At 43.7% G+C, this 287,823-nt stretch overlaps 6 protein-coding genes and 1 long non-coding RNA gene across 26 annotated transcripts; 2 read left to right on the top strand and 5 right to left on the bottom strand.

The window, feature by feature from the left end:
• The first annotated feature begins 22,093 nt into the window (after positions 1 to 22,093).
• On the top strand, positions 22,094 to 79,597 carry CRLF1 (cytokine receptor like factor 1). Of its 3 annotated transcripts, XM_087875861.1 has the most exons (9): positions 22,296 to 22,706; positions 53,058 to 53,339; positions 58,426 to 58,555; positions 59,093 to 59,262; positions 63,983 to 64,140; positions 69,621 to 69,789; positions 73,955 to 74,130; positions 76,002 to 76,052; positions 76,658 to 79,597. In XM_087875861.1, exons 1-9 carry the CDS (start codon positions 22,649 to 22,651, stop codon positions 76,679 to 76,681), a joined length of 1,218 nt encoding a protein of 405 aa, XP_087731987.1. In that variant the 5' UTR covers positions 22,296 to 22,648; the 3' UTR covers positions 76,682 to 79,597. The 3 variants fall into 3 exon arrangements, with proteins under 3 accessions (XP_060550819.2, XP_087732058.1, XP_087731987.1); XM_060694836.2 differs by lacking the exon at positions 76,002 to 76,052 and having other exon boundaries at positions 22,094 to 22,706; XM_087875932.1 differs by lacking the exon at positions 53,058 to 53,339 and having other exon boundaries at positions 22,294 to 22,706; positions 76,658 to 77,375.
• Positions 79,598 to 79,605: 8 nt separating this feature from the next.
• REX1BD (required for excision 1-B domain containing) lies at positions 79,606 to 98,175 on the bottom strand. Of its 2 annotated transcripts, XM_034422623.3 has the most exons (5): positions 97,777 to 98,175; positions 92,064 to 92,141; positions 88,220 to 88,424; positions 83,645 to 83,733; positions 79,606 to 80,039 (listed from the first exon to the last, which is right to left on the bottom strand). In XM_034422623.3, the coding sequence occupies exons 1-5, from the start codon at positions 97,797 to 97,799 to the stop codon at positions 79,967 to 79,969; spliced, it is 468 nt and encodes a 155-aa protein (XP_034278514.2). In that variant the 5' UTR covers positions 97,800 to 98,175; the 3' UTR covers positions 79,606 to 79,966. The 2 variants fall into 2 exon arrangements, with proteins under 2 accessions (XP_034278514.2, XP_034278516.2); XM_034422625.3 differs by lacking the exon at positions 92,064 to 92,141 and having other exon boundaries at positions 97,777 to 98,105.
• A 1,954-nt stretch (positions 98,176 to 100,129) lies between these two features.
• UBA52 (ubiquitin A-52 residue ribosomal protein fusion product 1) lies at positions 100,130 to 106,055 on the bottom strand. Of its 4 annotated transcripts, none has more exons than XM_034422627.3 (5): positions 105,966 to 106,055; positions 104,249 to 104,369; positions 102,711 to 102,797; positions 101,787 to 101,889; positions 100,130 to 100,364 (listed from the first exon to the last, which is right to left on the bottom strand). In XM_034422627.3, exons 2-5 carry the CDS (start codon positions 104,349 to 104,351, stop codon positions 100,271 to 100,273), a joined length of 387 nt encoding a protein of 128 aa, XP_034278518.1. In that variant the 5' UTR covers positions 104,352 to 104,369; positions 105,966 to 106,055; the 3' UTR covers positions 100,130 to 100,270. The 4 variants fall into 4 exon arrangements, with proteins under 4 accessions (XP_034278518.1, XP_034278517.1, XP_087731913.1 ...); XM_034422626.2 differs by having other exon boundaries at positions 105,780 to 105,977; XM_087875787.1 differs by having other exon boundaries at positions 105,935 to 105,977.
• An 8,063-nt stretch (positions 106,056 to 114,118) lies between these two features.
• Positions 114,119 to 140,295, bottom strand: FSTL3 (follistatin like 3). 3 transcript variants are annotated; one of them, XM_087875645.1, is made up of 7 exons: positions 140,196 to 140,295; positions 139,783 to 139,852; positions 125,538 to 125,723; positions 122,979 to 123,194; positions 118,288 to 118,515; positions 118,074 to 118,140; positions 114,119 to 114,538 (listed from the first exon to the last, which is right to left on the bottom strand). In XM_087875645.1, the coding sequence occupies exons 2-6, from the start codon at positions 139,841 to 139,843 to the stop codon at positions 118,088 to 118,090; spliced, it is 744 nt and encodes a 247-aa protein (XP_087731771.1). In that variant the 5' UTR covers positions 139,844 to 139,852; positions 140,196 to 140,295; the 3' UTR covers positions 114,119 to 114,538; positions 118,074 to 118,087. The 3 variants fall into 3 exon arrangements, with proteins under 3 accessions (XP_087731771.1, XP_034278520.1, XP_034278519.1); XM_034422629.3 differs by lacking the exon at positions 140,196 to 140,295 and having other exon boundaries at positions 139,783 to 139,968; XM_034422628.3 differs by lacking the exon at positions 114,119 to 114,538 and having other exon boundaries at positions 115,708 to 118,140; positions 140,196 to 140,257.
• Positions 140,296 to 162,081: 21,786 nt separating this feature from the next.
• LOC117668583 (serine protease 57-like) lies at positions 162,082 to 176,620 on the bottom strand. The gene is made up of 5 exons (XM_034422581.3): positions 176,504 to 176,620; positions 173,994 to 174,165; positions 170,781 to 170,925; positions 165,449 to 165,709; positions 162,082 to 163,784 (listed from the first exon to the last, which is right to left on the bottom strand). Exons 1-5 carry the CDS (start codon positions 176,565 to 176,567, stop codon positions 163,632 to 163,634), a joined length of 795 nt encoding a protein of 264 aa, XP_034278472.2. The 5' UTR covers positions 176,568 to 176,620; the 3' UTR covers positions 162,082 to 163,631.
• A 3,024-nt stretch (positions 176,621 to 179,644) lies between these two features.
• On the top strand, positions 179,645 to 207,893 carry LOC148116338 (uncharacterized). Its single transcript, XR_015729287.1, has 2 exons — positions 179,645 to 179,954; positions 206,894 to 207,893. It is a non-coding gene; the product is annotated as an uncharacterized LOC148116338 (long non-coding RNA).
• PIP5K1C (phosphatidylinositol-4-phosphate 5-kinase type 1 gamma) lies at positions 184,742 to 278,805 on the bottom strand. 12 transcript variants are annotated; one of them, XR_015729215.1, is made up of 21 exons: positions 278,453 to 278,805; positions 251,686 to 251,717; positions 239,937 to 240,029; positions 238,197 to 238,327; positions 237,558 to 237,675; positions 236,455 to 236,607; positions 235,091 to 235,390; positions 233,095 to 233,300; positions 227,408 to 227,491; positions 223,282 to 223,330; positions 220,919 to 221,003; positions 217,190 to 217,351; positions 216,857 to 216,886; positions 214,629 to 214,767; positions 212,560 to 212,592; positions 210,524 to 210,628; positions 207,263 to 207,398; positions 203,350 to 203,424; positions 198,650 to 198,733; positions 192,720 to 197,005; positions 192,041 to 192,589 (listed from the first exon to the last, which is right to left on the bottom strand). XR_015729215.1 is itself a non-coding variant. In XM_087875088.1 (20 exons), the coding sequence occupies exons 1-20, from the start codon at positions 278,568 to 278,570 to the stop codon at positions 197,003 to 197,005; spliced, it is 2,136 nt and encodes a 711-aa protein (XP_087731214.1). In that variant the 5' UTR covers positions 278,571 to 278,805; the 3' UTR covers positions 192,041 to 197,002. The 12 variants fall into 12 exon arrangements, 11 of the variants coding, with proteins under 11 accessions (XP_087731403.1, XP_087731214.1, XP_087731333.1 ...); XM_087875088.1 differs by having other exon boundaries at positions 192,041 to 197,005; XM_087875207.1 differs by lacking the exon at positions 203,350 to 203,424 and having other exon boundaries at positions 192,041 to 197,005.
• Between the last annotated feature and the right edge of the window lie 9,018 nt (positions 278,806 to 287,823).

Genomic DNA, 287,823 nt, shown 5'->3' with positions numbered 1-287,823 from the left:
CAATCTGAAACAACCTACATAAACTCATATACAGATTATGTTCTGGTCTTCACCCTCAAAGCAATTGGGTGCCTGGGTGGGGTGGGTTGTAAGTGAGAGATTGATTTACTCAGTGTAGCAACCTCTGGAGTAGCTTGTTTCCTGAGATAAGCAGTAGCCCTGTGTTGGTTACGTTTTGAGATTATAAAACCAGTCCACCTTAAGAGAGCATTCAGGCTTGTTGGATGGCAGCTATGGTATTTCGCATAATTCTATTTCTTTCTTTTTCATTTGATAGACTACAGGGATTTTACGATTTTTGTGATGTTTTCTCATATGTTGCTGGCAACATATACATTTTTTCAATTCAAACAAATCTATAAACTGGAAAATCCTGGAGGCCTCCAATTCTAAAACGGGTTTTTCATCTCTTCTGCTTTGTCTACACTCCTACAAACAATCCTTTCAAATAAGAGAGAGAAAAAAAAGTACTCCTAAAAATTGCTTGATTTATTCGTTGGAAACATTTATATGGGCATCCAACCAAGATAATGTGACTCTGGGCAACGTACACCAAAAAAGAAAGAAAGAAAGAAAGAGAAAGAAGGAAGGAAGGAAGGAAGGAAGGAAGGAAGGAAGGAAGGAAGGAAGGAGAAAGAAAGAGAGAAAGAGATCAATAATCAAGAAATGCAAAACACACCTTTTAAACCTATTAAGTGGTTACAGGTAGTTCTTGAGTTATAACCATTCATTTAGTGACCTCTGAATTTACAATGGCACTGAAAAAAGTGACTTACAACCTCACATTTACAACTGTCACATCATCCCCACGATCAATCAAAATTCAGGTGTTTGGCAACTACAGGGGTGAAATTCAGCAGGTTCTGACAGGTTCTGGAGAACTGGTAGTTTTGAGTAGTCCCGAGAACTAGCAAATACCACCTCTGGCTGGTCCCAGAGTGGGGTGGGAATGGAGATTTTGCAATATCCTTCCCCCAGGAGTGGAGAGGGAATGGGGTTTTTGCAATATCTTTCCCCTGGAGTGGGGTAGGAATGGGGATTTTGCAGTATCCTTCCCCTGCCACGCCCAAGCCACGCCCACAGAACTGGTAGGGAAAAATTTTTAATTTCACCCCTAGGCAACTGGCATATATTTGCGATGGTTGCAGGATCCGGATGTCATGTGATCACTATTTTAGTCCATCCCAGCCAGCTTCCGATAAGCAAAGTCAATGGTGGAAGCCAGATTCACTTAATGACCACATGGTTCACTTAACAATTGCAGTGATTCACTTAGCAACCATGTCAAAAAAGATGGTAAAATTAGGCATCAGCCCCTTGCTTAGCAACAGAAATTCTGATCTCAGTTGAGGTCATAACTCAAGGACTAATAAGGAGAAAAAAATTCACAAAACCTTGGCAGAAATTTGTATCTTGTGGCTTAAAAAAAAAAATTAAAAGTTTTTTTTCTCTCCCGCCAAAAATAAGAAAGAATGAATTTAGCAGCGAAATACGAGAAACTGAGAAAATGCAAAGTGAAGATTTATTCAACATTAATGAATTTTGTTAGTCACTGCTGAACAGATGTCAGGCTTTATTTATCTTATTCCTTCCTTTTGATCAATCAGCAGAGTTTGCCTAACGTGCTTCAACAGGTCAGTTAAAAAGAGAGCAGCTGTGTTGTTAAATAACGCTCAGTTCAGTTTTGTATTGACATAGTTTTAGGATTGGACAGCGCTTTCGACAATCATAAAACTGGGGGCCGGCTTTGATCTTAATTTTTTTATTTCCCCCCTCTCTGTAGGAACCCTGACTGGATTGGGAATGCTAAATACAAATTAGATGCATCTATTGGAAACTCTTAAACCAAAGACATTTTGTCCTGGGGCCACTGTGTGTAAATCAATTAATTGAGTAACTAGGTTACTAAAACATATGATGAATGGTTCAGGGGTGGGTTCTACTTACCTTTACTACCGGTTCACAACGGGGCCGCGGAAGTTGTGGGAGCTTCATCACTTGAGACTTTCAAGAAAAGATTGGACTGCCATTTGTCAGAAATGGTGTAGGGTCTCCCGCTTGAGCAGAGGGTTGGACTAGATGACCTATAAACAGTGGTGGGTTGCTCCCGGTTCGCACCAGTTCGCAAGAACCGGTAGTAAAAATTTGTAGTAGTTCGGAGAACCGGTAATAACATTGGCTGGCCATGCCCCCGAATCGGTCCCCGGTCGGTCACCACTCGCTTACCCCGCCCATCTCATCAGAGGCTTTTTTTTTTTTTACTTTTAAAAGCATTTTTTCTACAACTTCTTCGGCTGAAAAAATGCTTTTAAAAGTAAAAAAAAAAAAAGCCTCTGATGATCGTGCGGCTCAGCTGGGATCTCAGAGGCTTTTAAAGGCATTTTTTCTACAACCTCTTGAGGTTGTAGGGAAAAAATGCCTTTAAAAGCCTCTGGCAATCCCAGCTGACTTGCCTGATCATCAGAGGCTTCTAAAAGCATTTTTTTCTGCAACCTCTTAAGGTTGTAGAAAAAATGGTGATTGGGTGGGCCACGCCCACCCAATCACATTACCCCCACATGCCACACCTACAAAATAAGCCACGCCCACAGAACCGGTAGTAAAAAATGTTAGAACCCACCCCTGCCAATAAAGTCCCTTCCAACTCTGTTAATCTGTTAAAGCTATTTTTTCTGAAGAAGCTGAAGAAGCTTCTTGGATGAGAAGCAAAATGTCTTCAAAGAAAAATCAGAAAGTGCAGTTGCCTCTTGAAAAACACCTTCGGGAAAACCATGACCTGGATGACTGAGAATCTACATAGAGATTTGGTTTCATAGCTCTTTTTTCCCCCCCCAAAAAAACAAGTACTTTTAATGTTCCCTTTTCAATCAGACACACATAAAATAATGTGAAATAAAAGTAAACAGTTTACTATACATAAAAACGAACAGAAAAAGAACTTTATGTAAGAAAATGGATAAGAAGAACACACAAAAACTGCAATTATAACTATATCGCCTGATTTTGTAAGTCTTAAGAAAAATAAAACTTAAGTTTTTAATGTTTACCAATCCTGTTCAAATATTTTTCCCAAAGGGATAGGTAATGTGCCATTTTCTGATTAACCAAGCATATAATTTTCTCAAATATGGCCAAATCACACATCTTGGAAATCCAATCCTTTGCATCTGAAATTATAGTATTTTTCCATCTCCTAGTCTTTTTACTATTGTCTGAGTGCAAAGAAACTTATCTTTGTTCTGAACATTACATTCCAAAGTGTCGGTATATAATTCAGTACTTGTATACATCTCTTTAAAAACCAGTTATCTCAATCATTCTGTCAACATATTACAGGTAGCTCTTGACTTACGACCGCAATTGAGCCCAAAATTTTTGTTGCTTAAGTGAAACATTTGTTAAGTGAATTTTGCCTCATTTTATGACCTTTTGTGCCACAGTTGTTAAGCGAATCACTGCAGTTGTTAAATTAGCAACACGGTTGTTAAGCAAATCTGGCTTCCCCGTTGACTTTGCCAGTCAAAAGGTCTCAAAGGGTGATCCCGTGACCCTGGGACACTGCAACCGTCATAAATATGAGGTAGTTGACAAGCATCTGAATTTTCATCACGTGACTATGGGAATGCTGCAAAGGTCGTACTTGTGAAAAACAGTCGTAAGTCTTTTTTCAGTGCTGAAAAAAGTGCCATTAGGCAAATCCAGTATTGCTCCCCCCACACTTCACTTTACTTGTTGGAAGCTTACTGGGAAGATCCCAAATGGCCATCATATGACCCTGGGTCCTGCATCTGTCGTAAATACATGCTGGGTGCCAAATGCTGAAATTTTGATCATGTGACCATGGGGATGCCACAATGCCGGTCGTAAGTCACTTTTTTCAGTGCCACTGTAACTTCGAATGGTCACTAAACGAATGGTTGTAAGTCGAGGACTAGAGGTAGTCCTCGACTTACGGCCACAATTGAGCCCAAAATTTCTGTTCTTAAGCGAGATATTTGTTTAGTGGATTTTGCCCCATTTTACGACCTTTCTTGCCTCAGTTGTTAAGTGGATCACTGCATTTGATAATTTAGTAATCCGGTTGTTAAGTGAATCTGGTTCCCCCATTGACTTTGCTTGTCAGAAGGTTGCAAAAGGGGATCAAATGACCCCAGGACTCTGCAACGGTCATAAATATGAACCAATGGCTAAGCATCTGAATTTTGATTACTTGACCATGGGGAGGCTGCAAAGATTGTAACTCTGAAAAATGGTCATGTCATTTTTTTTCAGTGCCGTAGTAACTTTGAACGGTCACTAAACGAACTGTTGTAAGTCGAGGACTACCTGTACCTGTGTGATAATTTGAGCCTGGTCATTTGTGCCTGCTTAAGTGAAGACTATGGGACTTAACTTGGGACGCGGTGGCTCAGTGGCTAAAACGCTGAGCTTGTCTATCGAAAGGTCGGCAGTTCAGGGGTTCGAATCCCTAGTGCCACGTAACGGGGTGAGCTCCCACTACTTTTCCCAGCTTCTGCCAACCTAGCAGTTCGAAAGCATGTAAAAAATGCAAGTAGAAAAATAGGGACCACCTTTGGTGGGAAGGTAACAGTGTTCCGTGCGCCTTTGGCGTTTAATCATGCCGGCCACATGACCACGGAGACGTCTTCGGACAGCGCTGGCTCTTCGGCTTTGAAATGGAGATGAGCACCGTCTACTAGAGTCAGGAACGATTAGCACGTATGTGTGCGGGGAACCTTTACCTTAAGTGAGGACTCTGGTTTTATTTGTTCTATGAAACTTAGATCTTGCATCATGGGCTGATGTTTATGAGATGCCAAACATTCCCCAATGACAACTTAATTTCTACAGTGGAAAGAGAAACTGTCAAGGAACACAAGAGAAACCCCTCATAACCTCCCCAGATATTTGCTTTGCCCAAGCAGGCTGTTGCTTTCTGGGCCGGTCTCCAAGCCCCACCCGCCTAAGCTAATGGCAAAGCTTAGCCCAACCTGTTGCAACAATTGAGGAAAAACCACTTAGAACTTCAGCAAAAGAAGCAGGTGAAGTCAACAAACCTGCTAAAAGCTCTTGAAGTGCCTTAAAAGGGATGGGGTGGTTTGCAATACCTCTGCCTTGAGATTAGCAAACAAAGCCACTAACGGGCTTGGCGTCTCCTTTTTGGAAAAATCGTTCCGCTGAGACACCGAACGCCAATATAATTTTAGTCCAATCTTGTTTGCTCCACGGCAAGGAAGTGAAATTCTAGAAATTTAGAAGCTGTTTCTAAGTATGTAATTTTCATAATCATTTTACAGGTAGTTCTTGACTTATGACCGGTTGCTTAGTGATTCTTCAAAGCTATAATTCACCACAGAGCAGGTACTAATTACCCAGCAGGTACTCCACTCCCACCTCAAGACTCATTTTGGACCCTTGGCAACCAACTGCATTGACAGCCATTTCCAGTGTCCTGCAGTCACCTAACTGCGCTTTAATATTTACTTTTATTTATTTGTATCCTGCTTTTATTATTTTTGCAAAAAACTCAAGGTGGCAAACATATCCAACATACCTTCCTCCTTCCATTTTCCCCACAACAATAACCTGTGAGATGAATTCAACCCACCTGACAGGTTGGGCTGAGGTAGAGGGACTGGCCCAAAGTCACCCAGCTGGGTTTCATGACTAAGCCGGGACTTGAACTCACGGCCTCCCACTTTTAAGCCTGGTGCCTTAATCACTAGATCTAACTGACTCTCTGGATTTACAATGTTTTTTGCCAGAAACTGGCATTTCTGCAAAAAATACCCGTAGAGAACAATGGGTTGTGAATGCAGTGGTCATTAAGCGAACACAGTAAACAAACTTAACAAGCACTGTGTTTGCTTAGCGACCGCCATATTCACTTAATGACCTCTGTAAAAAAAGGTAGTAGTAGAAATGGGTCCAGTCATATGGTGACCTGCTTTATGACTGTCACGATTTGTGACTATAAATGCTAGGCTCAACTGCTCCCATAAGTCAAAGAACACCTGTCCATCACACAGGCCATATTATTTACAACAATTCAGCTTTTCTATTTCTGATATAGGTAGTCCTCGACTTACGACCACGCACATTTCCACTGCTAAGCAAGACAGTTGTTCAGTGAGCTTTGCCCTATTTTACGACCTTTCTTGCCGTAGTTGTGAAGTGAATCATGGCAGTCGTTAAGCTAGTAACATTGTTATTAAGTGAATCAGGTTTCCCCATTGATTTTGCACCGTTAGAAGTTTGCAAAAGCTGATTACGTGAGCCTGGGACACTGCAACCGTCATAAATATGAACCAGTTGCTAAGCACCTGAATTTTGATCATATGACCATGGGGAAGCTGCAACGGTCATGTGAAAAATGAAAAAAAGTCATTTTTTTCAGTGTAACTTTGAATGGTCACTAAAGAAATGGTTGTAAGTCAAGGACTAACTATATTGGGCAGCCTAAATGCCCCCCAAAACAGCTGGCACTGGTTACAGGAGGCAAACTTCGTCTAAGCAGAGTTTTCATCATCACTTTAAAAGGAGTTTTAATAAAATAGTTTAAAATACAATCTCGGGCTAGCAGCTGCCAAACTGCTTGAAGGAGAAAGCTTTTGGGTATTTTGCAGTCTATTTCAGTGATTTAATTTTGAGGCCATTTCTGAATGTGGATATTCAATTTATCTATGATATCAATCAACCCACATTTAGTGATAGGCCTGTGCTTTCCTTCCTCAGACTGTCTCGCTTAAACTGCGCTGCTTCCAACCATGCGTAACCAAGACTAATTTTAGCCAGATCGGGACACATAAACCACTTAATCTTGGCTGGATCGTGTTCCAGCGTTGTAGACATAAATAGCCATCTTCCAATATTGAAAAAGCCATTGGACAGAGGTCAGACCATATTTATTCTGTGATGCTTTAGAACAGTGGGTTTTTTTTTTTTTAATACTGGCAACTTTAATATGGGTGGATTTCACCTCCCAGAATTCCCCAACCAGCTACCGGCTGGGGAATTCTGGGAGTTGAAATCCACCCATATTAAAGTTGTCAAGATTTCAGACACACAGCTTTAGAGAAACATTTCTTAACGTGTGGTCCTAAGACCCCTGGAGTTCCCACAAAACCCTCTCAGGAGTCCATGAAATCAAAAATATTTGTCAGTCTATCTTAAAAAATAATACCCTGTTTCCCCGAAAATAAGACATCCCCTGATAATAAGCACAATCGGGCTTTTGAGCACATGCGCTAAAATAAGCCTCCCCCCCAAAAATAAGCCCTCCCCAAAAATATTTAAACACAGAGCTGGAAGTCAGGTAAAATGGCAAGAGGAGCTCCATCTTGCTCGACACACCCCAAAATGGGTTTTCATTTGAATTGTTTTAAATTTGGGCCAAAGTATGTAATTCTTTTAATAATTTTAAATTTTGTATTGGTATGTGTTTTAGTTTTGGCTGTGCACCGCCCTGAGTCCACTAGGAGAAGGGCGGTATTCAAATTGAATAAAATAAATCAATCAATAAATAAAATAATAAGATCTCCCTGAAAATAAGGCCAAGCTCTCATTTCGGGGTTCAAAAAAATATAAAACAGGGTCTTATTTTCGGAGAAACACGGTACAAAATTAAAATCCCAACTAACAGCCGTGAAAAGCAATAGTGGAAGCGAATGCATCATTTTAATTTTTAATATGGTAAATATTGATCAATTAAACCTGTGCCAACAGAGGTTCTTTTGGGGAGTCCTCCATAATTTTTAAAAGTGGAAAGGAGTTCTGAGAGGAATTTTTTTTTAACGAACACGACTTTGGAAGGCAGAAGTGGAATCAATAGATTTGGAAATGGCAGGGTAGTTTAATTTCATCTCAATCATCTGATACACTTTTAATAGTAATCAATAGAATATTGGAGATATGAAAGATAAGGCCTAAGAAGATGGGGGGGGGGGTTGTCCCCTGCACTGGTAGCATTTAAGCAGAAATTTTCCAGGGAAACTTGTAAAAGCACTAAGTTAGAGGTTGGGGTGGACTAGGTGGTCTCTAGCAACCCTTCTTAATTTTAACATTTTATTTTATTTATGTATATATATTTATATATATCCAGCTTGTATTATTTTACAAATAACTCAAGGTGTGAACATATTTAACACACCTTCCTCTTTCTATTTTCTTCACAATAATAACGCTTTATGAGGTGAATTGGACTGAGAGAGATTGACTGAAAGTTACCTAGTTGCCTGTCATGGCTAAGATGGGACTTGAACTCACAGTCTCCTGCTTTCTAGCCTGATGCCTTAACCACTAGGCCCGTGATGGCGAACCTATGGCACACGTGCCACAGATGGCATGCAGAGTCCTCTCTGCCGAAATGTGAGCCGTCACCCCAGCTCAGCTGCACCACACATGCGCGCGCGCCTCGCACTGGCCAGCTGGTTTTCGGGTCTCTGCCGCGCATGTGCGAGGGGCGGGGCGCATACGGGAGACACACACCCATGCACGGTTGGGGCACACACATAGAGAGCATGCCTACATGCGCGGGGGACAGGGGTCATGCATGGGGGTCATATGCACAAGCGCGGGGCAGGGCACATGGAGGCGCGTATTGCATTATGGGTGTGCGCATGCTTTCGGCACACAGCAACGAAAAGGTTAGCCATCACTGCACTAGGCCAAACTGGCTCTCTATGCTTTAATCCTGTTTTTCTAGAAACATAGCAGCCAAACAACCAGCATAGAATATGAGCTTAATGCACATTAATCTAACCACATTGTGAGCAAAACTTTGGAAGAGGGAAGGCTTCGGTGATGAGATTTTTCTCATTTCTAATGTTTTTATTTTCCCCCGTCGTCCTTTTAAAAGAATGCAGCCCATAATAGGCAAAGAATTATGCCGCAGTCAGATCTTACCTCTGGCCAAAGATTTTTGTATCTTAAAATTTAGGGAATTTGGAGAAGGTCTCAATCCTACATTCCAGAGTGAGGTTTACTCTTGAGTAAATGCACAGGCGTAACATAACCCCTAAAAAGGAAAAAAACTGTACTGAGGCATGAAAGAGAAACTGCTTATCCTCTTCCTATCCTAAATATTTTTTGGGAGGATTTCAATTAATTGGTAAAATATGAGCAATAACTTCTTATGAGTATGATTTGTGCCAGTAATTTTTCATTAGAACTTTTATTCACTAGGGCAGTGTTTCTCAATCTCAGCAAACTTTAAGATGTATGGACTGCAACTCCCAGAATTCCCCAGCCACTATGCATAGAGTTCGACTCCCAGAATTCCACAACTACCATGCATGGACTTCAACTCCCAGAATCCCACAGCCAACATCCATGGCCATATTGAGAATTAGGGGGGCTGAAGTGTGCATAAATGGAGGATACCTTAGTTTAGGGAAGCTTGGAAAATAGAAGTTGAGTTTTAACCAAATAATTTAAACTGGGGTTCATGTGCACCTGCTGCCAACCCTCATCACGCAAAAACATGTGTTTGGATTTGCACCCCAATATTTGACATAAGTACCCATGTTTTTCCGAAAATAAGACTGGGTCTTATTTTCTTTTGGGTCCCAAAATAAGGCTTATTTTCAGGGGATGTCTTTATTTTTTCCCCGTGTACGTGAGGTCCACTTCTGCTTGCTTGCGGTGTACCAGCATCACCGCTGCGAGCCAGGGGAGGATGGAGCTGCCACGCACTGGCTTACCTGAGGGCCCCCGCAGCCAGGCCACCCATGTCCTGACACCTGCCTCACCTTGTGGCCATGGAACCAGCAGGACCCTGTATGGCTGCCAGCCCACCTCTGCTTACTTACAGCCACAATGGAGCAGGAGCGGGAGCAATGCACTGGTGCCGTGACCACGAGATGAGGCGGGCCAAGTTACCCCACGCGCCCTGCATTGGCTTACCTCAGGGCCCCCGCAGCCACACCATCCACGCCCTGACACCTGCCTTGCCTCGCAGCCACAACACCATCACACCACTCGGCCTCCTGCTCCATTGCGGCCATGAGCAAGCAGAAGTGGGCCGGGGGCCATGTGGGCTCCTGCTCCACCTAGTTGTTGGTGCTGCTGCCGCAAGGCAGGTGTTGGGGCGTGGATAACCTGGCTGTGGGGTCTTAAGGTAAGCCGGTGTGGGATGCATGGAGTAGCTCCACCACCACCACGCCTCACCTCATGGCCATGGCACCACAAGTAACCAGAGAGAATGGGCGGCTGCGCGGCTGCGCAGGCTTTTAAATTGGGCTTATTTTGGGGGTAGGGCTTATAATAGGCACAAACCAGGGGTGAAATGCTCCTGGTTTGGACTGGATCACCCGATCTGGTAGCGATGGCGGCGGGTGGTTCAGAGAACTGGTAGCAAAAATCTCTGCCCCCCCCCCCATGCCCAGCTGAGCCGCACAATCATCAGAGGCTTTTTTTTTTTTAAAGCATTTTTTTCTACACCTCTTTGGCTGAAATAAATGCTTTTAAAAGTAAAAAAAAAGCCTCTGATGATCGCGTGGCTCAGCTGGGATCGTCAGAGCCTTTTAAAAGCATTTTTTTAACAACCTCTTCGGCCAAAGAGGTTGTCGAAAAAATGGTTTTAAAAGTAAAAAAAAAAAAAAAAGTTGGCCATGCCCACCCAGTCACATTACCCCTTCCCCCACCAAGCCACGCCCACAGAACCGGTAGTAAAAAAATTTACATTTCACCACTGGCCCAAACATAAAATGCATGCTAGGGCTTATTTTCTGGATAGGTCTTATTTCAAGGAACCAGGGTACATATTGGAGGTGCAGCATGTGGCTTGCTTGGATCTTCAGCCCACGGATCCATTGTGAGCAGGAACATCTCCTGTGGAGCATTTATGGCCCTGTTGAGTTTATTTTAATTTTTTTTAGAGTCTTTTCATTAAAAATAAAGTAAACAGAAAGATGACTGATGGCAAAGAAAAAAAATGGACTAGCTAATACAACTAGTAGTTCTCGAGTTATGGCTGGTTGCTTAGCGACTGTTCAAAGTTACGACCTGGCAGACTTGCAACCCAAGCCCTCTCTACAACTGAACTTCAGGCACTCCACAACGTCGCTGCATTTACACCTGTTTGCAGTGTCCCATGGTCCCATGACTGCATTTTACAATGGTTTTACCAAACCCTGGCATTTCTGGATTTTGGCAAAACCATACCCATAGGAAACCATTGCTTTGCTTAACAACCCCGGTTTTTGCTTAACAATGGCTGAAGCTGCTTTACAATCTGTGTTTGCTTAATGACTGCAAGCAAAAATGGTCGGAACATTGGGTCGGACACCTGTGTCTTTAAGAAAGCTTCCAGACTCAGATATATTCAAAGGTATTATAAAAGGTTGCAATTCCGAGTGCGTGAAATGATTAGTCCCATTATGGCAACCATTTTGTGAGCGTGCTCTCAATTCCAAATGAATGAACCAGCTTAAAAAGCTTGGATCTCCCTAACTGAGAGCAAATCTTTGGGTTCCTACAAGGAAACTCCTTGAGGTTTGAGGCTGTTTGGTTTTTTTAGATCTTCCTTGGACTGTTCCTCAGGCTCTACTGAGTCACTCAGGCTGTGTTCCCACAATCTAATGAGGTCTGTTGTTGTTATCTCATTTCCTGAGTTTGCACACGATGTCAAATCATTAACCAGCCATCTCCTAGGTCTGGAGACTGTGAGTTCTAGTTCCGCCTTAGCCATGAAAGCTGGCTGGGTGACTTTGGGCCAATCACCAGGAGACAGTGAATTCTAGTCGCCCCTTAGACATGAAAACCAGCTAGGTAACTTCTGGCCAATCACCAGGTGACCATGAGTTCTAGTCTTGTTTTAAGCATGAAAGCCTGCTGGACAGGGATGAAATCCAGCAGGTTCTAACAGGTTCTGGAGAACCGGTAGCGGAAATTTTGAGTAGTTCGGAGAACCGGCAAATACCACCTCTGGATGGCCCCAGAGTGGGATGGGAATGGAGATTTTGCAATATCCTTCCCCCAGGAATGGGGAGGGAATGGGGATTTTGCAATATCCTTCCCCTGGAGTGTGGTGGGAATGGAGATTTTGCAATATCCTTCCCCCAGGAGGGGAGGGAATGGGGATTTTGTAGTATCCTTCCCCTGGAGTGGGGTGGGAATGGAGATTTTGCAATATCCTTCACCTGCCACGCCCACAGAACCGGTAGGGAAAAATTTTGGATTTCACCCCTGCTGCTGGATGACTTTGGGCCAATCATTCTCTCTCAGCCTAGCTCTCCTCACAGGGTTGTTATGGGGAAAATAGGAGAGAGTATTATGTACGTTCACTGCCTTGAGTTACTTATAAAGTAATAAAGGCATGCTAAAAATCTAATAAAAAAATAATAATAAAAAAACCTCACCCAAGGCTCTCATCTGATCTGAACTGTAGATGATGCCAATGAAACCTGGACTCCCCTCTTTACACAAGTATTCTCACCAAATTCTCTGGCCCTTTACTTGTAGTCCTCAATTTATGACCACAACTGAGCCCAAACTTATGTTGTTAAGTGAGAAATTTGTTAAGTGAGTTTTGCCCCCTTTTACGACTTTTTTGCCAGATTTGTTAAATGAATTGTTGCAATTGTTAAATTAGTAACATGGTTGTTAAATTAATTTTGATTTTCCCATTGACTTTGCTTGTCTCAAAAAGGGGTCATAGGACTCTGAGACACTGCAACCGTCATAAAGTGATGTCACTTTAAAGTGTGAGTCAGTTGTCAAGCATCTGAATGTGAATCACCTAACCGTGGAGATGCTACAACGGTCATAAGTGTGAAAAACAGTCATAAGTCACCGTTCAGTGCCATTGTACCTTTGAACGGTCATTGAACGAATAGTTGAGGATTATTTGTATGTTGATTTTAATCCAGATCTGGGTAAAGGGGGGAAAAGTTGTAAAAACGTGGGAATGCCGAGAGAAGCCATTTATCAGACCTGGAGCCCTCCCCAAATCCTGACTCAAAGCAGGACAACATTTAGACGCAACTTTCTCTTTACAACTTTCTTCTGTTTTCTAAACCCGGCTAAGCTGGCGGATGGAGTGAGCCACCCGGTCCGTGGGCTGGGTGATTCATGCCACAAAAGTTTGAAAGGAAAAAGACGGAGCCATAGCTTTGGATTCCTGGCAGTGCTGGTGACTCAGTCTCCCTGTAAGGGACATGCTGTCCCCATTACACAGCATGGGAGGTAGAAGAAACAGTTGATGTCACGGGCAATTGTTGTCTCCCGGCCCACCGATCTTTCCATCTTCCCTCTCCCTGGAGGTTGTGGCCGCCTGTGGACAATGGATCATTTAAAAAAAAAGAAAAGAAAAGAAAAACAGGGAGAGCAAGGTTAGAATAGAATAGAATAACAGAGTTGGAAGGGACCTTGGAGGTCTTCTAGTCCAACCCCCTGCTTAGGCAGGAAACTCTACCCCACTTCAGACAAATGGTTATCCAACATCTTCTTAAAAACGTCTAGTGTTGGAGCATTCACAGCTTCTGGAGGCAAGTTTTTCCACTGGTTAATTGTTCTCTCTGTCAGGAAATTTCTCCTTAGTTCTAAATTGCTTCTCTCCTTGATTAGTTTCCACCCATTGCTTCTTGTCCTACTCTCAGGTGCTTTGGAAAATAGCTTGATTCCCTCTTCTTTGTGGCAGCCCCTGAGGTATTGGAACATATTGGTTATGAAGGTGCCAACCTGCAAATCACATTTTTGATTGTTCTCTAATCAGGTGTCATTGTTAGCAAAGAGGGTGAGAAAAACCTCTGCACAAGCTATTTGCGGTTCCAAATTAAAAGAAAAGCTACATCAGAATGTTTGGCAAAATGGTCTGTTGGAGATTTATTCTGGAGATGGATTTACTAGGTCAGTGTTTTTCTCAACCTTGGCTACTTTAAAGATGTGTGGACTTCAATTCCAAGAATTCCCCAGCCAGCATGTCTGGATTAATCTCTGGATTAATTCAATAAGGTTTAGGGGTCCTTGGTGCTCTCTGAGCTTGCTTTTATTGATTAGATTTTTATCCCACCTTTATTACTTTATAAACAACTCAAGTTGGCAAATATACAGCACGTAATACTCCTTTCTCCTCCTCTTTTCCCCCCACAACAACCCTATGAGGTATGTTGGTCTGAGACTGGCCCAAAATCAGCCAGCTAGCTTTCATGATGATTTATTATTTTATAACATTCATTTTTTAAAATATTTGTAAGTCACCCAGAGTCACTTGACAGTGAGATTGATGGCATATAAATTTAATAAATAAATGAATAAGGTTTAAGCAAAGTTCCTGGTTATTCTGATCATTGCATTTTTTTCTCTTAGATATTCGTGACTCTGTTATCTGAAAAAAAGCACAACAAAGAATGTTTTTTCTGTGCCAACACAGAAAGCTCAAACTGCCCAAGGAGCTGCTGATCCAGTTCTACAGAGGAATTATTGATCTGTCATCTGCACCTCTATAACTGTCTGGTTTGGCTCTGCAACCCAACAAGACAGACTCAGACTTCAGAGGATAATTAGAACTGCAGAAAAAAAAACAATTACTACCAACCTGCCTTCCACTGAGGACCTGTATACTGCACGAGTCAAAAAGAGGGCTGTGAAAATACCGTGTTTCCCTGAAAATAAGACCCTGTCTTATATTTTTTTGAATCCTGAAATAAGCACTTGGCTTTATTGCCATGCGCTCAAAAGCCCAATTGGGCTTATTATCAGGGGATGTCTTATTTTGGGGAAAACAGGGTATCTCTATCTATCTATCTATCTATCTATCTATCTATCTATCTATCTATCTATCTATCTATCTACTGTGTTTCCCCAAAAATAAGACCCTGTCTTATATTTTTTTGAACCCTGAAATAAATGCTTGGCCTTATTGCCATGCGCTCAAAAGCCCGATTGGGCTTATTATCAGGGGATGTCTTATTTTGGGGAAAACAGGGTATGTACAGACCCCTCGCATCCTGGACATAAACTGTTTTAACTCCTACCCTCAAAACGACGCTATAGAGCACTGCACACAAAGATAACTAGACACAAGAACAGTTTTTCCCCAAACACCATCACTCTGCTAAACAAATAATTCCCTCAACACTGTCAAACTATTCACTGTCTGCACTACTATTAATCTTCTCATCATTCCTATCACCCATCTCCTCCCACTTATGACTCCATGACTGTAACGTTGTTTCTTACGATTTATATTGATTGTTTCCTAGTATGATTTGATTGCTTATTTGCTCCCTATGAATATCACTAAGTGTTGTATCTTTTTATTCTTGATGGATGTATTTTGTTCTCCTTATGAACACTGAGAGCATATGCACCAAAGACAAATTCCTTGTGTGTCCAATCACACTTGGCCAATAAAGAATTCTATCATCATCATCATCATCATCATCATCATCATCATCATCATCATCATCCACAGTGAAAGGCTGAAGGAGCTGAAGAGAAGCTGTCACTAAGGAGGCCACTTCTGAATAAATCTTCATTTTGATGGTTTCGGCTTTGTGGTGGAAGAGAAGGAAGTGTTTCTGCTTTAATTTTTTCGAAGTAGGGTGTGACTGAACTCTCCTGTTATTTCTCCAAGGTCTGCAAAACCAAAGGAGTTTCCTCCTGGCAAGGTCGTTGCTTTGAGCTAGATTTCTTTGATCCTTTCCTGGAAAGTTGGCATTGACGATGACGGGATCCTTCAACGGCTTCTCACCCAGAAACGGGAGAATTGTTGTTTTAGCAAAGCAAATCGCCTGACCTTCCTTCTCTCTGACTCACTGCTCTGACTTAAGCAGCTTCCCACCCCAGGTCATCGGGATTTCATTCTTTTGTCCTACCACTCGGCCAGCTGACATCCGATCCCCGATCCCGAACCCCCTCCCCCTCCCCTAAACCTCTGGCACAATTTCCCATTCTTTAGCCCCCTTCCTGAGAGCTCCCTTCCTAATCATGGTTAAGCCAGCAGGTAGCAGGAGATTGTGAGTTCTGGTCCTGCCTTAGGCACGAAGCCAACTTTCCTTACCATAAGAATAGAATAGAATGGGATGGGATGGGATGGGATGGGATGGGATGGGATGGGATGGGATGGGATGGGATGGGATGGGATAGGATAGAATAGAATAGAATAGAATAGAATAGAATAGAATAGAATAGAATAGAATAGAATAGTTGGAAGAGACCTTGGAGGTCTTCTAGTCCAACCCCCTGCTTAGGCAGGAAACCCTACACCACTTCAGAAAAATGGTTATCTAACATCTTCCAGTGTTGGGGCATTTACAACTTCTGGAGGCAAGTTGTTCCACTGATTAATTGTTCTGTCAGGAAATTTCTCCTTAGTTCTAGGTTGCTTCTCTCCTTGATTAGTTTCCACCCATTGCTTCTTGTCCTGCCTTCAGGTGCTTTGGAGAATAGCTTTGCTCTCTCTTCTTTGGGGCAACCTCTGAGATACTGGAAGACTGTTATCATGTCACCCCTAGTCCTTCTTTTCATCAAACTAGACATACCCAATTCCAGCAACCGTTCTTTATATGTTTTAGCCCCCAGTCTCCTAATCATCTATATTGCTCTTCTCTGCATTCTTTCTAAAGTCTCAACATCTTTTTTACACGGTGGCAACCAAAACTGGATGCAGTATTCCAAGTGTGGCCTTACCAAGGCATTATAAAGTGGTATTAACACTTCACGTCATCTTGATTCTATCCCTCTGTTTATGCAGCTAAGGTAAAGGTTCCCCTCGCACATATGTGCTAGTCGTTCCCGATTCTAGGGGGTGGTGCTCATCTCCATTTCAAAGCCAAAGAGCCAGCGCTGTCCAAAGACGTCTCCGTGGTCATGTGGCCAGCATGACTAAACGCCAAAGGCGCACATAATGCTGTTACCTTCCCACCAAAGGTGGTCCCTATTTTTCTACTTGCATTTTTTACGTGCTTTCAAACTGCTAGGTTGGCAGAAGCTGGGACAAGTAACGGGAGCTCACCCCATTATGCGGCACTAGGGATTCGAACTGCTGAATTGCCGCCCTTTCGATCGACAAGCTCAGATCTTATCCACTGAGCCACTGTGTCCCTATGCAGCCTAGAAGTCCATAAACAGAGGGATTGCACCTGTCCTTCTCTCTCTCAGTCTAGGAAGAAGAGAAGGGAAAACCACTTCTGAAAAATTTGCCAATAGAATTGCAGGATTTGTCCACCAGGCAGTCACCAGAAGCCAAGCTCTCCTTGAAGACACAACAAAAGAAAAAAAAACCTGCCCATGTATAGTTGAATCCAAACCTACAGGTAGTTCTCGATTTATGATCATAATTGGAGTCTTCAAGTAAAAAGGAAGGAAGTCCACTTACCTCTTTGAAAAGCACTTTTGGGACAACCATTCAACTTAGACATAGCTGCCTCATTGTCCAGGAATCTTTGCAAATGCTCCTCTTCTTAGCTTCCTTGCAGGGCTGTTTAGGATAGGGGCTGGCTGAGGAATTCTGGGAGTTGAAGTCTACAAGTCTGAAAGTTGCCAAGGTTGGAGACCCCTGGTTTAGGAGATAAACTATACAGGTAGACCTCAACTTACGACCACAATTGGGACCAGAGTTCCTGTTGATAAGCAAGGTGGTTGTTAAATGAGTCGTTGCCCAATTTTATGAGCTGTTTTTTTGCCATGGTTGTTAAATGACTCACACTATCGCTAAGTGAATCTGGCTTCCGTCGTTGACTTTGCTTGTCAGAAGCCGGCTGGGAAGGTCACACATGGCAATCATGTGACCCTGGGATTCTGCAGCCATCATAAATACATACTGGTTTCGAAGCACCTGGATTTTGATCACATAACTGTACAGGTGCTGGGATGGTTGTAAGTGCAAGGACCAGTCAGAAGCAACTGTTTTCAGTGTTGTTGTAACTTCAGTTGGGAATAGGAATAGTTGTAAATCAAAGACGACCTGTAGAAAGGCAGTTCAAAAGAATGCAAGCGGAATCTGATCAATGATACAACAAGCATTATCAACATCGCCAGTTAGATGTCTTTAAAAAGTTTGGAAACCAGACAATTTTCCTTCCTGCTTATCGGTCTTGGGAAACGCCAGTTAGATTCTTTTGGGAAACGGTGACATAGTGTTTACACATAACAAATGCACACTCAAAACCACAAAAGGTATCTCTAAGGTCATCCAGACCATTCTTATGCAATACTATACATTACAGAGACATAGTCATCATTCTCTCACTATGTTCACAGTACACACTGGAGACCCTGTCTGTTAAAAAAACAAAACAAAAGCTGCATTTATCCAATCTGTGAAGTCTGATTCATGTTAAACTTCACTAGTTTTTTTTCCCCATCTAGCGTCTTGCAATAGAGGGAGAGAATCAAGATTGCATGAAATGTTAATAGCAGTGGTGGGATTCAGCCAGTTAGCATCTACTCGGGAGAACCGGTTGTTAACCTTCTAAGCAGTTCGGGGAACCGGTTGTTGGAAGAAATCTTATTTTGTTTTTTTCCACTTTGCAGGGCTAATCCTGTAAGGAAGGCAGGAAGGAAACATTCTGGTGTTGTTTCTAGCCTAATCTTTATTGCTCTGCTTACAGAAACTGCCTTTCTGATTAACCCTTATTACATTGTAACAGCTAAAGAGAAGCGCCCATCGATGTGAGTGACGTTGAGTTGGCCATGCCCACATGGTCACATGACCATCAAGCCACGCCTACCCAGCTGGTCATTAGGACAGAGAACCGGTTGTTAAATTATTTGAATCCCACCACTGGTTAAGACCACTTTAAAAAGTGTGGGTAAGACCACACTTGGAATACTGCATCCAGTTTTGGTTGCCATGATGTAAAAAAGATGTGGAATCTCTAGAAAGAGTGCAGAGAAGAGCAACAAAAATGATTAGGGGGCTGGAGGGTAAAACATAAGAACGGTTGCTGGAATTGGGTATGTCTAGTTCAATGAGAAGGAGGACTAGGGGTGACATGCTAGCAGTGTTCCAATATCTCAGGGGTTGCCACAAAGAAGAGGGAGTCAAGGTATTCTCCAAAGCACCTGAGGGCAGGACAAGAAGCAATGGGTGGAAACAAGCAACTGAGAACTAAGGAGAAATTTCCTGACAGTTAGAACAATCAATCACTGGACCAATCTGCCTCTAGAAGTTGTGTTTGCTTCAACACTGGAAGTTTTTAAGAAGAAATTGGACAACGATTTGTCTGAAATGAGCAGTGGGTCGGACTAGAAGTCATCCAAGGTTCCTTCCAACTCTGCTATTCCATTATTCAATGAGGAAGAATCATGGGTTCCTTCACAATAAATCCTGCAAAAGGAATTATTCATTTTTCCGAATGCGTATCCAGCCTCACTGGCTAATATATAGTTTGGCGTATTGTGCAAAGCCAGAAAATGGTTTAATTCAGGATACATATATGTTATGGGAACACAATTTCTGTGTACATTGAAGTATTCCATCGTGTCTCAGGAATGATTACTTTTTGAAGCCTGGATGAATCTTTCGTACATAATCTAAGCATATTTAGTGAAACCAGACAAACATCACTTTCCAATGCAGGAAATCCTTAATTTTGCTCACTGTACATGTAATCCTTTTGTGTAAGGCGGAGCTGAGATTCTGTTTTTTTTTCCTAGAGAGGTGTGTTTGTGTGTGTGTGTGCGTATGAGGAGGGGGTAGTGTAATTGTTCCATAGTTAGCAGAAATTTTATTTTTTCCCCAAATGATGGCACCCTTTCAAAAATCCTCTTTTCTGATTCTCTCAGCCAGCAAGAGCTTTTATTTTCCCTCTTAGGACTGGAGAGAGTAGCGTGGGATCAACAGACAATTGAATTTTGCTTCAAAAAACTGCTTGATTTTAGTTTGAAAAATGCACAATCTGGAGAACTCAATGGACAGGGCTCTTCCCCCCATCTGAATTAGCATTGTGCAAAAATAAAATAAAAATAAAAAAAGGAAACTGCTCCGACATTCAGAAAGTCTTATACTATACATCCAATCAATATTATTTCTTGATAGTTATACTTATTTTCTTTATCGTTATTACTTATTATATTTATTTGCAACCCATCTCGCCACGAGGAGACTCTTGCCAATTTTCTTTCTTAGGAAATATCATTTAAGAAGTTGTGGCTTCCTTATAGTCATTCATTTCTAAGAGGGGATGGGCAATAATGATTGTTACTGGATGAAAGACCACAAGGAAATCCCAAAGCTCTAGACTAGCCTGAGCGGTTGAAAATCATTCCAGAAAGAAAACCACTGACTGAAACAACCTAGGATGTTTTTAAGAAGAGATTGGGCAATCATTTGTCTGAAATGGTAGGGGGTTGGACTAGATGACCTCCAAGGACCCTTCCAACTCTGTTATTCTGACTGCTATATACCTGCAAAATTCCTCCTGACCACAGCTGCCGCCTGCAGAAGCCATGAATCCAGGAAGCCCCCCAAGTTGCAGTCAGATAGCAAAGTGTTTTTGAATGAACTAACTGGATCTTGCTGAGATTCAGACTGTGGATCTCCCTGCCTATCTCTGATTTGATCTGGGTGGCAAGGTGCAATTAAATAGATTAATTTCATTGAAGTCAAGCAGGAAACATTCATTTCCTTATCGTTTTGTCAAAGGTGGACCTACTTACCTATATAAACCGTTCTATTCTACAGATCAGCAACTACTGTAAAAGGTGAAAAGTTTGAAGGACAGTGAAAGTGAGAATGAAGGAAGGAAGGGAGGGAGGGAGGGAAGGAGAAAGGGCAGGAGGGAGGAGGAGGAAGGAAGGAGAAGGGATGAAGGGAGGGAGGAAGAGAGGAAGGAGGAGGAAGGGAAGAGGGAAGGGAAGGAGGGAGGGAGGGAAGGAAGAAGATGGAAGGAAGAAAGGAAGGGAAGGAGAAAGGGAGGGAGGGAGGAGGAGGAAGGAATAAGGGAGGAAGGGAGGAGAAGGGAGGGAGGGAGGGAGAGAGAGGAAGAGAGGGAGGGAGGAAGAGAGGAAGGAAGAAGGAAGGGAGGAAGAGAGGAAGAGAGGGAGGAGGAGGAAGGAAGAGAAGGAGAGGGAGGGAGGGAGGGAGGAAGGAAGGAGAAGGAAGAAGGGAAAGAGAGGGAAGGAAGGAAGGAGATAAAAGGAAGGGAGGGAGAGAGAAAGAGAGGGAGGAGGAAGAAGGAAGGAAGGAAGAGAAGGAGAGGGAGGGAGGGAGGAAGGAGAAGGAAGAAAGGAGGGAGGGAGGAAGAGGAAGGAAGGAAGGGAAGGAGAGAGGGAAGGAAGGAAGGAGATGGAAGGAAGGGAGGGAGGGAGGAAGAGAGGGAGGAGGAAGAAGGAAAGTAGGTGGGAGGGAAGGAGAGAAGAACGAGGGAGGGAAAGAAGCAAGAGGGAAAGGAAAGGAAAGGAAAGGAAAGGAAAGGAAAGGAAAAAAAAACGTTGGTTTACACAGAACTCTTAGGCACTCTCGGCTGGGGCCTCCTGTGTTACCTCAAACTTGCACCGCTGACTTTGCCCGCCAAAAGAGTTTATACTTCGCCTCGGGCAACAACATCATCAAGAAGACCATAAAGTACCTTTGAACTTAATTAGCTGCTGGGGGAAGCCAGCCGCTCAGATGTCCTGGAACGGGACGGGGGGGGGGGGAAGGAGGAGGCGAGACCATTGCGTGACTAGAGGGCCTTTTCCTTTATTGTACCCGCCGTCGTTGCGCCCGGGGAACAGACCTGGGTGGGTGGGATGGAGACCACCTTGGGGGGGGGGCTATGGGGGGTGGTGGAGGAGAGCGCAGGCTGAAGAGGAGCATCAGCGGGCCAAGCTACGCAGAGCGAGCGGGCAGGCACGGGAGGGGAGCGGAGGGGGCCAGGAAAATACCGCACCCACGAAAGAAAATCGCCCTCCGAGCCAACCGGCGGGCTATAGAGATGATTCCTTCCACTGACTCAGAAGCGCTCTTTGCAGCTGCCGGTTGAGTAAGAGGCCAAAGGAGGTCAAACGAAGGGGGGGGAAAAAGGGGGGGGACGAGTTGGAAGTTGGGCATTGTTTTGTACTGGGGGGGAGTGGGTTGATTCTGGATTTCTCCCCCCCACCCTCCGCCTCTCCTCTTGCAAACCAGAAAAGAAAAAAGGAAAGAAAACCCAGGCTGGTTGCCTATATAGCCAGGAGTTTTTGGGGGTGGGTGGATCTGGGTCTGTTTTTTTGGGTGGGGGGAGGACAAAGGGGGGGGATGCACGAGATATTTAGCCAAGGCTTGTTCCTTCCCAAATTCATTTCTCTCTGCCCCCCGCCCCCCCCCCCGATCCCAGCTCCACCAAAAGCCCACGGGGCGGGGAAGGGCGGGGTGGGGCGGGGAGTGCAAAAGGCATATTAAGAGGACTTGTCAAGTTTGAACTGCTCAGACTAGCTTCGGATAAGCCCTGGTTTGCCTCTCTTATACAGGGCTGGGAGGAGGGGGGGGGACGAGAGTAGAAAGGAGAGAAGGAGCAAAAAAAAAAAAAAAAATTGGGGTAGAATTTTATTTTTTAAAAAAAACTCTGCGCCCCCCCCTCCCCGCCCAATTTGGCAAACTTTGAAGAAAACTTTTGGGGAGCCTAAAAGATCCTTCGGGGAAAAAAAAAGGACGCAGAGATATATAGATATTTTTAAAAAATAGGGTCCCGTTTCCCCTTCCACCGTCCCCAGCCCCGTTTTGTTTTTTTTTTGCGCAAGGATGCAACTTTTTCTCTACTTCTGCTGCTTCCTCGTCCTGCGAGCGGATTCCCGCAGCTGTAAGTAAAGGGCGCTCGGCGGGTGCAACTCGCAACTCGGACGGATCTCTGAATCGAAGCCGTCGCTTTTCGGGCAGAGGGTGGTGGTGGTAGTAGGGGTGGGTGGGAGAAAGGGGAGAATTAAAAACGGGGAGGGGGCTTGGAAGAAGCAGGCGGGTGGAGGCCGTCGGGACGGGAGGGGGGTCCCGTGGGGAGATGCCAATCGTGGGGAGGGGGGGGGAAAGCCCTGGGCTTCATAAATATCCAATAAGCCCCCCCCCCTCAAGCTGAAAATGAAATGCAAAGATTTGACTTAATATTGGAATCGATTCCTTTTGTGTGTCTAATCACACTTGGCCCAAATCAAGAAATCTATTCTGTTCTTTCCTTTTTTAAGGCTGTTTCAGTTCAGGCTCCAACATTGGGCACATGTCATTGTGTAAAATAATAATCACCATCACCATCATCATCATCATCATAACGCCAGTAATCATTGTAATAATCGTATTGGTGAACCTTTTTTATTTTTAATTTGAAAAAAAAGGAACTGCTGACGAACCCGTAGATGTTCCATTTTAAAAGCAGAAAAAGAAACAAGTCATTTGCCCGCCATCGACTTTCTTTCGTGGGTTTTCCCCCCTTTTTTTTCCCTCTCTCAATTATTCTGGCTTCCATTGGTAATTCTTTGGTTATCTTTTTTTTTTAAAAAAAAAAATGCCTCCGGGGATTAATTTAATCCTTCCGCACCCTTCCTCTAGATCTGACTTCTCCTTTCCCCCTCCACCCCCTAAATTATAAAACTGTCTCTGTGTGTTTGTGGGTATATGTGGGTATTGCAAAGGGAGGTGTTAAAAATTTGGAAAGCCCCCATACATCGTGTGGGTATTTAAAGAAGAGATATTTTTTAGAGAGTTAGAAAGAAATAAAACTGCCTAATCAAACACACGCATACACAAACATACACACAAACACACAATTTGTCTGTCTGTCCGCCCGCCTGCCTGCCTTCCGATTAAGAAAGAGGAGGAGAGGAACGTTTTAATTTTAGATCTGAAAGTAGTGTGGGTTTTTTTTGTTTTTTGTTTCTGTTTAAGGGAAGGCATTCAAATTCTAGGCGTCCTCTTTTATTTTGCAAGCCAACAACATTTTGCTAGGCTAGGGAGTCCTAATTGATATATATCTCCATCTTCTCTAGAAAAAAATTCTTCCTCCGCTGCACTTCCAGATCAGAGTTGGACACAGTCTTGTATTTTTGGCTGATAGGAATATTTATATATATATATATATATATATATTCTCAACATGTCAGAAGTTGGGGGGTGGAAATGGGCATCCAGCAAAACTCAAAATATGTGGGGGTGGGGAGAGGCTTACACGCATCTTTTTTAGAAAGTTTGCTCTGAGCTGATAGTGAAAAAACACCATGTTCTTCTCTGGAATTATTGTTGGGGATATATGTGTGTGCCAGGCCAGAGAGGAGGGAGAAAAATGTGAGTATTTAAAAAGCAACTTATTTAAGGAGGTAGGAACATTTTAAGGCTACCCACCCAAAGGATATTTTAGACCTGTAGTATGTAAAATGTGGAAATTGGAGGGAAAAAAATTCTTATTCCTCCTTCCCAAACTGAGGCTCTGCATTTATTAAATTATAGTAAAAGTCTGGGTGTGTTAACTAGAGAGAAATTTTTCAAGCTTCCTTGTGTATAAAATGGGACGTTCTGAATCTTAAACCCCTTCTATTGCATTAAATCCAAAAATATTAAATCCAGGATTTTTTGCATAGTTGTTTTAGTTTTAGCCATTAGAAATTTTTCTATCCTTGGTTTTAAGCATTTTTTTTTCACTCCATGTCACTCTTCATTCCAAGTCGGTCACAGAAGAATTAATTTTCCTTCTTCATCTTTCTCCAGTCCCAAATGTTTTTGCTTTCTAATGCTGGTCAGCCTTAACCCATGGCAAAAAAGGATGAGCCAGGATTAGGTTAGAGGCTTAACCAGGTCAACCATAAACCTCAGCTAATTCTTTTAGCATTATGTATGAGACTACCTTGAATTTGGGGGGGGGGGTGTTTGAAGTTAGGACACAGAAATGTGTCAAAAATAGTGAAACATCAAAACATAGAGACAATGGTAAATAAATGATTTTTGCTCCCCCAAAAACCCCCAAATCAGAACTGCCCCAAACTGAATGTAAGAAATGTTCTGTAACATTTAAGTCATGGGTGTTTATGTCCAATGCTATGTTTTAAGGGAGAAAATGATCATTTTGGAAAGAAATTGCAGATTTGTTACTCTAAAAGGAGCACTGGTGAAGCCCCCCTACTCACCCATCCAATTCCTAGTATTTTAAGTCCCACTGCACAGACCCTGTGTGTTTCCTCTTAAATAATTATCAGGGCCCATTACGGAATTAAAGGTTCAAGTTATGTTTTCCTCTGCCTTAGTGTAGTATCCCCTGTTATTAAAAAAAAAAGTCATACCCATTTCTGTACTGTAGTAGAGCATTTCATGCAAAACTTGAGTAAAAGATTCTTATTCTTTTTTTTTGTCCCCTCTTTTTTAGAACATAAACAATCCACCACATTATTTTAATTAAAGAAAGTTTATGGACTAATAAAGGGACCCGCACGATCGCTAATTTTCATCTGCCCTAACCAGAAAATGAATGGCACGGGATGATGAGAGATGCAGTCCACAAATATCAGGTTGTGATGTCCTTCTGCATAGTTAATAGAGAAATTACCTCTTTTGCTTCTAAGGGAGTTTAAGGAATTTATATCTTACTCTGCAGAGTGGCCTTCCCAGTCTAAATATCTACTGGAAACCACACCATGGATGTCATCTTTCAGAGCACACAATTTATACAATTCTCCTCAGTTGCACAGGGATGAGATGACTTCCCCGCCCTTCTGGCTCTCTCTTTTCCCGATGTGGTGCCTTCCAAACTTCTTTTTCAGCTTTTGTTATTCCCTGCCTGTAACTGATTTGGAGATGGGGGCTGCAACCAGGCCTTTGAACGGCCCCCCTGAGGATGTACTGCAAGGGTAATTTGATTTTGATTAAATGTCCTGTCACTTAACAAGCAATTAATTAAATGCAGTTAGTATGTGATGTTCCCACATTTTAATGCAGGGCTGGGCGATGGTTTTTTTCATGCATTCCCCCAAAATTCTTGGTTATGCCGGATGTACGAAAGCAGCACCGGTCTGCAGCTCTTTAAAGCAACTGCATCTTTTCCCAGCATCACGTGACAGCTGCAGAGGTTGCATGATTCCAGAAATTGGTGCTCCCCAGCACCTTTTCTGAATTATTCCCAAACTGTTGCACAGCTGTAACGGAATTATTTTCTCTTCAGTTCCAATACTATGTGTAGTGCATTGGAATTATTTGGAAGGGCTCCAGGAGCTGCAACCAAAAGCAGGAAGCCAATAAAAACATGCAGTTTTGCACCATTTGCCCTGGCATATCAGACTAGAAAAGGTGGCCATAAATAATCCCATAGATGACGGTCGTAAACGTAGACTTAAATCAGTCGAGAGTTTGATTCCCTTTTATTGCACTCAGTTGCCTCACTTCCCACCCATCTATTTATATGGAGCCATCCATTTATACAGGGGATTTTGATAGGAATGGAAAGACTGGAGGAATCTCTGCCCTAAGGAAGGTTGAGCCCACATTTTGCTGTGACTGAAAGTGTGTGTGTGTGTTGTGAGAGAGACAGAGACAGAGACAGAGACAGAGACAGAGAAAAAGAGGGAGATAAAGAAAAAGCAAGAGAGAGAAGAGAACAAAAGAGAAAGAATGAGAGAAAGAAAGGAAGATGAGAAATATATAGAGAGAGAGAAAGAGGGAAAGAAAGAAGGAGAAAGAAAGAGAAAGAAAGAAAAAAAGAAAAAAGTATTGAAGTGGTAGCATAATTGCAGACAAAAAATAACAAATCTTCTCTAGGCTAAACTAAAATGGAGTTGGTGGTTTGGAAAAACTTAATGCCTTATTTGCTGGAGCTGGGGGGCATAAGAAAAATTAATTGCCTCCACCCTTTTGCCGGTATTCCTCTGTTGGGGCACTTTTTTTTGTTGGAAGGATCAGTCAAAACGGAAGCATGAAACAAAACAGAATGCACAGTGATTTTTATTTTTTTTAAAACCCTGAACACCCCGGCATCTCAAAATTTTATAAGAAGGCAATCCTCAAACCTTTCGTAGATGTCTGCTTGCACACACCAACCAGAGCAAGTGAATTCCCTCCAATTCTTCCCTGTTGGCTCCTGAATTTTGTTGGTTTTTTTTTACAAATGCAATATTGTAGGCATTTGTTTCTGGAGAAAATGTTATCGATTCCCTTAGACGGAAGGGAGGGTGGGTTGCTTGGGGAAGAGACGCTAGACACACATTCAATGAGAGACACAAACACACCTCGCTCTTTTATGTTTGGGACAGAAAGTTTATATTTCCACTTAAAGGTGAGAAATTTGTCTGAGAAGTGATGTTTTTAGAGAGCATGCTGTGTGCACGACAAAATTCTGGCTGTGGTTAGGGCGACTGGACACCCTCAGGCTAAAACGTTTCTCGGCAAAAACATTTCCTTTGCACTTAAGGAATGAAACTTAATGCCGGAATGGGATAGGCTGAAGAAGAAGAAAAAAATAACCTACCTGTAGGCTAGGATTTTCACTGTGGGGTTGGGCCTCACGGTGAGGAATCAGCTGAAGCCTGAGCTCCAATATTTTTTTATTTTTATATTTTTTATATATATTTTTTTATTTTTATGCTGTGGGTTTCTTTTCTCTTCATCGGCAAAAAAAAGATAGGAAACTGGTTATATATTTACCTAGGATTGAATGGCCCTGCCTGAATAAAGGAGTGGTTAGGGTTAGCTTTTGCCATCAGACTTTGCTTCTCACTTCTTGCAAACTATATTCTGACGCTACCCAAAGCTGAAAAGGGGAAGGATTTATTTTGAGATCTTGGATTTATTTTCAGCTCTTTTTCGGGTTCTGAACGGGTTAGATTTGCATCTCGTTTCATCTAAATTGGGAATGTCCAACCTTGGCAGCTGGCTGGGGAATTCTGGGAGCTGAAGTCCACAAATCTTAAATTTGCCATGGTTGGATACCCTTGGTTGAAATAATATTCTTTAAAGGTGCTTTTTCAAGAGGCAACTGGACTTTCTTGGTTTTCTTTGAAGACGTTTCGCTTCTCGTCTCCTACTCAAGGTGACCCTGAGGACACAGACAAACCTCCAAGTGGCCTCAACAGCCCTCTAAAACAATGCAAATGACCATCTGTCTGCAAGGAATATAAATCTTTCCATCCCCCACCATCCAGTCAAGAGCTGAAGAAGCTTCTTGAATGAGAAGCGAAATGTCTTCAAAGAAAACCAAGAAAGTCCAGTTGCCTCTTGAAAAAGCATCTTTATAGAATATTATTTCGACCAAGGGCATCCAGCCTTGGCAACTTTAAAACTTTAAATCTGGCTGGGGAATTCTGGGAGCTGAAGTCCACAAATCTTAAAGTTGCCAAGGTTGCACATTCCCAATTTAGATGAAATGAGGTGCAAATCTGACCCTTTCAGAACCCGAAAAAGAGTCCAGTTGCCTCTTGAAAAAAGTACCTTTGGGACAACCATGACCTGGATGACTTGAGACTCTCCATAGGTAAAGGTAAAGGTTCCCCTCGCACATATGTGCTAGTTGTTCCTTGCTCTAGGGGGCGATGCTCATCTCCGTTTCAAAGCCAAAGAGCCAGCGCTGTCAGAGGACGTCTCCTTCCGTGGTCATGTGGACAGCATGACTAAATGCCAAAGGCGCACAGAACGCTGTTACTTTCCCACCAAAGGTGGTCCCTATTTTTCTACTTGCATTTTTTATGTGCTTTCAAACTGCTAGGTTGGCAGAAGCTGGGACAAGTAACGGGAGCTCACCCCGTTAAGTGGCACTAGGGATTCGAACCGCTGAACTGCCGACCTTTCGATCGACAAGCTCAGCGTTTTAGCCACTGAGCCACTGTGTCCCTTTCCTATCCCCTTAATAAATATTATTTAAAGGTCTATGGAGCTGAGAGTAACTGGCCAATGTCAGGTTATTCGTTCAAAATACCACATAAAATGTCTGTATTACACTTGGGCTTGTGATAGTGAGACAGAGTACAGATAGTCCTCGACTTACAACCATTCATTTAGCGACTCTTTGAAATTAAAATGGCACTGAAAAAAGTGACTTATGGCTGATCCTCACACCTACATACAATCATTGCAGCATCCTTGTGATTGCATGATCAGAATTCAAGTGCTTGGCAACCAGTGTGTATTTATGACAATTGCATGTGATTTGTGACCTTCCCAGCCAGCTTCTGACAAGCAAAGTCAACCTGGTTAAGGTCCATGTGATTCACTTAACAACTGCAGTGATTCGTTTAACAACCATGGCAAAAAAGGTTGTAAAACAAGGCACGGCTCATTTAAGAACCATCTTGCTTAGTGCTGGAATTCTAGCCCCCGTCGTAGTCATAAGCTGAGAACTACCTGTATGCAGCCTTTCTGAGGTAAAAACCTAGGAGTTGAAAGACCTCTCCTCCTTAAATGAGGCCTGCTGGACAAAATAACTAAGTTAAACCAACACTGAATAAATTTTACTACTCATAGATACTTTGTAAAATAACTTCTCATTGGTTGCCAGGTATCTAATTCAATTCCCCATCTTCTCTCTTCTCTCATTAAAATATGCAAATGCCAGACTTTGAGCTGATTAGGAGCAACAACAAAATTGGTTGCTTTCTAGATTCAGAAGAGCAGCAAGGATATTTTGCTCCTGTGCTCCTGCTTGATTGCTAGAAAAAACTTCATTCTTGCCCAGCCGGAATGGGAATGGGAATGGGAATGGAAACGGAACGGAACGGAACAGAACAGAACAGAACAGAACAGAACAGAAAAACTAGAAAGTCCAGTTGCCGCTTGAAAAAGCACTTTTGGGACAACCATGACCTGGATGACTGAGAATCTCTATAGACATGTCTCATAGCAATTTATCCATCCATCTATATCTATCTATCTATCTATCTATCTATCTATCTATCTATCTATCTATCTATCTAATTTTTACTAAGAAAATTCAGATGGCTTAGAGATAAAGCAATTTATTACTATTTTGCCGTAAGACAATCTGCTTCGTCAGAGGCATCAAGCAGTTCACCAAATCTAGCAGCCTGGTTGACAATTTTTGGATGGGTGTGAATTAGTACAGAACAGGCATGCAAGTGTGGCCTGAAACTGTAAGGCTATATGGAGCCGGGAGTCATATTTTATTCATTTATTTGATTTTTCTCCTGCTGTTATTGGTGTTCAAATATCCATGCCACCACAAGAGGGAGTCAAAGAGGAGTTTTATTTTCTGTTTCTTTGCTGCAATCTAGTGGTCACATACAGAATTGCAATCCAGATTGGTTACCTGACATTTGGGGGCCTGTTAAATTATCTCTGATCCCATGCTAAAAATGGGTTCACTCCAGGGGTGAAATGCTCCCGATTCGGACCGGATCTCCCGATCCGGTAGCGATGGAGGCGGGTGGTTCGGAGAACCAGTAGCAAAAATCCCTGCCCCCCCCCCATGCCCAGCTGAGCCGCACAATCATCAGAGGCTTTTTTTTTACTTTTAAAAGCATTTTTTCTACAACCTCTTCAGCCGAAAAAATGCTTTTAAAAGTAAAAAAAAAAAAAAAAGCCTCTGATGATCGCACGGTTCAGCTGGGATCATCAAAGGCTTTTAAAAGAAAAAAACCCTTTTTTCTTTTAAATGCCTCTAACGATCAGGCAGCTCAGCTGGGATCGTCAGAGCCTTTTGAAAGCATTTTTTTTACAACCTCTTCGCCGAAGAGGTAGAAAAAATGGTTTTAAAAGTAAAAAAAAAAAAAATGGCCACACCCACCCAGTCACATTACCACCCCCACCAAGCCACGCCCACAGAACCGGTAATAACAAATTTTAGATTTCACCCCGGTTCACTCTCTATTTTATGGCAAGCATTGGAAAATTATTGTGGGTAATTTAAACTTCAATTTGCACTCAGCACATTCCAGATCACAGCAAGTACACATACTCCAGTCAAATGAGCTAGCAAAAAGTATAGCTTGGGGCTTATTTATAAAATAGCAGCCAACTTCAAAAGTAATTAACTGGCAGAACAAGGATAAAAGGCAAGTAGAGGGAGTGAGAGACAACAGGCAATAATTTAAATTTATATACAGAATTTATCAGTATATCACCAAGCTCTTCAGAGCCACTGAAATAATACTGAGAGGAATAAGCATGGATTACCTCAAAGGGAGTGAATTTAATTATTCCAGCCTTAAACTTTGTACGTGCATAACTGCAGCAGAATAGAAATGGAAAGGAGGACACCAGGTGATCCCTCTTCTATTCTAAACCCAGAAGGAAACAATTTGGTGGATGGGGCTATCCAGGAAAGAGGTAAAATTTGGAACAGAGACTGTATTTTTCACACTCTTAAGACACACTTCCCTCCACAAAAAAGTGGGCGGAAATCAGTGGTGGGTTTCAAATTTTTTTACTACCAGTTCTGTGGGCGTGGCTTGGTGGGCGTGGCAGGGGAAGGTTACTGCAAAATCCCTATTTCCTCCTAATCAGCTGGGACTTGGGAGGCAGAGAATAGATGGGGATGGGGCCAGTCAGAATTTTTACTACCAGTTCTCCGAACTACTCAAAATTTCCGCTACTGGTTCTCCAGAACTGGTCAGAACCTGCTGAAACTCACCTCTGGTGGAAATATCTGTGCGTCATATTGGCCAAATATTGTAGCAGGGGGAAGGGATTTTGGTGCGTCACTGTCGTTCACTGCCGCCGCCTGTCACCGCTGTCACCTTTTGCGGCTGGTGGGGAATGCTGGAGCCTTCGCTTACGAGCAGCTGATTGGTGGTTGGATCGGCCTCCTGGAATATCACCGATCAGCTGTTCTAGGCAGCGGGGATTGCCGCCGCCGCCGATTGCTGCTGCGGTGTTCCCCAGCTTCAGTGTACCGCGGCGGTGGCGGCAGCTCAGCTCAGTTGACTGGTGGTGGCAACAGAGTGGAGCTCTGACAAGCCACGTGCTGGGGCTGCGATAACGTGCTGAAGCTGATCAGGCTGTTTGCTGTTTGCTGCAAGGATGAATACTGGATGGATGTTGTGAGGCAGAGGCAGATTTTTTTTTTCCTTGTTTTCCTCCTCTAAAGCTAATGTGCGTCTTATGGTCTGTCTTGTAGTATGCAAAATACGGGTATATGTCCTAAAATGAGTTTAGCTTAATCAAACAAAGAAAAAGCAAATCCCAGCCAGTAAAGCTAGGAAAATGTGCTTGGCATTTTCCTGTGCACAAAACACCATATCTACTTTTCTATATTACGTTTTCTGTATTCCCAGGGACAAAACCATAAAAGGAGAGCTCCCCTAAAGCAGGGGTGACAAACTCAAGGCCTGGGGCCTGAATCCGGCCTGCGGGGTGCTTAGATCTGTCTCGTGGAAATAGTGAAGGACTGTCCCACAGTGCCTCTGGCAGCGAAAACGGAGCTCGGGAATGGCTGTAGTAGGTCGTCGCAGCCAAAAACAGAGCTTGCGAGGACTGCACGCAGCCCTCTTGAGCTCTGTTTCTGCTGACAGAGGTTTGCTCAATTGTGGTCATAACTTGAGGACTACCTATAAATGTGGGTTTCTACCAAAACTGTGGTAAAACACAGTCACACGACTGCCGGGTGCTGTAAACGATTGTAAATCCAGGTTGGTTGCTGAGCCCTCAAAATACAACATCAAAACTTGGAAACTGAGATGTCAGTAGCTTTTAGGAGGGTCCATAGAAATTTCAGATAGTTGCTAAGCAACAAGTTGTACACTGAGGACTACCTGTATGCTGGACCATCACTGGGGTGTCCGCATGAAAAAACTCGAGTTGTGATGACTTGTGATTCAATACACCTGAAAAAAGGCAGGCCTCAAACCTGCATTCTTGGCTGCCATTTTGACTTTTTTGCCCTCTCTCCCTTCTTCCACACAGAGAAGGACCTTGAGAGCATGACTTGATTTCTCCCACCTAGTCAATAAAACTATCAGGCTGCATCAGAGGTGGGTTTCAGCAGGTTCTGACCAGTTCTGGAGAACCGATAGCGGAAATTTTGAGTAGTTCAGAGAACCGGTAGTAAAAATTCTGACTGGCCGCGCCCCCATCTATCCTCTGCCTCCCAAGTCCCAGCTGATTGGGAGGAAATGGGGATTTTGCAGTATCCTTCCCCTGGAGTGGGGTGGGAATGGAGATTTTACAGTATCCTTCCCCTGCCATGCCCACCAAGCCATGCCCACCAAGCCATACCACGCCCAAGCCACACCCACAGAACCGGTAGTAAAAATTTTTGAAACCCACTACTGGGCTGCATCTTTGAGCTGTTTCTGTTTCCCAAAGTTGACTTCTCTTTTATTCTCTTTATTGTGTGAGGATTTTGAAGCTGGTGAGCAGGAGCTGCTGGTGGTTGAGGTTCTGTTTGTGTGGGTTGAATTGTTTGGTGTGATTTTATTCTTCGGGTTTTATTTTGTTTTACACGGTTCAGTCTAAGCCACCGTTTTGCGTTGTTGTAGGAAAGCACTTGCAAACACAGCGGGGGGGGGGGGCAGGAATAATTATTTTAAAATTTAAATATAAGCTACGCTGATCACCTGGTACACATTTACAAATAAACCAATCCCAGAATGGATTCTGTTTAATGTGGAACGTAACACCAGAATATGATTATAGCCACTGTCTTTTTTTATTTTGGAGCAGAGGAAGCCAAGGAATGGAAGCTGCAATTGTTGCTTGAATTCTTGTTGGTGTTCTGCATTGCTACATTTTCCTTTTCAGTGTACAGGTAGTCCTCAATTTACAACAGTTCATTTAGTGACCGTTGAAAGATTAAAACGGCACTGAAAAATAGCGACTTAGGACCATTTTTCACACAACTTTTGTAGCATCCGCATGATCACATAATCCAAATTCAGATGCTTGGCAACTGACTCATAGTTATGACAGTTGCATGTCCCGGGGTCACAGGATCCCCCTTTTGCGACGTTCTGACAAGCAAGATCAATGGGGAAGCCAGATTCACTTAACAACTGTGTTACTAGCTTAACAATTGCAGTGATTCGATTAACAGCTGTAACAAAAAAGGTCGTAAAATGGGGCAAAATTCACTTCACAAATGTTTCACTGAGCAACATAAATGTGGGGCTCAGTTGTGGTTGTAAGTTGAGGATTACCTGTATTGATTTAAGTTTATGAACTTGAGCCAAAGAATAATAATTCTTTATTTCTGTCTGCCACCAAAATTATCTTAGGTGGATGGGTGACTATAGAAGTTTGTGAAAGGAAGGAAGGAAGGAAGGAAGGAAGGAAGGAAGGAAGGAAGGAAAAAAAAGAAAGGAAGGAAGGAAGGAAAGAAAGAAAAAGAAAGAAAGAAAGAAAGAAAGAAAGAAAGAAAGAAAGAAAGAAAGAAAGAAAAGTATTTTCCTTTCTTTTGTACACAGTTAAGATGCTGTGGCAACCAGAATGTGTAGCAGTGGTTGGAATGGACTTCTTGCTTGGCACTGTAAAAAAAAACCTTAAAGGGTGAAAAATCAATGTACAGGTAGTCCTTCACTTACAACTAGTTGCTTAGTGATCATTCAAAGTTATGACGAACCTCCCCAAAGCTACTTGGGGTTCGAAATTCCAACAACTCCTGTGTTCATGTGATTGCATTTTGTATGCTCGGCAGCTTGCATTTTCAGCTGTTTGCAGCATCCTATGGTCACGTTATGAATCAGAATCAGAATAGATCTGGAAGGGACCTTGAAGGTCTTCTAGTCCAGCCCCCTGCTCAAGCGGGAGATCCAATACCATTTCAGACAAGTGACTGTTCAGTCTATTATGAAATTGGCAGACTCCATTACGGTCGTAACTCGAGGACTACCTGTCTACAGCTAAACTACTAGTTGATTGCGGAATGCTTCGTTTCCCCAAAAGAGGCACCTTGAAAGAAAAATCTGCTTTTCCCACATGTTGGAATATTGTGTGTAAAAAAAGAGCACAAAGACATTGTTACAGCAAGCTGCCATTTTATAGCTCTGTGCAACTTCCCTTGGCTAGGTTACAGATTGTTGGGAGACGGGAAACCGAGACCCCCCCCCAAAGAATTCCCTTTTCCATTCTTCATTCCCATCAACCTCCCAAGAACTAGGCTCTGAACACCTGGATTAGTTTCAGCGAATTCCTTCTCTTTACTGAGGTCATCAGGCCCCAATTAGCAGACTTGGCCAATTCCCCAGTTCAATCAAGCTGTCTCAGGTATTACAACTCTTTGGGAACTGGAAGAGAAAAAGAGCGTGGTCCCTCGGGAGCCAGGAGGAGAGTTTGTATGTTAAAACTTTGCCAGCATGTGCACAGATTTCAACCATACTGGTGTGTAATGATCCTCAGCATCCTTGAATCGGCTGCCTAGAGACAAAGCTCTGGATTTTTATTTTTTATTTTTTAAAGTGGGTTGATTTGAACCAAGAAGAAAAGAAGGAAAAATATATGGAGTTTTATTCCATCAGGGGATCTGTCTACTATAAAACCCCGACAGTAGCCAGATTTCTCTCAGACCACTAGAAATTTATAATAATTAGGGGTGAATTTAATACTGGGGAGACTCAGGTTTAAAATCTTACAGGATGATCTGGGCTAGGCATTACCTGTTAGCAAAATCGGCTTGGAGACATGCTGCTTTTTGACCTGCTAATTCATACAAGGAAAGTTTCTACTGTTATTGTTATTATGCTTCCTCCCATAGTCAGCCAGATGCTCAGACTGGATTTGGCATTTTTATCCACCTATCGAGTCTTTCCCAAGGACCTGGGATATTGTTGTTAAATAATATTCAGGTATCATTGCAGGATGTCAGCTATTCCAAGTTAAGCTGCCTTTTGCAATTGACTGAATTTGTCAATGCTGATGGTGTCCAAGTGGTGCTCCATTTGTGTTTTGTGATTGTTCCCAAGGTGTTTGACAGTTAGAACAATTAATCAGTGGAACAACTTGCCTCCAGAAGTTGTGAATGCTCCAACACTGGGGGGTTATAAGAAGAGATTGAACCACCATTTGTCTGAAATGATATAGGGCCATGATGGCGAACCTATGGCACGCCATATCAGTGGGCATGCCAACTCAGCTCTGGCACTGGCCAGCTGATTTTCGGGCCTTCTGGGCCTACCAGAAGTAGGGAAACAGGATGTTTCCTGCCTCCAGAGGGCTGGGGGTGGGTGGGGAAGGCCCTTTTTTCTTTCTCACCTGAAAAATTCACTTAACAAATGTTTCATTTAACAACAGAAATTTTGGGCTCAATTGTGTTCATAAGTCAAGGACTACCTGTATTTCTATTTGCAGGTGTTTGTTTTTTGTGATCTTCTCCAGTTCTTTCTCTTCTCTTCTGCTGTCTTCGGGTGCTGCCACATCCACTATCCAGTCTTTTTTTGTCTTTCTTATTGACAATTGTTAAGTCTGGGGTCTTCTATTATTATTATTACATTTATAGGCAATGTAAATGTAAGAATAGTACTTTATCATTACTTATTTGTAAGTAATATTTACAAGTAAGTATCTGTGGAGATTCTCAGTCATCCAGGTCATGGTTGTCCCAAAGGTGCTTTTTCAAGAGGCAACTGGACTTTTCTGGTTTTTCTTTGAAAACGTTTTGCTTCTCATCCAAGAAGCTTCTTCAGCTCTTGGATTCACAGAGCCGAAGAAGCTTCTTGGATGAGAAGCGAAACGTCTTCAAAGAAAAACCAGAAAGTCCAGTTGCCTCTTGAAAAAGCACCTTTGGGATTATAAGTAAGGAATAACTAATAATACTTATATTATTATAATGCAACGTAATATAATATAAATGTATTATAAATAATAATACTTACATTATTATTATTACATTCTCAACTTATGACCAAAATTTGGGTCAGAATTTCCATTGCTAAACAAGGCATTTGGTTAAGTGAGTCTCACCCAATTTTATGATCTTTTTTGCCATGGTTGTTTAGCAAATCACTGCAGTTGTTCAGCGAATTATTTGGTCATTAAGTGCATTTGGCTTCCCCCATTGCTTGCTGGAGACCAGCTGGGAAGATCATGTGACTGGGATACTTCAACCAATACATATTGGTTGCCAAATGCCTGAATTTTAATCATGTGACCTTGGGGATGCTGTATTGAGGACAGGTTTCAAGTCACTTTTTTCAATGCCATTGTAACTTCAAATATTTATTAAACGAATGGTTGTAAACTGAGGACTACCTGTACTTAAGTCATTCTTCAGTGCTAAATAGTCAACAATTTTTGGATGCTTTGGAGAGTTTGAAGTGAGAGTCATTTCTAAATACACCCTGTGTCAATGTAGAATTGTATCCATTTGTTTTAAATAAGATGCTTTTCAATAAAATAATATAGAACAATACAAAGCATCCACTCCGCTGGAGAAGCATCAAAACTGACAACTTAATTCAATATTTAAAAGATCAAGCCCTCATTTTAGAAGCCTGGGATTTATTTCTGTAGTTTTTTCAAAAAATAGAACAGGGTGAATTTGATTAGAAGCAGTATAATCTTTTCTAACTTTATATTGCAGATAAATGGAGATTATAATTTCACGGCCGCAGTTCAGAATACTTAAAATTCTTATCTCATCTTTTGATGGTTCTTCTGGTAGTGTATCGTGTTAGATACAGAGGTAGAAGAGACACAGGGTCAGGAAAGCCAGATAAACAACTGAAGTGGAGGTGGAGTTTTTGCAATTATATTCTCCACAAGATGGGATTGCACCCTGAAAACCTGTTGGGGTTCCATGAGAGATTAGGGACGAAAGAAATATTTAATCAAGCAGAGCTAATTTTTATTGCTAAAGGCTGGCCTCCATATTAGGTAGTCCGAAAATTATTTTTTAATAGGTTCACCAGCCTGAAATACTTTGCATATCTCCTGCTCAGCGGTCTTGTTCTATATGTAATTGATACAATTACCGTCCATGTATTTAATCATTTTTTCTTCTTACCATATCAACAATGACACTTCCCTTGTGATTGTCTATAGAGTCATCCAGCTCATAGTTATCCCAAAGGTGCTTTTTCAATAGGCAACTGGACTTTCTGGTTTTTCTTTGAAGACATTTCGCTTCTCATCCAAGGAGTTTCTTCTTTGAAGAAATGTCCCATATATCAGTGATGGCGAACCTCTCTGTGGGGACGCACTCCGTCGCCAGCTGCTCTTCTGGTTTCCTTTTTCAGGCCTTTTCCGGTCCATTTTCTGCCCAAAAACGGCCTGGAAAACAGCCCAAAAAAGGCATGTGTGTGTCGGCCAGCTGGTCTTTTTTTTTTTTTTTTAATTTGATTTATATGCCGCCCTTCTCCGGAGACTCAGGGCGGCTTACAATGCGTTAAGCAATAGCCTTCATACTTTTGTATATTTTATACAAAGTCAGCTTATTGCCCCCACAAACTGGGTCCTCAATTTACCTACCTTAGAAAGGATGGAAGGCTGAGGCAACCTTGAGACTGGGGAGATTCGAACTTGCAATAATTGCAGACAGCTGAATGTTAATAACAGGCTTTTAGTCTGTTGAGCTATCCAGGCTCCTTGGGTTTCCGGCACTCTGGTGCATGCATATGCCCGTGCATGCACACGCATTCCAGTTTGGGCACTCGGTGCCGAAAAGGTTCGCCATCACTGATATATGGGAATAATGCCAGAGCATAGATAGGGAGAATGCACCGTTTTGACTTCGTTGACCCTTCCACCAGCACCAACCCTCTCTGTGGATCTGAGGTTTCAGACCATAGACCTCTGAAAAAAACAGGAGGCCCTCAAAGGAAAAAAAAAAACTACAAGTGATCCTCGACTTATGACCACAACTGAGCCCAAAAGTTCTGTTGCTAAGCGAAACAGTTGTTAAGTGAATTTTGCCCCATTTTACGACCTGTTTGCCACAGTTGTTAAGTGAATCACTACAGTTGTTAACTTAGTAACATGGTTGTTAAGTGAATCCGGCTTCCCCGTTGACTGTGCTCATCAGAAGGTCGCAAAAGGGGATCAAATGACCCCGGGACATTGTAATTATTATAAATAGGAATCAGTTGTCAAGTCTCTGAATTTTGATCACATGACCAAGAGGAAGCTACAACGGTCGTAAGTGTGAAAAACCATCATCACTTTTTTCATGTGCCATTGAATTTGAACGGTCACTCAACGGTCATAAGTAAAGGACCATCTCTAGTAGCTTATTTTAAGTCTATCGTTAATACAAAATAACTTACAATTTAAGTTATTGTATATATTTTATCTTTATCTTTATCTTTATTTGATTTATATCGCCCTACTCCCGAAGGACTCAGGACGGTGAACAGCCAAACGATAAAATACATAAATACAAAATTTAAAAACAGAATAAAACCGAATTAAACAATTTGGCCCAGACAGATTTAAAACACCCCAATCATTTAAAAACAGATTAAAATTTTCATATTAAAAAGAAAAAGGGAAAAGATTAGGCCAGTCCCGCCTGGTAGAATAAAAAGGTCTTGAGAGCGCGGCGGAAGGTGCGCAGATCCGGGATCCTCCGTATCTCCGGGGGGAGCTCATTTCAGATAATAGGTGCCCCTACAGAGAAGGCTCTTCCCCTAGGGGCTGCCAGTTGACATTGTTTGGCCGACGGCACCCGGAGGAGCCCATCTCTATGAGAGCGTACTGGCTGGTGGGAGGCTATTGGTGGTAGTAGGCGGTCCCGTAGATTTTATTTTATTTTATTTTATAAAATTTTTATTTTATTAGTAGACTATGACCCATATTTATGTACAATACATTTTTTTTACCCATGCATCGATACAAATAAACAAGTTGCATGGTTTTCACTAACGCACAGCATCAGTTATTCTGATGCTTTGATTTTGGCAACAAATCCCATTTTAATTCGTTCCACTCTCCCAGCTTGTTCCTATTTCCCTCCCCCTCGTGTGTCTTTTTCTGTTTTTTTTTTCTTGTGCTTTTTAAAGGATAACTCAAGCATAAAAATACATATCCGAGAAAAGCTGCGGATGTCCATTAGGTTTTACAGAACTGTAAATGTCCCGGGATTAAGCAACGTTTCCCGTTTAAATAAACACAAGAGTTAAATATATATCTATTATGGCTAGCAATTGCACCGTGCGCTTGACCGCTCATTCATCAATGCATTAATCTAAAAAAAAAATCTTTCTCTGTCACCCTTCCAGGGTTTAAGCAGCTTCCGAAAGTTAAAACTGTGTGACTGTTCATTTATTTATTTTTTTAACAGAAAAGGGGAAAAGAAAAAGGCTCGTGACTTGTAAATGTTGCAGGTTTGTTCCTGCAAATCATCAAGAGTTGAGTGATGAATTCCCTTCGGTCTTCATTTTGGCACTATACCCTCTCTCCTCTCCCATAAGTAGAAGCCTCACTCAAGGACCTTCGCTGGTCTTTCTTTCTGGAGTTACATGATCGAAATACAGGTAGTCCTTCATTTAGTGACCGTTCCGAGTTACAACGGCTCTGAAAAAAAGTGACTTACGACTGTTCTTCAGAATCACGACCTTTGCATCCTCCCCATGATCACGTGATCAAAATTCAGACGCTTGGCAAACTGCTTCATATTTATGACCGTTGGTGTGTCCCCCAAGGTCATGGGATCCTCTTTTTTGCGACCTTCTCGCAAGCGAAGTCAATGGGGAATCAGGATTCGCTTTCACAACTGCTAATTTAACAACTGCCGCGATTCGTTTTAACAGCCGAGTCAAGAAAGTAGTACAATGGGGCAACACTCACTTCACAAATGTCTCACTTAACAACAGAAATTTTGGGCTCGATTGTGGTCATAAGTCGAGGACTACCTGTACAGGTAGTTCTTGATGTACAGCCATTCGTTTGATCTTTCTTTACACTTTTCTCATCATTAGAACTTCCACCAAGTAGCTGGGTCATTGCTGAATGCGTCCAAAGTAGGATAATTTGAGCCTGGTCATTTGTGCCCCAAGTGAAAACTTTGGGTTAATTTGTTCCAGCTAAATATGAGCCAGCTGTGTGCAACAGCAGCCAAAAAAGCCAATGCAATCCTGAAGAGCCTTGGTAGTACAGTGGTCTAAGGCACCCTGTTATTAAGCTGGTTAGTAAGTCCAGCTGCCTGCAATTACTGCAGGTTCGAATCTCGCCAAGGCTCAAGGTTGACTCAGCCTTCCATCCTTTCAAAGGTAAGTAAAATGAGGACCCAGATTGTGGGGGCAATAAACTGACTTTGTATAAATATACAAAAAAGGATGAAGGCTATTGCTGAGCACATTGTAAGCCGCCCTGAGTCTCCGGAGAAGGGCGGCATATAAATCAAATTAAAAAAAAAAAAAACCTGCATTAACAGAGGGATACAATCAAGATCAAGTGACGTACTAATCAGGGGTGAGTTCTTCTTACCTTTACTACTGGTTCCTAACAAGATTGCGCGCATACGCAGGTCGCTTCTCATGACGTCAGGGTCAGTGGGTGGAGCCTCCCGCCAGTTTTACTACCAGTTTTATAGAACCGATCCGAACCGGGGGCAACCCACCACTGGTACTAATACCATTCTATAAAGCCTTAGTAAGATCACACCTAGAATACTGCATCTAGTTTTGGTCACCACACTATAAAAAAGATGTTGAGACTCTAGAAAAAGTGCAGAGAGGAGCAACCAGGATGATTAGGGGACTGGAGGCTAAAACATACTATGAACCAGGGGTCTGAGGAAGGCATGCGCTGGCTGAGGAATTCTGGGAGTTTGAAGTCCACAAGTCGTAAAGTTGCCAAGGTTGGAGACCCCTGCTATGAACGGTTGCAGGAACTGGGCATGGCTAGTTTAGTGAAGGGAAGGACCAGGGGAGGCATGATAGCAGTGTTCCAATATTTGAGGGGCTGCCACAGAGAGGAAGGGGGTCAAGCTATTTTCCAAGGCACCTGAAGGCCAGACAAGGAATAATGGATGGAAACTGATCAAGGAGAGATTCAACCTAGAAATAAGGATTATTTATTTATTTATTTATTATTCAAATTTCTATACCGCCCTTCTCCTTTCGGACTCAGGGCGGTGAACAGCCAAAATACAAACATCTATACATAACATTACAGTTCAAAATAGAGTTAAAATAATTTATAAATTTGGCCCGTAATTTAAAACTTGTCAATTTAAAATCAATATTAAAATTTTAAAACTAACCCTAAAATCAAGACAGACCGGCTAACTGAAAAAAATAAGTTTTTAGGGCCCGACGAAAAGTCCGGAGGTCGGAGATCACTCGTATCTCTGGGGGTAGATTGTTCCATAGGGTAGGTGCCACCACAGAGAAGGCTCTCCTCCTGGGGGTCGCCAGCCGGCATTGTCTGGCCGATGGCACCCTGAGGAGGCCCTTTCTGTGGGAGCGAACAGAGCGATTGTTCTGTTTTTGACAGAACAATCAACCAAGCTTGCCTTCGGACGTTGTGGGAGCTTCATCACTGGAGGCTTTCAAGAAGAGATTGGACTGCCATTTGTCAGAAATGGTGTAGGGTCTCCTGCTTGAGTGGGGGGTTGGACTAGATGACCTAGATTAATCTCTTAATCTATATATGTTCAACGATCCAGCAGTTTGTTTTCTTAGCTGTCAGTCTCAGGCTTCTAAGTCCAATTTCCGCTTCCATGGATAGTCACAGGGAAGATAATGGTTTGTACCATTCTGATTTTTGTAGCTGCAGACTCATCCCAGCATCTGAATATAGGTAGTCCTTGACTTACGACTACAACTAAGCCCAAAATTTCCAATGCGAAACGAAACAGTTGTTAAGTGAAGTTGCCTCACTTTATGACCATTTTGACACAGCTATTAAGTGAATCACAACAGCTGTTAAGTTAGCAACTTGGTAGCTAAGCTTCTCTTTACAATCCCAAATAATGTAAGCAGAATTGAGATTATTGCTGTTATCTGTTGAGAATCTGCAACTGAACTGTGGGCAAAGTTGAGAAAATTCAGCCTAAATATCTAGCATTTTCTAGGAAATCATTATTACTCTTTCATATAAATGCTTAGCGGTGGTTTTTTTTCCTTATCTTTCCTCACTTCTTTTTTCCCTTTTTCCCTCCACTGCTTTTCTATTTACTTTGTATTTTGTATTTTATAATACTATTATAACTCAGTAAAAAAAGTTAAACACGAGAGTAAGGAAAATCATATAATTTCAATCACTTTTATCAAATTTTCATGGCTAATTTCTCCTCCAGCCGCTTAAAGCACCCAAAGTAAGGAATCTAATAAAATCCAGCCTCTTGAAAACTTTCTGGCAACTTGTTAAGAGTAATTTAGTTTTCCAATGTCACTTAATACCTGGCCATTAAATATTGGGTTTTTTTTTTTTTTTAAAAAAAACAAAACTATAAAATATATTGCCAGTCTTATCTGGAGGCAAAAATATTCAATTTCTCAGACTTGTTTTTGCTTTCTGCAATTCCGCTGCGTCTTCTTCCTTTTCTCTCCAACTTGAACTCTTTATGCCCTTCCCTTTCAAAATACGTGTTCTGCTCTGCATCTATATAGAATAAGAAAAGTCCAGTTGCTTGGAGAGGGGGAGAAATGGCTTTTTTGGAACCCCATCAGCTGATTACAATCAGCTGTCTGTTTGGAAAACCCAGTTTGTGAAGTTTTGAGACTCTGCTGTAAAGGGATCCTGTCTATACATCCATTTGGTTCTGGAGGGACGCCAGTGCTAAACCCTGAAATTCGGTCTGCATCATTACGTACAACCGGCAAACTTCGTGGTCTTTGGGGGGCCCTGTTGGAAAGCAGACATAAACCTGACCTTCCCTTGGTATAGTCATTGTTGGGTTGGATTTCATTATGTAGCAATTCTTCAGTTGGTTCCACCACCCAAAACTCCCCTTTTCTCCGTAAGATGTTTTGGGCATTTCCCAGGACTGTATATAAAAACGATTGGCTCTGAGATAAATCATTGTGTTTTAGAAACAATAGCCAAAAAGAGGACAACGTAATTGTCTTTTGTCTTTTGCCTGCGACTAAACTGGAAGCTGAGTGGGTAATTTAAGAAGGAAATAGGAATAGTGTGTGTTTTTCTCTTTCGCATTTAACTAATTTCTGGATTTTTTTTAAAAAAAGATGTCTAGCTTCGTGAGATTTGCTGAATATGTAACCACTTTCTCAACCTCTTCTCAACCACTTTAAGATGTGTAGACTTCAATTCCCAGAATCCCTCAGCCAGCATGCTTCAAATTCCCCAGCCCTGGGGGACAGAGGATGATGGTGGCTGAAGACATCTGGGTGTCGAAGTCAGGGGTGAAATGCTCCCGGTTCGGACCGGATCGCCCGATCCGGTAGCGATGGCGGCGGGTGGTTCGGAGAACCGGTAGCAAAAATCCCTCCGCCTCCCCACCATGCTCAGCTGAGTCGCACGATCATCAGAGGCTTTTTTTTTTACTTTTAAAAGCATTTTTTCTACCACCTCTTCTGACAAAAAAATGCTTTTAAAAGTAAAAAAAAAAAAAGCCTCTGATGATCGCGCGGCTCAGCTGGGATCCTCAGAGGCTTTTCAAAGCATTTTTTTCTGCAACCTCTTGGCCGAAGAGGTGGTAAAAAAAATGCTTTGAAAAGTCTCTGACGATCCCAGCTGAGTTGCCTGATCGGCAGAGGCTTTTCAAAGCATTAGAAAAAATGCTTTGAAAAGTTTTTTTTAAAAAAAAAAGTTGGCCACACCCATCCAGTCACATTATACCCCTCCCACCAAGCCACGCCCACAGAACCGGTAGTAACACATTTTACATTTCACCCCTGGTTGAAGTCCACACAAGTCCCCATTGTTGAGAAATATTGTTAGGCAAGTCTACTTGGTGCTGTCTTTTGGAAGACAGTGAAAGCACTGTTCTCTGCTGAGGGAGATGGAGGAGTGTTTTGAGAAATGATTTTTAATAGGTAGTTCTTTACACTATATCCATGATGGTGAACCTATGGCATGCGTGCCAGAGGTGACAGGCAGTGCCCTCTCTGATGACACGCAAGCCGTCGCCCCAGTTCAGCTCTGCTGCGCATGTGGACATACTTCCTGCCAGCCAGCTGGTATTCGGGTCTCTGCTGCGCATGTGTGGGGCACATGGCGCATACAGGGGGCTGAGCATGTATGTGAATGGGGCACATAGCCACGTGCACACGTGTGGGGGCGTGCCGCACCCAGGGGGCACATGCACTTGTGTGGGGGATGGGGCGCATGCACGGGGCCGCCCACGCATTACATTTTGGGGGTTTGTGCACGCTCGTATTCATGCATGCACGCACACTTGGTCTGGAAAAGGTTAGCCATCCCTGCACTATATCATTTATTGCATTTCTGATTTGATTTGGACAGTGTCAAAAATGTGAAAATGGCAGCAGCAATTGTGCAGATCTCCTCTTCAGATCCATTCTTCCCCGCAGACATACACCTAATAATATGAGAACATAAATGTAACTTGTACCTGCCTCTTGTAACATTTCTTAAGCTGCCTTGAGGGAAAAAACTATGGAATCAATACTAGATTACATTTCTCGGGGAATTTTTAACAACTAATTTAGCTCCTGTTCTTTGCCTGAGTGAGATCAGATGTTTGGGGTTGAATTCTGATTCCTTTCGATTAAAGGATGGAAGGAAGGAGGGAGGGAGGGATGCATGGATATTGCAACAACCTTGAATTTTTTTCTACACCTAGAAGTAAGGAGAACTTTTCTGACAATAAGAGCAATTAATCAGCGGAATAGCTTGCCTCCTGAGGTTGTAAGTGCTCCATCACTGGAGCTTTTCAAAAATAGAATGGACAATCATTTGACTGTGATAGTATAAGACTCCTACGGTGAGCAAGGTAGGTCTAGAAGACCCCCAGAGGTCCCTTCCAGCCCTATAATTCTATGAGGTGGTAGTCAAGGAGGTAAACTAGGTCTTGGGTCAAATCCTCAGGCTCAGGACCTGGGTACTTGCGGGACCGCCTACTACCACCAATAGCCTCCCACCGGCCGGTACGCTCTCATAGAGAGGGCCTCCTCCGGGTGCCATCGGCCAAACAATGTCGACTGGCGGCGCCCAGGGGGAGAGCTTTCTCTGTAGGGGCACCTACTATCTGGAACGAGCTCCCCCCGGAGATACGGAGGATCCCGGATCTACGCACCTTCCGCCGCGCTCTAAAAACCTTTTTATTTCACCAGGCAGGCCTGGCCTAACTTTCTCTCTCTTTTTAAACATTTTTAATATTCTTTAATATTTTTTAGTATTTTTAATATTCAGAGTTTAAATTTGTTTTAAATTGATCTGGGCCAAACTATTTAATTCGATTTTATCTCTGCTTTTAAATTTTGTATGTATGTATTTTATTGTTGGCTGTTCACTGCCCTGAGTCCTTCGGGAGTAGGGTGGTATATAAATCAAATAAAAGTAAAGTAAAAGTAAATCCATCTTTAACTATAGACTCTCCCTGTGTAATTCTGAACCACTCAGCAAAGCTGGCTGAGGAACTCTGGGAGTTGAAGTCCACAAGTCTTAAAGTTGCCAAGGTTGGAGACCCCTGATATATAGTATTTCAACCAGCTGGTTGTTATCACTAAGCTTCATCACTGGAAGCTTTCAAGAAGAGACTGGACTGCCCTCTGTCAGAAATGGTATAGGGCAGGGGTCGGCAACATTAAGCACTCAAAGAGCCATTTGGACCCGTTTCCCACAGAAAAGAAAACACCGGGAGCCACAAAACCCTTTTGACATCTAAAATGAAGATAACACTGCATATATCCAATTTCTCACCATATATTAAGCATACTGGTAAACAAGTCTCGTCAGCGGTGAAAGCAAATAAATCTGCCCACATACCATTAAACGTTCTGCTTTCTTCTGAAACTTTTCTTGGATTTATCCATGGTTGGCCTACCGGGGGTCGAAAAGCTCAATAAATCGTGTGCCAGCGGGTGACACATATTTTGAGTGACGGAGCCACAGCAGAGGGGTGAAAGAGCCACATGTGGCTCCAGAGCCACGGGTTGCTGACACCTGGTGTAGGGTCTCCTGCTTGGGGGGGTGGGGGGTTGGACTAGATGACCTACAAGGTCCCTTCCAACTCTGTTAATCTCTTATAAGGATAAAGTAAAAAAGAGATCCTCAGGAAAACATCACTTTGCTCTCTTGAGTAGAAGCAGAGTAGACGATAGATAAATAAGAAGGAAGACTAGTTTGGCTTGGTTAAAACTAAGCTGACTCGAATTTGAAATGAAGTGCAGAACATTTCCAATGCAGAACAACTCGGGGGACCTTTGCACAGGTTCGCCTGGTGCACCAATTGTGACCCTACTTGGATCGGGAGGCTCTCCTCACAGTCACTCATGCCCTTGTCACCTCACGGTTAGATTATTGCAACACGCTCTACATGGGGCTACCCTTGAAAAGTGTTCGGAGACTACAGTTGGTCCAGAATGCAGCCACGCGAGCTATCGTGCGTGCCTTTAGATGCACCCACATTACACCAATTCTCCGCAAGCTGCACTGGCTTCCTATTGGTCTCCGGGCACAATTCAAGGTGTTGGTTATTACCTTTAAAGCCCTACATGGCTCAGGGCCAGGTTATCTTCGAGACTGCCTTCTACCGCATAGCTCCCACCGACCGGTAAGATCCCACAGAGTTGGTCTCCTCCGGGTCCCGTCAGCTAAACAATGCCGGCTGGCAGGCCTGTGGGGGAGGGCCTTCTCTGTGGCTGCCCCAGCTCTCTGGAACCAATTACCTCCTGAGGTCCGGACCACCCCCCACCCTATTGGCCTTCCGGAAAGCGGTGAAGACCTGGCTTTTCCGGCAGGCCTGGGGCCGTTGATCTCGCTGTTCAATCTTGCGAGATCCGGCCATGGATTGTGTGCATGTGTTTTTAATGTTTTTAAAACGCTTTTATAATGTTTTTTTTTTTAAAAAAAATTATGTTCACTGTTTGTATTATTTCTGTTGTAAGCCGCCCAGAGTCCCTTGGGAGTTGGGCGGCATAGAAATATGATTAATTAAATTAAATTAAATTAAACAACTCCTCCTGGTAGGCTAGCGTAGATCTGGTTTCAATTTGTCTCCCGTGTCGTGGATTTTAAAGTGCACTTGGAGTAAATGGACTTTGGAGAGGATGACATCTTCAAAAGGAGAATATCTGTCCTAGAACTTGAAGATAGTCTTCTCTGAAATAGGAGCAGTGTCTCCTATTTGTCTCATCCAGGTGTTCCTACAGGAACAATACTAGGATTCCACAATGCATTCTACTCAAAAGCGTTGACCCTTTCAGATGACCAAATCCATCTTCTGCTAAACACTTGACAGAATCCACCCAGCAAGGCTTAACTGCCTTTCAAAAATCCTACAATGGAAAGTGGAGCCCAAATTACATGGTAATGTCTGAACTGCCCCCCCCCCCAGGAAAACAGTGTTTGGAGTGACACCTAGTGGTGGTTGTCCACAGAAAACCTGCATCACAAAGAGGTTGGAGACCTTGATAACTTAAGTACAGCCTGCATTAAGCTTGGAGAAGGAATCAGGCTCTTCCAATCCCAGGGAAGATCCATCGCTTGTTCATTTTTAAGGATCCTAAATCCAATTTCGCTGGGAAAATGACAAGATGCATTTATTTATTTATTTTATTGACACTTCGTTGGTCATCATTTAAGGCAGGGATGACCAACCTTGGCAACTTTAAGAACTTGTGGACTACAAGTCTTAAAAGTAGCTTAGGTTGCACACCTCTGGTTTAAGGGAAAAGCAACAGGGTCATTGATTGTTGACATCCTAAAATAAGAAGCAACCTAGAACCAAGAAGAAATTTCCAGACAGAACAATTAACCAGTGGAACAACTTGCATCCAGAAGTTGTGAATGCTCCAACACTGGAAGTTTTTAAGAAGAGATTGGACCATTTGTCTGAAATGGTATGGGGTTTCCAACTTTGTTATTCTACTCTACTCTACTCTACTCTACTCTACTCTACTCTACTCTACTCTACTCTACTCTACTCTACTCTACTCTACTCTACTCCACTCCACTCCACTCCACTCCACTCCACTCCACTCCACTCCACTCCACTCCACTCCACTCCACTCCACTCCACTCCTCCTGTTCTGTTCTGTTCTGTTCTATTCTATTCTATTCTATTCTATTCTATTCTATTCTATTCCATTCCATTCCATTCCATTCCATTCCATTCCATTCCATTCTATTCTATTCTATTCTATTCTATTCCACTCCACTCCACTCTCCACTCCACTCCACTCCACTCCACTCCTTCTATTCTATTCTATTCTATTCTATTCTATTCTATTCTATTCTATTCTATTCTATTCTATTCTATTCCATTCCATTCCACTCCACTCCACTCCACTCCACTCCACTCCACTCCACTCCACTCCTCCTATTCTATTCTATTCTATTCTATTCTATTCTCTTCTCTTCTCTTCTATTCCATTCCACTCCACTCCACTCCACTCCACTCCACTCCACTCCACTCCTCCTATTCTATTCTATTCTATTCTATTCTATTCTATTCTATTCTATTCTATTCTATTCTATTCTCTTCTATTCCATTCCATTCCATTCCATTCCATTCCATTCCATTCCACTCCACTCCACTCCACTCCACTCCACTCCACTCCTCCTATTCTATTCTATTCTATTCTATTCTATTCTATTCTATTCTATTCTATTCTATTCTATTCTATTCTATTCTATTCTATTCTCTTCTATTCCATTCCATTCCATTCCATTCCATTCCATTCCATTCCATTCCACTCCACTCCACTCCACTCCACTCCACTCCACTCCACTCCACTCCACTCCACTCCATCCCATTCTAATGAAAACAACAATGACAACCTTGAACATTACTTATATAAATACAAATAAAGGACGGGATTACAAAAAAGGCTGGGTTCAGTTGCTGCTGATTTAGAGCAATGTTTCTCAACCTTGGCAACTTGAAGATGGGTGGATTTCAACTTCCGGAATGGATAGAAGTTGCTGGGGAATTCTGAGAGTTGATGCTGTCTGGGGAATTCTGGGAATTGAAGTCCACCCATCTTAAAACACCAAGGTTAAAAAAATACCGGTTTACTACCCCAACATTAGGGCATCTGCGGGCAGCTAGTGAGACAACAAAATGATTATTTAGCTTTTTAAGACTATATTAGAAGGAGATTTTCCCCATAAGATACCTTCAGTCCAAGGCTGGCCATGGGACCGAAGATATTTGTGCATGATAAACTTGTTAGTTTTTACGGTACACAAACCTCCAGATCATTTTTTCTTAATTGTGGCAACTGTCAACATTCCGACTATGGGCGTGGCTTATTTTGTGGGTGTGGCTTGATGGTCATGTGACAATTATTTAGGATTTAGCAGAGGTACTGGTCTACCAGGCTTTTAACTGCTTGCACAGTTGTACCGATCTACCCATTTATTTTTGCAGGCACTGATCTACTCATGTATTTTTGCAGGCACCGATCTACTCATTTGTTTTCTTTTAACACTGATCAGCTGTAGGGCGGCCCTTTGAAGCCCCGCGCCAAAAGTTTAAACAGTTTTTTCCCTCTAGCCATCAGCTGGGACTCAGGAGGCAGCAATAGATTGGGGGTGGGGCCAAATAAAAGGTAAGAATAACGCGGGGGGTGGGTGGAGGGGTGAGGAGGGGCCAGAACCGGTTCGGTGATGTCATATTGTCACCGCTACCGGTTCAGTGGAACCAGGCCGAACCGGGAAGAACCCACCGCTGATTTTGGCACAGAAGAGGGCAAAACCTGATTTAACAAATTCTCGCGCAAACCCTCATAATTAAAGTACAGATTCTCCTTCCCCCTATTAGACCAGGTCACATTGTCCAATTGAGTCTCATTGTATTGTTATGAGAAAAAGTCTTTAGCTCTGACTAACACCTGCCGAAGTGTCCTTGGTTCTCACAGCTGTCTTCTTGATGTCTGGAGCCTACATTCCATCTCCCCTTTCCTTCCCTCCTGGTTTACTGGCAAGCTGAGAAGCGATAATGGTTGCAACAGCAAAAGCGCACTTTAAAACTTGACAGAAATTTTAAGATGTCTGGGCTCCCAGAATTCTCCCAACTAGCCGTGGTCTATTGGTCTGGAGCTTAGTGACTGCATGTTTTATTTAGCAACTTCAGAGATTCACTTAACAATCGTGGCAAAAAAAGGTTGTAAAATCAGGCATGATTCATTTAACAACTGCCTTGCTTAGCAATAGAAATTCTAGTTCCAATTGTGATTGTAAATTGTGGTTAAATTTGTAATATCAGCCAGCTGAGATTTAGTATGAACCCAGTTTTTTTGTTGTTTGGTTGTCAAAAACTACCGTATTTTTCAGAGTATAAGACGCACCGGAGTATAAGATGTAGCTTAGTTTTTAGGGAGTAAAATAGGGGGGAAGAAATCTGCCTACCAGGTATTCATCTGGTTAGCACCCTTAGTCTGGTCAGCTTCAGCACATTAGTTTCCTGTTTTTTATCCCCTGCTTGGGGATAAAAAACAGCTTCTAAAGCACAACTCATCTTTGGAGAGAGAAGCAATGAGAAAAGCAGGCAAGCCACGGAGATTGCTTCACTTGCTAGCGCCTCATTAGGGCTGAAAAGAAGCTTCGAAAAAGCTACATTCGGAGTATAAGACGCACCCAAATTTTCAGCCTCTTTTAGGAGGGGAAAAAGTGCGTTTTATACTCCGAAAAATACGGTAAGTGCAGTGGGATCACTGCATATTTATCATATCGGCTGTATGAACAGTGGCTTCTCTTGAACCTGGATGTGTAATCAGTGTTTTGGGGTGACTTTCCCCTTCTGTTTTCTTGCTATCTGTGCCCCCGTTCTCTTTGAGCAACTGTTCAAGCTGTATTTCCTGGACTAAAATCCTCTAAAAATGACACCAATATAATGCTTTGCCTTCTGAGATGCCTTTAATTATTATTACATTATTACCATATTTATGAATAGCCTCTGTATGGATTAAAATAATTAACTGTCCTAGCATATCATTTGTGAAAAGACACAACTGTAACAAATATACATGCAGAAAGGCAGAAGTAGTCCTTGACTTACGACACATTTGGGACTGGAACGTCTGTTGCTAAGCACTGCAGTCATTAAGTGAGCTGCATTCAATTTTACAGTCATTTTGCTATGGTCATTAAGTGAATCACACGGTTGTTAAACGAATCCAGCTTCTCCCATTGACTTTGCTTGTTGGAAGCCGGCCTGGAGGTCACAAATGGCAATCGCATGATCCCACAATCGTCATATGTATTATACATGCTGGTTACCAAGCATCTGAATTGTGATCACGTGACTGCAGGGTGACTGCAGAGTTCATGTGATGATTGGTTGCATGTTTTCAGTGCTGTCATAATTTTGAACAGTTGTTAAATGAACAGTCGTAAATCGGAAAGAATGTACTCTATGAAGCAAGCAAAAGAAATTTACATCTAGGCATAGCTAGAGCGGTTGGGAGTCAGGCTGCATATAGATTTAATAAATTGATTGATAGCCCTTAATTGATAAATTTGGTGTAGTGGTTAAGGCACCAAGCTATCAAGTTTGAGACTGTGAGTTCTAGTCCTGCCTCAGTCATGAAAGCCAGCTGGGTGACTTTGGGCTAATCACCAGGAGACTGTGAGTTATAGTTCCACCTTAGCCATGAAAGCCAGCTGGGTGACTTTGGGCCAATCACCAGGAGACTGTGAGTTCTAGTCCTGCCTTAGTCATGAAAACCAGCTGGGTGACTTTGGGCCAATCGCCAGGAGACTGTGAGTTCTAGTCCTGCCTTAGTCATGAAAGCCAGCTGGGTGACTTTGGGCCAATCACCAGGAGACTGTGAGTTCTAGTCCTGCCTTAGTCATGAAAACCAGCTGGGTGACTTTGGGCCAATCACCAGGACACTATGAGTTCTAATCCCGCTTTAGGCATGAAAGTCGGCTAAGTGACTTTGGGCCAGTCCCTCTCTCTTAGCTCAACCCACCTCACAGGGTTGTTGTGGAGAAAATAGGAGGAGGAAGATGTGTTAGATATGCTCACTACCTTGATCTTATTTATAAAAATAATAAAGGCGGGATACAAGTAAATAAAAATAGTAATAAAAAAATAAAATGGCTACTTTCTATTACCGTTGTAGAAAGAAGAGCTGCTAATGCTATTGCTGATCGCCAAGTGGCATAATATCTCACATTCAGGATTATTTTTGGATGCCTCCCTCAAGGAACAAACAAACAAACGAACCAACACCAGAGATTGATCTGATCTTTTTTTTCCCTTTCGCTGCAGACCCAGCTATCATAGCTCCCCAAGACACCACCCTCCACATTGGGGCTTCATTCACGGCCAACTGTTCCGTCACGTCCAATTCAGGGCTGAAGGCCGAGGACCTTTATTGGACCCTGAATGGCCGAAAGCTCCCAGCCGAGACCTACAAGGTCCTGGGGGCCAACACCCTCAGCGTCACTCTCACCCAGCTGAACGGATCGCGGCAGCAGTCAGGGGATAACCTGGTGTGCCACAGCAAGGAAGGCGGAAGCATCTTGGCTGGGTCGTGTCTCTATGTAGGATGTACGTTGGAGGCTTTACTGGGTGGACTTTGTACAGGGGTGGGCTTCAAAAACTTGAGCAAGGGGTTCTCTGCCTGGTTGCTGGGTGGGTGTGGCCATGGTGGGCGTGGCCTAGTCAGCCTCCTATACCATGGCGGAGGGGCATTTTTGCCCTCCCCGGGTTCTGAAGGTTTTCCTTGAGCTTCTGGGAAGGTGAAAACGGCCTCCCCAGGCTCCGGAGGTGTTTCCGGCCTTCCTGAACTTCCAGTAGGCCTGTTTTTCGCCCTCCCCGAGCCTCCTCATGTGCCCTGCACTTACCTGCATCCAAAACGGGCCGCGTGGGGACTCCTGGGAGGGGCAGGGTGGGCGGGGCCAGACAGAAGTGGGATTTGGGGGGTTCTTCAAACTGCACAGAATCATAGCTAGAGGTTCTCCCGAACCCCTGCAAACCCCCAGCAGCCCACCCCTGATTTCGTACCCCTGCCGCCTATTCTCTGAGTCAGACCATATACAGGTAGTCCTCAACTTATGACCACAATCTCAAAGCACCTTTCGGACAAGCATGAGGTACCTGGCTGACTGAGAATCTCCACATAATAAATGTCATAGACATTGATGACCACAATTGAACCCCAAATTTCCATTATTAAATGAGACAGTTGCTAAAGTGAGTTTTGCCTTATCTTATGACCTTTCTTGCCACAGTTGTTATATTAGTAACATGGTTCTAAAGTGAATCTGGCTTTCCTGTTGACTTTGCTTGCCAGAAGGGAATGACATGACTCTGGGACACTGCAACTATCCTAAATATGAACCAGTTGCTGAGTGTCCAAATTTTGATTATGAGACCACAGGGATAACTGTGTACATCTCCACCCCAGGCCATCCCAACAATGCCCTTGAAGTGATGTCCCGGTGCCGGGAGGCTGTGCGGATCTGGATGGGGAGAAACAGGCTCAAGCTCAACCCTTCCAAGACTGAGTGGCTGTGGTTCCCGGCATCCTGATATAGTCAGTTGACTCCATCACTGACTATTGGGGGCGAGTCTTTGGCCCCCTCGGAGAGGGCCCGCAATCTGGGAGTCCTCCTGGATACGCAGCTGTCCTTGGAGGAACATCTGACGGCTGTGGCCAGGGGGACCTTCTGTCAGGTTCGCCTGATCCACCAGTTGCGGCCCTTTCTTGATCGGGATTCCCTGTGCACAGTCACTCATGCCCTCGTCACCTCTCACCTGGACTACTGCAACACTCTCTACATGGGGCTCCCCTTGAAGAGCACCCGGAGGCTCCAACTGGTCCAGAATGTGGCCGCGCGGGTAGTCACGGGAGCCGCATTGCGCTCCCATACAACACCTCTCCTGCGTGAGCTGCACCGGCTCCCAGTGGTCTTCCGGGTGCGCTTCAAGGTGTTGGTTATCACCTTTAAAGCGCTCCATGGCATAGGACCTAGTTATCTTCGAGACCGCCTGCTGCCACCGACGACCTCCCATTGACCTGTGCGCTCCCACAGAGAGGGCTTCCTCGGGGTGCCATCAGCCAAACAATGTAGGCTGGTGACCCCCAGGGGGAGGGCCTTCTCTGTGGGGGCACCTACCCTCTGGAATCAGCTGCCCCCAGAGATAAGGAGAATCCAAGACCTCGGTGCCTTCCGCCGTGCCCTTAAAACCTTCTTTTTCCAGCAAGCCGGGCTGGCCTAACACTTTTAAAAAAGTGTTTTTAATTGTTTCTTATTGTTTTTAATCATGGGGCCAAATTTATATATATCTTTTTAATTGTATTTTAATGTTTGTATTTTATGCTTTTATTTGGCTGTTCACCGCCCTGAGTCCTCAGGGAGAAGGGCGGTATACAAATTTAAAAATAAATAAATAAATAAATTGTAAATATGCAAACTGGTCATATAAGGCACTTTTTTCAATGCCATTGAAACTTGGAACGGTCACTAAACGAATGGTTGTAAATCGAGGGCTACCTGTAGAAATGCCAAAGTGATCAAGATTAAGTGAGGTACTAATACCACTCTATAAAGCCCTAGTAAGACCACACTTAGAGTACTGCATCCAGTTTTGGTCACCACACTATAGAAAAAATGTTGAGACTCTAGAAAAAGTGCAGAGGAGACCAACCAGGATGATTAGGGGTTCTACTTACCTTTACTACCGGTTCGCAGTGGGGCCGCACACTCTTCTGCGCATGCACAGAAGCGTTTTGGTGACGTCGGGGTCGGTGGGCGGAGCCTCCCGCCAGTTTTACTACTGGTTCTATAGAACCGGTGCGAACCGGGGGCAGCCCATCACTGATTAGGGGACCGGAGGGTAAAACATACGATGAACGGTTGCAAGAACTGGGCGTGGCTAGTCTAGTGAAGAGAAGGACCTGGGGAGACAGGATAGCAGTCTTCCAATATTTGAGGGGCTGCCACAGAGAGGAGGGGGGTCAAGCTATTTTCCAAAGCAACTGAAGGCCAGACAAGGAATAATGGATGGAAACTGACCAAGGAGAGATTCAACCTAGAATTGAGGAGGAACTTTCTGACAGACAGTTTCAACAATGGAACAGAAGTTGCCTTCAGAAGTTGTGGGAACTTCATCACTTGAGACTTTCAAGAAGAGATTGGTCTGCCATTTGTCAGAAATGGTGTAGGGTCTCCTGTTTGGGCAGGGGGTTGGACTAGATAAGGTCCCTTCCAACTCTGTTAATATAATCTAATCTAATCAAAGAGAGCTGCAGTGAAAATAGACTGGGGAAAAAAATCACAATTCGCTTTCCCTTTAGACGGTGAGCTAGAAGCCATGCTCTGTTGTGAGGCTTCTGGGCAACGTTTCGACCAGGTTAAAACTGGCTTGCTTTATTTATTTATTTACAGGTAGTCCTCGACTTACAACAGTTCATTTAGTGACCGTTCAAAGTTACAACGGCGCTGAAAAAAGCAACTTATGACCATTTTTCAAATTTAACAAGCTTTGCAGCAGCCTTACAATCATGTGATCAAAATGCAGGTGCTTGGCAACTGGTTCACACTTATGACCGTTGCAGTGTCCGAAGGTCACATGGTCGTCCTTTGAGACCTTTTGACAAGCAAAATCAATGGGGAAGACAGATTCACTTAACAACCATGCGACTAACTTACCAACTGCAATGATTCACTTAACAATTGTGGCAAGAAAGGTTTGTAAAATGGGGCAAAACTCACTTAACAAATGTTTTACTTAACAACATACATTTTGGGCTCAGTTGTGGTTGTAAGTCAAGGATTACCTTTATTTATTTATTTATTTATTTAGCTAGCTAGCAGTGAATGAATGAATGAACATTTATATCGCCCCCCAACTCACTTTTAGTCACTCTGTCATTCTTACAATGAAAACAAGCCATTTACAGGGCTCCCACCCATTCTGGATTCCTCAGGCCCATTTAGCGTCTTGCCTTTTTTTGTCTTCCCAGCTTACTAAACCTTAGAAGCGACACAAGAAGGTCAGAGATGGTATTCAGCAGGTTCTGACCAGTTCTGGAGAACTGGTAGCGGAAATTTTGAATAGTTCGGAGAACCGGTAAATACCACCTCTGACTGGCTCCGCCCCCATCTATTCTCTGTCTCCCGAGTCCCAGGTGATCGGGAGGAAATGGGCATTTTGGAGTAACCTCCCCTGGAGTGGGGTGGGAATGGAGATTTTACAGTATCCTCCCCCTGCCATGCCCACCAAGCCACGCCCACCAAGCCACGCCACACCCACCAAGCCATGCCTACAGAACCGGTAGTAAAAAATTTTGAATCCCACCACTGAGAAGGTTTCTGTTCTTGAATGTTGCTCTTGAAGAGAAAAACAGGCCATTTGAACCATGACAGATGTCTAAATCAATAGTCTAAATTGTTATCATCACAGGGCTATTTTTAAAGATTCGGTTTCGGAAGGATGGAAACCTCAGCTGGGAACAGGCTTGTCACGCAGAGGGCAACTGCAGGCCATGGTTTAAAATTTCTCACCAGGGCCAAAAGAGAGAGAGGCGCTGCTGTTTTAAAAAGCTCTCCTTTTACTATTTCGTATCAGTTGGCATTTGTGCTTCCCAGTAAACAGCACAGTCTGTTTACCAATATATTCAGGGGTGGGCTTCAAAAATTTTAGCAAAGGGTTCTCTGCCTGGTTGCTGGGTGGGCGTGGCCATAGTGGGTGTGGCCTAGTCGGCTTCCTACACCACGGCGAGGTGGGGCGTTTTTGCCTTCCCTGGGCTCCGGAGGCTTTTCTCGAGCCTCCGGGAGGGCAAAAATGGCCTCCCCAGGCTCCGGAGGTGTTTCTGGCCTTCCCGAACTTCCAGTAGGCTTGTTTTTCACCCTCCCCAAGCCTCCATATGCGCCCCACACTTACCTGCATCCAAAACAGGCCGCATGGGGACTCCTGGGCGGGGAGGGGTGGGTGGGGCCAGCCAGGATTGGGATTTGGGGGTTCTCCGAACTGCACAGAATCTTAGCTAGAGATTCTCCCGAATCCCCAGCAGTCCACCCCTGAATATATAAAGGCAGTCCTCAACCTACAACCACCATTGAAACTAGAATTTCCCTGGTTGTTAAGTGAGCTGTGCCTGAGTCTGTGAGCATTTTTTGCTATGGTTGTTAAATGAATCACTGCAGTTCTTAAGTGAAGGTTTATTTATTTATTTATTTATTTATTTATTTATTTATTTATTTATTTATTTATTATCAAATTTATAGACCGCCCTTCTCCCGAAGGACTCAGGGCAGTGTACAAGGTTGTTAAACAAATCCAGCTTCCTGCATTGACTTTGCTTGTCAGAAGCCAGCTAGTACACAAAAGGTGGTCACATTTATTTATTTATTTATTTATTTATTTATTCATTCATTCAATTTATATGCCACCCCTCACATCACCCCTGGGATGCTGCAACCACCATAAATAATGCCAATTGCCAAGTGCCCTAATTTTGATCACTTGACTGTGGAGATGCTATGATGGTCGTAAGTGTGAGGACCAGTTGTAAATCACTTTTTTTCAGTGCCATTGTAACTTCAAACTGTTGCTAAACTGTTGTGAATCAAAGGCTACCTGTATGTACCCGAGTATAGAGCCCTATGGATTTATTTATATCTTTCAGTGCCTCCTGAAAAGCCAACCAACATTTCTTGCTGGTCCAAGAATCTGAAAGACCTCACCTGCAGATGGGTACCTGGGTCAGAAGGCGAGACACACCTGCATACCAATTATTCCCTGAAATATAAGCTGAGGTAAGCTGATGAAGGGGCACAGAAGGGGTGGTAAGTTGGTGATTTGCCAACTTATGCAGAATGTGATGGACTTTTGTAGTCTTGTTGAATTTCAGACAATTCTTCCTGGTATCAGTCAAAATAGGATTGTGATTCCTACGCTGGCTGGGGAATTCTGGGAGTTGAAGGCCACACATCTTAATGTTACCAAGGTTGAGAAGAAGAGATTTAGGGCAGGGGTTCCGGTCCATGGATGGGCACCGGGCCTTGGCATGCCAGCAACCGGGCCGCGCAAACAAGCAGTTTGGTATAGTGCTTAAGGTGCTGCCTAGAAACCAGGAAATTGTGAGTTCTAGTTGCAGCTTAGCCAGAAAAACTAGCTGGGTGACCTTGTGCCAGTCATTCTCTCTCAGCCCAACATACCTCACAGGATGGTTGTTGTGAGTAAAATAGGAGGAGGAAAGAATATTAGAAATGTTTGTTTGCTTGAATTACGTAAAAGAAAGGTGGGGTTAAAAAAAACCTAATAAATAAAAGAAAGAACTCTTTGTTTTGCAGATGGTATGGTCGGGACAATATCTGCCAAGAATACCACACCGCCGGCCCATATTCCTGCCACATTCCCAAGGATTTAGCCCTGTTCACGCCTTACGAAATTTGGGTAGAAGCATCCAACCGACTTGGAATGGCTGTATCTGATGTGGTGATGCTGGACATTGTCGATGTTGGTAAGAAGGTCCTTGCAGTTGACCAACGAATCTTGATAGCAGCTGTTCACATTTGGTTGGCAAAGCTGTTTTAAGCTCACCGTGGTCAACTATGACACGATCAGGGCTAATTCTATAAGTCTAACATGCAGGGGTGGGCTATTGAGGGTTCGCAGGGGTTCGGGAGAACCTCTAGCTAAGATTCTGTGCAGTTTGGAGAACCCCCAAATCCCACTCCTGGCTGGCCCCTCCTACCCCACTCTGCCCCTCCCAAGAGTCCCCACCCAGCCTGTTTTGGATATAGGTAAGTGCAGGGGGCGCACAGAGGCTTGGGGAGGGCAAAAATCGGGCCTACCGGAAGTTCAGGAAGGCTAGAAACGGGCCTGTTTCTGGCCTCCAGAACCTGGGGAGGCCGTTTTCGCCCTCCCAGAGGCTCGAGAAAAGCCTCCAGAGCCCGGAGAGGGCAAAAGCAGGAGGCTGATTATGCCACGTCGATCATGGCCATGCCCACCCAGCAACTGGGCAGAGAATCCCTTGTTAAAATTTTTGAAGCCCACCTCTGCTAACATTCCCCTTGACCATTTCAAAAGTTGTGCAAAAGTTTCAGCTTTTGTAGCTTTGCATGCTACAAGTTGGTTTCCTCTGGCCAACTCAGCCCTGAGTTGTTGTTACAGGTCGTCCTCAACTTACGACCACAATTGAGCCCAACATTTATGTTGTCAGGTGAAGAAATTATTAAGTGAGTTTTGTCCCATTTTATGACTTTTCTAGCCACATTTGTTAAGTGAATCACCGCGATTGTTAAATTAGTAACATGATTGTTAAGTGAATCCGGTTTCTCCATTGACTTTGCTTGTCAGAAGGTCGCAAAAGGTGTCACATGACTTCTGAACACTGCAACCGTCATAAATAATGTACATCACGTGACCGTGGGAATGCTGCAACAGTCATAAGTGCAAAATACAGTCGTAAATCACTATTTTCAGTGCCATTGTAACTTTGAATGATCACTAAATGAACTGTTGTAAGTCGAGGACTACCTGTACTTCTGTGCCAGAGGTAAAAAAAAGAATAAAGTAAAGGAGTCCCTGCGAATTTTACTCCGCTTGTCGTTGCCGACTCTAGGGGCCGGTGCTCATCTTTGTTTCAAGGCCATTGAGCCATGGCTGTCTGAAGAACAATAACGCTGTTATTTTTCCACCATAATGGTACTTATTTATCCACTCACATTTCCATACTTTCAAACTTATTTATTAGTCATTTTATTAGTCATATTTCTATGCCGCCCACTCTCCGCGGACTCTGGGTGGCTTACATTAAAGACAGTATACTAAATAGCATATTGCCCCCTAATAATCTGGGTGCTCATTTTACCCACCTCGGAAGAATGGAAGGCTGAGTCAACCTTGAGCCGATGGGATTTGATCCGCTGATCTGCTGAACTAGCAGTCAGCTGAAGTAGCTGCAGTACTGCACTCTAACCACTGCGCCACCTTGGCTCAAACTGCTAGGTTGGCAGGAGCTGAGGTGAGGACGGGAGCTCAGCCCATCGCGTGGCACTCGGGACTCGAACCTGGGCTGCTGGCTTTCCAACCAACAAGCCCAATGTCTTAGCCACTGAGCTTCCATGTCGCCCTTCTGTGACACAATGAGGGTGTAAAATCCTTCTGATACCGTATTCCCCCCCAAATAAGACCTAAATGGATAATTTTTCAGGATGCTCGTAATATAAGCCCTACCCCCAAAATAAGTCCCAGTTAAGATCATCAGCTAAATGGACACATTTAGTACCGTATTTCTCCGAAAATAAGACCTAACTGGAAAATAAGACCTAATGCATCTTTTGGAGCAAAAATTAAAATAAGATCCAATATATTTTGGGGAAAATACGGTAACAGTCATTATCCTTCACAGCCCCATTGTTAGTGTCAAGCAGGAGTGGGTTCTAAATCTTTTTACTACCGGTTCTGTGGGTGTGGCTTATTTTATGGGTGTGGCTTGGAAGGTAATGTGACTGAGTGGGCGTGGCCTTTTTTTTTTTTTTTTTTTTTTTTACTTTTAAAGGCATTTTTTCTACAACCTTAAGAGGTTGCAGAAAAAAATGCTTTTAGAAGCCTCTGATGATCAGGCAAGTCAGCTGGGATCGCCACAGGCTTTTAAAGGCATTTTTTTTCCCTACAACCTCTTTGGCTGAAGAGGTTGTAGAAAAAAATGCTTTTAAAAGCCTCTGAGATTCCAGCTGAGCCGCGCGATCATCAGAGGCTTTTTTTTTTAACTTTTAAAAGCATTTTTTCAGCCAAAGAGGTTGTAGAAAAAATGCTTTTAAATTTTTTTTTAAAAAAGCCTCTGATGAGGTGGGCAGGGTAAGCGAGCAGCGACCAGGCCGGGGACTTGGCGTGGCCAGCCAATGTTATTACCGGTTCTCTGAACTACTAAAAAATTTTACTACCGGTTCTTGCGAACCGGTGCGAACCAGGAGCAACCCACCACTGGTGTCAAGCCACTAATGCTCACAGGTGGGTAGACTTCCCAAGCATGGAGCATGGAGATTCCACTTAAATACAGATAGTCCTTGACTTATAACCATTCGTTTAGTGACTGTTCAAAGTTACAATGGCACCGAAAAAAGTGACCTATGATAATTTTTCACACTTATGACCGTTGCAGCATCCCCATGCTAATGGTTATATGATCATCTTCTGACAAGCAAAGTCAGCAGAGAAGCCAGATTCACTTAACCATGTTACTAACTACGATTTACTTAACAATTGTGGCAAGAAAGATCATAAAATGGGACAAAATTCACTTAACAACTGTCTTGCTTAGCAACAGAAATTTGGGGCTCAGTTGTCCTAAGTCAAGTATTGCTCTGTATTCCATCAGTTTGTGGGAAGAAATGTAGATTTGGGGGTTGAGTGTGCTCTAGAAAAGGGGTCTCCAGCCTTGGCAACTTTAAGACTTGTGGACTTCAACTCTCAGAGTTCCTCAACCAAGCAAAGCTGGCTGAGGAACGCTGGGAGTTGAAGTCCACAAATCTTAAAGTTGCCAAGATTGGAGACCCCTGCTCTAGAACAGAGGATGACCTGTCTTTCAAACCTGTGGGGTGAAACAGCTTTAAATACTTTGCAGGAAAAGATATCCCTGAAATTAGAAGGGAGATGGTTGAGCCCTTAGTGCAGTGTTTCTCAACCTTCGCAACTTTAAGACCAGGAAACTTCAATTCCCAGAATTCCCCAGTCAGCCATCTTGGGCTGGCTGGGGAATTCTGGGAGTTGAAGTCCACCGGTCTTAAAGTTGTCAAGGTTGAGAAAGTGCTAGTGGCAAGAGATAAATTCTAGCCAGTCATTCTCCATAACGACAATCCCTAACATATGTTGTGACCTCACATGGGATATACTGGGCTCATTTGCCGAAGTAGGAAAAGTTCAGACATACCGAGAAACAGATCTTCGACATCTCAGGAAGGAAGCAGTGAGCAGGAAATAGGTTATATGTGAGTGGAATTGCTCCTAATCTAATTAGGATCTTTCTTCTTTTTTCTTTTTTTCCTGTGCGGCATTTTGCTCCCTTCCAGACATACATTTGCTGTTTCTTAACTATTTCCCTTTCAACCTGCCCTCCAGAAGTTCAAATCTTGCTGGCATCAGCCAGCCACTAGTAGAACTGAGATGGGACAAAGCAATGATGTATACTCCTCAATTTACGACCATAAGTTGTGCTGGTTGTTAAGTGATCATCACAGAACTGACCTTTATCATCTTGTTGCAGCCGTCATTAAATGAACCCATTGTTTGTAATGGATGCTTTTTGCTGGAAACTGGAAGTAAACGCTGTTTCCCAGCAAAAAACGCCATAAATTGAGATTATGTGACCGCAGGATGCTGTAAATGGCCATAAATGCAGATCAGCTGAACATTCAAAATGTGATCACGTGACTTTGGGGCGGACAGCTGTTGGAACATTGAACTGTAAATACCAGTTGAGGAGTCCTTTGTATCTTTGAACAGTCACTAAGCAAACAGTTGTTAAGCAAAGCTGACGTGAATATAGAGTCTGCATTGTTGAAAGGAGGGGGAAGTGGTATGGTGGCCTAGAGGTGGAGCTCTTGCCTCACAATCAGGAGGCTGTGAGTTTGATCCTAGGTAGGGGCAGATATTTCTCTCTCTGGGCACATTGAGAATATATCTGCTGAATATAACTCTGCATTGGTGACAGGAAAGGCATCCGGCCAGTAAACACTCGGCTCCATTCAGTTGCCTAGATTCCACCCCACAAGGGATTATGGGGTCATTAACAGAAGATGATAATGGTTGTTGAAAGGAGGGGATATCATCCACATTAGACAAGGAAGACCATTCTATTTATGTTTGATTTTACATCTGTCAGGCACGAAGAATCAGGACCATACCTTAAGTTGCAATTCACACACACACACACACACACACACACTATGGTCATGTGATTACATTTTGGGTGCTTAGCAACCGGCTCACCTTTACGAATGTCTACAGAGTCCCAGGGTCACATAACTACGATTTTCTATGTTTGTTTGTTTTTTACTGATTTCTGGAATTTACTCTGTTTACAGCAAAACAAAATCACTCGTGCAGACAACCTAAATAGGAGATTACTAGCATGGCTGAAAGATGCATTTTGCTGTGCTTGCCTCCAGTTCTTTTTAAGTCTTAATCTTTGATTTTAAGTATTGACTGACTTGTCCCCACTTGTCCCTGTTCGACAGTCACAACCGATCCACCCTCGGATGTCCACGTGAGCCGAGTGGGAGACCTGGAGGACCAGCTCAGCGTGAGGTGGAGTGCGCCTCCCGCTCTTAAGGATTTTCTCTTCCAAGCCAAATATCAGATCCAGTACCGGGTTGAGGACAGTTCAGAATGGAAGGTGAGCCTCCTTAACAGGGTGTGAAATTTATTCTGCACCAGGACAACCATCAGCCGGAGTAATCAGGAACTGCAGCGTGGTGGGGCTGCTTCCACATGGACATGTGGTCTAAATTTGGGCGCTTGGAGACTCACAGGTAGTCCTCAAGTTAGTACAGGTACTCCTTGACTTACAACCATTTGTTTAGCAACTATCCGAAGTTATAACGGCATGAAAAAAGTGACTTTTTCACACTTACGACTGCTGCAGCATCCCCATGGTCACATGATCAAAATTTGGGTGCTTGGCAACTGATTCATATTTATGAATGTCGCAGTTTCCCCAGGTCACGTGATCACCTTTTGCGACCTTCTGACAAGCAAAGTCAATGGGGAAGCCAGATTCACTTAACAACCGTGAAGTTACTGACTTAACTGCGGTGGTTCACGTAACATCTGTGGCAAGAAAGGTTGTAAAATGGGGCAAAGCTGACTTAACAAAGTCTCATTTAGCACGAAAAATTTGGGGCTCAGTTGTGATCCTAAGGGAAAGGCTATCTGTACCACAATTGGGAGCAGAATTCGTGAATAACTGCATTGTTAAGCAAGACAGTTTGTTAAGTGAGTCACGCTCTATTTTATGACTCTTTTGCCACAGTTGTTAAGTGAATCACTTCAGTTGTTAAGTGAATCACTTCAGTTGTTAAGTGAATCATGTAGTTGTTAAGCAAATGTAGCTTCCCCTGTTAACTTTGCTTGTTGAAGTTAGCTGGGAAGGTCACACATGGTGAGCACATGACCCCGGGATGTAGTAACATCATAAATACATGCCAATATTGATGATGTGGGCTAAGCGGCCATATTTGGATCACGTGACTATAGGGATGCTGCAACAGTCATAAGTGCAAGGGCTGGTCAAGAAAAGCTGAAGAAAAATAAAAAAGAAAGACAAAAGATACAAAATATTCTTCACAGCCGTTATAAGTACAGATGAAGCTCTAACTTATATTTGAAGTTTAAGTAACAAACATTTCAGAGCCAACTCGTTTTCCTTCAGAAGTGCGTGTTAAAAGTGTGTGTTTCAGCTGACTGATTATTCTGCCCTTAGGCCATCTACCTTGGTACATTTTATGGGTTGAGCTCCTACTGTTCAAAGTAAGTGTGACTAGACTTAATACAGCTTATTGGAAAGTACTGAGGTAAAGACTGAAGGCATGTCCCCTAAAATAGCTGATGGATTTTTAGTTTTTAATAAGAATATTAGGAAAATAATCAACAGAGTGTGTGTCTTAATTGCAGAGAGCAAGAGAGTGCCAATGCAATATAGTTTATAGAATTTATTTTATTTTATTTAAGAACATTTATAATGCCACCTAACCCACTCTCAGTGACTCTGGAGGGCTTACAAAATAAAAACCCAATATAAAAAAAAATAAAAAAGCAATAGAATAGAATAGAATAGAATAGAATAGAATAGAATAGAATAGAATAGAATAGAATAGAATAGAATAGAATAGAATAACAGAGTTGGAAGGGACCTTGGAGGTCTTCTAGTCCAACCCCCTGCTTAGGCAGGAAACCCTACACCACTTCAGACAAATGGTTATCCAACATCTTCCAGTGTTGGAGCATTCACAACTTCTGCAGGCAAGTTGTTCCACTTATTAATTGTTCTAACTGTCAGGAAATTTCTCCTTAGTTCTAAGTTGCTTCTCTCCTTGATTAGTTTCCACCCATTGCTTCTTGTCCTGCTCTCAGGTCTTTGGAGAATAGTTTGACTCCCTCTTCTTTGTGGCAGCCCCTGAGATATTGGAACATTGCTATCATGTCTCCCCTAGTCCTTCTTTTCATTCAACTAGACATACCCAGTTCCTGCAACCGTTCTTCATATGTTTTAGCCTCCAGTCCCCTAATCATCTTGGTTGCTCTTCTCTGCACTCTTTCTAGAGTTTCAATATCTAACAATATTTCATCTCAACATTAAACCCCCATCTTCCTGGCAACAACAAACAAATAAGCCACCTATGGGCTCCATCTCACTCTGGCGTCCCCAGGCTCGCTGGCAAGCCCAGGTCTTCAGGATCTTGTGAAAGAGTGTCAAAATCGTATCTCAACAGAGATGATATTCCATAGGGACTGGAGCCACCACAGAGAAGGCCCTTCTTCTTGGTCCCGCTAGATGGACCTCCTTAAGAGAAGGGGCATGAATTCCTTAAATCACAGCAAAAACAGGAATTGGATTTGGGAGATAGGGACTTGGTAGGGAGTCTAGGGATGGGTATCAAAAAATTAAACATGGAGAATAACTGATTGAGGTCCCATCTCTTTTCTACAAGTGTGAGAAGTGTGTAAATTACCTTTGTCAGTAAAATCTGCTTGTCCAATATAGTTTTCCTTGCTTTAAATTCCCATCCTGTACAGGATCTGATTGCCCATTTTTATTTTTAAAATTATTTTGCTAGAGATTTGAAAAATAACAATGTTAAAAGAGCTAGGTTTGGGCTATTGATCTGTTTTGTTTACATGAGTATTTATTCCCTGGCATTTAGGAAACACGGGACATGCATTTATTAATTATATTTTTTAATCTTTGTTTCGTACTGCCAATTGTCCAAAGTCTTGAGATAGGGGCAGGATTAAAATATAATAAACAAATAGTCGAAGAAAAATAAAAGCACATTACAGAAAGAGAGCTAATTGGAAACATACAATGGAAACAATACAGTAATTACAAGAAAAATGTAGAACTGGGATTAGTGCATAAACTGCTTTTGAAAACAGTAAACTGTTTTACAATATTCCACCCCACCCCCAAAAAAGCTCAAGTTAGAGTGGATAAAGTCATATATTGGCTTCTAATCTTCCAACAGGCCTTTAGTTAAAGTTTCTATGTTCCCCAGCTGTATAGCAATTTGGCCTAAAGATTAAGGAAAAGGGGAGGAGGCCTGGAAAGGAAAATTATTGCCGATCTGAGCAGATGTGACATATTCACTTGTACTCAGATTAAAATTGAGGAAGAGCATCCCAAAGTCCGTGAAAATTGAGAAGATAACAAGGAGGGGGGGGATTTCTAGTGAAATATCAGCTTCACAAGGAAATAAACAAAAATAAAATGTGGTTTTGTAAAAAAAAAAAAAAATCCATAAAAACCAGATCTTTAAAAAAATTGCTTATGAGCCAAACATCCTGCCCCAAGGGGATACTTTTATTTAAACAAAGCTCTGGGATCCGCTTCAGAACTGGAAGGAGGGACATATTAAAAGCAAAAAAGATTTTTGGTCAGACAGATCGCAATGCTGTAACCATGAGGGATCAAAAAATCTTCAAAAGGTTTTTTTAACATCTAAAATCCCAGTGAAGTGATCAAGTGGGTTCTGGAATTTAGATCAAATCCCCATCAAATTCAGCAACTGCTCTAAAATTGCATGCTTAAATTACTTTTATGGGTAATAAATAAGCACTGGAAACCAGTTTTCCATTGTTCTTAAAAATTTGCATTTTTCAAGTCCCAGACTTGAAAAGCAGACTGAGTGTATTCTTTCCACTAAATCAGTGTTTCTCAACCTTGGAAGCTTGAAGATGGGTGGACTTCAACTCCTAGAGTCCCCTAGCCAGCGCTGCTGGCTGGGGGATTCTGGGAGATGAAGTCCACCCATCTTCAAGCTACCAAGATTGAGAAACATTGCACTAAATCATAATGCAGGTAATCCTTAACTTATGACCAAAAGGGGGTCCACAATTTTGGTCGTAAGTTGTGACGGTTCTAAAACGAGTCCCCACATAACCAGACCTGATTTTACAATCTTTTTTTGCTGCAGTTGTTAGGTGTATACTGCAATCATTAAGTGAATAGTTAATAGTTCCTTATGGGCTGCTTGTACCAAAAATTGGAAGTAAATGCCAGTCTTTGATAAAAACATTATAAATCATGATAACATGACTGCAGACCATTGCAAATGACCCTGAATGCAGGTGCCCAAAATGCAGTTATGTGACTGCCTGGATGTTGGAACTTCAAATCTGGATTTTTCAGGATCTGTCATAACTTCGAACAGTTGCTAAGCGACTGGTCGTAACTTGAGGCCTACCTATGTTTGACTTGGCCTTTATTGTACAAACTCTCCATTGTGATTTGTCAAAGTTGGCTAAAACAAACCCTGTCTTAATGCAGTTTTTCTCAACCCTTGCCAGTTTTAAAATGCCTGGTCTTGAGTAACTCCCAGAATTCCCAGCCAGCCATGCCAAGCTGGGGAATTCTGGACGTTGAAGTCCACACGCCTTAAAGTTGCCAAGGTAGAGAAACAGTGCAAAATCTCTCTCAGTTATGTTCTTTGTATTTTTTCTTTCATCTTTTATATTTCTTTCATCTCTTTTTATAGCTGGACGTTTTACAGTTTTAGTCATATTTCAGACTTCTGACAGATGTTCGTCCTCAAGAAAAACAGGCCCCCTTTACAAGCCACGTTGTGACGGCTTCTCCCTGATCAAAGTTTTCTCCTCCCTTCAGATCCAATCCACCTTTAAGTGCAAAAAGGTTAAGAATCATAAAAGCTGTTTGGTGTTTCTAGATGCCCTAAAACTCTCAAAACGTTTTTCAAAAATCTGAGTGTCTATATTTATATTCTAGGCATGAGAGAACATGCCCTCTTCTGCATCAGTGAAAGTTTCCCATTTATAATTTAATAAAATATAATAAAAGTATCAAACTATTAAACAAAAGATAAGAAAAAATAAGATATTTTCTTACGGAAAATATTTTCTTAAAATAAGAAAAAAATTAAGCAAAAGGAAAGAAACAGAAAAAAGTAGTAAAATATTAGGACGTCCACCCTCCTTTCTATCCAGTAACCATCTTATTCTTTCCTCTTTTTTCCCTCTCTTACTTTGTACTTCCCTTCCCCTTCCCTTTTAACCAATGGTGAAATCCTCCTCAATTTATCACCGGTTTGCTACCCGCACATGCACAAATGTGTGCTGTGTGCATGCATGCGCAGTGCGCACCAAACACACACTGTGCATGCATGCACAGTGCACGCCAAACATACACTGCACGCGGAAAAAGGCTTAAGAAAGTAAGTAGAACAGCGAGGGAAGGAACAGCTGTGCCGCGCGATTAAGAATATAAATCACGTGGCACAGGTGATCGTCGGAAATACCAGTTCAGACGAACTGGCGGCTTTTTTAAATTACCAGTTTGCCTGAACCAGTAGTTTTTATTACTACCGGTACACCTGAACCGGTGCGAACCGGTAGCATTTCACCCCTTCCCTTTTAACCCTTTTGTAACTCCCAAATCCATAAATCATCCATTCAGCCTTTTCTCCTCTCAATGAAAAATCTTAGAACATTTCTAATCATTTTTTTTTTAAAAAAGCATTTATCATTTTTTCCCCTAACCTCAAGAATTGTCTATTTCTAAAGAATTACATCCAAAGCTTGCATTTTGGTGGATGGAAGAACCAGGTCTCCCTTAAAAACTGAATTTTCCCTTTCTCTTGATAGGTTGTCGACAATGTTAGCAACCAGACATCATGCCGGCTGGCAGGCCTAAGGCCCGGGACGGTATATTTCGTCCAAGTCCGCTGCAATCCTGTCGGTATCTATGGTTCAAAGAAAGCTGGCATTTGGAGTGATTGGAGCAACCCAACGGCGGCCTCCACGCCTCGGAATGGTGAATAGGACCAGTTTTCCATCCTTACCTTTTGGCAAAGTGGGAGGGGGTGGTGGTGTTTTCTAAGCAGCCTAGAACCCAAAGGTGCTTTTTCAAGGGGCAACTGGACTTCCTGTTTTTTCCTTTGAAGATGTTTCACTTCTCATCCAAGAAGCTTCTTCAGCTCTGACTGGATGGTGAGGAATGGAAGGATTTATATTCCTTGCAGACAGCTGGTCATTTGCATCCTTTTTAGAGAGTCATTGAGGCCACCTGGAGGTTTACCTGAGTAGTGCAAATGGGTGTGGAGCCTTCTTGGAACTGTTGAAAGGGCTGTGTTGTAGTTTGGAGATAGATGATGTCGTATTCTTCCCCCACTGTTGGGAGAGGGCTGTTCAATTTTGACATAGATGGTCTCTTTGACTCCTCTTCCAAGCCAGAGGTCTTCTCTGTCCAAAATGTAGACTTTGCTGTCTTCAGAAAATTGGCCTTTGTCTTTTAAATGCAGATGGACTGCTAAATCTAGTCCTGATGGGTTTGTTCTCCTACATTGTGCCATGCGTTTAGGAAAAAAAAAACCCAGAAAGTCCAGCTCTTGAAAATGCACCTTTGGGACAACCATGACATGAATGACTGAGAATCTCCATAGACAAACAGCCTAGAACGAAGAACAAATTGCCTGACAGTGAGAACAATTAATCAGTAGAATGGCATGTCTTCAGAAGTTGTGGTTGCTCCATCACTGGAGGTTTTTAAGAAAAGATTGGGCAGTCGTTTGCCTGAAATGATATAGGTTCTCCTGCTTGAGTAGTGGGCTGGACTAGAAGACCTCCAAGGTCCCTTCCAACTCTATTCTGACAAAAGTACAGTGGAACAATATGTTCCTCCAGCTAAAGAACAATGATGACAATCAACCCCAACAGTCCACTGCAGGTTATAAACCACAGCCTAGCACCATAATGGCGAACCTTTTCAGGTGCCAAAACTGGAACGTGCGTGCATGTGCGTGCATGTGCACGCGCCGGAGCACCGGAAACCTGAAGAGCAGCTGGCTGGTGCACGCATGCCTGTTTTTTGGGCTGTTTTCAGGCCATTTTCCGGGGCGTTTTCAGGCCATTTTCCGGGCTGTTTTCTGGGCCACTTCAGGCTATTTTTCAGACCATTTTTCGGGCCGTTTTCAGGCTGTTTTCATGCAGTTTTTGGGCCATTTTTGAGCCAAAAATGGCCCGAAAAATGGCCTGGAAATGGCCCAGAAAACAGCCCAAAAAAGGCCCAGAAACAGCCCAAAAATGCCCTGAATATGGCCCGAAATCAGCCTGAAAACGGCCCGAAAAATGGCCTGGAAACGACCTGGAAAACGGCCTGGTTTTTGGCCATTTTCATGCCATTTTCTGGCACCGCTCCGGCACCCACGAAGAACAGCTGGCCGGTGCGCATGGAAACGAGAAGAGCAGCTGGCAACTGTGCGTGTGCCCACAGAGAGGGCTCTGCGTGCCACCTCTGGCACGTGTGCCATAGGTTCGCCATCACAGGCCTAGCACATTATTTCAATGCAGATTGATAGATGGACATTTTGGGGGGGGGGGAATCTCCAGCCTAGGGCTGGGAGAAAGGTAAACAGTAAAGTAAAGGGAGAAAGGACCCAGCTGGATTCTGTAACTGAGAGGGAACCTGCTTTATTTTAGCACCTTCACATCTGAACCGCAGTGGTTTTTGGGGCTGAAATTACCTCAAAGCTACCTGAAGAGCTTCTATAGCTGAACAGGGATGGAAACTAGGTCTTCCTGTTCTGTTATTCTGTTTTACTAGCTAGAGTTCTGGTCACCACGGGGAGCATCAGAAATTCCCTAAGTCCATGATGGCGAACCTATGGCACGCGTGCCACAGGTGACACGCGTAGCCATATCAGTGGGCACCCCAGCTCAGCTCTGGCACCGGCCAGCTGATTTTCAGGCCTTCTGGGCCCACCAAAAGTAGGGAAACAGGCTGTTTCCTGCCTCCGGCTCCAGATCCTCTCTATGCATCTGGGGAGGGCAAAAACAGCCTTCCCCACCCCCTCGGAGGCCCTCTGGAGGCCCGAAAATGCCCGTTTCCCAACTTCCAGTTGGACAGGAAGTGACTTTTTTGCTGTCCCCAGCCTCCAGAGACTCCTAGAGAGGAGGTGGAGAAGTCTGTTTTCACCCTCCCCAGACACATAGTGAGGATCTGGAGCCAGGTGAGAAAGAAAAACGGGCCTACCGGGCCATCACGTGCCAGGAGCAGGGGAGGGGGGGAGGGAGGTCACACATGCATGCGTGGGGCGCATAGAATTATGGGTGTAGGCACGCGTGCGCGCGAACCTCCCCCACCCCTCCCTTCCTGGCACGTGATCGCAAAAAGGTTAGCCATCACTGCCCTAAGTGAAGCTCCTGCTCCTTTGCCAGGTGCTTGTTTTCTTGGCTTTCTCTTGGTGGCCTTCTTGGGCATCCTTCCAGCTTGAAGATCAAGAGCTCCTGTCAGGTTTCTCTTCCAAGAAATCTTGAGCAGACGTCCTGAGAATCCGATTCTGTGTCAGTAGAAGATTTGGGCTTCTAAACCAAGAGACTTGGAAGAAATTTGGGACTTGCGGTTGCCCTGCACCTGGGTTTCTTGTTCCAAAGCCAGCTGAGATGTCTACAAAAGACTTGGACCTCAAATACTGCCCCGACTCCTCCATTCTTCCCAAGCCTTCACACATAACATTCGTCTGCTCTCCTCCTGGCTTTTAGGATACCTGATGGCGCGGGAGGATAGGAAGGAAGGAGCGAGGGAGGATCGGCTAGTTTTCCTGAAGAGAACATATTACTTAATTCCCCCATGTTCATCGAATTTATCTCTGTCTGGATGACTTAGATGCTAAGGATGGGTTGAGGATAAATTGTGCGCGCTGAAGAATAAGTGAGATGATTTCAGGAGGATGTTGGGGATATAAATGAAAGCAGGCAATCTTTTTTTTTTTTACAAAAAAATATACGGGAATGAAGTAGGCAAAGTACAGGTGGATTTTCTCCTTGTGAAAAAAAATAGTTGAGCTTCTAAGGTTGCCCATATATATATATATATATATTTTTGCTAAGTTTTATTTTGATACCATTATACTTGGTTTGACCTTGGGAAGTGAAGTGGCTTGCAAACAATGGTTTAAAACGGCCTTTTCATATACGACACACTAGATCAGAGTTTCTCAACTTTGGCGACTTTAAGATGTGTGGACTTCAACTTCCAGAATTCCCCAGCCAGCAAAGCTGGCTGAGGAATTCTGGGAGTTGAAGTCCATACGTCTTAAAGTTGCCAAGGTTGGAGATCCCTGCTCTAGACTACATGCTGGTATGCCTGGCACCTTTCAAAGGCACCTGTGTAGCATCTGGAAGCAGCTGTACAGTTGGATGTTTAGATCCAGCTGGGCTGCTCTTATGGGGTTTATTTAGTTATTTATTAAATGTGTGTAGCTTCGTACATCAATTTACTCCTAGTAATTGTGCTATTCTTCCTGCATAGCAGCACTCTTCTGCAAATTGATTACAATTGATTGATACTGCTGGGGCAGAGAACGTGAGTAGGTTGATAAGCTGGTTTAATACCTTTTCTGTAGGCTTCATAGATCTGATTGGTTGTTGCAGGAAATGGAAAGGAAGCTGGGCTAAATAAACCTTTTGTGCTAAATATATCTTTTTTTTTGATCCAGCGGAACCCTCTTCTTCTCCTCTTCTCTGCTTCTTCTCATCCTCATCTTCTCCTTCTCTGCTTCCCTTCCTTTTTCTTTGCTTCATTTTCTTTCCTTCTTTTTTCTCTTCTTCCTTTCCCCTTCTTCCTATCCTCTCATTTTTCTTCCCTTCTTCCTCTACTCCTCCTCTTCCTCTCCTTCCTCTCCTCTTCTTCTCTGCTTCTTCTCCTCCTCTTCTCCTTCCCTGCTTCCTTTTTCTTTGCTTCATTTTCTCCTTTTTTAATTTTTTCCCCTCTTCTTCCTTTCCCCTCTTCTTCCCATCCTCTCATTTTTCTTCTCTTCTTCCTCTCCTTTTTCTTCCTCCTCTTCTTCCTCTCCTCCTCTTCACCTCTTCTTCCTCCTCTCCTCCTTCTCCTCTAGCATTCAAAGGTTAAGAGTTTTGTGATTTTTTTCCCCCCTCCCTGGCTTAATATCCCTTGTCAACCTTCACTTCCTCTCTTTCAGGACGGACTCCGGGAGTTTGCGAACCCAAAAACGGAGAACATAACAACACGCTACGCCGAGAGCTCAAGCAGTTCTTTGGATGGATGCGCAAACATGGGACTTGTGCCAATTTGAGCATCAAAATGTATGATCAGTGGCGGGTGGCACTGCAGAAGTCCCACAAAACACGCAACCAGGTAGAAAAGGACACCTGAGTTTTCAATGAAAAGCAAGGAGAATCATCCGGTCTGTACAAGGATGGGTGTAGAGCGACTCACTGACTCCATTTTTTTTCCAAGGTTTATTGGGTTTTTATTTTTAAACATATACCCTATTTCCCCGAAAATAGGACCCAGCTGGAAAATAAATCCTAGCATGATTTTTTAGGATGCTTGTAATATAAGCCCTACCCCCAAAATAAGCCCCAGTTAAGATTGTGAGCCAGATGGAGGCATTTAGTATCGTATTTCCCCCAAAATAAGACCTAACCAGAAAATAAGCCCTAATGCGTCTTTTGGAGCAAAAATTAATATAAGACCCGGTCTTATTTTCGGGGAAACATGGTATCAACATCAATACATGAACAGTGTGGCCTCTGGGTATAATTCATGTTATTACAAATAACGACAGTCTATTGTTACATTAATCAAACTTATATAATCCTAATATTAATGCACTTGATTATTTTGAAGTAGTTATTCAATATTTCAATGTTCCATTCTAATGTCAATGATCTTCAACATACGTAGTAATATCATCTTTCAACATCTCATCTTTCTATCTAATTATTACTTATTTTCAATTTATATAGAAATTATCACTACTGATATTCCCCCTAATTCTTATTTCTACCTCTATTCTGGCTTCTAGTCAAGTCACTCTTACTAATCCTAATGTTAAGACACATATTTATGTTAATACATAGTCCTATATATTCTTATTTCTATCTCTATTTCTAGTTTTTAATCAGGCCATCATTATATTAGAAAAAAAAAGAAAGAAAAAAAGTGGGGGAAATAGCTCTATTCTATCCATCATCCCTTGCCCGTTTTAATACTTCAATTCTTATTCATTTTTTGGCTTTCCTCCCATACTCTTGGATCCCATACTCTTGGATCTGTCTCCAAATGTTGACTTACCTATTCACAATTATAAATGGATTTTTCTTTTTAATTTTGGATGAGGCAAAATTGAGTTGACTCAGCTGGCTAGTGAAAATTATTGAGGACTAGAACCTTATAGGTAAATAGAGACTTTAGCTTACTTTAAAAAGAGGGCAATACTCAAACTGTAGGCAAAACTTGACCTTACAGCCGCAAAATCTATTCTTTTTCATTTGCAAACCCTGATTCAGTATTCAGGAGACAGCTTGGTAAAAAGGCATTTTCAAACTCTTTAATTATCAATAAAAAGATCCACTGGTTTCTATATTATTATATTAGACTCTTATCCCGTTTTTAAATAAGTGTACTTTGATCAATTCAAGAAGGTGAACTACACCTAATACAGGTAGTCCTCGACTTATGACCACATCTGAACCCAAAATTTCTGTCGCTAAGCAAGACAGAGGTTTAGTGACTTTTGCTTCGCTTTATGACCTTTTTTGCCAGAGCTATTAACTGAGTCACTGCAGTTGTTAAGTTAGTAACACAACTTTTAAGTGAATCTGCCTTCCACATTGACTTTCCTTATCAGTAGGCCGCAAAATATGGTCACATGACCCCAGGACACTGCAACTGTCATAAATATGAACCAATTGCCAAACGGCCGAATTTTGATCACTTGACCATGGGGGAGCTGCAACAGTTGTAAGTGTGAAAAAATGGTCAAAAGTCACTTTTTTCAGTGCCATTGTAACTTTGGTCATTAAATGAATGGTTGTAAGTCAAGGACTACCTATACTCCTATTTTCCCCAGCACGACAGTCCTGTGATGTGGGTTGGGCTGAGAGGTAGGGACAGGCCCAAGAGTCACCAAAAGGGGAGGGGAGGATATGAAAACCAGAGCCTTGGTAGTACAGTGGTTTAATGCACCCTGTTATTAACACAGCTGCCTGCAATTTCTGCAGGTTCGAATCTTACCAGGCTCAAGGTTGACTCAGCCTTCCATCCTTTCTAAGGTAGGTTAAATGAGGACCCAGTTTGTGGGGGCAATAAGCTGACTTTGTATAAATATACAAAAGTATGAAGGCTATTGCTTAACGCATTGTAAGCCGCCCTGAGTCTCCGGAGAAGGGCGGCATATAAATCAAATTTAAAAAAAAAAATTGTTTGTGACTGTCTCATAAAATAGAATAGACTAAAATAATAATACTAGAATAAAGACTAGACTAGACTAGAATGGGGAATAGAAGAATAGAATAGGATAGGATAGGATAGGATAGGATAGGATAGGATAGGATAGGATAGGATAGGATAGGAAATAGAAAGGAAATAGAAAAGAACAGAACAGAACAGAATGTAGAATAGAATAGAATCAAATCAAATCAAATCGAATCTGGAAGGTACCTTGGAGGTCTTCTAGTCCAGCCCTCTGTTCAGGCAGGGAAACCTGTCCTATATCATTTCAGATAAGCGACTGTCTATAGTCTCTTATAGAAGTGGGTAGTCTACAAATAATTGTGCAAATAAATAGGGATGAAGATTCGTCAATTGGGGAAGGGGGTGGAATGTTATGGAGCCACTGCTGGCTGTATCTGGTTTTAACCCTCTCTTTCCTCACCAGGTCCTGTCCAGTGACAAACTGTAGCTTTGATGGATGGTGGAACCAGGACGTTCACTCAAGCGCTAGCCCGGTTGCTGGATTCAGGCCTGCCAAGGATGCACACCAAGGAACTCAAGAGCAGCCATAATCCAGGTGCCTCGAGCGGCATTGCCAAGGTGGCTTCAACCATCACTAACACCCTTTCTGCAAACTAGCTAGAGGCTGGGAAGAAGTCAGCGCCTCTTCGCCCAGAGTAACTCTAAACCAGCTTCTCACATATGATGTTTTTCAGCTGAGTTGAACATTTGAGTTTTCTAATTAGTATATAAAGGAGTTCTCCCTAGTTGAAGGACGTTTTGCCCAGGGAAAGAGCTCTTCGTGCCAGCTTTTTTTTTTTTTTAACAGTGCCAAGATTAAAAAAATCTAAAATCTATCCATCTGTCCTCTTAAGCACGCCATAAAGAGGTTTCGTTGCTTCAGGATAGTCGTTTTCTTCTCATACTCCTCCGTTATGAAATTGGAATCGGCAGCTGATTGAAAAGCGGAAACGGCTAAAGGAACGAGCTGGGTAATCAGGAAAAAAGAAACAGGTTTACATTTAACCTCCAAATTCTCCCAAAGGGAAGAACGGCAGAATTGGTTGTGAAATTTCACAGATTTTTTTATTCCTTTTTTTTGTGTGTGTGCGCGCTCTGTTGTTAAAAAATATCAAGTGTTCAATACCTGTTTTATGTCCAAAGCTGTGATTTAGGCTGTTTTTTTTTTCCTCTCTGCAAATCTGGGAGGTTTTGCACCCAGAGCCCAACCCATCTTTTGAACTGACGTCACCTGCCTTGCCTTTTAATTGGGCTAAACCAGTATGTTTGTTTCCCAACAGCATTAAAGGCAAAAAAGTTGGGGGCAAAGACCACGATCCCATTATTTGTGGCTTTCTGCAGTTATTCAAAGTTAATAACTGACCATGGATGCTCCATTTAGTTCACGTAACTAAGAAAGGCAAGCTGAGTGGTGTGGTGGCCTAGAGGGTGGAGCTCTCGCCTCACAATCTGGAGGCTGTGAGTTCGATCCTAGGTGGAGGCAGATATTTCTCTCCCTGGGCACAATAAGAATATATCTGAACAAAACTCCGCATTGGCAACAGGAAGGGCATCCGGCCAGTAAACACTCGGCTCCCATTCAGTTGCCAGACTTCACCCCGCAAGGGATTAGGGCCATGATAGCGAACCTATGGCACGCGTGCGCAGAGCCATATCTGTGGGCACCTGAGCATTGCCCTAGGTCAGCTCCAGCGTGCATGCGCGCAACGGCCAGCTGATGTTTGGGCCTTCTGGGCCCACCGGAAGTTGGGAAATTGGCTGTTTCCAGCCTCCAGAGGGCTTTCAGGGGGGTGGAGAAAGCTGTTTTTGCCCTCCCCAGGCTCCAAAAAAGCCTCTGGAGCCTGGGGAGGGTGAAAAACGGGCCTACCAGGCCCACCGGTAACCTTTTTGCTGCCGTGTGCCAAAAGCGGGGGAAGCACGGGGGGTGGGGTCGTGCACACATGCAAAGGGGGGGCGGGGCGTGGGTGGCATTGAATTATGGATGTGGGCACACACATGCGTGACCCCCCCCTGCACTCCCCCCGCTTTTGGCACACGACGGCGAAAAGGTTAACCATCACTGGATTAGGGGGTCATTAAAAGAAGATGAACTAAGAAAGGCAAGCTATGGCCTCTCTCGTTTTTATGGCATTTATAAAAGACCAGCCTCCCCAATTTCCCTTGTTGTTTACGAATACTGCCATTTTCAACCAACATGGCCCTGGTGGTAGAGGATGGAGTTTGTACAAGTAGTCCTTGACTTGCAACAGTTCACTTAATGACCATTCGAAGTTACAACAGCATGGAAAAAAAGCGACTTATGACTGTTTTTCCACACTTACAACCTGTGGTCATGTGATCAAAATTTAGACGCTTGGCAACTGGCATGTACATATGACAGTTGCAGTGTCCTGGGTATTGTGATCCCCGTTTGCAAACTTCTGACAAGCAAGTCAATGGGAAGCCAGATTCATTGAACAACTGTGTTACTAACAAGTGATTCACTTGACAATTGCGGCCAGAAAAGTCATAAAATGGGGTAAAACTCGCTTAACAACTGTCTCATTAGCAAGAGAAAGTTTGGGTTCAATCGTGGTTGTAAGTCAAGTAGTACCTGTACAGTAGTACCCTGTCCTCGATTTACAACAGTTCATTTAGTGACCGTTTAACGTTACACTGAAAAAAGGAACATGACCCATTTTTTTCACATTGACAGCCATTGCAGCATCCTTTCGATCATGTGATCAAAATTCGGACGCTTGGCAACTGGTTCATATTTACGACCGTTGCAGTGTCACGTGATCCCCTTTTGCGACCTTTTTGACGAGCAAAATCAACACTTAACAACCAAGATACTAATTTGATCAACTGCAGTGATTCACTTAACAACTGGGGCAAGAAAGGCCGTTAAAACAGGGGGGGGGAAACTCACAAGCAACGGCTCACTTAACAACAGAAATGTTGGGCTCAATTGTGGTCATAAATCGAGGACTATTTATAAGTCAGTAACTTGGAAAGCCCTGTGCTGGGGACATAGCTGGGACTAGCCATGACAGTTTAAGATTACAATCCAGAATTGGGGAGTGAGGGACTGATTGGCAGGCAGGGTGAGCATCCAAATAAACGCTAAATGTTAAAAATACCCCCGTGCTTCCATCCTCCAAACCCAATTTTCTTTAATCCCTTGTAAAGAGAGATTCAGATTTCGGTCCAGGGGAAAAGGTAGTATAATGAAAGATGAGGTTTGCAAATACAGACCCTGGGCGCTGCCATTTTGACTTTTTTGCCCTCCTCCCTCCCAATGGATGCCCATCTGGAGCTAATTGTGCCAGACGACGTCTGGTCCGCTCAAGATAATAAAAAGAGAGACGAGTAAAAAAAAAAAGGAGTCTGTTTTCTTTAATTGAAGGGATTAAAAAAAACCCAAACCACTTTATTTCAGAACATAAACAAGCTATTTCCCCCACTCCTCGTCCTATAAAGGCAATTGAGACCAAGTGCCAAGAAACCATCCTGAGAACTGGCTCCGTTGGGCAGGTGGCCAAGAAGCATCGAGCCATGCGCCTCTTGCACCATCTCGCCTGCGGGCATCGGCCTGGCACGATGAAAGAAGAAAGCCGGGGTGGGCGAGCTGCATGCGAATGAGGACCAACCTTAGCCCGGGGTGGGGTGGGGGGAGCTCTTACGTCCCTGGCTCTCCCCCTTCTCCATCCATCCCCGGCCTTTCTTCATCCTTCTCCCACGGGACGGCCTGTCAACTGCTTTCTTCCGAATCGTACTTGAAATCCTGAAGAATTTCGCTGATTGCTTCGATGGTTTGAATTAGCCTGCGTGAGCCGGATGGAAACGATAAATAAAGTGCCATATGGAGCCGATTAGCCGCGCTCACCCGCGCCCCTCACAGCCCGGCCTTGTTTATGAAAGCCTACGAGAGGGGCAACCCCAAGGGCCGGGATGGGCTGGCTGGGGGGGGGTGTGAGGCGGCGGGGGGGGGGGGAAGGTTAGGCTTCAAAGAGCCAACATGGAACAATCTGTAAAAATGGGGGCTCAGCGGAGGGTGGGGGGATAGAATACGGCCTTTGAAGACCCTTGCCGAGGCCTTTTCGAGACCAAAAAAAAAAAAGAGGGAAAAATATTCCCACATCCTCGCTTCAAATTGGCTTGGGTGATTTGCGAGAGGACAAGGCCCTGTTTTGGGGCAAAATCGTGATTTTGGCGTTCCCATAAGGGGGTCTCTTTCCCAAGGGGGGTCTCTGCTTTGAGAGCAGGGAGTTTCCCACGATGCCGTGCGCCGCTAAGCATTGTGGGAAATTCAGATGCTCGGATGCTTTGAAAGTCCCAGTGATGGGAATCGGTTTCCTTTCTCCCAAGTAGGGTGCAAGAGGCACGGACGGTTCTTCTGTGGGGGGGGAAGGATGAGGGGAGGGCATGAAAATGGCCTTCATGCAAAAGGGACCCAGACCGTATCACAAATCAGATGGTGCGTTTTGGAACCGTTGCTCGGTTTGCCAATTCTCCCTAAAGCCAAACTGCATCTAATGCAGCACTTCCTCCATGTATCACAATGCAGGCATTGTGTTCACACAACCAGCTTACCCAATTCAAGGAAAGCTCAAGGCAGCTGCTTGATAACTAGCCAAACTTGATTTATTTTTGCCTTGGGTAGGCCTGTGTGTGTGCGTGCATGTGTGTGTGTGTGTATGTATGTATGTATGTATATATGTGTATGTATATAGATAAAGATGGATGGATGGATGGTAGACATACATACCGGTATTTGTATATGTATATATGTATGTATGCATGTATGCATGTTTGTATGTATATAGCATATGTATATGTGTGTTATGTATGTGTGTGAGTAGATATATACTTTCTTTTGAAGGCAGGCAACAGAATTTCATTTTTAATGTGGACCAATGTGCTCAGTAAAAAAGAACAATAAAGGTTATATCTTATCTTAGTGACCATACAAAGTTACAACAGCATTGGAAACAGTTATAGTTATAGAGAATAGGATAGGACAGGACAGGACAGGACAGGACAGGACAGGATAGAGAATAGAATAGAATAGAATAGAATAGAATAGAATAGAATAGAATAGAATAGAATAGAATAGAATAAATAGAATAGAATAGAATAGAATAGAATAGAATAGAATAGAATAGAATAGAATAGAATAGAATAGAATAGAATAGAATTTCTTTATTGGCCAAGTGTGATTGGACACACAAGGAATTTGTCTTGGTGCATACGCTCATGGAGTACTTAAAGGAAAGGAATTATGACTGTTTTCCACACAACCGTTGCAGCATCTCCATAGTCACATGACCAAAATTCAGGCGCTTGGCAACTGGCATGTACTTAATGACAGTTGCACTATCTTGGGGGTCATGTGATCCCCACTTGCGACCTTCCCAGCCAGTTTTCTGTAAGTGAAGTCAGTGGGGGGAAGCCAGATTGACTTAATGGCCGCATGATTCACTTAAGAACTGCTTTACTGTTGCAAAAGGGTCATAAAATGGGGCACAACTCCCTTAACAACTGCCTTGCTTAACAATGCAAATTTTGGGGTCAGTTGTAGTCGTATGTTGAGGACTATCTATCTTTGGAAAGGAGGGGCATTGTGTGTCAAGTGCATGGGTTAATATTGTATGCCCTATTGTGGGAACCCAGAGCATGGATTAAATACAACACAGTACAGCAGTCCTCAATTTACAACCGATGGACTGTTCAAAATTGTGACGGATCTACCTTTGGACTCCTTACAATCTGGATTCAAAGTTCCAACGGTCAGATGGCCTCCATGGTCACATAAGTGGCAACAAGGCCCCATTTGCAGCCTCCCATGGTCAACTGAACTGCATTTTACAACAGTTTTGGTGAACGCCAGGGCTTACGATGGTTGCAAAACTAAGCAAGCTATTAATTCACTTAACAACCACAGCGTTTGCTTAATGACTGCTGCAAAAACAGAATAAGGCCAGGTCTGTCATGTGACCGGCCCGTTTTACGACGGTTGTGGCTGTATTGAGCAGGCACCATTACTGTTGAACGTCGAAGACTAGATTAAGGATATTGTGTCTGGAACACTGCAAGAGTCATAAGTATGAGTCAGTTGCCAAGGGTCAGAATTTTGATCCCATGACCATGGGGATGCTGCGACGGTCTCAGGTGTGAAAAATGGTCTTAAATCACCGTAGGGACATAGGTCAGTGCCGTTGTAACTTCGAACAGTCACTAAAGGAACTGTTGGAAGTTGAGGACTACCTGTAGTTTAAATATCTGGAGAACAGCCATGTAGAACAGGGGTCTCCAACCTTGGCAACTTTAAGCCTGGTGGACTTCAACTCCCAGAATTCCTCAGCCAGCAAAGCTGGCTGAGGAATTCTGGGAGTTGAAGTCCACCAGGCTTAAAGTTGCCAAGGTTGGAGACCCCTGATGAAGTTCTGGATATCCATTCTTGTCACCTCCGCAGGGCAGGATCCGAATCAGTGACATTACATGGAAGTCTAGATTTAGTGTAAAATCATTAGTAGGGATTTCCTGGTTGCAACAGCTGTCAATCAGTGGAATCTCTTGTGTCATGAAAATACTGTGTTCCCTTCAGTGGAGGCAAATTTCTGCTACCGGTTCTCCAGAACTGGTCAGAACCTGCTGAAACCCACCTCTGGATCCAACCTTAAGTCCAAACTGAGTTGTACATCCATCCTTTACAAATATACAATACCACAACACATAACTTAATGTAACAAGTAGTGGTCCGGGGGTGGGCTGCTAGGGGTTCGCGAGAACCTCTAGCTAAGATTCTGTGCAGTTTGGAGAACCCCCAAATCCCATTCTTGGCTGGCCCTGCCCACCCCGCCCCTCCCAGGAGTCCCCACACAGCCCGTTTTGGATGCAGATAAGTGCAGGGCGTGTGCAAAGGCTCGGAGAGGGCGAAAAACAGGCCTACCAGAAGTTCAGGAAGGCCAGAAACAGGCCTGTTTCCGGCCTCCAGAGGGCCTCCGGTGCCTGGGGAGGCCATTTTCGCCATCCCAGAGGCTCAAAGAAAGCTTCCAGAGCCTGGGGAGGGCAAAAACACCCCTCCCCCTGCCGTGGTGCAGGAGGACAACTAGGCCACGCCCACCATGGCCACACCCACCCAGCAACTGGGCAGAGAACCCCTTGCCAAAATTTTTGAAGCCCACCCCTGTAGTCGTCTATTAGGGAACGTAGCTAAAACTTTATAGCAAGGGTGTCAAACTCTTGGCCCACAGGACGGATGCGTCACGCGCTGGCCACACCCACACCTGTTTTAGCGAAGGGGGGAAAGTCGCGATGCATCACATGACGACTCCACGATGACGCGAATTTGACACCCCTGCTTTATACAGTTGAAAGAGTAAACTTCAGAAACCCCGTATTTGCAACCGCAGCTTCGGAGACTCACTTGTGCTTCAATTCTTGCACCTCCTGTGTGTGGGCTTCCACCCCGGGCTGATCCTGGACGTTTTGTTTAGCAAGCTGCAGTTGTGCTGTCTGGGAAGAAAAAAACAGGGAAACGGAGAAAGATACAAAATTGATTATTCCCCCTCTTCCTTCACCATCAGATGAATTCATGGAAGGCTTAACCAAACCGTTGAATTAATGCATTCTCTGGTTTTATGCAATATCCTGAACAATAACCTACCGGTAGTCCTTGATATATGACCACAATTGGGACCACAATTATCATCACTAAGCAAAGCACCTGTTAAGTGAGTCACATCCAGAGGTGGACGGCACGTGAATTAACAACCGGTTTGCCCCAGCACCAAAAATGTGAGTGTGCGCGCACCTTCCGCGCATGCGTGCAGCCTTCTGCGTATGTGCTTTGCTCGCGTGTGTGCTTGCATGCATGTGTGCAGTTATAAAACGTGGCTAAATAGGATGTTTTGCCCTCCCCAGGCTCCAGAGGCTTTCTTTGAGCCTCCAGGAGGGCGAAAATGGCCTCCCCAGGCACCGGAGGCCCTTTGGAGGCCGGAAACAGGCCCATTTCTGGCCTTCCCGAACTTCTGGTAGACCTGTTTTTCGTCCTCCCCGAGCCTCTGCACATGCCCTGCATTTATCTGCATCCAAAATGGGCTGTGTGGGGACTCGTGGGCGGGGCTAAATAGGACGGCATAGCTCCGGGGCGGGCAAACTACCAGTTTGCCCGAACTGGTAGTAGCCCACCACTGGTCACATCCAATTTTACCACCATTTTTGCCATGATTGTTACGCGAATCACCATGGCTGTTAAGTAAATCATGCAGTCATTAAGCGGATCCACTTTCTCCACTGACTTTGCTTGTTGGAAGCAACTAGAAAGGTCGCAAAACGATGATCATTGACCCCCTGTAACTATCATAAATACATGCCGGTTGACAAGTGCTTGAATTTAGATGCTGCAACGGTCATAAGCGTGAGGGCTGTTTGTAATTCTCTTTTTTTCAGCGTTGGTGTAACTTTGTACAGTCCCTAACAAAGGGTCCTAAATCCAGGACTAGCTGCAATCCAATAAACTGGGTTTGGTTTGGACATCACACCAAGGAGTAAAACCGCAAAGCCAAGCTTACTGCATTGCCTAAATAGAGAAACAGTCTCTAAGCACCGTGTGTGTGAAGACAGCTGACTACAGTCAATTTCCCCAAACTGATGTCCTCCAGGTGTGCCTGGCTGTGAACTGGGGGAGTTGAAATCCCCCACATCTGGAGGAGATCATCTTGAGGTTAAAATATTAATCTAGAACCGAACAGATCCGCTGTAATGCTCAGTTCTTCCTTTCTTCAGCATCACCTTTGCCAGCACCAACTTCTGGCTGAACCTTTCTAACAGAGCATAAAATGGGGGCAGCAGGAACCAAGTGCTCTTTAGAGGGAACAGAGGGATAATGGTGCAAGATTTGGAAGATGCCCCCCCCCCCATGCAAAAAATTGAAATCCTGCCCCTAAAAAAAACACTAATTTATTTCTTATTTTATTTTTATTTTATATCAAATTTATATACCGCCCTTCTCCCTGAGGACTCAGGGCGGTGTACAGCCAAAGTAAAAATATAAACTACAAACATTAAAATACAATTAAAAAGAGATATATATATTCGGCCCCATAATTAAAAGCAATGACAAAACAATTAAAAACATTTTAAAAAAGTGTTAGGCCAGCCCGGCTTGCTGAAAAAAGAAAGTTTTAAGGGCACAGCGGAAGGCACCGAGGTTTGGACTCTCCTTATCTCTGGGGGCAGGTGGTTCCACAGGGTGGGTGCCCCCACAGAGAAGGCCCTCCCCCTGGGGGTCACCAGCCTACATTGTTTGGCTGATTGCACCCCGAGGAGGCCCTCTCTGTGGAAGCGCACAGGTTGATGGGAGGCCGTCGGTAGCAGCGGGTGGCCTCAAAGATATCTAGGTCCTATGCCATGGAGCGCTTTAAAGGTGATAACCAACACCTTGAAGCACACCCGGAAGACCACTGGGAGCCAGTGCAGCTCACGCAGGAGAGGTGTTGTATGGGAGTGCCAAGCAGCTCCCGTAACTACCCGTGCGGCCGCATTCTGGACCAGTTGGAGCCTCCTGGTGCCCTTCAAGGGGAGCCCCATGTAGAGAGTGTTGCAGTAGTCCAGGCGAGAGGTGACGAGGGCGTGAGTGACTGTGCACAAGGAATCCTGATCAAGAAAGGGCCACAACTGGAGGATCAGGCGAACCTGACAAAAAGTCCCCCTGGCTACAGTCGTCAGACTAATAAGGAAATTTAAGTCTCTTGCCTTGTTATGCGTTTCCCTCTGTGTTCGAAGGCTGGTTTGTAAGTGTATATCAACTCCAAGAAACACCCAAAATTTGCAGACCAATAACAAGGAAAAAAAACCCCGCTAAAAAGGAAGGAATAAAGGTGAGATCTCTGCTAAGTGGAGCAAAACCCCAGGTGAATTCATTGCCAAACACCCGTGTAGTTTTATTGGCATTGTTATAAGAGCTGTTTGCCATTGCATTTATTTTATTTATTAAATTTCTATGTTGCCCATCTCCCCTACATTCTGATTCTGGCTGGCTTACAAATTAGAAAAGGTGGGGAAAAACAATTAAAAGATGAAAACAAGCCAACATTAAAATATTATTAAAAACTGTGCTAAAACCACACCTACAACAGCCAAGAGACAGATATGACTGGGATGATACCTCCCATCCTATCGCTCCAGGAACTCCTAGTGGTCTCCCATCCTGGACTTAAACAGGTGTGATCCTGTTAAAAAAAATTCGCTCAGCCTAGCAACAGGAACTACGTTATTTATTTATTAAGTTTATATCACACCCATCTCCTCTGATACTGCTATACGTGTTGCATTATAGCCAATATTATACTATCATAGTATAGTGTTATATTATGTATTACAGTCAGGTCCAGAAATATTAGGACATCGACACAGTTCTAACATCTTTGGCTCTATACACCACCACAATGGAGTTGGAATGAAACAAACACAATGTGCTTTAACTGCAGACTGTCAGCTTTAATTTGAGGGTATGTACATCCAACTTAGGTGAACGGTGTAGGACTTACAGCAGTTTGCATTGTGGTGGTGTATAGAGCCAAAGATGTTAGAATTGTGTCGATGTCCCAATATTTCTGGACCTGACTGTATATACCGCTTCATAGTGCTTTTTACAGCCCTCTCTAAGCGGTTTACAGAGTCAGCATATTGCCCCCAATAATCTGGATCCTCATTTTACCCACCTTGGAAGGATGGAAGGCTGAGCCTTGAGCCGGTGAGATTCGATCTGCTGAACTGCAGCTACTGTAGCCTGCAGTACTGCACTCTAACCATTGCGCTACCTTGGCTCTAAATCACTAGGCTAGAAATCAGGAAATGTTGAGTTCTAGTCCCACCTAGATAAAAGGCTGAGTGATTTTGGCCCAATAACTAGGAGACTGAGAGTTCTAGTTCTGCCCTAGACATGAAAACTGGCCAGGTCCTTTCTCTTTCTCTCTCTCAGCCCAATCCACCTCACAGGATTGTTGTTGACGGGCAAATAAGAGGAGGAAAGAGTATTAAGGATGGTCGCCATCTTGAGTTCTTTCTAAAAATAATAAAAGGGGGATTTAAAAAATCTAAAATAAAATAAAATAAAAACAAATATTTTAATGAACATGTTGCCGTACGAATCATATACAGTAGTGGCCAAAATTGTGGAAACCTTTTGGGAAAAGTGTATTTTCTAAAACTAGCTAGTAACACCACTTTTTTTTGGAGTAGTGCTATAAAATTATATCTCAATGGAAAGATAGTTTAATCAAGAATGTATTGCAATAACTTTTATGAAGGATTTGCTATTAGAATAGCAGTTACAGTATAAAGAAGAAAAGTGAAACACGTAGAAAAAATGAGATATACAAAAATTATCATCATAGAAAAAATGAGATATACAAAAATTATCATGTCAGTTAATACTTAGTTGGGTAACCTTTAGCATGAATTACGGCCTTACAACGTCTTCCCGTGGAGTGAACCAAGTCTTTTAGTTCTGCAGCTGTTCTAATGTGAAACCAAGATTGAAGGGTTGCTTCTATTAACTGGGTTTTATTGCTGGGTCGCTTCTGACTAACAAATTTCTTTAGTCGGCTCCATAGATTTTCCATTGGGTTAAGGTCTGGGCTATTCCCAGGCCATTCCAGCAGTGGAATATGATTATCTTGAAACTCCAAAAAAAAAAAAAAAAAAAAAAAAAGTGGTGCTATTAGCCATCAAATCTCAAAAATACACTTTTCCCAAAAGGTTTCCACAATTTCGGCCACTACTGTAATGTCCCACTTGAGCACAGCCATTCAGATTGAAATCAAGATAATAAATCTCCACCTAGCTGGCAACCCTACCTTAACAAAGAGTGAATTTCTAAAGTAGAGATTTCTCCGAGATTCCTCAGCATGTTACGAAAAACAGGATCAAGAAAACGGGTCTTAAAATTAACTGAACAGGATGGGCTCACATCATGTGGCAAGGAAGGGCTACTCACCAGTTCGAGTTTCTCCTGCTCCTTCTCCTGAATCCTGCCCAGGTGCTCCACGAGGTCTCTCCGGCCGTGGATCCCCTCCAGATTCCCCTTGATCTGCAAGATCTCCTGGGAAATGCCGTTGAACGCCAGGGTGATCTCGTGCACCAGCTGGCGATAGCGGAGGAAGTCGTAATCGGGGCCGCTTCGGAGGTAGGCCTGGTGACCCCTGTTTTGGGGAGGGGGAGATTTAGTAAAGAACCGAGAAAGAGATTTTCCTACAGGTATGGGAAACAGAGTGCCCACATGCAAAGATTTGAGGGAAACCGATGGGAAAGAAATTGAATTTTAAAGTCAGCCACTTGAACCCATGAGCCACAAGGCCCCCCACCCTCCTCTCCCTAAGGTAAAGGTAAAGGTTCCCCTCGCACATATGTGCTAGTTGTTCCTGACTCTAGGGGGTGGTGCTCATCTCCGTTTCAAAGCCGAAGAGCCAGCGCTGTCCAAAGACGTCTCCATGGTCATGTGGCCGGCATGACTAAATGCCAAAGGCGCACAGAACGCTGTTTCCTTCCCACCAAAGGTGGCTCCTATTTTTCTACTTGCATTTTTTACGTGCTTTCGAACTGCTAAGTTGGCCGGCGCTGGGAAAAGTAACGGGAGCTCACCCCATTACCTGGCATAGGGATTCGAACCACTGAACTGCCGATCTTTCCATCAACAAGCTCAGTGTCTTAGCCACTGAGCTACCATGTCCCAAATTCCTCTCCCTACAGCATCCCAAATGAAATTTGGGATGGAAAATGATCCATTTTCCAAACAACCAAGATTTCTGGAAGCAAAACACATCCATTTCTACTGTGAAAGTCTCCCCCACATCACCTTCGCAACTTTAACTCTGGCAGACTTCAACTCCCAGAATTCCCCATCCAGGCCTTCTTAAAGTTGCCAAGGTTGAAAAACACAGCACTATTAACCTTATCTTGCTCCTAACGATCTGGGTGCTTTTTATTTCTTCTCTGAATCGTCTATTCTGGGGACAATGAGGTCTGTACGCATCAGCAATTGCATGTCACAGCCTCTATGCAGGGTTAGGGTTATGCCTGTGTGGAAAGGGGGGGGTCAGACTGGATGACCTCACTCTTTTTTTCCTCCTCCTCCCCTGTGCTATAAAACTTCCACAGTAGTAGGCCTGCCTATGTTGATGGGACACAATCCAAGGATGTTTGGCCTGCTGCGTGTATTCACCTTCTTCTTTCGCTCCCATCTTTCTCCTTCTCTTTCTCTTTCTCTCTCCTTCTCCTCCTCCTCCTTCTTTCCCTTCACTACTTTTTTTTTTTATTTGATTTATATGCCGCCCTTCTCCGGAGACTCAGGGCAGCTTACAATGCGTTAAGCAATATAGCCTTCATACTTTTGTATATTTATACAAAGTCAGCTTATTGCACCCACAATCTGGGTCCTCCTCCTCCCCCTTCCATTCTCCTTCTCCTTCTCCTTTCCCTTTCATTTTCCTCCTCCTCCTCCACCTCCTCCTTCTTCTTCTCCTTCTCCTCCTCCTCCTCCCCCTTCCATTCTCCTTCTCCTTCTTCTCCTCCTCCTCCTTCTCCTCCTCCTCCTTCTCCTCCTCCTCCTCCTTCCATTCTCCTCCTCCTCCTCCACCTCCTCCTTCTTCTTCTTCCTCTTCTTCCTTCTTCTCCTCCTCCTCCTCCTTCTCCTTCTCCTCCTCCCCAACTTTACAAACTTGGCTTGGGTCTTGGGAACTCCCTATAAAATACACGGATTGACAGGCTGGGCTTCCCATTAAAGATCCTGCATGCCCATTCAGACCAAGGCCCTCCCTCCCTCCTTTGGATTAACCTTGGGATAAAGGTTATTTCCTCCCCTGCTGGGTTTTCGGGAAGGCTTCATTGATTTGTCAATGGCGAGAGGGACACCCTTCCCTAGAGAGGGTTATCACCCCATCTCCTGGCACACCCGAAGTCCTGCTTGTGGGGGGTTTGCTGTGCCGGGGATTGGACTCCCCGTCCGCAGGAGTAAATTATCTGCACACCAGGCTCCCCACAAGGAGTTTTTCCTCTGCAAATAGATCACAGGTGCTGGGTGGGTGCTGCCCCCTTGCTCATCTGGTTTCCATCAGGCACCGGGAGCCTGGGGGGGGGGCAGAGTGAAAAGGGGGGGGGGAAGTCGAGCGGAGGCCCCCTGCAGGGCCCCCCTTGAATCAAGTGGTGTGCAAATAAAAGGGGTGTATGGGGTGGGGGTGGGGGAAGAAGAGCAGACTGGAACAGCCCATCCGCTTCCCAGGCCGTTTTATGCATGCAAAGCCATTGGTAGGACTCGACGTTTTGCAAAGGAAACTCAGGCTTTTTAAACTCATTTTGTTTAGAAAATAGAATCGTAGGATTGGAAGGGACCTCGGAGGTCTTCTAGTCCACCCCCCTGCTCAAACAGGAGACCCTATACCAGGGATGGCTAATCTCTTTGCCGGTGAGTGCCAAAAGCGGGGGAGCGTGGGGTGGTCGCGTGCCTGCATGCCCACACTCATAATTCAATGCCTCCCCCCCATGTATGCGTGCGTGACCCCCCCCCCCGTGTTCCCCCCGCTTTTGGCACACGATGGCAAAAAGGTTACCAGTGGGCCTGGTAGGCCCGTTTTTCACACTCTCCAGGCTCCAGAAGCTTTCTTGGGGCCTGGGGAGGGCAAAAATGGCTTTCCCCACCCCCCCGGAGGCCCTCCGGAGGCCGGAAATGGCCCGTTTCCCAACTCTTGGAAGGCCTGTTTTTCGCCCTCCCCAAGCTCCAGAGGCTTTCTTGGAGCCTGGGGAGGGTGGAAATGGCCTTCCTCACCCCCCACCGGAGGCCCTCCGGACTTCCGTTTCCTGACTTCCGGTGGGCCTAGAAGGCCCAAAAATCAGCTGGCCAGCACGCACACGCGTGCTGGAGCTGAGTTAAGGCAATGCTCGCGTGCCCACAGATATGGCTCTGCATGCCACCTGTGGCACACGTGCCATAGGTTCACCATCACGGGCCCTATACTATTCCAGACAAATGGCTGTCCGGTCTCTTCTGGAGAATCTCCAGAGATCCATCACTTTTAATCGTTTCATGTAGTCATTTTGAGGCAAATAACGTTGTGGGGCCTTGGTGTGCTCTGAGCTTGGTTGTTTTCTTGCAGAAACCCCCTTCCTTACTAGCACTGATGATGTTACGTAGTTGGGTCATGAAACGTCTGCAAGAAAACAACCAAGGTCAGAGAGCACCAAGCTCTCCTCATTCCAACCCTGATTTACAAATACTCTCCAGGAAATAATTGGCACATGTGACTGGCTCATCCCTTGTTTATAAAGTTGGGTCCTCAGATTTTCCATCAAACCACCTCTCCCTCATACAGGTCCCTCAACTTACAACAGCTCATTTTGTGACCGTTCGAACTTACAACGGCACTGAAAAAAAATGACTTATGACCGTTTTTCACACTTACGACTGTTGTAATATCCCCATGACCACTGATCACAGTTCGGATGCTTGGCAACTGAGTCAGATTTATGACGGTTGCAGCGTCCTGGCGTCACACTATCCCTTTTCGTGACCTTTTGATAAGGAAAGTCAATGGGGAAGCCAGATTCACTTAACAACCGTGTTACTAACTTGACAACCGTGGTGATTCACTTAACAACTGCGGCAGGAAAGGGGCAAAACTCACTTACCGACGGTCTCAGCAATAGAAATTTTGGGCTCAACTGTGATCTTAGGTCGAGGACTACCTGTATTTGACGTGACCAAAGCCCCCGCCTCACATCCTCAGAATGCAAAACGGAGGGAGGACTGGCAAAGGTTTTAGAGAAAAATAACGTGTTCAAATACTTACTCCTCCAAGAGGTGGTAAGCTTCCACCCGCTCGGTCTGCAGGGCGTAAAAACGCCGCACCAAACTTTGCACATCCATCCTGCAGCGGAAAAGGGGAGATAGGATTCCTTGTCAGAGGAAATAAAAGACATATAGGTAGTCCTCGATGTACGACCCACAATTGAGCCCAAAATTTATGATATTAAGGGAGGAATCTGTCAAGTGAGTTTTGCTCCATTTTACGACTTTTCTCACCACATTTGTTAAGCGAATCACTGAGATTGTTAAATTAGTAACCCGGTTGTGAAGTGAATCTGGCTTCCCCGTTGATTTTGCTTGCAAGGAGGTCGCAAAAGGGGATCACGAGACTGGACACTGGACAGGACACTGCAACGTTCATAAATGTGAGTCAGTTATCAAGCATCCAAATGTATATCATGTCACCATGAGGATGCTGCAACGGTCACAAGTGTGAAAAATGGTCATAAGTCACCGTTTTCAGTGCCGTTGTAACTTCAAATGGTCACTAAATGAACTGTTATAAGACGAGGACTACGTATAATGCCTTTTGCTCAATGTTGGGGTTACAAGAACGACTTCTTTGAGGGGAGCAGAGTGGGGCGAATATCACCCTAAATTAGCATCAATCCCTCAAGTTTTATACCTACCCATTCGCTCATACAGGTAATCCTTGATTTACAACAGTTCATTTAGTGACCATTCAAACTTACAACAGCATTGAAAAAAGCAACTTCTGACCGTTTTTCACACTTATGATCGTTGCAGCATCCCCATGGTCAGGTGATCAAAATTCAGACACTTGGCAACTGACTCATATTTATGACGGTGGCAGTGTCCCGGGATCCCCTTTTGCGACATTCTGACAAGCAAAGTCCATGGGGAAAGCAGATTCACTTAACAACCCTTTTACTAACTTAACAACTGCAGTGATTCACTTAACAACTGTGGCAAAGAAAGGTCGTAAAATGGGGAGAAAACAAATGTTTCCCTTAGCAACAGAAATTTTGAAGACTACCTCTACCTGATAAAAGAGTCATTTCCCGAGGCGAAGTAGACGGCGAGCAAGTTTAATAATAAATAAAATAAATGTCTATTTAATTGGCGCTTAAAAAGAAAACGGAAGGAGGAACTAGCCAACTTTTAGGGAGGAAAAAAGAGGTTTATTCAAGGTAGGAAGTAGAGCCCCCATGTCTCAGGGCAGTCTACCTTAGACCGCCCAAAGAGTGGGAATAAAAGAGTAGGAGTTATAAACACGGGCTATAAATCACCTTGCATCCGCTGGCGGACTTTGAACCCTCAACAAGAGAATTCGTACGTGCTTTTCTTTCCATTTTTTCCATTTTCGGAAAATGAGAAGCAGCGGTTTGTTGTTTTTTTTCCAGATCTGCCAGATCTGCCTGTTCTTTCAAATCCCTGAAGCCGCTTTGATCAAAACAACAGTTTGCAATTAGAACAAAAAAGGGGCTTTTTGGTGTGTCCACCCTGCATCAAAAAAGCGATGGGCTTCTTTGCTCTCGCACGTGGGCGTGCAATTGAGTGTGACATTGATCTGTCCCCGCCTCAAAAGTGTGCTTGGACAGACTGTGTCTGGTTTGGCTGCTTCGCCTAAGGTCCTCCTTTGCCAAAATCCAATTTCTCCCTCCATAAGAGACGTCCATGAAACCGCTTTCAATCCTTGCCCTTAACGGCAAATCCTGGCAACACAACGGTGTGTTTGTGTCAAGCCGGGGCCTCCCAATCGGAGCCAACTTTTGGGGTCTTGGACTATGCAAGTGGCGCTGACGAGTTTCGCCTTCTCTTTGCATACTCCTTCTCCAAAATGCACACCCTCATTCACTCTCTCACACTCTCGCACGTACACACACTTGCATATATACAGTACACAACAGCTGCATCTTTTAACTTGGCACTTGGGGGGGAAGGAGGAAGCACGCTTCCCCTCAACAGACTGTACAGCGGCATGAGGGCCAAATTGCAGCAATCTTGCGAGGGCCCCCACTCCGGCCATGGGCCCCCCCCTCACACCGGCCAGCTGCTCGGTCGCGCGTCTTCATTCTCCAGAAATATTCTGCTTTATTTATTTATTTATTTAATACTTTTATATGCCACCCATCTCACTATTGAGGCTACTCTGGGCAGCTCCAATACAGCTAGTCCTCAACTTACGACCAGTTACTTAGAATAGAAATAGAAATAATAGGAATAGGAAGACTAGAATAGTCTAGAATAGCAAAGTTGGAAGGGACCGCAGAGGTCTTCTAGTCCAACCTCCTGCTCAGGCAGGAGATCCTACACCATTTCAGACAAGTGACTGTCCAGTCTCTTCTTAAAAACTTCCAGTGTTGGAGCATTTACAACTTCTGGAGGCAAGTTGTTCCACTGATTAATTGTTCTAACTGTCAGGAAATTCCTCCTTAGTTCTAGGTTGCTTCTCTCCTTGATTAGTTTCCACCCATTGCTTCTTGTCCTGCACTCAGGTGCTTTGGAGAATAGTTTGACTCCCTCTTCTTTGTGGCAACCCCTGAGATATTGGAACACTGCTTTCATGTCACCCCTAATCCTTATTTCCATTAAACTAGACCTAACTAATTCCAGCAACCATTCTTGTTATATTTTAGCTTTTAGTCCCCTAATCTGAGTCTTCGGAGAGGGGCGGCATATAAATTGAATTAAATTGAAAAAAAATTAAAAAAAATTGAATAATCATCTTTGTTGCTCTTCTCTGCACTCTTTCTAGAGTCTCCACATCTTTTTTACATCGTGGTGACCAAAACTGGATGCCATATTCCAAGTGTGGCCTTACCAAGACATTATAAAGTGGTATTAACACTTCACGTGATCTTGATTCTATCCCTCTGTTTATGCAGCCTAGAACTGTGTTGGCTTTTTTGGCAGCTGCTGCACACTGCTGGCTCATATCTAAATGGTTGTCCACTAGGGCTCCAAGATCCCTCTCACAGTTACTACTATTAGAACAATTAATCAGTGGAACAACTTGCCTCCAGAAGTTGTGAATGCAAGACGGTTGCAGCATCCTGGGGTCTTTTGTGACCTTCTGATAAGCAAAGTCAGTGGGGGAGCTGCATTCACTTAACAATCGTGTTACTAATTTCACAACTGCAGGGATTCACTTAACAACTGTAGCAAGAAAGGTCGTAAAATGAATAATAAATATCTCACTGGCCTCAGTTGTGATTGTTAAATTGAGGAGTGTTGGGGGCTGTGTTGACTGTGAATGATGGGGCCTGTAGTCCTAACATCTTTAGATGGGAACCCTCCCCCTCAAAAAATGCCCTGCAGTATTTCTCCCATCTCTTTCTCAACTTCCCCAAGGCTTCACTTCTAGTCCTCCTGCGCCCCCTTGTGGGCATTGGTGGGTTAGCCGAGTGCTGCTGCCTTCCCCAGCTTTTCCCATGGTTTCCTGTTTTTCTCGTCTACCTGTTTTCTTGTTATATTTACTTATTTATTTTACAGCAGTCGTCATGCAGCCGCTGGAACCTTCTGGTTCTAGTGAAGGGGCCTCCATTGCAAATCACACATACACACAAACCAGATTACAGATTAACAGAGTTGGAAGGGACCTTGTAGGTCATCTAGTCCAACCCCCCACCCAAGCAGGAAACCCTACACCATTTCTGACAAATGGCACTCCGATCTCATCTTGAAAGCCTCCAGTGATGGAGCTCCCACAACTTCCGAAGGCAACCTCGGTTCCATTGGTTGATTGCTCTCACTGTCAGAAAGTTCCTCCTTATTTCTAGGTTGAATCTCTCCTTGATCAGTTTCCATCCATTATACTTTCTCTGGCCTTCAGATGCTTTGGAAAATAGGTTGACCCCCCCTTCCTCTCTGGGCAGCCCCTCAAATACTGGAACACTGCTATCATGTCTCCCCTGGTCCTTCTCTTCACTATGGCCAACTGGCCATGCCCAGTTCCTGCGACCGTTCATTGCATATTTTAGTCTCCAGTCTCCTAATCATAACGCCTCCCTTCCAGCCTCTGCTCAACAACCCACATTAGTTCACCATTGCAGCAAGCGGATCAAACCACTCTGGTTAAAGCAGAGTTACAAATAATTATAGAGTGGTGTTTCTCAAACTTGGCAATTTTAAGACACGTGGACTTCAACTCCCAGAATTCCCCAGCCGGCTGACCATCCTGCAGAATTCTGGAAGTTGAAAGCCACACATCTAAAAATTGCCTAGTTGTTGCTAGAAGCATGGAATGGCTGAGGTCTCTTTCTTGCTTTGTCAATCAGGAAACACCCCATAAAATGAAACACTCTGCGATCAAATCAATCGATCGAGGTTTTTTTTTTAGCAGACATAACCCTGGCTACAAATAATCCACCCCACCCTCGGCAACCTTTCCCAAAACATGAGGATCTGACTATATGTGCGAATGTCTTTGAACACGTTGTGTGCTGTTTTATATAAACTGATCTTTATATAAACTGATTTTATATAAACTGAGCTGCTGATTCAGTTCTACAGAGGAATTATTGCATCTGTCATCTGCACCTCTATAACTGTCTGGTTTGGCTCTGCAACTCAACAAGACAGACACAGACTTCAGAGGATAATTAGAACTGCAGAAAAAAACAATTACTACCAACCTGCCTTCCACGGAGGTCCTGTATACTGCACGAGTCAAAAAGAGGGCTGTGAAAATATCTACAGACCCCTCACATCCTGGACATAAATTGTTTCAACTCCTACCCTCAAAACGACGCTATAGAGCACTGCACACCAAGATAACTAGACACAAGAACAGTTTTTTTCCCAAATGCCATCACTCTGCTTAACAACTAATTCCCACAACACTGTCAAATAATTTACTAAGACTGTATTACTATTATTCTTCTCTTCCTTACTAGTATCTATCTCTTCCCACTTATTACTACAACCACGTTGCTTGTATCTTTCAATTTATATTGTTTTTATTTCCTAGTTAGTACGATTTGATAGCTTATTAGTAACCTTGACTATCACTAAGTGTTGTATCTTTTTATTCTCAATGAATGTATTTTATTTTTTCTTTATGTACACTGAGAGCGTATGCACCAAAGAGAAATTCCTTGTGTGTCCAACCACACTTGGCCAATAAAGAATTCAATTCAATTCAATTCAATAATTCAAGTCAAGTCAAGTCAAGTCCTAGTCCTAGTCCTAGTCCTAGTCTAGGGTGAACCCATTTCACAGGATTTAGGAAGCACTGTATGCGGCCAAGAAAATATGTATGTATGTATGTATGTATGTATGTATGTATTTCTCTTTAGCCAGGTTCTTCCTACGTAAACCAAGATTTTTATGCAGCCCTAGTTCAGTGAAATCACAATCCACTAGTTTCTAGGCTTTTTTTTCTGGCAGCCAGCAAACACTCTGCTGCCCATATATATATGGGCAGCAGAGTGTTTGCTGGCTGCCAGAAAAAAAAGCCTAGAAACTAGAAAATATATATACATACTGTTCGATCTGGCCCATAGAGCGGGGAGAAGGATTGGCATAAAAATTGCAGGCATGTGTGTGTGTGTATATATATGGGCCAGATCTATGGGCCAGATCGAACAGTAGAGAATTATCCTAACTTTGCAATATGATCGAAGCATATCTTGTTCTGATTCTAGCTTTGGAAATCGTGTAACTTACATCTCTGCAGTGTCACCCTGTGTGGTTATTCCCTAAATATTAAAAATCGGAGATAACTTACTTACCCCAGTTCTGCATGGGAGTCCATTAACAATTTTGCAAACCCCAAAGACTGACGAGGCTATTTTGAATTCTCCAAATCGTGTTTTTTTTTCTCTCCCTCTCCTTAAGGAACTCTTTTGAGCATCTGCCGAGGTTGGTCGCTTAACTGTTTAACGCCCACAACGGTGTGCAGATGCGAAACATATTGGAATGTCCACGTGGCTTTTTAAAAGGGATGTTTGCTCAAAAAAAAAAAAATGAGAATGGCGTTCAAAAGGAGATGATTTTATTTCCTGAAACTGTTGTTTCAATGTCACGGCTTTAAATCTTCCAATTCCTTCCAGGAGTCTATGGACAAAGTTTTGTCTTCCCTGGGAATGAAGGAATAAACGATCTTGAAAGCGACTTAGCAAACGAGTGATGGGCTCTTCTGTACTTAAAGTCTACGTTCTTCTTAAGACAACCTGCTCTTCCTTCCGGGTAACTCATATGAGCCCGAATCTTTGCAACAGGGTCTTGTGCTGCCCCCTGCCGGCCAGGCGGACTCATGACAAATCATTTGTTGTTGTTATTATTATTATTATTATTATTATTGTTGTTGTTGTTGTTGATTTATATGCCGCCCTTCTCCAGAGACTCAGGGCGACTTACAATGCGTTAAGCAATAGCCTTCATACTTTTGTATATTTTTTACAAAGTCAGCTTATTGCCCCCACAAACTGGGTCCTCATTTCACCTACCTTAGAAAGGATGGAAGGCTGAGTCAACCTTGAGCCTGGCGAGATTCGAACTTTCTAATTGCAGACAGCTGGAGTTAAATTACAATGCATTAGTCTGCTGAGCTATCCAGGCTCCTATCATTGATTTGGCTTTTCCGAACAGGCTGGTTGGAGATGGCTAGCAAACCTGAAATATGGCTAGTTAGCACTTTAGCTGCTCCACCCATTGAATGAAAGCATCCCGATATTCATCATTTTATTATATTATGTTGCTACTACTATTATTTGTATAACTGGCCAGATGTTTGGGTATTTTGGCATTTTTATCTATCCACAGGTAGTCCTCGACTTACAATCACAACTGGGGGCCAGAATCTGTCATTGAGTGAAGTGGTTGTTAAGGGAGATGTCACATGATGGTTCATGTAATTAATCTGCTCTATGACTTCAATCCCAGCACTCCCGGTTGTGGTCATTAAGCAGACCCTCAGAAACTCAACTCAGAAATTAAAAATCTCCCTGCCAAAATCTAAGAATTTTCAGCCTTTGAGGAAAGACTCTCACCCGATACCTCTACCAGGCCTCAAGGGCCTCCCCCACCCCGCTGAGGCACCCCACACTCCTTACTCCCCAATTCTGCTTGAATAGCAGTTTCCTGTGGGGTTCTTAGTGCTGTCTGGTTTTCTTGCAGACGTTTCATTACCCAACTAGGTAACATCATCAGTGTACTAGAAATGTTATAAATTGCAGTTATGCAACCACCAAATGCTGCAAATAACCATCAATGAGGGCTAGTTGCCCACTGCCTAAAATGTGATCATGTGATGGGGGGGAGGTGGTGGAGGGGAGAGCCGTTGTAACTTTGAATCTGGGCCACAAGTAGGTCCGGGGAGGTCTGCTGTAACTTAAAACAGTTGCTAAATAACTGGTCATAAGTAAAGGACTCCTTGTTTTACCAGGGGTCTCCAAACTTGGCAACTTTTAAAACTTGTGGACTTCAACTCCCAGAATTCCCAGCTTTGCTGGCTGAGGAATTCTGGGAGTTGAAGTCCACATGTTTTAAAGTTGCCAAGTTTGGAGACCCTTGCCTTTTACCATCTGGAGCAGTGGTGGATTCCTCACGGTTCGACCGAGCCGGTAGCGGTGACGATGTCACCGAACCGGTTCTCTTTGTTCGGGAGCTGGGCCCTCCTGCTCCCCCCATGGTTACCACCTTTTATTTGGCCCCGCCCCCAATCTATTCACTGCCTTCCGAGTCCCAGCTGATCAGCTAGAAGGAAAAAAACCGTTTAAACTCTTGCCGCGGGGCTTCAAAGGGCCGCCCTATAGCTGATCAGTGTTAAAAGGCAGTGTGGTGGTAACCAGGGCGCTCAAAAGACAAATGGGTAGACCGGTGCCTCCAAAAACAAATGAGTAGACCGCTGCCTCCAATAACAAATGAGTAGACCAGTGCCTCCAAAAACAAAGGGGTAGACCGGTACAGCTCTGCAAGTAATTAAAAGCCTGGTAGACCAGTATCTGCTAAATTCTAAAGAATTGTCACATGACCATCAAGCCACACCCACAGAACCTGTAAAAATTTTTAGAAACCACCCCTGATCTGGAGGCCTTGCATATAGCTGCAATTCAGGCATAAAATGAAAGAGGAAGAGACAAATTTGGTGCACTGAATGTTTTTATTCCAACTGGCAGGGAAAAAATGGCCTCCGGCGAGAGGAGGGAAGATGAATCACGTTACCGCAGGAACACCACAGCCAAGTACTAGGAGAAGGGATGGGGGCAGTTCCTGCCGTGCTCTTTACTTGACCTTCTTCTTTGGGCGCAGGTTGTTGGTGTGGCCACATTTCTTCTTACGACAATTCACAGCACGGGGGTGCAGGCGGGCATAGCACCTAAAAAGGAGGGGGGAAAAAAACAAGATGGAGTCTTGTTACTGGTCTCCCTGGCACAGGCTTAAGCATCTGAACATTCCAGTTTTGAACTGTGGTTGCAGAAACCGCTCCTGCCTTGATGTGACACAGATGAACCAATGAAATGTTCTTAAGAGAGGGACCCACACTTTCAAACTAAAGTTAAAGCAAACTGCGGTCCTCCCACTCGTGCTGGACCCAAGCTGCTCACCCAGGACTATCTGGCCAGACCGGAGAGAAAATGAAGTCTAAAATACAGTAAGATATCTCCTCCCCCTCCCCCCCCCCCCCCGTTTCTGCATGCCTGTCCTAAATGCATACCATCTATTTATTGCATGACAATACGTAATGAAAAGTTTGTGTTCAAACATAACCTGCCAGTAGTTCTTTTCGAATTAAGTCTGAAATGGCTTATCTGGACCTCGCTGGAAATATTCCAGCATTGTACCAATCTTCCAGGAACTGCCCAAGCCCCAAAGGTCTTTGTTTCAAACTTGAAATAAAGTCGAAACCATCTCAACTTCAGACCATTTCTGGAAGTGAGGAGGAGGAAGAGTAGAAGAGATTTATATGCTGCAGTATAACTCCCAGCAACTCTAAAGGAAAAGTTCTAAAATGGGGCATTTTGAATTTGAAATGCTTAGTGCAACCCCTACAATCTACCACCAAGAATCAAATGCTGGAAATAAACAACAGGGTGCCTCATTGTTCACATTCCCCAGGAGAATCTTCCAGAGAGCAACTTCTGCCCGCTATCAAGAGCAAGAAATTAAGCTTGGATTGTATAATGTTATACATCTTTTGGCAAAGCCAAAAGATACAAAAATGGGATAAACATAACCTGATGATATATTTTACTGACTTGTGTTTCTCTCTGACTGTAATAAAGATTGAAATTAAATTATTTTACTGATGTTGTCCAGAACCTGAAGCAAAAAGCAGTAAAATGACTGCCTTTCAGTCTTTTAGTCACAGCTATTGCAATTAAGCTGTAAAAAGGCAGACAGTCCTTGACTTGCGACCATCCAGTCATGTCAAACCTCCCCAAAAAGCTACTCAATATCCGATTTTGAACTTACGACAGCCACAGCACCAAGTCACAGGATTATGTTTTCCAGCAAAAAAAAAAAAAAAAAAAAAACAACCCACCACTCATTGAGTAAAATGATTTGCTTAAAGACCAGTGCAAAAAATATGAGATTGAGTTGTAAATCGAAGAGTATACGTAATTTTCCATCTCGGTTGATATTACTGAAGTTCCCTATCATAAGCCAAGCATTTCCCAAGTCCCCTAGATGTGTGGGATTATCATTCCCTAAACTGGTGTGGCCAAAATCCTGCAGTCCAGTCTTAAGAGCCTGCACCCCCATTTTCCTGGAACCGCTCACACTCCATGGGACATACTTGCGGCAGATCATCTTGTCGCAGTTATACTTCTGGGCCAGCTGGCGGAGTGAAGGCTCAATGATTCCTCCACGGAGACGCAGCACCAAGTGAAGGGTGGACTCTTTGGTGGGGAGAAAAATAGAAACAAGATTAACAAGCACGGACCAGGGTTTGCAGAAGCTTTGGTAAAGGGGAGAGTTGGGATCTGCTGCTCTAGAACCCAGAACGAGAAACTGGAACCCCCAGGAACATGGAACAAAAAATGACCTTCAATCATTCCATCTTCCATATTAAGCTCTGCAAAGTATCCAGGGCCAGAGAGGATCTTTTTCTGGCAGAGAGCTTGGAGATTGATGGTGAATCACAGCTGGCTGGACAAACACTGCAATCGCTAGCCAAGCTCCCTGCCATAGCAGGATGTTCTCTGTTATCTTTCAGTCTTGCCAGTTACCATTGCACTATGTTGGCGATAACGAGTACCACGTGGAAAAAAGTAATATTTAAATATTCTCAGGAGAAAACACAGCAAGGTCATTGGGAGGTATCCATTTATCCTACCCGTAATCTAACTCAAAATCATCATCAATAAGCAACATTATTCTTGAATGTTAATCAAGATGGTGGAAGATTCAGCCCACCTCAACAGCAGATTTTATCTTAAGAGTCTACATAGTCAGAGGTGAGATGTTTGTTACTGAGTAGCAAATTCATTTTTATATTCATCCTTTGGGAACAAAATCAGGATTGTAATGGCCTCAAAATGTTTAAATGAAAAATAAAAGCCCCCTCTTTTCTACTAGCTGCAAAAATGGTATCCTCTTTCTAGGCTGTCTTGAATTTGGGTCTGATTCGTATGTGTGTTTCTGACATATAATAAACCAAGGCTAACTGATGAGCTTTTCCAAATTGAGGAGAGCAAGAGATGGGTCATCAGAGCCATACCTTTCTGGATATTGTAGTCTGAGAGTGTGCGTCCATCTTCCAGCTGCTTTCCCGCAAAGATCAGACGCTGCTGATCAGGAGGAATACCTACAAAACAAAGATTTTGTAAGGAAGTCAATTATCGAAGGCAGACATGGGGGAGAATTTTCTTTTCTTTTTTTTAAAGACAAAACCAACAGGTTTCACACAGTTCCTTCTCTCAAGTAAAGCTGCACCAGACCATTGACGGACCTTAACAATTGTGCAAGACAAGTTTAGAATTATTTTTCTCCATGCAATGGAAGAGAAAGCATCGCTTGCTTATAACCAAGCAAAGGTCTTACTTTCAACAATGCTGTACCTCTCAAGAGAATATTTACACTTTAGTAGCATACTGAAAACATGTTTAAAAGTGATGCACCTACATCTTTACACAATGAGACAGGAGGAATCTGAAAGCTACTCATAGTGAAGATGGAAGAATTCCAAAATTTTGAGGACACAAAGCCTTGGTTGTGTCCCTGAGGACACAGATAAACCTCCAAGTGCTTCAATGACCCTCTAAAAAGGATGCAAATGACCAGATGTCTGCAAGGAATATAAATCTTTCCATTCCCCACCATCCAGTCTGAGCTGAAGAAATTTCTTGGATGAGAAGCAAAACGTCTTCAAAGAAAAAACAAAGGAAGTCCAGTTGGCTCCTGAAAAAGCACCTTTGGGACAACCATGACCTGGATGACTTGAGAATCTCTACAGACTAAAGTCTTGGCCATTATATTAACTATCTCTCTCCAATTCTAAATTCCATTTTGCTTCTCACTGTATACAGAAGGATGTACACATATGAATCAGTGAGTCTGCTTCTTAAGATCTTTATCCCAAGACCTTGTTGAGAAGTTCTCTGCAAGGCAGGAAGATGATATTCTGGGCCTGGGTTTATCTATGGAAGCTCTGGATTAAAGAGCATTCTCTTGCCCAAATATTTGTTTTGGCACCTATTCTTTCCATCCTCCTGGATCCTTGTTTGAGTCTTTCCCTCTCCTTTAAAGTAGAATTTTTTAAAATTTCAATTCTTTGTTTTCTTCCTGCTTTCTTTTCAAATCAGTTTGCTTTCTTATGGATTTTATCCATTATAAAGGTCACTTTCTAGGGAAAAAATACTTCTATCTAATCCTTTCTGGAACAGAGACTGTGCAGATCAGAAGGAATAAATCCAAGTGGAGGTCAATCTTTTTTTAAGCACCAGCAGTCATGACTCTTTCCAGTCTTCCCCAACAAGTTGTATCCCTGACAATGTTTGATAAAACAACCCCAACCACGTGGCCATGGATGAATAACAATTTTTTTGGTCAAAGAAATCTGAAAAGTACAGCTCTGTTTCAGTTGGCAAAGCTCTGCTTTGATCTTCGGTTATACAGAAGCCCAATTAGCTCCCACCACAGCACAGTTCACCAGATGGCAACTCTGGAACGTCTCCAGCGCAGGCGATCCATCTGTCTCCTGGAGACATGCAAGCTGTTTCTATCAGGTTGTTATTTAATCTCAGGGTCAATGCTCACCTTCCTTGTCCTGAATTTTTGCCTTGACATTTTCAATTGTGTCACTTGGCTCCACCTCAAGGGTGATGGTTTTGCCGGTGAGGGTTTTCACAAAAATCTGCATTGTGGCAGCTGAGGTTACCTGGAAAATGTAGAGAAGTGACAAGTGAATCAAGACTTTTTTTTTTAAAAAAAAATCTTCCTCTCCCTGCCCAGTAGGGGGTGACATCTGATAGCAATAAAAGAGCAGAACCCGAGTCTGACATCACTGTATGCACCACAACCCACGTTCAGTTCTGTATTTATGTAGTAATTCCTGAAGAATAGAATAGAATAGAATAGAATAGAATAGAATAGAATAGAATAGAATAGAATAGAATAGAAAAGAAATTTATTGGCCAAATGTGATTGGACACACAAGGAATTTGTCTTTGGTGTATATGCTCTCAGTCTACATAAGGAAAATAAAATACATTCATCAAGAATAAAAAGTTACAACACTTCGTGATAGTCAAGGTTGCTAATAAGCTATCAAATCATACAAATAAATAAAGGAAATAAAGGAAACAAATAAAAACAATATAAATTGAAAGATACAAGCAACATGGTTATAGTAATAAGTGGGAAGAGATAGATACTAATAAGGAAGAGAAAAATAGTAATACAGTCTTAGTAAATTATTTGACAGTGTTGTGGGAATTAGTTGTTAAGCAGAGTGATGGCATTTGGGAAAACTGTCCTTGTGTCTAGTTGTTCTGGTTTGCAGTGCCCTATAGTAATTCCTTATCTACAAGATTTACATTTCTGCCTTTTATCCATATTTAGATCTACAAATATTCCTTTAGACCAGTGTTTCTCAACCTTGGCAACCTGTGTGGATTTCCTCTCCCACAATTCCTCCCCAGTATGCTGGTGGGGGAAGTGTGGTAATTTGAAGTCCAGATATTTTGAACTTGCCACGGCCAAGGAACTTTAGACATTACACACCCATCATAGAAACCCTAGATATATGCCCATATATTTAGAATAGAATAGAATTCTTTATTGGCCAAGTGTGATTAGACGCACAAGGAATTTGTTTCCGGTGCCTAAACTCTACACGGCGGTATCTGCTTAACAAATTGCCCATTCTCTTTTTTTTGGTGTTATTTTGTGAGAACTGACTTACACTCTGTCATTTCTTGCTCTATCTTCTGTATTATACCTATATCTCTGCTTATTTATCTATAACCCTAAAACTGTACCTCTCCTCTCCTCATAATATATCTTTACCCCAACTTTCTTAAATACAGTTTAAGCATCTCTTGTTCTCTATACCTATATAAATGCTACCACATATAAATGGCAGCCACAACTCTGGCTGAGCCCAACCAAAATGGGAAGGGAGACCACCAGGAAGCCCCAGGAGGGTGGGGGGCAAATGAGTTGAATGGCTAAAGCTTCCCAGAAGGCAGTAATGGTCAGCCCCCCCACACACACACACACTGTTGCCAGGGGAACCACATGGTTGCGTCCACGAACTCCCCAGAAATCGAGCTCGACTTCATCTAACCTAGTTAAAAAGTATCTGTTGATAACAGGCAGACGCGTGTTCAGGTTGCCTTCCTGTCCCCGGGTCGAGAGTCACGCAAGGACGCTTTGTAAAACGGGCCGAAAAAGAAGCGGCTCCCCCCCCGCCCCAACACAAGGCCCGGCCCGACCACCCACCCTCCACGCGCCTCCAGCAGCCTCTCCTTACCGAACGGAAAAGAGCGAGCCCCGGGCGGAAGCGGAAACCAGGCCCGCTTCCGCCAAAGCGCTCCTCTCTCTAAACCCCACCCACCCCGCTCGCCCGCGGCCTACGTCACAGTCGTTGCCCGGGTTACCACGGCAACGCCTAGGCCACGCGCTTCATAGAGTTATGAAAATGTTAGAAGAGCCCTCCTGCAGCTTTTTTTGGGGGGGGCGTTAGGCGGGAGGGGGGGATTGCGAGTTTCTCATTTCTGAAGATCCAGTCTGATGCCTTCAGAAGTTATGGGTGCCCCCTCAATGGAGGCTTGCAAAAAAGGGACCGGGTGTCTTGAAATGGTATAGTGCAGGATTGGGGAATTATATGGGCCTTTTTAATGACTTGTGGACTTCAACTCCCAGAATTCTGCAGCAAGCAAAGCCAGCAAGCATGGCTGGCTGAGGAATTCTGGGAGTTGAAGTCCACAAGTCATAAAAAGGGCTATAGTTCCCCGCCTCTGTATGGTAGTGTCTCCTGTTCTTGCAGGGGATTGGACTAGAAGGGTCTCCAACCTTAGCAACTTTAAGACTCGTGGAATTCTGGGAGTTGCAGTCCACGAGTCTTAAAGTTGCCAAGGTTGGAGATCCCTGGACTACATGACCTCCAATGTATCTTCCAACTCTAATATTCTCTGTTCTCTCTCTCTCTCAGAACATTTCTAAAAGAAGTAAGACTTATTGGGTGGGTGGGGAGGAAATCTTAAAATATCTAAAAAGTGCAATGCTATTCTAAGCTGCCAAATCTGAGAAGCAGTAATTGGCATTTTTCTGCCTTCCTTTGCTGTCATCCAATACTCTCCTGGAGATTGGCAAGCCAGATCTGCTCACCCCAGTATTGCCTTTCAGAGATTTTTGTCCTGATGTATCACTTCATGTTCGACATTACCAAGTGGTCTCCCCTCCAAAGAGCCTGCTTAATTTTTTAAGAGCTGGTTAGAGGCTGCTGCCACCCACTAAGACTGACTCTGAAGAAAGATCAGGGGTGAAATCCAGCAGGTTCTGACAGGTTCTGGAGAACCGGTAGTGGAAATTTTGAGCAGTTCGGAGAACCGGTAGCAGAAATTTTGAGTAGTTCAGAGAGCCAGCAAATACCACCTCTGGCTGGCTCCAGAGTGGGGAGGGAATGGAGATTTTGCAATATCCTTCCCCCAGGAGTGGGGTGGGAATGGGGATTTTGCAATATCCTTCCTCTGGAGTGGGGAGGGAATGGGGATTTTGCAGTATCCATCCCCTGCCATGCCCACCAAGCTATACCACACCCGCCAAGCCACGCCTACAGAACCGGTAGTAAAAAAATTTGGATTTCACCACTGAGAAAGATGGATGTAAAATCTAGAGCAATTCTGGAAGTTAAAATCCACATAGCTTAAAGTGGCTGAGGTTAAGAATCACTGATCTAGAACAAAAGAGAATACAGGCTGAACTTATTTTGACAATATGCTGATTACAAAGCATATTTTACCAGTAACCTTATGTTTCAGTTCCATCATGAATCCTGATATTGACTCCTTCAAGCAACCTGCAGTCAGGGAAGGAAAGCATTACAAGATTGTTGTACATTAATTTTTTCAAAATTAGACCTCCAAGATGGATCTTCAGTGCTGTACATGTGGATAAGGAATCTGACAATGAGATGCCTAGGACTGATTATAGTGTTGGGTTCAATGGTGAAATCCAATTTTTTTTACTACCGGTTCTGTGGGCGTGGCTTGGTGGGCATGGTGTGGCTTGGTGGGCGTGGCTTGATGGGCTTGGTGGGGAAGGATACTGCAAAATCCCCATTCCCTCCCCCCTCCTGGGGGAAAGATATTGCAAAATCCCCATTCCCACCCCACTCTGGGGCCAGCCAGAGGTGGCATTTGCCAGTTCTTCAAACTGCTCAAAATTTCTGCTACCAGTTCTCCAGAACCTGGATTTCACCCCTGGTTGGGGTGCCAAATTCCAGATATATAGCAGGGGGACCAGTGGCGGATTAAGGCTCACTGGTACCCTAAGCACTGACAAATCTTAGTGCTACCCTCCTTTGTACATACTGTACAAACGAAGCCATTTTCTTTTTCTTTCTCAACGTTGTGGTGCCCCTTTTGGGCACGTGCTTAGTCTGCTTAATGGTTAATACACCACTGAGGGGGACATAATAGGGCCGGTGGCTTGTGCTGGATACACAAGTAACAGCTGTCACTGGGGGCTTCCATAGTATCTGCTTTTCAGATAACCATGGAAACTGGGCTCTTAGGGAGCAGCTGGCATTGTGGATCACCAGACTGGCATTGAGTGGAGCTGATAAGAATTCGATTTCTGAATTTGAGAGGGAGACTTTTACTTTTGCAAAGAGGCTTCTTTGTCCACCCCAAAATATGAATCTCCAGGTAATTCAAGCAAAGCAAAAAACATTCATTACGAGGAGGGAGGTGTCAAAACTTTTATAGGGTACAGAAACAAACAATACATACATTTGATATATGTGATACGTCAGAGAGCAAGCGATCAAACAATAAAAGACATTGAGACTTGAGGAGCGAAAAACAAATAATTCCAGATAACATTCCACAAGTGGCAAATTTATTAGTTATGCTACTCTTTCCCAGCTGGGTTTGTATCTTTTTTAAAACTTGGGAGTGCATTCAAGGACTTTCAGAATAAGTTCTCTATTGTTTAGTGCTGAAAAGACAAGTTCTCACATACCAAAAGAAATGGCCTTGGCTAAGAAGAAAAAAAAATGTTCTCTTGAATGTTTTTTTTAAAAAAGGCCTAGAATGCTGTGTTACAAGTGGAGAAAAAAAATAAGGCAGGAAAGAAGGAAGGAAGAAAGGAAATAGAACTAAATCAAATTTAATCGATGACAAATTGGCTGTTGACTTTAACAAAATTCTGAAAACTATCAAGATGTATACTGTATACTACTGATTGTTGAGCAATTGTTTAATACATCCTCTAGGTCAGAGGCTGTCTATCTCTTTGAATATCACTTGCTAGTGTGGACCAGCTGCCTGCAATTACTGCAGGGTTCAAATCTCGCCAAGGCTCAAGGTTGACTCAGCCTTCCATCCTTTCTAAGGTAGGTGAAATGAGGACCCAGTTTGTGGGGGCAATAAGCTGACTTTGTATAAATATACAAAAGGATGAAGGCTATTGCTGAGCACATTGTAAGCCGCCCTGAGTCTTCGGAGAAGGGCGGCATATAAATCAAATTAAATATATATATATATATATATTCATCTGGTTCAGTTCAAGGAGAAAGGCACTGGAGACAAAATGGAGGCTGATTGGAAAGAAGGTCCATTTATTGATGAAGCAGAGCCACCAAGCACGTGCGGTTCTGGGCAGCTGACCACATGGAGTTGAGAATGGGGGGTATTTATACCTTCTCTTGGGCTTTGCACTTTATTTTATTTTATTTATTTTATTAGTCATATTTCTATGCTGCCCACTCTCCGAGGACTCTGGGCGGCTTACACCAAAGACAGTATACTAAATAGCATATTGCCCCCAACAATCTGGGTCCTCATTTTACCCATCTCGGAAGGATGGAAGGCTGAGTCAACCTTGAGCCGGTGAGATTTGATCCGCTGATCTGCTGAACTAGCAGTCAGCTGAAGTAGCTGCAGTACTGCACTCTAACCACTGCGCCACCTCGGCTCTTGAACTTGAACTTCCTGTTCCTGTGCATGAACATGTATTCTATTGGCTGTTGTCAGACTCCCTTGGGGCCATGTACAAATCCTAGGAGTTTGTCTGTGCTACCATGTTTCCCCGAAAATAAGACCTCCCCCCCAAAATAAGCCCTCCCCAAAAATATTTAACTGCATGCACAACTTATCTGGTTAGGGTTAGGGAGACAGAGCTGGAAATCAGATAAGACGGCAAGAGGAGCCCCGTCTTGCTCCACGCGCCCCAAAATAATAAGACCTCCCCAAAAATAAGGCCAAGCGCTTATTTTGGGGTTCAAAAAAATATAAGATAGGATCTTATTTTTGGGGAAACACGGTAAATTTTATTGAAGTTTGAACTTCTGGGGATGGTGCAACTGAGATGATGAAGGGGCTTTGGGCAATTCCTATTGTGGCTGAGGGCTAATCCTACCTTTGTTGGATCTTGGGTGAGGATATTTGCTTATGAATAGAGCTATCTATATCTTTATCTCTTAAATGCTGACATCTGTTGAGGGGTATTAAGAAAGGTGGGGGCTGCTTTCCAAAAGCATGTTTATCCATTTCTCATCCAGGGAAATATACTTTTCTGCCTTTTTAATATTTCTCAAAATATTTCATTCTTCTAGGAGAAGGGTGGGCCCTGTTTACATTCTACACTAGAGATGTGGGGACAACATGGCCAGCTGCTAATCTGAGGCAAGTCCCTGGTTGCATTGATTGCCAAGTAGTATCTCATCAGCAGAGCTCTTATGATGTTGTCCAACAGAGGGCGCTGTAACTCCCTGAATGGTATTTTTTGTCAACAAACATCCAATGAAGATAATTGAAATTTGTGTTTTTCACTATTCTTTTTTGAGAGCAAACATGTTTGTAAGTTGGGGTGGGTGGGTGGTGGGAGGGAATCTGGCCATTGCAGCTGTTGTCCCCAGCCTGCCACCAATATAATTACAATCCCTTTTCCTCCAAACAACAGAACTGTTTCTAATTTCTGTCATTTCTATTATTTAATGTTCCACAGACTGAAAAATATGCTAATCAACTGCAGATTGGAAAGAGAAATAAATTACACTCCTCTATGCTCACACATTGAGCCCTTCCTCAGTAGTAACTCCAGATAAGTTGGACTCCAACACCCATAACAGTTTTTCATCATGGGAATTATTGAAGTTGAAATTTAGTGCTGTATTTTTCACACTATAAAATGCACTTCCCCACCCCCCACCCCGAAAAAAAGTGGGTGGAAATGTCTATGCATCTTATGGAGCAAATTTTGCAGCAGGGGAAGGGGATTGTTGCATTTGCCGCCGCCACCTGTCACCACTGCCGCCTGTCACCATTGCCGCCATTCGCCACCACCAGGGAAAGCTGGAGCCCTTGCTGCCAAGCAGTTGGTTGGTGGTTGGATTGGCCTCTCAGAATATCGCCAATCAGCTGTTCTAGGCAGCGGGGATTGCTGCTGCCACCACCGTTCACCATTGCCAATTGCCTCCACCGCCACCGATCGCTGCCGCTGCCGTAGTCGCCAATCACCTCCACCGCCACCCATTGCCACCAATTGCTTCTGCAGCCGCCGATCACCGCCGCCAAATGGCAGCAGCGAACAGCAGTGGAGGCGGAGGTGATCTCTGCCACCTAGAACAGCTGATCAGCAATATTCCGGGAGGTCGATCCAACCGCCGATCAGCTGCTCAGCAACAAAGGCTCCAGCGTTCCCTGGCGGTGGCAGCAGCAGCAGCTCAGTTCAGTTGACCGGTGGTAGGGGCAACGGAGCGGAGCCCTGATGAGCCACGTGCTGGGGCTGCGATAATGTGCTGAAGCTGACCAGGTTGTTTGCTGTTTGTTGCAAGGACGCTCGCCAGATGAATACCGGATGGATGCTGGGAGGCAGAGGCAGATTTTTTTTTTCTTGTTTTCCTCCTTTAAAGCTAATGTGTGTCTTATGATCTTCCTAGGAACCATGGGGCCTATTTCCACCGGCCTCCCACCGGCCAGCTGATTTTTGGGTCTCTGATGTGGGGCACATGCAGGAGATATGCGTGTATGTGGGGGGGGCAGGTGCGCATGCACGGGTCAGGGGAGGTCGCATGCGTGAGGGGCGGGGAGAGTGTGGGGGAGGAACAGCACGCCATCCCCACCCCAAAATGGGCCTCGGGGGGTGTGGCGCCTCCCCGCAGCCCATTTTTGGTCCCAGAAGGCTTCAGGGAGGCCTGCCAGGCCCAAAACTGGCCGTGGGGGATCGCGCGCACATACACAGGGGGGCGTATGTGGGGTCAAGCATGCATGCGCAGGGGGGCAGGGGGAGCATTGGGGCAGGGCACACAGGGGGTATTGTGTTATGGGTATGGGCACACACCCGCGTGACCCCCCCCCATGCTCCACCCGCGTTTGGCACGCAACTGCCCTATACCATTTCAGACAAGTGGCTGTCTCATCTCTTCTTAAAAACCTCCAATGTTGGAGCAGCCACAACTTCTGGAGGCAAGCTGTTCCAGTGGTTAATTGTTCTCACTGTCAGGAAATTTCTCCTTGGTTCCAGATTGCTTCTCTCCTTGGTTAATTTCCACCCATTGCTTCTTGTTCTACCCTCAGGTGCTTTGGAGAATAGCTTGACTCCCTCTTCTTTGTGGCAGCCCCTGAGATACTGGAAGACTGCTGTCATGTCTCCCCTAGTCCTTCTCTTCATTAAACTATTCATACCCAGTTCCTGCAACTGTTCATCATATGTTTTAATCTCCAGTCCCCTAATCATCTTTGTTGCTCTTCTATGCACCCTTTCCAGAGTCTTTCCAGAGTTTTGTGACAACCAAAACTAGATGCAATACTCCAAGGCATCCATCTAATATTAAACTGGCAGCAATGGCCAACATCCTAGATCAGTGTTGGCTAACCTTTCCCGGACCGAGTGCCCAAAGCGCTTGCGTGCGCAAATGCGCATACACATGGCCGAACCCCCAAAATGCAATGCGTGTGTGGCCCTTGTGCATGCAGCCCGCCCCCTGCACACGGCCCACACACATGTGGCCCACCCCCCACGCATGTGCGGCACAGACCTAAAGACGACTTGGCCGGTGGGAGCTGTGCACGCATATGCGGCAGAGCTGAACTGGGCTGACGGCTCGGGTGCCATCAGAGAGGGCACTATGTGCCACCTCTGCCATGCGTGCCATAGGTTCACCATCACGGGTATAGAGTTTCCTGCTTGAGCAGGGGGTGGACTAGAAGACCTCCAAAGTCCCTTCCAACTCTGTTATTTTGTTATTTTGGCCTTTGCTTCCCACTATGATGTTGGTACACTTTCTAGACCCACATGGCTCTGCTAGAAAAAGATCCTTTCCAGCTGTAGGGTGCTCCAAAATCACTTTTAAAAAAATCTGATTGCCTGGAAAGAGCAGATGTATAGAACTGTTTGGAAGGAAATTGGAGAACTCTGGTCACATTTACTTGGACACAGTTCAGAGGGAGGAAGAAACAGAGTAGGAAAAAACAAGATCTAATCATTCCAATCTCTTTGAAAATTCCCAGAGAAAGTTTTCATGGCTATGTTTCACACAACGTCTTAATCTACTGTAATTATGGCAAGTGCAGCATTTTCTAGATTCACATAGTATATTCAGCCATGGAAGGAAGGAAGAAAGGAAGGGAGGGGAGGGAGAGAGAGAGGAAAGAAAGAAAGAAAGAAAGAAAGAAAGAAAGAAAGAAAGAAAGAAAGAAAGAAAGAAAGAAAGAGAAAGAAAGAAAGAAAGAAAGAAAGAAAGAAAGAAAGAAAGAAAGAAAGAAAGAAAGAAAGAAAATTTAAAACTATTAGGCTTAACTTGTGTGAATGCAGATGCTAGGACTTTGCCCAATCCACTCCATCCCCATAATCTTGGACTCAAAATCTGTTTTATAATGTGCTTAATATTTCAGAGTGAAAAAGAATTTTTGGTTTAAAATAGGTTAAGCTACTTCATCCAGGGCCATTAACTCTTGCCCGGTGGCCTCAAATAAGTCAGAATATTGATTTATTGTTTATCCTGAAGGCAGAAGATAACAGAAGAAGCTGCTTTTTTCGAGATTAAACTAGACAGGGATTTAATCCTGCTTTCTCCGCAGCTGTGATCTTGTGCAGGGGTGGGCCCAGCTTCCTCCCTTGTAACCTGACAAAAACGAAGCATCTCATTCTCTGTCCACATCCCTTTTCTCTAGCAAGGCCAAGGGTAAGCATTAGATTAGGCTCTCTGGGAGTCACCTGGACCAGCATTGACCAAAATTATGATTGAAGGTTCTCTGGTGTTTATAAGCCTACTTCTCTTCTGAGCTGCCTTGGAAGTCTGCTGAAATGGAAGTAGCCTAAAGATGAAACACTTCTGCTCGTTTGAAAACTGAAGAAAGAATTCCTCTCAAACGTCCAAACACCAGCGGGCCAAATATTTTTGTCTTAGGATCGTAAATTGTTTGCATTTGTGACTAGTTTGAAAAGATTATCGAGTGATTGAAACTTTTTGACAGTTTATTATTAGCTGTATCCACTCATACAATCACCAGCTGTGAGTTTTAAGCGTTTTACAGGCGATAAAGCAAAAATAAAGCAGCTCCTGTAAATTGAAAGAACAACTCAAGGTCCCCGCTCAAAGGTGATTGCTAACGTGGTATAAGCGAGTACAATGCACATACAACAAGTAGCAAAAGGCTAATAAAAATTACGATGGCGATGCATCATTCTTGAAGACGTCTTGAAGATGCCTCGTTCTTGAAGAGCTTTAATGAAAAGAAGGACTAGGGCTGACATGATAGCAGTCTTCCAATTTTTGAGGAGCTGCCACAAGGAAGAGGGGGGGTCAACCTATTCTCCAAAGCACCTGAGGACAGGGCAAGAAGCAACGGGTGGAAACTAATCAAGGAGAGAACCAACCTAGAATTAAGAAGAAATTTCCTGTCAGTGAGGACAATTAACCAGTGGAACGACTTGCCTCCAGAAGTTGTGGGTGCTCCATCACTGGAGGTTTTTAAAAACAGGTTGGATAACCATTTGTTTGAAATGGTATAAGGTCTCCTGCTAATTTCTTTTCTTTTATGTACACTGAGAGCATATGCACCAAGACAAATTCCTTGTGTGTCCAATCATGCTTGGCCAATAAAGAATTCTATTCTGTTCTGTTCTGTTCTATTCTATTCTATTCTATTCTATTCTATTCTATTCTATTCTATTCTATTCTATTCTATTCTATTTTATTCTATTCTATTCTTTGGTCTTCTGCTAGACCTAGAAGACCTCCAAGGTCCCTTCTGACTTTTTCTGTCTTGATGGGAGTTTTATATAACTGCTAAATTTTTATTCTTCTTTCATATTTTTCCCAATGCGCTGGACTACACAATGTGTTTTCATAGAATTGTGTCTCACAGCAAGCAAGAGGCACAATCTGTCCAGGAGCCAAAATGAATCAACACTTTCAGGCAGAAGGCTGCAACCTCCCGCAAGAGAAATTAACTTTAAGTTCCTGTTCACCAGATGGTGGGGGTGGGGGGGAACGGTGTTTCCTGGCCCTCTGTTTTCTGCCTCCTGTTTGTGGTGTAACTACTGCTGGACCACAGCAAATTCCCTGCCTCTTCCATTTGGCCTGAATGAACCCTGTTTTCCCTATTCGCTCCCTGTTTAGTAAAACCAGAACCATTCCATCTGGAGTAACTTGACAATTGCTTCAGAAACGAATTATGACAGCCATAAATCTTCGCCCTGATGGATGATTTGTCAAGCGGGATGTGGTAGAAGACACATCTTTTCCTTCTTTCTGAGAAAAATTAAATAGGGGCCACCAACATTCTTTAGTAGAAGAGTTGTAGCTCCTCGTACACTTGATTCAAAACAATCCCAAACCACAAGACTGCCGTTTATGCATTTCAGCGAGAAACTTGACTCGGCTTCCCGTTAATTGAGTTGTGCAACCATCAAGATTTTACAGGTGAAAATAGGGAGGCAATTTATTAAAACTTGGGAGGGTTGCTCCCCCATAACACAGCGAAAGCTCCCATGAAGTCAGATAGATTGCATTCCCTCTTGAATAATTTTGCACAAACAAGAAATTCAGAGGAATGGAAAGAACAAATTTATTAGGGCTCCTCCTGACTCTTCAATTGTTTTGCTCTGAATGTTATAAAACAATCTCATTTGGGGTTTGGGGGAAAATGGAGATTGCCAGCCAACCATTCCTTATTTGCAGAACCTCAGTTCTTTCCCCTTCAGTCAAAAAAAGTAAAAGGAAATAAAGAGAACAAAAAGACAAGGCAAGGCCATTTCCCCCCAATTTTTTTTTTTTTAGTTTTCTCTTAATTGTTCAAATTCAGCAAAAAGGCTTATTCTTGGTTTAAGTTCTGTATAGTAAAGACTTCAAATGATTTTATGAACTTTTTTGGCAGTGGTTGTTAAGCAAATGCCACAATTATTAAGCTGGCTGGGGAATTCTGGGGGTTGTAGTCCACAGGTCTTAAATTTGTCAAAGTTGGACACGCCTATTCTAGAGTTATATCTGATAAATGAAGAGGTGTAAAAAATATCAGATAGCCAGTTTGATCTACCTGTTAAGGTACCAGGCTAGAAACCAGGAGTTCTACTCCCACCTTAGACAAAAAAGCCAGCTGGGCAATCTTGGGCCAGTCATTCTAATTGAGCCCTAAGAAGAAGGCAATGGCAAACCACTTTTGAAATTTTTCCAAGGAAAATGTAGAGACTTTTCTAGGTATTGGCAAGACTGACTTGAAGGAACCCAAAAATAAAAAATCAGGGACTCGAGCATACAAAAATTGAGAAATTGCCTATTTTAAACACATAAAGAAAAAGAATAATACTTCTGGAAGATCGTGCTGTCAGTGAAAGGAGGCTATGTACACATTTTACAACACACAGTAAAGCAGATGACGAATTTAAAATGGATATATAGATAAAATTGATTGAAAACTGGCTATCATCAGCGTGATACCTCCCAATTACACACACATACTCTATTTACACAACGAACTCCTGTTACTTGGAATATTTATAAGCTTTCCAATTTTCAGAATGGAGACGTATAAGACTATAGAGGTAGTTCTCGACTTACAACCACAATCGGGACCAAATTTTCATTGCTATGCAAGATGGTCGTTATGCGAGTTACACCTGATTTTCAACCTTTTCCTGCCACAGTTGTTATAAAAATTGTTAAGTGACTCTTGCGGGGGGTTTTTTTGGTTTTTTTTTTAATTTGATTTAGATGCCGCCCTTCTCCAGAGACTCAGGGCGGCTTACAATGCGTTAAGCAATAGCCTTCATACTTTTGTATATTTATACAAAGTCAGCTTATTGCCCCCATAAACTGGGTCCTCATTTCACCTACCTTAGAAAGGATGGAAGGCTGAGTCAACCTTGAGCCTTGGAGAGATTCGAACCAGCAGAAATTGCAGGCAGCTGTGTTAATAACAGGGTGCATTAAACCACTGTACTATCAAGGCTCCTTTTAAGCAAATTGTTAAGCAAATCCAGATTCCCCCGTTGCCAGAAGCTGGGTGGGAAGGTCACATATGGCGATCACATGACCCCGGGATGTTGCAATTATTGTAAATATATGATAGCTACCAAACCCCTGAATTTTGATCGTATGACCCTGGGGATGCTGCAATGGTCATAAGAATGAGAACTGGTCATAAATCACTTTGTTCAGTGTTGTTATAACTTTGGTCACTAAATGAATGGGTTGTAAGTCAAGGACTACCTGTTATGTTCGTCCCCAAGGAGACAGAGGAATCAAAAAGGAATATTTGCTTAAATCAGAAGAGAACTATTATTGAAGTCTTGTTGAAGCAGAAAGTTCGGATAGAGGAGGGTTGAATGAGGCAGTGAGGGAGGCTGGGAGTTTTGGGAACGAGGCTATATGCAGCAATAAACAGCAAGACTATATATACACAGAGACAAAATAAAGGTAAAGAAAACGGACAAATAAAATATTTTAGGGAGTTCTAGAGAGAAGATTGGCCTGATTTTGAATGAAGCAAACCTGCAGTCTTTTGAAATGATAAAAATGGATTTTCCTTAGAATAATGGAAGAAAACTTTTCTCCCTTTTGGAGGAAAATCTTTGTGAAAAGGGTTTGGAGATCTGCTAGAAACAGGACTAAAAAATTCAAAATGGTGGCAGCGACGGAGAGATCGAAGCCCCACCTCTTTTTAAATGGGTGGGGCTACGATTGCTTGGTCCTTGCCACCATCTTGACTTTTTTGACCCTCTTTCCGGATACCCTTGGTACAAACTATGACTCGAGAATCGAAATGCGGATATGTCTAGGTTACATCGATTTCTATTTATATAAATAAGATTTTTTTTTTCCTTTTGGTTTTAATAAATACCAGGTATATAATGTACAGTCTGCACATTATTACAGATAATGCCCCTGAACGTTAGGAATTGGACAAATCACCCCAAAATAGATTTTCAGATGTAGTTCTCTTCAGCATCATCTGTGTCCAAGGCATTTTTATTCACAACTGCGGAAGGAAAGAAAGAAAAAATTAATCCTTTTTAGTCATCTTTGACCCTGAATAGCTACCCTGAAACGACAAGATCTCCAGCCCTTTGGTGCAAACTAACTCACTCATGTTATGCTAGGTTTCCCCCATTGAAGCCAGACTTACATGTACACCTTCCATAATGCCGGATCCCTATGGATTGACCGAAGTAGCAGGTGGCTCGTCGTAGGTGGCAGGTAGAAGGGTAGGTCACATTGTTGTTCCCACAGATTGTGTGGTCTAGGCTGGTGGGGTCTGGACAGGGTTCAACGCGACACATCACACAATGGGCACTCCCGGTCTGGTCCACCACGCAGGTGTGAGTTCCGGGGCAGACCACACTGGAGCAAGATTCTGTTGCAAAGAAAGACATTGAAATCAACCTTGGGAGGTAGACCATTTCTTGACATGGAGGTTCCTTTCGTTCCCATGGAACACAGTAGAAGGATGCCCGGAGTCATGGTATCGGGATGAGTGGCTATATAAATCGAAATAATAAAATAATAAAATTTTGGACGAGGCCGAAATTTGCCATCCGTTTGGTAAGCTCGCAAGATTCATTTTTCTCGCCATGTACATGTATATATCAGAACTAGACTGGGTTGTTTCTCTGTGTCATATAATATATGCAGGTATATGCTTAATTTTGTATTTATTTCTTTGTTTATTCTATTTTGTAGTGTATATTGGAGGTGGTGGCCCTTTGAGAGCTGTATGCAACAAAATTTCATTTTAATGTATGCCACTTAGTGTACATTCAAAGTGACAATAAAATTATTCTATTCTATTCTATTCTATTCCATTCCATTCCATTCCATTCCACTCCCCTATTCTGTTCTGTTCCGTTCCGTTCCGTTCCGTTCCGTTCCATTCCACTCCACTCCACTCCACTCCTCTATTCTATTCTATTCTATTCTATTCTATTCTATTCTATTCTATTCTATTCTATTCTATTCTATTCTATTCCATTCCATTCCATTCCATTCCATTCCACTCCACTCCACTCCACTCCACTGTTCCGTTCCGTTCCATTCCATTCCATTCTATTCTATTCTATTCTCTCGCAAAGAATCAAAAATAGCATGAGGGCAATATCCTCCTTGTTGATCCCATTATGTGATATTAAGACTCTCCTTCATCTGAAGTTTTTCTCAACCTTGGCTTTAAGGTGGATGGACTACATGTTGGCTGGGGAATTCTGGAAGTTGAAGTCCATCTATCTTAAACTTACTAAGGTTGAGAATCACTGATCTGGAGACTTCACTCATCTTTTAATATCCCTTTTAAAGACATCTGGTTCAGGCAGGCTCTTTGAATGTCATAAACGTAGGAATTTATCCCGTCTAATTATATGACCATGCATTCTCCAGGGCACTTTTTATAATAGAATTTCCACCAAAGAAGACCAAAGACACTGTCACTTTAGTTTAGCATACAGACAAAAATCTCAGGCATTTTCCATTTTCTGACGACCCTTGTTTTTAAAGAAAACTACGTGTCAAGGAAAAAATATTACGCCAGAAACCGATTCATTTTATAGTGTTTTTGGCCCAAGTGAAAAGTATTGTGAAGCATTGTGTGATGCTCCCCAAAACAAAAGTTCCAGGAAATAAAATTAATATCCTCCTTTTTACACACAAAGTCTTATTTTTAGATATTTATTTTGTGCAAAATTAACTAGAAGCAAACTCTTCAGTTATTGCTCAACACACAGGATATTATTCAGAAGTTTTACCCTTATGTGGATGTCAAAGTAATCACAAATGGGTACACAGAAGATTCATGTGGTCAGTGTTTAATCAGGTCAGGTCAAAATCTAGTGAATACATTAAAATATGGTGAATCATGGTTAGATATTTGTGGATCAGTCTGTTCTGCAGACCTAATTTGTCAGGTTGGTTTAGGGGCTTAAGCTCTGTGAACTTAGAAAAATGGGTTGAATTCAGAAACCAGGTTATACACATGGTTTGAATGTGGCCAATGTATTGAGAGCCAGTTTAATTAATGGTTTAGCTATCAGTCTGCAGCCAGGAGACTGTGAGTTTTAGTCCCGCCTCAGGTATCAAAGCTGGCTGGGTGATCTTGGGCCAGTCACTGTTCCTCAGCCCAACTCACCTCACAGGGTTGTTCTGAGGAAAATTGGAATAGGAAAGAACTATTGTGGTCCGCCAGCAGCCTGCGGATCTGGCAGTGGAGTCGGACAGTGAGGAGGCTGGGGAGGACAATGGGCCAGTCCTGGAGTCTGGGGAAGGCCCGGACGAGGGCTCTGCGTTGGAGACAGAGATGGGGCCAGGGCCATCTGGGAGTGAAGTGCAGACTCTGGACTGGAGCCCCCAGAGTCAAACAGCAGAGAGGCAGAGGAACAGGATGCTTAAAACAGAAGCAAAGGCACGTGAGGCCTTTGTAGGAAAGCAATGTTGTTAATTCTGTTCCTAGTCGGCATCTCTGTTTGATTTTGAACTCCATGTGGCTTTGCCAAGTAGATCTTTGGCAGTGTGTCAAGGGAGATAAAGGTTGGTGATTATCCTGAAGGACTTCTCCCGAAGGACTTTTTGCAATTAATTGGAACTTAGTTGTGAATGAACGTAATTCACAGCTGTTGCAATAAAAGAAGTTTTTGGGACTACTCGTGTGTTTTAATGACTCAAGAAGCCTAGGTCGCAACAGGAACATTATAAGTAAACCTCAACTTATGACCGCAGTGGAGCTCAAAATTTCCATCATATATCTTGATGATTGTAAATAGAGGTACCCTCATGACCAGTCTGATTTTATGACATTTTTTGTGTCAGTTGTTAAGTGAACATCATGGTAATTAAGCGAACACATTGTCCTCAATGGATGTTTTTGGCGACAACTGTGGGGTGGGATTAAGGCGTCAGAATTTAGCATTCATGACATAAGTACTTTTTTGGGGGGGGTGTCCATCATTACTTGGAACAGTCATTGAGTGACTGGTGGTAAATTGAAGACTGTGTGTATGTTGGCCGCCTTGAATTATTTATAAAAATAACAAAGCCGGGATCAAATCTAATAAATAAATAAATGTGTGATTTCGACATCTCTAATAGGAAAGAATACATGTAGCTCAGGGTTGAACTGTGGGGTCCTTGGTGCTCTCTGAGCTTGGTTGTTTTCTTGTACAGGAAGTCCTCAATTTACAACCATTTCTTTAGTGACAGTACTGAAAAAAGTGACTTATGACCGTTTTTCATACTTACAACAGTTGCAGCATCCACACAGTCATATGTATACTGCATGATCCAGAAAGAGGGCTGTGAAAATATTACAGACCCCTCACATCCTGGTCATAAATTGTTTCAACTTTTTCCCTCAAAATGACACTATAGGATGTTACACATTAGAACAACTAGACAAAAGGACAGTTTTTCTCCCATGCCATCACTCTGCTAAATAACTAATTCTCACAACACTGTCAAATTATCTAGTAAGGCTGTATTTCTATTATTCTTCTCATCTTTCCTATTGCCTATCTCAGTGATGGCGAACCTTTTTGGCACTGAGTGCCCAAACCGGAACACGCATGCATGTGTATGCATGTGTGTGCACCGGAGGGCCGGAAACCTGAAAACCAGCTGCCCGGCACATGCATGCCTGTTTTTTTAGCCGTTTTGGCCATTTTCAGGCCATCTTCAGGCCATTTTTTGGGCTGATCTGAAAACGGCCCAAAAAACGGCCTGAGAACAGCCCAAAAAACAGCCTGAAAACAGCCCAAAAAACAGCTTGAAAATGGCCCAAAAATGCCCCAAAAACGACCTGAAAATGGCCCAGAAAACGGCCCGAAAAACAGCCTGTTTTTTAGCCATTTTTCGGGCTGTTTTCAGGCCATTTTCTGGTGCTCCGGCGCCCAGAAGACCAGCTGGCTGGCACGCCAGAAACCATAAGATCAGCTGGTGATGGAGTGCGTGCCCACAGAGAGGGATCTGCGTGCCACCTCTGGCACGCGTGCCATAGGTTCGCCATCACGGGCCTATCTTTTTATCTTCTTTTGACTACAACTTTGTTGCTTGTATCTTACGATTTACATTGTTTTATTTAGTATCCTAGTGTGATTTATGTTGATTGCTTTTTTAGTATCGTATGACTATCACTAAGTGTTGTATCTTATGTTTCATGATGAATGTATTTTTATGATATGATCATGATTTATCACTTGTTTGTATGTATACTGAGAACTTATGCACAGGAGACAAATTCCTTGTGTGTCCACAATTGGCCAATAAAGAATTCTATTCTATTCTATTCTATTCTATTCTATTCTATTCTATTCTATTCTATTCTATTCTATTCTATGCTATGCTATGCTATGCTATGCTATGCTATGCTATGCTATGCTATGCTACGCTACACTATGCTACACTACTCTATTCTATTCTATTTTATGATCAAAATTCAGACGCTTGGCAACTGCTTCATATTTATGACAGTTGAAGTGTCCTGGGGTCATATGATCCCCTTTTCAGACCTTCTAACAAGCAAAGTCAATGGGGGAGCCAGATTAGTAAGTAACAACTGTGTTACTGACTTAACAATTGCAGTGATTCACTTAACCACTGAGGCAAGGAAGGCTGTAAAAGGGAGCAAAATTCACTTAACAACTGTCTCACTCAGCAACAGAAACTTTGGGCTCAGTTGTGGTCGTAAGTCAAGGACTACTTGTAGTCGTTTTATTACCCAACTAGGTAACGTCATCAGTGATGCTCTGCAAGGCAACCACCAGGCTCAGAAACCACCAAGGACTTCAAAGATCTCTGCCTGGAGATCAAAAACACCCATGGAAGAAAAGCACCACTCACTTTTGCATTGTCCTTGGTACATGACCTCCAAGTCAGGCTGCCCTTTGCATTTGGCCATGAGAAGCTCACATTCATCTTGGTAGGTGAAACCGTTGGAGCCGCACACTTGAAGCTTCCTGGGAAGGTTGGAGCAATCGGGAGCACAGACACACTGCGGGCGTCTATGCTTCATTTTGCAAACTTTGCCTGGTCCACAGTCCACCCCTTCGCAGGACTCTGGGTGAAGAAATAAAAACAAAGGGTCAGCCATTGTTAGAAGAAGTATAAATCAGGGAGCGTCTCAGAAAGTGGAGAAGGACAAATCATTTGTGTTGCTTTCTTTATAAATAATATTCCTTTACAAAGGAGCCTGAGTGGCGCAGCAGACTAATGCTACTGTTAAAGGTAGTATTTAGCTTCCAGCTGCCTGCAATTACTGCGAGTTCAATTCTCACCAGTCTCAAGGTTGACTCAGCCTTCCATCCTTTCTAAGGTAGTTAAAATGAGGACCCGGTTTGTGGGGGCAATAAGCTGACTTTGTATAAAATATACAAAAGTATGAAGGCTATTGCTTAATACATTGTAAGCCGCCCTGAGTCTCCGGAGAAGGGCGGCATATAAATCAAAACAAAAACAAAAACAAATTATAATATAATAAATTATAATATAATATTCTACTATAAATAATATTCCTTGTGTGTCAAATCACATTTGACCAATAAAGAATTCTATTCTATTCTATTCTGTTCTATGCTATGCTATGCTATGCTATGCTTTGTTCTATATTCTATTCTATATTCTATTTTATTTTATTTTCTATTCTATTCTATTTTCTATTTTCTATTCTATGAATTATATATATATGGGTATGTGTGCAATAGAGGCAAGTATCTATAGCTTGGGTGTACATCTCTCTCTTCCTCCCTCCCTCCCTCCCCCTGAATTCAGAAGGAAACAAAACAGCAGCTGATATTTTCCACATTCACATAAGGATCTGCACCCGGGTTTTCCTGGTCCAGGTTCAAGCCCATCATACTTGACAAATTTGCACTACTGACCAGCCACCAATGGGCTGACCGTTCTCCACTGGACCAGTTCTGCCTCCTCCGGGCCATTCTCAGGTCCACAATATGCTTTCCAACACATCCAAATGCAGGCAAAACCCTCCACTACAACCCAGCCGTGTCAAAGGAGGACCCTCAAATTGCAAAGATGTGTCTGCACGATCAGACAATTGCGGGGAAACTGTATTTTGCCAGAGGGGTCTAAAAGAAGGAGAGTCACGTCGGCTGGAGAGGATCCTAGAGAAAGCTTTTATCAGACAATGGGCTTCCCTGTTTCGCACCGAGCTTCCGTGACATAAAAAACAAGAACAAACAACAAGTCAGAAGAAAAACTGTCTGGGGAAACAGGAGTGAGGGGACGAGGGAAATATGCCTCTTTGGGCTACAAGGGGAGGAGGGAGACAAATGGGTACATTGTGTGACTGGGGGACCCCCGGGCAAAAACTGTCTGGCGGGGTTCAAAGCAGGCGGGCGAGGTGTGCAAAACTCATCCCCCCCAAAGCGCAGAAGTCTGGAGCAGACGTGTGTGGGCCTTTCTGGAAGTCTGGGAGAATGTTGGCCGGCAACCAAGTTGAGGGCTGTACCGTTTTTAATTTTTTTTTTTAAATTTGCATGAGGTTTACGGGGATGAAGTCGAAAGGAGAATCTCTGAAGTCTGAAGGTGCCTTTCCTATCTTGGCCAGACAATCGATCTGGGGAGTGGGGGAGAGAAAAGTGAGGAAGGTGGGAAAGTGGCGGGGTAGATTGCACCCCTCCATGGAAGTTCTACAGATAATCCTCGACTTATGACCACAATTGAGCCCATAATTTTGCCCCATGAGTGTTGCCCTGTTTTATGACCTTTTCTGGCCACAGTTGTCAAGCAAATCCCGGCAGGTGTTAAATCAGTAACATGGTTGTTAAGGGAATCTGGGTTTCCCCATTGACTTTGCTTGTCAGAAGGTCCCAAAAGGTGATTATATGACCTCAGGACAATGCAACCGTCACAAACAATTATACCCAATGGGCATTGTTTTTGCCGGAAACCAGAAGTAAACACCGGGAATCAGTAAAAATGCCAAAAATAGTGGTCACATGACTGCGGGATGCTGCAAACAGCGGTAAATATAAGTCGGTTGCCAAGCACCGAAAATGTGATCACATGATCACAGGAATGGGTGTCTGTGACCATCAGGATTTCAAAATTTGGGTTGTAAATACAGGGTTTGTCATAACTTCAAATGGTCACTAATGGAGCAGTCATTAAGCAAGCATTATTTGTAGAGACTACTATTTGTTGGCTGGGGATTAGGGAAATTGAAGTGTACATGTTTCAAAGTTGTTGATGTTGAGAAACACTGGCCTACAGCAACATTCTGGGATATTCGTCATTTAAAGGAAGAGCCTAGAATCCTGAAGCAAAGGAAAGAACATTGTAATGAGTAAATCTGGGACTTTTCAGTTTAGGAGAGATCGCTGTTGGCTTCATAGGACCGGTTAGGAGTTAGTGCTTAAAACAAGTTACAAAACCTTCTACCTTTGCAGGGGTGGCAGCTCACAAGGCCCAAGATCCTAAGAAGGCCGATCTTGTTGTCTGGGTGTGAGTAATTTGACCAGGCCATGTCCGTGTTTCCGTTGCCACAACAGTCTTCCCAAGTGACCCCCATCTGGAGAATCATCGTGCACTTGGCTTCCCGTCCTTGCTGTAACCAGCAGATCCCACCTGTAGGGAGAAAGGGGGACAACTGAGAATTCCCTCTTTTTTATTAAAGTTTTTTTTTTGTAAATAAAAAACAAATTAATTCAAAAGTTCAAAACTTAGAATGGAAGGAAGGAAGGAGGGAAGGAAGGAAAGAATGAATGAATTTGGAAAATGGGCGCTATATTAATGTTTTAAACAAATAAATAAATTTGGACTGAGAAAAGGATCTGCAACAAAGCAGAAATGTGGAGAACTACACAAAACTAAATATAGATATATCAAAAGAAGGAAACATATAAAGATGTTTGCTTTGCATTTAACATATCTCTACCTAACATACTTTCTAAATTTATCTACTGATTAGAATGAAATTAATCTTCATTTTCCACAGTTCTCCAAACATTGCAAATCAGTTCCGTATAAAACAAAAAGGATCTAAAAATGCCTACAGAAAATATGTTTTACTGGTAATTCGTGTACAACAGATATACAATTTGCATCAAAAATTCTTGCTTATATTTAGGTAAGCTACTGGCAGTGCTGTTTGTATGAAATCCAGTGTTGATCTAGTAAAATATTGCTTTTGTAACTCCGGAGACTATCATTAATAGTAATGATTTCTGCAATTTGAGGATCATGTCTGAATGGCAAATATTTCCATGACAGCTAGATGATGCCTCCAAATTAGAATAGTCCAGATATTTGCCATCCAGACATGGTAATTCTAGTTTATTTTCATTAAAAGGATCAATAGGTATAAAAAATGCTTGCTTAAAGTCAGTCTCCAGATAGAATGATGGAATGGTTCCAATTAGCTTTCTATATTGCTGAGCTTCTGAATATTGTAATCCAGAAGTATTTTTATATGTGTATTCCAATGTTGCACACCCTTGGCAACTTTAAATGTGAGTTTACAATTGTTGAAGTCCATACACCTTAAAATTGCTAAAGTTGAGAAACACTGCAGCATTTTAAAAAGCTGAACCAGTCAGATATAGATAATTGATTCCTTATCATATACAGATAGTCCTCGATTTAGGACCACAATTGAGCCCAACATTTATGTTGCTAAGTGAGCCAATTATTAAGTAAGTTTTGCCTCATTTTACAACCTTTCTTACCACAGTTGTTAAGTGAATCACTGCAGTTAAAGTTAGTAACATCATTGTCAAGTGAATGAGGCTTCCCTATTGACTTTGCTTGTCAGAAGGTCGCTAAAGGGGAATCACATGACCATAGGACATGGCAACCGCTATAAATATGAATCAGTGGCCCAACATCCCAATTTTAATCACGTGACTATGGGGATGCTGCAATGGTCGTAAGTGCGAACAACGGTCATAAGTCATTTTTTCAGTGCTGTTGTAACTTCGAACAGTCATTAAGTGAATGGTTGTATATTGAGGACTACCTGTATTTTTTTTAACATAAAAATATAAGAGAAACAGCATGGTCTAAATCTGTGAATCACTTATCTAACAAATTTCAGTCCATACCTGTTTCCCATTCCTCTGGTTAATTCAATTCTGACCTTCATTCTTCCAGCAGGTGTGCTACTACAGGTAGTCCATGACTTGAGATTGGTCATTTAGTGACCATTCAAAGTAACAACAGGCCTTCCCAAGGCTGCTTATGACCTAGATTCTAATTTCCGATGCTTCCCCATAGTCACATGATCGCTTTTTGGCTGCTCAGCAACCAGCCCACGTTAAGGCTGTGTGCAGCATCCCGCAGTCAGATGATCATGATTTATGGCATCTAAAGCAAATCTAAATTGCACGGCAGAGCTGTTCCCCCTGCCCTCACTGTTCTACTTACCTTAGAAAAGGCTTCTTAAGCCTTCTTTTTCAGCGCTGCGCAGTAGCGCCTGCGATGCGCTTGCGCGTAAAGTGCACATCTGGCATGCACCGCACATGCATGCGCAAAGCAAACCAGTAGCAGACCTTGGAGGATTTCACCGCGGACACAAACCACACATCATAGCCCAACTTGGCTAGATAGGCCCCAAAACTGAGAATGGAAAATTTGTGCCTGATGGCCTCATTGACCTCTGCAGATCATGTATTCTGGTCTCAGGGCCTCAACAAACTCCTGGGTTGAACTTTAGTAATTCCAAGGTCAGCCCAGTCTCCTCGGGGCTGAGCATCCTGGTTTAGACAGGGTGTCCAGACAGACCAGCTTTGTTTTGCTCCCAAAAGGGAGAAGCTTTGACAAACTGGAAAAGGAGTGGGTGGGTGGCTTAGGCGAGGGAAGAGCAAGGAAGGGACCGTGGGAGGTCTGTCTGGGACTCTTGATCCGCTGTTTCTTTCCACTCTGGAGGGAAACACAATTTCTCCCCCACCAACACCCGCCCGAAAGCTACTCGACCCAGTCACAGCCAGCCAGCTGGCAGCCAACTCAAAAGGCTGTTTGTTTCTTAATCTCGTGAACTAATCACTCATTTCTTACAAGAGAGTTCTCTGCAATTTCCGTCTCACTGCACCAGACGCTCCCACGTTCTTCAGCTTTTCCACCAAAAATAGTCGACTCTGAGTATGGCCGGGAGGCAAGATGGTGGAATCCCCATCGTAGCAAAGGTGGATTCCTTCAGCTTCGCCTATAATCTTTTAAATCCAACCATGGCCAGTTGTTAATAGTTCACAGAGCGGCCTTGCACGATTTGGGACCCAGAGCCAAATGTGCCAGCCAGATGGATGGACAGCCTGCCAGGTTGTACAGCAGCTTCCTCCGCTTAACCACCAACAGACTCTCTCTCTCTCTCTCTCGATTTACACATTATTTCATCATTTGTAAGTCCCATGGGGACTAGCAAGCTCATCGGCTGAATTTAGGTAGGCCTCAATTTACAAGTTTGTTTACTGACCGTTCAAAGTTACAACAGCACTGAAAATAGTGACTTATGACAGTTTTTCACACTTACGACCATTGCAGCATCCCCATCATGAGCATATGATTAAAATTCAGACACTTGTCAGTTGATCCATATTTATCCATGTGATCACCTTGTGTGACTTTCTGACAAGCAAAATCAATGGGGAAGCCAGATTCACTTAACAACCACCGTTGCTAACATAACAACAGCAGCAATTCACTTAATAACTGTGGAAAGCAAGGTTATAAAATGAGGCAAAGCTCACTTAACAAATATCTCGCTTAGCAACATAAACTTTGGGCTTAATTGTGGCCATAAGTCGAGGATTAGATATAGTTCAAGGAGAGAAGTAGGTTGGCTAGCTAAAAAAAAAGAGAAAATAATTGTTGAATGTATGACCAGATAGTTTTTGTGGCTGAGGATGGTACCCTTGCAAGTTGCTACTGTCTGATAATTTGTATTATTATGTATTGATGATTATTATATACACCATAATGTGAAATCGCAGCTGTTAGTTCTTTAATTGATGTTGGCCTTCAAATTAATCAAGTTCTTCATCAAAAATCTGGGATAGCGTAATGTATCAGCATAGTATATGTGTTGATCCAAGCCATGTGACAGTTGGAAATTTTGTCAATGTGCAGATTTTCTACAAGGCATCCAAGATTTTTTTGGGTATGCCATCCAGCGTGCCAATTATAATAATAATTATTGTTGTTGGTTGCATAGCCAGCCAAATGTTTAGCCTGGATTTGGCATTGCAACTGGGATACACAAATGTATTATAATTATCATATGCATCTACAATTGTTCTATATACCGTGTTTCCCCCAAAATAAGACCGGGTCCTATATTAATTTTTGCTCCAAATGACGAATTAGGGCTTATTTTCTAGTTAGGTCTTATTTCAGGGGAAATATGGTACTAAATGCATCCATCAGGCTGACAATCTTAATTAGGGCTTATTTTGGGGGTAGGGCTTATGTTACGAGCATCCTGAAAAATCATGCTAGGGTTTATTTTCCGGTTGGGTCTTATTTTCGGGGAAACAGGATACATATACAATACAATTAAATGTATTAAGGTACGTCGCACAGTCGGCCAGATGTTCAGACTGGATGTTAGCATTTTTATCCACCTATCAAATCCTTCTTGATATATATACATTATTATGTACATACATAAATCACAGCGGCCGGTTATTTGAATTTGTATCGCTACCCATTTCATCTAAGCAACTTAGGCAGCTCACAGCTGGTAAAAACAATCCAATTAAATCAAGCTTAAAAAAATATACAAACATATAAAAGCATTTTTAAAATACATTGGCTTCCTATTTAATTTCCTTTTTGCCATGGGCATCACACTTATTCCTTGCCAAGCATGTAGGGCCTGGTTACACTTGAATCAGAAACTAAACACAAGTTTGGATCGCATGAGAGTCTGAATGTACCATATGTGTGCTAACTTCACTGTAAACTGCACCGAATCCACCTTCTTACTGCTTCAATTCAGGGTTGTTCAATCTTGACAAGTTTAAGGCATGTGGACTTCAGCTCCCAGAATTCCCCAGTCAGCCATGTTGGCTGGGGAATTCTGGGAGCTGAAATCGACAAGTCTCAAAACTTGTTTCAGGGATAGGCTGTATGATTTACATCTGGAAGGTTACCTTTTTCCAATAGTAGCGAATCTTTGCCATTGCTGGGTTCTCAAAATCAGAATCAGAAGGATCTCTTCAAAGGGATCAATGTTATTAAAAGGTATAATTTTTTAATCCATTAGATGAAGTGAGCTGCTGCTCACAAAGGTTGATGAGGCAATTAAATTTATTAGTCGGGAAAGGTGCTACCAGATTCCTCCTGATTTTTTTCACCATCATAGACTACTAATCTGGTAATCTTCCTGTAATGTTTTCTAGCTGTTGCCATCATTACACTGCATCCTGATCAGAGGTGGGTTTCAGCAGGTTCTGACCAGTTCTGGAGAACTGGTAGCGGAAATTTTGAGTAGTTCGGAGAACCAGTAGTAAAAATTCTGACTGGCCCCGCCCCCATCTATTCTCTGCCTCCCAAGTTCCAGCTGATTGGGAGGAAATGGGGATTTTGCAGTAACCTTCTCCTGGAGTGGGGTGGGAATGGAGATTTTACAGTACCCTTCCCCTGCCATGCCCACCAAGCCACGCCCACCAAGCCACGCCCACAGAAGTAGTAAAAATTTTTGAAACCAACCACTGATACTGATGTTGTTACTTAGTTTGGTGGCGAAATGGTTTCAACAAAACAACCAAATTCTGAGAACTCCAAAAACTCAACAGTTGCATTTTTATTCTGTTTTCCAGGTGGAAAGAAAAGGGGTGGGGTGGGAGATGAGGAGAGGAAAGGAAAGGAGACCAAGAAAAGTTGACTGCCAGTCAGAGTAACCTATTCAAAGCTACTGGTGGTCCTCCACTTACAACGGTTCACTTAGTGACTGTTCAAACTTACAACGGCATCAGTGGTGGGATTTTTTTACTACCGGTTCTGTGGGCGTGGCTTGGTAGGCGTGCCTTGTGGGAGTGGCAGGGGAAGGATTCTCTAAAATCTCCATTCCCTCCCCACTGCAGGGGAAGGTTACTGCAAAATCCCCATTTCCTCCCAATCAGCTGGGACTCTGGAGGCAGAGAATGGATGGGGGCGGGGCCAGTCAGAGGTGGTATTTACCGGTTCTCTGAACTACTCAAAGTTTCCGCTAACGGATCTCCAGAACCGGTCAGAACCTGCTGAATACCACCTCTGAACGGCATTGAAAAAAGTGAGTTATGACCATTTTCCACATTTATGACCGTTGCAACATTCCCATGATCCTGTGATCAAAATTCAGACGCTTGGCAACTGGTTCATATTTATGAGGGTTGCAGTGTCCCGAGGTCATGTGATCCTCTCTTGCAACCTTCTGACAAGCAAAGTCAATGGGGAAGCCAGATGCACTTAACAATTGTGTTACTAATTTAAGAACCGCAGTGATTCACATAACAACTGTGGCAAGAAAGGTCATAAAACGGGGCAAAATTCTCCTCGCTTAGCAACAGAAATTTTGGGCTGAATTGTGGTCGTAAATCGAGGACTACCTGTATGTGGATATGTCTTTTAAGGTGAGCTATTTCCCTGTATTATACAATCAAACAAGCATAAGTTTGAGTAGTGCATGCTACACTAGCAGTTTATTTGAGAATATCCTCTATAAACAGCCTTAGTAGATCAAGATGCTTGCCTCCTGTTTGCAGTACCAAGTTTTCCATTCCTCCACCAATCTCTCCTGTTTAGAGTTAGTCCTTGATTTACAACCATTCATTTAGTGACTGTTTAAAGTGTCAAAGGCACTGAAAAAGGTGACTTATCACCTTGCACTTACAACCATTACAGCATCTCCATAGTCATGAGATCAAAATTTAGGCACTTAACAATCAGAATGTATTTAGGATGATTCCAGCATCTTGGAGTCATATGATCACCATTTGCGAGCTCCCCAGCCAAATTCTGACCAACAAAGTCAATGGGGGAAGCTGGATTTGTTTAACAACTGCATGAGTCACTGAACAATTGCGGTGATTCACTTAACCACTATGACAAAACAGATCATAAAATTGGGCATGACTCACTTAAAAACCACCTTGCTTAACAACAGAAACTCTGCTCCCAATTGTGGTCATAAGTCGAGGACTATCTGTATTGCCAGCCGCTGATATTCAGAAGTGGACTGATTCTAAATAAGGAGGTTCCATTTGTATACTATAGCATGTTAACCAATAATAGTAAACCTAGCTTAGCATTTGTTTTTTATTTGAGAAGAAAAGAGCTAAGGATTACAGACATTTTTGTCTTGTTTTCCAAGATAACATTCCTTGTGGATATATATTTATTTGATCTTTTGTTCCAGTGAAGTTATGAACTTCCCTGCTAGATAAAGGAAGCGAGAACTGGGATATTACTTTGGGTCGAAGGAACTGGAATTCTTGCTCTGCTTCTCAAAAGAGTTTTGGAAAAAAAAAATCCAAAATAGTCTTGTTAAACCAGCTAGAAGTTCACCTCCCTAATGTGGTCCTTAATTTGTTTTTAAGTAAAAGAGGAAATGTCTCACTTGTAAAGTTAAGTAGCTGGATTCCAGATGTGGTCTCCAAAGCTCTCTCTTGGCCGGAGAACTGTCATTAAATTTGAAATTTTCCACTCTTTATGCTTTTCTGAAAGGACAAATATTCCATCAATCTTTCGCCTTCTCATTCAGCCATTCTTCTCAGCTTCCAAACTTTGCAGCAAAAAAAAAAAAAAAATTGAACACCTGGGCGCCTTTGAAACAAAACTCTTCCACTACAGGAGACACAAGGCTTCAAGCCAAGAGTATTTGTAATTTTAGAGTTGTTGCATGGGGGGAAAAAATACAAATGCAATTTCCCCCCAAACAAAACAAGCATCTGGAAGCCGAGGTTGACGGCTCATTTGCCACCTTCCCTTCAAAGAGGCAGGTTTTTGCGCAACTCTTTGCAAAAAATGCTCACAGACAAAGTTATGCGGAGAGATTAAAAAACCTGGACTTCAAAGCGGGCCTTTTCTTTTGAAGATTGCACCTGGTTTGGGAGTTTGAATGCTGTCTCAGGGAGATAATTTTTTTTTTACCCCAAAAAATATATTATTAGTTTGGCGGGCTGTGGGCGGGAAGGGAGGTGAGAGGAATATATTTTCACTGAAACATCCCAAACAAGCAGTGTTGAAATCTGCACAGCCCGTGCTGAATTTCAAATTTTGGCTCAGAATTACAGTATACAGTAACAGAGTTGGAAGGGACCTTGGAGGCCATCTAGTCCAACCCCCTGCTCACGCAAGAGACCTGTACTAGGGATTCAAACCGCTGAACTGCCGACCTTTCTGATCGACAAGCTCAGTGTCTTAGCCACTGAGCCACCTAGTCAGACTAATTCTCTCATCCTTTATGGAAAGTCCATGTTATAATTAAGTTTTTTTTAAAAAGCCATCAAGGTTGACTCAGTCTTCCATCCTTTCGAGGTAGGTAAAATGAGGACCCGGTTTGTGGGGGCAATAAGCTGACTTTGTATAAGCTCTGGTAGCGCAGCAGACTAAAGCACTGTTATTAACATGAGCTGCCTGCAATTACTGCAAGTTCAAATCTCACCAGGCTCAAGGTTGACTCAGCCTTCCATCCTTTCTAAAGTAGGTGAAATGAGGAGCCAGATTGTGGGGGCAATAAGCTGACTTTGTATAAATATACAAAAGTATGAAGGCTATTGCTTAACGCATTGTAAGCCGCCCTGAGTCTCCGGAGAAGGGTGGCATATAAATCAAACCAATAAATAAATAAATAAATAAATAATCTCCTGCCCTATAGTAGCATCAAAATGTGCCTCCTGTAAGGTAGTTTGTATCCAAACCAAGATCAGTCCTAAATAGAGAAAACCATGATGTAACCAAAGCATTAGTTCTCACAGGCACTTCTTGTGTGACCAGACACTACAGGTAATCCTGGATCTATGACCATAATGGAGCCTGTCCATCATGATTGTTCCCAAAGGTGCTTTTTCAAAAAAAGAATCTTTTTTTGAAAAGAACCTGGATGACATTTGTCCATGTAAAATGGATCAGTCATGTGATTGACCTGACTTTATGAGCTTTTCTGCAGTGGTCATTAAGCGAATGCCGCAGTCATAAAGTGACCACTGTGGTCGTTAAGCAAACACCACAGTTGTTAAGCAAACCAATGGTTTGCTATGGGCACAGTTTTGTCAAAAATCAGAAGTAAACACTGATTTTAGACATTCATCAGTCGTGCATTGACTACAAATTGAGCCGTGTTGCCGAGGGCCCAAAGTTTGATCATGTGACCTTGGGGGGGGGGCCCACAATGTCAGAATTTTGAATCTTGTTATAAGTAGCCCCAAATTAGGTCCATCGTAATTTCAAACGGACACAAAACAATTGTTCATAAATCACAGACTGTTGGAGCTATCATCTTGGATTGTGGACAGATTTGGTATAAGATCCTCTGAAAAGTAACACCGATTTAAGAGATCCTTCAGAAAAATCTAATTTTTTTTCCTCCAATCCCATTGATATTTCAAAGTTTGTGTTAAGATTATCCACTCAGTGGGAAAATTCTACCTATAGTATAATTTGGAAGCGCCCACCGAAATAATTCAATTAGGAACAGAACAGGGAGAACTCTATTTTTGTGGATCTCATTGAAAGCCAGAAGGAAACAAGAAAGTTTGAGGCAAGGGAAACAGAAAGGATTGGTCTCTGGCCAAAATTGACCAGAAAAGAAAAGTTCAGAACAATAAATCATACAGAAAAGCACCAGGAGATTCCAAATGATCGATCTGCGTTCAGGTCATGATTTAAACAGCATTTTAACCTTTAGCCACCTTATCAACAAGAGAAGAAGGAAGAAAGTGGGACAGCTGAATTTATCAGATTGCTCCATAATTTTCCAATCCAGGTATGGATGTGCAACAGAGATAGATTGAATTGGTGTTTCTCAATCTTGGCAACTTGAAAATGCATGGACTTCAATTCCCAGAATGCTGGCTGGGGGATTCTAGGAACTGAAGTCCACCCATCTTCAAGCTGGGTTAGATGGAGAAAATGTTAGAACGCTACATCACCCAGAGATACGATGGGCATCCTCTTCTGGGGTTAAACATTTCAAACTCACACAAAGAGCATGGAGCAGCTTAATTTATTTTTTCTGGTATATGGGGAGTTATCTCCTAGCAATAGAATAACAGAATTGGAAGGGACCTTGGAGGTCTTTTAGTCCAACCCCCTGCTTAGGCAGGAAATCCTACACCACTTCAGACAAATGGTTATCCAACATCTTCTTAAAAACTTCCAGTGTTGGAGCATTCACAACTTCTGAAGGCAAGTTGTTCCTCTGATTAATTGTTCTAAATGTCAGGAAATTTCTCCTTAGTTCTAGGTTGCTTCTCTCCTTGATTAGTTTCCACCCATTGCTTCTTGTCCGGCCCTCAGGTGCTTTGGAAAATAGCTTGACTCCCTCTTCTTTGCGGCAGCCCCTGAGACATTGGAAGACTGCTATCATGTCTCCCCTAGTCCTTCTTTTCATTAAACTAGACATACCCAGTTCCTGCAACCCTTCTTCATATGTTTTAGCCTCCAGTCCCCTAATCATCTTTGTTGCTCTTCTCTGCACTCTTTCTAGAGTCTCAACATCTTTTTTACATCATGGCGACCAAAACTGGATGCAGTATTCCAAGTGTGGTCTTACCAAGGCATTATAAAGTGGTATTAACACTTCACGTAATCTTGATTCTATCCCTCTGTTTATGCAGCCCAGAACTGTGTTGGCTTTTTTGGCAGCTGCTGAGCACTGCTGGCTCATATTCAAATGGTTGTCCACTAGGACTCCAAGATCCCTCTCACAGTTACTACTATTGAGCAAGGTACCACATATACTGTACCTGTGCATTTTGTTTTTCTTGCCTAAATGTAGAACCTTACTTTTTTCGTTTTGTTAGATAGCGCCCAAATGTTCAAGTCTGTCAAGATCCTTCTGTATCTTAAGCCTATTTTCTGGAGCGTTGGCTATTCCTTGAGGCTGCATTGGCCTGATACTTACTGATTTACCACATGATGTCCCCGCAATGCATTTTGAGATTGTCCAGAAAGACATCAGCCATCTTTCTTCTCTGAAAGTCATGAGCTAGTTTATATGAAACAGAAAAGCACTACTGGCTGGGGAATTTTGAGAGTTGAAATCCACATATCTCAAAATTGCCAATGTTGGCAAACACTGCTATAGATACTTAGAACTGAAACCGTGGCCTTTTACATAGAGAAACAAGTGCTTTGCCTCTATGAAGTCCTTTCCTTAGACCTAAGTTTCTAGCCCTCGTGGATAAGAATAAAGAGATTCCAAGTTAGCTGAGACGTCTAAATTGACCGCTTTGATTAAAGAAAACAACACAATTACTTTTCTTTCTTCTTGGAAACCACTTCTGGACTTTGTGCTTGAGGTGGGGAAAAAAATGAAACTTTGATTTGGGGTTTTACCGATTAGATAGGTTTGTTGTTATAGAAATGGTTAGTTTATGCTATTATATCAAAGTAAAAAAGAAACACTTTTTTTTTCTTTTTCCCCTTTTCCCTACACTTCTCCCTTCCCTTCTCCCTCCCTCTTTTCCTCCTATTTTCATTTGTATTTTTGTATTTGATATTATAAACTAATAAAAAAATAAAATAAAGAGACTCCACGAAAAATGTCTCAGCAGGGGGCAGCACCTGGTTGGATTTGGAAATAAAGAGAGTCAGGCATGGTTAGTACTAAATCAGAGATTACCCAGCGGCTGAAGCTAGTGGAGAAAGAAACCACCTCATAAAAAAAGCAATGGCAAACCATTTTTACGCTAGGAAACCAAATATGGTATTCTTCAAGAAATCCTTGAAGATTTTTTTCCTTTATAGGTAATCCTCATTTTATAACCACAATTAGGACTATAAAATTTGTCACTAAGTAAAGTAATCATTAGGAGAGTCACACCAAACTTTATATTTTTTTTTGCCAAGGTTGTTAAGTGAATCTGGCTACCTCATTGATTTGCTTGTCAAAAGCTGGCTAGGAAGGTCATGTATGTCATTCATGTAGCTCCGTGATGCTGCAACCTTTATAAATACATGCCCGTTGCCAAGTATCCAAATCGCGATCACATGGCCATGGGGCTGCTGTGATGGTCATAAATGCAAGGACAGGTAATAAGTCACATTTTTTCAAGGCCGCCATAACTTTGAATGATCATTAAACGAATGGTCGTAAGTTGAGGACTGCCTGTCTTTTTCCCTTTATAACAAGAGAGACCTTTGGGTCCTCATGTTTAGTGTTGTCGTTCTCTAGTGTTTCTCAACTTGGACCACTTTAAGATGTGTGGACTTCAACAAGAGCCTTGGTAGTACAGTGGTCTAAGGCACCCTGTTATTAAGCTGGCTATTAAGACCAGCTGCCTGCAATTACTGCAGGTTGGAATCTCGCCAAGGCTCAAGGTTGACTCAGCCTTCCATCCTTTCTAAGGTAGGTAAATTGAGGACCCAGTTGTGGGGGCAATAAGCTGACTTTGTATAAATATACAAAAGGATGAAGGCTATTGCTGAGCACATTGTAAGCCGCCCTGAGTCTCCAGAGAAGGACGGCATATAAATCAAATTAAAAAAAAAAAAAACTCCCAGAATTCCCTTGGCAGTAGGACTTCAACATATATCCTAAAGCAACCAAGGTTGAGAAAACACTGTTCTAGGGAGCTGACTCCCACATCTACTCCCTAATCTTTTTTTTTTTTTCACATGGAAATGCAAGGATTGAAATGCGTGCATTCTGCATATCAAGACTAGAGCTTTATCCCTCCTCTCCCTTTGAGAACTGCTTTTGGTCTAGTGGTTAAAGCACCAAATTAGAAAGCGGGAGACTTTGAGTTCTAATCCTGTTTTAGCTATGAAAACCAGCTGGATGACCTTGGGTGAGTCCCTCTCTCTCAGCCCAATCCACTTCACAGGGTTGCTGTTGTGCGGCAAATAGGAGGAGGAAGGTGTGTTTGGATATGTTCGCCAGCTTGAGTTATTTATAAAAAAAAATAACAATAAAGGCGGGATATAAATATATTAAAATTTAAAAAAAATAATATTCCTCCTTCCACAGCATCTCATGAAGTTAAAGTTCAGGCCAGGGTCTATGGGACGGTGATCCCTCACGCTGCTAAAATCCACGCATAGACCCTTAAGGACCCTTGCAGCCAGACAACTCTGATAACACCAAAATAATCCATTTTTATGAAAAGGCCTAAACTTTGCCCAGCTGTAGTTCACTTCACCAGATGCTTAGAGAGGCTAGATGGATGGAGGATTTAAACTGGTCAAAATTGGCTACGTCCTTCATCTGGGTAGCCAGTTTATGCATTTTGATGAAGTGAACTGCAGCCCATGGAAGAGTAGGTCTTTTAATAAAATTGGAAAACATGCCAGCAAAGTTTTAATCTTTTGCCACCATAGACTAAGATAATTCTCCTCTTCCTAAATTCCAATGCTGTAGTTTCATCTCTGGCCAGTTTGAGAATGTGAGAATCTACAGCAAGACAAGAATGATGATGTCCTTAAAACAGTGCCTTTAAATGAGAGGAAGATGTATGAATGGCCGGCAACTAGACTTAATACTGAATTATAGTGCAATATATTTAATTTGATTATTGAATTAGGCACAGCATATCGGGTGAATACAGCCGAATACCTTGGTATTCGGGACATGAAAGGAAAGTGGGTGGCAAAAAGAGAAGAAAAAAGTCAGATAAACCTTTTGCTAATAGAATCTTCTGGATATGTTCTTCAGGCTCTTCAGAAACGTACAAAATCTAGTGCAGACTTACAGAGTAGAAGTGGTGCACACGTGAGTATAAATTTGTGCATCTCTATAGTATAATTTGAACTTGAATCATGCTAGCTGGGGAATTTTGAGAGTTAAAGTCCACACATCTTCAAGTTGCCTACTTAAAAAACACTGGTATAGCTTATTTTACTGTATATACATTTTGGGTTCGCGATATTCCAGACAATCACGAGTTGGTAACAGGGAAAACTAGAGGTCATCTAGATTTTGCAATCCAGAACTGGCAGCATTGAGATGAAGACAATTATTAATTTTAAAAGTCTCTCAAGAGCTAATCTCTACTCATTCTTAATAAGAAAGAGATATTATATGTCTTCTTCAAACCCAACCATGCCAGGATTTAAGACAAATTTCAACTCTTCAGTATTAAAAATATAGTTCTAGTTCCTGTCCCTCTACGGTTAGAATAGAATAGAATTTTTTATTGGTCAAGTGTGATTGGACACACAAGGAATTTGTCTTGTTAAAGACGAATTGTTAAAGCTTTATTTAAAGTCAGTTCAATTTTCACTTATTAGTGCAGTTTTTAAGGGCACCCATGCTTCTTCTGCAGCAAGTCGGAATTACCTAGCTCTTCTGATTTTCACCTGATATGGGAATTCTGCCCTCTGCACATGCTCGTGTGTCCTCTTTTTTCCTGATCCCCCTTCAAGATCCAATAATTTGAAGACTTGGGGACAAAGAGGGAGTCTTGGGAAATTCCCCAGTATCCTTGGTGTTCTCGATACTCAGAGAAAAAGAGAGAAGCAGGGAAATATCAGTCTCCAAGATTCTTACCTGTGTTAGTGTCTCCTGATGCCAGGTACAGCAAACTTGAAAGCACAAGATAGGTTTTCATGATGTGACACTAAAACAAAACAAAAAACAGAGAAGGAGAAGGAGAAGGAGAAGGAGGAGGAGGAGAAGGAGAAGGAGAAGGAGGAGAAGAAGAAGAAGAAGAGGAAGAGGAAGAAGAAGAAGAAGAAGAAGAAGAAGAGGAAGAGGAAGAGGAAGAAGAAGAAGAAGAAGAAGGAGAAGGAGAAGGAGAAGGAGAAGGAGAAGGAGAAGGAGAAGGAGAAGGAGAAGGAGAAGAAAAAGAAAGTGATAATAAAATGTATGAGGAGGTTTTCCCTACTATCTCCACAACTTTACTGGGAGTGCAGTTTCTGCAAAAGACAGAGTAAGTTAAGAGTTGTCTAAGTCGTATCTACTTTGCAATAATCCAGTGGGCTTCCTCGTTGCCTGCTCCTTAAGAGAGGATGATTTCCCCCACCCCAAAGGCTTAACTTCACCCTCTATATAAAGTGGTGTGTGTGTGTAAGTCTGCGCGGTCTGAATCATAACTCCAGAGAAGGCGGTGTTGGGCAGCAGCCAGCAATGTGTCGAGGGGAGGGTATTGTGAGTATGTCTCTCCGAGCCCTGCCTGGATGCGGTTATAGCCAAATCATTGTTGTCCTTTTTTACAACTGCAGGGCAGTGGATTTGGGACTTTAGTTTTTCAGAGTGAAAACATGCATTCGAACAAGAGAAACACAAGAAGTGGTTGGCCAGACGTTTTCTTCTCCTTCATTTTCTTCTTCTTTTCTTCTTTCTATTCCTATCCTCCTCTTTTTTCTCGTTGCCGTTGTTTGTTACTATTACTTTCCCCCACTGTCATTTCTGGAAATCCTGATTCAACTTGTTGTCATTGCATGGCACAATTTTCCTCTGTGTAGTTCCAGAGACACACCTCCCATCCTTGGAATCGTAAAACTACTGAGACTCTTACACACAAATCTCATTAAAGGGGGGCTTTCAAGATTTTAAAATGCTATTTATTGATGTTTTCTTAGGCTGGCCTTTGACCGTAATAAAGATTAGGATTCAACTGATGTTTTCTCACTGTCGCAATCCGAATTCTCCCTAAATTAGCCTGCTCACTTGACTGGCTAAGATAGGCAAGGGAGGAGGCCTTCAGACGGAGTATAGGTAGTCCTCAAATTATGATGGACTAACCTTGGGTTTAGTTACAACCCGGATTTGGAATTCTGATGGTCAGCCCAGTAGTCAGGTGACTGAATTTCAGGCACTCAGCAACATGGCTGCATTTATGGCTGTTTGCAGCATACCATGGTCACATGACTGCATCTTATGACTGTTTCCTCAAATACTGGCCCTTACTTCTGGTTTTCAGCAAATCTGGGCCCTTAGTGAAATATTGGTTCACTTAATGACTTCAGTGTTCACTGAACAACAACCACAAAAAAAAATCATAAAATCCAGTCAGTCATGTAACCAACCTGTTTTATCAAGACATATCAAGACTTACAACTGTGATGAGCAAGGTCTGTTATGGCCATAAGTCAAGGATAGTGGTAGGTTGCTACCAGTTCGCCCCGGTTCGTGCAAACCGGTAGCACGGCAGTGGGATGCTCCACCTGCCTGCCCGGACGTCATCAAATACGCTCTGTGCATGTGCAGAACCTTCTGCACATTTGCAGAAGTGGTGCGCATGCGCGCGAGCAAACCAGTAGCAAAGGTAAGTGAAACCCAAGGAGTCAAGGAGTACGTGTATTAAAGGATCTCTGGTAGCACTGCATTTAATACAGGTAGTGACTTATGATCACAATTGAGCTCAAAATTTCCATTGCTACTGTAAGTGAGACATCAGTAAGTTTTGCCCCATTTTATTATTATTTTATTTTATTTTATTTTTACTTCAAATTTATATACCGCCCTTCTCCCTAGGGACTCAGGGCGGTATACAGCCAAATAAAAACACATAATAAATACATTAAGAACAGATTAAAAGGAAATATCTCAATTTGCCCCAAAATTTAAAAAGACAAACAAATTTAAAATCATTTTAAAATTTGTTAGGCCAGCCTTTTGTTGGAAAAGGTAAGTTTTAAGGGCATGGCGGAAGGCACGGAGGTCTTGGATTCTCCTTATCTCTGGGGGCAGCTGATTCCAGAGGGTGGGAGCCCCCACAGAGAAGGCCCTCCCCCTGGGGGTCACCAGCCTGCATTGCTTGGCTGATGGCACCCCGAGGAGGCCCTCTCTGTGGGAGCGCACGGGTCGATGGGAGGTCGTCGGTGGCAGAAGGCGGTCTCGAAGATAACTAGGTCCTACGCCATGGAGCGCTTTAAAGGTGGTAACCAACACCTTGAAGCGCACCCGGAAGACCTTACTTGCCACACTTGTTAAGTGAATCACTACAGATGTTAATTTAGTAACAGACTTGTTAAGTGAATCTGGCTTCCCCATTGACATTGGTTGTCAGGAGGTTGCAAAATGTGATGATATGACCCTGGAACAGTGCAACTGTCACAGATACGAGTCAGTTGCCAAGCTGACTCTGAATTTTAATCATGTGACCATGGGGATGCTGCAACGGTCATAAGTGCGAAAAATGGTCATAAGTCCCTTTTTCAATGCCATTGTGACTTTGAACAGTCACTAAACAAACTGTTGTAAGTCAAGGACTATCTATAATGAATGTCCCCCCCCCTAAACATTTTTCTTAGGAAGCATTCACATGAATAAAAAACATCTGTTCTTACCACACAGAAAACCATTAGCCTATTCACCAGCTTCCCTCTTTTCCCCCTATGATCTATTGCATGCTTAGAAGCAAACAATAAAGAAAGTAGGCCATAAATGCATAAATCTTGCTAAGTTTACCAAGTTTAAATGTGAATAATTGTAGACAGGCAGGAATGAATTGCACAAAATGATGGTCTTGCATACAACAAGGAGGATGCAAACATTTCCAGCCTAAATTCCTTCTTAGGTTGCTGTTCCAGTTTTTAACAGAATAACAGAATAGAGTTGGAAAGGACTTCGGAGGTCTTCTAGTCCAACCTCATATATCATTTCAGACAAATGGCTGTCCAATCTCTTCTTAAAACCTCATTCCAGTTATTAATTGTTCTCACTGTCAGGAAATTTTTTCTTAGTTCTTTATTGGTTGATTTGTTTCTATCCATTGCATCTTGTCCTACCTTCAGGTGCTTTGAAGAATAGGTTGGCCCCCTCCTCTTTTTGGCAGCCCCTTTGATATTGGAACACTGCTATCATGTCATCCCTAGTCCTTTTTTTAAAAACTAGAAATACCCAGTTCCTGCAACCGTTCTTCGTGTTTTAGCCTCCAGTTCAGTGGTGGGTTTCAACATTTTTTACTACCAGTTTTGTGGGTGTGGCTTGGTGGGCATGGCATGGCATGGTAGGCATGGCTTGGTGGGCATGGCAGGGGAAGGATAGTGTAAACTCTCCATTCCCTCCCCAATCCAGTGGAAGGTTACTGCAAAATCCCCATTTCCTCCCAATCAGCTGGGACTTGGGAGGCAGAGAATACATGGGGGCGGGGCCAGTCAGAATTTTTATTACTGGTTCTCCGAACTACTCAAAATTTCCGCTACCCGTTCTCCAGAACTGGTCAGAACCTGCTGAAACCCACCTCTCCTCCAGTCTCCTAATCATCTTTGTTTCAATCTGTGTTTGTGTCTTCTCCCAAAAGAAGGCATAATATGGCTGATCTGTTGTGCCTCATTTAGCATCAGAAGCTACCCTCTGATCAGAGGTGGTATTCAGCAGGTTCTGACCCGTTCTGGAGAACTGGTAGTGGAAATTTTGAGTAGTTCGGAAAACCGGTAAATACCACCTCTGACTGGCCCCGCCCGCATCCATTCTCTGCCTCCCAAGTCCCAGCTGATCGGGAGGAAATGGGGATTTTGCAGTAACCTTCCCCTGCCACGCCCACCAAGCCACACCCACAGAACGGTAGTAAAAATTTTTTGAATCCCACCACTGCCCCTGATGAATGGTTGAGAGAGTAGATCTGTCTAGCATATCAAAGAGAAGGATTGGGGGGGGACATGATAGCTGTCTTCCACTACTTGTGGGGCTGTTACAGAGAAGAGGGGATTGACTTGTTCTCCAAAACACCACAGGGCAGGGCAGGAAGCAATAGGTGGAAGCTCATCAAAGAGAGATCTGACCTAGAAATAAGGAGAAAATTTCTGTCAGTGAAAGCAACTAATCAATGGAATAACTTGCTTCTCAGAATTGTGAGTGCTCCATCACTAGAGGTTTTCAAAAATAGACTGGACAACCATTATTTTTTAAAAAATTTGATTTATATGCCGCCCTTCTCCGGAGACTCAGGGCGGCTTACAATGTGCTCAGCAATAGCCTTCATCCTTTTGTATATTTATACAAAGTCAGCTTATTGCCCCCACAACTGGGTCCTCAATTTACCTACCTTAGAAAGGATGGAAGGCTGAGTCAGCCTTGAGCCTTGGCGAGATTCGAACCTGCAGTAGTTGCAGGCAGCTGGTCTTAATAACCAGCTTAATAACAGGGTGCCTTAGACCACTGTGCTACCAAGGCTCTTGACTAGGATGGTGTAAGGCTCCTGCCTTGAGCAGGAGGTTTGGACTAGAAGACATCCAAGATCCCTTCCATCCCTGTCTTGTCTACTTCAAAGCAATAGAAACATATAAAGAACAGTTGCTGGAACTGAGTATGTCTAGTTTGATGAAAAGAAGAACTAGGAGCAGTGGTGGGATTCAGCCGGTTCTGTCCAGATCGCACGAACCGGTAGGGGCAACTGCAGGAGGCTCTGCCCACCCGCCCGGACGTAATGTGAAACTACTGCGCGTGCGCAGATGGCCGTGCAGAGGTGGCGCATGTGCTCACATTTGCAAACCGGTAGGGAAGGTAAGTGAATCCCACCTCTGACTAGGGGAGACATGATAGCAGTCTTCCAATATCTCAGGGGCTGCCAAAAAGAAAGGGATTCAAACTATTCTCCAAAGCATCTGAAGGCAGGACAAGAAGCAATGGGTGGAAACTAATCAAGGAGAGAAGCAACCAGGGTGGATAAAAATCAATGGTTTTTTTTTTTAAAAATCGGGTTTTTAAAAATTTAAATAGCATTTTTTAAAAATTTTATCAGCGTTAATAAAATGCTTTTGGAGTAAAACTCTATCTAAATATAGTTTTCTATTTAAGATACATTAATAATTTAGTTTATTCAGCGTGAAATGGAGCTTAGTTATGTAGCATGAGGCTTTATATTCTGCAATATTAGGACTGTAGGAAGAAATATCCTTCTGGGTTCAGCTCCAAGTGGGGAAAAAGACACTGGAAACATGGAGACTGCTTGGAAAGATGGTTTAATGGTGGACAGGATCACATGGCTTGAGTTCCTGAACAGAAAAGGGGGCAAGACGCAGTGAGTCCCCGGATTTTATGCCCTCTCTGGCTTTGAACTTCCTGGAGCCCAGAAGGAGTATCCTGATTGGTTGTCAGACTCCTAGGGGGTGGGGGTCTTAGCTAGGCTTGCTGGCTGATGTAATCTTCCCAGATGCCATGTGGTGAGTTTCTGTTGCTAGATGGGTCCTATTGTGTTAGTTTCTGTTGCTAGATGGGTCCTATTGTGTTGCAGGTGATGGTCCATTGACAAAGATTGAGTGTGAGTTTCTGCCTCTGGCCCATTGACAAAGGGAGGGGGCAGGAAGATGAGAGCTGCTTCGTCTTTAAAACATGCTTCTCCATTTCTCATCCAGGGAAACATAATATTCTGCCTTTTTTAATATTTCCTAAAATATTTCATTCTTCTAGGAAAGGGGTGGATGCTAACTTCCTACAGACTGTTGGTGAGTAAACAGTGTGTCAGAGATGACAGTTGCTCTTTAAAAATTATGATTTAAATCGAGTTGATTTAAATCAAATCTTTTTACTAGTGATTTAAATCGACTTGATTTAAATCAAATCCACTGTGGAAGCAACCCAGAACTAAGAAGAAATTTCCTGACAATTAATCAGTGGAACAACTTGCCTCCAGAAGTTGTAAATGCTCCAACACTGGAAATTTTTAAGAAGAGATTTGATAACCATTTGTCTGAAATGGTATAGGGTTTCCTGCTTAAACAGGAGGTTGGACTAGAAGACCTCTAAGGTCCCTTCCAACCCTGTTATTCTAACATGGAATGTCACAGAAACATTAACCAAAGGTGCTCCTTGTTACTGACAACAGTTATTCAAAGAGACCCTATTCTTGCTGTCATCACTATGATTCTATGTTCCATATCAGGGGTCTCCAAACTGCAACATTAAGACTTCTGGACTTCAATTCCCAGAATTCCTCAGCCAGCATGAGAAATGGCTGACTGAGGAATTCTGGGAATTGAAGTCCACAAGTTTTAAAGTTGCCAAGTTTGGAGAGCTCTGTTCTATGTTCATTCACCATCCTGCTGATGAAACAGAAGATCTGGTATGTGAGGAATCCCTGTTGGTTGGCCAAGCTGGCAGACCCACTCTCCTCCAGATAGTGGGTATCATTCTTCATGATCATTTGGACTTGGACTGCAAGGAAAATCAAAGACTGGATCCTGTAGGCATCTGTTCATGCTGACTGTATACATGCATTCCTTGATTCACAACATTTGTTTAGTGACCATTCAAAGTTACGATGGCACTTAAAAAAGTGATTTATGATCAAAATTGGCAACAGGCATCCCGGAGTCATGGGATTGGCATTTGTGACCTTCCCAGCCAGTTTCTGACAAGGAAAATCAATGGGGGAGGGAAGCTAGATTCATTACATGACCGCTTGAATCAGTGATTCATTGAACAATTGTGGCAAAAATGGTAGTAAAACCAGGTGCATCTCACTTAACAACTGCCTTGCTTAGCAACGGTAATTCTGCTTCCAAATGTGATCATAAGTGAAGGACTACGTTTAGTGGGAAATTGAATGCTTCGGAATTGCAAGTGTTTTAAAAAATGACCCAGGTGAAATGAGAATTGTGAAGAAGCAAAGCCCAGGATAGAGCCACATGATCTTTTGTCTAAACAAAAAACAAGGTTGCTTCTCCTTTCCCCATGCAGAAATTATGCTTCAGTTTCCCCCTGACCAATCCCCAGAGGCAGACCACATTTTTCCTTGCCCTCCTGCCTTATTCCTTTGATGCTATATTCCTTTGATGAAGAATCTGACTTTGTTGAGTTGGGGGCTGCGTGAAGAGAGATGTCTGCAGACACAATAAAGATAAACCTTCACCGTCACTGTCTCTGTATCCTCCAGGCCTTTTGCTTAGAGCACCATCCCGCATAAATTTCTCTTCTGTCTATTTGCAGGCTAAAGGAACAAGCAGCCTCAATTGTCTTCAGAGATGAATGCATGCTGATGTTTCCCAAGCACATTTTTTTTAGTTGTGAAATAGTATAACAGAATAACAGAGTTGGAAGGGATCAGTGGTGAAATCCAAATTTTTTTACTACCGGTTCTGTTGCTGTGGCTTGATGGGCGTAGCAGGGGAAGGATACTGCAAAAACTCCATTCCCACCCCACTCCAGGGGAAGGATACTGCAAAATCCCCATTCCCTCACCACTCCTGGGGGCAGGATACTGCAAAATCTCCATTCCCACCCCACTCTGGAGCTAGCCAGAGGTAGTATTTGTCGGTTCTCCGAACTACTCAAAATTTCTGCTACCGGTTCTCCAGAACCTATCAGTGGTTAGAATGCAGTACTGCAGGCTACTTCTGCTGCTGCCAGCTGCCTGCAATTTGGTAGTTCAAATCTGACCAGGCTCAAGGTTGACTCAGCCTTCCATCCTTCCGAGGTCGGTAAAATTAGATGGTTGGGGGCAATATGCTGACTCTGTAAACTGCTTAGAGCGGACTGTATATAAGTCTAAGTGCTATTCAGCGGTGGATTTCACATATTCTTATCACCGGTTCGCCATGCGCACACACGCACGCCTTCCGCACATGCACCCGGCCTTCCGCGTGGCTAAATAAGACAGCATTATGTCCATGTGGGTGGGCAGCCCGCAGCCACCGCTACCAGTTTTCCTGAACTTGTACGAACCGGCTGAATACCACCTCTGGTGCTAATGCTACTAATAAATATCAGCTGGGCACTAATGATGACTCCACAACGAGTGGATAACACCTGAGGTAACTTCTTTATTTAACACAGAACAGGAGACTCGGAACACAGTCTCCTCAGAACCGAACAGAGAGAAAAGCCTGCTGACAGCTCTTATATACTAGCTGTCAGCCCAGCGAACCAATCACAATGTAATAGCCCATTCATGCATTCCAACAGGGGGCACAATCCAGGGAACCTGCTCAATACACAACAGCTACAATATATCATCTTGCAGACCCTGCTTGACAGACACAATTTAATAAGGAAATTATGCTCCAGATGCCCCTGGAGACTTTAGGGGGCTGGACCCTTTCTCAGCCACAGCCCCTCCCTCTACAACACCTTGCCCCACCCAGCATACTGCCTGGAGAATTCTGGGAGTTGGTCCACACTTTTTAAAGTTGCTAAGATTGTGAAATACTACCCTGGATAATCACCTGATTTTTTTTATAAAAAAAATTCCCCCAAGGATATACAAGAGATGTGGAAAAAAACCAGCATTAGCCTCCCACAATAATTTCATACACATTCTTAGAATGTACAAATAGTTGATATCCGTGGCCCAATTTCCAGTAAAAAGTAGGGAAAAAATCACAGGAAAATCTCTTGTAGCTAGAACGGAAATCCTTGTTTATCTTGGGAGTTTTGACTTCTGAGGAATGTTTTATGAATGGTGCAGCCACATGGCAGCTTTGTTGCAAATGACCAATCCTGCAATGGCAGCCATTTTGAGGCCTCAGAATTTTATTGTGAGGTAAAAGTAGAAAAAGAAGCAAGGAGGAAAAAAGAGAAGGCTGCAGAAAGAAAGAAAGAAAGAAAAAAGAGTGACATCCAACCTTTCTCGATGCAGAAGGCTCCAAAAGAAAGAATCGCCATAATATTTTGCTTTACATTTCTCAGCCTTTGTAACAACAAAATCATCAATCCCTAAAATTGAAGTTTGTTTTTTTTCAATGTCAAGTAAAAAGTCCAGAAACGGTTTCTAAGTAGGAACACAACTATACAAATTCTGCTCTTTAATTAAAACAATGAATTTTGTCTTCTCCTCCAATTCTATCTGCAATGGCAGCCGTTTTGTGATTGCAATGGCAGCCATTTTGTGATTGCAATGGCAGCCATTTTGTGATTGGGCAAGTCCTTAAATGGCAGCTATGTTGTGACCATTCCTGCAATGGCAGCCCTTTTGTGAATGACCAACCCAATAATGTCTGCCATTGTGTGAATCAGCAAATCCTGCAGTGGCAGCCATATTGTCAGTGAACCCAGTACCAAAGCTTAAAATAATAAATGTGTCCTCTGGTTTGGCTTGTCTCCAGTTAATGGTTGTCCATTAACACATTTGGGGAGGAATAAATGGCTAATTTGCAGAGGTGGCACCAAACGCACCTCTTCTACCCAAAACATCTTTCCTTGCAATAATATGCCCCTCTGAAAAGGCATATTCAGCAGGGCTGAAAGAATTTATTCTTCTCTCTAACGGAAACTTTATGAAATACCTGTTAGTTCTGCCAAAATTACAACTTTCCAAGTACAAACTACTAGAGGCATCTTTCGCAGCCGGAACAAACCAGCAATAAATTGCAGCATAAACACCTTTGAAAGTGGAAGAGTAATTTAGATGTTTGGGCGGATGGAAGCAAAATCAGCTATTTGCTTAAAAAATTAATTGGCGGTTAGAAATGTTTCTCTCTGTAATATTTAATTAACTTCAGGAATTCCCAAACCATAAAGATTATCCAGCAATTGCAGGTAAAGTCAGGAGCTACTGACGAAACTGAATGGAACCTCCACTGCTCCAAAGCAGTCTATCGCAAAATACATGTAGTTCTTGACTTAGGATTACAATTGATGCCAAAATTACTGTTGCTAAGCGAGACAGTTTGGTCCCATTTTACAACCTTTCTTGCCACAATTGTTAAGTGAATCACTGCACTTGTTAAGTTAGCAGTAACAGTAACAAAGTTGGAAGGGACCTTGGAGGTCATCTAGTCCAACATCCTGCTCAGGCAGGAGATCTATACTAGGGATTTGAACCACCAAACTGCCAACCTTTCTGATCGACAAGTTCAGCATCTTAGCCATTGAGCCACCTAGCCAGTCTTAGCAACATGTTAAATTAGCAAACATGTTAAGTTGAGTTGAGTTGAGTTGAGTTGAGTTGAGTTGAGTTGAGTTGAGTTAAGTTAAGTTAGCAAAAAAACAAACATTTTGTTTGTTAGAAGGTCACAAAAGGTGATCATATGATTCTGGGCCACTGCAACAGTCATAAATGTGAGTCAGTTGTCAAGTGTCTGAATTTTGATCACGTGACCATGAGCATGCTGTCATATGATGAATAGTCATAAGTCTCTTTTTTCAGTGCTTTTGTAACTTTGAATGGTCACTAAATGAACGGTTGTAAATTGAGGACTACCTGTAACAAGGCAAAGAGAAGGGGCTGTTTGCACACAGTGCTTTGGATATTTCTGACTTCCCGGCTGGGGCCAAAAAGATCAGATGAACCTTTGTTGCAATCCAGACTGGTTTTTCTTTCGGGGTTGAAAAGACTGGCGTGCAAATCCCCTAATCCCTGCATCAGAAGTTTTCATTGTGTAGACTATAAAAGGAGAGAATCGCTTTGCATTCTTGAGGTCTTGTGTAGGTTTGGGTTTTGTGACGCTTTCGGCGTGTAATTTGGGACATCACTAGAACCAGAGCCATCAGAGGTTTGGGAAGCTCAGCTGGAATCATGAATCAAAACAAAAACAATGTTTTCCAAATCCATGTCTTTACAGGAACATCCAGTGAGAATAAACCTGATAACCCCTATTTCAGTATGCTTCTCCTCCATCCTGATGTAACACAAACAAGCCAGGATGGGAGAAATTATTACTTTTCGTTCACCTATTAGAAGCATAAGGAAAAGGGAAAGCTTTCCAGAAAATTTAAAAACATGGCTTTCTTCAAGAAAAACCTTTGGGACTGATTTTGGAGAAGAATTTAGGTTTTTTTTTTAATACTGGTATACTATTTATGTACAGTATATTGTTCGGGGCTATCTGCAGACTTTCCTTTCCTTTCCTTTCCTTTCCTTTCCTTTCCTTTCCTTTCCTTTCCTTTCCTTTCCTTTCCTTCCCTTCCCTTCCCTTCCCTTCCCTTCCCTTCCCTTCCTTTCCCTTCCTTCCTTCCTTTGAAATAGGCAACTTTCTCAAAATCAAATTTTTAAACTTTTCCTAGTTTTCACCCAAATTCTAGAAGATCACTTGTCCCTTACAATCTACAATCTTTTCATCCTAGATATATCTTGTTCTCAGTACAGGTAGTCCTTGATTGATTGATTGATTGATTGGTTGGTTGGTTGGTTGGTTCGATTTATATGCCAACCTTCTCCGGAGACTCAGGGCGGCTTACAATGCTTTTAAGCAATAGCCTTCATACTTTTGTATATACCTGCTTAGTAGGGCTTTCGCCCCCCCCCCAAGCGGTGTTCTTTTTTATACAAAGTCATCTTATTGCCCCCACAAACCGGGTCCTCATTTTACCTACCTCAAAAGGATGGAAGGCTGAGTCAACCTTGAGCCTGGTGAGATTTGAACTTGCAGTAATTGCAGGCAGCTGGTGTTACTTAACAGCACTTTAGTCTGCTGCGCCACCAAGGCTCTTACAACCAATGGTGGGATTCAGCCAGTTCGCACCACTTCGGGAGAACCGGTTGTTAACTTTCTGAGCAGTTTGGCAAACTGGTTTTTGGAAGAAATTGTTAGGGCAGAGAACCGGTTGTTAAATTACTTGAATCCCACCACTGCTTACAACTACTATTGAGCTGACAATCTCTGTTGCTGCAACTGTCATAAGAGTGAAAAACAATCATAAGTCAACTTTTTTCAGTGCCATTGTAACTTCAGTTACTAAATAAATATTTATTTATTTATTTGAATTTGTAAGTTGTAGTTACAAATAGTTGTAAATTAAGTTAAGGACTTACCTGTATTAGGAATTCTGTCACCTTGCAATAATTAACATTTTTCAATTCTGCACCAGACAGTGTGTATGCCAAGCAACTGCCCAAACAAAATCACTTTTTGTTTTTACCCTTCCCTGCTGATGCTCTGAGCATGAATCAACAATGCCAGGATCAACGCATCAGGTAAGTACTATAACACTCTTCAGGAAGAGTCTCTGTCCATTTTGCAGCTTTTTCTCTCCTTCCTTAAGCCGTGGCAACCTTTGGCTAACTAAAGATAAAACATGAGAGCACCAGCATGCCTACCGTCCCTGTCCTAATGTTTAATTGTATTCATTCAATTCATGCTTATACTTATATATATTATCTAATATGTATTTGACAAATAAAATAAAATAAAATAAATTGCTTTTTGTGGCACACCAGTGGCAGAATTTAAACTGCGGAAATATAGAAAATTCTCATCTCCTCCCTGTAAGATTATGACAAGTGGGTCAATCAGTTCTCTTTTTCCCTGTTACTAGAAAAATCAGAGACTCCTGGAAGTGGGATTCTCAAGAATTGGTGAAATGACACTTTGAATCAGAAAAGGCAGTTTACACAAACAAGAAAACTGCCTGAACGGAATGTCCACATAATCATAAAGAGTACATTGGCTAAAACATTTGTCTTGCACCATCTTAGAATTACATTTGCAAATGCCTAAGGATGTTGGGGTCTCTTCAACATCCAACTGCAGTAAAAATTTAAAGAGAGAGACTAGACATCAAGGAGACTTATTTCTTTTTTAAAAAAAAAATCTTAAATGAATGCTGGATTGTGTTTTTATGCCTTCTAATCATGGCCAACTTTCTTTTTTTGTAACCTGTCAGAAAATAAAACATTAGCAAAAAGGCATGCCATGAGGATTTTGGCGGAAAATCTTCTCTTTCCTCCTCCTCTCCTCCTCCTCCTTTTGTAAATATTTTAAAACTTCTTGCTGGCTCCAAGATTTACAAATTAGTTCCCAAAAAACACTCCAGATACTTATCCGAAAGATAATCATTTGATTCATGTGGGAAGAATAGTTTTCTTCTTGACAAAAACTGTATATATTACTGCAACCAAAACTAAACATGCTTATGGATGAATCCCATTATTATCTGGGGTAATATAGCTACTAGTCCTCAACTTATGACAACAATTGAGCCCAAAATTTCCATTGCTAAGCAAGACAGTTGTTAAGTGAGTTTTGTTCCATTTTACAACCTTTCTTGCCAATAAGTGTGGCAAGTGAATCACTGCAGAAATTAAGTTAGTAACACAGTTATTAAGTGAATCTGGCTTCCCCATTGATTTTCCTTGTTAGAAGGTCACAAAAGATCAGATGACCCCAGGAAATAGCAATCATCATAAATATAAGCTTTTTAAACTTTTTTTAAACCTTTTTTTTAAAATTTCAGTGCTGTTGTAACTTTGAATGGTCACTAAACGAATGGTTGTAAGTCAAGGACTACCTGTATTTAAAGGGAAAACCTTCTTGGCCAATCATTTTAAGAATGGAAAAGTGATTTACACTGATTTATAGTGATGGTTATACTGTACTCAGTATGATGGAATACAAAGATTTTCCGTGCTGGAGAATTGTTATTCATTACAAAGTTAACTCTATTCCATAATTAAGAAATTTAATAATAAGCATTCCAACATTTTGTCTGTTCCTCTACTCTGACTAATATCCCAGCCAGCCTCCTGGTATATGCGAGGCAAATAAAGGTATAAAGCTTCGGTTACATCAATTGTTACAGCTTTAAACTTTTTTTTTAATTTGCAAATTGGTGTAGTAGAGATGCACTACAGATAGATCCTTGATTTAAGACCAGTTGCTTAGTGACTGTTCAAAGTTATGACAGACTTACTTTAGGGCTACCTATAACCTGGATTTGAAGTTTGTGACCCCTCCCCATGGTCACACGACTGAACTGTTGCATGTTCAGCAACTAACCAAATTTGCAGCTGTTTGCAGCATTACATGATCCTGCTCAGGGGTGGGTTCTAAATTTTTTTACTACCGGTTCTGTGGGCGTGGCTTATTTTGTGGGTGTGGCTTGGAGGTCATGTGACTAGGTAGGCGTGGCTAGCTGGTCAGAGTTATTTCTGGAAGGTCCTCACACTTACGACCAGTCCTCGCACTTACGACCCAACTCATTTGTTTGCTTTTAACACTGATCAGCTGTAGGACGGCCCTTTGAAGCCCACGGCAAGAGTTTAAACAGTTTTTTTCCCTCTAGTCATCAGCTGGGACTCAGGAGGCAGCAATAGATTGGGGGTGGGACCAAATAAAAGGTAAGAATAACGTGGGTGGGGGGGTGGGAGGGCGGGGGGGAGAACCGGTTCGGTGACGTCATATCGTCACCGCTACCGGCTCGGCCAAACCGGACCGAACCGGGAGGAACCAACCACTGACTGCGGCTGTGTTTTACAACAGTTTTGCCAAAAACCAGTAGTCACTTCCACATCCCCAACAAACCATTGGCTCGCTTAACAACCACAATATTCATTTAACGACCACTGCAAAAAGATCATAAAATCAGGTTGGTCATGTGAATGTGACTCGTTTTATGATTGTCACTTCTTATGACTGTGATGGGCGGACATCATTATAGTTTTAAATTGAAAACTAGCATACCTGTAATAGTTTCTGGAACAAACTAAGGAAGGGAAGGCTACGTGGCTTCACCTCCTGAAGGAATGATAGGATAATATTCTAAATCATGGATGTCCCACCTTGGAAACTAAAATTTGTGGACTTCAAGTCCTAGAATTCCCCAGCCATAATAATAATGATGATACCTTTAAAACCATCAACCATCAACATCTACTTATCCCATGTCTTTTGGAAGGACTTGATAGGTAGGTAAATATGCCAATTCCAGTCTGAACACCTGGCTGACCGTGCAACGAACCACGATAAAATAATTAGCGAAAGGAGCAGAGCTGAAAGAAAAACAGTATTTTCTGTGACCCTGGAGCTGAACAAAATGTTTTTGATTAAACTCCAAATACTGCACAATTCAGAGAAGGAATTGCGACCTAAACCCATTTTGTTTCTCTTTTATTTCCACTTAAATTAAATGTAAAAGAAAGTAGATGAACTTAATGCTTTGGATATCAAATAGCTAATCATTTTCTCTTTTAGCAAAGTAATTTTTTTCTTTGCCATCTACTAACTTTTTTCCTGTACCATTTAATTCATGAAAAGGAAAAAAAATAAAAGGGGGAGGGGGAAGCATGAAAAAATAAGATAGCAGCGACGCACGACAATAACAAAATAATAGTGATTAAAATGAACTAAAAGATAAGAATGGGAAATAAAAAAAAAGGTCCATATAATGTTAATCTAAAGCATTGTCTAGTCTTTTAGAATGCTAACTCTAAAAACATATTGCTTCATTGCATTTTTAGAAACTAAAATATTGCAAAAACTGATTAACACCCCCCCCCCCATCTCTAGTATCCACTTTTTAATGTTGGGAATTTAAATTTCTTTCCATCGATATAAAATTGTTCTCTTTGCTGATTCCAGATTCTTTAAAACTAAGGTTCTTTGTAAAATGTCCAAATGCCATATTTTGGAAAATACCTCAGCATCTCATTGATGTCTTGAACTACTTACAGCTAGTCCTCAAGTTACAACCATTAGTTTAATGTCTGTTTGTACTTTCGATGGCACTGAAAAGAGTGACTTATGACCGGTCCTCACACTTATAACCATCACAGCATCGCCATGGACACATGATCAATATTTGGGCTTTTGGCAACTGGCATGCATCTACAACAGTTGCAGCATCCTAGAGTCATGTGGTCACCATATGTGACCTTCCCAGCCAGCCTCCAACAAGCAAAGTCAATGGGGAAGCTGGATTTGCTTAATGACCACATGATTCACTTAACAACTGCAGTGATTTGCTTAACAATTGCCCCAGAAAGATTGTAAAATCAAGAATGACTGACTTAACAATCACCTTGCCTCTGGTCCCAGTTATGGCCGTGAGTACCTGTATATTTGTACCCCAGGATTACAGCAACCTGCGTCATAACGTCACATTAGAAACTTCAACTCGACAACATTGTTTAGGAGCAGCTGTGTGGATCACACACACATACGCACACATCGATGAGGAACGCTGACAGAACCTTCAGCATCTCCTCTGATTTCTCCACTTAGCTAAAGCCAGATCAGAAGATGCAGGATTTGAAAATTGCTAAAGCCCAACGGGGGAAGATGGGCTACGTGTCAGATTGACGGTAAAATAGTGGAGCAAGAATAAATGCGCTCATTATCTTTGGGAGATATATATATAAGAGAAACGAGGAACTAACCAGAGCTCAGAGAGGTTTACAAAATGTACAAGCAACACAGATCGTGCTTGGTGGAACGCTGTTGGAAAAAGGGAAGGAACTACTGCAAAGGTTATGTCTGGGGCAGCTGAACGAGCATTATCTTCCCAGACCCCTTGTTAAAGCTTAATTAAAGCTCTTACTGAGTTTGGAATACACGTGGACTGCTGCATGAGAGCGTTGTTTAAAGAAACCAGTCTGGACCTGAGCCAGGTCAGCGAGCAGACACATTTAAAAAGAAATCACAGTTCAGAATTGCAATTAAAAAAAATGTGATGAGGACGGGCATCCAGTTTGCGTTGCCTAGAGAACAAGCGTGAAGTAAGGGCGGGCAATTTCCCCCCCTCCCCTCAGTTTCTCATTTTGCAAATAGGAACGGTTTGCTCCAGCAAATTGGAGGATTATTTCAGAATAAATTTTAATCTAAACAGTTCACACTAAAAAACAAAAGAGATGTCTTCGGGTGCGTGTTTTGCTTCCAAATTTATCCATATTTCTTTACAAGTGTTGCAAGCAAATTTTTCCTACAAAGTTGCATATTGTGAAATCCACCAGCATTTCTGTAGCAATATTTCTCTCCCTCTCTCTCCCTCTCTCTCTCTCTCTCTTTCTCTCTCTCTCTCTCTTTTGTTTGTGATTAGCAAGTTGTGCTGCAAGATCTTGCAAACGCCAAATGTCAAGTATCATTAACTTTCTGTTTGTACATATTGTGCATCTGTAAGCGTCGCTTCAAAAATAAACCTAAACAAATTACGTCTGCTTCCGTACCCGGAAGATGCTATTTTGTGAATTTCCTTCTTTTAATGACATCAAGTTGGCCTAAAAAGGAAAGAATCCCTGGACCATTGCTTGCTGCACTCAGGCTCTGCAAATCATTTTTTTTCCTAGCCTAAAACATGACATTGTTGTGGGCCGCCAGCGGCCTGCGCGGATTGTTGCTGATCCCGACGACGAGGAGGCTGGTGTGGTGTCGCGCCAGCAGCCTGTCGGACAGCAAGGAGGCTGAAGAAGATGTGGTGCCAGAGGCAGGGATTCACCCAGGGCCTTCAGAACCTCCAGAGGCTCCTTTAAGTGAAGAGGATGAAGTGGAGGAGCCTCTTCTCAATGCACGAGCACACAGAGCTGCCAAAAGGCAGGAGTGGTTACTCAGGAGGAGGTCTCCTCAAGAGTAAGGCTTGGGGCTAATTGGCCACTCCATTAGCCTATTTAAGTTTGCACACGGTTTGTAAAAAGCTGCAGGAAACAATGTGTGTTCGTTCATTCGTTCGCTGATCATTGAGTTTGGATTTTCTCTGCAAACTTTGCTTCTGGGTTATCTGCCAACTCTTGTAAGATTCTATCTTATCTGTGGAATTTCGGGCAGGTTGTTAAGAACGTTTTATTAACAGCCTGCATTTGCAAAAGACTGTGTTTTGAAGTAAACTGAGTTTTGTTCGGAGTTTGTGTGTGCTGCGTTCTTTGGGATCCGTAGCTGGGGCAGAACAGACATTTTCTATATATTGAACTACGTGTACATTCACAACCCCAAGCAACATTCCATTGGCATCCTTCAGTCTCAAGAGACTATGGTATTGTGCTCTGAAAAGAGGTCCTAAAAGAAGCATCTAGTGTGACTAAAAAGGCCAATTCGAGAGTGGCAATCCCTCCCACACTGAGGGCAGATACATTCTGTCCCCTGCCCAGCCCCCAGATTTCGCTGGTTCTGGGACTGCAACATATTTATTTACTTATTAGATTTTTTTTTATCTTGCCTTTATTACTCGAGGCAACTCAAGTATTACTCAAGAAACTCAATGCAGCAATACTCCTTCCTCCTCCTATTTTCCCCACTACAACAACCCTGTGAGGTGGATTGGACTAAGAGAGAGGGGCTAGCCTGAAGTCACCCAGTTGGCTTTTCTGCTTAAGGCGGGACTAGAACTCATGGTCACCTGGTTTCTAGGCCAACACTAAAACAAATTGGTTCCAGTTACCAAAAGCATTCCTTATATATTTATTTATTTTATTTATTTATTTATTATATTTCTATACCGCCTTTCTCCTGTAGGACTCAAGGCGGTGTACAGTCAAGAAAAATATAGACACACAAACATCATAAAATTGCTAATTAAAATTATTACTTTGGTCAATTAAATAAAACCCAGAATTAGATAACATTTAAAAAAAAAAATCATTCACATGTTTGTATGTTTAGCCCTGCCTGTTGGAACATCAGGGTCTTGAGGGCACGGCGGAAAGCACGGAGATCAGGGATATTCCGTATCTCCGGGGGCAGTTCATTCCGAAGGGTTGGAGCCCCCACAGAGAAGGCCCTCCCCCTGGGAGTCGCCAGTCGACATAATTTGACTGACGGTACCCTGAGTAGTCCCTCCCTGTGAGAACGAACTGGTCGGTGGGAGGCTATTGGTGGCAAAAGACGGTCTCGTAGGTACCCAGGTCCTAAGCCATGGAGCGCTTTAAAGGTGATAACTAACACCTTGAATCGCACCCGGAAGACCACCGGGAGCCAGTGCAGCTCGCGTAGGAGAGGTGTTACATGGGCGTAACGAGCTGTGCCCATAATCACCCGTGCGGCTACGTTCTGGACCAGTTGGAGCCTCCGGGTGCTTTTCAAGGGGAGCCCCATGTAGAGATATATGGATATATTTGGATATAAATATAAATATATAAATATAAATATATATGATATATTTATCCATAGATCCATGAAACAATCAAAGAGACAGTTTATATCCTCAACGAGTGTTTCACAACCTTAGCAATTCTAAGATGCATGGACTTCAACACCCAGAGGAGAACTAGGAGGAAGTTGGTCATGCAATTAATACTACGTTTCTCAACCTTGGCAACTTTAATACATGTGGACTTCAACTCCCAGAATTCCCCAACCAGTATGAGAGAATGGCTGGCCAAGCCAGTTTTCATGCCAATGGCATGAAATAGATCAACCTGTTTTCCAAAGCAACAGAAGGCAAGACTAGAAAGAATGGATGAAAACTAATCAAGGAGAGAAGCAACCTAGAACAAAGGAGAAATTTCCTGACAGAACAATTAACCAGTGGAACAACTTGCCTCCAGAAGTTGTGGGTGCTCCAACACTGGAGGTTTTTAAGAAGAGATTGGGCAACCATTTGTCTGAAATGGTATAGGGTTTCCTATCTGACGAGGGGGTTCGACTAGAAGACCTCCAACTCTGTCCCTTCCAACTCTGTCATTCTGTTATTTCTCCCAACTCCATTTTTGCAGCATTCTCTTATGCATAAATTTTAGAAATAAATAAATAAACTGACTGAAGCATAAGATGAAACTATTTCTAACTTATGTTCCTGCTTTCAAATACACTCAGAATAACAGAGAGGATAGTAATTTATACTCTCTGGCATATGTTTTTGCCCATTTATTCATAATTAAAATTGCATCTTAACTCCCTGCATGTTTTCATTAATTCTACACCACAAGATTACACTTTCTTCAGTGAGACTTATAATATCCTTCGCCCTTTTCTTAGTTCCCCAGACACAGTATTTATCTATTTTCGTTTAGAGGTAACCCTTCACTTATGACCACAATTGGAGTCAGAATTTCCGTTGTTAAGCAAGACATCTGTAAAGTGAGTCGCATCCAATTTTACAACCTTTTTTGCCACACTTGTTAAGTGAATCACTGCAGTTGTTAAGCAAAATCTGGCTTCTCCCACTGACTTTGCTTGCTTTGAAGCCAGTTGGGAAGGTCTCAAATGGTGATCCCATGACTCCAGGATGCTGCAACGGTCCAAATGCATACCAGTTGCCAAGTGCCCAAATTTTGATTATGTGATTGAGGATGCTGCAATTGTCGTAAGTGCAAGTGTCTTAAGTCACTTTTTTTTAGTGCTATTGTAACTTCAAAGTGTTGTTTAAATGAATTATTTTAAATCAAAGAGTGCCTGTAATTTAATTCCTCATTTTTAGCATTTGTTGCTCCAGATTTCCAAGTAACAATCTTCCATCACCACATGGTCCATAGATCCTGACATCCATCCCAGCTTTGGTCAATCCAAGTTTTCACATACAGGTAGTCCTCGACTCAGAACAGTTCTTTTTTTTTAAAATTAAATTTATATACCGCCCTACTCCCGAAGGACTCAGTGCGGTGAACAGCCAAGAGATAAAATACACATAGTACAAACATTAAAAAACCATTTAAAATACATTAAATAAATTAAATACATTTAGGGACTGTTCAAGTTACAACGGCACTGAAACAGGAGACTTATGACCGTTTTTCACACTTACAACCGTTGTAGCATCCCCATGGTCACATGATCAAAATTCAGATGCTTGACAACTCATTAGAATTTATGACGGCTGCACTGTCCCAGGGTCATGTGATCAGCTTTTGCGACCTTCTGACAAGCAAAATCAATGGGAAATCCAGATTCACGTAACAATCATGTTACTAACTTGACAAACACGATTCACTTAACAACTGTGGCAAGAAAAGTCCTAAAATGGGGCCAACTCTCTTGCCTTCTAAAGAGCAGTCAGGATTGATCTCCTCTAGGACTGACCGGTTTGATCGCCTTGCAGTCCAAGAGACTCGCAGGAGTCTTCTCCAGCACCATCCTTCAAAGGCCTCAATTCTTTGGCGCTCAGCCTTTCTTATGGTCCAACTTTCACAGCCATACATTGCAACTGGGAAAACCATCGCCTTGACTTTAAAATATTACAATACTAAAAAAAATGGAAACCATCTCTGAATACATATCGATAATATTTCCCCCCCCTAGGAATAATACAAGTAGTCACCGACTTACAACATTTCATTTACATTGAAAAAAGTGACTGATGACATTTTTCACACTTACGATTATTGTAGCTTCTCCCTGGTCACTTGATCAAAATTCGGAGGCTTGGCAACTGACTCATATTTATAATAGTTGCAGTGGCTCGGGATCATGTGATCACCTTTGCAATCTTCTGGCAAGCAAAGTCAATGGGGAAAGCCAAATTCACTTTACAACCGTGTTAGTCGTAACTTAAAACAATGGCAATGATTCACTTAACGACTGGGGCAAAACAGATTGTACAATGCAACCTTTTAAGTGCGAAACTCACTTAACAAATGTCTCGGTTAGCAACATAAATGTTGGTCTCAATTGTGGCTGTAAGCCGTGGACGCTAGCAAGTTACTGGAGGAGAAAACCCCACCGTCAATTGGCATGGAAGGGCACCAATACATCCCCAACCATCTATTTTTAAAAGGGAAAAGTTTATGAATAATCAACCTGAACCACAGTGAAGAAGCTACTCGAAATATGAGAATCTCCATACAGCCAAGGCAACTTTTATAGGAATATGAAAGGAAAACAGTACAATGTTATTATCGCCTGAATGCAGACCCACACTGGATTTTTATTTTTAAGAGGCATTAGGTGCAGATGTTGAGTTTTAAGCAAAGACATGATAGCAATCTTCAAATATCTGAAAGGCTTTCATATGGAAAGCAGATTTGTCCTGTGTTGTTCAGTGGGGCAAGACTCGGGCTGGGTGAAGAAAATTGCGTGCTAAATGCCATTTTTGGTTAAACTTTAGAACTTAATTTCCTAATATGGCATTTGCAAAACCTGAGGGCCCAATCGGCCTCTATGCCCCCAGCCTGTTCCAATTGCCTCTGAATACTGATTTTTTTTAATACCACAGAAGGAAGTGTTATAAATGCATGAGAAATCATCATACCAAGGGTGTTTAATATAACTTTTAATGAAATGTACATTTAAATTAAGTCAAAAGTAGCAAAATTCTTGTGTAGGCTGACTTCTTTATTACTGTCACATTGATTATGTAATGAAGACTCCTTAGAAAATCAGGTCATTTAATTTTTTTTTTTTTTAGCCTATTTTGTGTTTCTGGGGAATTTTGGTTTTCAGATGAAAAGAAGACATTCCTTGTTAATATGCGCCCACAAAGACATGAAATTGTGCCATGATTTCCCTCCATCCCACAGAGTGAGAATACAAGGACATGAGGGAAAGGCCTGTGAAAAAGGGATGTGGTAATGCAGGAAGAGATGTGAAAGCTGCTGGATGTCGGGATAATCAGATCCAGATCTGCAAGGATTTTTAATTGTTTGGTGATTGCGATAGCAAGATGACTGCTCCCCACCCTCAACTCCAAGGTGGGAGGATTTGGTGGAAAATTCCAAGTTCTACAGCTGGAATGGAGAAAGCATGAGGTCAGCAGGCCAGGAATTAGGCAGGGAAGGACTTGAACTTTACTCAATTGTTCCAAGATTCCTAACTGATTCATTACTGATTGTAAGTGGGTGAGTTGTTTGTAGTACACTCCAGGGAGGAGGAGGAGGAGGAGAAGGAGAAGGAGAAGGAGAAGGAGAAGAAGAAGAAGAAGAAGAAGAAGAAGAAGAAGAAGAAGAAGAAGAAGAAGAAGAAGAAGAAGAAGAAGAAGAAGAAGAAGAAGAAGAAGAAGAAGAAGAAAGCATTCTATAGATGTACAATATATTGTGCCCTTGATAAAATACATTTAATTATTCTATGGAAGTGGTCTTTAAAAAAATCTATCCAATTGTCAGTGTAGCATCGACCTTCTATTTTTCCAGATGTGTGATGAATACCGTGTTTCTTCGAAAATAAGCCCTTCCCCCAGTGGTGGGATTCAGCCAGTTCGCACCTATTCGGGAGAACCAGTTGTTAACTTTCTAAGCAGTTCAGAGAGCCAGTTGTTGGAAGAAATCTCCTTTTGTTTTTTTCCACTTTACAGGGCTAATCCTGTAAGGAAGGCAGGAAGGAAACATTCTGGTGTTGTTTCTAGCCTAATCATTATTGCCCTGCTTACAGAAACTGCCTCTCAGGTTAACCCTTATTACATTGTAACAGCTAAGGCGAAGCGCCCATTGACGTGATGTTGAGTTGGCCACGCCCACACAGTCACATGACCACCAAACCATGCCTACCCAGCTGGTCATTAGGGCAGAGAACCGGTTGTTAAATTATTTCAATCCCACCACTGCCTCCCCCCCCAAATAAGCCCTCCCCCAAAAATATTTAAATGCATGCGCAGCCATTTCCTCTGGTTAGGGTTAGGGAGACAGAGCTGTAAATCAGGTAAGATGGCAAGAGGATCCCCGTCTCGCTCCATGCACCCCAAAATAATGAGACTCCCCCAAAAATAAGGCCAAATGCTTATTTCAGGGTTAAAAAAATATATAAGACAGGGTCTTATTTTCGGGGAAAATACGGTACATCATCCAGAAAGTCCCATCAATATGACTGTGTATGGCTTGGAAATTTTGGGAGTTGTAGACCTGGACAAAACTGAGTAAAAACTGTTTCTCCTCTCCCACCAAACAGGTCAGCATTTTTAGAGAAACATCCCCCCCCCCCCCCGCAGCCTTCCATGACCACCAATCAAAAGGTCTGCAGCACAAAACGGATCCAGGGGATGTAGTTGGCAATGCGGGTGAAGACATCCGGAAAAAAACGATCGCCACATCTCTTTCCATTGAAGGAGACGATGCCATGAACCTTTTTCCCGCACACTAAGGGGCCGCCTGAGTCACCCTACAAAAGAGGGAAGAGAGAGGTCAAGTATAGGGTCTCAGTAATGGCCCTTGGGCAGATGGGTTCAAGCAACATCATCATTCCCCCCACCTTGCAATAACATGGCATTAAATATCAAATAATAATATTAATAAGGACAGAAATGTCAAATCCCGTCTACACATCTGGCTGTGTGACCAACCATAATAGTAGATTTGGTAATATCCAAGGACAATAGAATCAAGTGAAAATATTTTTTAAAAAAATGGTAGAGAGGTAATGATCAATGTGGGTAGATTAGATCTTGTGAAGTTCTTCCTATATTCATCCAGCCAGCCAGCCAGCCGGCCATCCATTCATCATATTTATACAGGTAGTTCTCGACTTACAACAGTTCATTTAGAGACTGTTCGAAGTTACAATGGCTTGGAAAAAAGTGACATGACCGTTTTTCACACTTACGACCTTTGCAACGTCCCCATGATCACATGATTTAAATTCAGCCGCTTGACAACTGACTCCTATTTATGACGGTTGCAGTGTCCCGGGGTCATGTGATCCCCTTTTGCGACCTTCTGATAAGCAAAGTCAATGGAGAAATCCAGATTCACTGAACAACCGTACTACTAACTTAACTTCTGCAGGGCTTCACTTAACAATTGTGGCAAGCGAAGTCGTAACGTGGGGCAAAACTCATTTAACAAATGTTTCGCTTAGCAACAGAAATGTTGGGCTCAATTCTGATCGTAAGTTGAGGACTACCTGTATTATTTTTGGTTTGTTTTCATACTTTGTTGTACATTGTGCATAGGGATGGTTAATAAATTGAGTGAATTAATTGTCAGCGTTCCAGAAGACATTAATCAGTTTAAATCAGGGGTGTTAAACTCGATTTCATTGAGGGCCACATCAGGGTTGTGTTTGACCTCAGGAGGGCTGGGGGGATGTGGCCAGGGTGGGTGTGGCCAGGGTGGGTGTGGCCAGCTCGATGTCATTCGTGTCAGGGATGCCTGTGGTGGCCTGAGCATTCTACCAGTGAAAACGGGTTCCCAAGCTCCATTTCCACCTGCAACAGCCTCCTGCAACCCTCTGCCAGCAAAAACGGAGCTCAGGAAGGCCACACGCAGAGGCACCGTGGGCTGGTCCCCTGTTTCCAGGGTGGCCCCATGGGCCAGATCTAAACATCCTGCAGGCTGAATGTGACCCACAGGCCTTGAGTTTGGCACAGGGGTGAAATCCAGCAGGTTCTAACAGGTTCTGGAGAACCGGTAGGGGAAATTTTGAGTAGTTTGGAGAAGCGGCAAATACCACCTCTGGCTGGCCCCAGAGTGGGGTGGGAATGGAGATTTTGCAATATCCTTCCCCCAGGAGGGGAAGGAATGGAGATTTTACAGTATCCTTCCCCTGGAGTGGGGTGGAATGGAGATTTTACAGTATCCTTCCCCTGCCATGCCCACCAAGCCACACCCACAAAACTGGTTTTTGGATTTCACCCCTGGTTTGACACTCCTGGTTTAAATCCATCAACTTTTGTCTAATGGGCTGATGGATGACAGGTTTTGTCAAGCACTGGCTCATCTTCACAATTTCACCCTTGCAGTGTTCAGTCTCCGACGAAACATGGCATTAAAAAAAACTCCTTAGCATGCTGAGTTTCTATTTTGAAAAAGCCACTCCAGGCTCACCGAGCAGAAACCACGCAGGATGGCACTGGTGCTGGCTGCGCAGACCATGCTCTTGGTGACGTGTCCTTGCCACGATGCGTTGCAAGCCTTCCTGTCCACGATGGTTATGTTGGCCTCCATGAGTTCGGTGGGGATGGTCGCATAATTTGAGATGTCTCCCCAGCCAATAATACGGCACGTGAGTCCAGGGCAAAGATCGGTGTTGGCATGAGGTAATTTGATCTTCCGGACATTCTTGTTGAAAATGGCGGATCTGTTCAACTGCAGACAGAGAGAAAAGAAGAGATGAGCTGCTAAGGCCAGGGTTGCATTTTCAGCAATGATTCATGCAAAGCATGAGTCACGAAGAGGAGGGGGGTCAACCTGTTCTCCAAAGCACCTGAAGGCAGGACAGGAAGCAACAGATGGAAACTAATCAAGGAGAGAAGCAGGGGTGAAATGCTCCTGGTTCAGACTGGATCGCCCGATCTGGTAGCGATGGTGGCAGATGGTTTGGAGAACCAGTAGCAAAAATCCCTGCACACACACCCCCCATGCCCAACTGAGCCGCGTGATCATCAGAGGCTTTTTTTTTATTTTTAAAAGCATTTTTTTCTACAACCTCTTTGGCCAAAAAAATGCTTTTAAAAGTAAAAAAAAGCCTCTGATGATCGCGCGGCTCAGTTGGGATCGTCAGAGGCTTTTAAAAGCATTTTTTCTACAACCTCTTCGGCCGAAGAGGCTGTAGAAAAAAAAAAGCCTTTAAAAGCCTCTGGCGATCCCAGCTGAGTTGCCTGATCGTCAGAGGCTTTTAAAAGCATTTTTTTCTGCAACCTCTTAAGGTTGTAGAAAAAATGCTTAAAAAAAAAAAAGTTGGCTACGCACACCGAACCGGTAGTAACAAATTTTACATTTCACCCCTGAAAAGAAGCAACCTAGAATTAAAAGGAATTTCCAGTCAGTGAGAACAATTAATCAGTGGAACGACTTGCCTCCAGGAATTGGGGATGCTCCAGTGCTGGAGGTTTGCAAGAAGAGATTGGACGACCATTTGTCTAATATGGTACAGAGTTGAAATAATAAAAAAAAAATACTTGTAACTCAGGTTTTAGATTTTGGCAGTGGTTTGCTCTTATTTATAAGCTAAAGAGGAATAGGACAAGAAAATCCTGTTGATGATGTTACCTAGTCTGGTAACGAAATATTCAGAACATAAATTGAAACAAGCTTGGAGAGCAAGCGACTGCCAAAATGGTATAGAGTAGTGATGGCTAACCTTTTTGCCATCGCGTGCCAAAAGCGGGGGGAGTGGGGGAGGTAGTGTGCACCTGTGCCCACACCCATAATTCAACGCGCCCCACCCCGTGCTCCCCCGCTTTTGGCACGCGATGGCACGGTGGGCCCAGTAGACCTGTTTTTTGCCCTCCCCAGGCTCCAGAGGCTTTCTTGGAGCCTGGGGAGGGCAAAAACGGCCTTCCCCTGCCCCCCGGAGGCCCTCCAGAGGCTGGAAACGGTGGGCCCAGAAGGCCAGAAAATTAGCTGGTCAGCATGTGGAGCTGTACTAGGGCAATGCTTGCATGCCCACAGATATGGCCCCACGTGCCACCTGTGGCAGGCGTGCCATAGGTTCACCATCACGGGTATAGAGATTCCTGCTTGAGTAGGGGGTTGGGCTAGAAGACCTCCAAGGTCCCTTCTAACTCTGTTATTCAGCCTTGTGCATAGGAGGCATGTCAAAATATCAAGATGGGGACCACTATTGTGTGAATGAAGTCCAGCCTAGTTTTACCTGTAGGTGCCACCATCTGGCCTTTTTTTAATCCCATGTCCATGTGTTGTCAACCCTGGAAGCCATCTTTTACTTTGGATCTTCACGGCTGCCACATTTAGTGCTGTGGGAAACCGGGAAGGGGGATTGTATGGAGTTGGAGAGATATCTAGCCATAATAACATTCTTTTCTTTGAGAGTCAAGGACATCTTGCCCTGCACCTGGAGTGGTATGACTGAGATGCCTCCCAGTTGGGACGGTGCATTGATTGGACCATGTGATGGACATGTGGGTGCTGGGGCAGGGACTTGGACTTTCTTTAGGGTGGGGAAAACCTGGAAACTTTCAGATTCGGGTTTTCCCAGATGTGCCAATATGACATTTCTAATAAAATGGAACTTTGAGGAACTTCTGGCCTCGGAATCTTCTTTTGCTGGAGGTGTTACCTGGAATCCTGACAGGTGTGTCCATAGGTATGGTCCAAAGATCCTAAGTCATACAGGTAGTCCTCGACTTACAGCCACAACTGAGCCCAACATTTCTGTTGCTAGGCAAGACCGGTGTTTAAGTGAGTTTTGCTCTATTTTAGAACCTTTCTTGTCACAATTGTTAGGTGAGTCACTCCAGTTGTTAAGTTAGTAACATGGTTATTAAGTGAATCTGGCTTCCCCGTTCAGGAGGTCGCAAAAGGGGATCACGTGATCCTGGGACAATGCAACTGTCAGTTGCCAAGTGCCCCAATTTTGATCATGTGATCATGGGGATGCTGCACCTGTCATAAGTATGAAAACCTTGTCAAAGTCACTTTTTTCAGGGCTGTTGTAATTTTGAAGGGTCACCAAATGAATGGTTGTAAGTCGAGGACTACCTGTATGGATTCATCTATGTAGTCCCACCGATTCAAACGCCTTCCTCACCAAGTTGCTTTAGTAGACCCTAAACCCGTGATGGGAAACCTATGGCATGCATGTCACAGGTGGCACGCAGCACTGTCTCTGTGGGCATGCAAACCATCGCTCCAGTTCAGTTTTGTCACGCATGCGCACATGCCTCCCACCAGTCAGCTGGTCATCGGGTCTCTACTGAGCATGTGGAGGGGGCGTGGGGTATGTGGGGGGGGCACGCACGCATGTGGGATACCCCAGGAGGAGGGCCTTCTCTGTGGGAGCCCCAGCCCTGTGGAACGAACTGCCCCCGGAAATTCGTAAGATCTCCGACCTCCGGGTGTTTCGCTGCGCACTGAAGACCCTGTTGTTCCACCAGGCCGGACTATCAACACAATAGTTTTAAATTGGGGTGTTTAAATTTTTGGGGGTTTTAAATCTGAGCCAATTTATTTAATTATTTTAAATTTTACATTGTTGTTTTGTCTGTGTTTTTAAATAGGCTGTACACCGCCCTGAGTCCTTCGGGAGAAGGGCGGTATAGAAATAAAAATAATAATAATAATAATAATAATAATAATAATAATAATAATAATAATAATAATAATAATAATGTACATGTGTGGGGGCGGGGCACATGCACAGGGCCCACATGTGCATTGCATTTTGGGGGTTCGGGCGCGCTTTTGCATTCTCGTGCGTGCGCGCGCGCTTGGGCACTCGGTCCGGAAAAGGTTAGCCATCACTGCCCTAAACCATCGGAGCACAGTTTTCTGCATTATTCTTTAAAGATTCTTTTCCCGCAAAGTTACATAAGTTTTATTTGCAGTATTTTATGGCCAGCGGTTTGTTCATGCAAAGTGATCCAAAAGGATTGGGAGGTCCAGAGAGAAATGTTGAGGAGGAGCATTTTCAGAAGCTGTTCAAAACAACCGAATGTCGTGCCACACCATCCAGATGTTGGCCATCTGACGTGTCCTGATCTGTGAAGCCATTAGCCATTTCCACCCTGCTGGAACTTAACTGTATCACACATTTTGCCTCCAATCATTTCTTCCTTGCGGAAGTCAGGATCGCCACCTAGTGTTTAATATTGAATACACAGAACAATGGAAAACAGACCCCCGGTATTGATTAATTATTTGGGGTCATGATAGTGTGTTAAGAATGGTGTTGTGAGGGTTTGGAAATTGACAGACAGAAAATATATCTTGCATTGATCAACAACTAGAATTTCAGTCCCCGGTTGTCTGAAATCTGAAGAATTTTTCCCAATCAAGCTTAGAAGACAACAGAACGTAGATAGATTAGTTGGCTGATTTGGTTCAAGGTCGCTTCTTTGATGCTTTTTAAAATTTGCCATTTATTCTGACTCCATTAAGTAACTGGAATCTTACTTTATTTTGCAGCAGTGAATAACAGTTCAGCAAAAGAGAACTTTTTTTTATTAGTGCAAATGGCCTTCGGCGTAAGTCATTGTTTCTCAACCATTTGGTTAAACCTTTTTAAAAGCATCACTTTTGCAGATGAAAAGCAAGATTTGTAACTAATCTGGCTGAATAGGTTGTGCAAAACCCTCCCTAAATTTAAAACAGGAGGCAAGAAAAGGAAAGGAAAGGAAAGGAAAGGAAAGGAAAGGAAAGGAAGGGGAGGGGAGGGAAAGGAAAGGAAAGGGAGGGGAGGGGAGGGAAAGGAAAGGGAGGGGAGGGGAGGGGAGGGGAGGGAAAAGAAAGGAAAGGAAAGGAAAGAAAGGGGAGGGGAGGGAAAGGAAAGGAAAGGGAGGGGAGGGAAAGGAAAGGGAGGGGAGGGGAGGGGAGGGAAAGGAAAGGAAAGGAACGGGAGGGGAGGGGAGGGGAGGGGAGGGGAAGGAAAGGAAAGGAAAGGAAAGGAAGGGGAGGGGAGCGGAGGGAAGGGGAGGGGAGGGAAAGGAAAGGAAAGGAAAGGAAGGGGAGGGGAGGGGAGGGAAAGGAAAGGAAAGGAAGGGAAAGGGAGGGGAGGGGAGGGAAAGGAAAGGGAGGGGAGGGGAGGGGAGGGAAAGGAAAGGAAAGGAAGGGGAGGGGAGGGGAGGGAAAGGAAAGGAAAGGAAAGGAAAGGGAGGGGAGGGGAGGGAAGGGAAGGGAAAGGAAAGGAAAGGAAAAGAAAAGAAAAGAAAGGGAGGGGAGGGGAGGGGAGGGAAAGGAAAGGAAAGGGAGGGGAGGGGAGGGAAGGGAAGAGGAAAGAAAGAAAGGAGGGAGGGAGGGAGGGAGGAAGAAAGCAAGCAAGCAAGCAAGCAATAGCAATAGCAATAGCACATATATACTGTTTTACAATGCTTTTACAGCCCTCTCTAAGCGGTTTTACAGAGTCAGCCTATTGTCCCCAACAGTCTGGGTCCTCATTTTACTGACCTCGGAAGAATGGAAGGCTGAGTCAACCTTGGGCCGGGCAGGACTGAACTGCTGGCAGCTGGCAGAATTATCTTGCAATACTGCATTCTAACCCCTGCACCACCACAGCTCTTCCTTCCACCAAGGAAGGGAGGGAGGGAGGGAGGAGGGAGGCCGGGCTTTAGGATCTTGCACAAAAGATGAATATCCTTTAACTGAGACCTTTATCAGAAAACATGTTCCTTTGCAACATGAGGTGGCAAAATAATATAATGCTATTCTTCTTCCCCCATTGTATAGACAGAGGGATGCCCGCTTCTCTCCCCACACTTACTTTGAGTAAGCGGATGTCATTTTTCACTGTCACAGCACTGAACAGCGGGTGAGCAATGGAGTTCTGGATTCCAAAGATTTGCTGAGAGGCCTCCTGAGTCTTGAGCGAATGGGCGCCGAGGATGACACGAAACTGTGCGGACTGCCTGCCAGGATAAATCGGGAAAAGTTAGAAGTGGCAATATTGCATAAGACAATTTCCACTAGAAAAAGACACATAACCTTTCTTCAGGAGAAACTTAGCTTTCAGGAAATACGGCAACGCAGGTAGTCCTTGAATTATGACAATTGAGCCCAGAATTTCTCTTATTAAGTGAGGCATTTGTTACGTGAGTTTTGCCCCATTTTACGACCTTTCTTGCTACAGTTGTCGAGTGAATCACTGCAGCTGATAAGTTAGTAACTTATGTTAAATGAATCTGGCTTCCCCATTGACTTTGCTTGTGAGAAGGTCGCAAAAGGGGATGACATGATCTTGGGACACAGCAATGGTCATAAATATGAGACAGTTGCCGAGCGTCTGAATTTTGATCACATGATCTTGAGGATGCTGCAAAGGTCGTAACTGTGAAAAATGGTCATAAGTCACGTTTTTCACTGCCGCTGTAACTTTGAACGGTCACTAAACAAATTGTTGTAAGACGAGGCTTACTTGTATATATGCATACACTGGTTTTAATGATTGTTTGATTGTTAATGCTCCTCTACATGTTTACGTTTTTCATATTATAATGAGTTTTGCAAATTAAACTTTTGCAAGTTAAAGATCATTAAAGGAAGAACTACTGTAGAACTAAGGAAAAACTTCCTGACAGTGAGAACAACTAATCAGTGAAAACAACTAAGAGCCTGAGTGGCGCAGCAGACTAATGCTACTGTTAAAGGTAGTATTTAGCATCCAGCTGCCTGCAATTATTGCGAGTTCAATTCTCACCAGGCTCAAGGTTGCCTCAGCCTTCCATCCTTTCTAAGGTACGTAAAATGAGGACCTGGTTTGTGGGGGCAATAAGCTGACTTTGTATAAAATATACAAAAGTATGAAGGCTATTGCTTAACGCATTGTAAGCCGCCCTGAGTCTCCGGAGAAGGGCGGCATATAAATCAAAATTAAAAAAAAAAATCAGAGGAATGTCTTGCCTCTAGAAGTTGTGAATGCTCCATCACTGGAGGTTTTCAAGAAGAGATTGGACAGCCATTTTTCCAGAATGGTATAGGATCTCCGTCTTAAACAGAGGGTTAGTCTAGAAGATCTCCAAGGTCCCCACTATTCTATGTTCTAAGTCTATGTATAATAAAAGAGAATCTTTGTCCTTGGCAAGTTTGAACCAGTTCTCTTATCAGGCTATACATAGCTTTCTTTGTTTCGTCAAGAACAAAGAAAGAAACTCTTCCTTACTAAAAACATTAATCAAAGAAGCATCCCTTTGCTGCCGCCATCAGTCTGTACCTCAGTCATTGTATTAAGTTATGCAAACATTTAGGCAAACCCATCACATGAGCAACATTGTACAAATGCAGAAAAAGATTTAGAAGTGTTTCTCAACTTTGAACACTTTTAGATGTGTAGATTTCAATCCCCAGAATTCCTCAGCTATTATTCTAGATCAGGGGTGGGTTCTAATTTTTTTTACTACCGGTTCTGTGGGCGTGGCTTATTTTGTGGGCGTGGCTTGGCGGCGGGGTAATGTGACTGGGTGGGCATGGCCAATTTTATTTTATTTTTTTTTACTTTTAAAAGGATTTTTTTCTACAACTTTAAGAGGTTGCAGGAAAAAATGCTTTTAAAAGCCTCTGACGATCAGGCAACTCAGCTGGGATCGTCAGAGGCTTTAAAAGACTTTTTTTTCCCCCTACAACCTCTTTGGCTGAAAAAGGTTGTAGAAAAAATGCTTTTAAAAGCCTGTGACGATCCCAGCTGAGCCGCACGATCATCAGAGGCTTTTTTTTTTTTTTTACTTTTAAAAACATTTTTTCGGCCGAAGAGGTTGTAGAAAAAATGCTTTTAAAAGGAAAAAAAAAAAAGCCTCTGATGAGGTGGGCAGGGTAAGCGAGCGGCGACCGAGCTGGGGACTGGTTCGGGGCATGGCCAGCCAATGTTATTTCCAGTTCTCCAAACTACTACAAATTTTTACTACTGGTTCTTGTGAACCGGTGCGAACCAGGAGCAACCCACCACTGTTCTAGATGCTCTCAAGCTATCTGGTACAAATTAGAACCCCAAATCCAGCTGACTTTGTGTGCAGGCTTCCTGGAGAACAATTCCCTTGAGAGGGAATAATTTGATCTGTTTGTCATCTAGTTGCAACACATCACACTGGCTGTTACTTATTTATTTATTTATTATCAAATTTATAGACCACCCTTCTCCCGAAGGACTCAGGGCGGTGCACAGCCAAAGTAAAAAACATAAATACAAACATTAAAAACAATTTTTTAAAAAAATTTGATTTATATGCCACCCTTCTCCGGAGACTCAGGGCGGCTTACAATGCGTTAAGCAATAGCCTTCATACTTTTGTATATTTTATACAAAGTCAGCTTATTGCCCCCACAAACTGGGCCCTCAATTTACCTACCTTAGAAAGGATGGAAGGCTGAGTCGACCTTGAGCCTGGGGAGATTTGAACTGGTGGTAATTGCAGACAGCTGGATATTAATTACAATGCTTTAGTCTGCAGAGCTAAACCAGGCTAAATTTAAAAAGATATATATAAATTTGACCCCAAAGTTAAAAAACAGTAACAAAACATATTAAAAACATTTAAAAAACATTAAGCCAGCCCGGCTTGCTGAAAAAGGAAGGTCTTCAGGGCACGGCAGAAGGCACCGAGGTCTTGAATTCTTCGTATCTCTGGGGGCAGCTGATTCCAGAGAGCAGGTGCCCCCACAGAGAAGGCCCTCCCCCTGGGGGCCACCAGTCTACATTGCTTGGCCGATGGCACCCTGAGGAGGCCTTCTCTGTGGGAGCACACCGGTCGGTGGGAGGTCGTTGGTGGCAACAGATGGTCTCGAAGGTATCCAGGTCCTATGCCATGGAGCGCTTTAAAGGTGATAACCAACACTTTATCAATAGAAGACAATATTTGTAGCTCAGGGTTGAGCTGTGGGATCCTTGGTGCTCTCTCAGCTTGGTTGTTGGCCTGCAGCTGTTTCATGACCCAACTAGGTAACACCATCAGTGCTAGAGTGGGGAATGGGGTAAGTTCTTACTTACTTGGGAATCTGACAATGAGCTGCTGTCATCACCCATCTCTGTCTCACCAAGAACCCACCGCAGATGTGTCTGTTCTCATGTTGGATGGAGGCCATAAAGGGCCGAGAATGGGGTCTCACTTCCTTGCCTCCAATGACCCCCGTTCTCCGGATCCCAGCAGCAAAACAAAAACCTGCACAAAGAAGCACAATGATTGACTAAGGATTAAGCTACTTAGTCCCCAAATAAAGGGATTAAAGAATTGTAAAAAGGAAAAAAAAATTACGTCCTGTCTACAGCCGTGGTGGCACAGTGGTTAGAATGCAGTATTGTAGGCTAATTCTGCCGACTGTCAGCAGTTCGGCAGTTTGTGTCTCACCAGCTCAAGATTTCTATCCTTTAGGTCGGTAAAACGAGGACCCAGATTGTTGGGGGCAATATGCTGACTCTGTAAACCGCTTAGAGAGGGCTATAAAGCACTATGAAGCGGTATATAAGTCTAAATGCTATTGCTATTGCCATATGTAGTCTACATTGTTATGACCTGAATGTCCCAAGATTAGAAATACTGCTTCATTATACAAAGATTATTTCTGTGTCCTGTCTGAGTGGCATGGTGGCCTAGAGGTGAAGATGCTCACTTCCCACGAGGAATGTTGAGAGGTCAATCCTAGGCAGCGACAGATGTTTCTCTATCAGGGCCCAAAGAGAAAATATCTGCTGTGAACTTGATGTAGGTGCCAGGAAGGGAATCCGGCCAGTAAATGCTCAGCTCCATTCAACTGATCCGATCCCATCCCAAATAAAGGGATTAAAGGGTTGTAAAAAGGAAAATAAATGTCCTGTCTAGGATTGGTGGCTTTTTTCCTCAGTGATCGCACACACACACTCTGTGTGTGTGTGTGTGTGTGTGTGTGAAGTCACAATGGTAGCCATGACTGCACAGTCAAAGCCTTCCAGTTTTTCAAGAAAAATCTTCTTGATTTTTCACACACATACACCCACCCACACCCATCCTGAATACCCCTAGCATAAACATTCAAAGCTAGCAGAAATTCAACAACTATCCAGATGCATCTGCAGAGTACAGCAAAAAAGTCAAGAAGGTGGCTGCATCACCCATAAAAACCAGGCGGAGCTTCCATTGTACCATTGTAGGCGCCATCTTGATTTTTTGGGGCCATTCCTTACCAGCAGCCTCCAAGTATCTCTCCCCCTTTGTCAGGAAGACTATGATAACCATATATTAAAAAACAAAACATTGCCCCAAATTTGCTATTTCAATCATCTATTTTTTTTTAAATTTGATTTATATGCCGCCCTTCTCGGAGACTCAGGGCGGCTTACAATGCGTTAAGCAATAGCCTTCATACTTTTGTATATTTATACAAAGTCAGCTTATTGCCCCCACAAACTGGGTCCTCAATTTACCTACGTTAGAAAGGATGGAAGGCTGAGTCAACCTTGAGCCTTGGAGAGATTCGAACCAACAGAAATTGCAGGCAGATGATGTTAATAACAGTGCTTTAATCTGCTGCGCCACCAGGGCTCTGGTGACAATTGACTTTGAATAAGGATTGTGCTGACTCAAATGTATAGTTGATATAGCAAATCACTGCAGTTGTTAAGTGAATTGTGTGGTCGTTAAGCGAATCTGGCTCCCCCCATTGACTTTGCTTGTTGGAAGCCATCTGGGAAGGTCACAAATGAGGATCACATGACCCCAGGATGGTGCAACTGTCATAGATACATGCCAGTTGCCAAGCGCCTGAATTTTGATCCCTTGACCATGGGGATGCTACAACGATTGTATGAGTTAAAACTGGTGACAAGTCACTTTTTTTCAATGCCTTTGTAATTTTAAATGGTCACTAAACGAATTGTTGTAAGTTGAGGACCACCTGTACAAAATGCTCCAGATAAGCCCTCAATATTTTGGCATAGAACAGAATGGATGTCTCCTCACAATCAAAATGTTTACAACCCATCTATTTGGGCAATCTAAGATTAGTTTTTTAAGCAATGGCATCAGGTTGCTTCCTCACAATCAAATTTGTGATTTGTGGTGAAACTTAAATTGTTTTTTTAAATGTATTACTAAAGCTGAATCTTCTATGTCAGTGTGTCTCAACTAGACCAGTTTAAGATATGTGGATTTCAACTTACAAAATTTCCCAGCCAACCCCATGAAAGGACCTATCAGGTTCTTTGCTAACATTTCATTTTTTAAAAAATGAAATGTTAGCAATAAAACTCAGATAACATAAAACAGTTTGGTTAAGGCAAGAAAGCAGGAGACCTTGAGTTCAAGTCCTGCCCTAGTCATGAAAGCTAGCTGGGTGACTTTGGGCCAAGTCTTCTCTCTCAGCCCAAACCCACCTCACAGGGTTGTTGTGAGGAAAAATAGGAGGAGGAAGGTATATCGGATATGTTCATTGCCTGGAGATATTTGTTATAAGAATAAAGACGGGATACAAATAAAATAAAATAAATGATATTCTGAATCTAATGAAAAGAAATGTTAGCTTTACCTGCCTGGAGGAGGACCCAAAGTACCAGCCAGGTCCTCAGGAGCTGTAAACCTGCTCTCCCCATCTTTTGAGATCTGGAGAAAAAAAAAATCTGCAGACCTCTTCAGCCTTAAAGAAGTGGCCTGTTGCCCAATGAAGAAATGAAATAAAGGAAGCCGCCTTCAATTTTTGGAACACGCTTATAGCAGCAAATCCGTGGAGGGGGGCTTGAGTATGTCATGCGATGGGTGGTTGGTAACCTGCCTGGGTCTGTTTCAACTGCCCAATAGAGTTACTCAAGCAGTTAGCCGGTGTGGTTTCTTTGGGTAACCCCTTCCCTAAAAGGCTTGGGGTAAAGAGGAAGAAGCAACTACCCCTATGCTGGGTTTACAATTTTGATCAAGGAAGGATCGGGGTAGATAAGCCACCTCTACTTCTGCATCCATGACGCAAGGACTTTGATCTTGATAGCCATGTGGCAGACGTAAGAATTTAGCCAACTGGTCTTACGATATCGGAAAGACTCTTAGACTTTTTCAAAATCTATAGACTTTTTTCAAAACAAAGAGCCTGTAGTACAGTGGACTAAAGCACACTGTTATTAACATCTGCTGCTTGCAATTACTGCAAGTTCAAATCTCACCAGGCTCAAGGTTGGCTCAGCCTTCCATCCTTTCAAAGGTAGGTAAAATGAGGACCCGGATTGTGGGGGCAATAAGCTGACTTTGTATAAATATACAAAAGGATGAAGGCTATTGCTTAATGCATTATAAGCCGCCCTGAGTCTCCGGAGAAGGGCGGCATATAAATTAAAGCAAAAAAATAAATAAAAATAGGATGAGTCATTTCGGCTGCATTGGAAGGACATCTGAGATGCTGTCCAAACTTGCTCAAGCATCCTATTGACCAAGATTTGCCACATGAGAAACTAAGGCAGGTCTAGTTCTCTCAGTATTGGATGAATATTGCATCCAGTTTTGGTTGCCACAATATAAAAAAGATGCAGAGACCCTAGAAAGAGTGCAGAGAAGAACAATAAAGATAACATTACAAGACCGGAGGCTAAAACATATGAGGAACGGTCTCAGGAATTGGATATGTGTCTACTTTAATGAAAAGAAGGACTAGGAGGTGACATGATAGCTGTGTTCTAATATTTGAGGGACTGTCACAAATAAGAAGGGGTCAAGCTATTCTCCAAAACACCTGAGGGCAGGATAAGAAGCAATGGATGGAAACTAATCAAGGAGAGATCCAACCTAGAACTGAAGAGAAATTTCCTCACAGTGAGAACAATTATTCAGTGGAACAACTTGCCTCCAGAAGTTGTGAGTGCTCCAACATTGGAAGGATTTTAAGAAAAGATTGGACAACCATTTGTTTGAAATGGTATAGGGTTTCCTGCCTGAGGAGTAGGTTGGATTAGATGACCTCCAAGATCCCTTCCAACTCTGTTAGTCTCTTACTCTGGTGCTGCATTTTCCCTCCCGAATTTCATAGTACTTCAGGCTTCATTATGGTCGTAACTTGAGGACTGCCTGAATACAGGTCGACCCAAGTATCCTTTTTTGGGTTTTTTTTGCAGTTTTTCCACTGCAGTATTTGTTGACAATGCCAAGAAAATAAAACATTGAGGGTGTTCTCCTTCCCCTCATATGTCCTCCTTTCCAGTTGTCCATGTCCTCCTTTGCCTGTTCAGATATCTGATAACCTTAGATGAAAAGTGAGCAACCTGTTCCAGGTAACACTGCCATGATTTCCATTTGCTCCTTAAACAGGAGCTAAGAGTCCGGGAAGAATTACCCCTTTTTCTCCCAAAGGTGCTTTTTCAGGAGGCAACTGGACTTTCTTCTTTTTCTTTGAAGACGTTTCGCTTCTCATCCAAGAAGCTTCTTCAGGTCTGACTGGATGGTGGGGAATGGAAGGATTTATACTCCTTGGAGACAGCTGGTCATTTGCATCCTTTTAGAGGGTTGTTGAAGCATTTACTTCCCCCAAAATATGACCTAATTGGAAAATAAGCTGTAATGCCTTTTTGGGAGCAAAAATTAATATAAGACCTGGTCTTATTTTCAGGGAAACACAGTGTCCATATGTGTGTGTCCGTGTTATACACACACTTCAGAGGTGGGTTTTAGCAGGTTCTGATCGGTTCTGGAGAACTGGTAGCGGAAATTTTGAGTAGTTCGGAGAAGCGGTAGTAAAAATTCTGACTGGCCCTGCCCCCATCTATTCTCTGCCTCCCAAGTCCCAGCTGATCGGGAGGAAATGAGGATTTTTCAGTAACTTTCCCCTGGATCGGGGAGGGAATGGAGATTTGACAGTATCCTTCCCATGTATTGTGAGCTGCCCTGAGTCTTCGGAAGGGGCGGCATATAAATTGAATTAATTAAATTAAATTAAATTAAGTGCCACGCCCACCAAGCCACACCCACAGAACCGGTAGTAAAAAAATTTGAAACCCACCCCTGACACACTCATAGGTCTTTGGTTATTTGGGTCTTCTCCCACGTAAAATTGGAAGTGTCTTGGCGACGTTTCGACAAAGTCTCATTCGTCATCTTCAGGCTGGTGTTCTCGGCTTCGTGCTTCCAGGAGCAATGTGAGATCGCAGCTGTCTCTTCCTTTTAAACGGTTATATATATATGCATATTCTTTCTAGCCAGGTTTTATCTACGTAAACTAAGTTGTTCTACAGCCCTGGTTCTGTGAAATCTAATTCACAAGAAACTTGTGAATGAGATTTCACAGAACCAGGGCTGTAGAACAACTTAGTTTACGTAGGTAAAACCTTGACATCAAATTTTAATACATTAGTTTTTAGGTTTTTTTAGTTTAGTTTTATTTGATTTGTATATCGCCCTACTCCTGAAGGACTCAGGGCGGTGAACAGCCACAGGATAAAAAACACAAATACAAAATTTAAAACTGAATAAAATCGAATTAAACAATTTGGCCGAAGACAGATTTAAAACACCCCAATAAATTAAAAACGAATTAAAATTTACATTTTAAAAAGGGAAAAAAGGGAAACAGTTAGGCCAGGCCAGCCTGATGGAATAAAAAGTGCGGTGGAAGGTGCCTGAACTCATTTGAGTTCCCCCTTTGGGTGCCCCAGCCACGTACAACATCTCAGTTTTCAAAAGCTCAAGGACACCCAGCCCCCCAACAAGGAAAAAAACCTGGCAGAGTGAACTAAAAAAGGAAGATATAAACCAGCAGTTGAAACTGAAGACCTGGTGGGGGAGGGGGGTTTTGCATAAGGACCATCTCCGAGAGTGGAGGAAACTAATGGACTAGGTCTGCTTCCTATCTATCTCATGGTTTGATCTCTTCCTTATTCTGCTGTAGCTTGAGGAAATATCTCCTGCCTGGAGATTCGAGACATCTGGAGTGCAGCCCGTTGAGATGAGCAACCGCTATCTTCATTTCATTCTCCGGAGCATTTCCTGCACCGTTGAAAGCCATGAAGGTGGGTTTTCCTTATCATTGTATTCTTTGCACGAAAGGGATGTCGTAACCTCCAACATTTCCAGCAATATGTCCAACACCTGGGATGGAACCAATTTTGAAGTTGTTTGTGTTTGAACCTCCACGGTGAGGGATCACCCTGGGGCATCTCTCCAGTTTATCTTCACATTAACCTTGAGGAGACTCAGTTTTAATCTGGTGGCTTAAACTCGCTAATAAATCTATACTAACCAGATCTTCCCAGGAAAAATTAAACATGCTAAAAGGTAAAGGTTCCCCTCGCACATATGTGTTAGTCGTTCCTGACTCTAGGGGGCAGTGCTCATCTCCGTTTCAAAGCCAGCACTGTCCGAAGACGTCTCTGTGGTCATGTGTCCGGCATGACTAAACGCCAAAGGCGCACGGAACACTGTTACCTTCCCACCAAAGGTGGTCCCTGTTTTTCTACTTGCATTTTTATGTGCTTTCGAACTGCTAGGTTGGCAGAAGCTGGGACGAGTAATGGGAGCTCACCCCGTTACATGGCACTAGGGATTCGAACCACTGAACTGCTGACCTTTCGATCAACAAGCTCAGCGATTTAGCCACTGAGCTACCACTCAGTTAAACTTAAACATTTAAATTCAATTTAATTTAATAAATTTAATTCAGTTAAAGTTAAACATGGTTAAACATGCTAACCATGGCCAAAACAGTCAAACCTAAAGTAAATCAATCCTGATTGTCCTTTGGAAGGACAGGTGCTAAAGCTGAACCTCAAATATTTTGGTCACCAAATGAGAAGGGAGGACTCATTGAAAAAGACCCCAATGTTCAGAAAAATTGAAGACAAAAGGAGAAGGGAACGGCAGGGGAGGAGATGGTTAGATAGCGTCATCAATAGAATGAACATGAATTTGGGGAAACTCTGAGACAGTGAAGGACTGGGGGCCTGGTGTGCTATAGTCCATGGGGTCGCGAAGAGTCAGACACAATTTAACAACTGAACAACAACAAAAACTAACCATGGCTAGTTCCTAGTACCCCAAACAGACCCTGTGCATAATCTGGGGGTTCTCCTGGACTAGTGACTCCTGCTTGAAGAACAGATGGCGGTCGTGGCCAGGAGGGCCTTTGTGCAACTGTGGGTTGTGCACCAGTTAGGCCCTTTCCTGGACCGACAATCCCTACTCACAGTCATTCATGCCCTAGTCACTTCCCATCTTGACTATTGCAACGTGTTCTATAATCATGCGGGCTGCATGATTTTGTGCAGACCTTTGTGTCATGTATCACCTCTCCTGCGGGAGATGCATCGGTTGCCAATTTGCTTCTGGGTGCAATTCAAGGTGCTGGTTGTCACCTTTAAAGCCCTTCATGGCTTGAGACCAGGTTATCTGAGGGACCGTCTCTTGCCGGTCACATCTTCCCGACCCACCAGAGCTGGGAGGCAGGGAATGTTGCATGTCCCATCCCCGATGGAGATACACCTGGTGGGACCCAGAAGAAGGGCCTTCTCCGTGGTGGCTCCCTCACTGTGGAACATCATTCCGCCAGAGATTAGAACAGCCCCCACTCTAACACTCTTCCAGAAGGCGCTGAAGACCTGGTTCTGTCAGCGGGCCTGGGGAACCCAGAGCAGGTTGGAGCCCATTCAATGGCTCATGTGAAGTGTTGTCGCCAGGGCAGAGGGATGAGGGGTTATTTTATTACATTTATCATGTAATAATAAAATTATTATACCACCCATCTCCTTCCACTAATGACTGTATGACTGTAACTTTGTTGCTTGTATCCTTATGGTTTATATTGATATTGTTCCTGATTGCTTATTTGTTCCCTATGACTATTATTAAGTGTTGTACCTTATGATTCTTGATGAACATATCTTTTATGTACACTGAGAGCATATGCACCAAGACAAATTCCTTGTGTGTCCAATTACACTTGGCCAATAAAAAATTCTATTGTATTCTATTAATTTATTATATGATTCTCTCTTTGATTAGTTTTATTGTTTTTTATATGAGGTTTTTATATTCCTGTAAACCGCCTTGCATCGCTGTATGCGAATAGGCAGCAATATAAATTTCCTAAATAAAATAAATCTTTCTTTCAAGATTTCAGGGCAGCATAACTTATTACTCTGTCATTTGATATTTGACACACCAACCTTACAATATAGGATTGTTTACTAACTATTGCATCCTCCCCACAAAGGTTGGTTTGTTTGCTTATTCATGTCAGAAGCATCACAATTAAAATAAAGTATTCTATATGATATAAAGAAAGAAGGTCATGTTGAATTAAACCAGGGGTGGGCTTCAAAAATTTTAGCAAGGGGTTCTCTGCCCAGTTGCTGGGTGGGCACTGGCCATGGTGGGCGTGGCCTAGTCAGCCTCCTGCACCATGGCGGGGGTAGGGGCGGGCTTTTTGCCCTCCCCGGGTTCCAGAGGTTTTTTTCGAGCCTCTGGGAGGGTGAAAATGGCCACCCCAGGCTCCAGAAGCCCTCTGGAGGCCGGAAACAGGCCCATTTCCGGCCTTCCCGAATTTCCGGTAGGCCCGTTTTTTGCCCTCCCTGAGTCTCCGTCCGTGCCCTGCACTTCCCTGCATCTAAAACGGGCTGCGTGAGGACTCAAGGGATGGGCAGGGCAGGGCAGGGCAGGGCAGGGCAGGGCAGGGTGGGCGGGGCCAGCCAGGAGTGGGATTTGGGGGTTCTCCGAACTGCACAGAATCTTAGCTAGAGGTTCTCCCAAATCCCCGCAAACCCACAGCAGGCCACCCCTGAATTAAACCTTTTGTGGCCAAAGAAGTTTTGTTTGTAATCTTTGAAAAACAAGAACCTTTCTGACCAGGAATTTAATTTTTAATTCTCAGTTTTGGTGTCTTTTGATGCAAGCCTCATTTCTAAATAGACATGCCTGAGATTAGACCAGTACAATTTAACTAAAAGAAATATAATTTAACCAACACATTTTTTTTTAATTAAAGCAATACTGCATGCAATAGGAGCCAATTTTAACTGGCAGATTTTATCTATTCTTCCTGAGTTTAAAAAAACAACAACATACTCAATGAAACATTTTTTGAATGAGTATGCAAAGAATTGCATCAGTCCAGTTTCCTGCTTGTTCAGCTCAAAATGTTCTAGTGGCTGATCGCCTAAAAATAAGAGCTTCATTAAAAATACTAACAAAAGACCTAAAAAATAGATTTTATCATCCTCTTTTATTATGTCCCCAAAATAAAAGGAAATGGATGTGAAAAGTAGAATATGTCATATAAGAATACAGGTAGTCTACTTAAAACAATAGGAATTAGAAAATTTGTTGTTAAGTGAATAATAGAATAAAAGAGTTGGAACTTGGAAGGGACCTTGGAGGTCTTCTAGTCCAACCCCGTTAAAGTGATGTTGTTAAGCAACACATCACATGACCACGACTTGTGACCTTACTTGCCAACTTCCCCACTGACTTTGTTTGTTGGAAGCTGGCTTAGTCACAAATGGTGACCACTTGATCGCTGGACACTGTAACCATTATAAAGGCACAATGGTTGCCAAGCACCCAATCATAATCACATGCAGAGATGTTGCAACGCAGGGGTGAAATCCAGCAGGTTCTGACAGGTTCTGGAGAACCGGTAGTGGAAAGTTTGGAGAATCAGCAAATACCACCTCTGGCTGGCCCCAGAGTGGGGTGGGAATGGAGATTTTGCAGTATCCTTCCCCTGGAGTGTGGAGGGAATGGAGATTTTGCAGTATCCTTCCCCTGCCACGCTCACCAAGCCACACCACTCCCACCAAGCCACGCCCACAGAACCGGTAGTAAAAAAAATTGAATTTCACCACTGTTACAATAATTATAAGTGTGAGGACCAATCATAAATCACCTTTTTCCATGCAGTTGTAACTTCAAATGTTAATTGATTGAAAGTTGAGGACTACAGGTAGATCCTCAACTTATGACCACAACTGAGCGCCAAATTTCTGTTGCTAAGTAGGACAATCGTTAACTGTGAATTCCACCCCATTTTACGACCTTTCTTGCCACAGTTGCACAATCAGTGCAGCTGTTAAGTTAGTAACACAGTTGTTTAGCGAATCTGGCTTCCCCATTAACTTTGCTTGTCTGGATGTCGCAAAAGGAGATCACATGATCCTGGGACATCACAACCGTCATAAATACATGCCAGCTGCCCAGCATCTGAATTTTGATCACGTGACCATCGGGATGCTGCAATGGTCATAAGTGTGAAAACCGGTCCTAAGTCACTTTTTTTCAGTGCTGTTGTAACTTAGTCACTAAATGAATGGTTGTTGAGGACTATCTGTACCTGTACACTGGGGTTTACCATCAAAGTCTTTTTCTCTATAATGGAGACAAGGCTAGTTTGTGGAGATCTCTCCCTCTCATGCCAATGGCGAGGCTAGGAAAAGCTACAAGGTCTCGTACCTTGAGCAAGGGGTTGGACTAGAAGACCTCCAAGGCCCCTTCCAGCCCTACAATTCTATGTTCTAAATTCTCAAAGTTGGCTGCTATGGCAGAGGACAGCCCCCTTTTCCAGTTCCAGAATGACAATCCAGAAAATGAAAATGAAATAAAAAGTTGAGTTTGGAGACACATTGGACTCCATCCAAGTTGTCAAAATTGATGGGGGCGCTGAAAATTATGCCGGCGGGCTGGAATTAAGATATTCTTCCCCTGATGTAGAAAAGAGATGGTAAAATCATGGTCAAATTGAATGTTTGGGGTTTGTTTGTTTTTGTTCTGCCTCAGCTCCGGATTTCCGAGGATATTGACACACACCAACGGTCCTTATCAAATTTATTAAGTAGCAAGAATAAACAAGACCGGCAAAGGTTGGCAACCAGCCCAGAAAGCAAGATATGATAAACCAAAATACTCTGATTATAAATACGAGTTGTTTCCAGCAAAAAAACACTAGCTGCGTGGGACTTAAATAGGCTAAGGGAGTGGCCAATTATCCTCAAGCCCTACTCTTGAGTAGACCTCCTCCTCCTGAGTAGCTACTCCTGTCTTTTGGCAGCCCTGCGTGCCTGAGTATTGAGGAGAGGCTCCTCCACTTCGCTCTCTCCACTTGAAGGAGACTCTGGAGGTTCTGAAGGCCCTGGCTGAGTCTCTGCCTCTGGCACCACATCCTCTTCGGCCTCCTCGCTGTCCGACGCAAGCGCCGGCTACACAGGCTGCTGGCGCGACACCACACCAGCCTCCTCGTTGTCGGGATGAGCCACGATCCGCACAGGCCGCTGGCGGGCCACAACAGTTTTTTCACGGCATCCTGAGTTGAAATTTACTGAGCTCTCCCTGAGGTGAGGTCCTATGATCCGAGGGAGATCTTAACTTGATCCCTGCTAAGGACCGTTTTCTGGGGCACTGAAGGATGCTTCAGCCAAAATCTAATATTTAAAAAGGAAGATACGGAGAAGCACATGGCGTGGCGTGGCTGTGAGATGTTTCCCGGGAATGATGAGCGTATCTGTGCTTCGAACGGAGACGGCGTGACTCATAAACCCTGCAAAGTAAACTTATTTTAGTCTCACAGATTAGCTTGATTCAAGCCTTGATCCACTTTTAAGATTAAGGCTGGGGAGGATCTGCGGCCCAGATGGGAGTTATCCTCACCACCAAAAAAAAAATCACTAGGAAACAATGTGAGATCATAAATTCCTCTGTTCTGCTCTGGTACATCTTGAATTCTCGTCTAATATCCTGTTAGGCCGGGTCTTTGTTAATGTTACTTCCTTGCCTGGGCAAAAAACCAAATTCACCTCAGTTGTGAAAGTTGAATCTAGAAATTGAGTGACAAATGACCGGCTGGATAGTACAGAACTCCTCCTGGTCAGGAAGCTTAGCTGTTTCTTCTGTGGTGGACCCATATTTCTTTACCTCATTTATGAGAAATAGGGCGATTAAGAAATCACCCAGAGATACAATTCAGGCAAGAGTTTCAATGGGAATGACTTTGCAAAAAAGGATCACGTGATCTTGGGACACCGCAACCGTCATAAATACATGCCAGTTGCCAAGCATCTGAATTTTGATCACGTGACCATCGGGATGCTGCAATGGTTGTAAGTGTGGAAACCGGTTCCTAAGTCACTTTTTTCAGGGCTGTTGTAACTTAGATTGGTCACTAAACGAACGGTTGTTGAAGGCTATCTCTACCCGTACACTGGGATTTACCATCAAAGTCTTTTTCTCTCTAGTGGAGACAATCTCCTGTCTTTATTATTTTAATATCTCAAGGTGGCAAAAATACCTGATACTCAGGGGTGGGCTTCAAAAATTTTAGGAAGGGGTTCTCTGCCTGGTTGTTGGGTGGGCTTGGCCACGGTGGACGTGGCCTAGTCGCCCTCCTGCACCATGGCAGGCCGGGACGTTTTTGACCTCCCCGGGCTCTGGAGGCTTCCCTTGAGCCTCTGGGAGGGCGAAAACAGCCTCCTCAGGCTCCAGAGGCCCTCTGGAGGCTGGAAATGGCCCTGTTTCTGGCCTTCCCGAACTTCAGATAGGCCTGTTTTTCACCCTCCCTGAGCCTCCATGCGAACCCTGCACTTATCTGCATCCAAAATGGGCTGCATGGGGACTCCTGGGAGGGGCGAGTTGGGGTGGGCAGGGCCAGCCAATAGTGGGATTTGGGGGTTCTCCCCACAGAGGTCACCCGACTGGCTTTCATGCCTAAGGCAGGACTAGAACTCATCATCTGCTGGTGATTGCCACAGTCACCCAGTTGGTTTTTGTGCTGAAGGCAAGGCTAGAACTTACGTCTCCTGGTGTCTAGCCTGGTGCGTTAATCACTGGATTAAACTCACCCCATTCCCATTGATACTGGTGGGTAACTGAGGGTCTTAGTAGAGAAGACCCTGTATGAATCAATTCATGTGAGTAGAGGACAACGCAGGTTCATCGCTCTCCAATGCTAGGAAGAAATTTCTTGATAGCTAGAACCATAAATCAGTGGAATGACTTGCTTTCTGTTCTGGGTGCTCCATCACTGGAGACTTAGAAGAGGCCTGACAGCCATTTGTCTGAAATAATCTAGGGCAGGGGTCTCCAACCTTGGCAACTTTAAGACTTGTGGACTTCAACTCCCAGGAAAGCTGGCTGAGGAACTCTGGAAGTTGAAGTCCACAAGTCTTAAAGCTGCCAAGGTTGGAGACTCCTGGTCTAGGGTTTCCTGCTTGAGCAAGAGGTTGGACTAGAAGACCTCCAAGGTCCCTTCCAACTCTCTTAGGGACACCCCCGATTACTGCTTCCCTCTCTTAATGGAAGCCTTAATGGTCACAACTTCTGAATACCATTCCAGAAAATCTACCCTATTGTGGGCTCTTGCATCTAAATTCCTTGAACTAAAGCAGATTGTCCTCCATGCTGAGCCTGGCTTCTATAGGGAGTTGGATATACAAGGACCACACACCTTGCCTTTAGTTTGTGTTGGTCGTCATTTAAGGGAGGACATTGTCAACCCTGAAGCCATTTTCTTTTAGCACCTTCAGGGCTGCCACAGCAGAGCTGGGTAGAGCTGTGGGAACGGGAACTGGGAAGTAGAGTTAGCTGGCGATCTGTAGCCAAAACAAATTCTTTTCTCTGGGAACCAAGGACTTTCTCACCAGGTGTTAGAAAGGTGGAGAATGGGACTAATTTACACTTGGACTATGACCTGTTTGGACCATGTGATGGACTCATGGGTGTGTGTGTGGAAAGAAAAACTTTATTTTTAACACGGGGAAAAACTGTGGGAGTTATAGAGTCGGGTTTTCGCCAGGCGTGCCAATATGACATGTTTAATAAATCCATGCTTCGAGGAACTTGCCTGCCTTGGAGTTTGATTGGGTGTGTTACTTGGAACCCTGATGGACATTGCCCTTCCTAGGACCCACAGGTATCTCCAGATCTCTGGGCTTTCTCTTCTGGAAGGACAGGAGCATCCACTGAGGGTAACAAATATAGTCAGGTGATCATGTAGCCCTTAAAATTAGGGAGGATCATAAGAACAAGACCATTGAGCTGAAGGACTGATAGGAGTAGCTGCTGATCACCTTCCTCTCGTTTGACAGGAAGATCAGGCCTCAGATATGGCAAAACAGTGCTGGCTGAAAGATATTGAGGATATTGAGAAACTCAAGTCCTTCACAGTCTGGGTGTCCTCCTCTTTTTTTTTTTTTAAAATTTGATTTATATGCCGCCCTTCTCTGGAGACTCAGGGCAGCTTACAATGCGCTAAGCAATAGCCTTCATCCTTTTGTATATTTATACAAAGTCAGCTTATTGCCCCCACAACTGGGTCCTCAATTTACCTACCTTAGAAAGGATGGAAGGCTGAGTCAACCTTGAGCCTGGAGAGATTCGAACCTGCAGTAATTGCAGGCAGCTGGTCTTAATAAAAGGGTGCTTTAGACCACTGTACTACCAAGGCTCTTTTGCTTTGTCAACGGAGGTTGGATTGATGGAAGAGAGTATTTGTAGCTCAGGATTGAACTGTGGAATAATTGGTAGTCTCTCGAGTTTTCTTGCAGACATTTTATTACCAAATTAGGTAATGCAAATTCTACTCCCTTCAGCACTGATGCTGTTAGATATTTTGGTAATGAAATGTCTGTTAGAAAACCACCAAATTCAGAGAGCACCAAGGACCCTGGATATTGGATCAGAAGGCATCCTTTGGAACAGGGGTGTCAAAACTCACGGCCCGGATTGCGCAGGCCACACCCACCTGTTTAGCGAAGGGGGGGGAAATCATATCTCACGTGACGACGTGAACACGAGTTTGACACCCCTGCTTGGAAAGCTACAAATATTAGCATCAGGTTTTTTTTTTGACTTAGTTTGGGATTTGGATGCCTTGTAATTAAAACTTTAGAGCAATATCCGGTAGACCTCTTGAAATTCAGTGAAGTCAAGGTATGGAAATTCTCTCTCATTCAGGTCACGGTTATCCCAAAGGTGCTTTTCCAAAAGGCAACTGGCCTTCCTTGGGTTTTTTTTTTTTTCCTTGAAAACATTTCGCTTCTCATCCAAGCAGCTTCTAACTTCAGTTAAGAACCAGAGAAACTTCTTGGATGAGAAACAAAATGTTTTGAAGGAAAAAAAATATGAGAAAGTCGAGTTGCCTTTTTGAAATGCACCTTTGGGACAAGCAAAGCCAAGGCATTTACAGTGGATCTCAGGACATAATTTACCACCCATTGGGAAGTGTTGCTGCTGTGGTTTATTTATTCAATTTATATTTATTTATTCAATTTATATGCCGCCCCTCTCCAAAGACCCAGGGCGGCTCACAATACACTCAAAAAATCACTATAAAAAACACTTAAAAATTAAAAACATTAAAGACATTAAAACCCATTCACACCATTCATGGCCGGATCTCGTCAGATCGCATAGCGATATCAACGTGAAGCCAGGTCTTCACCACTTTCCGGAAGGCCAATAGGGTGGGGATGGTCCGGACCTAAGGAGGTAATTAGTTCCAGAGAGCTGGGGCAGCCACAGAGAAGGCCCTCCCCCACGGGCCCGCCAGCCGGCATTGTTTAGCTGACGGGACCCGGAGGAGACCAACTCTGTGGGATCTTACTGGTCGGTGGGAGCTGTGCGGTAGAAGGCGGTCTCGAAGATAACCTGGCCCTGAGCCATGTAGGGCTTTAAAGGTAATAGCCAACACCTTGAATTGTGACCGGAAACCAATAGGGAGCCAGTGCAGCTCGCGGAGAATTGGTGTAATGTGGGTGTACCTAGGTGCACCGACAGCTCACGCGGCTGCATTCTGGACCCACTGTAGTCTCCGAACACTTTTCAAGGGTAGCCCCATGTAGAGCGTGTTGCAATAATCTAACCGTGAGGTGACCAGGGCATGAGTGACCGTGAGGAGAGCCTCCTGATCCAAGTAGGTTCGCAATTGGTGCACCAGGCGAACCTGTGCAAAGGCCCCCCTAGCCACAGCTGTCAGATGTTGCTCTAATCTTAGCTGTGAGTCTAGGAGGACACCCAAATTGTGAGCCTCCATTTCCTGATCCCTGGAGGTTTGGGGGTGTCCAAATTCAATGTTGCCATAACGGCACCCACTGGGATACAGGAGAGAGCCAATCTTTGAGTGGGTGGGTATACATCCGTATCTTTGAGGCTTCGGGTCTTACACTTTCCTGATTACAGGTAGTCCTCAACTTACAACAACAACAACAACAACAACAACAACAATAATAATAATAATAATAATAATAATAATTATTATTATTATTATTATTTTATTTCTATACCGCCTTTCTCCCGAAGGACTCAGGGCGGTGTACAGCCTATTTAAAAACACAGACAAAACAATGATATAAAATTTAAAATAATTAAATAAGTGGCTCAAATTTAAAACCCCAATAAATTTAAATACCCCAATTTAAAACTATTGTGTTGATAGTCCGGCCTGGCGGAACAACAGGGTCTTCAATGCGCAGCGAAACACCCAGCGGTCGGAGATCTTACGAATTTCCGGGGGTAGTTCATTCCACAGGGCTGGGGCTCCCACAGAGAAGGCCCTCCCCCTGGGCGTCGCCAGCCGACATAACTTGGCTGATGGCACCCTGAGGAGGCCCTCTCTGTGGGAACGAACTGGTCGGTGGGAGGCTATTGGTGGCAGAAGACGGTCTCGGAGGTACCCGGGTCCTATGCCATGGAGCGCTTTAAAGGTGGTAACCAACACCTTGAATCGCACCCGGAAGACCACCGGGAGCCAGTGCAGCTCACGCAGGAGGGGTGTCACATGGGCATAACGGGTTGCGCCCATAACCACCCGCGCGGCCGCATTCTGGACCAGCTGGAGCCTCCGAGTGCTCTTCAAGGGGAGCCCCATGTAGAGAGCATTACAATAGTCCAACCGGGAGGTGACAAGGGCATGAGTGACCGTGCGCAAGGCGTCCCGGTCCAGAAAGGGCTGCAACTGGCGAATCAGGCGAACCTGATAAAAGGTCCCCCTGGCCACGGCCGTCATGTGCTCTTCTAAAGACAGCCGTGCGTCCAGGAGGACACCCAGATTGTGAGCCCTCTCTGTGGGGGGCAAAGATTCACCCCCAATAGTCAGCGATGGCACCTGCTGACTATATCGGGGCGCCGGAAGCCACAGCCACTCGGTCTTGGTGGGGTTGAGTCTGACAGTTTTTCCCCGAACTACAATTGAGGCCAACATTTCTGTTGCTAAGTGAAACATTTGTTAAGTGAATTTTACCTCATTTTATGACCTTTCTGGCCACAGTTAAATAAATCACTGCAGTTGCTAAGTTAGTAACACAGATAAGTGAATCTGGCTTCCCCACTGACTTTGTCAGGTCACAAAAGGTGATCACATGACCTTGGGCCATTGCAACTGTCATAAATAGGGAGTCAGTTGCCAAGCGTCCTAATTTTGAACATGTGACTATGGGGATGCTGCAACAGTTAAGTGTGTAAGAACGCAATAGAGCACTGTTACACCAGAACAACTAGACACAAGGACAGTTCTTTCCCCCGAATGCCATCACTCTGCTAAACAAATAATTCCCTCAACACTGTCAAACTATTCACTAAGTCTGCATTACTATTACTATTAAACTTCTCATAGTTCCTATCACCCATCTCCTCCCACTTATGACTGTAACTTGTTGCTGTATCCTTATGATTATATTGTTTCCTAATATGATTCGATTGCTTATTTGTACCCTAGGACTATCATTAAGTGTTGTATCTTATGATTCTTGACAAATGTATCTTTTCTTTTTATTGTACACTGAGACCATATGCACCAAAGGCAAATTCCTTGTGTGTCCAATCACACTTGGCCAATAAAGAATTCTAATCTAATCTGTAAAATGGTCTTCAGTCACTTTTGTCAGCGCCATTGCAACTTTGGTCACTAAATGAACCGTTGTAAGTCGAGGACTACCTGTAGCGGGGAAAAACCTGCCTCCTGGACAGTCTGGTGGGCCACAGGTTCAGCCTGCTTGCTGGCCTTCCTTCTCATCTTATGGGCCTGAAAGGAGAAGGCCTTAAAGAGGGGAGGGGTGGGGATCTCTACAAAGGCAGCCTGGCCCTTGCTCTCTGGCCAAGGGAGGAATCTCAGCAGAGAAGCCATCTTTATTTATTTATTTATGAACAGAAAATGTCACCCTTGTATAGACCGGGCGCTTTACAAAATAGAAACATCAACAGAAAACATCAAAACAAACCCCCTGATCCGTTATCTCCCTCCCGTCCCCAATTAAAATTACATTAAAACAACTCTAAATGGCTGCCCTGCCACCATCGGAAGAACGAGCAGATGCCTGCATTTTGAGGGTGGAAGAAGCCATCTTAGCACCTTTTTTAAAAAAATAAATAAAAAAAAACCCAACTAGGAGCCCCTCTTCCTCCTTGCTCCTCTCCCCCCCGCCCCCCGTACTTCATCCCGACAGAAGATTCTTGAGATGCAACATCTTCTGGTTCCTCCTAGAAAAGTGGGTCAGGGGTGGGGTGTGGGGCTGTAGTTGTGACCAGTGAGGTGCCCACAGATCACTGAGGAACTGGAAGGCTCCTGGCCTTTAAAGGAAACCATTGTGACTTGATGGGAGTGTGAATAGGGTCTGAATGGAGCCACTGGAGTGAGAAAGAGATCAGCTTCAGAATGGCCTAGATCAGGGGTCTCCAACCTTGGCAACTTTAAGGCTTGTGGACTTCAACTCCCAGAGTTCCTCAGCCATCTTTGCTGGCTGAGGAACTCTGGGAGTTGAAGTCCACAAGCCTTAAAGTTGCCAAGGTTGGAGACCCCCGGCCTAGATTCACCATAGGATAATGGCTATTCTCTCTGCCTCTGCCTAATTCTATATTTGGACAGACACCCCACGAGTCCCACTTCCTGCAAGAGAAAATGAAGGCCGACAAGAGAGAAATCTCAATTTTAAAGGATTCTCCCCTTCTTACAGCCTGGCAAGAGAAATTTTAAAACACTGACATTTCTTTAAATGAAGAATGCGGTTCACTGTATAAACCAGGGGTGTCTCACCTCGGCAGCTTTGGCTGGGGAATTCTGGGAGTTGAAGTTCACAAGTCTTAAAACTGCACAGGTTGGACAGGTATAAATAATGGTGAGATTACTGACAAATACCACTCAATAAACAAGAAAAAAAAAGGAGGCAGTTTTTGACCAGTTTGCTTGCACTTGGGTCACTAAAAGAATGAAGATAGCCAGGAAAGTTTATCACTGGAGAAAAATGTGGCATGCCCGATTTGGGAGAAACGGGACCCCAAATTTGAGCAAAATACGCATTCTTAAGGAGCTTAGGATCAAGAGATAATAAAATGGAAAGAAAACATCAGCAAGGGAATATAGTCAGATTTTTTTTTCTTTTAAAAATAGCAATTAAGACACCCACCTGCCCCTTTTAATGTCCTTATGAAAGGAATAGATTGATGGCATCCATCTAGACCAGGGTTTCTCAACTTTAGGCCTTTTTAGGATGTGTGGACTTCAACTCCCAGAATTCCCCAGTCAGCATGGCTGGCTGCGAATTCTGGGAGTTGAAGTCCACACCTCATATAGTTACCAGGTTTGAGAAAAAACCACTTTTGGCCCCTTCTTGGCGTATCACTCACTTAAAAAACTATTGATGAGAGCCGGGGAGAGAGGGAAGAGAGATTTCTGCTTTGTGTATGTGCATGAGGGAAATTGTGCCTTGTTTCACATTAAAAAAAAAAAAAACCACGCCATTTCAGCTGCACCACTTTGTAATATGCAACAATTTACATTTTGAAGGCCAAGATTCTTCCCCCAACAAAGAAGTATTTTGTGACCCAAGGAATACACCTTTCTTTGCAAAAAAAAAAAAAGAAAGAAAAAATGAAAAGATCACTCAACTGTTCTCTTTCCCACCCACCCCTGAACACAATCCTTAAATCCTATACATTCTGTGTATAAAGCATGTAACATGGAGATGTTCTTTTAAAAAAATACTTTTTCAAAAAAAAAAAAAAGGAAAAAGAAAAAAAAACATATGTAAGTATATATATATATATGTATATATATATATATACATATATAGCATATATGCACACTCAGGAAGTCTAATGTAGACATCGACAAAAGTCATTCAGAATAGTATCTGGTGGTCCGAACGCTGATTTTTCTCTCCATTGAAGAAACCGAGAGGAGGAAGAAGAGGATGGAAGCTGTCAGCCGGCCTTTCTTGCTGGGGTCAGGGCGAGGAAGACGTGGACAAGATGCTTCCCAAGGATGGCGTCTTGGTCACCTTGGCTGAAAACCACAGCTGACAAACTTATACGAAGGGAACCTCATCCATGGCCGAGTTTAGCAGAGGGTGGCCATCTCTCTTACTCTGCCTACCTTTAGGCTACCAGCCAATCACAGAAGACGAAGCCAACTGTTTGATATCCCCAAGTCAAAGGAATCAATGCACGTCAAGGAATCTTGCAAGCATCGTCAATAACTGGCCAATCAACGGGTCAAATGCCATTTCCATCCTTCAACCATAAGAGCAACCAACTCCAAAATGACCGTCCCTGACCAGGATGCTCCAGATTTGATGCCATCTTCGAAACCCACAAGAACGGGCCTCTTGATTGTGCCTTGTGCCAGGTAGGGGAAAGGAAAAGCTGCCGTTTTTCTCTCTGCTTTGCTGACGGATGGATCAGCCCACCTCCTCCAAAGATGGAAGACACTGTGGCTTGGTCTGCAAAGGAGGACTAAAGCTTGGCCCGCAGCTTGCCCTGAGTCCATAGCCTGCACGGGGAGCAAGTTCAAGCAGGGGAGGAATGAGGGCCGTGCCACCTCAGCCTGAAAAGAAAGGTGCCATCCTGACAACTGGCACCTTGAGAGGGGAGAAGACATTACGGTGGTTGGAAATGGAATCCGGAATGCCAGGAGAGAAAATAAGAAGGTTGAGGAGGAGGCAAGCCACTTTGGGCACTCGAAGAGAACCAGAACCAGAGGTCCACTGGGCACCATTGAGAAACCATTCTACCTGTAGCTGCCTAAAGAAACTTTCTCAAAATCTGCCCTAAAACTATAGTGTCACTTTAAAGAACGTCGTTTCCAGTTGCGTTCTGGAATGTTTAATGAGAGGTCGAGAAGTTCCAGCACGGGGACACCCCCAAAACTTAGACGGAAAGCAAGGATCTCCCCAGTTTCCTCACAGTCATGGAATGAGAACCTAACACACACTGGATAGCACTTAGCCATTATCTTGCTTGCCCAAGGCCTTCTTAAACCTGCTTTCTTCTCCCCTTTTATAGGGAGAAAATTTCAACCGATGAGAAGATGGCACTTCAAGGAGGTGCTTGGTTTGGACTCCAGGAGGTGAAGGGATCACCTGCACATCACAGGAATTTCAGGTTTCTCACCTCGCAGTAGGATTACCAGGAAGATGGAAGCTGCCTTCGGCTCTCTCTTCCGTTTTACAAGAGCAGGGCCTTTACAGAGGCACCGACTTAAATTTGAATACTCCCCACCCCCCACAAAAAGCAGCTTTGGGGCCTCTCATCAGCTGGAGCGGACAGAGTGACTTGGCTGGCCTTGAATACTGCACTCATGAGATTATCTTGCATCTCCAAAGGCTGCTATTTAAGAGACGTCCCACCCACCCACAAACCAGAGACCATTTTGTGCCATCCAAAAAAGAAAATACTGTTACAGCTGTGGAAGTCCTCCAGCAGCTGCGGGTCTGGAAGACGCCATTTTTTTCCCCCCAGCCGCTTCCCCAAAAGGAAACAGCTTATTCCGCATGGAATAGATGTTTCTCTGCTGCCTTTTCTGGGTACAACCGAGTTCATTTTTGTCCTCTCCGTATTGAGAACTGCGACATGCACGACGACAGTGCGATCCTGAGGGGCTGTAAGCAAGTTCTCTGGTGCTTCTCTCCTCAGTGAGAGCTGCTTCGTGGCCCTTAGAACAGAGCCCAGTTTCTTAAAAAGCTGCCAAGACCTCCTAAACGGGCCTTCTCCGTGCTTTTTATCCCCTGCCAGCCTTCCCAGGGAGCTTCTCTCCAATCTTGAGGACCTCGCAGCTTGGCGCCTCTTATGGCTTAAGTCAACCCAGCTTCTCCACTGGGCGCAGCAGGGAGAGAAGCCAGGAAGAAGCCTCCAATGTGAGGTTTCCAGAAATCCAGTACTCTGCCCAGAGGCTGCCGTAAAATCAACCTGAAGACGCTGCTAAGCATAGCTTCGCATGGAACAGAGCTGGGTTCGGCCACCTTCTCGAACAAAGATGGCGGGCGTGAGGGACGATGCACATTCAACTGGGAAGAAAAACCCCACTCCAATAGATACCAAGGAAGCTTCGGGCAGGTTCCAAGTTTCAAATCTTCGTGAGCCAGCTGGGATTGAAGCCTTTTTTTCTTGCTAAGAAATTGAAGTGGGGGCCACCAAGTGATCAACCCAAAATGGCATTTGATAGACACTCTTATAATCAGCTCCACAGCTCTGCCAGCCTCTCCTGCCCGGCTGCCCCTTCTGTTCAAAGGCTGCTTCTTTCTTCTAATCTCCATCACCAAAGGCCATCAACATCTGTAACAACATCTGTTCTCCCCTAACACCCTAAAAGTGCAATAAAACTATTTTTGAAAAAAAAACCAAAACAAAAGCACAAGCGTGCTGTTTGTGCAAAGAGAAACAAAATAAATACATGATTTTTTTTAAAAAAATGTTCACAGTATCACATACAGATAAGAGAGCTACAGTAGTGCACTTTGGGAATAAATAGAGAGAGAGAGAGAGAGAGAGAGAAAGAGAGAGAGGTGGCGACCCAGGATCGAATTCCTTCCGACCTCTGATGTCTCTGGGGCCAAGATCAGTTTGTAGGTAACTGCTTGGAGAGGTATTAATATACACGTTTTGGAGAAAGGTTGGTGGGAGGAAGGAGATGGGACTCGGGGGCGGTTTCGCTTTGTCTTTCCGGGTAACGCTGGGATGCTGAAGCACAGCCGACGTTGATGCACGACATTCTTCCACGCCTTTCCCTCCGAAAAGCTGCAAGGGACATCAAAAGGGAATGCCGCAAACGGCGTCAGGAGGAACGTTTCTCTCGAGGAGTTTTGCATAGAAGTTACTGCAGGGGGGTGGGGGTGGGTGGGAAGAGAAGGGAGACAAAAGGAAGAGAGGACAGCATTAAGAGGAACGGTCCAATCCAAAGGGGTGGCTTTTAATCTCTCGGGATTTATGCTGAGAATTGGAAAATATAAACGGATATTGAGCAATTATAGACATGGTTTAGGTCAGGGGTCTCCAGCCTCGGCAACTTTAAGACTTGTGGAAGGAAGTGGGACTCGTGGGGTATCTGTCCAAATATAGAATTAGGCAAAGGCAGGGAGAACAGCCATTATCCTATGGTGGATCTAGGCCAGGGCTCTCCAACCTTGGCAACTTTTAAGACTTGTGGACTTCAACTCCCAGAGTTCCTCAGCCAGCAAAGCTGGCTGAGCAACTCTAGAAGTTGAAGTTCACAAGTCTTAAAAGTTGCCAAGGTTGGAGAGCCCTGGTTTAGGTGGCAACTGAAAATCTAGTCTCTCTCTGAACCTTTAATTTAATTTAATTCAATTCAATTAATTCAATTTATATGCCGCCCCTCTCCGAAGACTCTGGAATTGGCTTGCACACGGGAAGACCCCAGGAGATGACTCAGCCAGCATACTGTAATAATTTACTGCAGATGTGGAGAAAGCTAATTTCCTCCACAACAACCATGTTGTGAGGTGGGTTGGGCTGAGAGACAGGCACTGGCTTAAAGTCACTTTCATGTGCCTAAGGCGAGAACTAGAACTCATGGTCTCCTGGTAATTTGTCAAAAGTCACCCGGTTGACTTTCCTGCCTAAGGCGGAACTAGAACTCACTGTCTCCTGGTTTCTAGCTTGGTGCCTTAACCACTAGACCGCGGTGGCTCTCACTTATTCTGTTTCTGCACCAGAATTTAAAGGAGTCTTTTTTTTCCCTCCCAAGTGAGCAGGCACCGGGCCGTTCTCTTCAAGATGGTATGAAGGCAGCTGGGATCTGCTGACATCATGGTTCTGGTTAATCCGAGAACGGCTTTCTTGAGACACCAGCCTCGTTTCTCCACCAGAGTCTAGATATATTAGCACAGATGGGGATCTACTGGATAGTCAACGTGGGGTTGGCCTCAAGATGTCCACAGTATGAAGACGTCCTGACAGAACTGGCCTTTTAAAACTCCTGAAAGAACCAGGGTGCCCTAGGGTGGTGTTGCTCAATCTTGGCAACGTTAAGATGTGTTGACTTCAACTCCCAGAATCCCCAGCCACTATGTCTGCCAGGGGAATTCTGAGAGTTGACGCCCACACATCTTAAAAGTGACCAAGTTTGAGAAATACCGCCCTAGGGTATAGAGGGTGCCCTCAGAAAGCCCCCTGCTCTGCCCTCAGTTTTATTATTCAGAACTACAAAAAATGGGCCATCTGGGCAACTGCGACATTGAAGTCTCTACAGCTGCTTTATGTCAAGTCACGTTCCAATTCCTTTCTGAGTGAGTCTAGGAGGAAATGCAGACTTGTGGAAACCAGGACGCTGGTTTTTTTTGAGGCGCATACACTTGCAGATGCAGGAAGCTTCCCAAGATCGCTCAGGATTAACTGGCAGTGCAACTTTCTGGCAGGGATGGGCCACGCAACAACTGTGCTCCCTTCTTAAAAACGAAACAAAATGGAAAAAAAAAACGAACAGGCATGAACACCAACTTACTGTATCACTCTCTTCGTCAGAGACTGACTGGATTTGAGTGTTATAGTGGAGAGGAGAATAGACCCAGCTCCTCTCGTCTGTCGGCTGGCGAACAGCAAAGCAGAGAGCAAAAGAAAGCAGCAGAGGGCGGGGAGGAGAGAAAAATAAAAAGAGGAAAGGGGGGGAAAAAGGGAAAGAGAGAAAAAGAGAGAGATGAAAGCTACAACACCAACGAGAAAAACTACATGATTGGAGAGAGAAAAAAAGAAACACAAGGACGGAGCTCAGCTTTCACGCAGAAGTCGATGCTTTCCCACCCCCACTTACCTATCAAAGCACCCATCAAGGTCAGCTCAGGTGAGAATCATTGCGTTGAAGGAGTTTGGTTCCCTTAAAACTTAGCTTCTCAATAGCAATGCACTTACGACTTACACAGGTAGCCCTCGACTTACAACAGTTCATTTAGGGACCGTTCAAAGTTACGGTGTCATTGAAAAAAAGTGACCTGCAACCCAGGCTTCGCAATATGACAGTCGCAACAACCCCATGCATAAACAGAGGGATAGAATCAAGATCACGTGAAGTGTTAATACCACTTTATAATGCCTTGGTAAGGCCACACTTGGAATATTGCATTCAGTTTTGGTCGCCATGATGTAAAAAAGATGTTGAGACTCTAGAAAGAGTGCAGAGAAGAGCAAGAAAGATGATTAGGGGACTGGAGGCCAAAAAGATATGAAGAACGGTTGCAGGAACTGGGTATGTCTAGTTTAATGAAAAGAAGGACTAGGGGAGACATAATAGCAGTCTACCAATATTTGAAGGACTGCCATAAAGAAGAGGGGGATCAACCGATTCTCCAAAGCACCTGAGGGCAGGGCAGGGCAGGACAGGAAGCAACAGATGGAAACTAATCAAGGAGAGAAGCAACCTAGAACTAAGAAGAAATTTCCTGACAGTTAAAACAATTAACCAGTGGAACAACTTGCCTCCAGAAGTTGTAAATGCTCCAACACTGGAAGTTTTTAAGAGATTGGATAACCATTTGTCTGAAATGGTGAAGGGTTTCCTGCCTAAGCAGGGGGTTGGACTAGATGACCTCCAAGTTACCTTCCAACTCTGCTATTCTATTCTATTCTATTCTATTCTATTCTATTCTATTCTATTCTATTCTATTCTATTCCTATTTCTATTCCATTCCATTCCCTTGGTCACATGATCAAAACTGGGAACTCGTAGCTCCTTGATTAGGGTATTGTTTTGCACCTGAGGAAATTTTGGCTTACGGGAATTAATCAATACTGCAAAGGTCTTCCCTAGAAAATGTAGAATTCTATAAAATGTTGAATTTTTTAAACACTTTTAAATAAACAAATTATAAGTATCTCAAACTCTTGAAAATCACCCATTTGCATTATTGTAAGGTGGGGGCTGCCTATGGAGAAGAGCCAGAAGGTAAAGCAGGTACAAAAGACAGTGTAAGGATTACACTGTCCTAATCCTGATCCTAGCCTGAATGCTTCCACGCCAAAAACTAATTATTAAAGCTTTTTATGGCACAGCACTGGGATCTATCATAGTCAGCTGTGAAGATCCAGTGATCTTTCAGGGAGCCTGATGGCCAACTTTCCTTCCTTCCCTCTCCCGAAATTAAAATTGAAAGCAAACTTCAATGCTGGTGGCTCAGCAGACTAATTAACATCTACTTACATCTGCTGCCTGCAATTACTGCAAGTTCAAATCTTACCAGGCTCAAGGTTGACTCAGCCTTCCATCCTTTCTAAGGTAGGTAAAATGAGGACCCAGATTATGGGGGCCATAAGATGACTTTGTATAAATATACAAAAGTATGAAGGCTATTGCTTAACGCATTGTAAGCCGCCCTGAGTCTCCGGAGAAGGGTGGCATATAAATCGATTTATTTTTTTTTTTTAAAAAATGACATTTCAACTAGGTTTAGAATTTAGCTTAATTCTTTGCTTAACAACCCAGGATTCACTGAACAATTGCAGGGATTTGCTTAACAACCCTAGCAAAAAGGTCGTAAAATGAGGCACAACTCACTTAACAGCTGCCTTGCTTAGCAACAGAAATTTTGGGTCTAATTGTGGTCGTAAATCGAGGACCACCTCTATTGTCCTAAGATCAATCCAATGAAGTTGTGCAAGAAAACTGCCTATCTCCTTTGTTTATCTAAGAGATGAATGGGATAGGACATCACACAGAGATACAGCTGATAGCCCTCTCGCCTGGGGGGGGGGGGGAATTCTGCCCTGTGCCTCGTTGGCAAGATACTGCAGGATCCTGTCTTGTGCCACACTGAAAAATAATAAAACAACAGAGCTGGAAGAGAACTTGGAGGTCTCCTAGTCCAACCCCAAGATCAGGCAGGAAACTCTATACCATTTCAGACAAATGGCTGTCCAATCTCTTCTTGAAAATCTCCAGTGTTGGAGAACCTACAACTTATGGAGGCAAGTCGTTCCACTGATTTATTGTTCTGTCAGGACATTTCTCCTTCGTTCTAGGTTGCTTCTCTCCTTGATCAGTTACCGCCCATTGCTCCTTGTCCTGCCTTCAGATGGTTTGGAGAACAGATTGACCCCCTCTTCTTTATGGCAATCTATTAAAATATTGGAAACTGCAATCATGTCACCCCCAGTCCTTCTTTTCACTAGACTAGATGTATCAAATCCCTGCAACCGTTCTTCATTATGTTTTAGCCTCCAATCCCCTAATCATCTTTGTTGCTCTTCTCTGCACACTTTCCAGAGTCTTCACATATTTTTTTATTCGTGGCAACCAAAACTGGATTCAGTATTCCAGCCAGAAATGTCCAATTTTCGAAGGAGGGCCATTAAACCCTGGCTTCGAAAGGAAGTCGAAAATTAAAGGCTGCTTTGGGGAACTCCAAAAATGCTGGGAAGGAAAACCCAGGCCATGGCTAGTGAATGGCCACGGTCCCTGCCCATACCTTGTTTGCGCAGCATGTCCTACCTCAACGGAACAACCGAGGAGGCCTAGCAGGCAAGCCAGGGGGAACACAGAGCTTCTTCTACCTACAACACCACAATGGAGGAGAGAGAACTTTGAATTGCCAAAGGGGGAGGTATAAAATCAAATCTTTCCTCGTCCTCTTTGTAAAAAGCCACCCTCCTCTAATAGCAATAGCACAGTGCTTGAACAGCCCTCTCTAAGCGGTTTACAGAGTCAGCCTATTGCCCCCAACAAATTGGGTCCCCATTTTACCCACCTCAGAAGGATGGAAGGCTCAGTCAACCTTGAGCCGGTCAGAATCAAACTGCTGGCAGTCAGCAAAATTAGCCTGCAGTACTGCATTCTAACCACTGCGCTACCACGACTCTAACACTGAGGGCTATTTTTTTTTTTTTTTACATACTATTCAAAATTTCCCTTCTTGCCAGCAGGGTGTATTACATTTGTATCAGGCTTGCTGACTGGGAATTTGGGCCCTGAAAATTAACATACCTGGAAGGAGAACAAACCCAGGTTAGGAAAGGTGGCTTGATACCTGTGTAAGGTAACACCGAAGACCCAACCTTGGTTATGTTAAGAGCAAGGAAGATCAGTGGCACTGAAAGAGTAAGTTATGGATTAGGAATGGCTGTTGCCATCCTTGCTGGCTGTGAATTTAATATCTATTTATTTAAACTGTTTCCAGACTGGAAAAAAATCCTAGTGCAGGGCAGAATAACCCCTAAATCATGCCGTTATTAAGAAAGCTCAAATGTGTCTCATGAAAACAGGAAAGCTGGGGGCCTCAAAGCAATTTCCTTTTTTTAAAGCAGAGGAAGAGCCTAAGAGCCTAAGCAGAGGAAGAGCTGAGCCTTCTGCTCAGCTGACAGTGGCCTGTGACAAGTGAGCCTAGCACAATGATGGCGAACCCACAACAACTATGTCAAAAGTGACATGCCACAACGTTTTAGTGTGGCGATGTTACATTGGCCAGGAGACTACAGTGCGAATGCGGACTAGGACTTGGGCTGCCTAAGAAGTTTTTGTAACACACCAGTCTTCAACAATACCTGGCAACAGCTGTTCTCGAGAGCACATTCTGCCCTCCCGTGATTTTTGGAGGCCGTGCAAGAACGGGGTGTGTTCTTGCGCAGCCTTTGAAAATCATGCAAGAACGAGGTGTGTTTTTACCGGCTGCAGAGGCAGTGGAAGAGCATTCTCTCATGCTGCTTCAAGAACACAAGCCTTGTGCGACCCAGAGCAGCCTCCTATAGGCCACAAGGGCCTGTCAACAGAAAGAGGACATGGCCTGAAGGTAGACAGTACACAGTGGAATTTGGGGACCGCTGGGCTGCAGAGGCAACCACACCATTCCCCAAGTCTTGTACATCCTGGGGAACGGTGCAAGGCAGACTTTTTGAGTGGCAGCTGTGGCACTAAGGGCTGAAGTTGCAGCCCAGGCTTCTCCTCCAGGCCCAGTCTTGGTGCTGTCATTGAGTGCCACTGTTCAGGGTAGCTTAGATGGGTGGGGAGATAAAGATTTACTTCTCTTTTGTTCAGAGATGGTGGGGGGGGGATGCGTGAGATACACCAGCACAGTCAAGTTAGACATTTTCCAAATATTTGACACGCCGAGTCAAAAAGGTTCGCCATCACCGGCACGGCAGGAGCCCAGATGCCTCGCCCCCAAGCTGGCATTTCAAAATTGGGATGGAGCCGCCCTTTCTACTAGCAAAATCACTTACGTCCCCAGAGGAAACTGAGGCGGTTCGGAGCCTGCGCAGGCGGGGAGAGAAAATCCAGTACCTTCCTTCTGTGAACTAGACAGGGCACATCCAAAGGCGAATGAGAAGGGAAGGAGGCGGGCGGAAGAAAGAAAAAGGAAGGAGAGGAGAAAGGATGAACCAAAGATAAGATATGACCATGTCGGTGGAAAAGGTAAGCGTGCACAAGCATGATGGGGGGGAAACACGGTGAAGAAGACATGCTTTGAAAGAGATGGGTGTTGTGAGAACTCGGCTGCCATGGAAGAAAATAATATGTTTCTGCTGCCATGGGCTTCCTCGGGCTTTCTTTCCATGGATACAAACAGAGGACCAAAATACAATGCATTCTGCAAGCTTTTCTAGGGTCTGGGTGAAGTCATGCTATTAATCATTTGCAAAGGACTTTCTGGTCCTGCTATGTTGAGTTCTGTCTTCGCAGGGACAAAGAAACAATGGTCCAGTGGGCACAGAACCAGAGAACGGAAATAAGCAAGCTCTGATTCTCTTGATTGACCCAGCAACTCCATGGCCGCTAGGCTCAAACAAGGGGAGACATGCACATGCAAAAAGTGGACAATTATTCACTGCCTACAGTTATTAATATTTACCATGCTTCACTTCTGCTCTGGCCTTTGAAATATCAACGTATAACCTAATTTTAACAGGTTGGTGTGTGAAACCGAAACGTGAACTTGGGTAGCCACTGCTCCAAAACTGAATACTGTACAAGTAGTCCTCGACGTACGACCATAATTGGGACCAAAATTTCTGTTGCTGAGCAAGTTGTTCAGAGAGTTGTGCCCAATTTTACATTCTGTTTTGCCACGGTTGTTAAGTTGTTAAGTGAATTCACTAATTCGTTAAGCAAATCCAGCTATTCCCCCATTGACTCTGCTCACCAGAAACCAGCTGGGTAAGTCATGAATGGTGATCACATGATTCCAGGATGCTGCAACCATCATAAATACATGCCAGTTGCCAAGCACCCAAATTATTGATCACGTGACTGACTGTGGGGATGCTATGATGGTCATTAAATGCAAAGACCGGCCATTAAGTCCCTTTTTTTCGGTGCTCTTATAACTTTGAATAGTCACTAAATGAATAGTTATAAGTCAAGGATTAAATGTAAGGCAGGGCTGTCAAACTCGCGGCCCGTGGGCAGATGCGTTACATGCTGGCCACGCCCCCGCCTGGTTTAGCAAAGGGGGGAAAAGTCCCGATACGTCTCGTGACGCTGCCGTGACAACGTGAGTTTGGCACTCCTGATGTAAGGCATTCAGTTATAATAATCAGTTCAGACAGGGGGTTGCCTTCTCAGGATTAACAGAGTCGTTAATGCAAACGTAACACATTAGGTTAGGCTACTTAAATCAGCCTTGTGTCTACCTTCAGGTTAAATCAGCCTTGTTTGCATTTGGTTACAGATTTTGCCTTTTAAAGCACATATGGGAAACTCTGCAGGTAAGAAATCAAAACACTCAGTCAGATCTGGGAAGAGAGAATGAGAGAACTAACACGCCTCAAAGAAAGTCAAATGCAAAGCTTCTTCACATGCATTTCCAATTCACATGCACTTGAAATGCAACCCAAACCATCATTCACAAGGCAATTCTTCCTGCAGGCTGGTGGGAGAAGTGGAGAAGTGACAAAAAAAGGAGGAAGTCAAGCAGGAAGAGGCAGAGAAGGATCTTTATCCAGAATTAAGGCCAAGGTTGAGGGTCTGTTTAAGGAAGATGGTGGGTGGGTGTTGCCCTGTGGCCCCCTTACGATGGCTTTAACCATAATGGGGCCTGGTTATTTGAAGGACTGTCTTTTCCCCCTTATATCTATCTGATCTACCAGAGCGGAGAGACAGGGTATGTTATGAGTCACCTCTCCTAAGGAGAACCATTTGGGAAGGAGTAGACAAAATATGGCCCCTTTACAACCAGTGGGCTTCAATTCCCAGAATTCTAGGAGTTGAAGTCCACAGACTGTAAAGGGGGGGGGGCATAGTTGCCCATTCCTGATTTAGTGAGACCAAGAAGGGCCTTTCTCCGTGGTGGCTCCCTCCCTGTGGAACATCATCCCTATGGAGGTAAGATTGGCTCCCACCTTGACACACTTTCAAAAGGCCCTGAATACATGGTTTCGCCAGAGGGCCTGGAGACTCCAGGGTGATATGGAGCCCATCAAGTGGCTTGATGATTGTTGTTGCGGGGGGAAGGGTTTATTGGGTTTCGTATTGGGACTTATTTCTGTAAAGCTGCTCAGAGTCACTGTGAGTGAGTTGGGCAGCCATATAAATTTTTTGAATAAAATGAAATCATAGAAAGAGCAACTCTATAGGAATGCTGAGGACAGACCGCAGAAACCCAAAACGCCAGCTGATGGCAGCAAAGATGTTTCTGCGTCTCTGTGTGACCCTCTAGTGGTCATCCGGATTTATACCTGAATTGTGGGGAAAAGAGGCAACTTCACTCTGCAACATCTTTAAAGGGATGCTACACAGGACAACGTTTCTCAAGAAACTTGAGCGCTTTAATTTATGTGGACTTCAACTCCCAGCACCCCCCCATGCTGGCTGAGGAATTCTGGGAGTTGAAGTCCACACAAGTTAAAGCTCTCAAGTTTGAAAAAAACTCATATTTACAAGGCAAAAACGACTGGCTGTTTGCTGGTTCAGGGTGCAGGAAAGAAGGTTTATGGAAGAGAGACTGCAGGAGGACATTAGAAGAATATTCTGTTAAAAAGAGCAGTTTGATTATTAGTTGTGGAAGAGATGGACTCCTCCTTCCAAGTTGTCTTCGAGCAGCTGGACACAGCTATGTCTTGGGGATACAGGTAGTCCTTGACTTACAACTATTCATTTAGCGACTGTTCAAAGTTACAACAGCACTGAAAACAGTGACTTATGACCGGTTTTCACATGACCGTCGCAGCATCTCCATGGTGATGTAATCAAAATTTGGATGCTTGGAAACTGACATGTATTTATGACAATTATGCTATCCCAGGGTCATGTGATCACCATTTGTAACCTTCCCAAGCTGGCTTCTGACAAGCAAAGTCAATGTGTTGGGGGGCGGAGAGAGGAGGAGCCAGATTCGATTAACGACCGCATGATTTACTTAACAACTGCAGTGATTAGCTTAACAACTCTAGCAAAGCAGCTCATAAGATGGAGCAAAACTTACTTAACAACTCTCTTGCTTAACAGCAGAAATGTTAGGCTCAATTGTGGTCGTAAGTTGAGGACTACCTGTACACTGGCTTCAATCAAAGGTTAGACGAGTTTGTGTTAAGAAAAACGTTCCTGCTGAAATCCACCACGTTTCCTTTTAGCCAAGAGACTCACGCTTGACTTCAAAGGAGACTTAACAAGGTCGAAACATTGGATTCTGGGAAAGATGGAGATCTTCTTGACACAATTTTGAGGTTTTCGCAGAAGCTAGCACAGCATGGTTGCGCACACACACACACACACACACACACACACACACACTCCTTTGCTCACTTACTCCCTGCTCTGCCTCTCTAGATTTCCTCCTCTGAACATGTTCCTGCCTGCAGGGAAAGGAAAGACAACCATTCACAAATGCGCCTGGAAGCCGTGGAGAAGCCCAGCGGGACACATTTCTACTTATTTCAAGGGAATCTCGAGATTTTCTGACAAGAGACTTTCCCAGTTGGTTTCTCTGACAACCTGGCAGAAAAAGAGCGTGAATGCAAAGGGGTAAATGTGCATCAGGGTGACAAGACAAGACGGTACCTTGGTGCGGGTGTGTTGGTTTGCTTTAAGTCTTCAGAAGGGAAGGGTGGAGCAAGTGAAGCTGAAAAGCAGCGGAAGGAAGGAGAGAAGAGCCAAACCAACCGCAGCTTTGTGCACAAAAACGAAAAGGGGGCTTACAAAATAGATATCTGGGATCGGGAGCTCCTCTTCATCCGACGCTTGGCTGGCAGGTTCAGAGGCCTGGCTTGCTGTCTCGACCTCTGCCGCCGCTGCCGCCGACAGCATGGTGGCGCACGCTAAGGATGCTGCCTCTCTGCAAAGAAGATAGATGGGTGAAGATGGAGGCTGTGGCAGTTCGGACTTTGTGCTCGGCACTCCTGCCGAGTATCTTCAGACAACCCTCAAAAAAGCATAAGATCCCACCTCGGAAGGAGCCAAGACCACTTGTCTGAATTGGCTCTGGGTCAACCCTGAAGCTGACCTGACCGAAGCCACTGTGAGGCCTCAGTGTTGCCACACTGGAGCAGAGGGTTAGGGAGGGGGGGAATAGAGATAGCTGGGTTTTTTTGTAGCCAAAACAAAATACTTTCCCTTGGGAACCAAGGACATTCTCACACCTGGTCAGAGAGAGGAGGTGTGATGTTACCCGGCAACCGGACGGCACCTCAACTGGAGCATGTGACTGATCGTTTGGGGAAAGGGAACAACTTTAACTTTTAATCAGGTGAAAACCGTGGGAACCTTCAGAGTCGATTTTCACCAGAACTGTGCCAATATGATATATCCAATAAAGCTATTCTTTGAGGAATCTACCTGCCTCAGAGTTTTGTTCGCTATGGGTGTATTACTTGGAACCCTGACACTCTTGATCACTGGCTGAACAGCAACACTATAATTGGACTACTGCAATGCCTTCTACATGGGGCAGCCCTTGAAGAGCATCTGGAAGCTTCAATTCGTAGCAGGAGTTGTTAATGGTGCTGGTCATTTGGCATGTTTAATGCCACTACTCAGGGAGCTACAGTGGTTGCCAGCATGCTTCTGGGTGCAATTCAAGGTGCTCACTGTTATTTTGAAAGGCCTTCATGGCTTGGGACTAGGTATCCCCTTGAGGGACTGTTTCTCTCGGTTGTTTCTATCCATCCAATCTGGGCAGGCAAGATGGACATGCTTTGGTTCCTATCGACTGAGGAATGCTGGTTGGTGGAGACTTACAGACGCGCTGTCAGTGTTCCAAGTAATACACCCTTTTCAATCATTGTACCCTCCCTATGGAGCATTCTCCCTCTGGAGATCAGGATGAGCCCAATCCTGCTGGACTTTTGCAAAGCCCGTAAAGAACTGGCTCTGGGCTTGTGCTCCAAGTGTGTGCAGACATCAATATATTTTTTTTGTACTAGTAATTATGGGATATTTTCCCATAATCACGGAGGCTTCAGCTGGTGCAGAATGCGGCCGCGCGGGTAGTGATGGGAGTGTCCCGACACTCTCATGTTACACCCCTCCTGTGGGACCTGCATTGGCTACCAGTTGCCCTCCGGGTGAGATTCAAGGTGCTGGTAATCACCTATAAAGCCCTACATGGCTTAGGCCCGGGGTATTTGGCGGACCATCTGCGGCCAGCGACAGCTCCCCATCGCCCGGTGCGTTCCCACAGGGAGAGCCTTTTTGGGGTGCCGTCGGCCAGACAATGTTGGCTGGCGACCCCTAGGGAACAGGCCTTCTCTGTGGGCGCATCTGTCCTGTGGAATCAGCTCCCCCTGGGGCTCCGGGTGGCCCCTGACCTTTGCTCTTTCCGCCGTGGCCTTAAAACATGGCTATTTCGCCTGGCCGGCTTGGACTGAAGGGGTTTTAGAAGGGATTTTAATGGTTTTTATAGTTTTATTGGGAATTTTTTTAAAAATTGAACTTTGTGTGTTTTATTGTTGCGAGCCACCTTGAGTCCTTTCGGAGATAGGGCGGCATATAAGTCCAAATAATAAATAAATAAATAATATTTTATTTATTTATTTAGCATATACAGCCTTTATTATTATAAACTACTCAAGGTGGCAAACATATCTAATACTCCTTCCTCCTCCCATCTTTCCCACAACTACAATCCTGCAAGGTAGGTTGGGCTGAAAGAAAGTAATTGGCCCAAAGTCTCCTAGCTGGCTTTCATGTCCAAGGTGGGATTAGAACTCACTGTCTCCTGGTTTCTAGCCTGGTGCCTTAACCACTAGACCAAACTGGCTCTCTTATGCATTTTAAATTTTGTATTCTTGCAATTGTTTTTACTTTAATTTTGTTTGCCACCCAGAGTCCTTGTTCAGATGCATGGCCCTACAATTTGAATTAATCAATAAATATGTGTAACATTTCTACTTTTATGTTTGAACCTTCAGGGAACTGAGAGCTATTGACTGATCATCCCTTTGAAAAGGAGATGGAATTCAAGCACTACAGTGTTCTGGTTTGATTAACTATATTTTGCTGAAGGGACCACAACAGGCTGAATGCTTAAGTGCATCCAGCCATCCATTGTGATTTACAACTGCAACGGCTGATCTCACACAATGTGTTCTAAGCCAAAACTAAACAAACTGTATGACAGCTGAGCAGAAGGGTGAAACACGCCTGTATGAACTGGGCGTGTGAGTGTCAAATTGAATTATATGTTGTCTTAATAGCGCAAGACCGTTTATCATCCAATTTTTGGCAAGTCGGCTCACAGCAGATGTTAAAAGAAAGCCATCCTCCATCCAGACTTGGTTTCTATGTGTAGTGGATACAGAATTGAAAGAAGTACAGGTAGTCCTCAATTTACGACCACAATTCAGCCCAAAATTTCCATTGCTAGGTGAGACATTGAGTTTTGCCCCACTGAATGACTTTTTTTGCCAGTTTGTTAAATGAATCACTGCAGTGGTTAATCTAGCTGAATCTGGCTTTCCACTGATTTTGCTTGTCAAAAGGTTGCAAAAGGAGATCACGTGACACCCCCCCCAGGACCCCTGCAACCGTCATAAACACGAGTCATTTGCCAAGCATCAGGATGCTGCAGTGGTTCTAAGTGCGAAAAACTACCATAAGTCACTTTTTTCAGTACCATTGTAACTTTGAACAGTCACTAAATTAACCGATGTAAAATGAGGACTACCTGCATCACATCATCCTTGTATTATATATAGGAAGGGACGCTATTTTTAAATTATATCACAAAAGTGGGTTTGGAACCAATTGTTTGCATTCTATGTGTTTCCTCTGCCACAGGGGAAAAAGCTCGCAATTCGGGAATTATTTCTTGAAATAGTGAGGAGAATAGTGAGCTGGTTTCCCATCTACTATAGAAAGACGCCTCCCTGAGTAACATTTGGAGATTGCATCCATTAAATAGGAGCATGAAGACATGCACGGCTGAAAACGTCTTGATTTGTAACAGAAATAGGCTCTAACCCTGCAGCAGCCACATCGGGCACCACAATCTCGATATCACACTTCGGCTTGAGCTCCACAGTGATCTGCTGGAGGTCATCTTCCGCTCGGGTCTGTTCGCGAGTCCTGCGGAAAAGAAAAGGAAAAAATCCCACTTCAGAAATCTAGTGCAGGCAGTCCTTGACTTACGATCGGTTGCTCAGTGACCATTCGAAGCTCCAACAGACACCCCTCCCCTCCCAAAGCTACTTACAACCAGACTCAAACCTCCAACAGCTGTGCCCACCCCGGAATGGGACAACTTGCCACAGCAACTCACTCTGACCACCTTACCATGGCCAACTCACTGCGGGGCAAGTTGCTGCAGGACAATTTATCAATCCAATTTAATTATTTAAAATAAATAAAAATCATTTTAATTGTTGTCATTCAGATTTCACTTTGTCACTCTTTTTGCATCCTTTCTTTAATGATTCTATTCCATCATTTCTTTGATAACTCTTGTCCTCCAGGGAGCTTTTCCCGCAGAGTGTTGGCCAAAGCAAGTTGGCCGTGGCGACTTTGTCGCAGCAAATTGTCATAGACCAGTGATGGCTAACCTTTTTGCCATCACATGCCAGGAGGGGGGAGCTGGGGGGGCGCGCCTACATGCCTACACCCATAATTCTATGCGCCCCACCCCTGTGCATACGTGGACAACCCCCCCTGCTCCCCCCCCCACTCCTGGCACATGATGGCCCGGTAGATCCATTTTTCTCTCTCACTTGGCTCCAGAACCTTTCTAGGAGTCTGGGGAGGGTGAAAACGGCCTCCCCCCCCCCACCGGAGGCCAAAAAGGGCCCATTTGCCAACTTCCTAGAGAGGCTCTGGAGGCTGGGGACAGCAAAAAATGGGCCTTCCCCACAACCCCGAGACCTTCCGGAGACAGGAAACAGCCTGTTTCACGCCAGAGCTGAACTTGGGTGCCCACTGATATGGCCACGTGGCACGCGTGCCATAGGTTCGCCATCACGGTCATAGACCCTGTCCACCCAATCCCCCCCACCCCCACAATGGTCCCATGATCACACTTTGGCACTTGGAACCAACTAGCATTTGCAGTTGTTTGCAGCACCCATGGTCACATGACTACAATTTACGATGGAAATCAGCATTTACTTTGATGGTTGGCTGGGGAATTCTGGGAGGTGAAGTCCACACTCCTTACAGCTGCCATGGTTAAGAAACAACTGTTCTAGGATATTGCTCTGTTTTTTTCAGCATCCCCTGCTAAAAAGACTTTTCACTGAAGATAACTTTCTAGCTAAAAGTTAGAAAGTCTGCCAGTCAGTAATGACCCCCCTCCTTAACCAACAACCCTGAGGGAGATGGGTGGTTCAAAACTGTGAAAAATAAAGAAATACAGATAGTCCTTGACTTACGACCACAATTGAGCCCAAAGTTTCTATTGTTAAGCATTGGTGGGGTGAGTTTTCCTCCGTTTTATGACCTTTCTTGTCACAGTTGCACTGCAACTGATTAGTTAGTAACCCGGTTGTTAAGTAAATCTGGCTTCCCCATTGACTTTGCCTGTCAGACGGTCACAAAAGGTGATCACGTGACCTTGGGACACTGCAACTGTCATAAACATGAGCCAAGCATCTGAATTTTGATCACACGAGCATGGGGATGCTGCAAAGGTTGTAACTGTGAAAAATGGTCATAAATCGCTTTTTTCAGTGCCGTTATAACTTTGAACGGTCACTTAAACAAAACTGTTGTAAGTTGAGGACTGCCTGTAAAATAACAAGCCAACTTAGCTTAGAGAAGAGACTCTAAACGAACGGTCATATGTCAAGGGCTATCTGTACTAGGGAAGATCAGTTATGACATTGCATTCATATAAAGTATGGAGATAGTAAAGCATTAGAAATCTACAGGCCTACTAATATAAGAATGTTAGCTTATGAGGCCTTGCACATAGGAGAGTTAAAAAGAATAAAACATTGCTTGGACTTGCAATGACACCGAGGGATTCCTAGAGAGGCCGCCAAGATGTGCAAAAGTTTCCAGCTCACCTTCCTTCGTGTCCTGAGGACTGTGTGCGCCGCCTGTGAAGGGACACCATGCAAAAAACACACTTCATGAGAATGACTAAAAAGGTAGCAAAGTAGCTTTCTCTCTCTGCCTCATCCAATGTAAATCCCTGAGGTGCTTTTTCAAGAGGCAACTGAAGACGCGAAACGGCTTCAAAGGAAGTCCAGTTGCCTCTTGAAAAAGCACCTTTGGGACAACCGTGACCTGGATGACTGAGAATCTCCATAGACATCCAATGTAAGGGCTCCCCTTCTATGAAGTAAGGATGCGTCACCTCCACTTATGGCATTCTCAAGAGCCTTTCTGGAACTGAGTGGCATATACATGACAGGTAAAGGTAAAAGTTTTCCCTGTCCAGTTGTGTCCATCTCTAGAGGGCAGTGTGTCAGCGTTCCAGAACAACCCAACTCCAATTAATATGGTTAATATGGATTCCAAAGCTGACAGTGCTCATTTCATTTTTAGCCGAGAGAGCCAGCGTTGTCCGAAAGACACTTCCATGGTCATGTGGCTAGCATAACTACATGCCGAGGCGCACAAAACACTTTACCTTCCCACCAAAATGGTACCTACTCACATTTGCGTGCTTTCAAACTGCTAGGTGGGCAGGAGCTGGGACAAGTAACAGGAGCTCACCCAGTCAAGCAGTGCTCGGGTCTCGAACCCAGGCTGTCAGTTTTCCAACTGCTTCCCCCCAAATAAGACATCCCCTGATAATAGGGGATGCGCTTCAAGGTGTTGGTCATCACCTTTAAAGCGCTCCATGGCATAGGGCCTAGCTATCTTCGAGACCGCCTGCTGCTACCGACGACCTCCCATCGACCCGTGCGCTCCCACAGAGAGGGCCTCCTCAGGGTGCCATCAGCCAAACAATGTAGGCTGGTGACCCCCAGGGGGAGGGCCTTCTCTGTGGGGGCACCTACCCTCTGGAATCAGCTGCCCCCAGAGATAAGGAGAATCCAAGACCTCAGTGCCTTCTGTCGTGCCCTTAAAACCCACTTTTTCCAGCAAGCCGGGCTGGCTTAAGAAGAAATTTTTAAAAGTTTTAAATTGGTTTGTGATTTTTAATTTTTGGGCCAAATTTATATATATTTTAATTGTTTTTTTAATATTTGTATTTCATGTTCTTAATTCTGGCTGTACACCGCCCTGAGTCCTCAGGGAGAAGGGCGGTATATAAATTGGAAATAAAATAAATAAAAATAAATAAGCCCAATCGCACTTTTGAGCGCATGGCAATAAGGCCAAGCTCTTATTTCTGGGTTCAAAAAAATATAAGACAGGGTCTTATTTTGGGGGAAACACGGTATATATTTGTCTTTTAATGACCCCGTAATCCCTCACACCGGGGTAGAGTCGGGGCAACTGAATGGAGCTAGGTGTTTACTGGCCGGATGCCCTTCCTGCCGCCAATGAAGAGTTTGCAGCAGATAATTACTCATTGTGCCCAGAGAGAGAAATATCAGCCACTACCTAGAATCGAACTCACAGCTTCCTGATTGTGAGGCGAGAGCTCCACCTCTAGGCCACTGCACCACTCTTATACAAGGCAGAGATAAAGAAATAAAGCAAATTTAAGTGGTAAACACCTAGCTCAGGCACTGGAATTAGATTGTGCTATTATAGTGAGTTATGTTGTTCTCTTATTTCTGCTATTGTTATAATGACATTTTTATTATGCGCCTATTTGTAAGCACCCACAGCCTAATCCAGTGTTTCTCAACCTTGGTCACCTGAAGATGCGTGGACTTCAACTCCCAGAATCCCCCAGCCAGCAGAGCTGGCTGGGGAATTCTGGGAATTGAAATCCACTTATCTTCAGGTGGCTAAGGTTGAGAAACACTGGCCTAACCAGATAAATTCCACCGAATAAATAAATCCATCCCCTCCAAGCTGACACTCTTATTGCAAATTGTTCCAATAGAAGGGGATCGAAGAAGGAACCTGTTTATTTTCTGGATCTCTGAAACAACTTTCAGATAGCTTAAATTCTTGGGGGTCCTGACTAAACAGGAGAAAGTAGGGCGAGAGGGATTTAATCAGGGCTCACCTGTATCTGGGCTGCTCGGAGGATTCGGAAGGAGATCTTTCCGGCACGGAAAGAGATGTGGAAGAGAGTGTGGTTGCTATAGAGGCGGTGGTTGCTTCTTCGAAAGAGGGAGGGGTGCAGGGAAGAAGATCGGGCCGGCCTGTATTGCCCATGATGAAGAAAAAGAACAAAAAGAAAGAATACTGAGGCTGCATAAAAAAAAAATGCTGTAATCTTCTGGACCATGGCAAATGATCCTTGTATAACTGAACAGTCCTGATCATGTTATAGAACAATGAGTGTAACTGATTCATAATTTCAATTTTTTTTAAAAAAAAAATGAAGCCGTCTGAGGTCCTCCTTTGTGGCAGACAAAACAGAGAAACATGCAAGTCTATTTCTGCTCAGGAACAGGAGTTGAGATTTTACATGCCACCTGTTTCCCAATGAATCTTGCCCTCTCTTTAGAGATTTTCAGGAGTGGAGAGCATCAATAAGAAATATTTAACTAGCATTCTAAAATGCCCAAGATAAGATAGGAAATTCTTCTGGTTCTGCTCCTGTCTCTTTTCGTGCTTCAACACTGCCATCTTCTAAATCCTCCCTCAAAATTCATTTCTATACATGCAAATGCAAGCACAACTCCCAAGAGCAAAATGCATCCAATTTAGAGAGAGAGAGGGGGAGAGAGAGAGAGAGGGAGAGAGAGAGAGAGGGAGAGAGAGTGTTAGAAGAGGAATTTGCATAAGATTAGAGCCCTGCGGTAGAACCTCAATGTAGAAATTCTTTCTTTCAATTGGTGCTGCTAAGAATTAATTGCTCTTTCTCTCTTCTGTGCTGAGTGAGGTTGTCCTTACTCATTTCTCCTATTTTTTTACCCCCCCAAACACTGTCTTGAATAATATACAGGTAATCCTCATTTTAAGACCATAACTGAGCCTGGAATTACAGTCATAAATTGTTGTGGTCATAAATCAAGGCATCCTATCACCAGATTTGATTTTTTAAAAACATTTTTGGGGTAGTCATTAAGCTAACATGGTGGTTGTGAAGTGAAGTGAAGCTATTTCCCCCAATGGGCATTTTTTTGCTGGAAACTGAAAGTTAAATGCCACATTATGACAAAAACATTTGCAAATCATGGTCACATGACCACAGGATGGTGCAAACAGCCATAAAGGTGATCCAGTTGCTAAAAACCCAAAATGTGATTAATGACCATGGGAGTGGCGGGAGGACGGAGTGTGCGTGCAGTAACTTCCAAAACAACTTGTAAATAGCTTGGGGGGAGGAAGGTTCTTCAAATTGGCCATTCGAATCCAATGCCACTAAAATGCCTTGAAAAATTAACTCCCAGAATTCCAAGCCAGAATCATTTTGGCCTACTGATCTGAAGGGCCTTAGATTGGGGAAGAATGCCTTAGATAAGGGGTCTCTAACCATGACAACTTTAAGACTTGCGGACTTCAATTCTTAAAATTCTTCCCGAATTCCCTCGCCAGCCATGCTGGCGAGGGAATTCTGGGAGTTGAAGTCCACAAATCTTAAAATTGCCACTTTAAGTCATACAGCCTTCTGATGCAGGAAGGATTTTTCTTTTAAAGGTACCATCTTTGGCCCATTTTGCATGTATGCTCCCAATGGGACAAGCACAATTAAGCAGCAATTGGAACAATCGCTCCCAGTTGGCTTTTCCTGCTGGTAGAAATAGCTGCAATCAGGAAGAAATATGCAATTTGGCCACCCTCCAGATGCCTTGAATGTCCCAGCTTTGGTCACCAAGACCGAGAGGAACCGAAAGCTCCAGATTAAAGACACCAGGTACAAACTCTGGTTTATGATTCTGCCTTGTGAGGAAAGGGAGCTCAGAGCAGATCATAGGCTTAGTGCATAAATGACTGAGGGCCCTTGGTGCTCTGAGCTGGTTTTCTGGCTGACATTTCATTACCCAAACTAGGTAACATCATCAGTGCTAGTGAGAAGTGGGGTTTGCTTTTAGTTTATATTCTAATGGCTGGAAATTGACTGGAATTGGAAATTGACTGGAATTAACAAATGATTTGAAATTTCTCTGAAGCTTTTCTTGGTCTGGCAGGCAGGAGATGCCAACTGGGAGGGATTAAATAGCTTGCTTGATCATAAACCATCTTGGCTTGCTTCCACTCTTCAAGCGGAATGACCTGAAGCCCACCATCTCTTAAAAGTTCTACTTTCTACCAACTAACAGAGGGACAAATGAGTGCTCTTACCTTCCCCCCTGTCGAGGTTAACTTTAGCACCTGCAAAAGCATAGCAAGAAGTTGAAGGAATGGTAATGGGATGGTGGGACCTACTGGCACTACGGGGAAAGGGGACGGGATGGGTTGAGCTGAGCTGCTAAGGCAGCTTTCCCCAACCTGGCATCCTCTAGGGTGTCGGGACTACAATTCCCAGAATTCCCCAGCCAGTTAACTTCGCTAGGAATCCAGGGAATGGCAGGACCAACCCACTTAAAAGGAGGTCAGGATGGGGAAAAGCTTGTACTGGGCCTTAGAAGCAGCTCCAGGGGAATCAGAAGCAAGGCCCTGAGTGACCCACAATACCTTCGTCATCTAAGGTGGGGTAACTCCTGGCTCCCCGGAGGTCATACTGCACTTCGTCCTTCTCCGAAGGAATCTGGCTGGCAGAGAACGCAGCCATTGGGCCGGATGGCTTAACGGCTAACAAGGCACTCCGTCCTTTCTTTGAGGGAGATGCTTTCAGGGCTGCAGAGAAGAGCGAGGGGTTTAGAGCAATGACAAGTGTCGCAGAAGAGGTCAAAGAGAAAAAAAATAAAATAAAAGCAAGGAGGTTCCGTTAGAAGAGAAAGCCCACTCACTGCTCCCCTGAAAATAACCGGCATCTTTTCTCCTGAGAAATTTAAGAGCCTTGGGACCAAATTAGTAGGCCACCTATTAATTATCACCTGTTCGGCAACTAAGTCTCTTTTTTGTATTGAAAGCTTTATACCTGGAGAAGCGTTTCTCAACCTTGGCAACTTTGTGATGTGTGGACTTCAAGAGCCTTGGTAGTACAGTGGTCTAAGGCACCATGTTATTAAGATGGTTAATTAAGACCAGCTGCCTGCAATTACTGCAGGTTCGAATCTCGCCAAGGCTCAAGGTTGACTCAGCCTTCCATCCTTTCTAAGGTAGATAAATTGAGGACCCAGTTGTGGGGGCAATAAGCTGACTTTGTATAAATATACAAAAGAATGAAGGCTATTGCTTAGCGCATTATAAGCCGCCCTGAGTCTCTGGAGAAGGGCGGCATATAAATCAAATTTAAAAAAAAAATTCCCAGAATTCCCCAGCCAAGGTTGAGAAAAACCAACTTGGAGATTTATAGACCCTTGTTTTAAAAGATAATTATTTTTCTGCTAAAATGAGAAAATTCATTTTTTCCCTTCACTGCAGTTTATGTATGTCTCTAGGTATGGTAATTTGTGTATAAAATGTCTCAGGTTCGGGCTCCTGACGTATTCCTAGAACAGCCTCGTGTAATTCACTGTTAAATTCTGGAGAGAGTTCGAAATTTAATACCCAAGGGCAGGACAAGAAGCAATGGATGGAAACTAATCAAGGAGAGAAGCAATTTAGAACTAAGTAGAAATTTCCTGACAGTTAGAACAATTAATCAGTGGAACAACTTGCCCCCAAAAGTTGTGAATGCTCAAACATTGGAAGTTTTTAAGAAGAGACTGGACAATCATTTGTCTGAAGTTGTGCAGGGTTTCCTGCCTAAGCAGGGGGTTGGACTAGAAGACTTCCAAGGTCCCTTCTAACTCTGTTATTCTATTCTATTCTAATAAATGCCACGAAAAGCTCTTTATGCCAAAAAAACCACTGTGAGCCAGAGGAAAACAGCGTGGAAGAAATGAACAAATTCTTGGGCTTGACAGAAAGACGCTCCCTATATTCTTGTTAGCAAAAGGGTACCCATAAAATAAGGATAGGCAACAGGTGGATGGTAGGTAGGCCAGGAACCAAAATTTTATCGCCCTTGATAATTCAATGGGTGGATCTCAACTCTGGGCAAAGAATGGATCAGAAAAATCCAGAAGTTAATTAGATCAGGGGTCTCCAACCTTGGCAACTTTAAGACCTGTGGACTTCAACTCCCAACTCAGGCTGTCTGAGGAATTCTGGGAGTTGAAGTCCACAGGTCTTAAAGTTGCCATGGTTGGAGACCCCTGAATTAGATCACTGGAATCAAATTGTTGCTGACCCTTTCTATCTTGCTAATCTAATTTTCTAGCTAGTCAGCCACTCTGCGATTGTGGCAAAGAACGAACACAACATGAGGAGGAGGGAAGAATAATTATGCTATGTTTGTGCTGCTTCAAAGGGGGACGATGTAGGTACAACAAGTCGTCCTCATTTAGTGATCACAATTTAATGACTCATTATTTGGTCATTAAGCAAAGCACTCACTGAGTGCAACTGTGCTTATCTTGCTTCAACTTTCCTTTGCTTTGTAGACATAATAAAGATTTGTAAATGTGAGTATTCGTTGCAAAGTTAATTTTTTTTCATAACTGTCGTTAAGTGCAAGTGGTTACTAAATGAGGCACTTGCTAAAAGTGGATGACATGTAACAGATTTAGAAAGGGGATGAGGGAGAAATTCCAGTCCCCCAAAAGACAGGCAGGAAATTGCCTGATCTTTATATGGTACTGTCAACCCTACAAGGTAAGCAAGATAAAGAAACCAACTTCACAGAAAGACTATACAGACTGTCTTCAATTTACAACCATTCCTTTAGTGAACATTTGAAGTTACAACGGCATGGAAAAAAATGACTTATGACCATTTTTCACACTCACAACCAGAGGTGGGATTGAAAAATTTCAGCAACCATTTCCCTGCCCGGTTGCTGGGTGGGTGTGGCCATGGGGGTGTGGCCTATTCGGCCTCCTGCACCACAGCCGGGGGTGGTGGTGGCTTTTCACCCTCCCCAGGCTCCGTAGGCTTTTCTAGAGCCTGCAGGAGGGTGAAAACTGCCTCCCCTGGGCTCCGGAGGCTGGAAATAGGCCTGTTTCCGGACTTCTGATAGGCCTGATTTTTGCCCTCCCAGAGCCTCCACAAGCACCCTGCACTTACCTGTCATCCAAAACGGGCCGTGTGGCGACTCCTGGGAGGGGAGGGGCACGGTGGGCGGGGTCAGCCATTCCTTGGAAGAACCGGTTCAGAGAACCAAATTAAAATTAACATCTGGTTCGCCTGAACTGATCTGAACTGGCTGAATCCCACCCCTGCTCACAACCGTTGAAGCATCCCAATGGCCACGTGATCAAAATTCGGGCGCTTGGCGACTGGCACATATTTATGATAGTTGCACTGTCCCATGGTCATGTGATCACCATCTGTAACCTTCTCAACTGGCTTCTGACAAGGAAGATTGATGGGGGAAGCCAGATTTGATAAATGGCATGACTCACTTAAGAACTGTAGCAAAAAATGTAAAATGAGGCAAAACTCACTTAAACACCTGCCATGCTTAGCAAGGAAAACTTTGGTTTCTGAAATTGTGGTCGTAAACTGAGGACTATCTGTAGCGATACTATATAGGTAGTCCTCGACTTATGTCCACAATTGAGCCAAACAGTTCTGTTGCTAAGTGAGACATTTGTTAAATGAATTTTGCTCCATTTTACTATCTTTCTTACCACAGTTAAGGGAATCACTGTCTTTGTGAAGTAAGTAACACGGTTGTTAAGTGAATCTGGCTTCCCCACTGATTTTACTCATCAGACGGTCACAAAATGGGATCACATAACCCCAGGACAACTGCAACCGTCATAAATAGGAACCAGTGGCCAGACCAAATTTTGATCGTGTGACCATAAGCATGCTGCAACGTGCAACGGTCATAAGTGTGAAAAATGGTCAGAAGTCATTTTTTGTGTGCCGTTGTAACTTTGAATGGCCACTAAACAAATAGTTGTAAGTCAAGGATTACTTCTATATATGCATACACTGATTTTAAGTGGCGTTTGGCCCTTTAGTGAACTCACAGTTACGTTAGCCATAAATGTTGGCAGATCATATAGTTTATTGAGACAGGATCTTGCCAGGGAGTCAGGGAGAATCTATCTGAGCCTCTTTTTAATGCTTTCCCTCTTTCATGGGGTCAAGGCCCACTTCTACATCTGCTGTTATCTTAACCCCTTCTGGGTAGTTCCTCCAAGGTTGTTCTCTCCATAGCTGCCTACAGGTGCTCTTTTAACCAGCAAGCACCTTCGACCCCCAATAACATTGTTAATGTCTCCAATGAAAGCAGTCGACACTTACAAGAGCTTTTCCTGAACACCGTATTGGTCATAAATTTGAAGAACCTTTCTGCGTAGAAGCTGGGCCTGTGGACTGACACCGTGTCCTAGGAAAACAGGAAAGGGGGAAAAAAGGTTTTTGTAAAAATGTCATGCGTTACAAAACCATGGCTCTGGAAAAAAAAAAATCGGACTTCAGGATTCATTAAAAAAATGGTATCAGTATACTAGAATATAAATGTGGACTATGGACGTTTTGAAAATTATTCCAAGCAAACACTGCACCTTTCTGTTGCTCATTAAAGTAGCCATGTTTAAGCCCCTCCTAAGGGAGATCCACCTTTTCCCAAGTTCAACCAGAAGCTAGAAGAAAAAGGCTTTAAGGCAGGGGTGTCAAACTAGATTTCATTGAAGGCCGCATCAGGGTTGTGTTTGACCTGGAGGGTGGTGTGGCCAGGGTGGGCATGGCTCGTCACTCTGTGGTGCCCAGAGCGCTCTGCCAGCAAAAACGGGCTCCCGAGCTCTGTTTTTTGCCTGCGACGGCCTCCTGCAACCTTCTGCCAGCGAAAACAGAGTTCGGGATGGCCGCCTGCAGCCCTCCTGAGCTCCGTTTTCGCTGGCAGAGGCACCATGGGCCATTTCTTTGCTGTTTCCAGGGCAGCCCCATGGACAAGATCTAAGCACCCCGTGGGCCAGATCCAGCCCCCGGGCCCTGCTTTCAGGAATAGCCAAGAGCACAAATCTAATTTCTATAAGGAGACAAGAAGGTCTCTGCAGTTGTGTGCAGAGACATTCTGTAACCCACACAGTAAGCTTAAACCAAATGGAACGTACACAAGTGGAACGGTCTGTATGCAGAGGGTATAGATTCTCCAGAATGCGGCCGCGCGGGTGGTTATGGGAGCGATGTGGCGCTCCCATGTGACCCCCCTCCTGCGCGAGCTGCACTGGCTCCCAGTGGTCTTCCGGGTGCGCTTCAAGGTTTTGGTTACCACCTTTAGAGCGCTCCATGGCTCAGGACCAGGGTACTTACGAGACTGCCTTCTGCCACCAGTAGCCTCTCACTGACCAGTTCGCTCTCATAGAGAGGGGCTCCTCAGGGTGCCATCAGCCAAACAATGTCGACTGGCGGCCCCCAGGGGGAGAGCCTTCTCTGTGGGGGCACCTGCCATCTGGAACGAGCTCCCCCCGGAGATACGGAGGATCCAAGACTTACGCATCTTCCGCCGCGCCCTAAAAACGTTTTTATTCCAACAGGCTGGTCTGGCCTAACTCTCCCTTTTAAATTGGGTTTTAAATGTTTTTAGATAAATTGGATGTCTTAAATTTGTTTTTTGAGCCCAAATTATTCAATCTGTTTTTAATAGTTTTTAACTTTTGTATGTTCTTTGTATTTTTATCTTGGCTGTTCACCGCCCTGAGTCCTCTGGGAGTAGGGTGGTATACAAATATGATAAAATAAATAAAATAAATAAAACTGTGGAGGTAATTAAAAAGAGCACGGAGAGCTAATTTTCAACGGTAGTTTAATTGCCTTTCCTGCCTATGGCTGGACTAGATGATCTTTGGGATCACTTCCAACTCCAGGATTCTATACATTTGAATTGAATGTTTGCAGAGAGTTGGACTAGATGATCCTTATAGTCCCTGCTACGATTCTGAGTCTATGAAACCTTGAATAGCTGTTTCCTAGCTGTACGGCTTAAGACAGTTTTCAATCAATAAGCCATGATTATGGACTGATATGTTGTCTGAACGTATCGTCTGTTACGGTACACTGAGAATTACAAAACACAAGTGCCCCATAACTGTTTACACCAGTGGTTCTCAACCTGTGGTCTGCAGACCCCTGGGGGCCACAATGTCCTCACAAGGGTTCTGCGAAGGCTTGAAGAAATGTTATGATTTAAATCTTGAGTTACCGTACTTTTCGGAGTATAAGACACACTTCCCCCCCCCAAAAAGAGGGTGGAAATGTTGGTGCTCTTATACACCGAATACAGCCATTTTTGGCCTCCCGAAACTCCACCCCACAAGTCCCATTTTCGCCAAAACAGGCCATTTTTTGCAAAAACGGAACGCACAGAGGGTTTGGGAGGCCTGCAGAGTGCTCTTGGGGGCCTGGGAGGGGAAAAACATTTTTTCCCCCTTGTTTACCTCTTCAAAATCTTGGTGCGTCTTATAGTCCGAAATATACGGTAAGTCTTGGGACCATGAAAGGTATTTAAAGGGAGTCCGTGGTGAACAAAAGGGTGAGAATCACTGGTTTACATCTTCTTTATTATGGGTAGATTAATTTCCTCTGCTAGTTCCCTTTGGGGGGCAGCAGAACTGAGGACAATGTGGAACCATCATCTGCTACCATTCAGTTGGGTTCAAACTTACCCCATCATGGACGAGAGCTTTCCACGTATGCTCCAGTTTCTTGATTAATCTGGAAGGAACAGACAAGCAAAGGATTGAGAGGGGAAATGGAAGAACCAAATAAAAACAGGGCCAAACGCCAGTCATTGCTCTGGGTGCACTCAGAGTGTGGTCAAAAAAAGTCAAGTTGACAGCCATAATGACGCAATCTAAGTTCCACTCACTTGTGTGTGTTGCGCATATAAAATGGGAAGGATTTCAACTGCACTTTTAACTGGACTTCACACCTCTCTGATCTCTACCAAGGAAGTCAGAGAGAGAAGGATAAAGTTGAGCAGGATTAGGGGAAGTCCGTGGACTACCAAGATCCATATACAGGTGGTCCTTGATTTACAGCAGTCCATTTAGTGACTGTTCGAAATTACGACATCACTGAAAAAAAAGTGACTTATGACCATTTTTCACACTTAAGACCGTTGCAGCATCCCCGTGGTCACGTGATTTACATGAAGATGCTTGACAACTGACTCATATTTATGACGGTTGCAGTGTCCCAGAGTCACATGATCCTCCTTTTGCAACCTTCTGACAAGCAATGGGGAAACCAGATTCACTTAACAACCGTGTTGCTACCTTAACAGCTGCAGTGATTCACTTAACAAATTGCGTCAAGAAAAGTCGTAAAATGGGTCAAAATTGATTTTACAAATTTTCTCACTTAGCAACATAATTTTTGGGGGCTCAACTGTGATCGTAAGTTGAGGACTACCTGTATTTCGACAACCCTATGGAAAAGGCTCGGATGTTGGGAAAGATGGAAGTCAAAAGAAGGGGACGGCAGAGGATGAGATGGTTAGAGAGGGACATCGACACAATGAACATGAATTTGGGCAGACTCAAACAGTGGAGGACAGAGGGGCCAAATTCATGTTCATTGTGTCGATGTCCCTCTCTAACCATCTCATCCTCTGCCGTCCCCTTCTTTTGGATAGGAGGATATAACCAGGCTCAAGGTTGACTCAGTCTTCCATCCTTCTGAGGTAGGTAAAATGAGGACCCAGTTTGTGGGGGCAATAAGCTGACTTTGTATAAAAAGAACACCACTTATGGGGGGCCAAAAGCCCTACTAAGCAGGTATATACAAAAGTATGAAGGCTATTGCTTAACCCATTGTAGGCCGCTCTGAGTCTCCGGAGAAGGGCGGCATATAAATCGAACTAATAAATAAAATAATAAATAAATAAATTACAGTGGGAGATAACATGGCTATGTTATGGACCATGAAGAGTCAAACACAACTTGGAGAGCGGACAACATCAACAACAACCGTGGACTACCATGAGAGGAAATATAGAAAGAAATACAGAGCTTAGTCAAACTTTCCATATTTCGAGTGGAATCCGGCTCTTACTGGTAGTCCTTGACTTACAACCAGTTCTGGAGTACCAATGGCTGCACATCCCCTGAAGTCACATGACCGCATTTCAACTTGTCAACTGGCTCAACGTAATGGCCGGTCGCAGTGTTCCGCAGTCACGTAACCATGATTTATGACCTTTTTCTGCTGATTTACGCCTTTTTGGCCAACTTCCGGCAAAAAGCACCCATAGAAATACATTGATGATGATGATGATGATGATGATGATGATGATTACTTCTACTATTATTATTTATTTTCTATACTGCCCTTCTCCCGAAGGACTCGGGGTGGTGAACAGCCAGCAGATAAAATACAGAAAATACAAAAATTAAAACAATATTAAAAACCAATTAAATTAATTTGGCCCACCGTTAAAACACCCCCATATTAAAAAACCCATAATTTAGCAATTTAAAATTAAAACAACTTAAAAAATATGGTCAGGTCAGCCCAGCTTGATGAAACAAAAACGTCTTTAAGGCACGGCGGAAAGTGCGCAGATCCGGGATCCGCCGTATCTCCGGGGGCAGCTCGTTCCAGACAGTCGGTGCCCCCACAGAGAAGGCTCTCCCCCTGGGGGCCGCCAGCCGACATTGTTTGGCCGACGGAACCCTGAGGAGCCCCTCTCTGTGGGAGCGTACTGGTCGATGGGAGGCTACTGATGGCAATAAAGAGATTCAATTAACAACCATGGTGCTCCCTTAACGACCACTGTGTTCACTGAACGACTGCTGCAAGAAAGTCATAAAATTGGACACAGTCATGTGGGTGCTTTGATTTTACAACTATCATGAGTTAACGATGCGAATTCCAGCCTCTATTATGATTAACTGGTGCTAGATGACTAATGATTGACTGGAAAAGAATGGCCGGCAGTTTTGCAAACATGACTAATGAAAAGTCACAGCAAGAACATTCCCTTCCAGACGAGTGACTTTGCATCAAAGGCTAATCATAGAATAGCTAAGAGGATGTTGGAAAGGAGACCCAGTGATCAAAACCCCCCAAAGGCTCCTTTTGATGGATGATGGCATTAAGGAAAACGATGCAACGTTCCAAACATCAGAAGAAAACAATTTGTCCCTCAAGCCTCTCTTCCAAACAGGGAACAAAATTGTAATAATGTCTGGATTTGGATAAATTGGAAATTGCTTGATGGAATGCAATACGTTATTCTATTGTGTAAAAGGAAAGAAAAAGAGCTAGTTCACTCAACAGGGTCTCTTACAATGTGCCTGATAGAAAAGAATAAAGAGACTCAAAAGATTCAAAAAGACTCTAATTTTTTTTCACTTAGTACAGATGGTCCTTGACTGACAACCACAGTTGAGCTCAACATTCCTGTTGCTAAGCGAGGCAGTTGTTAAGTGAGCCTTGCCCCATTTTACAACCTTTCTTGCCACAGATTAACTGAATCGCTGCAGTTGTGAAGTTAGTAACACGGTTGTAAAGTGAATCTGACTTCCCCATCACAGAAGGTGATCACATGATCCCGGGATATTGTAACTGTCATAAATACATGCCAACTGCCAAATTCTGATCCCAGGGCCGGCCATGGGATGGATGCTGCAATGGTTTTAAGAATGAAAAACGGTCATAAGACACTTTTTTAGTATCGCTGTAACTTTGAATGGGCAGTAAATGAATGTTTGCAAGTCAAGGACTACCTGTGATAAACAAAAGCTAAAGAGTTTCTACCTTGATTTTTCAAATTCTCTCTTCTTCGGATTCTGTATTTTAACATCTATTTTTTGGCATTAAAACTCATTGCAGAAAGAAAGCCTGTGTGAATCGTATGTCAGCTAGGAAAGCCGCCAAAGGTGACCACATGACCCTAGGACCCTGCCGCCATCATAAAGACATGCCAGTTAGAGGGCCCGAATTTTGATCATGTGACCATGGGGATGCTGCAACGCTTGTAAGGGTGAGGACGGGATGTCATTTTTTTCCAGAGCCACTGAAACTTTAAACAACCACTAAACGAACCATTATTAGTCAAGGACCACCTCTAATCAAGGTTGACTCAGCCTTCCATCCTTTCGAGGTAGGTAAAATGAGGACCCGGATTGTGGGGGCAATAAACTGACTTTGTATAAAAAAAGAACACTGCCTGGGGGGGGAGGGGGGGGAGGGCAAAATGCCCTACTATATACAGGTATATACAAAAGTATGAAGGCTGTTGCTTAACACATTGTAAGCCGCCCTGAGTCTCCGGAGAAAGGGCGCCATATAAATCGAAACAATAAATAAATAAATAAATAAATAAATAAATAAATAAATAAATAAATAAATAAATAAATAAATAAATAAATAAATAAATAAATAAATGTTCTTGTTCAAATTGATATTTCAACTGTTTATAAAATAAATAGTCAGAAACTCAGAAAGTTACACATCTCATGAGACTTACTAAGGTCAGCAAGATGGACGGCATATAAAAAGGAAGGAAGGAAGGAAGGAAGGAAGGAAAGAGGAGGGAGGGAGGGAGGGAGGGAAGAAAGAAAGAAAGAAAGAAAGAAAGGGAAGGAAGGAAGAAAGAGAAGGAAGGAGGGAGGGAGGAAAGAGAAGGAAGGAAGGAAGGAAGGAAGGAAGGAAGGAAGGAAGGAAGGAAGGAAGGAAGAAAGAAAGAAAGAAAGAAAGAAAGAAAGAAAGAAAGAAAGAAAGAAAGAAAGAAAGAAAGAAAGAAAATGTCCTGAGCTCTCAAAGTGGAACAGGGATAGCGCCAACCTGTAGGACTGGAGGATATCGATGATCCCAACATGCAGTAGCAGACGCTCTCCTTTGCCATTCACTGCTGGAATTCCCCCCATTCTGAAAGCACAAAGGAGAGAGAGTTAATATCTACTTGCTTAGTTAAAGTAAGAGCCACTTTGGTCTAGTGGTCAAGACTAGAAAGCGGGAGACGTGAATTCTATCCATGAAAGCTGGCTGGGGTGACTTTGGGCCAATAACCAGGAGATGGTGAGTTCTAGTCCTGCCTAAGGCATGAAACTGACCTTAGGCCAGTTACCTTGGGCCAGTCACTCTCAGCTCAATTCACCTCACAGGGTTGCTTTTCTGGGGGAAATGTGTATTGGAGGAGGAAGGTGTGTTGGCTGTGTTTGCCACCTTGAGTTATTAATTAATCAGTGGAACAACTTGCCTCCAGAAGTTGTGAGTGCTCCAACACTGGAAATTTTTAAGAAGATGTTGGAGAACCATTTATCTGAAATGGTGTAGGATTTCCTGCCTAAGCAAGCAGGGGGTTGGACTATGAAGACCTCCAAGGTCCCTTCCAACTCTGTTATTCTATTCTATTCTATTTGTAAAAATAACAAAGGCAGGTTACAAATAAATGGTAGTGGGTGCAATGCAGGGGTGAAATCCGATCGGTTCGGACTGGTCTGGGTGAATCGCTAGGGATTATTGGCATTGGTTCGCCGAACCGGTAGTAATCACCCCGCGTTGGCCCCACCCACTTCCGGCCAGTCGCCGCTCACCTCTTCCAGCCACTTGATATTCCGCAGAATTCAACATTAAATGCAGCAGAGAGAATGCTGACTTTTCTCCCTCCATTCAGAACGGAGCTACTGCAGCCTGTCCCTTTAAGTAGTCCCCAGGAGGGAGGGGGCCGGGGGGGACCATAAAGGGAGCAGCAGCTCCATTTTGAATGGAGGGAGAAAAGTTAGCATTCCCTCTGCCACAGAATTCAACATTAAATGCAGCAGAGAGAATGCTGACTTTTCTCCCTTCATTCACAAAGGAGCTGCTGCAGCCTGTCCCTTTAGTCACCAGGAGGGAGAGGGACGGGGGAAGCAGCTGGAATGGAGCTGTTTTCGTGAAAGGCAGGAAAAAGGGGATTTTCTTGCCTGTCGTCCATTCCTCAATCTCAGCACAGACTGAGCACAGACTTGAGACAGACCCCTCCCCATTTTCCTGCCATTCACGACAAGAAGTGGCTGGGAGGGGAGGGGCCGGTGAGGAGCCCCTTGATGTGAGTGATGTCGAGTTGGCCACGCCCACCCAGTCACATGACCTCCCAACAAGCCACGCCCACAGAACCGGTGGCGAAAATTTTTAGATTTCACCACTGGTGCAATGCCGTTTCTACTCCTCTAAACACAATGGGTTTCTAAGGCATGCTTAAAATGGTCTCCCAACTGTGTGAATTGCCTCAAGAGGCACATACACTCTTACTTTCTTCTCCTCGCTCTCCCACACACGATCAAGTATAATTAAATCCAAGGGAGCAATTATTACAAAAATCTACACAGACCAGTCCATCCATGGAATAATGCAAGGGCACATTTTTGATCTGCATGTGTGACACGCAGAGACATTTTGTAATTGTGTGCATCAATAAATAAGAGTAAGAGAGTGTTTATAAATCAGTTCTGAATCATTTTCTTTGCTTTAAAAAAAAATCCCACTGAATGTACTAAGAAATTGTTGTGATGATGAAACTATGCACGAACAATTCTGCTAGGACAGACCGTATTCTGTTTTGTAATTGCTGGTTTTCAACTTTGCATGCTGCCCAGAGTCACTGTTGTGAGAGGGGTAATTCTTGACTTACAATCACAATTGGGACTTGAATGTCTGCCACTAAGCGATGCAGTTGTTAATTGAATCATCATGTAACCATGACCAATTTTTGCCACAGTTGTTAAGCCGAACGCAGCTTCGTTCATTCACTTTGATCGTTGGAAGCCAACTGGGATGGTCACAAATGGAGATCCCTTGTTCCCAAGATGCTGCAACCACTATAAATGACAGTCTTCTCTGCCATTGCCCTCACCCTGTGGAATAATCTCCACCCCCCACAATGAGCCCCCCCCCCATTCCTGGCCTTCCAAAAAGGAGTCAAAACATGGCTATGTGTCTTTCTCTTTCCCTCTTATCACCATATATTTCCCCCCACCCACCCACTCTTCCTGAATTTCTCTTTGTATTTTATATTTTGATAAACCAATAAAAGTTACTAATGGCAAAGAAAACCCCATGGCTACATGGCCTCTTGTGGAGAGCCTAGCCCTAGAGCAATGATGGAGAATCTTTTCAGCACCGAGTGCCCAAACCGGAACGTGCGTGCATGTGTGCGCGTTGAACCACCGGAAATCTGAAGAGTAGCTGGCTGGCACACACATGCCTGTTTTTTGGCTGTTTTTCAGGCCCGAAACAGCCTGAAAAACAGCCTGAAAAACAACCTGAAAAACGGCCTGTTTTTGGCCTTTTTGGGGCGTGTTTTCAGGACATTTTCCAGTGCTCTGGCGCCCGTGAAGACCAGCTGGCCGGCTCACACATCCGTGCCGGAAACCAGAAGAGCAGCTGGCGATGGCACGTGTGCCCACAGATAGGGGTCTGTGTGCCATCTCTGGCACGTGTGCCATACGTTTGCCATCATTGATGCCCTAAAAGCCTTCCTTCCTACTTTCAATTAATTTTAACAGTGTTAAATCATCGTTGCCTCTTTTACATTTTTCACTTTAATATACTGTTTTTATATTTGAATATTTTATTATATACAGGTAGTCCTTGATTTACACAATTCAGCTAATGGCCGTTCGAAGTTACAATGGCACTGAAAAAAGTGACGTAGGACTATTTTTCACACTTATGACCGTTACAGCATCCCTGTGGTCACGTGATCAAAATTCAGACATTTGGCAACTGGCTCGTATTTATGACGTTTGCAGTGTTGTCGGGTTGCATGTGATCCCCCTTTTTCAACCTTCTGACAAGCAAAGCCAACGGAGAAACCAGATTCACTTAACAACCGTGCTACTAATTTAACAACTAGAGTGATTCACTTAACATATGCGGCAAGAAAAGTTGTAAAATGGGGCAAAATTCACTTAACAAATTTCTCACTTAGCAACATAAATTTTGGGCTCAACTGTGGTCATACGTTGAGGACTGTTGTACTGCCCAGAGCCCCTGCATGAGGGAGATGGGCAGTTTAAAAATATGAAAAATAAAATTAAATAAATAAATATATGCCGGTTGCCAAGCATCCAAATCAAATGATTTGCTTAACGACCGGGGTGATTTGCTTAACGACTGCAGCAAAAGAGGCGTAACATTGGGCACAACTCACTTAATGACCGCATTGCTCAGCAACTGTCACGTGGTCATAAGTCGAGGACTTCCTATGGTCTTACAACTCCCATCATCCCCAGCCATTGCAGTCCCTGGGGAGGAAGATCACACTACGCATCCCCGATTTGGACTCGCGCTCATTTACCGAGGGTGTAATATGTTAAGCTAATTCTTTACAGAGACAGATTTAGCTGCGACTGGGGATCTGAGCGACACCTAAATCTGTCACTGCAAAGAATTAAATGCTGATGAGCATTCAACACAATGGCCTCTCATTTACGGCAATGGGAGCTGGCAATTTTCCAGTGGTTTCAGCTGTTCCAAATTGCATTCTCCAATATGCCTCATGTTCTGAAATCTCTCTTTAGCATTTCAGTTGGGAGACAATCCTCTCTCTCTCTCCAGGCACCCCGAAAAAGCTCCGAGAGGGAGAAAAGCGAAGTCAAGGAAGGGCATTTGAACACAATCGTACCCCCCCTCCCCTCCCAAAAAAGAGATTTAGATGCCAGGCTTTGAGCATGGCTGAAGATTTCTCCCCTCCTCCCCCTAGAAGCTGGCAAAAGCATAAAGAGATGACCGTATAAATACTATGTTAGCCCTCCATCACTGTTATACATTCACACATTCCTCTGTCTACAGGGAATTAACATCTTTTTATTAGAAACACCTAGCTCAGGGGTGTCAAACTCAAGGCCCGCAGGCCGGATTCGGCCCGCAGGGTGGCTTAAATCTGGCCTGCGGGGCCGATCTAGAAATCGCAAAGCACCAGCCTGCGGTGCCTCTGGCAGGCAAAACGGGGCACAGAGGGGCCGCGCGTGGCCCCCTGTTTTTGGCCTGGGCGGTCGCCTGCAGTACTCTGCTGGCCAAAACGGGGTAATAGTGGGGTATATGACCCCCTCCACTCCATTTTGGTCAGCAGGATGCTGCTGGAGGCATCCACCCTGAAAACGGGGTGTGGGGGGACCGTGTGAGGCCCTCCTGTGCCCCGTTTTGGCCAGCAGGGTGTTGCAGGAGGTGTCCATCCCGTGACCACCCTCTCCCGGCTGGCCCACAAAGGAGAACTACAATGCTGATCCATCCCTCAAAGAAATCCAGTTTGACACCCCTGACCTAGCCCATCTGGAGGGCCCAACTGTTCCCAGAAGGGCAGAAAAGAAGCAGAATAAGCTACTGGCAGAAAAATCAGTTTGACGTAGTGTTTAAAAGCACGGGGTTTAGAAACTGGGTGACTGTGAGTTCTAGTTCCATCTTAGGCACCCAGTCAACTTGCTTTCCACCCTAGGGTAGAGGTGACAATGGCAAACCACTTCCGAAAATGGTGCCAAGAAAACTGGAGGAGCTTGTCCGGGCAATTATCAGGAATCAAGACCAATTTAAGATATATATAAAAAGCCTTACCAATCCAAGGAACCATCTTTTCAGCCTGAGGCAAAAAAGACATTAGCCTGGGACAGTGATCTGCATTCTCAATTTCGGGGTTTCCACAGGGTATGGAGAGTCATGATGGTGGATGGGATGGTGTGGCAAAAGCTCTGTTTTTTTATATACCGTACATAAAACATAAAAAACCAAGTGGAGCTTCAACTGCAGGATTTATTTGTTTATTTATTTATTAGTTCGATTTATATGCTGCCCTTCTCCGGAGACTCAGGGCGGCTTACAATGTGTTAAGCAATAGCCTTCATACTTTTGCATATGCCTGCTTAGTAGGGCTTTCGGGGACCCCCCGAAGCGGTGTTCTTTTTTATACAAAGTCAGCTTATTGACCCCACAATCCGGGTCCTCAATTTACCTACCTCAAAAGGATGGAAGGCTGAGTCAACCTCGAGCCTGGTGAGATTTGAACTTGCAGTAATTGCAGGCAGCTGATGTTAATAACAGTGCTTTAGTCTGCTGCGCATCTAAGGCTCTGGATTGTGGTCACCATCCTGTCATTTTTGATCATACCCTATGGGTGCCCAACCTCCTTGGCTACAAATTTTCCCCTAGTGAGTTTTGCCCCATTTTATGACTTTTCTTGCCCCATTTGTTAAGTGAATCACTGCAGTTGTAGTAACACAGTTAAGTGAAATCTGGTTTCCTTGTTGATTTTGCTTGTCAGAAGGTCGCAAAAAGGGGATCACATGACTCCGGGACACTGCAGCCGTCATAAATGCGAGTCAGTTATCAAGCATTCAAATGTAAATCATGTGACCAGGGGGATGCTGAAATGATCAAAAGTGTGAAAAATTGTCGTAAGTCACTTTTTCCAGTGCTGTTGTAGCTTCGAATGATCACTAAATGAACAGTTGTAAGTCGAGGACTACCTGTTACTCAAAACCGCCTGTGTGACTTACGTGTCATCCGTGTCAATGGGTTCCCCTCGAGCAGCCCCGCCCTGGATCGACTCCATGGCGGTGGAATAGAGAGCCTTCTGTCCCACGGGGCGTTTTTCATCAGACATGCTTTGGGCACCGTCAACCTGTCGTTCCCGTTCCAGCTGGTCTATGTTGTGCACCCCAAGGAGCAGGCTGTAATCCATGATTTTGAAACTCTCCAGCACCTGAAGGTTATGGGAGAAAAAGGAGAAACTACATTAAAAGCCAGGGAGGGGCTAACACTTGCTAGGTGAACAGCTCTTAGAACTTAAGACTTAGAATAACTTTATTGTCCCTTTGAATGTACACTAATCGGCGTACATTAAAATGAAATTGCGTTGCATACAGCTCTTAAAGAGTCACCATTACATAAACATAAATAAATACAAAATTAGGCATATACCTGTTCTGTAGGTACACACAGAACAGTGGTGAAATGTAAAATTTGTTACTACCTGTTCTGTGGGTGTGGCTTGGGGGGAGGTAATGTGACTGGGTGGGCGTAGCCAACTTTTTTTTTTTTTTACTTTTAAAAGCATTTTTTCTACAACCTCTTTGGCCAAAGAGTTTTTTTTTTTTTTTTTTTGCTTTTGAAAGAAAAAAAAAAAGCCTCTGACAACCAGGCAACTCGGCTGGAATCGTCAGAGCTTTTTAAAAGCATTTTTTTAACAACCTCTTCAGCCGAAGAGGTTTTAGAAAAAATGCTTTTCAAAGTTTTAAAAAAAGCCTCTGATGATCGCGCGGCTCAGCTGGGCATGGGGGGTGGGGACGGATTTTTGCTACCAGTTCTCCGAACCATCCACCGCCATCGCTCCCGGATCAGGCAATCCGGTCCGAACCAGAAGCATTTCACCCGACACAGAAACAACACAGTCTAGTTCAGATGTATGTCACGGAAGTGAGTACACCCCCTCACATTTTGTAAATATTTAAGTATATCTTTTCATGTGACAAAACTGAAAAACTTTTCATGTGACAAAAACTGAAGAAATGACACTTGGCTACAATGTAGTGATTATACAGCTTGTATAACAGTGTGAATGTGCAGTCCTCTCAAAATAACGCAACACACAGCCATTAATGTCTAAACTGCTGGCAACAAAAGTGAGCAGTTTAGACGTTAATGGCTGTGTGTCGCGTTATTTTGAGGGACGCACATTTACACTGTTATACAAGCTGTATACTCTCTACTTTACATTGTAAAGTAATGTCATTTCTTCAGTGTTGTCACATGAAAAGATATACTTAAATATTTACAAAATGTGAGGGGGTGTACTCACTTCTGTGACAGACTGTCTATATGGCAAAAAGAAAGAATCCTGTGAGTTCACCAGGGAACCTAGGGAACAAAGCTGTTACAGAATCTGGTAGTCCTGCTAGAAGTACTTCAAAACCTCCTCCCAGAGGGGAGCAACAGAAACAGTCCGTGAAGGGGGTATGTGGGGTCTCTAACAACATTTCGAGCTCTAAGCATATAGCGCTTATAAGCAGTATCCTGAATAATGGGAAGTGAGTTTCCAACGTACGACCACAATTGACCCCAGATTTCTGTTGTTAAGTGAGACATTTGTTAAATAAGTCTTGCTCCAATTACAACCTTTCTTGCCACATTTAAGTAAATCACTGCAGTTATCAGGCTAGTAACGAGGTTGTTAAGTGAATCTTATTTCCCCATTGACTTTGCTTGTCAGAAGGTCGCAAAAGGAGATCCCATGACCCTGGGAAATTGCAAATGTCATAAATATAAACTAGTAGCCAAGTGTCTGAATTTTGATCAGATGACCATGCGGATGCTGCAACAGTCATAAGTGTGACAAACGGTCATAAGTCGCTTTTTCCAGTGGCGTAACTTCAAACAGTCACTAAATGAACTGCTGTAAGTCAAGGACTACCTATATTTCTCTCTCCTCCTTGCTGGGTTGTTAACAATAGATTACTCTGAGCTCAGGATAGCCGGTCACCTCTTTGGACTTACCAAACAGTCCCTCTGCAGTGTCTTCACCAGAGCGCTGAACGTGTCTATGTCCAGCATGATGCCCTCGGGCATATCCTGCATGAAGTCCAAATCTTTGTAGGTGGGGCTTGACTTTTCTTTCTCTTTCTTGGACGCCCGGCGTTTGTAGGTGGAGCCTTTGAGGTCGTATTTCAGGTGCATCTTCACCACCCGGGGCAGGATGTTATTCATCACCACCACACGGATGTTTTTGCCCCCGGATTGGACGCAGTAGAGACCGTAGAACTTTGGCAGCAACGTCCGTGGATTCTGGTTCAGGTTCTGGGGGGAGATTTTAAAAGGGACATAGAATATGCTGGGCATTAAGACCTGATCTATATGCCTTCGAGCATCCGACTTTGCACTTGAGGTAATTAGGGCCCCTCCTGGAAAAGAAACTGCATCCTTCAACATCTTCCACCCCTAGTTATAGGTCTTCTGAGGTTCCCTTTTTATTAGCTATTTATCCTACTTTTATTATTACAAGTAACTCAGGGCAGCAAACATACCTAATATTCCTTCCTTCTCCTATTTTCCCCACAACAACTCTTGTGAGGTGGGCTGGGAAAGAGGATCTGGTCCAAAGTCACCCAGCCGTCTTTCATGCCTAAAGCGGGACTAGAACTCAAGAGTCTCCTGGTTTCTAGTCTAACACCTTAATTTACTAGATCAAACTGGCTCCTATTCATTTGTCTATGGACATTCTCAGTCATCCAGGTCATGGTTGCCCCAAAGGTGCTTTTTCAAGAAGCATCTGGACTTTCTGATTTCGCTTCTCACCCAAGAAACTTCTTCATCTCTTCTCTCAGTGCTGAAGAAGCTTCTTGGATGAGAAATGCAATGTCTTCAAAGAAAAACCAGAAAATCCAGTTGCCTCTTGAAAAAGCAGTTTTGGGACTCCTATTTATTTATTAAATTTATATGCCGCCCATCTCATTATTAACTGACTCTGGCTAGGCTGAAAGTCCTGTTTCTAGGAAAAGCACCTCACAGTTGCAGTACATTGCCTGGTTTCACGATCAGCATACACCAAATTTAGTTACTGACATGCATGTGTTTGCTGCCTATTCATACAACTCCAGGGCCAGAACATCCTAGAACATTCAATTCACATTCTGGGCCAGGCCAATTCATACATCTGTTCCTAGAATCATCTGGGGGTTTTCTGGATGTTTATTCTTCTGGTTTGGGATTAAATTCTGGAAAACTGGTTTCATCTTCATCAACCGGGCCTAATGGGGGAAACGGCAGTTCTACCCATGGTGGGCTTTGCCCGTTCTTCCTTTTCATGGAGATACATTTCCCAAACTTTTAAAAGCCAACAAGGAACAGGGTTGGATACACACCATATAATAACCCGGAAGAAGTTTCTGGAGGAATTCTGCCTCTTTGTGCATCACAGTCTTGATAATGAATTCATCGTCGCTGGTGACATAGAAGAGGGAGCCACTGGCCCCAGGATTGGAGAGTTCAATCAGCGGCTCGTTGCACAAGGAATACTGAGAAGGCAAGAAGATTTCAACCACAGGTGGGAAACAAAGTCAGTAGGCTTCTCCCCACGTGCCCATCCCATCTGAAAGGCCCTGACCCATGCACTCCATAGGTCAGGGGTCCCCAACTTGTGGGCCTCGGCCCACTACCGGGCTGTGGCCTAATCCCCACCGGGCCACGTGAGTGGCCGGCCTGAGCAGGGCCCCACTCGTGCAAGTCTCATCAGGGGCATCTGCGGCCCCACTCACACGAGCCTCGTTGCGAGTACTTGTGGCCCCACTTGTGTGAGCATCGCCATGGACATTGTGGGCGCTCGCACACATGCCCCTGCTCCTCCCACAAAATCATCCCCTCTCCCCTTACCCCCTCCCCCAACCTGGAAAGGTTGGGGAACTCTGCCATAGGTTACTGGGCAATGCATCCTAACCCCAATTCAGGTAGTCCTTAACTTACAACCATTGGTTAGTGACCATTGAAAGTTACAACTGCACTGAAAAAAGTGACTTCGGACCAATTTTCACACTTACGGCTGTTTCAGCATCCCCCCAGTTCACACGATCAAAATTTGGGTGCTGGGCAACTGACATGTATTTATGACAGTTACACTATCATGGGGTAGTGCGATCATGATTTATAACCTGCCCAGCTGGTTTCTGATAGGCAAAGTCAAAGGGGGGAGCCAGTTTCGCTTAACGACCACATGATTCACTAAACAAGTGCAGAAATTCACTTAACTGTAGTAAAAAATATTTTAAAATGGGGTGCAATTCACTTAACAACTGCCTTGCTTAGCAATAAAAATTTTGGGCTCAATTGTGGTCATAAGTCGAGGACTACTTGTGTTTTTTTATTTGTAAAGGATGACAAAGACAAGCAGATGGGCTCAATTGTGGTCGTAAATTGAGGACTACTTGTGCTTTTTTATTTGCAAAGGATGAGAAAGACGAGCAGATCTTACCAAATAATCATCTGGACGAATGCCAAAAAGTTCTCGAAAATAGCGGAAAGCGACGGGTGCATATGTTTTGAACCTGAAGTCAGGATAATGGTGCGCTGGAGTGAGATTACTGCCTTCGCTAAATTTGGGGAAGACAGAAACAGATGCTTGCACTATTGAACAAGACACATACTTTCATTTCTGCTTTTTCTACAATTGATAATGAAATGCATCACTTTTACCACTGGTAAGATAAAGATCTTCCATTTTGGCTATTTGTTGTTTTTTGGGGGGAGGGTGTAACTCGAGCTTACCTAAGGAACTGTTTGTTTCCCCCTCCCCCCCATTATTGGCCTGCCCCACTTGCACCGATAGAAGGGACATGCTGTGGACCCCATCAGTCAAGGAATTCTGGCATGCAGGGTCCAGACAAAGGGTGGGCATGATTCCCACCCTTTAGAACAGGGGTCTCCAATCTTGGCAACTTTAAGACTTGTGGACTTCAACTCCCAGAATTCCTGCCAGCCAGCCAGCCAGCTTGATGGGGAGATGGGTGGCATATTACATTTAATAAATAAATAAGTAAAATGAACTTTCTCTTGGCCAACTTCAGTTCCCTTTTTATGTAGCCCAGTCTCCCTTTCCATAGCAGGATATTACCTGGGAAAGAAAATGCTCTCCACTACGTAGAAATCTTGCATCAAAACATCCCTCTCAGGCTTGGAGCTCAGGTTTCCCACCGTATAGCCAATCCCCAGCTGGATTGCCCCCTTCAGCGTGGTTGACGTGGTCTGTGGCAGCCAACAAAGAATAGGTTGAGTTGAGTAAGACTTAACTGAAGATGTCTACAGAGATTCTCATTCATCCAGGTCATGGTTGTCTCAAAGGTGCTTTTTCCAAAAGGCAACTGGACTTTCTTGGTTTTTCCTTTGAAAATGTTCTCATCCAAGAACGTATTTAGTTCTAACTGAAGTTAGAACTGAAGAAGCTTCTTGGATGAGAAGTGCTCTTCAATATCTTCATAAATGATTTAGCTGAGGAAATAGAAGGGGAACTCGTCAAATTTGCAGATGACACTAAGCTGGCAGGAATAGCCAACACCCCAGAAGACTAACTCGGTATCCAAATGGATCTTGATAGACTGAGCAATGGGCCCTATCCAACAAACGAAATTTAAGGTGGAGAAAAGCAAGGTTTTACACTTAGGCAAAAAACAACCAAAGGTACAAGTAGAGATTAGGCGAAACCTGCCTCAAAAACAGTAACTGTGAGAGGGACCTTGAAGTCCTAGTGGACGATCACTTAGATATGAGCCAGCAGTGTGCGGTGCTGGCCAAAAAAAGCTAATACTATCTTTGGTTGCATAAACAGTGGCATAGAATCAAAATCACATGAACTATTAGTACTGCTCTACAATACCTTAGTAAGACCACACCTGGAATACTGCATCCAGTTTTCGTCACATTACAAAAAAGATGTTGAAGCTTTGGAAAAAGTGCAGAGAAGAGCAATTAAGATGATTAAAGGCCTGGAGACTAAAACATATGAAGAACAGTTGCAGGAATTGAGTATGGCTAGTCTAGAGAAAAGAAGGACTAGGGGGTCCTTCTGTTCTCTAGACTACAAAGAAGAGGAGGTCGACTTATTTTCCAAAGCACCAGAGGGCAAGACAAGAAGCAATGGATGGAAACTGATCAAGGAGAGAAGCAACCTGGAGTTAAGGAGAAACTTTCTAACAGTGAGGACAATTAACCAGTGGAGCAGCTTGTCTTCAGAAATTGTGGGAGCTTCATCACTGGAGGTCTTTTAAGAAGAGACTGGACAGCTGCTTGCCTGAACTGGTATAGGATATCCTGCTTGAGCAGGAGGTTGGACTAGAAGACCTCCAAGGTCTCTTCCAGCTCTATTCTGATTGATTGAGAAGCAAAATGTTTTCATAGAAAAAACCAAGGAAGTCCAGTTGCCTTTTGGAAAAAGCACCTTTGGGACAAATTTATTTTATTATTTTATTAATTAAATTTTATTTACATACAGATTAAATTAACATACAGATCAGCCACTCTTCACTGGTTAGGAGCAACACTTCATAAACAGTCAATATGGTGTTGAGATGAAGTTGTTGGGCCAGAAAAAGGGAGACCCAGGTTTTAGTTCTAATATAAGGCTTTTCCTTCAGTTTTCATGTCTCCTGCCTCCAACTGTAGTCAGAGGGGATTTTAAAGGCCTCAGGAAAGTAGCCTTGGGCTTAATCACACAGCCCTCCTCCGTCTTATACCAAGACTCTCCAGAAGCAGGGATAGTTAATTTTTGGATAAAGCAGAGTCTGGAGGAGCCTGAGTCAGTTCCAACTTTTTCCTTCTTATTTCCCCATCAGAACATCCACCCTCCAGGAGATCAGACCTTCTTGTACGTCGTTTCCCCTGATGCGTCAACTCCTCGGTGGCCTATCTTTTTTCCCTGGCTGGCTCCCGGCTGCCCTGTCAGCGATGGTGGCTGGAGAAGGAAGGAGATCAAAGCAAGCAGAGAAAAAGTGCAGAATATTAATTGTCGGTACAGAAGGAACGTTGAAAAGCTCTGTTAGATTAGGCCAAGTTTCATCTTAGTTCTAAGATCTCATTTCTCACAGGAGTCAAGCTGATCCCTTTCAGTGCTTACAAAGAGGAGTCTAAGGCCAAACCTTCTGCCACCATTGTTCCTCTGCACTGCCGCAGTATGGAGAAAACACGGATTCTTTAAAGCTGAAAACCTTTTGTAGACCTGTTCTTTATGCCATCTATGTTAATGGCCACCACATCATCTTGTAGTTACAAATCCCACAAGCTAATTTGTGCTGTGTGAGGAACTGTTTTCTTCTACCCTAAATCTCCTGATCAGCTTCCATTTATTTAGAAAGAAAAATTTATCCTGGTTCTCTATGGAGATTCTCAGTCATCCAGGTCATGGTTGTCCCAAAGGTGCTTTTTTCAAGAGGCAACTGGACTTTGTTTTTCCTTGAAGACGTTTCGCTTCTCATCCAAGAAGCTAACTGGAAGGTAGGGAATGGAAGGATTTAGATTTCTTGCAGACTGCTTGGTCATTTGCATTCTTTTAGAGTCATTGAGTAAATGACCAGCTGTCTGCAAGGAGTATAAATCCTTCCATTCCCCACCATCCAGTCAGAGCTGAAGAAGCTTCTTGGATGAGAAGCAAAATGTCTTCAAAGAAAAATCAGAAAGTCCAGTTGCCTCTTGAAAAAAAAAACATCTTCGGGATATGCTGGTTCTCCTTCTCCATCTCCATCTCCAGGCAAGACTAATAAACCATGTTCCTATGACAGGTGAAAGGACAACGGGAAGCCTGAGGGTCCAATGAGCCATTCTTCCTCCAAGGAAAAAGCCTAAGGTCCTCAGTAACCTACTGCAACAGGAAAATGCTGGATGCTTCTGTTCAGTTGGATTTCATGGTATTTCCAAACTCTGCATCCAGCAGGCTGGCCTTATAATAGTCTTAAAGCAGCTGGCAATCTTTAAAAGCCATTTAATCAATCGTTTAATAAAGCCACCACACTCCAAGTGGGGAAATAAGAAATGGCTTGGCTGGAAAAGGCAGCTTCAGCACTTTCTATAGGAGTGCTGCTCTTGCTGCTTCCTAAATAACGGTGAGTACTTCTTGTTATAATTATCTGCTATGGAGCCAGGAGCAAAGTGCATCTAGGGGTTCATCAGGCAGAAGGCTTTGCATTCAGTAGCACAGAGAGCAAGACTGATGCCATCCTTGTGAGGCAGAGCAGATTAAGAAAACGACTCCAGAGGAAAGCCCTAACTTTACTCTCCTGAAATAGACTATAGCAGGAGTCTCTAAACTTTAAGACCCATGGACTTCAACTCCCAGAATTTCTCAGCCAATCCTAACTCAACGATCTGGTTGATCTCACATTAAAACAATGAGTCTATGGCTGGGTTCATATTAGGCTAAATCATGGATTATTAAATCCAACTCCACAAAGCCTTAGTCTTAAATTATGGCTTCAAAATCACAATGACTGGGTTCCTATAAACTGCTAAATTAGAACATAATTTGCCCCAAGTGCCATATCTAGTGTGCCCTGCTCCAGAAGTAGCTGGGATCAAGGTTTCTTTTTGGGGAGGGCTGGGAAATTAAGGAATGAAATAGCCTTGCACAGGTTTCAGGCATCCCTTTTGTTACTTAACCGCAAATTCTTCAAGTCCCCCCACCTCCCTATCTCCCCTCCCCATCTCTCCCTTTTGGGTACCCCTGCATACTGCCACCACTACCTATCCCTGCCGCCCCCTCTCGTTCCCAGAGGACCTCTGGCCCTTTGCAAGGCCTCTGCAACACCTCTTGAGGCCTCTGTAAGGCAGGGAGGGAGAGCAGGGCAGCCAAAGGGGCAGAGAGGAGGGGGAGATAAACGGGTGGGGGGCATGTGACGTGCACATTGCAGTCATAAATATGGGCGGGCTGCCAAGCACCCAAATTTTGATTATGTGACCAGAGGTACTGCAACAGTTATTACTTGGAGGAGAGGATAACTACCATTCATTCAGCACTATCACCACTCACAGTTGCTCAACCAATGAATGGTTGTTCATTGGGAGTTCGCACCTCCCAGAAGTTGCAGGTGCTTCATCACTGGAGGTTTTTAAGAAGAAACTGGACAGCCACTTGTCTGAAATAGTGTAGGGCAGTGATGGGAAACCTTTTTGGCACCGAGTGCCCAAACCGGAATGCGTGTGTGTGTGTGTGTGTGTGTGCATGAGCGCGGCTGGAGCGCCGGAAACCTGAAGACCAGCTGGCTGGTGCGCATGCATGTGCCAGCCACCTGGTCTTCAGGTTTCCGGCATGCTCATGCGCGGCAGCCACCTGGTCCTTGGGTTTCCGGCGATCTGCCACGTCCAAAGACCAGCTGGCCAGAGCACATGTGTGCGCCGGAAACCAGAAGAGCAGCTGGCGATGGTGTGCGTGCCCACAGAGAGGGCTCTGCGTGCCACCTCTGGCACGCGTGCCATAGGTTTGCCATCATGGGTGTAGGGTCTCCTGCTTGAGCAGGGGGTTGGGCTAGAAGACCTCCAAGGTCCCTTCCAGCTCTATTCCGAATTTGAATTTGTTAAGCAAGCACTAGTTGTAGCAGGAAAAGATCTCTGTCTGTTTAAGAATAAATTACAATGCAAAGCTGCCATAAGCCTTAGAGAAAAAGAGGCTGGACCTAAGACAAATGACTTTTAAGTTTTCTTTTTAAAAGTTAAGATAATTCTTCCAAATCCTCTTGTTATAAAAATCAAACATTTCCCTAGTCTGGGGACACTAATGTGACAGATTCCCACTCTCTGGTCTTCATCTCAGGAACTCTTCTACAACCTTTCTCCTTTTGTCATACCGGGGTGGAAAGACAAACTTTCCAGGGCACCAATCACTATTTATCATCTGTTACCTATTTGGAAGAGTTGCCTCATAGCCCTGTCATCTTTATGCAGCTCTACTCTAGGGCACCTGACCCTTTCCCCAAGTCCGTTTCTCAGCAAATAGCTCGGTTAGCTGTCAAAGCTTATTGCTGATGACAAGCCTGGAACAATGATAAATCCAGCAAATAATAGAACTGCTTATGCACTGAAGTGAAAAGAGACAGCATACGCGTTTCTCTCTGACTCCAGGCAGTTAGGAACTCAGCCAGCGTAGCAGGCAGCCCTGCTTACGAAAATCCCTTTGTATAATAGAGCAATTCTGACTCCAGACCTGTCCTTGTGCTCTATGCATACAGGCAGATATCTGAACGCAAGGCCATCCCTTGCAAACCCTTCCTCTACCCATTACTTGCTTATTTATCCTTATCATTTATCATTCTATGTGTGTGTACAGGTAGTCCTTGACTTATGACCACAGTTGAGCCCAAGATTTATGTTGCTACATGAGACATGCCTTGTGAGTTATGCCCCTTTTCTTGACAGCACTAGCAATATGGACAGCACTTAAAGAGTTACAGTAATGGCCAAAATTGTGGAAACCTTTTTGGGAAAAGTGTATTTTTGAGGTTTGATGGCTAATAACACCATTTATTTATTTATTTGGATTTTCAAGATAATCCTATTCCACTGCTGGAATGGCCTGGGAATAGCCCAGACCTTCTTAACCCAATTGAAAATCTATGGCACCAACTAAAGAGCAAAGGAAACGAAGGAAATGCAGGCAGAAACGAGGCTGCAGAACCAGACTGCGTGTAAGGTTAGGAAAAAATCCTCACAAGCCTGCACTGCCAAGTCTTTTTGTTTCAAATGTTAGATCTCTCTCTAATAAGAACTTACTATCTCTCTCTAATGGAACTTACTATCTCTCTGCAGAAAAACATTCGGGACTGCTGTGTTATGGCTTGACCCTACCATTCCAGGAGAGGCTACTGAATTGCAAGGATGCTCAGTTTATCAAGTGGATAGAACCATGGTCTCTGGGAAGAGCAACTGGAGCACAAATGTTAAAATAATGGACACTCACTGTTCTCCTGATTTGGAATACTTGGCAGTGAAATGCCACCCCTTTTATCTGCCTCGTGAATTTAACATTGTAATAACAACTGCAGTATATATACCTCCTGATGCTAACACAATCACAGCCATGAGTCACCTGTTAACTGCTATTAGCAAACAGCAACAGGCCTACCCGGATGGAGTGCTGGTGGTTGCAGGTGATTTCAATCAAGCCAACTTTGATCTGCTCCGGAGCCGAGCCGAGAGGATTGAGGGGGGTGAGTGCGACAGGCAGGAGACAGTTGGGAGAACCGCCGGCACCATTGTTACTATGACGGTCATGGCCGTGGTCGATTCCATCGAGACCGTGGCTAGCCTTGTTATGGACCTCGAACCCCCCTGGAGCTTGCTGGAACTTACGGCTGATACCATCGAGGCCAGGCTGCCCTCCCCTTTTGAGGAGTTTGGAGCTCTTTGGTGCTTGTGGGAACTTTGCAGTTTCAGAGAGGACATGATGCCAGATTTGACTATTGGAACTGGAGGGATCCTTCCTTGGGTTGTAATAGGAGAATGGGAAACTATGTGTGGCTCCTTCCGCAGACTTTTACTGCCGGGTTGACCAAATCTGTTTTGAAGTTTAAACCATACTCTCATTGTGGCCTGATATACTAACTATCTGGGGGAGGTGTATACATGTGTGTGTGTGTGTTTGTTTTAGACTGGTTAGAATTCAGAATTCAGTTTGTTTTAAAACAGAAGGAGTGAATTGGGGGGACTGAACTGTAGAGAATGAGGAAGCCGGGGACAAAGAATGGAGCCTCCTCTGCTGAGTGCGCAAGCAGAAGCAGATAGGGGCCCAGATATGACCCCCGGCTCGGTATGAATAAAGTGCCTTGCCTGCCGGGGAAGACGGGGGCCGATGGGGAGGGCGAGGGGGTCTCTGGGGAAATGGAGAGCCGGAATATTGCAGTTTTGACTGGGAGAGGTAGATATGACGGGAGCCGAGGGGTAGGCCGCTCTCAGGGAACTAGGACTCGCTATGTCAAAGCAATTACGTGTTCCGGCCCTTCTGGTTTTGGTTCACAAGGCTCATCTTGTATACCTGGTGACTTGGGAAATCAGGGCCCTGGCCTCAGGCTGCTGCTATTTAATGCCAGGTCTGTTGTTAATAAAGCCCCCCTCATTCGGGATTCAATCCTGGAGGAGAGGGCTGACCTGGCATGCATAACTGAGACCTGGCTGGGCCAGGAGGGGGGTTGTTCCCCTCTCAGAGATGTGCCCATACAGGTTTCAGATACTGCATCAGCCACGACTCCAGGGAAGGGGTGGAGGAGTGGCAGTTATTGTCCGTAAGAGTCTTTGCCCTCACAGGATCCCTGCCCCGGAGATTGTCGGATGTGAGTCCCTCCTCTTGAGGTTGGATTCAAGGGTTCAGTTGGGTCTGTTGTTGACGTACCTGCCTCCCAGCTACGTTACAACATCCCTACCTGGGCTACTAGAGGTTAGCGGTGGAGTTCCCCAGGCTCATGGTGCTGGGGGGACTTTAACCTGCTGTCACTTGGCGAACCCTCAGATGTGGCTCAGGAGTTCATGGCTTCCGTGACAACCATGGACCTGACCCAAGTAGTTCAGGGTCCGACCCATGGGGCGGGGGGGACACACATGCTCGACTTGGTGTTTCTCTCGGGGCAGGGGAGACATGATCTGGAATTAAGGGATATAGATGTTTCTCCTTTGTCGTGGTCAGATCATTTCCTGCTGAGGTTGGACTTTAGGACGCCACTCCCCGATCGCAGGGAGGCGGAGCCGATTAAGTGGTTCCGCCCCAGGTGCCTAATGGACCCTGCAGGGTTCCAGAAGGAGCTTGGGGAGATACCTGACTCCCTTGTCCACAGCCCAGCAGAGTCCCCAATTGTTACCTGGAATAAGGCAGCGTCTGGGGCACTGGACCGGATTGTGCCTTTGTGACCACTCAAGAGCAGTGAATCCAGGAAAGCTCCCTGGTTTACTGAGGAGCTCCGGGAGATGAAGCGCCAGAAGAGACGTCTAGAGCGGCGCTGGAGGACCAGTAAATCTGCATTTGACCGAACACTCTTAAGAGCCTTTATTAGGACTTATTTAGTGGCAATAGGGTCAGCAAAATGTTCGCATTTTTCCGCACTTATTGCATCCGCTGATTCTCGCCCAGCCGCACTGTTTAGGGTGACTTGCTCTCTCCTTAATGTAGAGGGAGTGGAAGAGCCCTTGCAGGGTAGAGCTGAGGAATTTGTGCAGTTTCTATCGGATAAAGTCGCTCAGATTCGGATGGACCTGGACTCTGATTGGGCAATTCCGACAGAGATAACCAGGGCAGGTCTTAGTCGTATTGTGTGGGATGAGTTTGAGCCTGTGATTCCTGAGGAAGTGGACAAGGCTGTGGGTGAGTTCCGCCACTTGTTTGTTGGACCCGTGCCCCTCCTGGCTGGTTTCGGCCAGCAGGGAGGTGACATGAAGCTGGCTCCTGACTTTAGTTAACGCTTCCTTAAGGGAGGGGTCTTTTCCGCAACCATTAAAGGAAGCGGTCGTAAGGCCCCTCCTCAAGAAGCCTTTCTTGGACCCAGCAGAATTAAAGAACTTTCGTCCAGTCTCCAACTTACCCTTTGTGGGGAAGGGGCCTTCCCCCAACCATCAAAGGAGGCAGTTGTAAGGCCCCACCTCAAGAGACCTTCCCTGGATCCAGCAGAATTAAAGAACTTTCGTCCAGTCTCCAACCTAGCCTTTGTGGGAAAAGTTGTAGAGAAAGTGGTGGCACTTCAGCTCCTACGGACATTGGATGAAATGGATTATCTGGACCTTTTTCAATCTGGCTTCAGACCTGGCTACAGCACGCAAACTGCTTTGGTCGCTCTGATGGACGATCTCTGGCGAGCCCGTGATGGGGGTCATTCCTCTATCGTGGTGCTACTTGACCTCTCAGCAGCTTTTGACACCATCGACCGTGGTATCCTACTAGGCCGACGAAGGGAGTTGGGAGTGGGAGGCACTGTGTTACAGTGGTTCTCCTCTTATCTCTCTGGTCGGTCACAGTCGGTGTTAATAGGAGGACAGAAGTCGACCCCTCGGCCCCTCATTTGTGGGGTGCCTCAGGGCTCGGTCCTCTCTCCCCTTCTATTCAACATCTATATGAAACTGCTGGGGGAGATCATCCGACAATATGGGGTGGGATATCAGCAGTATGCCGATGATACCCAGCTGTATATCTCCACCCCGCATCATTTTAGTGAAGCAGTGGATGTGATGTGCCAGTGCCTGGAGGCTGTGAGAATCTGGATGGGAGTCAACAGGCTCAGACTTAACCCAGACAAGACCGAGTGGCTGTGGGTATTGCCTCCCAAGGACCATGTCGATTGTCCATCCTTAGCCCTGGGGTGGGGGGAGAAGCTGTCCCCCTCAGAACGGGCTCGCAATTTGGGTGTCCTCCTTGACCCACAGCTGAGATTAGAGCAACACCTGGCAGCTGTGGCTAAGGGGACCTTTGTAAAGGTTCACCTTGTACACCAATTGTGACCCTACCTGGATCGGGAGGCTCTTCTCACGGTCACTCATGCCCTTGTCACCTCACGGTTGGATTACTGCAACGCGCTCTACATGGGACTACCCCTGAAAAATGTTCGGAGACTACAGTTGGTCCAGAATGCAGCCGCTCGAGCGGTCGTGGGTGCACCTAGGTACTCCCACATTACACCAATCCTCTGTGAGCTGCACTGGCTTCCTATTGGTCTCCGGTCCCAATTCAAGGTGTTGGTTATTTCCTTTAAAACCCTATATGGTTTAGGGCCAGGCTATCTTCGAGATCGTCTTCTACCGCATAGCTCCCAACGACTGGTAAGATCCCACAGAGTTGGCCTCCTCTGGGTCCCGTCAGCTAAACAATGTCGGCTGGCGGGTCCGCGGGGGAGGGCCTTCTCTGTGGCTGCCCCGGCTTTCTGGAATCATCTACCTCCTGAGGCCCGGACCGCTCCAACCCTACTGGCCTTCCGGAAAATGGTGAAAACCTGGCTTTTCCGGCAGGCTTGGGGCCGTTGATCTCGCCACTGCGATCTTGCGAGATCCAGCCATGAGCGGTGTGTATGGGTTTTTTTAACGTCTTTTATTGTATATTGTTTATACTGTCTTTGTTGTAAGCCGCCCAGAGTCCTCGGAGAGTTGGACGGCATAGAAATACGAAAAAGAAAGAAAGAAAGAAAGAAAGAAAGAAAGAAAGAAAGAAAGAAAGAAAGAAAGAAAGAAAGAAAGAAAGAAAGAAAGTTGTTAGTCAGAAGTGACCCAGCAATAAAACCCAGTTAATAGAAGCAATCATTCAATCTTGGTTTCACATTATAACAGCTCCAGAATTAAACGACTTGGTTCCGTAATTCATACTAAAGGTTACCCAACTATTAATTGACATGGTGATAATTTTTATATCTCTCATTTTTTCTATGGTGATTATTTTTGTATATCTAATTTTTTCTATGTGTTTTACTTTTCTTCTTTATACTGTAACTGTTATTCTAATAGCAAATCCTTCATAAAAGTTATTGCATTACATTCTTGATTAAATTATCTTTCCATTGATATATAATTTTATGGTACTACTCCAAAAAAAAGTAGTGTTATTAGCTAGTTTTAGAAAATACACTTTTCACAAAAGGTTTCCACAATTTTGGCCACTACTGTATACACCACTTCACAGTGCTTTACATCCCTAAGCGGTTTACAGGGCCAGCTTCTTGCCCCCAACAATCTGGGGTCTTCATTTTACCAACCTTGGAAAGATGGAAGGCTGAGTCAACCTTGAACCGGTCAGGATTGAACTGCTAGCAGTCGGCAGAATTAGCTTGCAATACTGCATTCTAACCACTGCGCCACCACTTCAGTTGTTAAGTGAATCCGGTTTGCCCATTGACTTTGCTTGTCAGAAAGTCACAAAGGGTGATCCCAGGGCACTGCAGACGTCATAAATGTGAGTCAGTTGCCAATTGTCTGAATTTTGATCACGTGACTATGGGGATGCTGCTATGGTTACAAGTGTGAAAAATGGTCATAAGTCACTTTTTTCAGTGACCGTTGAACTGTCGCTAAATGAACTGTTGTAAAGTCGAGGACTACCTGTATCACCAAATAAGTCAAGTCAACCCACAGCAACCTAATTAAACCATGCAGCCAAGTAAAACAGGATGAGCGTTATTAAAACTGAAATAACAGAAATTATTATTGTTGTTGTTCCTAGGTACTTGCTTACAATGACATTATTGCAAAAAATACCTGGTCTAAAGGCAGTGATGTTTGTTGGATGGTTAGCCAATAATAACAATGGGAAAACTAAAACACAAGGCAAAGATGGAACACAATAACATAATTAAAATGAAGTTTTCCATCCTAAACAATTTTTGGAATGTTAAGAGGGAGGGAGGGAGTCTTAATTCCAGGAGAAAACTATTCTGTAAGGCTGGATCAGATCCTGGCCTCTATTTTCCTTTGCTCATGAAAGTGGGATAATGAAAGAAGGGTAGTTAGTCCCACACCCTTTTGGGTCTGATGTCAAGGTTACAAATAATGTTAAAATACACAGAGGTGACATCACAGGGTAAGTATGCAAAACAAGGCATTCCAGATGGAAGGTGTATAGCAAAAAAGCCACTCGTGGGCTGAACTGAAGCTGTTTGCTGCACTAACAATGTGCATTTGTGAATAATTCACTTCCACACAAATACACTTCTCCTCCCCTTCCGGCTCTTTCAATAGTCTTGTGTTAAATTTCTCAACTGGAATGATGAGTCATGCTTTTAAGTCATGGTTGTTTTAATTATGCTTTGCTAATTTAGTCAAAAAGATTTGCACAAAATCTTCATCATCTCAGCCCAAACTATACCTGTGATTGCTTAGTACCCTGGGCGAACCCAGGTTCAGCATGCTAAGCGGATCACGTGAACTAAATCAAATTTTGCTGAAATAGGTTTTATTTATCATTTTTATCTGTTCTTATCATGATCTCAGTACTGATCAGATAGGTTGAATTATTTTCATCATGTAAAATGAGCTGTCCTTCAAGCTGGAACATCCAGGCAAGTGTAAAATGCTGCAGGAGTTATGATGGGCACCCAAGTGTCTTTACGAAAGACTTACAATGTGATCTGAACTCCTTGCTCCCTTGTAGTTGTTGTCAGTAAACCTTGCTCTTTAACAAAGCAGAAATGCCTCCCCTCTCCTTTGGGGCAGCAAAGTGGGTCAAGATTGGAACAAGGGGGTGAGCTTGTAGTTATGGGAGTGAAAGGAAGGGCTACCCTGTTTCCCTGAAAATAAGACATCCCCTGATAATAAGCCCAGTCGGTCTTTTGAGCACATGTGCTAAAATAAGCCTCTCCCTGAAAATATTTAAACGCAGAGCTGGAAATCAGATAAGACGGCAAGAGGATCCCCATCTTGCTCCACGTGCCCCAAAATAATAAGACCTCCCCAAAAATAAGGCCAAGCGCTTATTTCGGAGTTCAAAAAAATATAAGACAGGGTCTTATTTTCAGGGAAACACAGTATTTCAGAGCCAGCTTAGTCTTGTAGCATCATGCTACAAAGTAGGAGACAGTGAGTTCTAGTTTTGCTTTAACCATGAAAGTCAGCTAGATGACTTTAGGCCAATCACCATGAGACAGTGATTTCTAGTCCTGACTTAGTCATGAAAACTAGCTGGGTGATAAAATGGTGGTGAAATATAATACAGGTAGTCCTCAATTTACAACCACAAGTGAGCCCAAAATTTATGTCGTTGAATGAGAAAATTTGTTAAGTGAGTTTTGCCCCATTTTACGACTTTTCTTACAACATTTGTTAAGTGCAGTTGTTAAATTAGTAATACAGTTGTTAAGTGAGTCTGGCTTCCCCATTCTTTGCTTGTCAGAAGGTCTCAAAAGGCGATCACATGACTCCATGCCACTGCAACTGTCATAAATGTGAGTCAGTTGTCAAGCATCTGAATGTAAATCACATGACCATGAGGATGCTACTATGATCATAAGTGGGGAAAAAGAGCCATAAGTCACTTTTTTAAGTGATGTTGTAACTTCGAACGGTGACTAAATAAATTGTCGTAAGTCAAGGATTACCTGTATTATATCATATACCAATAGCACTTAAACTTACATATCGCTTCATAGTGCTTTACAGCACAAAGCGGTTTACAGAGTCTACATACATACATACATACATACATACATACATACATACATACAGTAGAACCTCTGGTCATGACCATAAATCATTCCATAACTTTGGTCACAACCTGATTTGGTCGTGACCCGAATCTAATTTTGGAAATTTGGCGCTTACAAAAAAAAGTGGCACGGAAGGGGAAATCTGCTGTGGAAAAAAAAATTGTGAATTTTTTGGTCAGAACCAGATTTGCTTGTGGTCAGAAGCATTTGTGGCCAGAGGTTCTATTGTACATACATATTTATTCATTCATTCACTCATTCATCCATTGACACTCCTGTGGAGGAAGTCGCTTGCCTAAAGAACCTTGGAGAACCTGGTGCTCAAATTCTTTAGCATCTTCACTAAATACACTGGTTAATGTGCTCTACCGGAAATCACTTGCTTTATTTAAAAAACAAAATAAAATCATCCCATGGGCATATAAAATCAAAAAACACAATAGGCCAATAAATGCAAATGTTTACCTCTGTTAGAACCGTCTTCTTCAAAGCCAGCCCTGAAAAAAGAAGAACATGGTGAGGAGGTGAACACAGAAACAGGCTGTTTTTACAATCCCATTCCTAACCTAGGTAGATGCTGCCAGAAAACATGGTTTCCCTCTGTCCAAATCTGCAATCAAACTTTCCTGTTAAAAATTCATCTTGTCCAACTCAAAATGATCAGGCTGTGTTTTTTTTCCCCCTTTCAACTATTCCCTTCTCTCCATCTTCCTAAAGGTGAGGCTCAGAGGTGGGTTTCAGCAGGTTCTGACCAGTTCTGGAGAAGCGGTAGCAGAAATTTTGAGTAGTTCGGAGAACCAGTAAATACCACCTCTGGCTGGCCCCATCTACTCTCTGCCTCCTGAGTCCCAGCTGATCAAGAGGAAATGGGGATTTTGCAGTATCCTTCCCCTGGAGTGGGGAGGGAATGGAGATTTTGCAATATCTTTCCCCTGCCACGCCCACCAAGCCAAGCCACGCCCACAGAACTGGTAATAAAAAAATTTGAATCCCACCACTGGTAAGGTGGTACATGCAAAATATTTCAACTCTAAACTATTTCAAATTCAAAATAGCCGATTCAAATTTGAAATTAACTGTTCCAACCTTGCTGGAATGTTCCAGCACTATTCTGATCAGAACAGTTACCGGTATGTTCCAAGCTGCTGTTCTGAAGTCGGAATATTTCCAGAGTAGTTATGTGAGCAATGAAACATTAAGCGCACCACGTTGTCTGCTTATAAACAGCCTCTATTAAAGGTAATGGGATTTTCTTCTCAATAAAACAGAGATGTGGGCTGGAAAATTTTATGGAGTAGAAATTTGCCTCCAAAAATTTTCCACTTCAGGCGAGTTTGGCAATTTCAAAGTTGGATAGAATTTGCTCCCAATAAAGGAGAACGTTTGTAGCTCAGGGTTGAAATGAGGGATTTTTGGTGCTCTCTGAGCTTGCTTGTTTTCTTGCATATGTTTCATTACCCAAATTAGGTAACATCATCAGTGCACTGATGTTATCTAGTTTGGGTAATAAAACGTCTGCAAGAAAACAAGCAAGAGCGCCAAGGATCCCTCGCAAAATTTGCTTTTCTAGGTGACTGTTCTAAAAAAAAAAAAGTTTGAAACATGGCTGTCTCCCCCTCGCATCAAATAATATATTATAGCCCATGTCTTTGAACAGGCTATAGATACTGCAATGAATATGGTAATCAGAATTCTATTCATTTGCATAGGAAAAATGTTCCTATTCAATATTTTTCGGAACAGCCACATCCCTGTAAGTAAATGAACCAGATTATTTGGGAAACTTTCTACCCATTGCCAAATTGTCACATTCAAGCAATCAAATTCCATCTCAATTGTTCCACCTACGTTTCAGTACGAACCTTAATAAGGCCAACTACGACTCTGAATAACAAAACTCATTTCTCCACCCAGAAAACTGGCATTCCCAAAAGAATGCCTCATCCCGTGCGGCTCCTTGGTTTACTGAGGAGCTGAGGGAAATGAAGCGCCGGAAAAGACGCCTGGAGAGCGGTTGGAGGGCCAGTCTCACTGAATCTGATCGAACACTGGTAAGGTCGCATATTAAGGCCTACCTAGTGGCGATAGAGACGGCAAAGTCTAACTACTTTTCCGCCTCTATTGCGTCATCAGGGAATCGTCCAGCCGCCCTGTTTAGGGTGACCCGCGCCCTGCTCCATCCGGGAGTGCGGGAGGATCCCTTAGAAGGCAGGGCGGAGGATTTCGGACAATACCTGTATGACAAAATCGCCCAGATCCGGGGGGATTTGGACTCTGACTGGGTAGATCAGGGCAGGGTGACGAGGAATAGTCTTGAGAATGTTATCTGGGAGGAGTTTGATGCTGTGACTCCTGATGATGTGGACAGGATTTTGGGGAGACTTAGTGCGGCCACATGTTTACTGGACCCGTGTCCCTCCTGGTTGGTACTGGCTTCCCGGGAGGTTACACGAGGCTGGCTCCAGGGTGTTATCAACGCTTCATTGAGTGAGGGTTACTTCCCCACCGCCTTGAAAGAGGCGGTGGTGAGGCCTCTCCTCAAGAAGCCGTCCCTGGATCCGGCAATATTGGCCAACTATCGTCCTGTCTCCAACCTTCGCTTTATGGCGAAGGTTGTTGAGAGTGTGGTCGCACGACAGTTTCCGCAATTCCTGGAGGAAACATCTTATCTAGATCCGTTCCAGTCGGGTTTCAGGTCTGGGCACAGCACAGAAACGGCATTGGTCGCGTTGGTTGATGATCTCTGGAGGGCTCGGGACAGGGGTTGTTCCTCTGTTCTGGTCCTGTTAGACCTCTCAGCGGCTTTTGATACCATCGACCATGGTATCATGCTGCACCGGCTGGAAGAGTTGGGGGTGGGAGGCACCGTGTTGCGGTGGTTCTCCTCCTTTCTCTCCGACCGGTCGCAGTTTGTGTTGGCAGGGGGGCAGAGGTCGACCTCGAGGCCTCTCATTTGTGGAGTGCCGCAGGGATCGGTCCTCTCGCCTCTCCTGTTCAACATTTATGTGAAGCCGCTGGGTGAGATCATCCGTGGCTTTGGGGTGAGATACCACCAGTACGCTGATGACACCCAGCTGTACATCTCCACCCCAGGCCACCCCAACGATGCCCTTGAAGTGATGTCCCAGTGCCTGGAGGCTGTACGGATCTGGATGGGGAGGAACAGGCTCAAGCTCAACCCTTCCAAGACTGAGTGGCTGTGGCTCCCGGCATCCTGATATAGTCAGTTGACTCCATCACTGACTATTGGGGGCGAGTCATTGGCCCCCACAGAGAGGGCTCGCAATCTGGGAGTCCTCCTGGATATGCAGCTGTCCTTGGAGGAACATCTGACGGCTGTAACCAGGGGGACCTTTTGTCAGGTTCGCCTGATTCGCCAGTTGCGGCCCTTTCTTGATCGGGATTCCCTGTGCACAGTCACTCACGCCCTCGTCACCTCTCGCCTTGACTATTGCAACGCTCTCTACATGGGGCTCCCCTTGAGGAGCACCCGGAGGCTCCAGCTGGTCCAGAACGCAGCAGCGCGGGTAGTGACGGGAGCAGCATGGCGCTCCCATGTAACACCGCTCCTGCGCGAGCTGCACTGGCTCCCAGTTGTCTTCCGGGTGCGCTTCAAGGTGTTGGTTATCACCTTTAAAGCGCTCCATGGCATAGGGCCTAGCTATCTTCGAGACCGCCTGCTGCTACCAACGACCTTCCATCGACCCGTGCGCTCCCACAGAGAGGGCCTCCTCGGGGTGCCATCAGCCAGACAATGTAGGCTGGTGACCCCCAGGGGGAGAGCCTTCTCTGTGGGGGCACCTACCCTCTGGAATCAGCTCCCCCCAGAGATAAGGAGAATCCAAGACCTCAGTGCCTTCCGTCGCGCCCTTAAAACCCATTTATTTAAACAAGCCGGGCTGGCTTAAGATGAAATTTTTAACTGTTTTTAAATGTTTTAAACGTTTTTAATTGGTAAATGAGTTTTAATTGGGCCAAATTTATATATCTTTTAATTGTTTTTAATATTTGTTCTGCATGTTTTTTAATCTGGCTGTACACCGCCCTGAGTCCTCAGGGAGAAGGGCGGTATAGAAATCCAATATAAAATAATATAAAATAAATAAAATAAAATAAATCTGTCCTTCATTCAATATTTATTTATTTATGCCAGATGCTTATATGATTACCCGTCTTATATATCGTAACTCTGGGAGGCTCACAGCACCATAATAAAATCAAAGGAAACAATTAAACCAACATCCCCAAATCCCAGTTTCCAAACAAAAGAAACTTAAGACTTGTGATTCCTCTCTGCCCAATACAGGTAGTCCTTGATTTAGAACTACAATTGGGATTAGAATTTCCATTGCTAAGCAAGGCAATTGTTTTTAACCTGGTTTTATAACCTTTTTTTAACACGGTTGTTAACTGAATCACTGCAGTTGTTAAGTGAGTTATGTAGTCGTTAAGTGAATCTGACTTCTCCCATTTTGCTTGTCAGAAGCCAGTTGAGAATGTTGCAAATGGATCATGTGACCCCAGGACACTGCAAATGTCATAAATATATGCTTTTGCTAACTGCCAAAATTTTGTTTACATAACCACGAGGAAGCTGTGATGGTCATAAGTGCAATGACCAGTCATAACTCCCTTTTTTCAGTGTCATTGTAAATTTGAATAGTTAAGGACTACATATAATACTTTCTGAAGTGGTATGGCTGGGACACAGATTTACAGCGTATCAGACTTCCATTTCAATTTCAAATCTTTATTGTCAGTGCACAACATATGTACAATGAGATTGGTTGAGCTCCCTCAGTGCACCCCTAACACAATACAATTCACAGTGAAGACAAAAAACCCCTAATCCAATAAATCATATTAACAAAACACCCAGTCCTATTGCACCAGTGTGAACATGTTACACATTGCGCCGGCCCTGCAGTCCATCATACTACACAGTTATGATGTTATTTCTCATTCAGGAGTCTGACAGCCCACAGATAAAAACTGTTCTTCCGCCTGTTTGTGTGTCTGGCTATACTTCTATATCTCCTTCCCGATGGTAGGAGGGTAAAGAAGTGGTGACCAGGGTGAGAGACTTCAGAATTCCGGATTGTGTCATTTTAAAATATGGTTTTGGGTACCCCAGAATGAGTTGGTGGGGGGGGGGGTTGTTTTTTTAAAAAAAATATTTTGGAGGATGAGGCAGTCAAGGGCAAAAACTGGTGAGCCTTGAATGTTTAAGGCACTGATTACAGTATGTGGTATTCCCTGAACCATCCCTTGTGAAAAAAAGCAGATGGATTTTCCCAGTGAAAAAACAGATGATGATGAGGATGATGAGGATGATTATTATTATTATTATTATTTTATTTCTATACCGCCCTTCTCCCGAAGGACTCAGGGCGGTGTACAACCTATTAAAAGCACAAAGACAAACAACAATTAAAATTATTTAAAATTATTTAATTATATAACCACCGGCCGCGCGGGTGGTTATGGGAGCAATATGGCGCTCCTGTGTGACACCTCTCCTGCGCGAGCTGCACTGGCTCCCGGTGGTCTTCCAGGTGCGCTTCAAGGTTTTGGTTACCACCTTTAGAGCGCTCCATGGCTTAGGACCTGGCTACTTACAGGACCGCTACTACCACAAACAGCCTCCCACCGGCCGGTACGCTCTCATAGAGAGGGGCTCCTCCGGGTGCCGTCAGCCAAACAATGTCGACTGGCGGCCCCCAGGGGGAGGGCCTTCTCTGTGGGGGCACCTACTATCTGGAACGAGCTCCCCCCAGAGATACGGAGGATCCCGGATCTGCGCACTTTCCGCCGTGCTTTGAAGACACTCCTATTCCAGCAGGCCGGCCTGGCCTAATTTTCTCCCCTTCTTTTAAATTTTTAAACTGAAATTTTAATTCGTTTTAAATTATTGGGAGTTTTAAATTGTCTCGGGCAAAAATTATTTAATTGGGTTCTAATCATGTTTTAACTTTTATATTTATGTGTTTTATTTTGTGCCTGTTCACCGCCCTGAGTCCTTCCGGAGTAGGGCGGTATACAAATTTAATAAAATGAAAATGAAATGAATGAAAATGAATTTTGGCTCAATATTAAAACCCCCTAAAATTTAAAACAAAGATGTTTTTCCCCCGTTTCTGTTTGTTTAAAGGGCAAAATAAGTGCCTTAAGCCTCTGCAAGGCTTAAGATACCCATTTGCCCTTTTAAAAAAAACTACACAAATAGGAACAGAGGCTTTCGGCTCTGCCCACTGCAGCAAGACTTTTGTGTTACCAGATACACACGCCTTCTCTCCAGGCAGGACACAAAAACAAAGTGCAGCTCCAAGGCCAAACAAACAACCACCCTAATTATTTTGAGAAATTATCCTTTTCTCAATCTTCTCTCTTAAGACTAAACTATCCGGTTCAGGAAGATCAACCTGGTTTCATCCACTGCACAGAAAAGCAGCAGCTGCAGAGATTTTTTTTTTTTAAAAATTCATCCCTCTAAAAAAACCTTATTTAAAACTAGGGCTTGTAAAATAAGCTTTTTTTTTCTCTTTCACCCTCCTAATTGCTTTTTTTTTTTTGTTATTTTGGATAGGAAGCTTACAGGCTGAGATTTGTTATTACACATTATCATCTACCTTGGAATCCTTCTCAGCTGAAGAGCAGGTGGCGATGCTTTAAATCAGAGGCTGCGAATGAATGGTGCTCGGATATTACAGGTAGGTCCTTGACTTACAACAATTCATTTAGTGACCGTTCAAAGTTACAATGGCACTGGGGAAAAAAAGTGAATCATGACCATTTTTCACTTACAACCGCTGCAGCATCCCCGTGGTCACATGATCAAAATTCAGACACTTGGCAACTGACTCATATTTATGACGGTTGCAGAGTGTTGAGGGTCATGTGTTCACTTTTTATGACCTTTTGACAAGCAAAGTCAGTGAGGAAACCAGATTCATTTAGCAAGTGTGTTGCTAACTTAGCAGCTGCACTGATTCACTTATCAACCACGGCAAGAAAGATCATAAAATGGGGCAAAACTCAACTCAATTTTTTCTCACTTCAGCAATAAAAATGTTGGGCTCAGTAGTAAGTTGTAGTAAATCGAGGAATTATCTGTGCTGGCCATTACTGGAAGAGGATGGCCAGCAACAGCAATGATGAAAGATTTAAATGGCTAGGCTGGAAATAAAATATTCTGGAAAAGATCTAAGTCGGTGTGTGAGTGGCAGGCGCACACTCATAGCTCCATTGGTACAAGTGGCAAGCACCTGCACCCTCCACTCGTCCGAAGCCCCTTTCGTGTGAGTGGAGAATGCCTGAGCAGAGGGCTCTTGTGCTAGTGCACAAAGCTCCATTTGTGTGAGTGGAGCTTTGTGTGCGAGCACAAGTGCCAACTGCGTGCACGAGTGGAGTTTTGTACGCTTGCCCATTGTTCACTGATAGTGGGTCACGGCCCAGGGGTTGGGGACCCCTGATCTAAGTGATCACTAACAGTCCACAATGTCTTGAAGGCTCATAACTATCAACCAAACTTTGGAAGGTCATAGATTCCCCATTGGTGCCTAGCCATTGTCTGTTGTATAGTAAACTAATAATGCTCAACACACACACAAAATTCTACTGATAGTCCTCAACTCACAACCCCAATAGAGACTGGAAAATTGGTTAAGTAGAGCACTCATTTAGTGAGATATTATGTGACTGCACTTGATTTTGCAACCATTTTACTCTGGTCATTAAGTGAATCACCCATGGTTGTTAAGCAAGATATCATGTGATTGCAACTTGCAACCTCCTTCAGGCTTCCCCAGTGACTGGGGGAGCCAGCTGGGAAGGTTGCAAATGGTAATCACATGATTGAAGCTGCACCTTTTTAATGCATGCCACACACACACACACACACACAAAAAACCCCAAAGCCTCCATCACAACAGTCCTCCATCTTGCCAGTGTGCTCTAAGCCATGATTTAAAATGGTGAACCACCTCACTGTACTTTAGACAGAAAAGTGGTGGATGCTAAAAATAGTCAATTAACAGATGACATTTCATCATCCCCTATGTTTATTTTGCTCCTCCTTCAGGATGTCTGCAGCCCATGCAAGTTATACAAGGCAAGCATTGTTATGCGCTATCTTTTCATTTAGTTTCCGCAATATGAGAGTAACTTAGCCTGCCTCTGATTGACAAAAGCTCCTTGTTGACAATTCCATGGGGTCTTTAATTCCCAGCCAAGAATTCTATTTGATTTTTGCTGTAATGATCAAGGCAAGAAGGAAGTCATACAGGAAGCTGGATTTCACATGAGGCTAGTTTTTCCTGGCATACGAAGAAGAAGCAGCGCACAATAACGCAGCCACAAGGAAACAAGAGAGGAGTCCTCAGCTGCAGGATATTCACAGCGGTACGTTGTGAAGATGAGAAACGTTTCAAGGGATAAGGGGCCTTCCTCCGTTGCTACAGGAAGGATCCAGGGGAAAATGTGCTAGCTAAGCTCTTTTCCTGTACCACTTCCAGAGCTGGGGATTAGTGGCAACATTGAGGCTAATTAACCCAAGCAGCTTAACTTGCAAAGTAATAAAGTTCCTGAGCCAAGCCTAGCCCATTGTAGGTGAGCACTAAAGCCCCAGAAGGGCCTAATCGGCTATTTTGGGAGGGAAAGAAAAACAGCAACAAGAATTTCTGCATGCTTCTCTTTAAAGAGCGAAGACACCAGTCCAATCTGAAAGAACAAATTGTTATTTTTAAAAAAGTAAACTTCTCTATTGAGTATCTGCTGGGAGTTGCCAACAAACCTGGAGAAAGGGGTACTTATCTCCTTAAGAAGGTCACACATGGCCTAGTTTCAGGGAAGGGGGAGGAAAAAAAATGCATCCTAATTTTATGCCAGCCAGGCAATGCTGTACAGGTAGTCCTCGATTTACGACCACAGTTGAGCCCCAAATTTATATTGCTAAACGAGACATTTGTTACGTGAATTTTGCCCCATTTTACGGCCTTTCTTGACACGCTCGTTAAATCACTGCAGTCGTTAAGTTAGTAACATCCTTGTTAAGTGAATCTGGTTTCCCCATTGACTTTGCTCGTCAGAAACTCTCAAAAGATGATCACATGACCCCAGGACACCGCAACTGTCATAAATATGAGCCGGCTGCAAACTATCTGAATGTTCATGTGACCATGGGAATATTGCATCGGTCGTAAGTGTGAAAAGTGGTCATAAGTCACTTTTTTCTGTGATGTTGTAATTTTGAACAGTCCCTAAACGAACTGTTATAACTTGAGGACCACCTGTAATTACCTCCAGGATGACACGGCCAAGTTTGGGCCCCAGGCCAATCAGCAGAGCCAGGTTTCAAGGCCTTTAGGAAGGCCAAAAGGATGGGGGCAGATCTCACCTGGATGGGGGGGGGCATGATGTTCCAGAGGAAGAGACAGAAGGTCAGCCGAAACATGGAACTCAACACCTTCAGCAGCAGCTCTGGGGCACTCATTTCCATACCCCCTAGAGACTCCCCCTTTATAGCCATGGCCCCTACTACAATGCACCCTGCTGTAACTTGGGGATGAGACAACACCCAGGATGAGAGTCCAGCATACCAGACAAGCTGGAAGAACAGTGGACGCTTCGGCAGAACTGGTTTGTTGCCTAATTTTGATTACATCCCGATTAATGCCTAGAGACTAGTTTCTTAATAGAGTATTTATTAATTTATGAATAATGAAATAGGACATGCAGAATGGTAAGAGTTTTGGGTGGACTGAAGTGCCCTCAACTGGACTTGAATTATAAACTAACGTCAAAGAAGATAAAACGCTGGCAATGTTAATGGCCGCACGAACAGAAGCCATCCACAAAAAGTTATTCACATTAGTAGACATTCCGATACTGGAGAAGTGAATGCATGAATAAGATGCCTTTCTCTCAAATTAAGACACTGAAGGCCTTGACGAGCTGAAATCAATGCCAGGGGTGATTTAGGCTAACTTGTGTTTGGCGGAGTTATGTATTGTCCCAGGAAGGCTGACATCTTCCCACTGTTTATAGGTAGTCCCTGAGTTACAACAGTTCATTTAGTGAACATTCAAAGTTACAATGGCACTGAAAAAAGCGACTTATGACCATTTTCATACTTGTGACAACTGCAGCCAAGTGTCTAAATTTTGATCACATGACCATCATGGTCACGTGATCAAAATTCAGACGCTTGGCAACTGGTTCATATTTATGACGGTTGCAGGGTCCCGGGATCACGTGATCTCCTTTTGTGACCTTCTGACAAGCGAAGTCAATGGGGAAGCCAGATTCATTTAACAACCATGTTGACTTGACAACTGCAGTGACAACTGTGGCAAGAAAGATTGTAAAATGGGGCAAACTTCACTTAACAACTGTCTCACATAGCAACAGAAATTTTGGGCTCAATTGTGATTGTAAGTTGTTATTTATGAAGTCGTGTCCAACCCATCGTGACCCCATGGACAGCGTTCCTCCAGGCCTTCCTGTCCTCTACCATCCTCTGGAGACCATTTAAGCTCACGCAGACTGCTTCAGTGACTCCATCCAGCCACCTCGTTCTCTGTCGTCCCCTTCTTCTTTTGCCCTCAATCGTTCCCAGCATTAGGCTCTTCTCCAGTGAGTCCGTCCTTCTCATTAGGTGGCCAAAGTATTCGAGTTTCATCTTCAGGATCTGGCCTTCTAAAGAGCAGTCAGGGTTGATCTCCTCCAGGACTGACCGGTTGGATCGCCTTGCAGTCCAAGGGACTCGCAGGAGTCTTCTTCAGCACCAGAGTTCAAAGGCCTCAATTCTTTGTCACTCAGCTTTTCTTATGGTCCAACTTTTCACAGCCATACGTGATACATGAACTATTCTTGAAGACATGCCCCATTCTTGTTCAATTATCAGAGGCTGCGTGAGAATAAAGTCGACTATCATGCAGCCTCTGGACCCTCTGGAGGTCATGCTCTTGAATGGCCTCTAGACTCTCCGAAAATCGCACAAGGATGGGGTGTGCTTTTGCACAGTTTTCAGAAGCTGCAGAGGCCACCTTGGAGCGTTCTCCGGAGCCGCTTCAAAAATGAAGCTTTACACAACACGGAGCTGCCTCAGGTAGGCCACGAGGGCCTGTCAGCAGAAAGGGAACACTGCCTGAAGGCAAGCATCGTGCGGCAGATCCTAGGGAATCACACACACAATTGGGCTGTATATTTAAACAGTAATATGCAAAGAATTATCTTTTGTTCGGGGTGTGTCTGGTGTGTGACATGCCAACAAAGTTAAGTTAGGCATTTTCAGTGTATTTGATAGGCAAAGCCAAAGGGTTCATTATCGCTGGTGTAGATGGCAAAAATGAAGATGTTTTTGGTGAAGTCCAGGCTATGATAAACGTGGTGATATAAGAATACAGGTAGTCCTTGACTGATGATCACATTTCAGTCCAAAATTTCTGTTGCTAAGCGAGACATTTGCTAAGTGAGTTTTGCCCCATTTTACGACCTTTCTTGCCACATTTTTTTGAATGAATCGCTGCAGCTGTTAAGTTAGTGACCCGGTTGTTAAGTGTTCCCTATTGACTTTGCTTGTCAGAAGGGAATCACGTGACCCTGGGACCCTGCAACTGTCACAAATATGAATCAGTTGCCAAGCATCTGAATTTTGATCATGTAACCATGGGGGTGCTGCAACAGTCTTAAGTGTGAAAATGGTCATAAGTCACGTCTTTCAGTGCCGTTGTAACTTTAGAGTGGTCACTAAATGAACTGTTGTAAGTTGAGGATTACCCCCATAAACATTGCAGCCTTTCCTCATAGAAAAGCTGCTGCAGTCCTTTTATAATCTTAGCTGCCGTCCACTGAACCTTCTCTATTTCCACTACAAGTAATCCTTGATTTATGATTGGCCACTTAGTGATTGGTTGATATTATGATTAACCTCCCTGGTAGTACAAGTAGTCCTCGATTTACAACAGTTCATTTAGTGACCATTCAAAGTTACAATGCCACTGAAAAAAGGGACTTATGACCATTTTTCACACTTACGACCTTTGTAGCATCCCCATGGCCATGTGATCAAAATTCAGATGCTTGGCAACTGGTTCATACTTATGACGGTTGCAGCATCCTGGGGTTATGTGATCCCCTTTCACGACCTTCTGACAAGCAAAGTTAATGGGAAAGCCAGATTCACTTAACCGTGTTACCAACTTATCAACTGCATTGATTCACTTAACAACTGCAGCCAGAAAGATCATAAACTGGGGCAAAACTCACTTAACAAATGTCTCATTTAACAACAAAAATGTTAGGCTCACAAATTGTGGTCGTAAGTCGAGGACTACCCGTACTTATAACCTGGTTCTGGAGTTCTGACAGCCAAGCCTTTCCCCAGTCATGTGACCGCATTTTTTGCAGCATTTTTGCAGAAAACCAGCATCCAGTTTTTGGCAAAACTGGCCCATAGCGTATGGTTATTTCACTTAATGATCACTGCAAAAAAGTCATACAATCGAGTGGGTTACATGGATGAGCCATTTTTACGGTCGTAAGTCAAAGACTCCCTGTATATCTGTTCTGATGTGCGACAATCAAAACAACACACAATTTTCCAGATGTGGCTGCCCCATTGATTAATTAATGGCATTATGATATTGGCATCTCTATCTTCAATACTGTTTCTTATTACCCCTGTTGTTGGCCTTTTTTCTTTCTTTTTTTTTTACGGAGGATGCACACAGTGTGGATACCTTTATTGAACTGTTTACCATTACTCCACAACCTTTGTCCTCATCAATCATCGCTAACTCTGATCCCATTAGATCCCACCCGCAATCTTCACTCAGCAGGCTATTCCTTATCCTGCTGGACAACTCCCTAGCATTTAGCCGGAACAAGCTTGCTCTGCTTTTCTACACGTCTTGTCTGTTCAGTTTTCTGGAATGTTTGCTTTATGGTTTTAATGTATTTCATCTGGCAGATATTTTGGCTCATTCTGAGATGGTTGTTGAGACTGCCCTGATATCTTAAGATGAGAGGTAGACTTAAAGAGAGTTAATTTTCCAACCAAGATTACATGACATACACTTATTTTACATTTGATTTCTAATTTCCAGTTAACCTCACGCAGGTCAGATAGGGACAGCCAAGGGCTGAATATGGCCCAAAGGCTGTATAACACCCAGGTCTATTGCAAAGCATTTCTTATATTTGGTTTCTTTAGGACAGGGGTGTCAAACTCGCAGTGTCATGTTGTCATTACGTGACGTATTGTGACTTTTCCCCCCCTTTGCTAAAACAGGGGTGGGCGTGGCCAGCGCGTGACACATCCAGCCCGCAAGTTTGACAGCCCTGCTTTAGAATATAGTAGGAAGATTGCCTATTTAATTCCTTTCTACTGATCTCAAAATTTCCTTCTCAGTCAAAGAACATTTAAGAAATCTTTGGAGGTTCTGGGTCAGTGGCAGGCTGAACAGTCCTCATGTGATAGTACAATAAGTCAGAATCACTCTCTCGCAGCATTAATGAGTCATCTAATCCCATTTTAACATCCACTGCAGAAACCCTTTTACTGGAATAACAACCTTTGCTTCACAACATTTTAACCAGATCTTCCAAGCCCAAATCTGGTCAACCAGGTGAGAGGAAACCCAACCATTTCCAAAGAACAGAGGCTGGCATTGACCCTGCGGGTCATCAGAAAGGCTTGAAAAACCTGGTTTTTCTGGGGGGAAAAAATCCAGGTACTGGGGCTGACTGGAAATGCTGATGAAACAGCTGAAATAATAATTCCAGTCACTTTTTTTTTGTTGCTACTTTTAATTACAGATGCTTTTTGACTGAATGACCAAAATTGCAGATTAGGACTTTCATTTGCTACCGTAAGCAAGGCGGCTGTTAAGTCGGCCACGCCCAATTTTATCTTTTTTTTAAAAAAAACCATGGTTGTTAAGCAAATCACTGCAGTTGTTAAGTGTATCTGGCTTCCCCCATTGACTTTGGTTGTCAGAAGCAGGTTGGGAAGATCACAAATAGCAATAGCACTTAGATTTATATACCGCTTCATAGTGCTTTACAGCCCTCTCTAGGCGATTTACAGAGTCAGCCTATTGCCCCCAACAATCTGGGTCCTCATTTTACCGACCTCGGAAGGATGGAAGACTGAGTCAACCTTGAGCCTGGTGAGATTCGATCTGCCAAATTGCAGTCAGCCAGCAGTCAGCAGATGCAGCAGATGCAGCCTGCAGTACTGCATTCTAACCACTGTGCCATGGTGATCATGTGACTCCTGGATGCTGCAAACGTCATAAATATGTGTTTCGTTGCCAAGCACCCAAATTTTGACTATGGGGATACTGAGATGGGTGTAAGTATAGAACTTAAAAGTTATAAGTCACTTTTTTGGAAATTACAGTGCTGCTGTAATTTCAAACAGTCGTTAAATGAATAGTCATAAGTCGAGGACTACCTATATATTGCTTTTTGTGGATTATCAATTGTATACAGGGTGGATAAAAATCAATGATTTTTTTAAAAAAATCAAAAAAATCAGATTTTTTTGATTTAAATCGGATTTTTTTGATTTAAATCGGATTTTTTTGATTTTTATCGAATTTATTTTAATAAAAAACTTTTGGGGTAAAAATCTACCGTAAGATAGTTTTCTATTTAAGATACATAAATAATTTAGTTTATTCAGCATGAAATGGAACTTAGTTATGTAGCATGAGGCTGTATATTCTGCAACACTGGGACTATCAGTCAGTCAACAGTGGGTCAAAGGAGTAGCAGAGATGACAGTTGCTCTTTAAAAATTATGATTTAAATCGAGTTGATTTAAATCAAATCCACCCTGATTGTATAAGAACCAGAGTCGTGCTGTTCTGTCCCCGTCTCACACACGCACACCAGCAGTCGACCAAGAGTTAAAATAAACCAGCAGACAAGAATTTCCTTTGATAACAGAATTGGCAACAACCCAGTGGCTGCTTGCCAAAAGTTTTTACTTACAAAGGGAGGTTTGTCTCCTCCGTCCGAAACATCAAAGTCCACAAAAGCCAAAGAATAGTCAAGTCCAGTCCAAAAATCAATCCAAGCAGAGCATATAACAAAGTTCCAGAAATGCAAAGTTCCAGAACTTGCTCGCTTTCAGTTTTGTTCGTCACAAGGCTTGACTGGCCACCACACCCACTTTTATCCCCTGTGGGGTGTGGTCCAGTGACTCAGCTTAATCTCTGGCAGGCCTCTTCCTCTGCTGCGCGCGCTTATCTCTGCGACGCTGTCGGGGGTCCAGCCAAGACTCATCTCCATCGCTGTCCAACTGCGGCTGCTCCGAAGTGCCTGACCCCTGGCCTATCTCTTGGCCTTCAGAGGACACCTGAGGCATTGCCAGAGAGGAGGGTCCTGGAGAGGGAGGCCTTGCCAACTCCTCTCCTTCACTTTCGGAGTCTTCTCCCTCTGATAAGACAGGCTCGGGGGTCAGAGTCACAACAGGTGCAATGGTTAGAGTGCAGTATTGCGGGCTGACTCTGCTCACTGCCAGGAGTTCAATCCTGACCAGCTCAAGGTTGACTCAGCCTTCCATCCTTCCGAGGTGGTAAAATGAGGACCCAGATTGTTGGGGGCAAGAGGCTGACTCTGTAAACCACTCAGAGAGGGCTGTAAAATGTATAAGTCTAAGGGCTATTGCTATACCACCCAGAGTCACAACTGTCTAGAGTTGGGCAGTCATAGAAATGCAATCCATAAATCAAACTAAAAGAAAGGATGAGTAGGATCACCCATCATGTTATGCTAGGGGCCCCCAACCTTTTGGGTACCAGGGACCAGTTCCACAGAGGGTGTTTTTTCCAGGGACTGTGTATGTGTGTGTGGTTTCGTGTGCTGCCTGGATTCCAAATATGTGCAGATGGGGTTTCATTCGCTTGCGCAGCCTGGGTCCTGAAGAGCCACAGACCGCTACTGGTCCACAGCCAGGGATTGGAGATCCCTGTATCATTCTTATTTTCTGCAGTTTATCGAATAAGCTCCAATTGGACAGTCTCACACAATACATTAAATGAAAACCAAACAAGTTCATATTATAGTTTAGGATAGTAGTGCATGGACACTACACTGCCGATAAGCAGGAAGAAAAGTCTAGATCAGAGGAGTCCAGCCTTGGCAACTTTTAAGACTTGTGGACTTCAATTCCCAGAATTCCCCAGCCAGTAGTCTCCAAGTCTTAAAAGTGGGTCTAGACTCTAGACAAACACCTGAATACTGAACCGAAGCACACGGTTAAACCTTGCAGAGATCAGATGAGTAAATATTCACACATCCACTAAGCTCTCTGTGCCTGAGCAATCAATATTGCGCTTCCCAGGACAAAGCAAAGAAATAGCTGCTCAACATTTCACCATCTGTGCTTTTGCTGTCTGCCTACTAGGCAGTCTCTTTGTTGGTGGGCCTTAATTACACTCCCTACAGCTGGCACGCAGGGCAGTAAGTGGCAGTGAACATTCAAAACAAAATGGGTGGCATTCGAAGAGACCAAAGCGGAGCACCACCTCCTCACCACAGGTGACAAACCACCATCCCAAAGCCTCCATCCCACAACCACCATAACTCTGCTTTGGGGTTTGGGGGATATCTGTGTGGAGGAGGTATGATTGCTCGGTTGTTTACCTCATCTTCAGAGTTCTTTAAATATTGTTTTTTTCCCCCTTTTGTATCACTTTATTTTACTTTACTTTATCTTTATTGGACTTCTATACCGCCCTTCTTCCAAAGGATTCAGGGCGGTGTACAGCCATATTAAAACACATATAGATTTACAAAATTTCAAAACAATTTAAAATCGAATATATAAAAAATTTAGCCCACAAATTAAAAACTAACATACACCCATTATAAAATTCATATTAGGCCAGCCCGGCTTGTTGGAACAAAAAGGTCTTCAGGGCGCGGCGAAAGGTACACAGGTTGGGGATCATACGAACCTCTAGGGGCAGCTCATTCCAGAGGGCTGGTGCCCCCACAGAGAAGGCTCTCCCCCTGAGTGTCGCAAAAGCTGATCACATGACCCCGGGGCACTGAAACTGTCATAAACCGTCATATGAGCCAGTTGCCAAGCATCTGAATTTTTATCATGTGACTATGCTGCAACAGTTGTAAGGGTTGAAAAATGCCCAGGTCACTTTTTTCAGTGCCATTCCAACTTCGAATTGTCACTAAATGAATTGTTGTATTCGAGGATTACCTGAATGTTGTTCCCAACATCCTGTCCTATGGGACCAGATGACATTCATTGCTAGTTACTCTTTATGGTCTAAAGGGGGAACCTTGCTTCTAACTCCCCACCCCAGCAGTCTGATTCAACATCCTATATTTGCAGCATCTAAGCAGGTTCGACACTGCTGGACTTACAACCTCGACTTACAACCACAACTGAGATCAGAACCTCTGTTGCTAAGCAAGGCAGTTGTTAAGTAAGTCACATCCAATTTTAAATCCTTTTTTTCTTCTTTACCATGGTTGGTAAGCGAATTACTGCAGTTGTTAATCACAGTCACTAAGAGAATCCGGCCTCGCCTATTGACTTTGCCTGTCAGAAGCTGGCTGGGAAGGTTGCAAATGACAGCCACACAGGGCCCTGGGATGCTAGAACCGTTTTAAATACGTACTGGTTGCCAAGTGCCTGGAGTTTGATAATGTACAGTATTTTTCGCACTATAAGACGCACTTTCCCCCCCAAAAATAGTAGGTGACAATATCTTATAGAGGTGTCTTATAGAGTGAATATTGGGGCGAGGGGGCAGGGGAGTTGGTGTGGCGGCATTGTTCACCACCACCACCTGTCACTTCTGCCACCACTCGCTGCCGGGTAACACTGGAGCAGCTGACTGGCGGTTGGATTGGCCTCCTGGATTATCGCCGATCAGCTGTTCTAGGTGGCAGGGATCACTGCTGCCACCACCAAGCACCACAAGCTGGGGCTGCAATAACGTGCTGAAGCTGACCAGGCTGTTTGCTGTTTGCTGCAAGGATGCTAGCCAGATGAATATCGGACGGATGCTGGGAAGCAGAGGCAGATTTTTTTTTCTTGTTTTCCTTCTCTAAAGCTAAAGTGGGTCTTATAGTCCGGTGCGTCTTATAGTGTGAAAAATATAACTATGGGGATGCTCTTAAGTGCAGGGATCAGACATAAGTCACTTTTTTCAGTGCTGTTGTAACTTTGAACAATTATTAAAGGAATGGTGGGAAGGACTACCTGTTCAGGTAATTGAGTTACGGCCACAGTTGAGCCCAAAATTTATGTTGCTAAGTGAAACATTTGTTAAGTGAGTGCCCCCTTTTATGACTTTTCTTGCCACAGTTAAGTGAAGCATGTCATTTGTTAATTTAGTAACATGGTTGTTAAGTGAGTCTGGCTTCCCCCTTGACTTTGCTTGTCACAAGATTGCAAAAGCGGATCACATGATCCCAGGACACTGCAACTGTCATAAATATGAACCAGTTGTCAAGCATTTGCATTTTGATCACGTGATCCCAGGGATGCTGCAAGTCGTAAGTGTGGAAAACGGTCATAACCTATAACTTTGAACGGTCCCTAAATGAGCGATTATAAGTTGAGGACTACCTGTACTGACTCCCTCCCTCCCAGGACAGAGTGGGTGAGAGACTAGTCCAAGGTCACCCAACTAGCCTCATGCCTAAGGCAAGACTTAAAACTCACAGACTCCTGGTTTCTAGCCTGATGCCTGAACTGCTACACCAAACTCTCTATAGCCTCACATTACACAGGATTTATTTAGCTTGCCTTGCAAACTTGGCCTAGGTCAAATCCAAATAAATCACATTATCATCTGGCATAATGTGACATACAAGCTTGCTGCCCCCTCCCCCCCCTTAAGCCTTGATTTTTCTCTGGGATGCAGATACAGTGTCAGTTTGCATTATTCCTAATGCCTTCAAATCTTTCCTTAAAAGCTCATCATTTATGTGCTAAACCCTTGTACTGCATGGCTGCAGTAGAAGGGACGCCCCAATATTGTGTGCATTTTAAGTGAGCAAACCCTCCTTTAGGGCTCTTTGAGAGATAGACAGCAACCTAGCCTTCTGTCGCCTTGTGCCACAGGGTTCATGCATGGCATTAAACCCATAATGTGTTGATTTTGTTTTGGCTCACCATAATGGGGAGATCCGGCCATTGTGGTTTGGAAATCAAAGTGTACGGTTTTATGTTATGTATGAATCAGGCTTCTGCGGCTTAATGCTCTCTGAATCACTGCTCAGTTCAGTCTGCATGCCAAGCTGCGACTTATATGAACTGGGATTTAGAAGTCAAAATATGTTTCGGAGCTTCCCTCCGGCTTTCACAGCTGCGTGTCTCATCCAGCACTCTTTGCTTGAAGCCAGAGCAAAAAGCAAACAAAAGGTTTACCGATTCTGACATCGCACCGAAGCAGAACGTACTTAAATCGTGACCTGTGAGCTCACTTTAAATAACAGCATTATACAAGCTGTGCTTTGTGCTCGCTTCAGTTCAAACCTTTACGGCAGTGTTTCTCAACCTTGGTAGCTTGAAGATGGGTGGACTTCAACTCTCAGAATCTTCCAGCCAGCAGCGCTGGCTGGGGGATTCTGGGAGTTGAAGTCCACCCACCTTCAAGCTTCCAAGGTTGAGAAACACTACTTTACGGTTTCTCAGTTCAAATTCCATTCCAAATAATAGTCTGCCTCTGTGATTTGATGTAGTACAGGTAGCCTTCGGCTTACAATTCATTTAGTGGCTATTCAAAGTTACAACAGCACTGAAAAAAGTGACATGACCGTTTTTTACACTTAACGAGTGTTGCAGCATCCCCATGGTCACATGATCAAAATTCACACGCTGACTCATATTTATGACAGTTGCAGTGCCCTGGGGTCGTGATCACCTTTTGCGACCTTCTGACAAGCAAAGTCAATGGGAAAGCCAGATTCACTTAACAACAGTGTTGTTAACTTAACAACTGCAGTGATTCACTTAATATCTTTGGCAATAACGGCTGTAAAATAGAGGAAAACTCACTTAACGTCTCACTTAACAACATAAACTTTGGGCTCCATTGTGGTTGTAAATCGAGGACTTCTTGTATTTGACGGGCTATGAACTACCACTCTGAACGAAACTACAGGTAGTCCTCGACTTACGATCACAATTGAGCCCAAAATCTATGTTAAGTGAGACATTTGTTAAGTGAGTTAAGTGAGCAATCATAAATATGAACCAGTTGCCATATGTCTGAATTTTGGTCACGTGATGAGGATGCGGCTGCAAAAGCCATAACTGTGAAAAACGGTCGTAAGTCACATTTTTCAGTGCTGTTGTAACTTATGAAAGGTCATTAAATGAACGGTTGTAGGTCGAGGAGTACCTGCATACAGTTTGACAACTTTGGCAGCAACAGTGAAATCCTGGCCACTTTTTCTATAAAGCCCCCACCCCAACTATTCCTCTATCACCCCTTCTCCTCGCCCCACATTCCCCCTTCATTTCAGCCTACTTTACTCAGGATTGGGAGATTTCTACGCATATCCCCCAAACCTGCTTCACACCCCTGAGCCATGCTGCAGCCAAAGCAAAGTGTGCTGTTCAACATGGCTATGTGCAGCTTTCTCTTTTTCTCTCCACAACACACACACACCCAACATTGCTTAAGCACCTTCCAGAAGAAAGGGAACAAAATCAGCCATTCTACATAACAGGCTTCCTCACAAAAAATGCTGAAGCAGCCCGATCACCAGATTAACAGAAGCCATAGCTACAAAGCTTGTGCTTGTTAGCTTTTTATATAACTATACAGTGGGGTGTTCTTTTTAAAAATTAAATTCTTATGTAGGCAATCCAAATTATGCACGGAAAGAAAACCAAACAAAACCACCAACTGCCCCCACTCCCAATGACACAGAAATCAACATTTGTACGCATGGAGGCATCTCTCATTTCACATAATTATTCTCTATTTTTATAACATTCTGACTCTGTGAGGTTGGGGGAGAAAACAAAAACTGTGCAAGGTATGAGAGGCTAATTTAGTTTTCAGAAAATTGGGCAAGATTGGAGAACTTGGACCATCACCCAAATTTTACCAGGTATGGCCAATGCACTGCTAGGACTAACTTGGCAATCATACGGGACTAGAATCTTAATGTTTTAAGCAAACCAGGATTTTCAAGAAATGAAATTAGCCCTCAGATGAATTGTAGCCAGGATGAATTTGATTTAAATCAAGTTGATTTAAATCACAATTTAAATCGCTAGTAAAGAGGCTTTTTAAAGAGTTGCTGTGAAATTGTGTGAATGCATCAATGCCCATGTTATCTCAGCTTGCAGCTAGATTCATTGAACATTTACCAAAAACGTAAATATTGCAGAATATAGCCTCATGCTACATAACTAAGCTTCATTTCATGCTGAATGAACTAAATTAATGTATCTTAAATAGAAAACTATGTTTAGATAATTTTTTATTCCAAAAACATTTTATTAAAATAAATTTGATAAAAATAAAAAAAATCCAATTTAAATAAAAAGAATCCAGTTTAAATTTTAAAAATCTGATTTTTTTAAAAAAAAATTTAAATCATCGGTTTTTATCCACCCTGATTGTAGCCTTAATGGCCACTTATACAATCAGATGTTTACAAGAGCCAGGATCCTGTGGGTAACTGGAATATCAGGAAAGACTTGATGATCAGTCCAGGTAGGTGCAAAACAAACTATATGTTGAAAATTAGACAAATCAAGCTCTCTGTTTCTTTCTAAGGAAGCTTTGCAGGTAGTCCTCGATTTAGGACCACATTCCCAAAAGATGATCACCTCGTCTCAGGACACTGCAACCATCATAAATATGAATGAGTTGCCAACATCCAAATTTTGATCACATGACCATGGGAATGCTGCAATGATTGTAAGTGTGAAAAACGGTCATCGGTCACTTTTTTCAGTGACATTGTAACTTTGGACGGTCACTAAATGAACTGTTTGTTAAGTCGAGGACTACCGGTATTTCCCACAAATTAATAGCTTGCAAAACATTTTACTCTCTAAAGCCTGAAGTATTTTTCAGGCTAGAAATGGAATGGGCTAGTAAAAGAGACACCGAATTATTGTTTTTCTCCTTTTTTGGTCGGTCCACTGCATTTCTGATGGGACTCTTTCTGCAACCAGGATAGGCTAGTAAAGGAGAAACCGTGTACCAAGATGAGGGAGGCTTTTTATCACATGGCACTTTAAAACTCTTGTACAATCCAGCCATAATAACACAGTTCAGCCAAGCTCTCATTCCTTTGCATACTGATGAGATTTTTAAAATCCCTTCTAGTAATGCACCTGCCACAAAGGATTTAAGAGACATCCTCCCATGCCCACAGCCTCCTCCAGTATCCCCTCTCTTCAGGTTGTGACCAAGCCAACAGCAACCCACTTTGACCACTGCATGGGCTGGGAAGTGGCAAAACTGCTTTGTGTGAAAAGCAGAGCTTGTTAATTCTGTCTTGTACCTTACTTGGAATCCACATCAAGAGCAATCAATGATCGCTCTGATTCTTTAAACATCACTCCCAGCTGTATTAAATATACATGAGACAAATATGCAACATGCAACAAGCTTTACGGAACCCAGTAAAAGACATCCGAGACAACTTAACACCATGCAGCAATTGTTGAGACTGTTGGTAAACGTGCTTTAAAACCTGTTATTTACACACACACAAAAATCCATAATGCCCGATTTAATAAGGATATTACAATTGTTAATATACCAACATCAGAGTTCATACTTCAGACTAAATCTGAAGTATAGTTAAGGTATTAGTCTACACTTTAAAGACTTAATTTCAAGATTGAAGTATGGTTAAGGCTGTGTTTCTCAATCTTGGCAACTTTAAAATGTATGGACTTCAACTCCAAGAATTCCCCAGCCAGCAATGCTGTTTCAGCAATGAGAAACACTGGGTTAAAAATATTAGTTAATATTTTTATTAATTAGTCTTGACAATGGAGCTTACTGGAAGACTGGAGCAATCATTCTCTCTCAGCCTACCTCACCGGTCCGTGGCTGTAGGAAAAGACAAGAGGAGGAATATGTATGCCACCTTGAGATCCACAATTGAGACATAAATTTAAGAAGCTTGAGTTATTTATAAAAATAATAAAGACGGGGTTTGAAAAATGTAAAATAAACAACTAAGTAAACCAGAACAAAACAAACTACATTATGGCTTAATATTCTGTGTGAACCCTAATCTATGACTAAGGATATCAAGCATAACCTACAGGTGCACAGACCATTACAAATTCTACCAACACAAGCAAAATATTCAGAGTCATGCCTCATTCCCATCATCCAAAATTCAATGCTGCCTGTAAGACTGTGAATTCAAATTTTGTCATGAATCTTTTAAGGTGAGAGTAATGAGGACATTCCTGAATGCAGACAGGAGTCTGGCAACATATACACAAATTAACCCATCTAGGATAAATTGCAACCCTTGGTACCTTATCATCAGGAACACATTGTGAATCCCAGCTTCACCCACACGCATGCATTGGAGGAGAGGAGGGGAAAACAACCTTGATTTATCCAGGCTCTTTATCACATGCTAGGGGCACAGCAAATGACTCATGTTTAAAAAAAGGAGGGTAGGTTTTAAATCTTTACACACTGTTTTAAATTGTGGGAGGGGGAGGTGCAATTTCCTGTACCATCACATAGTATTCTGAAGTAGATGCATTGCTGTAATAGAAAAATGATTAAAATGTACTTTCCCTTCTGACAAAAGACTCCCTTTTTAATATAGGAAGTTTAAAAAGTCACCGACTTTGGTTGAACTGAAGATGAAATCATCTGGAAAGCAAAAGATGGGACACATTTCAAATTCTCACCAGATTAGTTTTAACTAACTTGTATGCTGAAATACGCACCGTATCTGAATTCTAGTATGGCGGCATGACATCCCCTGGGGGAGGGGAAAGAAAGAACAAGCTTTGTTCTCAATTTTAAAAAGAAAAGTCTAAAAAGATAAAGTGGGAGAAACTTCCTTGGGAGGATATGGTGAAAGATCCTATTTAAACCAAGGATTTTTCTGGAGGAGGGATGATGAATAAAGTTAATTAATACATGAGGGTCAGAGTGATGATAGGGGTCTGGATTATGTCCAGATTATGTCCATATTCTGCCATATTCCTTTCATGCTTCTAAGGGTCTCCTGTCCACCTTCCCACAAACAGTATTACTTGCAGCTGACCAATTTTCTCGCTTCTGCCTCCATCCTGATGACAAAGCTGTCCTCTTTTCAACTCAGAAAACTGCAGAATAAGCCTCTTTTCTAGCCCCCACTAGACTTTCACAACTCCTGCCTCCTCCTTCATCCCTCTTTCTCTAAAACTACCTCTCTCAACACCACCAAGATATAATCCCCCAAACTGTATTTCCTGCCTTTTGCCTGCTTCCAAGAGTTTTGTTCGCTGTCTCTGGACACCCATTATTTACTGTAAACCCCCAAATCATTTTTCCAGCCCCATACCCCTGCTTCACTTCTCTCTAATCCTCCCATGCCTGGTTTCTCCCCCCCTCTCTTTCAGCCTCTCCTTAAAATCCCCAATTTCTGCCAAACAATCTTAAATATTTCCTACCCGGCTTTCCAGCTGCAAATCTGTCTGCTGCATCCTATTTTAAATGTCCTTTTCCTCAATTTTTCATTCTTATACATCAGCAGCATTAACTCAAGTTACCCTCGGGTCTCCATTCTGACTTTTTTTCCATTCCACACCCAATTATCTCATCCTATGAATTTATGTACCATAAATCTGTATTATCCCTTTATGCTCTTCTCTGGTTACTCTACAATGTACAATTGTATCCGTAAACTATACAGGTAGTCCTCAACTTACTACATTTAATGATCATCCGAAGTTACAATGGTACTGAAAAAGGTGACTTATGACCATTTTTCACACTTACGACCTTTGCAGCATCCCCATGGTCACATGATCAAAATTTAGACACTTGGCAACTGACTCATATTTATGACAGTTGCAGTGTCTGGGGTCATGTGATCAGCTTCTGTGACCTTCTGACAACCAAGGTCAATGGGGAAGCCAGATTCAATTAACAACCAGGTTACAAACTTAACAATTGCAGTGATTCACTTAACTATAGCAAGAAAGGTAGTAAAAGAGGGCAAAACTCATTTAACAAATGTCTCACTTAGCAACAGAAATTTTGGGCTCAATTATGGTGGTTAAGTCAAGCACCACCTGTAATGCTAATTACACTGATGGTTATAATAAGTATGGTACTAATGTGCATAACCGAGCAACTTTCAGTCCCCCCCACATATCAAACTGTTTTCCTAATAACAGAAAACCTATACTTTTACCCCTTCCTGGTTTTGCCCCAAATCCCCAAATCCACACATTTCAATGTGCACTATCAACACCAAGTCGCTAAATTGTATACTGGAGGATCCCATGATCATTTTTCACCCTCCCAGCATAGATCTGCCAGCATGTCCTCTGAACAAGTATTTTACTGATTTTCAATGTTCTGATGTGAATTTTAACAGTATTAATACAGTTGACTAGATGGTTGAATTACTAAAAGCCAACCTGTAACCTTTATCAATAAATGTCATCAAATTACAGATAGCCCTTGACTTATGACCACAATTGAATCCAAAATTTCTGTTAAGTGAGACATTTGTTAGCTGAGTTTTGCCCCATTTTACCACATTTCTTCCTCAGTTGTTAAGTGAATCACTGCAATTGATCATTTAATAATCCGGTTGTTAACTGAATCTGACTTCCCCATTGACTTTGCTTGAAAGGTCGCAGAAGGGGATTACATAATCTTGGGACACAGCAACAGTCATAAATATGAACCAGTAGTCAAGCATCTGAATTCTGAACACATTATCATGGAGATGCTACAAAGGTCATAACTATGAAAAACGGTCATATGTCAGATTTTGCAGCGCCATTGTAACTTTGGTCACTAAACAGTTTGTTATAAGTCGAGGACTATCTGTACTAACAGCTGACCAGTAACCTGTATCAATAAATGTCATTATATTATTAAATAAGCGTTAGATTATCGTTATTACCCCTCCCCAAGATTCTTGTATACATACATACATACATACATACATACATTCTAACATCAAGGCAAACAGGGCTACCTTTAAACCTTCACTTCCAATTCAAGTCCTACTACAGGTAGTCCTCGATTTACGATCATAATTGATCCCAACATTTATGCTGCCAAAAGTGAGACATTTGTTAAGTGCGTTTTGCCCCATTTTACGACTTTTCTTGCTACAGTTGTTAAGTGAATCCTCGCAGTTGTTCAGTTAATATAGTATGAAAAGTATGAAATAAATAAAAGTATGAAAAATGGTCATAAGTTCCCTTTCTCCAATGACGCTGCGACTTCAAACTGTCACTAATGAGCTGCCGTAAATCGAGGACTCCCTGTATTTATCAGTTATCAACAACCCAGTCCCCCACTATCATCCTTTGGCAGATATTCATAATAAACCCAAATTGTGCAAAGGTCATAAAGTATGAAAAATGTTCATAAGTTCCCTTTCTCCAGTGGCGCTGCGACTTCAAACCGTCGCTAAAACGAGCTGCCGTAAATCGAGGACTACCTGTATTTATCCGTTATCAATAACCCAGTCCCACCCACCCACCCCACCCTCCTTCGGCAGGTATTCATAATAAGCCTCTGCTGACAAAACAGCCCCAAATCCAGACCGTTCCCCCCCCCACCCCCCCTACACACACAACCTCGACCTAGTCCCGGTCTCCTCCAGTGAACGGGAGCAAACAAACCAGGATTAGCCTCAAAGAGCCCCGCGATGATGATGATGATGATGCTCCCCCCTCCCCCATCCCAGACGCGGTTTTGCCCTCACGCTCAGGATGATAGCAACTGGGCAAATCACGGCGGAGAAATGACCGGCCTCCTTCCTTCCCTCTCACCCCACCTAGCCGCCCACCGAGGGTTCCTGAAGAGCCTTCGGCATCCTCGGAACCCCCATGAGGGGAAAAGCAACCTCGGACCGAGAGGGCGACTAGGTGGGGCCGGAAAAGACGGTTTCCTAGGATGAAGGAGGAGGAGGAGGAGGAACCCCCCCCTCCCCTGCTGGCGCGAGGAGGAGACCCCGTGGCCTCCCGCCTCAGGACCCGGAGGGCGCCCTCACTCCCGCTCACCTCCTCCTGCCGCCGAGTCCGGCGGCGCCCCCCAACCGCCCGCTTCGGGGGTGACGGCTCCGGCTCCCGCCTCGGCTCCTCCAGTGGAGCCCGTCTCGTCGGACGCCTCCAGGTCCATAGCTGGCGGAGGCCCGCGCCCGCCTCGCCTCGCCTCAGCCCGCGACTCGCCGCCGCCGCTTCGGCTAAGCAGAAGAAGAAGAGAGAGAGGGAGAGAGAGGGAGAGACCGGGCGGGAGACGACTCGGCAGCACCGCGCAGGCGCTAACTCGGCGGCCGGACCGCGAGGTCGTAGGGCTAGAGCGCCCCGTCAAAGGAGCGGAAGAGGAGGCTGTTACTGTTCGGCCGTCCCCTCCAACGATAGGTTCCGGCTTGGTTTTGGAACGTTTAGGAAGCTTAGGCTGGGAGCGGGACGCTCTGGGATGCTGGTGCTTTTCTATTGAGCATGTGGTGCAAAGTGGCTTGCTTTAAGGCAGAGGTCTTCAAACTTGGCAGCTTTAAGACTTGAAGGAGCCTTGGTAGTACAGTGGTTTAAAGCACCCTGTTATTAACACAGCTGCCTGCAATTACTGCAGGTTCGAATCTCTCCAAGGCTCAAGGTTGACTCAGCCTTCCATCCTTTCAAAGGAGGGTTAAATGAGGACCCAGTTTGTGGGGGCAATAAGCTGACTTTGTATAAATATACAAAAGTATGAAGGCTATTGCTTAACGCATTGTAAGCCGCCCTGAGTCTCCGGAGAAGGGTGGCATATAAATCAAATTTAAAAAAAAAAAAAGACTTGTGGACTTCAACTCCCAAAATTCTCCAGCCAGCTACAAGTAGCCCTATGGTGAGATAGGGGGCAAATAAATTTCAATCAATCAGTCAGAATAGAGAAAACCCACCTGGAGCCACAAAACCTGGGTGGGTGTGGCCAACTCCACATCACTCACTCCCATGACCCCCCCCCCCGCCTAGCCACGCCTACCCAGCTGGTCATTAGGGCAGAGAACTGGTTGTTAAAAAACACCAGAACCACAAAAGTTAATCCTTTTCTCTCTTTCTCTCCACCTCTCTCTGTATCTATCTCTCTCTCTCTCTGTATCTCTCTCTGTATCTATGTCTCTTTCTCTCCCTCTCTCCCTCCCCCCCACTCTCTCTCTCTCTCTCTCTCTCTCGCTCGCTCTCTCGCTCTCTCTCTCTGTATCTCTCGCTCTCTCGCTCTCTCTCTCTGTATCTCTCTCTGTATCTATGTCTCTTTCTCTCCCTCTCTCCCTGTATCTTGGATTTCCAAGGCCAGGCAAGGAGTGACTGGGAGGGGAGGGCTGGGGGCGGGGCCAGGCAGTGATGGGACAGGGAGCTGCAGCAGAGGGCCCAAAGAGCCGCATGCGGCTCTGGAGCCGCAGGTTGCTGACACCCGGTCTGGTCCAACCCCCTATACCAGTGATGGCTAACCTTTTTGCCATTGTGTGCCAAAAGAGGGGGGGGGTGTTGCGTGTGTGCGTGCTCATACCCATAATTCAATGCCCCCTGCGCTCCCCCTGCTTTTGGTACGCGATGGCAAAAAGATTACTGATGGGCCCGGTAGGCCCATTTTTCGCCCTCCCCAGGCTCCAGAGGCATTCTTGGAGCCTGGGGAGGGTGAAAACGGCCTTCCCCACCACCCCCCAGAGGCCCTCAGGGGGCCAGAAATGGCCCATTTCCCGACTTCCAGTGGGCCCAGAAGGCCCAAAAATCAGCTGGCTGGTGCACACATACATGCTGGCGCTGAGCTAGGGCAACGCTCGCATGCCTACAGATATGGCTCCACGTGCCACCTGTGGCACACGTGCCATAGGTTCGCCATCATGGCCCTATACAATTTGAGACAAGTAGCTGTCCAGTCTCTTCTTGAAAACCTCCGTTAATGATCCCTATTTGATAGATAAACTTTTTTATTTTATTTTATTTTATTTTATTCATTTTATTTGATAGATAAACTATTTGATCCCTATTTGATAGATAAACTTTGTTTAACAAATAAAATAAATACATAATAAAGTGAAATGCTACATTAAAACCACTAATAAAAGACTGTTGTGCCATGCCAAGAAAAGAACTCTTAGCCATGCATATAAATATTCAGTATTTACTGCAGATTAATTCTAAAGAATTGCCTCTTGAAAAAAGCACCTTTGGGGCAACCATGACCTAGATGATTGGGAATCTCCATAGCAGTGGTGAAATCCAAATTTTTTTACTACCGGCTTTGTGGGTGTGGCTTGGTGGGCGTGGCAGGGGAAGGATACTGCAAAATCTCCATTCCCACCCCACTCCAGGGGAAGGATATTGCAAATCTCCATTCCCACCCACTCTGGAGCCAGCCAGAGGTGGTATTTGCCAATTCTCTGAACTACTCAAAATATCCGCTACCGGTTCTCCAAACTGCTCAAAATTTCCGCTACTGGTTCTCCAGAACCTGTCAGAACCTGCTGGATTTCACCCCTGCTCCATAGTCACCTTTGGGAGAATTTCCTTTAAGTTTAATTACAATTAACATTGAAGACAATTCTATACTAGCAGTTTGAAAGTGCAAGTAGATTAATAGGTACCATTTTGGTGGGAAGGTAACAACATTCCGTGAGCCTTTGGCTTTCCATGACGATGGAAAATGTCTTTGGACAACACTGGATCCCTGGGTGGACACAACTGACAGGGAAGTTTCACCTTTTTAATGATCAATATTGAGATATGAATAAAAGTATTACAGAACTTCCAAGGTATCTTAAATTGTTCCTTTTAGTCAGATTAAAAGCTACCACATTCCGTAACTACTACTGGAAATATTTACCGCGCCAGCTGTTTATGTATTTGAAGCTACTGCAGTAGTTTCCCGTTTTACAGAAATATTAAGCTTTCCTCTGTACACCTTGAAAAGAGTGACATCTTCTGGTGGATATCGCTCTCTGTATCTTTTTATTATTATTATTATTTGTTTTTAAAGAGAGCTTTATTAGAGTTTTTAAGCTAGAAAGATAAAAGCTATCAAAAAGGAACAGTTAAAAAGAAAAAAGGAAAGAAAGAGAAAGAAAAGTCAAAGCAAAAAAAAAAGGAAGGAAAAAGAAATACAAAGAAATAACTCCCAACTTTCTTTTACAGTACAACAGATATAAGTACAGGTCCTCGACTTACAACAGTTCATTTAGTGATTGTTCAAAGTTACAATGGGACAGGGGTGAAATCTACTTACCTTCTCTACCGGTTCTGAAGTGCATGTGCCGCGCACGCGTGCCCACATCACATGTGCCACGCGGACCCTCTGCACATGCTCAAACCCTTCTGCGCATGCACAGAGGGTAAAAAACAGGTTACTTCCTGGTTAAAACCAGGAAGTAACAACAACTGGGTGGGTAGGCGGAGCCTCACGCTGCCATCGCTACCGGTTCTCCAAACCACCCACCGCCATTGTTACCGGTTCAGTCGAACCGGTCCAAACCGGTAGCATTTCACCCCTGCAATGGGACTGAAAAAAGGGACCTATGACCGTTTTTCACACTTATGACAGATGCAGCATCCCTGTGGTCACACGATCAAAATTCAGATAACAATAGCACTAACACTTAGATTTATATACCGCTTCATAGTGCGTTACAACTCTCACCAAGCAGTTTACAGAGTCAACCTCTTGCCCACAACAATCGTGGTCCTCATTTTACTGACCTGGAAAAGATGGAAGGCTGAGTCAACCTTGAGCTGTGAGAATCCTCCTGTGTTTTATTTTGTCAGCTTCAAGCATTTGTTTATTTATTTATTGGGCACACATGACTCAAATCCAGTAAGACTCTGCACAGCTTGCATTTAGTTTTTGCAATAATTAAACATTATCACCAAATTTAATAGCAACAATAGTAGGAAAAATTACCACAAGCAGTAAGTAAGCAAACTTAACGCAGGGTAGTGCTTTTCTAATTTCTAGAAATATTGCACAACTGTTTGCAACAGCTGTGTTTGCATAACGACATTCATAATTTACTGAATTAAGTCACTGCTATGGTTTGCACACAGCACTGACTGTGCACACTAATTTATGCAAAAACAGTGGTTAGATGTCAACCCTGAAGTAGGGGTGAAATGCTCCCGGCTTGGACCGGTCTGGTAGTGATGGCGGCAGGTGGTTCAGCCGATCTGGTAGTGATGGCGGCAGGTGGTTCAGAGAACCGGTAGCAAAAATCCCTGTCCCCCCCGCCCATGCCCACCCAATTGCCTGGTTGCCCGCTTGCTGCTTCTTTTAAAAAATGCTTTTAAAAGGTAAAAAAAAGGCCCTGACGATCCCAGCTGAACTGTGCGATCGTCAGAGCTTTTTTTTTTTACCTTTAAAAGCATTTTTTTTACAACCTATTCGTCCGAATAGGTTGTAAAAAAATGCTTTTAAAAGTAAAAAAAAAAGATTGCGCGCCACAGCTGATCACCTCGCCATGCACTATTCCACTTACCCCATGCCTCCTTTTGGCGTGCACTGCGCACACGCGCCTTGTATGTAGTGTGTGGTGCACATTGCACATGCCCGCGCAGCGCACGTGCACAGCCAGCGAACCGGTAGTGAACCAGTTCAGATTTCACCACTGCCCTGAAGTGAACATGGCTGAGGCCATCTTGGAGGCTTCTGGATTGCCACACACAACAGAGGGAGGGGGGAAATAGTTAGATGGGGTTTTGTAGCCAAAACAGCAAAGTTTTCCTGTGGGAACCAAGGTCATTCTCATAGGTAGCTGGCCCGAGGAGGAGTGAAGTAACCAAGCAACGGGCCAGCACCCAGATTGGACAACGTGACCAAAGACTTGAGGGAAAGGGGAAACTTTTAATTAGGTGAAAGCTGTGGGAACTTTTAGAGTTGGCTTTCACCAGTTGTGCCAATATGATGTATCCAATAAAACTGTTCTTTGAGGAATTTGCCTGCCTTGGAGTTCTATTTTCGATGGGTGCATTACGTGGAACCCTGACATATATATACTCTCTCACCAGGGGTGGGTTCTAAATTTTTTTACTACTGGTTCTGTGGGCGTGGCTTATTTTGTAGGCGTGGTTTGATGGTCATATGACAATTCTTTAGGATTTAGCAGAGGTACTGGTCTACCAGCTTTTAACTGCTTGCAGAGCTGTACCGGTCTACCCATTTGTTTTTGGAGGCACCGGTCTACTCATTTGTTTTTGGAGGCACCGGTCTACCCATTTATATTAGGAGGCACCGGTCTACTCATTTGTTTTTGGAGGCACCGGTCTACTCATTTGTTTTTCGAGTGCACTGGTCTACCACCACACTGCCTTTTAACACTGATCAGCTGTAGGGCAGCCCTTTGAAGCCCCGTGGCAAGAATTTAAACAGTTTTTTTCCTTCTAGCCGATCAGCTGGGACTCGGGAAGCAGCGAATAGATTGGGGGTGGGGCCAAATAAAAGGTAAGAATAATGTGGGGGAGGGGCGGGAGGGCCCAGCTCCCGAACAAACAGAACTGGTTCGGTGATGTCATATCGTCACCGCTACCGGCTCGGCCGAACCAGGAGGAACCCACCACTGTCTCTCACACAACACAATGGTTGAAATTTCTCTCTTTCACTGTCCCTGAATTAAAGATAGTCCTTAACTTAGGACCATAATTGAGCCCAGAATTACAGTCATACGTTGTAGTGGTAAGTGGAGGCATCATGTGACCAGACCCAATTTTTTGACAGTTTTTGGTGGCGGTTTTTAAGTGGATGCAGTGGTTGCTAAATAGGTTGTTAAATACAGGTAGTCCTCGACTTACGACTACAACTGAGCCCAAAATTTATGTTGTTAAGCGAGACATTTGTTCAGTGAGTTTTGCCTATTTTACAACCTTTCTTGCCACAATTGTTAAATGAATCATTGCAGCTGATAAGTTAGTAACACGGTTATTAAGTGAGTCTGGCTTCCCCATTGACTTTGCTTGTCAGAAGGTCACCAAAGGGGGATCACATGACCACGGGACACAGCAAGGGTCATAAATAAGTTTCCAATAATTTTGATCACATGATCGTGGGGACGCTTCAAACGTCGTAACTGTGAAAAATGGTCATAGCTCACTTTTTTCAGTGCCGTTGTAACTTCGAACGGTCACTAAGTGAACTGTTGTAAGTCGAGGACTACCTGTATATCCATTTTATCCATGAGCATTCTTTGCTGGGAATCAGCATTTGGGACCGGAACTTCCATCACTAAGCGATGTGGTCATTGAGTCAGTTGCATGCAATTTTACGACTGTGGTCATTACATGAATCCAACTCCCCTCAAGCTGTGGTCATTAAGTGAATCCAACTTTTTTTTTTATTATTTGATTTATACGCCGCCCTTCTCCGGAGACTCAGGGCGGCTTACAATGTGTTAAGCAATAGCCTTCATACTTTTGTATATTTATACAAAGTCAGCTTATTGCCCCCACAAACTGGGTCCTCAATTTACCTACCTTAGAAAGGATGGAAGGCTGAGTCAACCTTGAGCCTGGTAAGATTCGAACTTGCAGTAATTGCAGAGAGCTGGTGTTAATCACAATGCTATCAGTCTGCTGAGCCACCAGGCCCTTCATTGACTTGATCAGAAGCCCCCTAGGAAAGCCACAAAGGGTGATCAGGTGACACTGGGATGCTGCAACCGTCGTAAATATATGTCAGTAGTTGCCAAGTGCCTGAATTTTGAGTGCATGACTGCGGGGATGCTATGCCAGTTGCAGATGCAAAGTCAAGTTTTAAGTCATTTTTTCCACCGTCATAACTTCAAACCTTTGTTAAATGAATGGTCGTAAGTGGAGAACTGACTCTATAAAGAATAAATCTACTCCTTCAATCCTGTGACATCCCTTTAAGGCAGGGGTGTCAAACTCGATTTCATTGAGGGCCGCATCAAGGTTGTGTTTGACCTCGGGGAGGGCGTGGCCAGGGGGGGTGGCCAGCATGTCATTCATGTCAGGGGGCGGGCCTGCGCACAAGCTCTATTTTCACTGGCAGAGGCACTGCAGGCCGGTCCTTCGCTGTTTCCAAGGCAAATCTAAGCATCTGTCCACGGGACAGATCTAAGCACCAAGCGGGCCAGATCTGGCCCCCAAGGCCTTGAGTTTGGCACCCCTGCTTTAAGAACTGGGAGACTGAGATAATATCTCCCTTTTGCCTTGTTTTCTTTAGGTTGAACAGACCCAACTCTTTTCATCCTTTTTCATAGGGTCTCTAAACCTCTCATCATCCTCGCAGCTTTTCTCTGTACTCTTTCCAAGCTTCTCAGCATCCTTCTTATATTGTGCAATAAGTATAGTTAATATTAATTAAATTTATGCACCGCCCAACTCACTGTTGTCATACTGGAATTATAGTTTAGAACAGAGTTCCCCAACTTTTCCAGTTGGCAGCCCGGAGCAGGGATGGGAGGGGAGAAAGAGGGAATTTTGTGAGAGGGGCAGGTGTATCTGCATGCGTGCACGCAAGCACCCGTTCAGTGGTGGGTTTCAAAATTTTTTACTACTGGTTGTGTGGGTGTGGCTTGGTGGGTGTAGCATGGCTTGGTGGGTGTGGCTTGGTGGGCATAGCATGGCTTGGTGGGTGTGGCTTGGTGGGTGTGGCAGGGGAAGGATACTGTAAAATCTCCATTCCCTCCCCAAACCAGGGGAAGGATACTGCAAAATCCCCATTTCCTCCCGATCAGCTGGGACTTGGGAGGCAGAGAATACATGGGGGTGGGGCCAGTCAGAATTTTTACTACCAGTTCTCCGAACTACTCAAAATTTCCACTACCGGTTCTCCAGAACTGGTCAGAACCTGCTGAAACCCACCTCTGCACCCATTGCTAGCATGGGTGGGACCATGATTGCTCGCACGAGTGGTGCCGCAAGTGTCCATGATGCTTGCATGAATGGTGCCACAAATGCACGCAACGCTCACACGAGTGAGGCCAAAGTGCCTGTGACGCTCATGAGTGAGGCCACAGGCCCCCACGATGCTTGCGCGAGTGGGACTATGCATGCATTTAGATGCGCAACAGCTGGCTACTCACATGGCTCGGTTGCGAATAGACTGCAACCTGGTAGTGGGCTACAGCCTACAGGTTGGGGACCCCTGACTTAGAGGATTTAAGCCAATTCTGGTCCACAGGTTTTGCATTTCTGCTTTAAACCCAAGCCTACAGACTAGTATTCTCAACTTGGATCCTGGGATTAGTTTTGTTTTTTTTTTTGTAAATATTATTTATTTATTTATTTCCAAACATAAACATAAAATATAACTTTCAAGAACAGAGTCTCAATCCCGTCATAGATGGTTACCACGCTTACATTCCTTTAACAAGCTCCATTCAATTTCCTATTACATCTTTTGTGGATAGAAATTCAAAACATAAAAAAACAAATTTTAAACATAAAGTCTAGCATTTCCACCTAAACAAATCCATTATATCAATACAATTTTAATTTCAAACTAACTTTCGCTCATTTTTATATCTATATATCAATCCTGATTTTATCTTGCTCTTCTTCACCTTGTATCTTTTACCATCAGTGTCAAAATAATTTTTAACAATATTCTAACCTCTTATTCCAATTATTTACCTTACAATTTTATCACCACAAATCTTAATTTCAAGTTCAATACAACTCCATTTTTATTACACTTTCTAAAACAAAATTCTATCTAATTCTTAATCTCTTGACCCTTTTCCTCGAATCTTAGTATCTTAAACACACTTAAAAACACTTATCATCTATTACAATTTCCATGTTACATAGGTTTATCACAAAAACATGTTTTATTTAAACTAATTTCTAGCATATTTTCTTCCATACCTCCCTCTATTGTTTGGCTGTTTTCCAGCATATTATGTTTGGCTGATTCCCAGCATAGTCTCCTCCAGACCACCAACTATTTTTGGCTAGTTTCCAATATAGTTTCCTCCAAGCCTACCACCATTATTAGCTAATTTCCAACATATTTTCCAGCATAATCTCGTCCAACTCTCCACCTATTTGTTTGGCTGATTTCCAGCATTTTATTGGCTGATTTCCAGCATATTATGTTTGGCTGATTCCCAGCATAGTCCCCTCCAGGGCTCCCACTCTTGTTTGGCTGATTTCCAGCATATTCTCCTCCAACTCTCCTGTAGGTGTTTGGCTGATTTCCAGCATTTTAACTAGTTTCCAACGTATTTCCTCCGAGTCTCAAACTCTTATCTAGTTGGTATCCATCTCTCTTATTTTAATTTTCTCTTACAATATAATTATTTTTTTAAAAAAAATTTTTAATTTGATTTATATGCCGCCCTTCTCCGGAGACTCAGGGCGGCTTACAATGTGTTAAGCAATAGCCTTCATACTTTTGTATATTTATACAAAGTCAGCTTATTGCCCCCACAAACTGGGTCCTC

Source organism: Pantherophis guttatus, chromosome 1, assembly GCF_059756535.1.
Source record: "Pantherophis guttatus breed Tessera chromosome 1, ASM5975653v1, whole genome shotgun sequence".
In the NCBI taxonomy this organism is placed as follows: domain Eukaryota; kingdom Metazoa; phylum Chordata; class Lepidosauria; order Squamata; family Colubridae; genus Pantherophis; species Pantherophis guttatus.
This window is presented reverse-complemented; position numbering and strand designations above follow the sequence as displayed.

What these genes read in the sequence shown, in the direction of transcription:
- REX1BD (XM_034422623.3), bottom strand. Translation starts at nt 97,799, where the DNA reads ATGGACTCCCATGCAGAACTGGG. An exon ending in GACTCCCATGCAGAACTGGG is followed by an intron (nt 92,142 to 97,776) that starts GTAAGTAAGTTA and finishes TTTCCGCTGCAG; the next exon opens with GATGGATGTGCAAAGTTTGG. An exon ending in GTGCAAGAATTGAAGCACAA is followed by an intron (nt 80,040 to 83,644) that starts GTGAGTCTCCGA and finishes CGGCTCACGCAG; the next exon opens with GCTAATTCAAACCATCGAAG.
- FSTL3 (XM_087875645.1), bottom strand. Translation starts at nt 139,843, where the DNA reads ATGAAAACCTATCTTGTGCTTTCAAGTTTGCTGTACCTGGCATCAGGA. An exon ending in ATCAGGAGACACTAACACAG is followed by an intron (nt 125,724 to 139,782) that starts GTAAGAATCTTG and finishes TTCTCCCTACAG; the next exon opens with GTGGGATCTGCTGGTTACAG. An exon ending in GCATTATGGAAGGTGTACAT is followed by an intron (nt 118,141 to 118,287) that starts GTAAGTCTGGCT and finishes TTCCTTCCGCAG; the next exon opens with TTGTGAATAAAAATGCCTTG.
- UBA52 (XM_034422627.3), bottom strand. Translation starts at nt 104,351, where the DNA reads ATGCAGATTTTTGTGAAAACCCTCACCGGCAAAACCATCACCCTTGAG. An exon ending in AAAAATTCAGGACAAGGAAG is followed by an intron (nt 102,798 to 104,248) that starts GTGAGCATTGAC and finishes TTTGTTTTGTAG; the next exon opens with GTATTCCTCCTGATCAGCAG. An exon ending in AGACTACAATATCCAGAAAG is followed by an intron (nt 101,890 to 102,710) that starts GTATGGCTCTGA and finishes TCCCCACCAAAG; the next exon opens with AGTCCACCCTTCACTTGGTG.
- PIP5K1C (XM_087875038.1), bottom strand. Translation starts at nt 278,570, where the DNA reads ATGGACCTGGAGGCGTCCGACGAGACGGGCTCCACTGGAGGAGCCGAG. An exon ending in GAGAGCATTTTCTTTCCCAG is followed by an intron (nt 237,676 to 238,196) that starts GTAATATCCTGC and finishes CCCCAAATTTAG; the next exon opens with CGAAGGCAGTAATCTCACTC. An exon ending in CACTGCAGAGGGACTGTTTG is followed by an intron (nt 233,301 to 235,090) that starts GTAAGTCCAAAG and finishes CATAACCTTCAG; the next exon opens with GTGCTGGAGAGTTTCAAAAT.
- LOC117668583 (XM_034422581.3), bottom strand. Translation starts at nt 176,567, where the DNA reads ATGGGGAGAGCAGGTTTACAGCTCCTGAGGACCTGGCTGGTACTTTGG. An exon ending in GCTCATTGTCAGATTCCCAA is followed by an intron (nt 170,926 to 173,993) that starts GTAAGTAAGAAC and finishes TTATCCTGGCAG; the next exon opens with GCAGTCCGCACAGTTTCGTG. An exon ending in TCCTGCGTGGTTTCTGCTCG is followed by an intron (nt 163,785 to 165,448) that starts GTGAGCCTGGAG and finishes CCTCTTTTGTAG; the next exon opens with GGTGACTCAGGCGGCCCCTT.
- CRLF1 (XM_087875861.1), top strand. Translation starts at nt 22,649, where the DNA reads ATGCAACTTTTTCTCTACTTCTGCTGCTTCCTCGTCCTGCGAGCGGAT. An exon ending in AGGACAGTTCAGAATGGAAG is followed by an intron (nt 64,141 to 69,620) that starts GTGAGCCTCCTT and finishes TTCTCTTGATAG; the next exon opens with GTTGTCGACAATGTTAGCAA. An exon ending in AGCCTTCCATCCTTTCTAAG is followed by an intron (nt 76,053 to 76,657) that starts GTAGGTTAAATG and finishes TTTCCTCACCAG; the next exon opens with GTCCTGTCCAGTGACAAACT.